This window comes from Phascolarctos cinereus, unplaced genomic scaffold, assembly GCF_003287225.1.
Source record: "Phascolarctos cinereus isolate Bilbo 61053 unplaced genomic scaffold, phaCin_HiC Scaffold_3;HRSCAF=262, whole genome shotgun sequence".
In the NCBI taxonomy this organism is placed as follows: Eukaryota; Metazoa; Chordata; class Mammalia; order Diprotodontia; family Phascolarctidae; genus Phascolarctos; species Phascolarctos cinereus.
This window is the reverse complement of record NW_027555736.1, coordinates 70,351,875-70,640,232: the sequence shown is the minus strand read 5'-3', so window position 1 is coordinate 70,640,232 and position 288,358 is coordinate 70,351,875. Positions and strand designations below refer to the sequence as shown.

Here is a 288,358-nt window from a genome sequence, read left to right as displayed (position 1 = left end):
CCTGGGTAAAAGGGCAAGTACAGTTTAATAGCTTTTGAGCAACAGAATTGCTTTCTAGAATGACTGGACCAATTCACAGCTTCACCAACAGTACATTAACGTGCCTGTTTTCTCATAGCTTTCAGCATTTGTCATCTTTGCCAATATGATGGCAAATGATGTGAGATGAAACCTCAGAATTGTTTAATTTGAATTTCTCTAATTATCAGTGATTTGGGACGTTGTTTCACATTGTTAATGATAGCTTGGATTTTTTTCTCTGAAAACTGTCTATAAATATCTTTGGCCATTTATCAATTAGAAGATGGCGTTTTTTCTTATGAACGTGAATCAGTTCCAACTCTGAGGTACCACCTTATATCCATTAGATTGGCTAACTTCCTTCCTTCTTTCCTTCCTTCCTTTTTTCCCCCCTCCCTCCATCTTTTCTTTCTCCCTCCCTCCTTCCTCCCTTCCTTCCTCCTTCCTCCCTCCTTCCCTCCCTCCTTCCTCCCTCCTTCCCTCCTTCCTTCCCTCCTTCCTTCCCTCCTTCCTTCCTTCCTTCCTTCCTTCCTTCCTTCCTTCCTTCCTTCCTTCCTCCCTCCTTCCTTCCCCTTCCTTCCCTCCTTCCTTCCTTCCTTCCTTCCTTCCTTCCTTCCTTCCTTTCTTCTTTCTTTCTTTCTTTCTTTCTTCTTTCTTTCTTTCTTTCTTTCTTTCTTTCTTTCTTTCTTTCTTTCTTTCTTTCTTTCTTTCTTTCTTTCTTTCTTTCTTTCTTTCTTTCTTTCTTTCTTTTTCTTCCTTCCTTCCTCCCTCCCTTCCTCCTTTTTTCCTTCCTTCTCTCCTTCCTTCCCCTTCCTTCCTTCCTTCCTTCCTTCCTTCCTTCCTTCCTTCCTTCCTTCCTTTCTTTTTCTTTCAGACATGGCTAATGCAGGAATTTATTTTCTATGAATAAACATTTGTAATGGATTTTGTTTTTCTTGTCTTATCAATGGATGAGGGAGGGGGAGGGAATTCAGAAATACAAATATAAAATTTAATTAAATATTATAAATTTGAATCTATTTCAAAGATATCTATTTATCTATCTATCTATCTATCTATCTATCTATATCTTAGAAGTTAGACTTTTATAAGAAAAATAATTACTGCAAAAGATTTCCCCCACCTATTTGGTTTTTTTTTTTAATGAGGCTATGGGGTTAAGTGACTTGCCCAGGGTTGTACACAGCTAGTGAGTGTTATGTGTCTGAGGCCGGATTTGAACTCAGGTCCTCCTGACTACAAGGCCGAAGCTCTATCCACTGTGCCACCTAACTGCCCCCCCCACCTATTTGTTTATCTTCTAATTTTAGCTATATGGGTTTTGTTTGTGCAAAAATTTTTGAATTTTGTGTAATCAAAATTGTTTATTTTATTTCCTCTGAACTTCTATATCTCTTGTTGAGTCATGAACTCTTCACCTGTTCTTTGACTTGACAAGTCATTTCCTTCTTTGCTCCTCTTATTTGTTTATGATGTCATCCTTTATGTCTAAATCTCATACCCATTTGGAGCTTCTCTTGGTATATCGTGTGAGATGTTGGTCTATAACCCTAAATTCTATGTTTTCTTCAGAATCCAAAGATTCAGAGTCCTCTGCCTCATCAGGTGTTATTCATTTTCCCTTGCCTCATAACACTTATTCGTAAATGCCTGAATTCTTTACTTGATATGGAGACCATATTTCCTTCTGCCTACTGGTTGCTTTGCTTAAGTTCAAAGTTTTTTAAATTTTTCTTCCTCCTAAGGTAGTTTGGTAGTTTCAATCTTTTCTCTTTATTTTCCTCTATTGCTCATATTTTGACTCCCTCCCATTTGATGGCTATTTCCCTGGAAGTTCGATCTCAAATTGTCTCAGCCTCCTCCACTACTGGGCAATTCAAAGTTCATCAGCCATATTCTCTGCTCTCAAATAACTTCAGACCCAGATGGATGCTGGACTCCTTCTGTTAGGTTTAGTGGAGTGCCACCCAACCAGAGACACATGTCCTGTCCTGAATCCCATGTTCCTCAGTTCTCCATCCCAGTGTCACAGAATGCTCTCATACTGCTATCGTGGCCTGATCAAATTTCTGCCTTTTGTAGTTTGTATCTCTTCAACAGAGGGAGGAAGAGGGAAGGTCTAGGTGTGAAGTTGAGTTCTATTACAAGTGTGTAGATCAGCTTGTAAAACTCTGCTGTAGGGGCAGCTAGGTGGTGCAGGGGATAGAGCACCAGCCCTGAAGTCAAGAGGACCTGAGTTCAAATCCAGCATCAGACCAAACACTTGACAGGTGTGTGACCCTGGACAAGTCACTTAACCCCAATTGCCTAAGCAAACAAACAAACAAAAAACCCCCAAATACTCAGCTGTAGGAAGCATGGTGGGTAGTGGGGGAGTGGTGCTCTCAGGAATATGTAAAGGGTTACCTTCTTGCTGGAGACAACTGAAATTGCTTTATCTCTGGTGCATTATGTCTATTTTGTAAAGGTTTGAGAGATCATGAAGATCAGAAAAAATATCTAGTCTTCCATCTTGTTGGTCATGTGATCCAAAAGTCCTCATACTGACATAAAATATGCCTTTTTATAACTTATACCTATTCTACCTAAAAAGATCAATTAAGTGTCTTGGAAACTTTAAGCACAGAGATTATAAAAGTAGAATTAAGTTTCAATTAACTGGACAGCAAAACTGATGGCAAATGATAGGTCTCAGACATCAACCTGCATCAGACACTCACCTTCCAAACTCCAGCTTCTCCTGGGGGTTGATGAGCTTTCTGTGCTACTGTAGGTACAACCCTGGACACTGCGGGGTCAACTTGGGAGTTGGGAGACTAAGATGCTGTGATCTAAATATGTGTGATTGTTGGGGCATCTAGGTGATGCAGCAGATAGTGTGCTGGGCCTGAAGTCAAGAGGATTCAACTTTGTGTGTTCAAATCTGGACGCATAGCTGTGTGACCATGGGCAAATCACTTACTCCTGTTTGACTCAGTTTCTTCATCTGTAAAAATGAGCTGAAGAAGGAAGTGGCAAATTACTTCAGTATCTCTGCCAAGAAAACCCCAAATGGGGTCACAGAGAGTTAGACACAACTGAAAAATAACAACTTAGTGACTCCCGGTATCTAGCATTGTGGTGGCATGTTGGAGGTGCTTTAATATAGGTTTATTGAATGGAATGAGGTGAATATATGTGCACCTACACCCTGTCTTATGATTGAATTTGTTCTAAGCTTCTTCTGATCCTTGCCCTCTTGGCAGACACTTCACATCAGAAGGGAGGGGGGAGCATAACAGTAACATTAGAAAGGTTCTCACTACTGTCTCTAGAAATAGGCTAGATTTCTTCCAAATTTCCTTTCGGAATTTTAGCAAAAGGAAATCCCATTAAAGAGGAGAACTACAGAAGAAATAAGGATTTATATTCATGGGCATGAAACTGACAGACACATAAAGGTAAGGAAGCTGAGCTGGCAATAAGACAAGGCAGTAAAATCTTTATTTTTCTGTGACCCCATCACTGCATATGACTATGCCCCTAATGGCTCTAAAGAAACCAGCTTCTACCTAGACAGAAATAAGATTATCTTAGGCTCTTGGTGTGGCTTGTTTTGCTGCTCTCTTCATTATGTTTTTAAGAGGGAATAACCACTAAAATCCTACGACACAAATTGCCAGAAAATATTAGAGGTCAGTTAAGGAGAAAGTTTCCATACTGAAGATAAAACAATGAACCTGTTTTCCCCTTAGGGTTTTTTACTTTCAGAGCTCATAATTGTTCTTAAGAATTTTGCCAGAAGACCTCTCTTGGCCTCCACCTGATTCCTCTTTTCTCAATTGTCCCTACTTAGAGAGCAGTCCCAAAGGTCAGGTAAGCACCTTGGCATCTTTTAAGGGTAGAGATGATCTAAATAAAATTAAACCTCAATTAACTGGAATGCTTGGGGGAGTGGACTGTCTTGGGCAATTGAATTTTCTGGGTAACCTTTTAAACATTGCACCAATTTTATTTCTACCTTTATGTTAAATTTGTATCTTATTCTGGTCTCCCTGACTACACGCTTGATCCCCACCCCCCCATCAATATAAGTAAGGTTTTATACCTAGCCAGTATAAATAGGCAATGTCAGGAAGTAAGATTACAAAGGGGAACCTGCAAATCATGTACAAACTGTCTCAAAGATTAAAGGAACATATTTTATAAATTGTATCATATATTAACCAACATTCATGTACTGGTAATATGTGCCAGCCTCAGATACTCACTAGCTATATGATCATGGGCAAATCACTTCATCCTATTTGCCTCAGTTTCCTCATCTGTAAAATGGGCTGGAGAAGGAAATGGCAAACCATTGTAGTATCTTTGCCAAGAAAACCCCAAATGAGGCCGTGAAAAGTCAGATGCAGCTGAGATGACTGAACGATAGTAGCAACAGTATGTGCTGAATCAGGAGGAGCCATCTCGGCACTGCTCATCAAGGTCTCTGGTCCCATCATGTGTAAATTCCAGACGAAACCCAGACCTCCACAGCACCAGAACCACAGAACATCAAAAAGGTCCTGACGCCTTTGAAGTGTTATCAATAATTTGGAGATGATTTGGCTATGTTACTGAACTAACCCCAAAGTGACACAGATATGAGTCAGTCTGCTTCCCCCCAAAACCCTATAAAAATGAGACCTCAAATTCCTTCCCCCACCTCCAGCTGCTCTCTTCCATCTTCATTGGGTCTATGCTGCTGAGTGTTCCCAATTCTAATCCATGGTTGTGTGGATGACATTCTCTGCCTCTTCCCCTCCCCATCCTCTTTCCCATGCTGCCAGCCTTCCTTCATCATCTTATCCACCATTCCCATGCTATCTCCCTCAGCACTCCTGTCAAGCTTGTCTCTGTACCTTCTGTGGTTATTAAAGTGTGATTTCCATCCCATTTCCTGTGGCCAATTGTGGTCTTTCCTGATAAGTACCCAAAGAAGCAGGTGTGCTTGCCCCCATTTCACAATTTCATAATCAATTCAACCTTTTTTTGGAGAAATATTGTAAACTGTCTGAATCTCTCTTCCTACTATTATAACTGCAATCTAATGAATGTTTGATGGACTGACTGAATGAATGTGATTTGGTCTTTCTCAACTGTGTTATCGTGAGTAAGTCATTTGGCTCAGGAAACTGATCTCAGCCTCTTCATTTCTAAAGTAGGGATAACAATACCTGCATTGTGGTAAAGTAACTTCTAAACCTTAAAGTGCTATCGTATATACATTATTGACATTATTTCTTTGACTATCTTTTAGGACCTCAGAGTCAACACCAAAAACATCAACTATCCTTGATCAGACTAAGACATAAATGTACATACCGAGAAGATGTGGGAGACTGGTGAGCTGATCTCCTGACACAGCCTGGAAGTTGTTTTCTTGACAATTGTTGGACTCAATTTTTTTCTTCTCCCACCAGAAGTTGACTGCAGAGGGAAAAATCTGGTCTATTGAAGTTCTGGTGAATTGAGGTTTTAATCAGCCCATAAGAATTTAGTAACACTGTGCAAGAACTGTGTTAGTTTCTGGGGATACAGAGGCATAAATAAAACAATGCCTGCCATTGACATGTTATCTTGGAAATGAAATGTATACATATATGTACTATGTACTTACATCGTGGGAATGTACAAAGACACACAATATGTACAAAGTAAAGAAAAGATAATTTTTTAGGGTTGGGGAAGCATTAATTATTAAGAGAGGAGAGAATCAGGAAAATACTTTTGCAAGAGTGCTTTGAGCTGAGCTTTGAGAGAAGCTAGAGGTTTGAGAAGCAGAGGTAGAGCTGGTGGGGAGGGAGGTGCCTTTCAGATATGGTGGACAGCCTATACCAAAGTGATGGGTGATCCACAAATGTCATGACATTTGGCAGGCTGTTGTGTGGAAGAAGGATTAGAATTGTTTTGTTAGGGAAAAGACTAAGCCCAAGATGGTGGAGATTTACAGAAAGTGTGATTGGGGGTTTCCATGAAACCTGTCAGTCCCTCTTAATTCTAATGCCTTCCCTCTGTCAGGTTATTTCCTATTTATCTTGTACTTAGCTTATTTGTATATATTTGTTTGTATGTTGTCTCCTCCACTAGAGTGTAACCTCCTCGAGGGCAAGGACCAGTTTTTTTTTTCCTTACTTTGTATCCTCAGCACTCAGCACAGTGCCGGCACATAGTAGGGGCTTAAAAATGTTTATTGACTGACTGGCTGTCAACTAGAGATTTCAAAAAGTGGCATGGCAGATTGAAAAAAAGCAATTCCAAGAGAACACATACTCAATTATGCTCTTTACATTAATGAAGCCAACTTTAAATGGCAACAACCTGTAAAAAACAATGTACATAATAGGCATACATATCATATTACAAGAAAGGGTACCTTGAGTACAATGTACATTATTAATGGCTACACATGAATTCACATAATGAGTATTGTCATATAACTAACCCACTGCTACTCCCTTTGTCAGTCCTAGTTCCTACACTAGGCCATACTCCCTTTAACTAGGGAAAGTTTCGGATGAGAACTCTCCCACCAAGACAATGCTTCCAGCTTCCAATGGGAATGTACAAGGATTCATTGACCAACTTCTATTTTAAAAGGGTATGTACGGAAGATGGGAAGCAAGGCACATAAAGGTAGATGAGTACAAAAGTCTGCCATGATTCTGTTAGGATAGTGTCAGAAGTGCTTGAGTTAAAAATGATCTGGGAGGGGCAGCTAAGTGGCACAGTGGATAGAGCACTGGCCCTGGAGTTAGGAGATCCTGAGTTCAAATATGGCCTCAGACACATAACACTCACTAGTTATGTGACTCTGGGCAAGTCACTTAACCCCAACTGCCTCAATAAAAAAAATTTTTTTTTTTGGTTAGGCAATGGAGTTAAATGACTTGCTCAGGGTCACACAGCTAGTAAGTGTTATGTGTCTGAGGCCGCATTTGAACTCAGTTCCTCCTGAATCCAGGGCCGGTGCTCTATCTACTGCGCCACCTAGCCCCTAAAATTTTTTTTAAAAAAATGATCTGGGGCTGGGGAGAAAAGCTAAATACAACAGAAATGTTTGGTTTTTAAAAAAAATTTAAAAGAAATATGGGACAAAATGAGTTAGATCTAAGAAGGGATAGGGCTGCTGCTTGGGGCAGATGAGATGATGATAATGGTGTTGAAGAGAAATGCTCAACTTTTTTCTTTTTGGTTTTGTTTCTCTTTCTGTTTCAAGAAGAATGATTTCTAGATTGGAAGAGGAAGAACAAAATTGACTAAGAAGACTGCGTGAGATAAGTAGGGATATAGTAAGAGAGTACTAGCTGCCTTTGATGAGTTCAAGTCACGAAGCCCAGGTGAATGACAGTTTAGGTTACTGAAAGGACAGAAAAATAGGATTGTGGAATGTTCTTTGATGCAGCTAGCTGGGGCAGTGGACAGAGTATTGGACCTGATGTCAAGACGATCTGAATTCAGTTCTTGCCTCAGACCTTTACTAGTTGGGTTACTTTGGGCAAACCGACATCTCTCAGCCTCAGTTTCTTCATCTATAAAATGGGGATAACATGCTTCACAGAGTTGTTACAGGGATAAAATGGGATGAATGTATGTAAAGTGCCTTGCAAATAATAAAGCAGGGCATAAATTATTACTATTATTACATATTTCAAAGATCACAGAGAACAGAAGAGATGCCTCAGGACTGGAGAAGGGAAAATGTTATCCTGATTTTCTGGAAAGGAAATAGAGTGACTAATGTATTTCCCGGCAAAATTCTTTGAGCGTATTAAAGGAATAGTTAGTGAATGTCTTGAAAAGGAAGCAGTGATCACCAAACGAGCTGGAGTGACTTCATCAAAAGCAGATCATGGTAACCTCATCTCCTTTTTTGACAGTGTTACTTGACTGATCTGGGGAATGCTGTTGGTATAGTTTACTTAGAGTTTAGCAAATTTGGACAGCCTCTCACACTGTCTGTGTGGAGGACATGGAGAAATGTGGGCTATAAGTTATTACAGTTAGGTTTTGGGAATCTGAAAAAAAAAGCCTCTTTTTTTTTTAAGAGGGAGTGCTTTTTGAGTTTTGTAAGGTTCTTTTGTGACAAATGGTCTCTGCTCTAGATACACCCTCTCCCCCTACCTTTTTCTAAAATCTTGAGCAAAGGGGGAAGGGAAAGTCATATGCCTGGAGCCTTTCATAATATGTCATATGCTATACTCATCTGGTCCTTACTAGCCAATTCTTATTTAGTAAGAAAGGAACCTATGTTTCCTGTGATATTAGAGGTAGGAAACTAATAGAGTAAATCTGAGTGAGATCCTGCCAATCAACTTAAACCCATGACCTTCACCTATTTCATTGCTGCCACAGAGGTTGAATTACCCTAGGGTTCTCCTAGTGTATGGGCCATCCTTGTATTGGCCCCATATTGGACTATTGTCTTAGTTTCAGCTTCTGACACTGATATAGTGGGTTGTCAAACTTAACCAGTTGAGGAGACAAGATCCCAACCTTCTCTCACACTGACCAGGAGGTGAAACAGTGAGCACCCCAAGGATGATGAGTTTATGGCATGATTTCTGGATTTATGAGTTTATGGATGAGTTTATCTTTAAACTCCTTTCTTCTCTTGCTGTGGCCCAAAGACCACAGGTCTTATCACCTCTCTTGTTTAATCCTTTTCTTGTTGACCTTAGGGTATTTAGGACACCAGCCCTAGAGTATCTTCTGAAACTTACGGCCTTCCCATTAGTAAGTTATGTGTTGATAATGAAAGGCCTCTTAGACTTAGCATAATTGACCAGTCTGACTTTTTGCTAAAAACCCTGAAGTCCCCAAATTAGGGCAATGGATAGAGATAAAGATAGGGACTAGACCTAGGATTTTACTGGTGTGAGAAGCTCTTAGTGAGGGACTTCCTCTCTCAATGCAGGTCAGCACTTTTTCTACAATTTAAGAATTTTAAAGAACTTCCTAGAATACAGAAAGGTTAAGTCACTGCCCAGGGTCACACAGACTCTGTGTCTGAAATTATACATGGACTGGAATATGGATAAATTCAGAGCTGGTTGAATGATTGAACCCAGAGATTAGTCATTAATAACTGAATATTAACTTGGAAGGAGGTCAATAGTGGAGTGTCATATGGATCTGTGCTTGATCTTGTCTTTTAACAGTCTTATTAATGACCTGGAAAAAGACATAAAAATAGACAAATAACCAAATAATATGAAGAGTTTTCAAAAGAAGAAATGCAGACTATAAACAACCATGTGAAAAATATTACAAATCCAACTAATAAGAGTGAATTAAAACAATTCTATGGTTTCACTTTGGCCTGTAAAATTAGCAAAGAAGGTAAAAGAAAATAGTTGATGTTGAAGGGACTATGGGAAACTAGGCTCAGTAATATACTGCTGGTGGAGTTGTAAATTGGGCCAATGAATTCCGAAAAATATTTTTGAATTCCTTGAGAAAATTTACTAAACTATTCATAATCTTTGATCCTAGAATCTCACTATGAAAGAGGTCAAAGACAGAAAATACATGTGTATTCCCAACTATTCATAGTAACACTTTTGTGGGAACAAAAAAAATGGAAACAAAGTAAATATCCATCAATTGGTGAATAACTGAACAAATTGTGTGTATGTGAATGGAATAGAATATTCTTTTTCCATAACAAATGAAAAAAATGAGGAATTTGGAGAAACATAAAGACTTTTATGAACAGAAACAGAAAAACATGGAATAATTTCAATAGTATAAGTAAAAAAACACTAAAGGGAAGCTTTGTAAGCCTTAAAACACTATACAAATGCTAGTTGTTGCTGTTATTATTCTCATTATTGATACTAAACATCCCCCTACCTCACCAAGGGGTCTGCACCCTGCCAGTTACCCTTACTCTGGTTTAGCCCACCTTCTGAGACAGTTTACCGAGGTGTAGCCACTGCACACGCAGTAGTTTCTTGGAACCACAAGTGAGAGTTGGGTGAAGGTGGACACCAAAGGTGGATGAGCAGCCCTGAAAGAGCTCTCACACCAGAGATGCTAGTCCTCCCTTAGAACGCAATGGGGGGAACTAGGTGGCTTCTGAGTCCCCTTTCAAATCTGAGATTCTATGTAATTCTATAATTTGAATTCTATAGATTTTTGTATTGAAGATAATTCTCTTCTCCAAGTGGATCATAGCCCATAGTAATACAGGCAGAGGCCTTTTGATCTCTAATGGGTTATATGCTAGGAATGGGGCTAAATAGATAAATTGAAAGGTCTTTATTTAGGAACATGCTATCAGCCTGCTAGGTGGCACAGTTGATAGAGTTCAGGTCCTCAATTCTGTTCAAATCTGGCCTCTGATATTAACTGTGTGACTGTGGGCACTTAACTTCTGTCTAGCTCAGTTTCCTCAATTATAAAATGGGGATACTAGCATTTACCTTCCAATGTTATTGTGAAGATCAGACAAGGTAATATTTGTAAAGTGCTTAGCACCGTGTCTGGCATTTAGTAAATACTTGGTCCTTCCTTATTCCGACTAGGCTCTCCATCCCTTTCATCTCACTAATGAGACATTGCCTTCATTGAACTAGGTATAAATGAAATCACTGCAGAGAAATATCATTCACCCTTTTGGCCAGGAGGACTCTGGGTAGCTGTGGTTTGGTGGAAGGAGCTATGCAGGGGTGGGGAAACTGTGGCCTTCTAAGTCCTCTGGTGCAGCCTTTTGGTTAAGTCTAAGTTTTACAGAACAAATCCTTTTATTAAGGAGATTTGTTCTGTGAAGTCTGGATTCAAAGGACCACCCTTGAGGACCTAGAGGGCCACACGTGGCCTCGAAGCAGCAGGTTACCCACCCCTGAATGGCTTTAGAGCCAGAAGACCTGCCTTTAGATTCCAAATATGCCACTCACTGAGCAAGTCACACTTTTTCTATCAGTTTCCTCATATATAACATAGGGATAATAACACAGGCACTACCTTCTTCATTTGTCAGGATCAAATAAGATCATATAAGTAAAGAGCTTTGTAAATTATAGAGTGTGATAAAAATGTCAGCTCCTACCATTAGTAGGAAGTTGTCTAATAACATTCAAGAGAGAATGCACTAGCTAGCAAGATCTGGTTCCACCCAAAAAGTGGGGGTTGACTTCTTCTTCTTTGTTCCCAAGCCAATGTTGCAAAGGAGAGGTGATGCTCTCTGCCTGGTGATCCCAGAATGAAGAACTTCCTTCCTCACTCATCTTTTGTATGTGCTGCCACGGGCCATGAGGAGCTCTATGAAATCAGTTTCATAAGGATATTGGGTTTCACATAAAAAATTATCACTATCTACTTATATGGAGTGATGCCAAGGGAAGAAAACAGATCCAAAAGAATAACATATACACTGATAACAGTTAAGTCCTGAAGACAACATTCAGTGGCAGCAGAACTCAGGTTAAACATGATGGACAGCATTGGCAAAACTTTGGTCAGTTTAAAGCATACAGGCTTCTTGAACAAATGATAAATTACAGATGTGTATGGTGGCCTGTACTATCAGTCACAACTATTTTTATTTGTTACTTTGCTTAATTCTTCTGGGTGAGTATGCTTTGCTTGTGCTCTGTTCATGCATTTCCTTACTGTATTCAATTAAAAAAATGCTCAACAAAACAAAACAAAACAAACAATAAAAATTACTTCCTAATGAAATTCCTGTGGCCCTGGGTAAGCAAAAGATCTGTGGGGATGAGAATGAAGGCAAAAACTAGATGATTTATGTGGAGGGAGTCCTTCTTAGTCTGTGTTAACAGAGCTTAGGAGAGGGGTGTGTGTGTGTGTGTGTGTGTGTGTGTGTGTGTGTGTGTCTGTGTCTGTGTGTGAGAGAGACGGGGATAGAGAGAGAGAAAGAGAGGAAGACAGAGACAGAGAACCAGAGAGGAGGGAGATAGAGCAAGAGAGGGAGGGAGAAAGAGAGAATGAAAAAGAGAGAGGTGGGAGACACAGAGACAGAGAAACAGAAAGAAGGAGAGAGACAGGAAAAAGAGAGGGAAGGGATGAGAGAGAGAAAGACAGAGACAGATACAGAGACAGAGAGACAGAGACAGAGACAGAGAGACAGAGAGGAGAGGCTGAAATTATTTTTAAGAGGGTTATAGTCAAACAATCAACAAGAATTTATTAAGTTTTATTATGTGTTAGGCACTTAATGAATACTTATTACTATCTCCAGCACCTAGGCACCTGTGCCTAGGTGCTGGTGATACAAAGTACAAAAAAATGAAGCAATCCTTATTCCTAATAAGTTCAAATTATGACAGGAATGGAAGCATTAGTTTCTAGACATTGCCATTTGTAATTTTATTGGAATATCTGGCCCTAGAATCTTGAAATGGTTGAGGCTTCATGAAGAATCTAATTGGTATTCAGCAACATAGTATGTTTGGTGGGGTTACATACAGAATCACAGGATAACCCAGTTTAACTGCTCATTTTACAGATAAGGAAATTGAGGCCCTGAGTACTCAAGTATCTTGTCACTGCTAGTAAATGGTAGAGCTAGGATGCAACCTCAAATCTTCTGGCTTCAAATACAGGGTTCTTGTTATTATTCCACACACAGTCCTTCATTTATTATTTCTATGTCTCCCCAATGAATCTGGTATCAGGTGTTGGAGGAAGGGCTTGACATTAAGGACTCCTAATTTGCAATAAAAGAAAATAAACCTATTTGGATTCTGACACCAGAGGAAACAGGTGGTCTCTAAAGAGGTAAATGTTTGTGTCTAATATTTTTCTCTCAAATTAAACCTTTCTGAGCACAATGCCACTGGCAGCCCCCTGGGCTTAGCACCACTGAATTTCATCTAGTTTTCCCATTTAAAAATTATTTTGTCCTTAAAATAAACAGACGATGCCATATTTGTCCAGGACTAAATGTGGGCTCTCAACAGATGGCATTCCTAGAAAAGTGAGACTAGGAAGGTAGCCAGACGGACACGCTGGCCTACTAACCGCATCTCTCCCTTTGCTGACACTTCTGTGTCACTGACAGCTGGAAATGCAAGTGATTATTCAGTGGTACCCAAGCTCATGTGACTACTGAACAGGCTGGATGTTTGGAATGCAGGGCTCACGAAGGAATACTGGGCCTGAGTTCTAGTCCTGATTCTTATTCTTGTAACCTGTGGAACCATGAATATATTAACCTCTCAGTCCCAGTCTCCTCATGTCTAAAAGAGTAAAAAAAAAAAACCCAAACCAACAAAACCTTACCCTGTGACAAGGTCATTGCCAGGATCAAATGAGACAATGTATGTAAAAGTATTTTTGAAAATCACAATGCTGTATCCTTTGATCTGGTAATACCACTATTAGGTCTGTATACCAACGGATCATAAAAAAAGGGAAAAGGACCCACATGTACAAAAATATTCATAGCAGCTCTTTTTGTGGCAGCAATGAATTGGAAATTGAGGGGATGCCCATCAACTGGGGAATGGCTGGACAAGCTGTGGTATATTAGTGTAATGGAATACTATTGTGCAATAAGAAATGATGAGCAGGTGGATTTCAGAAAAACCTGGAAAGATTTACCTGAACTGACACTAAGTGAAGTGAGTAGAACTAGGAGAACATTGTACACAGTAAGCAATATTGTGAAATGATCAACTATGATAGACTTAGCTCTTCTCAGAAATATAATGATCCAAGACAATTCCAAAAGACTCATGGTAGAAAATACTATCCACATCCAGAGAAAGAACTATGGAATCCAAATGCAAATTTTCACTTTGTTTTTTGTTTTTCTTTCTCATGGTTTTCCCCTTTTGTTCTGATTCTTCTTTCACAACATGACTAATGAGGAAATATGTTTAATATGATTGTACGTGTATGGCCTATTATTGCTTGCTGTCTTGTGAAGGGGGGAGGGGAGGGAGGGAGAAAAAATTTGGAACTCAAAATCTTGTAAAAATGAATGTTGAAAACTGTCTTTACATGTAATTGGAAAAAATAAAATACTATTAAGTGGGGGGGAAAAAAGAAAATCACAATGCTCTATGACACAGAGTCTATGCAAATATAAAGTCTTATTGTTGTATTAATTCTTGGACCAAGAAGATGAAAGTAGCTGTCAGAGAATTTATTTCCTTGTCATTTCCAAAAGGGAAGGGAATACTAATTAGCTAGAAAGAGAAGCTGTTATTACAAAAGACCAGCATGATTTGATCAAGAACAGGTCATTCAAAATGAAAAAAGAAAAAGGAAAGAGAAAATAAAATCACTGAAACTTTTCTTTTAAAAAAGTGAATGCAAGAAGAAAACAAAAAAAAGGTAAGAAAGAAATGTGGACAGACAGGACAGCTTTCTAAGCTACAAGTTGAATTTATTACATTCTTAAAAAGAAAAGCAAGGGTGGAACCAAAGTGGTGGATTTGGAGCAACCTAATTGAATTTTTTCAACATTCCCCTCCAAACAACTTTAAAATAATGCCTGAAACAAAATTTATGAACAGCAGAGCAGATAAAAGGTGAGACATTTTTCTTGTCTAAGACAACTTTGGAGGTCAGCAGGAGAAGTCTATGGTATCAGGGAGGAAGCCTGTTCAGAGCCCCCACACCTGACAGCTGCCACAACAGCAGCAGCAGCAGCAGCAACAGCAGCAATAGCAGCAATAGCTTTCAGAGCTCTCAGCCCAGAGACAGTGAGAGGGTCAGACAACTTGTAGGAAAAGGTTACATGGGACCCTTTGGATATAGCCAGCACTGATGGACAACTCTATTTCCCATATGCAGATCTGGGTCAAGTTCTAGTGTGCAGAGGAGTGCTGGGGGTTAGTCACAAGGGAAGAGGGGCCGTGGTCATAGTTTCAAGGCAAAGAGGGGCTCTAGCACTTGTGACTGCAGGACAGCAGGTATTCTTCCTGGGTAAAGACCAGAACACAGACCAGGAGAGCAGTGACCACACCTCTCCCTGCATCACAGCACCTTGGAAGCACCAAAAACTTGCAGACCCCCAGAACTAGTTCTGAAAACAGCAGCACAAAAATACTGTAGTTTGGGACAGTGCCTCCCCACCTCCATGTGAGCAGAGCCCAACTTTAATATAAAGTTTAAAGTCAAGAAATAGGCTGGAAAAATGAGCAAACATAGAAAAAAAAGAATTTGACCATAAAAATGTTACTATGGTGGCAGGGAAGACCAAGATACAAACTGAGAGGAAGACAACAATGTGATAAGAACTACAAACAGAGTTTCAAAGGAAAATGCAAATTGAACTCAAGGCCAGTAAGAATTGCTGGAAGAGTTAAAGAAAGAAAAGAGTGGTAGAGGAAACACTGGGAAAAGAAATGAGAGTGATGTAAGAAAATTATGGAAAAAATTAACAGCTTGGTAAAAGAGGAACAAAAAAATACTGAAGAAAATAACACCTTAAAAACCAAAATTAGCCTAATAGTAAAAAGAGGCACAAAAATTCACTGAAGAAAAGAACTCCTTAAAAAAGCAGACTAGGCCAAATGGAAAATGAAAAAGGTTTAAAAACTCACTGAAGAAAATAATTCTTTAAAAATTAGAATTGGACAAATGGAAACTAATGACTCCATGAGATATCAAGAAATAATCAAATGAAGTCAAAAGAATGGAAAAAATAGAAGAAAAATGTGGAGTAGTTTATCAGAAAAATAACTGAACTAGAAAAAAGGTCGAACAGAGATAATTTAAGAATTATCAGTCTACCTGAAATGTGTAGTCAAATAAAGAGCCTAAACATCATATTTCAAGAAATTACCAAAGAAAACTGCTCTGATATCTTAGATGTAAATAAAAATTGAAAGAATCCACTGATTACCTCCTGAAAGAGTTCCCAAGGTGAAAACTCCCAGAAATATTAAAGCCAAATTCCAGAGCTTTCAGGCAAAAAAAATACTTCAAAAGTAACTGAAATTTAATAATACCACTGTATTTTAAATTAATTGTTTAGGTAAATTAAAAATGTAAACTTGTGCTTAAATTAGTGAAAGTGAAATTCATTTCAAAATTGAATTTCAATAAAAGTAAGGCTATAAGTTAGTATAAAAATTATTGAAAATAGAATTATAAAAGAACATAGCATGATAGGAGCATATAGGAGTTAATTAAGTGCATACTCAGTTTATGTGGAGGGTGGTCATATTACAAAAGACAAAATTAAAAGGAGTATATGGCTTATAAATATTAGCATAAAGCAGAAATTTTGGGAGTGCTAAAAAATATTTGTGAATTTGAGTCCCTTGCCTCATTTTCTTGGGTACTAAAACAAATAGACATTTTATAAAATTAAATTAGATTAATATAAATCATTGTTGAACATTTGATAAAATCTAACTATCTCAGAAAGGATAACAATCTGCTTCACTATCAAAGAGCTAGTGAAATTGATATAATAGTCTTTTTAAACAGCGAAGGATTTGTATATTAGTATAAGTCAGCTAGGGTATCAGCTCAAAAATGGAGAATATCTGTTCAAATCCAAGGTAAATCATTCATCATCACAGTAATACAAATCTGTGCCCCAACCACTGTTGCCAAAGAGGCCAAAGTTAGTCAGTTCTATGAAGATCTACAACATCTTCTAGAAATAACACCCCCAAAAGATGTTGCATTCATTATAGGGGATTGGAATGCCAAAATAGGAAATCAAAAGATAATTGGAATAACAGGAAAAATTTGGTCTTTGAGTACAAAATGAAGCAGGGCAGAGACTAATAGAGTTTTGTCAGGGTAACTCACTGGCATGACAAGCATTCTTTTTCAACAGCCCAAAAGGTGACTCTGCACATGGACATCACCAGACAGTCAATATCAAAATCACATTGATTGTATACTTTGAAACCGATGGTGGAGAAGCTCTCTGCAGTCAGTTAAAATAAGACCTGGAACTGATTGTAGCTCAGATATTGAGCTTCTTCTTGCAAAATTCAGACTTAAATTGAAGAAAGAATGGAAAACCCTCAGACTATACAGGTATGACCTAACATTACTTATGAGTAGGAAGGGGAAGTGATGCATAGATTTAAAGGATTAAATCTTGTAGATAGAGTGCCTGAAAAAATATGGACAGAGGTTCACAATATTGTACAGAAAGCAACAAAAAACATCCCAAAGAAAAAGAGCGAGAAAGTAAAATGGCTGTCTGATGAGGCTTTACAAATAGCTTGAGGAAGGAAGGAAAGAGAAAGGGAAAGGAAAAAGGGAAAGATATATCCAACAGAATGCAGAATTCCAGAGAGTTGAAGGGGAGATAAGAAAGTTTTCTTAAATGAACAATGCAAAGAAATAGAAGAAAACAATAGAATGGGAAAGACAAGAGATTTCTTCAAGAAAGTTAGAGATTTCAAGGGAATGTTTCATGCAAAAAATGGACATGATAAAAGACAGAAAATGCAAATATGACAAAGGTAACTTTTCTCAATCTGACTTTCATGATTTCCCAGACTTGTCACCCCCCTCCCCTTTTAATTGTTATATATGTATGTTTCTAAGATTAAATTCTTGAAGTATCTCATTCTTTCATAATGTTATGGGGATATTGTCTTCCTAAGGGAAGAATTAGAAGAAAATGTGACATGGTTTTCAAAATTGGTTTGAGGGTTTTACATGTAAAATAGCATTGATAATTGTGAAGAGGATGAGCATCTATCTCAGAATTTTAAGAGAAAGACTCATTTTCCTATTTAGACCCTCATGATATAAAAACTGAAGTTCTCTGTAGTTTCAGTTGAATTATGTGTTCTGAATTTTATATTCTTCTTTATAGTTCTGTTAATAAAATCAGAACCATAAGGCTTGAGCTAGAAGGTTGTATTAAACATAAGAGACACGTGCTCTTGGAACCTGAGAAGCTGTCCTGAGAATGTGGCTTGTTCCAGAAATGTACATCTGTTGCTTCCTACATCTGACAATGTTACAAAGCAGGCTGAAAGAACTCCATAGTGCAGGGGGCTGCAGTACAAACTGGATTTTTAGACTTTTACATCAAGAATTTCCAATGAACCAGTGGGACTCAGCTTGCCTGGAAAGGCCCTTTCCAAGTGATTCTGACTACTCCAATTGCAATCAAGATTGGAGAAAAGGACTCTTGGCTACACTGTTCACATATAAAACCTGTCCCTGGCACCCTTGATGACACCACTTGCACTGACAAAGTATGGTAGCTATGGGTTGTCTAATATTGTTGCTACCCCAAGCAGTCCTCCATACCAGAGTAAATTCCTCTGAAAGTATAAAAGGTCAGAAAGTTATAGGTGAATGGTTGCTTTTTTCCTTGCTATTGATTTTTGCTTTCATGATTTTTGGGAGTCATCATATATAACATCATCTGGAATTGCCAGAAGAGGACCAGGCCCACAACTTGCCCTTTCTCATCTTCCTTTCTTGATTCTAATATTACCCATTGCCCTCTTTAGCCCAACTAACTTGGAAGGTCAAGGGACAAACACACAGCTTTCTAATTCTGAAAAAATGACTAGCAAGGGGAAATGCTTGCTGTATACTTTACCAGTTGCAATACCTATTTTCTTTCTACTCATGATTTCTCCCAAACAACCTTGGAAGATTATGACCATCTTAGCTATGTTATTCGTTGCCTTTGTAGGACTGTAACTTAGGCCATAGTCCATAAATAGAGCAGAGTCCCTCGTTTGTACTAAGATGAGGATTTTCAACAGCACCAAGGACTGACTCAGAATTATACCTGTATGACCCTTAACCTATGATAACAAAATGGCCTCTGGAACATGCAAACGAATTCTAGCAATGCCATGGGAGCTGGTGATCCTGGGCTGGTTTTTAAGTTATGCAAGAGAGGCCTTTGCTTCCTTTTCCTCTGACTGCATGGAATTTGTGGAATAGCCTACTCAGATATCATCAGTTTCTGCGTTTTATCATTTCACTAGTTTAATAGGAAAAAAAGATTACTAGAAATTTGGGGTCATGGTGGCATGAATGTAAAAGAAAAAACACATTCAAAATCAATGCCCAAGACAATGGCTCCTGGTAGGATCCCTCTTCCTAGTTTTCTTTGTTATTCTCTCTCTCTCTTTCTTCTATTTTTTCTTTTTCTTTTTCTCCTCCCTGTTTCTTTCTCTTTTTCCCCCTCTTCCTCTCTCTTCCCCCTTTACCTCTCTCACTCCTCTTTCTCCTTCTGTTTGTCTCCTCTATCTCTCCCTCTCTCCTCTCTCTGTTTCTCTGTTCTGTCTGCCCCTCCCCCAGCCTCTCAAAAGCAGAGCAACTAAGCAACTAATAATTTCTTGACAATCCTACATAACAATTCATCCTTCAAAAGATTCAGGAACCAGTGAAGTGACATTTACGCTGCATCTTATTCTGACCGACAAGGAGGAACTGGTTGCTCAAGTGGAAATGATGGGAACGTGGTAAGGAAGTTGCTGCTTTGTCTTAGAATTTGTGAAAGAGAATGAGTAGAAAGCTAAGAATATTCTGACATGAGGCTTTGCTTTTGAGAGAGCAGATTTCAGAGTTTAGAGAAAGGATAGATGGAATTTCACAGATTACAATCCTCTACAAGTCAGCCCAGCAAGGGTGAGGGAGCTCTTAAGAATATGAATTCTGAACAAAGAGAAACAATTTTCATGAGTAGAGGAAAGGAAATCGGGCAAAATAAACTGACATTGGTGTTCAAGATGCTCATGAGCAAAGTCAGATTTTTAGAAGTTCATCTTCACAGTGTTTTTGTTTTTGTTTTTTTTGCTTGCGTTCTTCTGAGTATAGATTTGGGGTGCACAATGGGGCTGACTCCTTTCTTTGCCTCTACAAGGAGAACTTGTGAGCCTGCTTTCCATTTAGCTGTAGATTCCTTATATCATTTGGTTTCATTTATAGCAAGAATGAGAAATGAGTGAGGGCCCATTCTTTAAACATGTTTAATATGCCCTGCCCAGCTCCAGCCCAATGGGAGATTTGGTGAGGAAACTTCTTGGCATGGTAATAAAAGAACCCTTTTTCTAACCTCAAAGCACATTTAATCATTGACCGCTAACTGGAACTGAGTGTGCATGCAAAAGGTTCTGGGGGTGATCTCTTGATCTCTTTCTTGATAGACTACGAGGAAAAATAATTTCTGTAAACCTTGGGCAGGGGAAGGGACAACATCCGCAGGTGCCTTGAATCCTCACCCTCTTGCCAGTGTCTGTGAATGCATGACTCCTCTATCTTTGGTGCATTTCTTAAATAAATGGGAGGACCAACATTCCCAGGCCAACTGGAAGATCTACCAAACTCATCTGACATCCCATCAATAGCTAGAGTCCTGGAGCCTGGGGCAGTAATAGCCAAGGCTTGCTGAAAAGACTGTGCAGTCGTCCTAAGGACTGACCCATTTGACCTAGTCCAGCAATGAGACAGCCTAGTTGAATAAGGCAGCCACTCATCCATTGCCTTTGCCTATACTCAGAATGGGCAAATCCCTGAAGGACTCCCAGACCCAGTTAGTACCTCACCACCAGGTTGGAGGGAGGGGATGTTTTCTAACAACCTTTTAAAGTCTGAGTCCATTCTCCCCACAGACCAAATAGACTTATAGAGGTATGAGTATGGTTTGGGAGATGTTGTACCTGTCTTTGTTACATTTTCTCAGTAGGTATCTCTGTGAGAAAGCTAACTGATGTCAACTGGCTAATTGATATTGGGAAGCTATCAACTGATTAATCTCTAGGACGTGATGACCATATGGGGGCTCATAGGCAGTAATAGTACTAAAATCCATCACCCCTCAGTGTTACCCCTAGAATCTTAAGGAAAGGAGTATTTGGCCATCTTGTAGGGGCCCAACTTGCAAGTACAAGTGGGGATTGGGAAAGGGGGCCCAGAGGGAGTCCTTCAAATGTAAATGTTGATATTTCTCCAGTTACATGTGAATTGGTTGGTAGTAGGGCAAGGATCTTATATTTAGAGTACTTACAGTTAAATTAACTTATAAACGATCTTTCCACTGCTCTGTTGCAATCCTCGCAGAGCAAAAGGGGGGCAAATTTATATTAGCTTTTGCAATTTTCATTTTAAAGTTATAAACTTAACAAACATGAACATTTTAAAAAACAAAGAAAAATAGAAAAAAAGATCTGTGCATGTAAACTTGAATTATCCACAGTTTATTTTTGAAATGTATATTAAATTTAATAGACTAGTAACAAAATTTCCTTGTCTATATTGCTCTTAACTTCTTTCTGCTATCTTTTGTGTATTTTTAAAAGAATGTTTCATTGATCCTTCTCTTTCTTTTCTTCTTTTTTTTTGCTTTACTCTCATTACCTACCAACTCTCCCCTTACCACCATTCCTATCCCAGCCCCAATTTACAGCCCCTCTCTTATAACTGAGTATGATCAATCAAAACAAATCCACCCACTGCCCAAGTCTGTAAATGTTTGCCTCATTCTGCACCTTTAATCAGTCACCTTCCTTCCAAGAGGTGGGAAATATGCTTCCTAATTGGTCCTATGAAGACCTGATTAAGTCACTACATCTGTCAGAGCTCTGTATTAGTTCAAAGTTTGGGGTTTATTTTTTACATTATTGTGGTCATCATGTAAATTTTATTATGGTTCTGCTAAACTCACTCTGCATCAGTTCATACAAATCTCCTCAGGATATTATGATTTCTTACAGTATAACGGTACTCAATTACATTCATATGTAATATTTGTTCATCTATTTCTTGACCAATGAGTACCCTCATCAATTTGTTTAAGGTTCATTGCTAAAACAAAAAGTGCCACTATAAATATTTTGGTTTATTTGAGACCTCTTTGGGATGTAGCTATAGCTATAGATAGGTAAATAGATAGATGGATAGATAGATATAGATATATAGATATAGCACTGGTATCTCTGGGTAAAAGGGTATGCACAATTAAGTAACTTTTGGGGTATAAGTTGAAATTGTAGCTAATGTAGATGCAACAAGAAAGAAGACTGTGGAGTAAAGTGTGTGTGGGGGGTGGGTGCCTTTTAAAGTACAGACAGACACAGACACTTAGACAGATGCAAATACATACAGACACAGAGATACAGACACACACACACACACACACACACACACACACACACACACACACACAAAGGTACTAAGTACTAGAATAAAGTTCCAATCCTAGATCCTCTCATTACCAATCTGGCAGTATGACCCTATGTTACCTTCTATGATGCCTCTGTGTGTGTGTGTGTGTGTGTGTGTGTGTGTGTGTGTGTGTGTGTGTGTGTGAGAATCATGAATCTCTTGAGACTTGAAATTTATGTTTCCAAACACATCATCAGTGAACACAGTTAAACTCAGTAGTTTCTGTCTTTGGGTCAGTTAGTTCCCCTGGGCCTCTTACACTCTGGTAACAGGAGCAGTTTACAGCCTGACTATAAAAACCAAGCTCTTCTCTTCCCATCTCTAGCAATTCTTTATATTCCCCTGTGGCTCCAACTCTACCCCAATCTGTCTTTTCATGATTGGATACTGATTACCTCATGTGGGATAAGGAAATCAGTCACAGGATTATAGGGTTAGAGATTTAGAGCTGGGAGGATCACAGGGTCATAGAATCTGGGAGTGGCACAGCACATAGAGCAGCTGAGGCTGGAGTCAGGAAGACCTGAGTTCAATTCTTGCCTCAGATGCTTACTAGCTGTATGACCCTGGGTAAGTCACTTAACTTCTTTCTGCTTCAGATTCTTCATTGGTAAAATGAAGATAACAAAGGCACCAAAACACTTTGCAAAAAAAAAAGTGCTATATAAATGTTAGCTATTATTATAAAGGTGGAAGGGAACTTAGAGTTTATCAGTGGCTTTTTGCAGGTGATAAAACTGAGGCACAGACAGTTAAAGGGGCTTGCCCTATGTTGGGAAAAGGCAAGATATAAACCCAAGTCCTTCTCATTCCAGTGTGCTAGCCATTATACCAGGCTATCTTCATGACTTAATGGCTCTCAAATTTGGAGTTGCTGGCTCCAAGTTTGTCTTTTGTTAATTATCTCTTCTTCTGAGGAATTCTGATTTCTTCCTTATTTACTCCTGCATTTACCCTCCCCCCCTTCTCCTGTACCTCTTACTTCTCACCCCCCCCAAAAAGAAACACTTACTGATGAGCAAGACTCACATATCCTATATTTTCTCACTTGGTCTATGATCTTTGCATCCTACCCAAGAGCCCTGAGACATCACACAATGGATCCCAAACTTGACAACAATACTAATAGCTGGTATTCAAATAGGGCTCTTCAGGTTTTCAAAGTTCCTGACAAGGCTGATTGCATTTTAATTGTGATGAGACTATGACCTGAATCCTAATTCAGGCAGACTGAACCTCGCTAGCTACTTACTCTCCTTGGGAACTGGAATTGGTCTGAAACAAGAGTTCCAACTTGTTCTTCCACGGTGGCACTCTGCTTCCTGAGAGACCAGAACGCTAAGTAGAAGATGGTTGTCCTCCCTGAGATATTCACGTCTTCCTCATTACGGAGGACTTTCCCATATCTTTGCCCTCTCTCTCTCTTCAATTAATAAGGAATGATCCCAGGGCTCTTGTTTATTTACAAGGTATGAAGTGAGTGTGTAGATAGATCTCTTCCATTCCTTTGGGTGCTGTAGACAGATGGTGGTTCTTTGTTCTCTATGGAGCTGATGCAGGTGATGGATGGGGAACTGATAGGGAAGGGTCCTCCCTCTACTATTTGGTTTTTGGAAGGTAAAGCACTACGAGGCAACTCCTGGTACTTTTTTACTCCAGTCTTAGAGCTGCCCCTTGACTTTCTTGTTGATTCTGGTCCTCTTGGAGTATACTATTAGCCTCTTATTTCTGCTCATCCTGGCTGTTTTTACCTCTAACATTCCTTTGTCAAGATGAAGCCGTCTTTAACCTTGTGTTGACAGTGTTCTAGAAGTATAGATTTAGAACTGGAATGAATTTTAGAGAATGTGTAGTCCAATTCTCTTCATTTTACAAGTGAGGAAATTCAGACAGTGAATTGCTCAAAGTCACACATGTAGAGGTTGTTTTTTGGACATCTAGGTTGCTTTAAGTTTTGTTCTTGTAATTATGTGTAATGCTGGTATAAAAATCTTAAACACATCTTTTTGGGTTGTTTTTTTCTATTACTGTTTATTATGTATCATTATATATTTTATACGGTTTGTGCCCAACAAAGGAATTATTGGCTCAATGGTTTGATTAATTTTTAAATTTTCATTTTGTCCTGTTTACTTTCTAAAAAGATCACAAAGTCCACCAACAATGAATGTGTGTATCTATTTTTCTACAACTTCAATAGCACAGGATTTCACTGCTATTTATCACTTCTGCCAATTTTGTGGGTACAGGTTGGTACCTAAAAGATTTTGTGTCTTTTTATTATTATGGAGGTCAGACATTTTTTCAAATGGTTAGTGTTACCCATTGCCCAGTAGGATCCTTTACAGAAAAGGGACTGTGTGCTAGTCTAGATTCATATGGACTAGATTTATCTTAAGGGGTCCTTTCCCCTAAAAGAGGTCAGGCTTGTCTCAACCTCTTGCTCATTATGTTTCCAGCCTGCAAGTAGAACTCCAGGAAAAATCTCTAAATCTTCAGTATAACTTTTGTCTAGGTTCTCTCCAAAAAGGTATTGACAGGATCCTTTCTAGAAATGTATTCAATGTACAAAATAGATATCAGGCATAGGACAGCTATTTATTTAGTCCACCACAAAATAAATGGCTAAAACTTCAAAGAAGCAGAGGTTCACATTGACAAAAAAGACATAAGATAGTAGTCTATCGCTACCATTATGCATTCCTCAAAAGGTTAAGGCACTTTGTGAGACTGCTGAATAGACTTTTGCCTCACGTCTGCATTATCTGAGGAACTTATAAAGACAAGATCTACTAGCCATCAGGGCATGATTTTTTTTAGCTCAATTTAGGTTCAGGATGATCCTGTGAGCATTTTCTTCTCTGAAAAGTGGTGGAATTGCAGGAAGAACCTTCCAATAGGCAGCTGGCTCTCAACCTCATATGGTTACCACAAGGGCCAGAAGTGTCTATTTCTTAGAATCATAGTTCTGTGATTTGGGATCTCTAAACTAAACACAAAATAGGAGAGGCAGTCAGGAACTTGAGGTCTAGCCTCACGCTCACTTAGGCAAGCAAGTGTTCATGTGCTTATTGTCATGTGCTCAGATTGCCAGACATTGCTTCCGAAGAGGGTAACAAGGTAGGGAGAGACATCTGCTCCCTTCACTGGAGAGTCCAAGAGATAACAAGTGCTGCCGTATTCCAAAAATGAAGTACTTAGAAGATGGTTGGAGTCTTTCTCCTTGCTCCATTTATAATAGTCTAGTATGGCAGCGGGTAGTTCCGGCTCAGTCACAAATCATCTTTGACCAAACCTCCTAGTCATAGAGATCAGTGAAGACCAATCAGGAGTTGCTGGGTCATGAATGTCATTTCACAAGGAGTCAGAGCACATGTCCCACAGAAAAGGACCAAAGCACGTGCCCCACATCAGGCACCATCCTTGTTTCACTAACACATTTTCTTTTTTGGAAATTCTCCGTTCATGCTTTTGACCATTTATCCTTCTTGTAAATTCTTTAAGGGCAGGGAATATCACACTTTTTCGCAGTGCCTGGCACATAGTAGGTATTTAATAAATGCTTATTGATTGGTTACTGGAGTGAATGGGACTTTACATTGTGACACGCAATTTAAATGGTTTTATCTACCACTTTTTGCTATAAATATTTTTGTCTATTTATTATTTTTATTTTAAACATTTTTGTTGCATGGTTTTAAAATCTATCTTTCCCCTAATCATTTCTTCTATTTGTTGAATCACAAAATATTCTTTTTACCTTCCATAATGTTGATGAATGTTTTATTCCATTTTCTTCCATGTTTTTATAGTGCTTTTAAAAAAAATATTTAAGTTTCTCATCCAGCTGGAATTCACTGAGAGTACACAGTGTAAAATATAAGTCTGAATTCTTTTCCTGCTAGGTTGCCAACAAATTTTCCAAAGTGCATTTGTTAAATAATGAATCATTTCCCCAGCTTTTTATTTTCTGTAGGTTTATGAAAAATGAATCTTTTGTATATATTTGTTATGTCTACGGTATCTGTCCTATTCCCTTGAACTATTTCTCTCTCTCTCTGGCCCAGTACCTTATTGTTTTGATGATAATTACTTAGTAACATGTTTTGATGCTTGGGAGCTACAAGGTAACCTTCATGAGCCTTTTTCTTCAGTGTACTCCCTGATAATCTTACCGTTTGTTTGTTCTGGACACATTCTATTATAATTTTGTTTAGTTTTATAAAGAAGCCCCTTGGTGTTTTGATCAGTGCCTCCTACTTCTCAAATAACTCTCACAGCCCCCAACTTGCCTTTCCTTCCTACCCCTTCCCTTCTTTTATTCTTCCCTTATTTCCTTCCTCCCTTTTTTTCTTCCTCCCTTCCTTCCTAATTCATGTATTTACTGAGAATTTTATATGTGTGACACACTGCGACAAGTAAAGTAAGGGATAGAAATGCCCTCATGAAGTCTGCAGTCTAGTAGAAGAGAACGACATACACAAAAGCATGATAGATGGTGAAAATCCAATGAGAAAAGTAGAAACAAAATTCTGTGGCAGTTCAAAAGTAGGAGAAATCAAGGAAGGCATGCGGAGGGGGTGATATTTGAGTTGGGCTTTGTCATCGTTGTTTGTGCTTCCATTCCGGAGAGTACCAATGACGGGTGATGTCTTGATTTGCATGTGAATTGGATTTAAGGGAGTAAAGAGGAGCAATGTAGAAAATGGCACGAGTAGGAAACTGAAGACTTGTCTTTGGGGAATATCAAATAGCTGTGTTTGACTACAGCGTAGGATACGTTAGGGGGAGCAGTGGGGAATCAAACTAGAAATGTAGAGGGTCTTGAATTTCAGGCAAAGAAGCATAGACTTTATTTAGTATGGGTGGGGAGCCATTGAAATACCTGAGTAGCATCTAAGACTGAAACAGAGCTTAAATGACCATTGACCTGTTTGGTGCCTTTTACCAAGCCCGTGTTGTAGAGTTGGAGCAAGTATAGAGAAAACTCACATGGGTTTGGCTGTGGCGGAAGGACAAGAGAGTAAGGGAGCCTCTAGGATATTAGTGGATACTTCATAAAAATGGTGGCCTCTCCTGAGTGTCCAGTAAGTGGTAGAAGACATGAGTGCTACAAGGGGTTCACACCGGGAGAGGACAACAGGGACTTGAGCCAGCTAGAAAGATTGCAGAGAAGAGGTGACGTGAGGTTAGCTTTGAAGAAAAGCTAAGACTTAGCAAAGTGCAAAGCCAGGAAGAGGGAAGAGAACCCCTTCCCTTTCCAGTGAGGGTAAATGGTGGGAACAAAGGAGGACAGGGGAAGTGTTAGAGCAAAGAATTCAGTGTACCAGGAATCTTCAAAAAAAGGCATAGAAACTGACAGTCATTAATTGGCTAAAGAGATGAGTCCAGAAAGGAAAGTAGGAATTGGGGGATTGATGAAACATTGATATAAAAAGCAGAGGGAAATGGAGTCGCAGGTTGAAAAAGACAAGGACTAAGTCTTAAAGATCTAGGCTTGTTAAGACGAGCCTCTGAGCAGTTGGGCTAATGTTCTTTGGTAAACCAGCCATGGTGAAGGGAAGGGAGCATATTTTAAATCTCTGCCAATTCAACTGAAGAGAGGCATCACGTTTTCATGACTAGAGAGATGGTCACATTATATCTGGAGAACGGTGTTTGCTTCTGACCATAATATTTTAGGAAAGATATTGGTAAGATGGCGAGTGTCCGGGGGATGGTGCAGAGCCTTATAAGGGATGATTGAAGGAACTGGGGTGTGTAGTTAGAAGATGAGACTTAATGGGGTCAGAGGGGTGAGTCGGTAATCATGCAAGTTTTTGAAGAGGTGTCCTGTGCAAGAAAGATGTGACTTGTTCTTACTGGTGCCAGAGGGAAGGATTAGAACAGGTGGATATTGCAGTGAAACAAATTCAGGTTTAGTGTAAGAAAAAAAGCAACTAGAACTATCCCAAAGTAAAATAGTTTGCCTTGGGAGAAAATGACTTACTCTTCATTGGAGGTCTTCAGGCAAAGGCTAGATGACTAATTGTAGGGTAGGTTGTCCAATAGAAATTCTTTCTAATTTGTGGATTGGACCAGGTGACAATAGGGGTCCCTTTCCCCAATTCTGAAATTCCATGATTTGGTGACTACAGACAATAGCTATTGCCCATTTTCCAAAGTGAAGGTACATAGGCATAAGTCAAACAACAGTCATATACTTGTTTTGAAATATTCTAAAGAAGTTCACAAAACAGGATGATTTATCTGAGGTAAACAGGTTTGCTATTGGGAGGCGAAGCCAGACTTTTGATGAGATAGCATGGAATGTTTAAGGATGAATAGCCTCATGAATAGCTAAGGCCTCACTTTGCTAGGCCTGATTCCAGTTACACAATGCTGGTATGCCTAAAGCTTAACTGTACCCATTTCTAGTTATAACCAGCTACTGAAAGTCTTCTGCTAGTGTTCTGATACGGCACAGTTATCATTCCACCTTTCTCGTCCTGAGGGCTTCTATGTTCAATGTGTCTTATGATGTAGTTAGAAGAGGCCTTCCTCATTAGATAAATCTCTTTGCTACTGGTCTATATATCTTGATCCCCTCACTCCACCTGCGATGTTTCCACAGCAGGTCCTTTGCCTGAAAACCCTACGTATGTAAACCCAAGGCCTCAGAGGCTCTGGACCTTCTGCCATGGCGCTTAGCTTAGTGCTTGACACATAGTAGGTGCTTATTGACTGACATAGCTCCCACCCCACTACATATTTGGGCTAACATCCTACACCATGGGAAGCCCTGAGGAGGGCTCATGTGACTCTCTCCTTGATTGAATCACTGTCTATCTGTTCATACCCTCTGATACTGTGTTTGGCTGTGAGTATCATTAAACCATCTTGACCCAACCTAGTGTTGCCGTATGCCATTCACCCGACTTTCACTCCAAATTTGTACAACAAGGGAAGAACATCAGACTTGGGAATCAAATGTTCAAATCCTGGCCCTGTCATTTACTAGTTTTGTGATTTTGGCTAAATCATTTCATTTTTCTGAGCCTCAGTTTCCTCCTCTGTCAAATGGGGATAATTATAGTTACCTAAGAAGGGGGCTGTGAGGAAAAGAGCTTTGTAAACTGGATGGTGCCATATAAATGTGAGCCATTAATGAGCCCTGTAGTCAGAAAAATAATCCACTTATCTAGTTCAGTTGCAAGAGAAAAATTCTGATTTGCCATGTGATCATATTAAGCTCAAACAGGTCTCTGCTGAGAGGTACGGTATAATCATTTATACTCATCCTGAAGACCTTAGTTCTAGAAGGCCTCAGAGTACCCCAGGCTATGATTGTGGTCTGCTAATAGAGTGCCCAGCCTGCACTTAGCTGGCAGCCTAGATTGCTGGAATTTACCACAAAGAGCAATGTGTACAGCTCTTGTCTTTGTAAATAATGCTAAATTTCTCCAAAATTTCTAAAGAACCCCATTCAAAGGCTGGTTTGTTTCCAAATGTGAAAATGTGGACCTCAGTTTCTTCATTTAAAAAATAAAGGGTTTAAAGTAAATAACCTCTCAAATCGTTTCCAGGTTTGTCGTGCTGACATTACAAAATTGCCCAACAACTAAAACTAAGTAAACATGAGGCATCTCTTTAAAAATCATAAACATTCTTGAAAATCCTGATCTTAAGGAATAATTTCCAAGTGCATTCAGTTTGATTTAAATTCATAGGATTTTCTCCTGTTACAGAAAAATATCTCAGTTATTCTACCTAATGAGAAAGGTCAAGCTATTCATTCTTGGGAAAAGGACCCAAATGTACAAAAATATTCATAGCAGCTCTTTTTGTTGTGGCAAAGAATTGGAAATTGAGAGGATGCCCATCAATTGGGGAATGGCTGAACAAGTTGTGGTATATGAATGTAATGGAATACTATTGTGCTATAAGAAATGATGAAGAGGCTGACTTCAGAAAAACCTGGAAAGACTTATATGGTCTGATGCTGAGTGAAATGAGCAGAACCAAGAGAATATTGTACACAATAACAGCCATGTTGTGCGATGACTAATATTGATAAACTTAACCCTTTCCAGCAATACCAGGATCTGAGACATGTCCAGATACTTGTGATGGAAAATGCTATCAACATCCAAAGAAAGAACTATGGGAAGTTGAATTGCTATTTTTTTCTCTTCTGTTGAATTTTGTTTCCTCTTTCTGATGGTTCCTCCTATTGGTTTTAATTTTTACTTACAACATCACTAACGTGAAAATACGCTTAATAGGAATGTAAATGTATAGCCTATATCAGATTGTGCGCCATCTTGGTGGGGAGGAAGTGGGAGAAAAATTTTAAACTCAAAAGCATATGGAAGTGATTATTGATAAATCAAAATAAATTAATGAAATATAAAAAAAATTAAATAAAATGGGGGAAGGGGTCAAGGAAAATGAATGAATAAATATTTATTGTACAATAAACAAAACAAAACAAAACAAAAAAACTATTCATTCTTATCTATCTTTGGGGGCTTCATTTACAGTAAAAATTTTTTTAATAGGATTTTAACCTGATTTTAACTGTTTGTAATATATAATGCAAAGAATATCCCTTAAACATGAAGTGTTTTAACTCTGTGATTAACAGGAATTTTTTCTATCCTTTAGAACTGAGCTCTAGAGCTTTGATAGAGATCAAAATCATGTGGGAACAGGATGAGATGTATATCATTCCAGGTGTCTTGTCTGCTACCAGAATGGTACTGGGGATATTTTCAATGAATCTGCAGAGCAGGGTTCTTAACCTGGAGTCTGGGAACTTTAAAATATATTGATAATTTTATTTCAGTATGATTGGCTTTTTCATAATCTTATTCATTTTGTTTTGAACATTTAAAAGCATTGTTCTGAGAAGGAATCTGCTGGCTTCACTTCTCTGCTATCAAAGGAATCCGTGACACACAAAAAAGATTAAGAACGCAAGCTATAGATGGTAAGTTTATATCCTAAGCAGCTGTTTTATTTATAGTATATATTAGCACAATAATGTGCAATTAGTATATAATTAGTTTATTGTAGCATATTATTTTTATGCATTTATTTATTTTTGTAGCACTTGTGTGCAATAGTCCATAGAACGTTAAATATAAAAGAAGAATAGCAGGATACAAACTTGTGCTAGAATTATTTTATCTAAACTTTCATTGAAAAAGATGAAAATAATAAGATCATCATAGTAATCATAATTTGGAGGTCAAATTGAACCAATAGATGAATGTGATACTTACAAATACCTTGGTCTCCTCCAGGCAAGACTTATCAAATATAAATCCATCAAGGAGAAAACTAGCTGAATGTATTAGGAGACTAACTGGTGTCCTAAAATCAAAGCTTCACAGAAAGAATATATTTGAAGTGATGAACACCTATGCAATACCATTCAATGTATACTTTCAGAATTGTGAAATGGACCAAAATAGGTTTAGAAAGGATCCCAACAACCCCCCCCCCAATATTAACAAAGCACAGGTTCCATCACTCTAAGGCAGCTTTAGAAAGACTAATACTTCCTCACCAAAAAGAAGAAAAGAGATTGATAGACATTCTCAGAACAGATAATAAGCAGGTAAAAACCCAACAGAAATGATTTTGGAACAAGCAAACATCAGTTTACCAATCAATAATGAGTGTGGACAACAGGCACATGCCATTGGACAGAAAAAGCAGCTTCTCCTGGTGGATAGAGAGCTGTCTTTGGAATCTTGGAACTTGAAGACCTGGGTTCAAATCTTACCTCTGATACCAACTGGTTGTGTGACACTGGAGGAGTCATTTAACTTCTCATTGTCCCCAGGCAATTCTCGACGTCTACTTTGGTAGAGCCTTTGGTTCCTGTACAGCAATTTCCTATACTGGTGGTGTCCAGATCAAGTGGAGGGCTACATATTGGCTTAGAACACCACCAGTTAACATGATCTATGTTGTATCGTATTTTTAGTAATTTTGTTAAACATTTTGTTAAATGTTAAAATGTAATTAAGATTACATTTGAATCTCATTGGGCTATATGTTAGTTTTGTGGACACTTGCCTCTGAGGTCTATGAATTTGATACCTCTATCCTATACCATAAGTCTGAAAAGTCTGGCTGAAAGGAAATCAAAAGTGCTTCACCTCTAGAGGGAGACTATGAAAAAACTCATGTACGTAGCCAGCAATATGCTAACAAGTGTGGAAATAAATAGCTGACTCATATGAATCTGTTTGCACAAGTTGGGGCAGGGGTTATGATGGCAATTCATGAGTAGCTCATTGCTACCAGAATTTACAGACCTATTGATCAATGCAAATTATGCAAAGAAACAATAAAAACTGTGCAATGAGTCACTGTAGGCTACAAAAAATTAGCACTTGGCATCAACATGACTTGGTGACTAGGATTATATATCAAAGCCTTGCTATTTTTCATGCAATTATAGACTATAAATCACATACTGCAAGTACATACCTCAAAAAAAAAACCCCACAACCATTAAGAACGCATCTGATAACCTGTGCTGAAACCAGAACATCATCATAAACTGAACTGTTAGCCTCAATTACCTGGATATAATATGGACTCATAGAAACTTTTTTTTTTGAGACCAGATCTCCCAACCTTGCCCAGTCAATGACCACTCACAGTCCTGATCCCACTGTTTATTAGAATGGGATCTCTGACTTATCCTGTTTCTGACTTGGACCAGTTCATTCCTGCTTAAGCAGTCTGGTATCCCACTCCTCCATCCCTTCTCAGGGGCTCACCATATTGGTGCTGAGCTTACTCACATCTGATCGTCTTAGCACACTGCAGCTCAAAGCTTCCAAGCTCAAGTGATCCACCAGCCTCAACCTCCCCAGTAACAGAGATAACAGGTACATGCCACTTGATGTTCCCCCAAGACTGAACAGCAACCTTTTTACATAGACGCCATCACAACAAATACTCATCACCTGCAAGCTACATGGAATGAAGACCTTTCAAAGGAAAGACTGGATATCCAATGCCTAGAACAGAGTAGATACTTAATAATGCTTGTTGATTTACTGATTGGTTTATTAGTAGATAAATCCTTAAGAGGTGCTAGGTGAGGCACAGAGACAGGCTTAGTGACTTTTGACCAGGATGGCACAGTTAATGATAATAATAGCTAGCAGTGTTTTAAAGTTTTGCAATAGCATGTGTGAGGAAGATGCTACTATTATTCCAGTTTTACAAATGAGGAAAATGAGGTCTGAGAGAGGGTAATTAACTTGCCTAGGATCATATAGCTAATAAGTGTCTGAGGTAGGATACAAACTCAGGGCTTCTGAATTCTAAGATTGACAACACCACCTGGTCTTGTTTAGTTGAATCAGTTGTTTCTGACTCTTTGAGACCCCATTTGGGGTTTTCTTGGCAAAGATGTTGGAGTGGTTTGCCATTTCCTTCTCCAGCTCATTTTACAGATAAGGAAATTGAGGCAAATAGGGTTAAGCGACTTGTCCAAGGTCACACAGCTAGTGAGTGCCTAAGACCATATTTGAACTCAGGTCTTCCTAACTCCAGATTTAACTCTTTCTGCTGTACCACCTTGCTATAAGTAACACACTGCCTAGGCTTTTTAAAATTAATTCAAGTTGGCCCTTTCTGATTTGGCCCAATAAATTCAAGTTGGCCCATTCTGGGATGGGGAAAGGACATAACAAAATGGTTAATAAGGGGTCAATTTCTAAGTAGAAAGATAATAGGAGAGCACCTAGTTGTCCTTAGTGGGTTCTGATTATCAGGTAAACTATATTCTTACAGTCACTGACAGTGATCTCTGAAAGACTGTAGACAACAGGAGAAGGAACACAGGAACAGGGAAGAACAAATGTTCTGATTTTTTTCGAAATATGAGAAAGGGGAAGAAAACAGTCTGTGAACTATAGGCCAGTGAGCTTCATGTTGATGTCTGCCAAAATTCTAGAAGGCATAAATTAGAGAGATGGATGATAAATATCTAGAAAAGGAAGCAGTTATCACTAGGCCTGCTCAGTTTAAGAACATTTCACTCCAGATTAATATAATTTCCATTTCTGGCAGGGTTATTATGCTGGTAGGTCAGGGGTCCACTAAAACCCTACATAAGGATCCCTGTAGGCTACATATTGAATTAGAAAACCACATATTAACATTATCTATGTTTTTTTAAATTTATTTTGTTTTATTTTTGTTTTATTTTTTATTTTTGGTATTTTTAAAATTTTTTTATTTATTTTGTTAAATATTTCCCAATTACATCTGAATCCAGTTCAGGTCATGCCCAAGGAGTGTTGCAAACTACGCACAGCCTGCCAGCTCTATGTTTGATATATGTGTAGATAGAGTTTACTTAGATTTAGTGAAACATCTGACAAATGTTGTAATGCTATCTTGGTGAGAAAGATGGAGCACTATAGATTAGATAATGTTATAATTAGGTACATTCAGAGTTGTTTGAATGGATAGACTCAAAAAACAGTAAAACTTAGAAATAGTTTGCAATAGATTACAACAGGAATCTGTGTTGGGCTTATGCTACTCAATATTTTTATCAATGACAGGGAAAACAGAGTTGAAAAAGCTTATTAAATCTACAGATGACACAAGTATGCAGGGATAGGTAAAGAGAAGGTTGACAAAATCAGAATCTAAGATGATGTTTTTGATCTTGAAAAGTTACAACATTAAGCCAAATCTAAGGGGATTAAATTGAACAGTTATATATGTATGTAAAAATCTTATATTTGGGTTCAAATAATCAACTTTGCAAGTATAAGATGAGGGAGGCCTGGCTAGATAGCAGTTTATCTGCAAAAGATCTGGGGGTTTTAATGAAATGGAAATTCAATATGAGTCAGCTATGTAATTTGGCTACCAAGAAAGTTAATGGGATTTTAGGCTGCATTGAGATGCATAGCAGGGGACAGTCCTATGGCACTCTGCCCTGGTTGGATAATATCTGGAAGTCTGTGTTCAGTTCTGGGCATCACATTTAAAGAGGGGAATTGATAAGATGGAGAGCAGCCAGAGGTAGTGAATAGCCTTAAATTCAGGGCATAGGGGTATAGTTGAAGGAGCTGAGAATGTTAGGGAGACTAAAGGGGGACAAGACAGCTGCTTTCGAGGGTTTGAAGGGCTGTCATATAGGAGAGACATAAAATTTGTTCAGTTTTGCCCCAAGGAAGCCAATGGATGGAAAATAAAGCCCCATTTTCAGTTTAAAGCTATCTGGATTAGATTTACAAGTTTTTAGGCGAATAAATTTCAACTGACCCTTGTAAAATATACCACTACCCTAAGCAGGAATCCATTATTCTAGTACCTTGATAAGAAATCCAGAAATTCTATCTCTTTATCAGATACCTAGTCAGCTGTTTGTTTCCCAATTCACTTTTCTTTTGGAAGCTCCTACTTGTAATTCAAAATAGTTATGAAAACATGCCTATGTCTTTTAGATCTTCAGTGTCTTTTCCAGAACTTAATAATGTCTAGCAATGCTTTCCAAGTTCTTTATAGCAGTATACTTAGTCTTCACATGTGAGTAGTGGTCACCAGGTTTGAAAAATCTTTGAAGCCTCTTGGCCACATCCTAGATAAATGTTCTAGGAAGACAGAATGCCTCCCTATTGTCCATGTAAAACCAACAAAATGAATTGTTATTATAAAGTCTACAATGAGCCCCATTTGCTCCCTATTGCCCCAGGATAAAATACAGTCTTCTGTTTGTAAAGGGCTTTTAAAGCCCTTTACAGTCAGACTCTAGCCTCTATTTCTAGGTTTTCTAGGCTGATTGCAAATCACTCATTTTCATGTACTCTATAGTCTAGCCATACTGACCTTCTAGCTGTTCCACAATAAGACAATAACAGTCCGCTTCCTTTCTCTATATGCTTTTGTACAGTCTGCCCCCATTGTCCTGAATGCACCCCCTCCTCACCCCTAACTCCTAGAATCCTCAGCTTCCTTCAGAGTTCAGCTCCCATGCCTCCTCCTCTTTGATGCCTTTCCTGATTCCCCCCACCTGCTAGACTCTTCCTGAAATTGCCTCATATTTACTTTGTACACATGTTATTTGTAGTTATCTGTGTATATATTGTTTCTCCTTATAGAATGTTAGCTCCTTGAGGGCAGGCACTGATTCATGTTTGTTTTTATATCCCTAGAACCTAGTACAATGCTTGGTGCTTGGTACGTATAGGAGCTTAATAAATGACAAAATAAGGAAGTGATAAATGTTGGAGAAGATGTGGGAAAATTAGAACACTAATGCATTGTTGGTGGAGTTGTGAACTGATCCAACCATTTTGGAGAACAATTTGGAACTGTTCCCAAAGGGCTATAAAAATGTGCATACCCTTTGACCCAGCAATAGCACTTCTAGGGCTGTATCCCAAAGAGATCATATGAATGGGAAAAGGACCCACATGTACAAAAATATTTGTAGCAGCCCTTGCTGTGGTGGCAAAGAATTGGAAACCGAGGGGATGCCCATCGTTTGGGGAATGGCTGAAAAGTTGTGGTATATGAATGTAATAGAATACTATTGTGCTATAAGAAATGATCAGGAAGCAGAATTCAGGAAAACCTGGAAAGACTTGTATGAACTGGTGCTGAGTGAAGTGAGCAGAACCTAGAGAACGTTATTCACAGTAACAGCCATGTTGTGCGATGACTAACTTTGAAAAACATGGTAGAAAATGCTATCCACATTCAGAGGAGAGTTTGAATGCATATCAAAGCATACTGTTTGCTCTTTTGTCCCCTTCTATTTTGTTTTGTTTCTTCTTCCTTGTGGTTCCTCCTATTGGTTCTAATTCTTCTTTACAACATGACTTCTTTACAACATATGTTTAATAGGGATGTATATGTAGAGCCTATATCAGATTGCATGCCCTCTTGGGGGGGGGAGGGAAAGATTTAAAACTCAAAAGCTTATGGAAATGATTGTTGAAAACTAAAAATTAATTAATAAAAAAATAAAAAAACAAAAACAAAAACATTTAAAAAAAATAAATGCTTACTAATTGATTAACTGACATTTGGCTACCTCAGATCTCCTTGGCAAGGAGTTGCTGATCACCACGACTCATTTCTTTTTCTTCTAATCAGTTCTCAATCATCTTTCTTATAGTGGAATTCTCATTGTTACTATACAAGCTGACCACTTGTTGATGAATTTGTAATAGCCATTCTTGGTCACAAATAGGTTGGACTAGAAGGATTTTAGCCCTTCCAGATCTGAGGTTCTATGAATCTTCATTCTTGTTTGGAGAGCAAGGAGTGACTCCCTCTTAAAGGGTCTAGCTCCAAAGGTTTGGTAAAGATGGCACTATCCTTCATAGGGTTTAGAGCTGGAAGGGACCTTGGAGATCATTTAAACCAAGAGATTTTAACCTGTTTTTAAAAAATATTTTGACAACTTTATTCAAATATAATAGGCTTTCTTTGTAATCTTACACATTTTATTTGGGAAAAAACCCATTGTTTTGAGAAGTTTATAAGAATTCACTAGATTGCCAAAGGGGACCATGACACAAACAAGGTTAAGAATCCTTGAATTTAGACCAATCCCATCATTTTACAGATGACAAAACTGAATCCCACAGAGGTGAAATGATCTGCTGATTACATAGATAGTAAGTAGCAGAGCTGGGATGGAAACTTGGAATGTGTAGATTTCAGGTCTCACAACAGTTGATCAGGAAGTTGGCCAGGTTCTCATCCTGAGGTGGTTCCTAGAGGGGGTTCCTTGAGTACAAAGCTAGTTCTCTTTCCATTCTCCCCATTCTCTATACCACCTTCTCCCATCCTTCAACCTCTGATAGGGGTTAAGGTTCCCCTCTGTCTCTTCAGATTTTGTTTTCCTTTTGAAGTACTTCTTCCTGATAACTTGAGAGTAGACAGAGGTCCTGCTGACCTTTCACCTTCTCTAGTTAGAGGTAGCTATGTCAGAGGTTAGAAACTCTTGATGCTTGGCAGCGCTGGCCATACTCATAGACAGAACAGGTAAGCACCTTCCTGGTATGATTTCAAGTGTTCCGGACAATCTGCTACCCACAAAACACTTTTCCTATTCATTGGCTAATGAAAAGGAAATTCCACCTTTAAAGCTTCCTTCCTTTAGCTTAAAGGTGGAAGGCCCATAAAAATGCAAATCTTCCTGAGGAGGATAGCATACTAGTTATGATCCCTAGATTTTCACTGAAGTTTGAGAGGGAGAGAGAGAGAGAGAGAGAGAGAGAGAGAGAGAGAGAGAGAGAGAGAGAGAGACAGAGACAGAGAGAGACAGAGAGAGAGAGAGAGAGAGAGAGAGAGAGAGAGAGAGAGAGAGAGAGAGAGAGAGAGAGAGAGAGAGAGAGAGAGAGAGAAGATGCAGGATTCCTAAAGGCAGGTAGGAAAGAGTCATGGAGGGATGGTTATTGGAGAAAAGGGGTGCTGGGGTTCCCCAAGGGCTAAGCTATCTATTGGACCATTATCTCCTGGCCTGGCCCTTTTCTGGGGTTAATTTCATGGTAGACAGAGTTCAGGGTAGGGGTTGGGTAAATATCCTCTGAGGTGAGGTCCAAACCTAAGTTGATAAAATGAAATATCTTTAAGTGCTGATGAGTATCCCATAATTGTCTGAAACTGTTGGGCTAAGAACAGTGTAGCCCTGGCCTAGCAACACCTGGAAGCTCAGTAACCAGAAACTATAGCATTCACTGCATGCATTGGGGATGGTATTCCAAGACATCGTAAACTGAAAGTCCCATGGGCAGTCAACATAAGGGCTCTCACTTGGTTAACAAATTGGTCAGAGGGTGCCATCTAGTGGCTCTATGGAGTAGACTGTTTCAATGGCTTCACCTTGAGTTGAGAAATAAGAAAAAAACCCTTACTTTCAGAATCTGCTTTCAGCCTTATTAAAGCCTTGAAGGAGAAAGGATTGAACAGTGTTTCCATTTTATGCCATGTGTCATTAAGTCAGACCTGACTGGACCAGCTGAGTACCTTGGGTTTGGAATCCGAATGTCTATCAAACATATAACAGAAGGTTTAGTTAGCCCTAGTAGGGGAAGCATTCAGAGTAGAGAAGGGGATGTTCATCGAGAACCCAACTGATTCATTTACACCAAGCTTTCCTGTTGTTACTCTTGGTTGTGCCGCTGGTTTATGGACCAGTGTTTGAGGAAAGAGCTCCAGCCTCCATGGTCCTGGGTGGGTTTCTACTCAGATGACCAGGAAGATATGTCAACAACCTGAGACTTATGTTCCCTGAATCAATTAAATCTCTGGAACCTTTGAGGGACAAACTGGCCTAATCTGCCTGGGATCGGGTTTTTGGAGGTTGCTCCCACCAAACCATGCCTTCCTTTAACATCTTTATGTGACTATGTTACCTGGTTTGGAAATTAGGAGAGTTAGTTTCTAGTCCTAGGATTCCTACTGGGTATGTGATCTTAAAAAAACATATCTTAACCTCCTTGGGTCTTAATTTCTTCATCTGTAAAATGGGCATAACAGCCATCTCTACTTATCTTATGATATAAATTGAAGTCTGATGCTTGAATCCACATCCTTTGCTGTTTATAATTAATAAATAAAAATGATATAGACCTTAAGGTTAGAAGATGAGAGGGGGTCAAGAGGGATAGTTTGAAGAGAAAATGGGTGTCTTTTTTAGTAATGGAAATTCAAAATGGTGAGGCTGATGAGACATCTTCAGTAACTATCAGACCTATTTTTGGACCTCTAAAAGGAAGTAGCTCAGATAGAATCAAGGAATCATTGAAATAGTGATTAAATTAATTAAGTCTGGCAAATGGCAAGATGATTTGATAATGATTCTACTTAGGGAGGGTGTAGCATATATCAAGGACAAAACAGCCCCATAGGGTGAAGAACTTGGAGTCAGGTTGGGTTCTTGTCACTACTAATTGCGTGAACCCATGTTCATGTTATTTCTCAGCCTCAATTTCCTCATTTGTAAATGATGATAATTGTATGGGTAATAACTAGTAGGAGGGGGCTGGACTCAATGGTGTCTAAAGTCCTTTCCAGCTCTCAACCAAATGAGGGCTTGAACCAGGGTCAGAGGAAGGAAGTGGGGTGTGTGAGAGATGTCAGGAAGGTAAAATCGACACACCTTGGCAACAGATTGGATATGGGGTGAGAGAAAGTGGGGAGAGGAGGAGGATTGTGAGCCATGGTGAGTGGAGGGATGGTGGTATCCATGCAGTCATGGGGAGGTTAGGAAGAAGGGAGGGTTTGAAGGCAAAGATAATGAAAACAAGATCATGTAAGTTAGTAAGATATTGCGAATCTAAGAAAGTTTGTATTCCTGAGTCCAGCCTCTTGATCTATGATACCGTCTTTCTATGAACTGAATTACTAACAAATTCTAATGACTGAACAACCTGTGTCCAGGTGATCTTTCAAAAATTATGCCTGTGCTGCCACCTTCTGGTAACTCTAAAACATTGCAGCCTCTCTCAGCTTCTTTCAGAGGGTCACAATTTCATTCATCTGTCTGCTTGACTTATTCTTTTTTTTTCTCCTTCTTTCTGTTCTCATTTTTAGAAATTACACGTTTATGATTCTTTGGTGTATAAGGTCTATCTTGGAATACAGCAGAGTCTTCCAACATGTGTTAGCTTTCTCTGTAGTTTTGAACATGACTTTGTCTCAAGTACAGTATGGCTGCTTTGTGCTTTGATGTCAGATATGCAGTACAGGGGGAAAGATTCTGACATTAGGAACTTTTTCAGGATGAGATCCAAGTCAACTCCCTGGGTAAAGAGATCTGGAATCTACAATATCTGGAACCCACAATAAGCAATTTCTCAAATTTCTCATAGCATTTTGTCTGGAGTTTTTATTTGCATGTATCATACTCTTCTCTGTATCATAATTATCTGTGTATGTCTTTCCTAACTATTATGTTGTCAGCTCCTTAAAGGCAAGGTCTGGGTGTCAGTTCAACTCTGTATTACCAGGGCCTAGAATAGGCCCTTGCACACAGAAAGCAGCATTGACTCTTGTTCAGTTATTATCCAGGGTGGCCCATTTAAAAAATCATTCTTTTTAGTTTTGATGGAAATAATATTATTATTATTGTAAGGATAAAGTAATTCTGGGGCGGCTAGGTGGTGCAGTGAATAGAGTGCTGGGCCTGGAGTCAGGAAGACTTAACTTCCTCAGGTACTCAGTGTGACCCTGGGCAAGTCACTTAACTGTTTGTTTCAGTTTCCTTATCTATAAAATGAGCTGGAGAAAGAAATGACAAACTATTCCAGTATCTCTGCCAAGAAGACTCCAAAGGGGCTCATGAAGAGTTGGACACAACTGAAATGACCAAACAATAACAATGAGGTAATTTTGATAGGGTTCTAGAAAATAATATCTTGGTAAACCCTTGAAAAAGCAAAGAGAACCAGAGTGAGGGAGGTAATAGTTCCTCTGTACTCTGCCCTGATCAGATGTTGCTGGGATGATGTATTCAGCTCTGGACACCGCAGTGTCAGGAGGACATCGATAAACTGGAGGCGGTCCAGAGGAAGACAATGAGGATAGTGAAGAACACTGAACTCTGGGCCACATGAGAATTGCTTGAAGGAACAAGCTAATAAGTGGAAGAACTGAGATTTGAACTCTTGACTTTAAATCCAATATACTTTCCACTGGACCAGTTCCTTCAACCAATTGCCTCGTTTCTCTGAGCTTCTTTTTTCCTTATCTGTCAAATATGAAGGTTGCACTAGCTGCCCTCTTAAAGTCCCTTTTAATTCTAGGACTCAGATCCCATGAACTAGGGAGGTTATGCCTAAAGAAGAGCATGTTGGGAGGAGATGATATGATGCTGTCATGAGGTGCTGCACTTTTCTGTTGGATGCCAGGGGCGCAGCTGAGGGTGTGATTTATGGTGCTTGTCTGGTGCGGCCAATGCTGAGATTCTGAGACTCTGAGATTTGTAGCCAGACCATGATGGTCATTGAATTTTGATGCATCAGACTTGAATACCTCCAGATATCTCTGTGGCTTGCCCTGCACCATCTCATTTATCTTATTTGACCAATTGGCTTTTAGCTGGGGCAGCTGACTCAAATCTTCTCTGCTTAACCATTCTCCCAAGGCAGATCTATGTCTGAGGTGGTCAGGGTGTATACAAGCAAACCTTATTCCTCAAGTTGATAGCTGCATCTTCACTGACCTGGAACTAAGTCCCTGGGTCCAGGCTGCATGGCAGCACTCCATCCCCCACCAGACCTCCATGAACTGGGCAAAGGCTCCTCCTCCTTCCCTTCTTTCTACTCATTCTCCACCTGGGAGCCAGGGCAGGTACCATGGAAACTGGGCTTTTGGATAGGGACTTAGAAATTAGGTTTAAATTGTCCAAAGGTATAATATACCTCTATTTATATATGCAAATATGTAGATATGTTTATATATTTACATGCATAGGTACATACATATACATATGTACATATACATAATCTCACAACAGCAGAACCAGGTGTCTTTCACACGGTTAGCCTAGATGGAAAGAAATAAAAGACAATTTGCATTTCTAGAAAAATGAGGAGGTATATGGCTAATAGTAATGATCATAACAACAATAGATACTATTTGTACAGCACCTTAAGATTTGAAAAATGGTTTATATATATTTATATTATCTCATTTGATCCTCACAGCAAATCCCATGAGGTAGATACTATTTTAATTGCCATTTTATAGATGAAGAAATTGAGGCTTAGGGAAGAAATGACTTGCCCAGGGTCACATAGCTAGTAAATATCCGGGGCAACATTTGAACTCAAGACTTCCTACCTCCTGATTCAGTGCTCTGTATATTGCACCAACTAGTTGCTCTTGAGGACCTAGAGGGCCATATGTGGCCTTGAGAACACAGGTTCTCTACCCCTGGAACCTTTTCATTTCATAGATTAGGAAACTGAGAAGTTAAAAGACCTGTCCAAGGTCCCACCAAGAGTAAACATTAGAAATTGGATGTGAACCCAGGACCTGTGACACCAGAGCCAGTGACTTTTCCATTGTGCTAGAATAGAGAAATAGGAAAAAATGGATGGGGTCAGGAACAATGTCAGTGGTGAAAAAACAGAAATTAATTCCAGGGCTGACTGGAGCTTAGACACTATTACACTACTAGGGAATGATGCTTCTTACTTTTGGGGGAATATTGTCTCGTCAAAGCATTATTTCTTCTCATTTCATAGATAGTAGCCCCTCCATGCCATCTCATCCTGTGTGAAGAGTAGTTTTCTATTATCTATAAAGGAAAGCAAATGTTTAGTTAACTGGAGCTTTTAATAGTTAAGTAGAGATATATGTACTTAATTTGTACTTGGGATGTTCTATTTCCTTTAGACCTTGCTTTAAGTGGGGTATTATGTTTCTTCTAAGTAGGAAGTAGACATTAATCAATACTGTATTGATCCGAATACAGGCTACACTTCCCCTGCCCCCCAAATCTGGTTTGTATAAAACTTGTGCCATCTTTCCAACCTTATTTCACATCATCCCCTTTATATTTTAGTCAAACCAGATGACCAGTTTTTCCTCAAATGCAACATGCCTCCTCCTACCTCTGCACATGAGTCCCCCCACCTGAAAACATTCTCACCCTCCTTCAATTTTCCCAGAGCTCTTTGCCTGATTACTTGAGCACTCCCTGCTCTGCGGTGACTGCCTGGATCTTATCTCTAACACCCGGGCACCAGGGAAATCCAAGCAAGCCCTCAGCAGGGGTAGGAGCTGCTGCATTTTTGCTTTTGTAGTCCCAAGTGGTGGGCACAGAATGAGCTCTGAATATGTTTGAGGAATCTAATTAAATTCAGTTGAGACTAGCCTTTGGTCAGTGCTATTTTTCATTGTTCATCATCTATGTTCTTCTCTAAGAGATCTAATTTTAGGAAGGCAACCTATACTCAGAAGTGTCCCTTGTTCTGATCAATGTGGAATATATGCATTTTTTCTCAATAGAATGATTTGCTTTTAGAAAAAAACTGGGAGAAGTAGTTGATATTATGTCCCTATTTTAGCGCATCACCTGTATTGGAAGACAGGGCATTTATTAAGCACTTACTGTATGCTGGGCACTGTGCAAAGATAAGAATCCCAACCCCTCAAGGAGCCTATATTCTAATGGGGGAACACAACGCATAATGCAATGCTAATAATAGCTAACATTTATATAGTGCCTGCTATGTTCTGGACACTTTACAAGCCACCTCATTTGCCTCACAACAACCCCAGGAGGGAAGTGCTACTTGATGTTCAGTCACTTTGGTCATGTCTGACCCCATCTGAGGGTTTTCTTGGCAGAGATACTGGAATGGTTTGCCATTTCCTTCTCCAGCTCCTTTTACAGACAAGGAAACTGAGGCAAACAGGGTTAAGTGACTTCCTCAGGGTCACACTGCTAGTAAGTGTCCAAGGCCAGATGTGAACTCAGGGAGATCACTCTTGCTCTTTCTATTGCACCATCTAGCAGCCTGTGTGCTATTATTATTCCCGTTTTACAGTTGAGGAAACTGAGGCAAGTAGTCATTGAATGACTTACCTAAGGTTACAGCTAGGAGGAAAGTGCTATTATTATCCACATTTTATAGCTGAGGAAACTGAGGCAAACAGAGGCTGAATGATTTGCCCAAGACTACATCTAGGAAATGTTTGAAGCCAGTTTTGAGCTCAGGTTTTCCTGACCCAAGCCCAGCAGTTTACCCACTGTGTCACCTAGCTGCCTTAATGAAGAGGAGTTGGAGGGGAATGGAGAAGGTAGAAGTAGGGCCAAAGTCAAGCCAAGGTGACTGGCAAGGAGGTGAGAAAGTCCATTGAGTGAGTCAATCTGGAATTGAAGTGAACATGACTGGGGCTCTTCCCAAAATGGCGGTCTGGAGGAAGGTGGTGTCAGGGTAAAGGTTTCTCCAGGATGGGAAGGCAGCTGCTGAGGAGGTGGTGGCGACCTGAAGCTGAAGCGTAGAGGACAAGAAGAGTTCATTCCTTTCCACAGGGTTAACCTTGCACCCTTAGCCTATTTTATATATGTAACACAAGAAGGTGACTTTGCCAACACTGTTGCTTGGTGGTGTAGTTTAGTTTTCATAACTTCAGAGTAGGACTCAAAGTCAAACCCAGGAATTGCACCAATAGAGATTCTTTCTAGAGGCATCTGGGATTTAGCTGTTTTAATCAGTCATGCAAATAGATTAATACCTACCTATCTTTTTTTTTTTTTTTTTACCATTTTTCTATTACAAAACAAGGATGTGAGATCATACAGGGTGTCTGTCACTGCCTCAAACACGGATGGATGCATATGTTGCAGGTGATTTTTGATTATAATCCATACTCATGGGTGTACAGTCACCCGGCTCAGCAGCCAGTATAAAGCAGAGATAATAATAACATAATAAATATGTATGTTGTACTTCTTAATTTTGAAATTGTGTTTATTTTTGTTGATAGTTATTAAGTTTGTAATTTATAAATTACCAAGAGAATGCGGCATTCCTCTCTGGCCTTTTCTTTAGAAGTTCTATTTCATTCAATTTCATTCAATTGCTTTTACTATTGTTCTAACCTCATTGTGTGTGTGTGTGTGTGTGTGTGTGTGTTTTAGCAGGACCCCACCCATTATAATGTGTAGAAATGCTCATTTTAATACAGATGACTCCTAATTCATGGAAAGCACCACCAGGTGTCATCTCTGAGCAAAGATTTATTTTTTGGGGAAAAGGGGTGGTAATAATCAACAAAAAAACCAGGATTCTTCCATGGCATGAAACCCTCTTCAAATAATGGATTTGTTTTGCCTTACTTTGTATAAGTGTATTAAGACTGTAGCTGTGCATAGAGGTGGGCCAGTTAGACCCCTGTGTGCTGGCACCCTGATCTATGCCCTATTCATGCCTATGATTTCAACCATTGCTGGGTTGTTGGGCAGAAAAATGCAATTGTTAGTCATATTACCCAACTACAAGTATTCGTTTATTAACTCCCCCCCTTTTTAAAGTAGCATCCTAGTTTGTTTGTTAAGATGGCTATATGAAAAAGTCTCACCGAGGGCCTGTCATAGAATGCTGCATACAGTGGATTCCATGTTACCTACTCCCGTCCTGCAGCTTTAACCAGTGCCTGGGAAGAGCTGCTTTTAAACTACTTAACTAAACTCATCCCCTAATTAATAACCTCCTTCTCTACTATTTAACAATTTTCTCCTGTGAGATCTGATGACATGATACACTATGCAGCTACAGACATGTGAAGGACTTCATTAGTAAGCCAGTCTCAATCCCCAAGCAGTGCTGGACATACTGGCTGGATGTGCAGACAGTGGCCCAAGGTCTGGCTCTTGTCAATTACCAGAATGAGAAGCAACTTGGGAAGATGGAGATGGAGACTTTACAGTGGGTATAATCTTCATGGTCCTTAGACAGACTACTCATCCTGCCTCAGGAAAAGGAGAATCAGAACTGTGTGGGAGAAGAGTGGGAGGGCATGGACTCAGGGAGAAGATTTCATAGAAAAATGGGGAAAAATGATCCTGGAGGAGGGCAGAGGGTAGTAATAAACTACATAATCAGGGAAATAGGAAAACTCCCAGCATGGATCAATACTTCTATCCTCTCTATCACCTGCAGGAATTGGTATTTCTAAAAAAGAAGCATAATAAAAAAGAAGGTCAAGGGGCAAGATGAACAAAACAATAATATAGAAAGTATTTAGAAGCAGAAACTCAGAGTGAGTATCTTTTAAGCTTTAATTCTATGAGGAATACAGACCAAAGAAAAATAAATAAGTATATAGGCCATTGATCAAAGCATAAAAGTCTCGAATAGATAAAAGTGAAGAGAAATAATGAAGAGAATAAGGGAAATAAATCTTTTTTTTTTTGTAAAATGCATAGAAAATGAAAAATATAAAACAACTTGAAGGGAGGAGAGAAAGGGGAATTTTACTTGGCCCCTTAATTAGGAAAGGGAAAAAAAGAGGTGAAAATTTAGATAACTAAGTAAAAAGAAGGAAGAAAAAAGGGGATAATAAGGTAAGAAAAACTCCAAAACTAGGGAAAAGGAGTAACAAACAGCAGGATGGGATTGAGAATAAAAGGAAGAAAGCCAGTGCAAATAGAGTTACTAGAAAGTAGATTAAGCTAAAATAAGTAAAGAGACAAAGTACTATCTTTTCAGAGGAAAAAGAGATAAATTCTTCTTTGGAATAAAAAATTATAGTAGAGACAAATGTCAGAAATGGAATCCTAATTCTCATAACTTTAAAGGTGAATGGATCAAATAATCCAATAAAATGAAAAAGAGTAACACATCAGCTAAGAAAACAGCCTCCCCCACCTCTCACAATCTATTGCTTATAAGAAACATTTTTAAAGCAATACACAGAATAAAAAAGAGGGACTGGAACAAAATTTACTATGCATCAGGTAAATGGAATGCTTGCTTTAAGTTCTTGACTAAATTTTTATCATCTGTTAGCAACTTATTCACCTGGTATCTTAAGATAGACAATGAATTCTCACCTGGTTTCTTCAGTCAGACTGGACTTGAATCAGAGAATGACCAGAGACTGTATAACCTCTTCTCCGGTATTCAGTGAGGAGGATTTCTGTTTCAGGTAAGAGTTAGAGTTAGACTATATGATCTGTGAAGGAAAGGAAAAACATGAAAAAAATTGACTCATCTGTTTACCTATCTGAGTTCTACTAATCCTAACATGCTATTTCTCTTCATTTTACAAATCTCTCAGTAGGCTAGCATTAAGTCTCAAGCCAGCTTGGGCTAAGGGTTTATTTTGGCTGAAAACTAGATACAACTCAGAAGATTTTCATAAGTTTCTCTATAAGGTGAAGAAGAGGGAAATAGAGAAAAAAAATTGGTGCTACAGAGAGTGAATTAGTTTTCAACCTTTGTTTACCTTTGTACCAAGAAAAGACATTCTTTGGTTATTATCCTTGTTTTCATCCTCTGAGAAGGTCCAATTTGGAATCAGTTCAAGTCAACAAATATTTATCAATCACCTACAAAATGGGATAGAGTAGGCCTTAGAGTCAGGAAGCTCTGTATTCATGTCCTGTCTTTGACACAAACTGAGTCTGTGGCCATGAGCCCCCATGACAACTCTCTAAGATGATACATCAAAAGCAAGTTGTTAGTTATATTGGTAAAGAGAGTTTCTACATGAGGAGTTCCCCCATATAGACAAAATAATAGATTTAAATAGAAAAAAAGTGTGCAAGGCATTTCGGTAATGCTGGGAGTATAATCCCTGCCCTCAAGGGATTGGAGAAACACAATATATATATACACACACATACACACACACACACACACACACACACACACACACACACACACACACACACATATATATATATATATATATATATATATATATATATATATATATATATATATATATATATATATATATATATATATATATATATATATATATATATATATATATATATATATGTAACTAGCTACAAACTACGTAGAGTAAAAGTAATTTCAAGGAGAGAGTGCTAACAACCAGAGGGAATCTGAATGGGCTTCCTGTATTGGGTGGCATCAACACAGTGATACAGCAATGAGATTGTTGATTGTTTTGATTCTTTTTTTTTATGCTTTGCTCATGTCTATTAACTGTCCTTCATAATAGTTAGCCAGTTGCTGTGTTTTCAGGCTTCCCTTGCTTTTCTTTGTCTGAGGTAGCACTGATTTGACATGTAGCAACCTTGTATTTTTTTTCAAGTTTTATGATGTCAAAGATGACTCATTAGGTAGACGGCAGCTTTGCTGATTAATCTTACTTATGCACATGTCTTATTTCTCCCTTAAGGTTTACCAAGAGCATTTATTTCTGCCTCACTAGGAGCAAAATCCCCAGCAGGTCTCTGGAGCATTACATATTGCCGACTCTATCTCTTTGGCCCTCCACATTAATTTTCTTCAAATGACACCAAGGGGCCAATATGTTGCAGGTACGCCATTGCTTTGACAAAATTTTTGCTTTTATTTATAATCATTTGTGTAAAAAGCTTCAGTTTAGGTTTGTTTATACCTGTTGGGGAGGGAATTGCTCTCCCCGAGACCACTTCCAAATTGCTTTCACTTTGGATACTTGCTGAGCCTCGTGTTTTCTCTGCTGTGCAAATTGTCAGCCAGCCTTTCCATTCTTTTATATCACACAACACACACACACACACACACAGAGGACTACATTGCTGTGCTTCTATTCTCTCATCTCCAGCAAGAGAATCTTTCCTAAAAGAGATGTGACCTTATGTCTACAATCCATCTTGAGTGTCTGTCCTTGGTCCCAGCTGCCTCCCAGTAGTCCCTCTTATGGATGTGGCTTTGTGGAAGTAGAACTTTGCCAAAGAAGATTATGCATTTGATGCTAAATTGGCTGCATCACTTTTCTATCGACTCAAACAGCTTATCGCAAAGCATCATAGTCGCTAGTTTTTATTTTGAAATGTCATGTGCTTACCTTGTTTAAAAGGAATAAAGTTTTGGTAAATACTTATGCAGAGTGACATAAGTGGACCATAAGAACAACTTATACAATGACCGTAATAATATAAAAGAAATAGCGCTGAAAGATGTCAGAATTTTATTGATCAGTTTTGCCGATTTTTGTTTCTTATTTTTTTCCTTTAAAAATAGTTGAAAAAATAGGAGGGAAATTGGGGAAGATTTTGGTGATGTAAAAGATATCAATAAAATTTATTTTAAATAAAAAAGACAGCAGAACTATGATCACTGCATTGACCATTCATGACCCCAGAGCACTTCTAGCTAAGCATGCCTCCCATCTCTTGTGGGAGAAGTAGTAGACTCTAGGTACAGAATGAAGTTAGACGATGTCGATGTGCTTATTTGTTTCACTTCCATACCACTTCTTCATAAGAGGTATGTTCTATTTGCTGGTGGAGTTGTTTTGGAAGTGCCTCTGATATTTTAAAAAATGTCAATTTTAAAAATGAAATAGGTTATCACTAAAAAACCTCAATAGTTTCTGGTATGCAGACAGAGAAAAATAGTGTAAGAGACATCATGAAACATACTGGGATGAAAATATTGGAAAGAAAATTGGGCCAAACATCAAGAAAACTTCCTTAATTGTGGGATCCATTAGGTGAAGGGAGATTTCCCCAAGAGCAATAGTAGAAGTCTAAAATGTTTGTATTGTACTGGAGAAGACATTGGCTAATATGCTACCTTACCAACAAATTTGTATTGATCCCTAGAGGTTGAAATAGATTCTTTACCAGGCCATCTCTGTCCTAATTTCCTTCAGTGACAGAAGTATTATGAAATTATAGCCATTAATGAAACTTGACACTTGACATTTTTTGCATCCAGTTAAAATGGAATATATATTGAGTACTGATTGGGCACTGAATAAAATACAGAAGTAGATGCAATGTTCAGAACTGTAACTAGGAATTCTTAATGCCAGGACAAATTCAGCTGAGGAGCAGAAGCTGGATTTATAAACTAAAGATCAGCTGGGCCCATTTGCTTGCAGAAGACAATGGTATGAATCCAGACAGCACAGTATTTAACTCCCCAATCAAACAATAGGACTGTCAGCGTACATATAAAATCTTGGGCTAACTTGATGTCTAACTTTTCACTCCAATAAGATATATGCTATGGCCATTTGTATCCCACTCTGCTCCATGTCCCCAGTCCTCAGCTGAATTTGTTCTGGAGGCAAGAATTGGAGCACAGCAGTGAGGGAAGGTGGATTCTAGGAGAGGAACTCCACAAAGATGGGACCCTAGGATTGGCAGGTTTGGTGGTCCTTGGGCTGGGTGAGGGAGTAAGAACAATCACTCTGTAGGCACAGACTGACAGATGACTTCCATGGAGAGAAAGCACATCATTGAGGATGATGGCACCCTGAGTCAAAGTTCTGGTTATCCAACCTGGTTAAGACTCTAGGAGTATTTATGCAGTCTTCCCCTGCCCCTCCCCACCCCATTTAAAAATAATGTTTTATTGATGCTTATTTTTTTGTGGCATTCATTTCCTAATATACAGATTTTCTCTCTCAGTAGATTATATGTTCTTTGACAGTAGGGACTGTTCCATTTTTGTCTTTGTATCACCAGGGCATAGTATGAAACCTGACACATAACAGGTACTTAATAAAGTTTTAGTGATTGATTTATTCATGAATAACTTAGCCTCTCTTCTTCAAAGAGAAACAGTTTAGCAAAAGTAATGGATACAGCCACTATGTCTGACTGTATATCCAATGTTCAGCTTCATCCACAGTCTTATACTTCTTCAAGGAAAAGGAGGGAGGTACATTTTCTCATTTCATTTTTGGGGTGAGATTGGTGATTGTTATTCCATGGTGTTTGACTTCATTTTCATGTCCTTTTTACTCTAAACCCTCTTATTTGGTGAACTCGTCAACACCTATAGATTTAATTATTGTCTTTGTCTAGATGGCATGCATACACATATAGAAATATGAGTAGGTATTTATTATATATACATATGTGTATGTGTGTATATATATATTGTATGTATACATTGTATTATATACAACCAGTGTATATACATATGTGTACAACAAATGTATATACATATATCTTTATATCTTCTCTCTGAAGATCTAGTCCAATATCACTCAACTGTCTATTGGATATGTTAAAATGATTATCCTGTAGGTATGTAGAATTCAACCTATGATCATTTACATTATTGTACTCCCTGTGCATATTGTTTCCGGGTTCTGATCACCTCACTATGTCTTAGTTCATACAAGTCTTCACATGTTTTTCTGAATTCTTAATATTCTTAGTTTCTTATGGCATATTATTTCATGACATTCAATACCACAATTTGTCCAGCCTTTTCCTAATTGATGAGCACACATTTTGTTTTGAGGTTTTTTTTTTGTTTTGCTAATATAAAGTAGTTCTATGAATATTTTGGCATATATGGGACCTTTCTTCCTATCTTTGACCCCATTTAAACAATGTGCCTAGCAGGGAGATCAACACGTCAGAGGATAAGTAAGATCTAGTGGCTTTTCTCACATAATTCCAAAGTAGTTTTGCAGAATGATTCGACCAATTATGGTTCCATCAACAATGGAGACTTTTGCTTGTCCTTCACGTAATCTTTAAAATGGCACAATTATCCTGGTTGGAGTCTTTGAGTTATCCTTATGGATCACATAAATTCATATCATGTGATATATATTAGTCTCCTTTCTTCAAGTTGAAAGGAAAAAATACAATTTAGAACAGTGGAAAGGGTGCTGGAATCAGTGTCAAAGGAGCTGAGTTTGAATCTCAGCTCTTTTACTTACTATCTGTGTGACCTCGGACAATTCACTTCGCCATTCCAGGCCTCACTTCTGTCATCTGTAAAATAATGGAGTTGAATTAGATGATCTCTAACGTTTCTTCCACTTCTAAATCTGTAATCCTATAATTGTCATGGGGAGATTAGCTCCAAGTTCAGAGTTTTCTGAGGTTTTGCAAAGAAGAAAAAGTACTGAAAATGTAATTTTTAAACAATCTTTCTTTTCATGGGCAATGCTAGGGGTATATCTGTTGACTGAGAGTGCTCCAGACAAACTGCTTTTCAGTAGGCTGCTCACTTTACAGTGGTCTAACCCCTTTGCCATGAAAGATTTCTATCACGGGTGGAAAACATTTCCGAAAGCCCTATCCTGTTGGCCTAATCATAAAACCAATAAAAGCATCTTTAAAGGGCGTTTGAATCTGGAAATGATTCTCATTCACGATGATGGATGAAAGGCAAGCTGCTTCCTCAATCAACGACTTCCATCAGGTTAACGGTTTGGTGTCTTAGATGAGATGCTAAAGGAATCCTCTGGTCAGCAGGGGACTGAAATGATGCCACGCCAACAAAGGCAGTGGCTACAAGGTGAAGATTCTATCCAACCCTCTGGCTGTGCTGCTGGCCCAAGGCATCTGCTTCAGGTTAGGCAATGTGGTTTGTAAAGAAAGAAGCAAGACAGCTGATGTAGGCAGGGCTGTATTTGTTTTGCTGATCACATGGTTTGAAGCAGGAATGCCAGGCAGAAAGTCTTAGCTCGGTCACTTTGTAATAATGAATTAGAAACTCCAAAGTTGAAGAGATGACAAGAATCTGTGAAAAAGGAAGGAATAATGTTATGAGGAAAACATATGCTCCTCCTCCTTCTCTTCCTCCTCCTCCTCTTCTTCTTCTTCCCCTTCTTCTTCCTCTTCCTCTTCTTCCTCTTCCTCTTTCTCTTCTTCCTCCTCCTCCTCCTTCTCTTCCTCTTCTTCTTCTTCTTCCTCCTCCTCCTCCTCCTCCTTCTCCTCTACCCCTCAAAAGGTTTATATTTGCTGCTTCTAGCAATTTTGCACCTGGGACAAGCAGCTGGGGTAAGGAGCTGGTAGGTTCTCTTAGGCTGAAGCTTCTAGAGATAGAAGTGTGCCCCAGCATACCACAAATTTTCTAAGCTGGGGGGTGTCAAAATGGGGGGAAAGAGTTCCCTGGATGTGGCCTACACTGCTGAAATGGGAGTGGGACCAAGCAGGGGAGGAAACATGACACAGGACAGTGTTATCATCACCCTCCAATTCTCCCTCACTGGGGAGACTTTCCCTAGTTATAGCTCTGAAATCCACTACTCAACAATCTAATTTCTGCCTTCAACACTTCTGAAAACTCTATCTTTAAGGTCTCTAGAGGTCAGCTAATTTTCTAATCCTGTGTGCTGTACTCAGTCCTCATTTTCGTGGCCACACTGTGTCATTTGGTGTTGCCAACTACACACTTATTGAAACTCTTCTTTTGTTCTTTTCTAGGTCAGTGAGTTATCCTTGCTCTTTGGGGAAATTTTGGCAGATATCTTTGATCATATATTTGAGGAAATAATTCCTTTTTGAACACTGATTTAGGACAGACAACTTGCAAAAAATGCAAACTGTTAGCAACCATATGGAAAATGTCCTAAATTACTAATAATAAGATAAATGCAAATTAAAATGATCAAGGTTTCACTTCATATCCATAAAATTAGCAAAAAAATGATAAAGATAAAAGATGAACATACCAATGTTGGAAAGGCCATGGGATGTCAGGCACACTAAGATGGTTGATGTAACTCTGAGTTGCTTCTGGAAAACAATTTTAAATTATGTGAAAAAAATTTTACCAAGCCTCATATCAATTGTCTCAACAATCTTACTATTGGGTATGTTCCCCAAGGAAGTCAGCAACAACAGAAAGCTTCCCTATATGTTAAAAAAAAGTCTCATCAGCACTTTTTGTAGCAGCAAAAACTTGGACACAAAGTAGGTGCTCATCAGTTGTGGAATGGTTGGACAAATTGTGGCATATTAATATAATGGAACATAATGTACTATAATAAATGACAAACGAGGAATTCAATTAAATGAAGGAAGACTCTTATGAACTGATGCAGAGTGGTGTATGTAGAACCAGGAGAACAATAGATGTAACCACTATAATAGTGTCATTGACAGCAATACAAAAAAGACAACTGAACTTTAAACAAGTACAACGATCAGTATCGATTCCAGAAGTCAGATAACTTCAAATGCTGGACATGACATATGTAGACACAGTTGCTGCAGTGGTTGGCTTTACTGAACTATTTTTATTTGTTACAAAGGAGGTTTGTGGGAAAAGGGGAGAGATGAGTATACTGGGAAATAATTGTGATGTGAGAAACGAAGACATCAAAAACATTTGTTTAAAGAAACCAATTCAAGGATGTCTGCCTAGCTGTGTTATTTTTCTTATATGTTTTCTTATAGCAAACATGGACATTAGAGAGCAAGTTCCTGGCCTATAGTTGTTTTCAAGACTGGAGTCCATTTCATCAAATCTAGATGTGATGTGATGCCTAATATAAATGGCATGTCACTAAGTAGGCCATGCTCTGACTATGCACAGCCCCTTAATAACCCTAAGAAAAGTTCTGCCTCCTTAGATTGCAAGCCCTTTGAGCATAGCAATTGTGGCTTATGCCTCTACCTATTAATCAGTCAATCAACAAACAGTTATTAAGTGCCTACTATGTGTCAGCCACTACTCTACGCATTCTTCGTCTATTGCCTGGTACATAGAAGGTACTCAGAAGTATCTGCACATTGATTGCATAATTAGTTTGTCCCAGTACTTAATATGAAAAGAAAAAAAGGGAGTCTGGAATGATTCAGTTCTGTTTACAAATTCTTCAGAGTCCTTTGCTACTTTCCTTGTCTTCTTTCTAATCCGGCTTATTTCAGGTTCAATTCCATTTGTAAATCCCTCTCTCTTTTCTTCCTTTTTCCCTTTATATCTTAGTCCTGAGAGAGAAATAAAATAGGCTTTTGGAACAGGACAAGCTCAAGAGCCATACGTGAGTTTGACTCACACTCATAAGGAAGGATGGCAACTCGCCATTGATGTTCTTCTCATTGGCAACTAGAGAATCATCAGACTTCCCAGAAAATAGGATGGTTGCAAAGAGTCACTCCAAATGGACCATTTTCCTGAAATAGCTTGTCTTGTCCATACCCAAAGGTGCTCCTCTTTTGAAATATAATACCTGACATTTATATAGCACTGTAAAGTTGGAAATGCCTTTATACTCATTGTCTTATTTGAGTTTCACAGCAGCATTTTGAGGCATTATTATCCCCATTTTACAGATGAGGAAACTGAGTCTTGAAAGGTTACGTGGTATGCCTGTGGTCATATTGATAATGTGTAAGAGGCAGAATGTGAATGCAGTTTCAAGGCCAGCACTCTATCCATTACACCATGGCAGAGACACATTCGTTTATCAGGAAGAAACACTATTTAGGTACACTAAGGATTTGAAAGTAAAGTTACTAGGTTTATTTCTGATTCTACCATAAATGTTATAAAACTTTGGTTGAGAGGCTTATTGTGCAGGGTTATTTATTGGGCTTTTAAGATGTGAATAACATGAAGAACAGAAGAAAGTAACTGAACCTCTGTAAAATAGAAAAGTAAGACAGATGAAAATGGCTAACTGGCATCTAACAGAGTAGTCGTCATGTATTAGATGGATATATTGAGTGAGTTGTCTTTCTATGGCAATATGTATAGTGTCACAGATGTCTGCTCTCACCAAGATCCCTTTTAGGGTTTTGCCTGTCTTCAGCCTGGCTCGAGGAAGAATCAGAGAATATCAGAAAGTCTCTGGGAGGGATTGTAGTCCAGTACCAACAATCCCTTGTGTAACATCCCTGATAAACAGTCATCTAGCCTGTGCTAAAACCCTTCTAATGATGGAGAATTAACTCATCGCCTCATTAAGTAGTCCTTTCTATTATTGATTTATTTCCCTCTACTTTTACTGTAGATATCATAGCTTCAAGAAGATCACTGATTCTATGAAAGCCATTGGAAGGGGATTGAAGACAAGAGGCAAGCCAAGTAGAGTTATTAAAATATAGGAACATGTCCTTAGAGGAAGAGTTTAAAAAAAAAAAAAAGGAAAGAGATTTTCATACAGGGTGGTGGGATCTGGGGTAAAATTCTTGAAAGAGGCATGGACCTGAGAAAAGAATGGATAAGAACAGTATCATAAGATGAAATGATCATAGATTAGAGGTGGAAAGGACCTTAAAACTCATCTAGTCTAACACCATCATTTTACAGGTGAGGGAAGTGGCAAAGTCAGAATGTGAACCCTGGTTTTCCGAGTCAAGATATTGTAAAGCACAGGCAGGCAAAGTTTCCCTGGGATGACTGAGTGATTTATTATGTGGAAAGGTGTCCCCCAAATCACAGAATCTCAGGTTTGGAAGGGACTTCAGAGGCCAACTGGTTTAACACATCCCTAAACAGGAATCTCCCTGGAAACATTCCTGACAAGTAGTAATCTCCCCTCTGCCTGAATATTTCCAGGATGAAAAACCCACCATCTCCTGGAAGACCCCATTTCATTTTTGGACAGCTCTGATGGCTAATTAGAAATGCTTCTCCTTCCAACTTCCATTTGTTGCTTCTGGGAAGGTCAAACAGAGCAAGGTGAAGTCTTTTTCTACATGTCAGCCCCCTACTAAGTCTTCTTTCCAGGCTTAACAATCCAAATTCCTGCTCCTACCCCTCATGTAGCATAGTTCCCAGTCTGCTATTCTGATCACTCATCTCTGGACATACTCTATCTTGTCAAGGTTCTATTGAAACTATGGCTCCCAGAACTCAGCCCTGTGCCCCAGATGTGGCCTGAATAGGGCACAGGACAGTGAGACTGTCACCTTCTTCCTCTTGGGAACTCCCAAAATGTTCTGTGTCTTCACTGGGAGGGCACTGACTCTGGCAAAATGAGTTCAGGAAAGGGTCACCATGGATTTGCCAAAGCTCCAATCAAGCCGACTTGCAGAGTGAAAACTTAGAGAGAGCTAGTTCATTGTGCCCCTGTTTTTGCTGCCCCGACACTTCTGCTAAAACATCTCATTCCCTGTGACATTTTAATTATTTACAGCAGCAATGCTCTCCAAGTAGAACATACCATGTATTCTCCATTCACTCATTCATTAGTTTTAATTAAACCCTTTAATTTTATTTATGCTGTCATGGACTGATTAACAATTTGCCAGCATAAACCAGGAAGTCTTAAAAAGCACCTTGAGAAATCTGTCGATCTCTAAGCAGAAATCTTACATAGGCACAGAACTGCAGGGATGGTCGGCTGAAATGCAAGAAGAAGCACATTACTAGACTTCCCAGTGCAATTTTCTTTTAGCTGTGCAACCAGAAACCACAGCTCAAAGTATGAAATGAGTGTCAGAAAGCTTGAGGCACACTGGGGCCATGGGAGGCAGCAGACGGAAGGGGCCTTAGGTAATGTGTAATTTGAGTCATAGCTGCAATGCTTTCTTGAGAGATTAGGCAGCATCTATCTAGACTGAGATCCCTAAAAATAAGAAAAGGGGTGGTGGGGCCAGAAACACCTACAGCAGACAGTATAAAGGGTATATGCACAGAGGATTAGGTGACCCAGTTCTAGGGAAAACACTTCTATTAATGAGGTAGGAGAAGAAAGAATGCTGGCTTTGGAGTCAAAGAACCCAGGTTGGAATCCCAGCTCTCCCATTTCACTACCTATGTGACCTTGGGGAAATTCCTTTGTTTCTTGGGACTCATCTATAAAATGAAGGACTAGATATTCCCTTTGGTCCCTTCCAGCTGTAGGTCTATGAGCCTAAGGCTCTTTCCACCCTATTCTCCATCACAGTATTTCTGAGATGCTTCAAAATGTAGGGACACTTCTCCTAAGAGTCCACATTGTACTCATGTTCCGAGGATACCAGTATGGAGAGATAGAGAGCTGGGAGATTTATTAGGAATAGCTTTTAAGGCATCAAGGAATTCTTCCGTGTTTGTCTCAAGAAAAAGGTCAATGATATGACCACTGGAAGGCAGGCAACAAACATTTATTAAACACTTCCATGTTCCAGTCACTGTGCTATTGCCCTTTAGGAAGTGGTGAACCATGTTATTACACTGTCATGCTGCCATCCCTAAGCTTCTGGCTATAATGGAAGTTGTAATATGTGCTTGCTGAAGTGGGGTCATGAAGATATAGTGGTCAGGAGAGTATATAGAGTTCTTGGTAAGAATGTCCATGAAGGTGAAGCATCTTGCAAGCCTTTTGTACTTGTGTGGAGCAAAGGGCTCTAGACCTGGCACCAGGAGGTCTTGTTCAAGTCCTGATATTGACGATGATGATGATGATGATGATGATGATGATGTCAATTGCTGACATTTATAATACACTTAAAGGATTCCAAAGAGATTTGCATACATTATTTCATTTGATACAAACAGCCCTGTGATTTAGGTACTATTATTATAGATTTTACAGATCAGGAAACTGAGACTCAGAGAGCCAGCTCATACAGCTGGCGTCAGAGGCAAGATTTGGACTCAGATCCTCCTAAATCCAGCTCCAGGGCTCTATATACTTTACACACATAAGGTCTCGGTTTCTTCATCTGTAAAATGAAGGAGTTAAACCATATTATCTTTAAAGACTAACCCTAGCTCTAACATTTTCTGATTCTGTGGGTTTGATCCCAGCATTCTATTTTTCTACATAGGAAGTATTAATAAATGTTTTTGAATTTTAATTTAGTTGATTTTTATTAGATTAACTTACTTTCATAAGACTGCGGAGGAGCCCTAGGATTCTATCTATAGTCTGCTGCTCTTCTTCTGATACCCCTGGACATTTTTTGTAAAATTCTCTCTCCCCTTTCAGTGGCATTAGCTCCATCTGCTTTTTCCCCTGCTTTTGTTTTTCTCCGAATACACTGAATTGTTTCACAGTGAAACATCCATCCTTAAGTTCCACTGAGGCATGATTTATTCACTGTGTGCAATGTTCTTACATAGTTCCTTTGCTCTGATTTTTTTTTTGTTTCTAGTTCTATGACCTATCTTTCAGTTTTATATTTTTGCATTCTGGTTTCCTTCTGTCATCCTCTGCCATCCCCTGCTCTTAGTACATCATATCCTTCATCCCTTAGTTTAGAATCCAAGGCTGCTGCTTTCACTGGGTCAATGTATCAGTAAAATGAAAAGCAAAAACCTCTAAGACCTAGAAAAGCCCTCAGAGACTCCAATCTAGGTGTGCCCAGCCAGTTTATGTCCCACCTTTGGCTGAATCACAAGATCTCAGAGTTGGAAGAGACTTCAGTGGCTTAAGACAAGTGATAAGCGATGGGTCTGATGGCAGTTGCCATAGTGAGAAGCTCAAATAGGTGAATCATCTTCTTGGGATTTCTTAATTGCTAGTTAGTTAATTAGATAATAGTAGTTAATTGCTAGTTCTCTATCTCTACTTGGTGCTGCCTGAGGCAGTGAGGTAGGAAACTGGAGAGAGTGCTGGCCATGGAATCAGGAAGACCCAGGGTTGAACACAGCTTCAGCCACCTTGGCTTACCTGGCTGTCCAAGTCTGGTCAAGTCAATTAACTTCTCAGTCAACTAATCCATAAAACAGGGATGATAGTAACATCTCACTGAGTTGTTGTTATAAAGGTCAAATGAGATTATACACACATGTATGCATCTATGTGTTTGTGTATGTTCATATGTGTACTATGTACGTGTGTGTGTATGTATGTATGTAGGCAGCTAGGTAGCTCAGTGGATAGAATGCTAGGCCCGGAATCAGGAGGACTTGAGTTCAAATCTGGCTTCAGACACTTACTAGCTGTATGACTTTGGGCAAGTCACTTAACCTCTTTTACCTTAATCCACTGGAAAAGGAAATGGCAAACCACTCTAGTATCTTTGCTAAGTAAACCCGAGGATAGTATTAGTGGTATATTGTCCATGGGGTCACGAAGAGTTGGACACGGCTGAATGACTAAACAACAACAACACCGATGACTGAACAATACTTTCTGTTTGTGTGACCCTGGGTAAGTCACTTAACTTTCTTGAGCCTCAGTTTCCTCATCTACAAAATGAAGATAGCAATATTGGCACTAACTCTTTCCCAGTGTTTGTACCTTAAAGAGGCATAAAAGCTTATTAATTTAATGAGCTCACACTGTCAGGTAAGTTTATAATTATGCCTATTTTATAACTCTCTCTCTTTCTCTGTCTCTGTCTCTGTCTCTGTCTCTGTCTCTCTCTCTCTCTCTCTTTCTCGGCTTGAGCCCTCCATCTTATCTCACAACAACTGTTATTCAACCCCATGTTCTCTTCCTTGTCACTAAGGCCATAAACAGACTTTTAGTAGGTTCCAAACCCTGAAATCTCTTTCCCCTTCCCGGGTCCTGAACAGAGAACACAACTGCCTTCCATTTTTCTTTTCATAGAGGAAGAAACAGAGGCCCAGAGAAGTTCAGTGATTTGTCCAAGGTCACACAGTGGGTTCCCGGCAGAGCTGGAACTGGCGTTCAGCTCTCTGGATTTACAGTCCAGAGTTCTTTTTTCTGCATCATGCTGATAGTGGCATACTCTCACTCTTCAAGTTCTTAGCTTTCCTTAAAATCATAGAAACTTAGAGCTAGATGGAACCTAGAGTCTATCTAGACCCTGGGTAGACTGTGATTATCTCAGTGGACAACATTGAGCCTGCCAGACCTTGAGACGTGGTTTGCCTGAGATTCTGAAGGAAACCACCTAATTGATTACCTTATTTTCCATGGGTAGGGTCTAACCCCACCTGCCAGTCACTGCTATAGGGAAACTGTCGGTTTCCAGGTAACAGTAGCTATCTAATAGGCTTGGATTCATTAGTAATTATAGTAGGCAAAATGAATGTTCATCGCCACAATTTTCTGTTGATGAGGTATACTATTGCAAAAACAAACAATCTTAGTTAATGATCTAACTGGAAAGGTGGCTGAAGATTACCTGCTCACAGGGTCACAGAATCTCAGAGTTGGAATTGACCTCCAAAGCTATCTAATTCCACCCATCCAAGAACAACAATTCCCTATAATAACATATGCAAGTGCAATCTCACTTTGCAGATGAGGAAACTGAGGCCCAGAAAGGCTAGTGCATTACCCAAGGTGTTAGTAAGTAACACAACCAGAATTCAAACCCAGATCTTTTAACTTCACTCCCTATAGCCAGGGGTAACCCTTATCTTTATAATCAGATCATATTGGTCTAATTTGGTGGGTTGAAGGTTGGCATTTTCCACTATAGTCTTTGATTCTTTGTTTCTAGGTCATAGGGTTATATCTTTAGTGATCAAAAGAACCTTCAAGGTTATGTGGTGCAAACCCCTCACTTTACAGCTGAGAAGACTGAGTGCCAAACAGTCTTAGACTTGCTGAAAGTCACAAAGGTAGGAAGTGATAAAGTCAGGATCTGATCCCAGGTCCCTTGACCCCTACTCTGTTGCTCTTTCCACTGTATCAACACATTTTATTACCGGTTATTATTTTCCTTAAAAAACATCAACCACCTCTGATTCCCTTCCTCACCCTCTCTTGAAGAAAAGGACAAAGTCAAGTCTTTGTGATTTCTGTTTGATTTCTCAAAACGCAAGACAATTTTTGTAGAAATTTTTTTCGTGATCAAGTTGTCTTGCAAAATTAGCTAATGCTCTTTTCTAAAGTTACCTCCTTAGCTGAGGGAGAATATGGCCCAGTAAATAGAGGGCCAGCTTTGGAGTCAGGATGACCCAGAGTTTAGGCCTTGTCTCTGACACATACTAGCTATAAGACCATGTACAGATCACTCAATGGCTTACTGTTCTAGGCATCTCTCTAAGATGACAAGTGATCGATGAGATGCAGAACAGGAATGTCTACACAGAAGGTTTCCCACATTGATGAAATTACGGGTCTGGATCAACTCTCACCCCCAACGCACAAACATGCAATTCAATTAATCATTTGTTGTTGTTGTTGTTGTTGTTGTTTTCTGTTTTTTGGCTAGGCAATGGGGTTAAGTGACTTGCCCAGGGTCACACAACCAGTAAGTGTTATGTGTCTGAGGCCAGATTTTAACTCAGGTCCTCCTGAATCCAGGACCGGTGGTCTATCCACTGTGCCAACTAGTTGCCCCTAATTAATCATTTGAAAAACCTGGTATTATAACCTTGTCAAGGTTCAAACAGGTACTTTCCCTGTCCATGTTTCAGCTTCCTAATCTATAAAATGTGAAAATTAGACTAAATGATTTCTGAGATCTTCCTCTAGAAACCACTAAGGTTTCTCCTGCTGTGCTCCTCTTCTCTTGGATGGCAAAATGCAGCGTTCAAACAACATTGTCCACAATATGTGGGTTTAACGGGTTTTAGAACAAGTGGATTGGATTTCATTTCTGTCTCAGTCCAACTAGTGCCTTTGATACTCTACAGATGAGAAAAGTCAGGCAGCACTGTATGCATGTATAGCAGGTATCCATTTGTGTAAATTGAAACTCAGATAAACACACCATTTAAATCTATCAAGCATCTCACAATATATTCTAATGATATATGTATGTACATGTATGTATACACATATATATATATTTTAATAGTTTAATATTTAAATAATATTTAGATAATTTAAATAATATTTAAGTTAAAATATTTAATATTTTAACTGTTTAATAATCTTTGCTGTATTCTCTTTTAAGGTTTAAAAAATGTTAAGCTTCTGTGAAAAGGCCATCTTTACAAGATGGCAAAGGTCCTTATGAGAAGTCAAGGTTTCAGAGGCATTTCAGATTTAGGATGTAATGAATTGGGCAAGGTACTAATCTCTCTAGGCTTCTATTTTCTAATATGTGAAATGAAAGTATAATCTAGTAAATTTAAGTATTACATGCAGATCAGGAATATTTTAAACTATAACTTCAAAGAGTGAAGGGTAAAGAACAAAAATATCCAATCAAGCAGGCTGTCAAACCTGTCTTTTGTTGGGAAAAAGATAGACAATGGAGAGTTACCTTGACAAATACACATTTTAGGATCATAAGGTCATAGGGTTTAGAGCTGGAAAAAAAATCTTAGAGGTCATACAGAGGTGTTACAACCCTGTGCATCTGAACCATATTAAAATGTAATTGGGAAATATTTAACAAAATAAGTTAATACAACAGAACATAGATAGCATCACATTTTAAAACTAAATCAACACGCAGCCTGCAGGGATCCTTTTGCATGGTTTAGCGGCCTGCCCTCCCCCTTCTATTTGAGTTTGCTAACACTTATCGAGTCCAATATGTTCATTTTACAGATGAAAAAACTGAGACCCAGAATGATCAGTAACTTAGTCACACAAGTAATAAGAAACAGAGCCAAAAACCCATGATCCACTTTGCTTATGACCTTTTTCTTTCTTCTGCTTATAGAAGAAAAAATGCAGGAATCCCAGTCTTCCTTGGAATGAACAGAAAATGTTCATAGTAACATTCAGTCTTAAACTTTGAAAAAAGCAATGAGGAGGACCTGAGTTCAAATCCAGCCTCTGACATTTGGACTTACTAGCTGTGTGACCCTGGGCAAGTCACTTAACCCCAATTGCCTCACCAAAAAAAAAAAAAGCAATGAGGATGAAAAAACCAAGCTAGGGATAAGTCTGAAAAGTTTTGTTGAGTTTGCTGAGTAGGCAAGGCGAGACCAGAGAAGACTGAGGGTGGCAAGGCCAGCTCTTAAAATAGAGTAGGTGGAAGCCATCTACAAGGATTCTGAGCATAAACCTGGCTAGTGAGCTCAGAACTACAGAGCAACTCTGTAAAATCACACATATGAGCAGGGAGGTTAGGGTGGAATTAGGTCTATTCAACCTGAGGTCAAGAGGCTGGGAATAAGATAAGCTTAAGAGGTTGTTTGCAATAATGAAATAGGCTTGAATAAGGTGCCCAAATGTACCTTAGGTAGAATTGTAATAATTGTACCTAGTTGTTTGTATTCCTTTAAATCTTTCTCTAAACTATATGCCCTTTTAAACAGCATATTTAAATATAGCAAATATTGCTATACTCAGCGGTTTTAATGAAGTGATACATTTTAGAGTAAAGCATAATTGAGTGTAAAATCTGTATTAAAATGTTGCCATGAAGCCCATTATTCCCACAGGATATTTTGTTGGAGCTAAATAAATATAAAGATGGTGGTGCTTAATGTCCAGCAGCTCTCTTGCAACAACTCTGTAGCTAGCTTCCCAGGACTTGTAAATCTGTAGGTTAGGAAGTGCTATAATATAATCATCTGTGGGATGAAGTCATACAATGTCTCAGACTCGGAGGGGACATCATAAGCCATGAAGAAGTATCTCCTTTGCAACATAAGTGCTTGAAGACTTCTTGGGAGAGGGAAGCTACTACCTCAACACAGTGGGTAGAGTGTGGGGGGCCTAGGGTTAAGAATACCTAAGTTCAAATGCAGCCTGAGGCATTTGCCGGCTGGGGTGAACCTGGGCAAGACATTTAACCTCTGTCTGTCTCAGTTTCCTCAACTATAAAATGAAGGTAATAATAGCACTCACCTCACAGGGCTGTTGTGCAAAATAAATGAGCTATCGGTGAAAGTGCTTGGCACATAGTAGGTGCTTAATGAATACTTCTTTCCTTCCTTCCCAAGGCATCTTATTTATTTTGGGATAGCTTTCATTGTTAAGATGTTTTTTTCTTAAATCTCTTTCTAAATCTGTCTCTCTCAAACTGTTACCTGGCTCTGGCCTCTGAGGCCGAGAAGAACAAGTCTAATCTCTCTTCTGCATGACAGCAACCAAATGATACACATGCAAAAGTCCCTACAGAACAACCTTCGATGAACATCCATTCCTGCCAGATGAATGGAGAAGACACCTGGCTCATTCATTACAGGTACCTTGTGGAGGAAGGATGGGCTGGTAAAAAATGCATGTGCTGCTAGGTTTTTCACATTTGTTTAGGAGGCTGCCCTAGGCTGTTTGTCTTATTTGTCCAAGGAAATTTACTAGAGGCATATGATTGAACTCTATGCATTCTCTCTTATTTACAGGTACCTAAACAATTTGTCCTTCCTGGTCAGATTTCACTTCTCCAGGCCCTGTTAGTAGCAGCCTTGGGGAAATGAAAGAATATACTTTTACACTCATCAGCATAGATCCATGCATAATCTGCAATTTGTGTAATTATACAAATGATTCCGTTCTAGAAAAGAAATATTCTTCAAGGTGACAATCAAAAATATTGTCTGGCAATGATAATTTTATAACTGATGGCTCATCTCAGTCTTTCGGATTTTCCTCATGTGAATGACTCCCTCTAGTGTTCAACATTTGAGATTATATTATTTACCTTCTTTCCGAAGGAGAAGGAAAGACCAGGATCCTTTCTTTTATGAAGTCCTTTCCAGAGATAAGAAGGCTTTCATGTCAGTGTGGTTTCCATGGATTGCATTGCTCTAGATTTATAATGTGGTGGGTTCTAATTGTGGCTGTGCACGGTACATACCTGTCAAAGAAAAGAGAAAGCTGAAATAATGAAGAGACATGACTGCCTGGGGCACCCTTCTGAAGAAAGCAGCAAATATTTCAGAGGCGCAAAAGGCACACCTCCCTATGGATGCTGGGCTAGGGTGAATGGGGAGTTTATAAGGTGAAGGGGACCAAACGAATATCCTGAAACTATATCCAGAAGGCATTAAAAAAGGAAAATAAATTTCAGAGCCACAATTAGGGTTTGGTGACTGGAGCTTTTTTCCCGGCATGGAATTTAGAAGGTGCTGTCAATACTTGTATTTCAGTAGTATAAAGCTCAGCATCTAGTTAGCTAGAATAATTAGTTAAAACAAGGAGCTTACCCAATGGCAGGCTGAAGTAAGATCTTTTCAGAACTAGCCCCATTCTCCCCACCAACTGAGGTTGCAATCCTTGCTGCTTGCCTTGGGTATAGTATGTTCTAGGTCTAACAATTCCTAGTTATAGCTATGGTAAATATGCTTTACCTCCTTCTGTAGTCAAGAAAACTTCTTTGTGTCTGTTACTATAGAAAGAATTAAACTAGACAGTTTCTTCTCAGTAGTATCTGATAAAAGGGGTCCTCCTGACTGTCAAGGGTCCAAATTACCTTGAGACAACTCAACATCCATTCCCATATCAGGATTTACTATCTTGATTACACTGGCATGACTTGCAAAGAGCTTCAGTTGCTTGTGGTACTGAGAGAATCAACAACTTGATTGTTGTAGCTGGAATTCCCACTCATGCCAGAAGTGCCAGGAATGAGCTCCATGCACTCTTGAAAAGTGATCTGACTGCCCCCAAATCATCCAGCTCCTTTTGTGTTGGGGCTTGGGGGCTTGAACTGTGTGTTTTCATAGCTCCAGTGTGATAGAATGCAGCGTCTTTTTACAAGATGGTGGATTATGAGTTCCCATCTAAGCTCAGACTTGGGCAAATACTACCAACCCCAGATGGAGCTGGAAGAACCATCCAACAGTAACACAGAGTGAAGACTCCTTCTGTAGGGTGCCTACAAGTATTCACTAGCCCAGACCCCTGTGGTTGGTTAGTTCAGCTGTAAAGATGCTTGTGCTAAAAGTGACAATATAATTGTGGAATTAGTTCCTGCCTGAATCAATAAGCATCGATAATACCCGTCACCTTGTTTTATTTTTGTCCCATTCAAAGCTCTCAAAGTATTCTCAAGGATGCAGGGAAGCTGGTTATCGCTAAGCATATTTCTTCCCCCTTTGCAGGGAAAGAAGTGTTGTCCTGCCTGTGATAGTATAAGTTGCAAGTCTTGTCCAAGGTAAAATGGCAGAGTGACCTGTGGTCCACTGGGTGACAAGTTCATTGGCTCTCTTATTAGAGAATCTAGACTGAGCTACTGTCCTGCTGCTAATTGCCTGTGTGACCTTGTATAAGTCACTTGACTTCTCTTAGGTCCAATTTCCTTATATCTGAAGTGGAGTAGAAGATAGACTAATGATCTAAGGGCCTTTCTAGCTTGAGACCCCACACAATGATTAGAATCCACTTAGATTAGACTTGGAATCCTGATTCTAAGTCCTCTGTGATGACTATGTATTCTTCATGGCCCAATTTGTCCCCATTCTTTTTGGACAGTACACCCATTGTCCCTAAGTACTTGGATGGGTAGCCTATAAAGCTCTTTCCTCTCCAGGCTACATTCCTACCTCCCCCAGTCTTTGTCCTTAATGCTCCAGAAACTTCTTCTTTCTGGAAGCTCTGTACTTCATGCATTGGAAACTTCTTGTCTCTCATCCCCCATGTGCATGAAGCACATGGCTAGTGATGGAAATCGTTCTGTCTTACAGAGCTCGCTTCAGAATTGCTTGTGAGTGTACCCTTCTCATATGTGTTCTGGAAGAAAAACCAAAGCACATATAATATAGAGTCTGATAAGAGGTGGTTTGAAGAATGCTTCAAAGACATGTCCCTTTGGAGGTACTCTTCCCAGAGGAAAGGGCTGTATCTTCCTACCAGACAAGCAAATGTTTTTCTTCTCCTATTAGAAGACACACAGCTCACACAGTTGTGGGTAGTTAGCCTAGGAGGAATCTATATACTCAAAGATAGAAGAATTAAGCCCTAAAAATAAAATAAATTGTGTGCTACAGTCAACTACTTGGATTGCTTCTCCTACAGATATTATAGTTTATTTGATAATCAGATTCAGAGAAATCTTTTGGTGGTAATAATAGAATCATGGGTTTAGAGCTTGAAGGAGCCTTAGATATTGACCAGGGGTGGGGAACCTGTGGCTTTGAAGCCACCTGTGGCCTTCTAGGTCCTTGGGTGGGGCCTTTTGACTGAGTCCAAGTTTTACAGAACAAATCCTTTTATTAAGATGATTTGTTCTGTGAAGTTTGGATTCAAAGGGCCATACGTGGCACTGAGGCTGCAGGTTCCCCGCCCCTGAATTCTAGGCCAATGCATTCATTTTTTTCCCCTACAAATGAAGAAATCAAAATCCATAAAATTTCAGTGACTTTGCCCAAGTTCACACTCATGACAAGTGGCCAAGGTGGGCTTTGGACCTGGACCTTCTGACTCCAAATCCATTACTCTTTCCATAACAACATGCTGTTGCTCAGTCATTCGTCTTGTCTGACTTTTTGTGACCCCATTTGGGGTCTTCTTGGCAAAGATACTGGAGTGGTTTGCCATTTCCTACTCCAGCTCATTTTACAGGTGAGGAAACTGAGGCAAACGGGGTTAGGTGACTTGGTCAGGGTCCCACAGCTAGTAAGAGTCTGAGGCTGGATTTTAATTCAGGTCTTCCTGACTCCACGTCCAGTGCTCTGTCTACTGTGCCACCTATCTACCCACAACATGCTGACTCTCATATTAAAACATTTATTCAACAAATAGATTCAACTGAAAAGATACTGTACAGCAGGCACTATATGTAAGGTGCTGAATAAGACACGGCACTTATCCTATGGAAGCTGACAACTTAGCACAGAAAATTAGGTTTGTAAGTTGTCTTGTCCTATCCTTTCTTCTACAATTTAAGTGTTTCAGTCTTCTCTAGGTGATTTATCTGGTGAGTAACAAGCAGAGATTGTGAATAAAAAAAAGATTCTATGTCAGCTCTTCCTCCTTCCTTCCTCTTTGTGTTAAACATTGTGTCTTGTTCTGGTCTCCCTGCCTACCCCACTCCTCATAGTCAGTATAGTAAGTTTATAAGTAGCCAGTGTAAGTAGCAATAGCAGGAAGTAAGATGGCAAAGGGGAACCTAGAAGTCACCCACAAACTGTCCCAAAGATAAAAGGAGCATAACTGTATCATATATTAATCAAAAATTACATCCTGGTAATATCTGCTGAATAAGGGAAAGTCGTCTGAGCTTTTCGGTCCTGTGATAAGTAAATCTCGGATGCTTTCCAGACGTAAATAAGCAAGTAAATACGTAAGCTGCAGGGCACCAAAAGTTACTGATAACTTGAGATGATGTGGATACATTAATGAACCAAACCCAAGGTGGCATAGATGGTAATCTGTTCCCTTTAAAAAAAACTATAGGGGCAGCTACGTGGCACAGTGGATAGAGCACCAGCCTGGATTCAGGAGGGCCTGAGTTCAAATCCTGCCTCAGACACATAACACTTACTAGCTGTGTGACCCTGTGCAAGTCACTTAACCCCGTTGCCTAGCCAAAAAACAAAACAAAACAAAACAAACAATCCCAAAACAAAACAAAGATTCTGGGAAAAAAAAGCCAGCTATAAAATGAGAACTCAAACTCCTGCCCCACTAAGCCATCTTCCCTCTCCTAAAGGTCCATGGTGCTGAGTGCTCCCAACTCTAGTCCATGGTTAAGTGAGTGATTGTCTGTACTTTTCCCCTTCCCAATACTCTTCCCATGTTTCCTGCTTTTCTCTACTACCCTAACCTTGTCCCCATGCTATCCATCTCTGTACTCCTTTTCACTGCTTGTCTTTGTATTTCTTATACCTATTCAGCCCCACACTCTCCTTTTTAAGCATGATCACAGCCTCACTTCCTGCTGCTGTCATGGTTTTTCCTGCAAGTGCCCAAAAAACCATAATTTTCATAAATCATCAATTTACTCTGTCTCTTCCTTTCTTCTTCCCTCTCTCCCTTTCTTGCTTCCTTCTTTTCTTTTCTTCCTTTCTTTCCTTCCTTCCTTCTCCCTCCCTCCCTCTTTCCCTCTCCTCCTTTTTTCTTTCCTTCCTTTCTCTTCTTCCCTCCTTCCCTTTCTTCCTTGTTTCCTTCTTTCCTCCCTTAAGTTTCTTCCTTCCTCTCTTCCTTTCTCCCTTCCTCTCTCCTTCCCTTCTTCCTTAAGTTCTTTCCTTCTTTCTTCCCTCCCTCTCCCTTTCTCCTTCTCTCCTTTCCTTCCTTCCTTCCTTCCTTCCTTCCTTCCTTCCTTCCTTCCTTCCTTCCTCCTTCCTTCCTCCCTTCCTTCCTTCTTCCTTCTTCCTTCCTTCTTCTTCCTTCCTTTTTTCTTTCCTTCCTTCCTTCCTTCCCTTCTTCCTTCCTTCCTTCCTTCCTTCCTTCCCTTCCTCCCTCCCTTCCTTCCCCATGGCACTGGGCTAGGGAAAAAAAAAGCCCTTTATGCTTTTGCTGGAGTAGAAAATGAACATAATTGGGATTCAGGATACCAGATGCTAGTCTCAGGTCCCCTTCTAACTTGTGCAACCTGGACTTCATTTTCCTCACCTCTAACATGGTCATGTTGAACTACATGAACTCCAAGGATACTTTCAACTCTGGCATTTAATGAATACTATGAAAAGAAAAAGGGGTGGACAAGACAAATCTGTAAAGTTGCATTCTGTGGCTGAAAACAGAACAGCAGAGGATACTGCTGTCCCTTTAAATCTTGTCAACCAGAATGAAGAGTCTGCCTTTTAATTACTGGATATGGGAACTGTGCTCTGAGTTGCTTTCTTTCCAAGTTGTTATCCTATTTGAGTTTCCTTGTAGTCATCTGCTTGAATGCTGCCTCTACAGCCATCCAGCTCTGCCTCCAAACCTGACAGCTGTGCTCTGAGTTATGCCTCCCATGCTTTGCCAGCATCCATTCAAGTAACCCCTCAAGACTGGAGAGGGGGAGAGAAAGCCCGGTACAATTTAATTTCCCAGTCTTGCTAGTTCATTTTGAACAGCATAATTACTCTTCTTCCAGCTGCCCACACTATTTCACCTCCTCTGCCAAAATGGGATCTGGGAGGCAATGAAAATGATGGTACCTGGACAAGACTAATTTAAAAGAGAGAAAAGATACAGGGAATCTACAGAGCCAGGAAAGAAAGAAAGAAAGAAAGAAAGAAAGAAAGAAAGAAAGAAAGAAAGAAAGAAAGAAAGAAAGAAAGAAAGAAAGAAAGAAAGAAAGAAAGAAAGAAAGAAAGAAAGAAAGAAATGAAGGAAGAGAAAGAAAGGGAAGGAGGGAGAAAGGAAAAAAGAAAATAAAGAAGGAGGGAAGGAAAGAGAGAAAGAAAGAAAATAAGGAAGAAGGGAAGGAAAAAGAAAGAAGGAAAATAAGGAAGGAGGGAAGGAAAAAGAAAGAAGGAAAATAAGGAAGAGAAAGGAAGGAAGAAAATAAGGGAGGAGGGAAGGAAGGAAAGAGAAAGAAAGAAAGGAAGAAAATAAAGGAGAGGATGAAGGAAGAGAAAGGAAAGAAGGAAAGAGAAAGAAAGAAGTTGGTTGGGAAACTGGACACTAAGTCACATTGAAGAGCCACACATTTGTTCTGTTTTCTCCCCCTAAGTTTATTATTATGTTGCTGCTCTTATTCCATGAGGAGAAATCCCCACAGCTTACTACTCTTTGTAGCTAAAATAATAGGTTAGGGGCAGCTAGGTAGTACAGTAGATAGAGCACTGGCCCTGGATTCAGGAGGACCTGAGTTCAAATCTGGCCTCAGACACTTAACACTTACTAGCTGTGTGACCCTGAGCAAGCCACTTAACCTCATTGCCTAGCCAAAAACAAAAAACACCAAACTACTAATGATACACTTTTAGGTTTAAATTATTAACATTTTCTCTATCACTTTCCTTTGCCCCTTCAGCAATCAATGAAACAAGCCCTGATTTGGAGCATTTGTCAGTTTTTGAGGTATGAATGTTCCCACTGAAAATGTTCCAGCACAGCCCTTGGGTCTGCCTGAAATAGTGGCCCAGCAGTAGCCCAGGGTGGACATTCTGGAGATTAATAGGTTAAAGCCTCCAGGACATGGTTTCTGGTCCAAGAGGCAAGTCTGCTGGTGAAATTTTCAAGAAGATGGAGGAGGAGAAGGGCTGAGTTCTTATTAAAATATCAATTATTCTTTTTTTTCTATCATGGTGAGGATCATTGATACCACTAGAAATGAACCAAATTTTCATAATCAATTGGCCATTAAATTTAACTAATTTATTGGTACTTATTGAACATGGTAAGGCTGGGACCTACTACAGATATTATAATCCATCTACCTCCTGGGATCCTAAGATTTAGAGAAAGAAAGATCCTTAGAGATAAACCAATTTAATATTTGGATCCTGTCAATGAGAAAATGGAAGCCCAAGGATTACAGATCATAGATCTGGAAGATCATCACAGGCCATCTAATTCAGCTCCCTCATTTTACAGATAAGGAAACCTTGACCCAAGGAAGTTAATAACCCGAGGTCAGATAGATAGTTAAGTGTCAATGAATTTAAGAGGCTTGCTCTTTGTCCAAATTCAAAATTCATCCCAGTACACCTCAGCTGCCTCTATGCAGGTGCACATTTATTGAGCAGCTGGTAAGATGAAGAAATCAGGCATGGGAAACAGTCTGAGGAAAAGCATCACATCATGATGTGGCAGAGTTGTGGAGAACATAAAAGAGTCTCATAAGCTAAGTCATGGCTTTGTTTAGAGTAAATCTAATGGAAATGTAAAACCAATGACATGGTGAATTATAGAACCCTAGAGTTTCTCTAACTCAAAGGTTCTTAACTTGAAATCAGTGAACTTTTTTTTTAATATTTCCCTAAATGTATTTCAATATCATTGGCTTCTTCACACTCCTATGCATTTTATTTTATGCATTTAAAAGCATTCTTCTGAGTAGGGGTCCCTAGGGTTTGACAGTCTGCCAGGCAGGCTTCTTAAACCGTGGGTCATGACCCGTGGGATTGTGAAAAATTTGGCAACAGTAAAAGGTTTCTGAATGTGCGATGGCCAAAAATTAATTAAAAATCAAATGTGAAATGAATGCGAGGTGTTTCTGGCAGCACTTGCCTATGTTGCATTGGGCAACTTCACTGCAGCCTTGGTTCTGAACACAAAGCATGCCCTCAGGCCATACAACCCCAACAAATGAATAGGGAAAAGGGGTTGCAGTGGAAAAAATTTAAGGAGCCTTGTGCCAGAGGGTGCATAAAGTCACAAAGGTGAAGAACTCCTGCCCTAACTAGTCTCTAACTAGTTGGCAGAAGTAGTTACTAGTAGTGCCAGGATTCTTCAGAGACTATTGGAGTGGGGCTGGAGAACTTTCTCAGAGGGGTCTACATGGTGATCTTTAGGTATGTGAAAGGTTGTCCTGTGGAAGAGGCAACAGATTTGTCCTTGTTCTCAGAGGGCAGAAATGGGAAGAAGTGACAAGGAGGGAAATTTAGAGTCAGTGAAACTGAGTGTAAAATCTGACTTAATAATTGTGTGACTTTAAGCAAGTCAATTCATATTTTGGGGCCTTAGTTTCATCTATAAAATGAGGTGTTTACAGTGTGTTGGCCTTTTAGAATTAATTGTAAGGGATCCTTCAGATGTTTTCAGTTGTATCTGACTATTCATGACCTCATTTGGAGTTTTCTTAGCAAAGATACTGAAGTGCTTTGCCATTTCTTTTCCAGCTCATTTTACAGAAGAGGCCAATGGGGTTAAGTGACTTGTCCAGGGTCTCACAACTAGTAAGTGTCTGAGGCTGGATTTGAACTCAGGAAGATGAGTCTTCCTGACCCCAGACTCTGCACTGTGTGCATGGCACCACATAGCTGCCCTAGAAGGGATCTAGATTGGACCTTTATTCTAGTCCAACTCGTTCTCTAAAGGAATCACCACGGTAAGGGGTCATTCAGCCTTAATCTGAAGAGCTCTAATGAAGGAGGCTTCTGTGGCCAAACACAACAAGTCTAACCCTCCCTACATGACAACCCTTCAAATTCTTGAATACAGCTATTATGTCCTCTCTGAGTTTTTCCTTTTTTGGGGCTATAATATCCATTTTCTTCAACCAATCCCTCTATGGCATGGACCCAAGGCTGTTCTCCATCCTGGCCTTACGCTCTCACTTTACCTTAAATTAATGTTCTCTCTTCTGTCATATTTCTTTGGGCTCCAGCTTGCCCTTGCAAATGTTTGTTTCTTTTCTACATAAGCAGTTATATAGTTGTACGAAGGAGAATTTTAGAACAGTAAGAAGTATCTTCTGCAAGGCCCTCACACATTTACTAGGGAACATGGAGGAAAATGTGCATTGTGCAGTGACAGACTTTGACATGAGAATTACAGATAAACACTGCATGGTTTTTATTAGGTTCAATTTCTTTTAATGTTCTTTTGAAGAATTTGGTCCCAGAATTGCTTGTTCATTTGTAGAGAGGGACATGTCTATACTCCCCAGCTAGAACAAAAGACAGAGGGGAAGTCAGTTAATGCTGCCTCAGGGTCCAAGTGGACACTTGTCCTATTTTCAAATGACATAAAACTGGAAGGGATAGTTGGATGATAGAACCCAAGGTCAAGAAGATGTCCACAGGCTAGAATGATGTACCAAACCTAATTAGATGAAATAGTGATAAATGCAAATGTTGACAATTGGGTTCAAAAACATCAACTACACAAGTCCAGGATGAGGAAGGCCTAGTTAGACATTTCTCATGAAAGAGATATTGGGTTTTTGGCTTAAGATGAGCTAACACAGTAACATGGACTTACAAAAAGGCAAATAATATCCACTGTGTTCAGAATGAGAAAGCTGCTCTTCCTGCTGCACCCCACCTTGATGGTCAGATTACATCTGGACTACTGTGTCCAGTTCCAAGCATCAATTTCTTTTTTTACAATATTAATTAATTAATTAATTTTTAGTTATCAATATTCACCTCCATAAGATTTTGAGTTCCAAATTGTCTCCCTTCCCCTCCCCCATCCCAAGATGGCATGTAATTGTATGTAGCAAGCATTGATTTCTAAGGACACAGTTGTAAGCTGGAGAATGTTGAGAAGAAAGTGACCAAATTAAGTGAAAGCCCTCAAGGCCGAGCCATATAAGAGCTGTTTGAATGAATTGGGTATAATTAGTGTGGGGAAGAGAAGAGCTGGGACATTGGGCAAGTTGTGATGTCTCCAAATACTTAAAGCGTTCTCATATTAAGGAGGTTGATTAGACTTGTTCTGCTTGGTCCAGGGGGGGAGAAGTAGAAGCGATATTCCCAGTGGTTAGCGCCATGCCTGGCACATAATAGTAGATGCATCATAGGTCTTTGGCCCATAAATAGCCTTCAGGGCATCATAAAAGTGATTTGGATTGCTACTATCAGTGTAAAGCTGAATTTCATCTGCATTCTCAGGGAGCCCCAAATCCTGCATTTCTCTAAGCTTCGCTTGTGCTTTACTTTTAATGGAGTTAAACACTGTCTTCTTAGAGATGGACAAACTAACCTGCTGGTAAACCCTGTGGCATTCTCATTTTTTTGTTTAGCAGCTTCTAAATTTTCCCATCATTTTTGTCAAACCAATCTTGATGTTTGCAAGTGTTCTGGCCCAGATGAGTAAATGCGGTGCTATGTACCAAATGTCTGAAAGCTACCCACTCCTTTCCTGCTCCACTGTTGCCAACCATGTGTTGACCCAGCTTTTCCTCCAAGTTAGCAAACTGTTCTCCTAAGAGAAGCTCTTAATCTGTTGACAGTAAGTCTTCTGGTAGTGCTCTTGCCTTGGGGCTGCCTTTGTTGAAGGCTAATGTTTAGTTTGGAGAAATTGAGTCTACAATCAGTCCAGCACTCCATACAATCCCTTTGCCACTCTCACATGCTATTTGTCTCTTCTCCTTACAATAACATAGTTTATTAAACACCAATGTTTGCTGCGAGGGTACCTCCACAGAGTTTTATTGTGTTTAGGTAAATAAAAGTGTTGATGATGAGAAGGTCATGAGACATGCAAGTCTTCAGTAGTAAGTGACCATTGCTATTGTTTCTGATGACATTTTTCCCAAGGACTCCCTGCCATGTCAAATAGTCTGTGCCCACTCTGGCGTTAAAGTCAGCTAGAATTACAAGCTTGTCCTATTTTGGCACATTGATAATGAGGGTCACCAGGTCCTCATGACATTTTTCTCTGATCTCATCAGGGTTCGTCATGATGAAAACATATCAACTCATGACATGAATCAGGAAAGCATGGCACTTTCCTGCACGTGGCAATTGCATTGTTATGGGTCTGCTGTTCACTCCTTTTGGGAGGCATAGAAGCTTGTTGACTACATTAGTGTTGATTGTGAAACCTTCGCCAGCTTCTGAGCACTCCCCAACACTGCAGCCACTCCAGAAAAACATGTATCCAGCTCTGACTTCAGCAAGCTGGCCTTCATTTGCCAGCCTTCTTTCACTCAGGGCTGCTATTTGGATGCGATACATGCTGAATTTCACAACAAGAGATCTTTTAGGTCAACTGGATTTCTTGTTGTCCATAAGTGTACACACATTCCATGTACCAAAGGTGAGTAGAATCATTTTTGCAAAAGTTTTTGTACATTTTTTTTTTGTGTTTTGACCTCATGGTGGGATCCCCACCTGCCTTGATAAGCAGTCCAGGGTTGGGGTAGGTGAAATAGACAATTTTAGGGCACCTTTTCTAGCCCATCCTCATGCTAGGAGGTGAGCAATGCAGCCCTTTGAGAAGGCTGCTCAGACACCCAGGGGGCCTGCTGAATCCCACTGCTGCTTCAGTCTAGTGAGAAGATTGGGCTGTCTGCATGCAGGGTTATGACTACAGTAACCAATGTATCTGCACCTGCTGCTCCATCACTTGCCTGTTGCCATAGGACTTTGAGATGGGTAAAAATGGCTTGGGTGACGTCTTTTGACTCATGCATAAGTTGGATTTAAGTGAGGCAGAGTTGTGTGAAGCCATAGGCCTCACTCTCTTTTCCAGAGTCATCAAAGTCCAGTGGCAAGACAAAAGTCAAGACAAGTGACAAAGCTTGGTTGGCATGGAATGCCAACCAAGGAATATTTAGCTTGGAGAAAAGAAAAGCAGAGGATGGAGGTACTTAAGAGCTATGTTCAATATTTGAAGGGCTTTCACATGTTGAGAGAGCTAACAGGTGGATAGCCGACTCATCCATGATTTTTGTCCACGGCTTCCCATAAACCCACCACAGGTATCCACCCAACACCCCAGAGATCTTCCTTGATTTCTCCTGACATTGTAAGGGAGCGCACCTGCTGTTCACCTGTTAGCTCTTGACACAAAACCAACTGGTATATTTCATTGATAATATCCTTTGCTCCTGTTCTTCCTTGAAGTTCCTCACTGGTTATAAGTTGTGGCTTGCTCACACCCACTATGTTCCTCTTCTCCACACTTTGCCACCATTCAGAGACTCCAAAATAGTGTTGGCATTATAAGAATAGGGCTTTTTTTCCATGAGAAACTTGGAATCATTAAAAGAATTTGGTAATTTTCTTTCCTTTTTAAAAGAAAAGCAGACAATGCATTTTATTCTCCTCTGAGGGATTCAGGAGTCTTGATGCACAGATTACTCTTTCCATGGGTTTCAGAGTAGGTGTGGGGGAAGCACACACAGGTCTGAAGTTGGGTGGGGCTGTATAATCTTTTCACGCCTCATTACCTTTTCGTGGATCTAAAATACCAGCCTCCTTTCTTTCTCCTCTTCAACTCTGGGCCTAGCTTGTTGTGCACATGTTTGGTCTGTCCTAGATATACATAGAAGCTCTTTAGGTTTTCAATGCAAATGACATAATCAGGGCAACAGGCTTTCTCCATCTACTTAGTCTTTCCTGTGTAGATGACTTCTGAGGCTGAGGTTTTTTGAGGGCTTACAGATGTCTCCAAGAAAACTCTGTAGAGTTCTAGGGCTTGATGCAATGAATACAAGTTTATTTACAAATCTATACGGAATTTCTCTTCCACATGGACTTTGCTCTGGACCTCTGTAACCACGGGGATAAAACTTTTGATAAGCCTTTGATAAAAATGCTTCTTCCTGCTTTATCCCTGGCCTGATGTTTATGTCATTGTACAGGATTATTTCTATTGTTATGTTCTTCAAGGAATCTCCAATGCCTTTGATATACAGGTGGGAAACACTTTGTCGAAAAGAGACTTTAAGATGGTGTTTTGGCTCTACTGAATCAAATGATAAAGAATTGGAAAGCACTTTACGTGGTGAACACCAAGAAAAAAGTGAAATAGAATCCATTTTAACATACAGGTGAATACTTGTCATTGATGTGAGCGTTTTCCCTGAATTAGCTCTCTGTGTACAGTCAGAGCATTGATTTGTCAGGGCAAAAATCAAAAGAAGAATAAAAAAAGATAACGCATGAAATTTAAAATAATTCAATCCTGAAGTATTTAAATCAGTAATCAACAATGAGAAGTGGGGAAATGGACATCAGCAATGACACCCACACTGATTACAATAATTTTATACATAAATTTAATCACTAGAAATATGTTGGTACAAAAAAATACCAAAGACCAAAGAGCTCAGAAAGAGCCTTAGTTAGCAAACATTTGACTTACTTGCTAAGAAGAGAGAGATGATGGATGAAGGCAACATTGGTTCAAGATATAAAATTATTTGTAATTTCTTATAAACAAAGATTGTGGATAATTATGAGCAATATCACTTCATAAAGCAGAGAGAGGCAATGGAAAATAAAGTCAGTTTATTTATTTAAATTTTTTTAAAAGATTAGACGCTGCTCCGCCCCAACCTGGGTCAGTTTACCCCTCCTTAGGAAACCTGAAATCTTTCTCCTAATTTTCTCCCCAACCCCACCCCACAAGGGATCACCATATTAATGTTGGACTTAGTGTGGACACCAAACAGTTTAGCTCATTGCAGCTTAGAAATCCAGGACTGAAGAGATCCTCTAGCATCTGCTTCCCCAGCATCAGGGATCATGGGTGTGCACCACCATATCTGTTGATAAAACAATTTAAAGACATCTTGGTAAGAGATCCAACTACAGAAAATCATCTCAAGGGTACTTAAGGATAAAATAGAAAGACTCCAAACAGAAGGAAAATGAAAAAGATCTATAAAGATTATCATAACAAATCTTTTTTACTCTGATGGAACTACCACACTTGGATGCTAGAATCACAAACCTTGATGTACGTATGATGGAGGAAGGAGTGGTTACAAGCAACAAAGATAGGAAAAGCCGACAGAGTGGACCAAGTGTATATAAAAGATAGCTATGTTGGAAGAGACACAATTGTGAGGACACTGAGGGATCAATATGCAGAGTATCTGAAGGAGAAGAAGATATCAAAGATTTGGAAAGATTCCCAGGCATTATTAATAACAACAAAAAAGGAAACTGAGATATCAATAACCACTGATTTACGTTGTATGCTTACTCATCCACCTATGTAAAACCTTTATGTCCACTATACATGAATAGAGAGCATCCTCAATGAGGGAATTAGTAGGTGACAGTCCATCAGTCAACAAACATTTATTAAGCACTTACTTTGGGCCAAGCACTGGGGATACAAAGAAAGGCAAAAACATGATCCTCACCCTCAGGAAGCTTACATTCCAATGGAGGAGACAATATTAAAACAATAATGTATAAACATGATAAATATAGCTTAGAGGGAAAGTAGTCCTGGAGGAAAGACATCTGCAAGGGAGGAGTTGCTTACCAGGAAGGACTAGGAAGGTCTCCGACAGAAGGTGGGATTTGGAAGCAAGGAGATGGTGATGAGCAGGTAGAGAATTCCAGGCATGAGGCAGCCAGAGAAAAATCACTGAATCAGGAGGTGGAGTACTGTGGGAAAGGAGCAGCAAGTCAGGCCAGGATAGCTGATTGCGGAGGGGAGTAAAATGGTAAGAGACTGAAAAAGTAGGAAGGACCAGGTTGTGCAGGGCTTTAAATGCCAAACAGGGACTTTTATATATTAGTCCTGGCAGGTAATGGTTTATCGAGGCAGGGGTGATGACACGGTCAGATCTATGCTTTAGGGAAATCACTTTAGCAACTGAGAGGAGGATAAATTAGAGAATTAGAGTAAAGATTTGGGGCAAAAAGACCAACCAGAAAGCTATTGCTATAATTCAGATGTAAGGTGATGAGAGCCTGTGCCAAGTAGTGGGGTTTTCAAAGGTAATCAAAAATAAGCTTTTAAAAAAGAAAGGAGGAGTGTGTGGGAAAGAGAATGAGTTCTATTAGTTTGAGATGCCTATGGGACAGCCAGTTTGAGAGGTCCCCAAGGCCGCTGGTGATAGGAGAATAGGGCTGAGGAGAGAGTATAGATCTAGAAATCATAAATAGAGATGATAATTGAATTGATGAGATCACCTATCTAGATAGTATAGAGGAGGGAAGAAAAGGAATGGCCAGGCATGTAGGAGAAGAATCAGGGGAGATTAGTGTCCTGAAGATTGAGAGAGAAGAACTTTCCAGAAGAAGGTCATTGACAGTGTCCAGAGTGGCCCAGATATGAAAAAGGATGAAGGGTGAGAAAAGGCCATTAGATTTGTCAAGAGATCTTTGGACTTTCTCCCTCTAGGATACTGCTCTGTGTCTTCTCCCCATAATTCAGGCACATTTGGGAACCAGGCCTCTCTGGGCTCCCTCTTAAAGTCTCTGACCTCTGAGAGACATTGGCAGAAGAGAATCTTTAAAATGACTGATGCCTTTAACCAAAACTAGGGGAGAGAAGTAGAGAGGGAGAAGGAGGGAAAGGCAGAACCAAAAGAATGAGCTTGAAAGACAGACCTGCTGGGAGTGGAATCAGGGAAGACTGGGAGAGGAAAGGAGAGATTTTGGGTAAAGAGGCAGGGAGCGTAACAGAGTGGAGTGAGTAGGAGATTTGAGGTCAGAAGCCTTGGGCTCTGCCAACTTATTGGCTGCCTCAGTTTCCTCATCTGTAAAGTAAAAGGATTGGAATAGATGATCTCTAAGTGCTTTTCAGGTCTAAATCAGCTCTTATGTTTCCATGAAGGAAGGGAGAGTGATGTGAGGGAGGGTAGTGGAGAAGTAAAGTACAAGAAGTGATGGGGAGCCAGGCTGGAGGCATCTGTAGGGCAGGAGGGGTTTGTACGTAAATGATTGGAGGGTAGGGAGGGGCGTCTGGTTTCAGGGAGACACTAGATCCTCAAGGAAGGCTGGCCTTCAGGGGATGGACAGGGTATACAGGAGTGGGAAACACAGCCCTCTGAAAGAGTTGGTTTAAATGCTGTGTTTTGGAGAGTTCCTATAAACTCCACCTTCATCTCCCAGCTATCCCCCTCCCCAACTTGGCTTAGACCCCCAGAAATGATGTATTAGTTTCCCTGCCAAGAGCTAGTTTTTTTTTTTGTTTTGCAGGTTGGGAGGATTTTGAGGAGCATGTCACAACTCCCTTCATGTCTCAGCTTCATTTCTGCCCTGAGAAAGAAGCTCTGAGAGGAAGCCATCTGAGCAGGGACAGGTATTGTATTGAAGGCCAGCTTTCTCCTCATCACTTTCTTCTCCTCTTCCCCTTGGTGAGAGAGGGATGAAGAATAAAACCTTTCAAATTTGAGTTCTGCTCACCTTCTGGAGAGGAGCAGACACTGAAAAGGCAGATATTTCTTGGCTTTGCTCTCTTTGGGGAGGATAATTCATGGGACAAGCTAGAGATCCTTTCATCCTACAATGATCTTGGTGGGAGGCAGATGTGACAGGTGCTCAATTGGTATTGGCAAACACCTGAAATGGCCCAGTTACCTTCTTTCATTCTTTCCATCCCCAGAGCTCTAGCAGTCAGGACTCTAGCTATGTGGGTTCACCTCAACTAGGAGCAGTGAGCAGACTAAGGTTGAAGCTCTAGAGCTCCAAAAGTGGCTTCCCAGGGATAAAAGAGGTGGTTACTAACCCCAGCTGTAGCCCCTTGGGCCCCCTCAGGAATAGCTGAGCCACATCTTAGATCTGGCTGAAGGAGTGGGGAATTACCTCTCATTACCATAATCAGAGTTGAGTTGAGGCAGAGGAATACTTGCTCCTTGAGGAGGGGCATAGCATGATCTGCCTTGACCAGTATCTGGCGATACAACCTGGAAATGGACCCTACTACTACAGATGAGGTAGAGAAGCAGAGACTCTTGTTAAAGGAGCTGCTAGTCCCAATGATGATGCAGAGGGACCACATGCTCCTAGGCCTGGCTGAGAAATCTTGCCTCCAACAGGACAGCTATATCTGGCAGGAAGACAGCGGCTACACCCATGAGGGGAGCCTGAACCAGCTGTTCTTCTGTATTACGCTCAACTATCATTATATTGTAGCTTTCCTGAGGTTTGTGTTATAGACCTCTCTGATTTGCATGCCCCACGGGAGGGGCACAGTTCATACACATAACACATATTCCTGCTACAAGAACTTCATCCTGAACTAACCATGCTCCTCTCATCAGAACAATGACCACTGGGGAAGCTAGGTGGTGCAGTGGATAAAACACCGGCAGTGAAGTCAGAAGGTCCCGAGTTCAAATCCGGCCTCAGACCAAACACTTGACACTTACTAGCTGTGTGACCTTGGGCAAGTCACTTAACCCCAATTGCCTAAAAAAAAAAAAATAGAATAATGACCACAACCCACTGAGGGCATACAGCCTGCTCTACAAAATGACCCTGATTTACCCCTTTAGAGCTGGCATCTCCCTGATGATTTTTATTACTCTATGCTGTCGTATAGAGCATACCTCACTCCTTTGGAGGAAGTACTTCTTTGGCAGGCAGTACCCTTGGGGTCCTTACCATGACTATCTTCTGTTTCTGGAACTAAAGACTGACCCCTCTCCACAGCATGATAGCATTAGGACAAAGATGAAGTTCTCTGCTACTAGAAAAAAAAAGTGATACTATAATGAGACATATGTGAACTGATAGGGTAGAAGTAGGAGACCATGAATTTAGAATTCTTACTACACTGTCAAGGGGGCTGATCTGTGGGCTAGTTTTGCTAAACTGCTTTTTCTCTCTTTGGGGGTTCTTTGTTACAAGTTTTGACTTGTTGGTCAGAGGAGGTGGAAGTGATATACTCAGAAATGAAGGTAATGTAAAAACAAAAGAGTGGTGAAAACAATAAAGGCAAATGGATTATTTACAAATATTTTTGTATACATTAAAAGAGTGAGAGAGATAATTGGTAACTTTGAAGAGGGCAGTTTCAGTTAAATGATGAGGTCAGAAGCCAGATTCCTGAGGGTTTACAATTGAGTGAAAGAAGACAAGGAGGCTTTGTGTATATAAATGTTTTTCCAAGTCTAGCTAAGAAGGGAAGACAAGATATAGGATGACAGGTACTAGGGGTGGTTGGATCAACCCAAGGTTTTTAAGGACAGAAATTACACGGATGTGTTTGTAGGAAGCAGAAAAGGAGCCAGAAGAGAGGGAGAGATTGAAGAGACAGAGAGAGAGAGAGAGACAGAGAGAGTGAGAATGTGGATAAGGATGAGGATGATAGAGACAACAATCTACAGGTTTTCTCAAGCAATACTCAATAGTGGACCACTTGGGCAGCCAACAAGCATTTATTAAATACTATGGTCAGCATTTGGGGTAAAAGAAAGGCAAAACCAAACCCTGTCCTTCAGGAGATCACATTCTTATTAGAGAGACAATACATAAGTAACCATGTACGCACAAAATCTGTAAGATTTGAGAAGGTGATCTCAGAAGTTCTGAACAGCTAGGTGACACAGTGGATAGGGACCTGAGTTTAAATCTGACCTCAGACACTTACTAGCTCTGTGACCCTGGGAAAGTCATTTAACCCTGTTTGCCTCAGTTTCTCATCTATAAAATGATGTGGAGAAAGAAATGGCAAACTGCTTTAGTATCTTTGCCAAGAAAATTCCAAATGGGGTCATGGAGTGTCATACATGACTGACACAACTGAATAATCTCAGCAAGAGAGACAGCTGTCATCCTATATCTTGTCTTCCCTTCTTAGCTAGACTTGAAAAAGCATTTATATACACAAAGACTCCTAGAAACATTAAAAGGACTTAGCGGGCCATTCAGCACAACTCCTACTGGGCACAAATCTGCTGTAGGAAATTTCCTGTAGTGAAATGTAACCTCTTAGGAAAAGACATTTCATGATGAGTAGGCAGACTTCAGAAAAACCTGGAAAGACTTACATGAACTGATGTTGAGTGAAGTGAGCAGAACCAGAAGAACATTGTACACAATAATAGCCACATTGTGTGATGACCAACTTTCATAGACTTGGCTCTTCTCAGCAATGCAAGGATTCAAGACAATTCCAAAAGACTCATGATGGAAAATGCTATTCACATCCAGAGAAAGAACTATGGAGTCTGAATGCAGATGGAAGCATACTATTTGCTCTCCTTTTCTTCTGTTGTTTTGTTTTGTTTCTTCTTTCTCATGGTTCCTCCATTGGTTGTAATATTCCTTTACAACATGACTAATGTGAAAATTGGAAAAAAAAGGAAAAGACATTTCATGCGGAAGAACACTGTCAGACAGAAGGGTATTTATCTTCAGATCTGGGTGGGACAAGATGATCTTTAAAGATCTGTGATTGTGGGGCAGTACATACAGGTCTAGAATCAGGAAAAGACCTGAGTTCAAATCCAGCCTCCTATAGACACTTATTAGCTGTGAGACCCTGGGCAAGTCACTTAACTGCTATCTACCTCATCTTTGAAATGAGGATCGCATCTATTTTCCAAGCCTATTGTGAAGATCATTGAGGTGGCATAATGGATAGTCCTGGAATCAGGAAGGCCTGAATTAAAGTGTGACTTCAGACCTTTACCAGATGTGTGACCCTGGGCAAGTCAATTTACCTCTGTTTCAGTTTTTTCAACCATAAAATGAGGATTATACTAGAACCTCCCTCAGATTTGTTGTGAGGATCAAATGAGGTAATAGTTGTAAAGCTGTTTAGTAGTGTCTAATAAATGCTTTTTAAAGTGATTGACAAACCTAAAATCTCTGTATAAATTATTTTTGTTATTGTTGTTTATTAATAATAGCTAATATTTATTTAGCACCAGGTACTGTGCTAAACGCTATACAAATATTATCTCATTCGATCCTCACAACAACCCAACAGGCTGGTGTTGTTATCATTCTCATTTTACAGGTAAGGAGACCATGACAGAGGTAGAGTGACTGGCCCAGGGTCACCCAAGAACTGTCTAAGGCTGCGTTTGAACTTCGTTCTTCTTGACTCCTGGCCTAGTGCTCTTACCCATTTGTCACTTTATTTTTATTCTAGTTGTCCTACACTCGAGTGGGCGTCGTCACACATCCACGTGAAAATGAGTCAGGCTCTCCCCAGGTGCTACCAGGTGCGGCTGCGCATGCGTCATCAGGAGAGGCTGATGCGCTTCCTTGCCACCGCCCCTACGCATGCGCAGTAGCCCTCCCCCGGCGTCCAGCCCTCTTTCTGAGGCACTGCTGCGAGCGGCGGCGGCGGCGGCGGCGGCGGCTCCTTCATCCGGGTCTGGGCTCCCGTGAGTGTTCGCGCTGTCCGGCCCCCCTCCCCCCGCCCCCCTTCTCTGCGTCCTCCCGTCTCCGCCCCCCCTCCCCCCGAGGAGTAGGCTGTCGTCTTTGCCCGGGCAAGACCCCGGGAAGCCTGGACCGGCCGCACACCTTTGTCCGCCGCGGCCCCGAGCCCGGGTCCAAGGCTGCGGCGTCGAGAGCGACATTCCGGGCCTGCCCCTGCTACTCCCCACCCCCGTGAGAGCGACCCCTCGGGAAGGGGGAGGGGCTGGGAAGGGGTCGGGACCGGGGCGCCTCCACCCGGGGGTCAAGGCCAGCTCCCTGAGGCCGTCACTCAACCCTGCGGTGCCCGGGCAGCTCTCTGAGACTGTAAGGTCTGCGCAGGTGGACATCAGCATGGGTGGGGGGACTCTTCCCCACCTGGAGACCCAGCGGCCCTGAAATCTCTGGTCCGGGTCCTCTTCCCTTTCCACCCTCCCCCCAGACAGCAGCAACAACAGACCGACCCCCACACTCACTCTCAGTTTGTGGTTGTAAACGTTTTGGACCAGATGAGTTTTGTCGGTGGATGAAGTAAGACTGGGCTAATAAATGGTCATTGAGGGATTAATGGGGTGCCGGCCTTTGGTAAGGGGCGCCTTGGACTGGGTGGGTGGCTTACATCTGGCTGATAACCCCGGGTTTAAATCCCACGGACCCCTCGGGCAGGCATTGAAGCCTGTGCGCCCCTTCCCCGAATGATGTTTTTAAATGCACAAAATAAAACGCCTGGAATCACAAAGGAGAACGACTGTGAAGTAGGATTGTCAAAGTATCTGAAAAACAGCTTACAGAACTGTGTTAAAACTATGTTATGTCCACCCCCATTGTGAGGCCGGGCTGCAGAGATGCCACATGGCCTGGACTTGCTTTTTTCCCTTTAGGACTTTTGATTTTTCCAGCTGTCCCACGAGTCTGGATAGAGCTCTGTTTTTTATAGATTAACTTCCCAGTTTGCTGGTTAGGAGTTCCTTAAATGGGGATAACAGTTGTGGTGTGGTTGACTTTCTCTTCAAACCAGTTAATTTCAGTATTTTGTACTTGCCAGAATCAAATGAAATGATGTATGTTGACGACTTTATAAATGGAAGGTGGTATTATTAGTTGAAGCTTGATTGAAAGGTGGGGCTTATATAAATTAAAAGTAGGGTACTTTTCAAGTGTCCAGGCTCTCTTGAAAATGAAGGGATTAGGCCACACTATCTCCAAGAATCTTCCACTCTGTAATTTTATGAATTGATGATGTTCCATGTATAAGGTAATTTGATAGTTTGGCTGCTTTACTGAACTTTGTTATTTCATAAAAATCACATACTAACAATTGTGATAGACCTTTTTGTCTATATTTTATGTTAAGCCATCTCTGTTGATAATATCTCTCAACATTTGTTATTGAAGTGGTATTGGTAATTGTGCTTTTGAAGCACTTGAAATTAACCACTCTCAAATTCTAACGATTAGTATTTTTTGTTTGTAGAATACAGCTTACAAACTATTTTCACGTACATTACCTTTTTTGATCCTCATAACATGCTATAGGTAGGTGGGGCAAGTATTATTATTACTTCAGTTTATAAATTAAAAAACCCCCGAGCCTTATAGAAATTAAGCAACTTGTCCAGGATCTAACAAGCAGTAATTGGTAGAGGTAAGACTAGAACCCAGGTCTTTTGAATCCTCTTCCATACTGCTTCTTTTACATCTTGTTGCCTCTTCTGGTATTGTCTTTGTTTCCCGATATGTCTCTATTCAGTGGATGATCAACATAGAGGATGTTAGTATTAAAATACTACTAGATCTTTTTTCCCATTTTGGTTTTAGATATTGATTTAAAAAATCTAGAATGTTGCTTATTACACAACACAGAGTGAAAATGCTAATTTGAGTGATTCAAATTGACCACTTTCTCGGTCAACTGAATAGACTTCTTTAATTGAGATTACAAACCGTAACCAATTTTCAAAACTAGGTATCACTGTTACCTGTGTTATTGTTGTATTTATTGGTTTCAGCCCAACAGAGTTTTTAAAGAAAATCTATATGCATTTAAAATATTGACTTTATAAAATGTTGAATTACACAATTATTTGACCTTTTGACCATTTGACCTTTCAGAAAAGTTGGTTTCTGCTTTCAGTGACAAGGAAGATAAGATACTCAAGCTTTGCTGGGACAAAGATTTAATTTGCAAATTTCTTTTTTCAGGTATTCTGCAGAGAATGCCGAACTAGGCTACTCAACACTTGGGTCAAACTGAAGAGAAAGATTATTTAAATAGTCAGTTTTTCAGCAACGCTGAAGAAACAGCCTTTGGTCCAGAAAATGGTGTTCTTCATAAAATGGAAGAAAGTTTTACCTTATCTGCTTGTGAAAATAGGCCATCCACTTCTTCAGTGGTTGGTATGTTTGAAGTCCCAAAGAAAGGACAGCCATTGTTGCATATAAACAGACAGCAAATTCAGTCTGTAGAGTACAGTGCTCAAGCAGTTGAACTCAAAGGTTTGGGAGTTGATGTCTATGACCAAGATGTGTTAGAGCAAGGAGTGCTTCAGCAGGTAGATAATGCGATTAATGAAGCTAACAGAGCAGCTCAACTAGCTGAAGCAGAAAAAGAGTACCATTCAGTTTTAGATGATCTCAGGTGAGTGAACACAATCTTTGACTCAGAGTTTGTGTTTAAGAATGTGTGAAAAAATGAAAAAGTCATAAAATTTTAGAAGTTAGAGAAGATTCAAGTATGCACTATTTAAAGTAGAATTTGTTATTTACTTTTAAGTTTTATTGAACTTTTACCCTGAACAAGTTAAGGTGATGTTCTGCTGAACTCCTTATTGGAAATTTGTTTTCTATGTTAAATATTTATTGGTTAATTCATAGGATCATAGACTCTGGTGGAAAGGGTCTTAGGTCACTGGTCCAATTTTGCAAGTGTGGAGACTTAACCTCAGGTCTTAGTATGTAACTGAGCAGGGCTTTGAACCTGGTACCTTGTCTGACATCAGATACAATCCTCTATGTACTTCCTTGTACTACCTCTGGAGAACCATCATTGTCTTCCATTTCCCTTCCACCTTGGCCATTTCAGCATTTTATCAGCATTATTGGTTTTTTTTTGTTTTTGGAAGAAAAGCACTTTGTAGTTTTCAGTCATTTTGCAAAAAGTTAAGCTGAGGAAAATAGCGGTGCATTCGGTCATCAGGTAGACCACATGGTGTAGTGGGAAGCTTACTGGATGTGGAGCTAGAGGACCAACCTAGGAATTCTCGCTCTGCCCTTGATCAGGGTGCCCTTGTGTATGGAAATCACTTAACCTCTGTAGGCTTGGTTTTCTGCTCTGGAAAGGTTGGACTGTATGACCTTGCAGGACTGTTTTGGCTTTAAATCTATGACTTAGTGATTATTACTTTTTTTATGTTGAAGTTGAGTAATTTAATTTAATAAGTTCATGCATGCACTTATGAGGTAGCCTTTTTGTACATAGCTATTTGTGTGTTTTCTCCACTGTTAGACTGTGAGCTCCCTGAGAGAAGGGACTGTTTTTTTCCTTTCTTTGTATCCCTGGCACTTAGCGTAGAGCCTAGCATATAATAAGCACCTAATAAATGCTTGTTGACTGACTTGACTAATTGAATTAGAATCTCTGAATTTTAGAGCGGGAAGGGACCTTAAAAAACATAGTCAAATCCCATAAAGATTGAGGGCCCTGAGGCCCAGAAAGTCTAGAGTTGCCCAGTATTATGTATCGAGTTAGTGGTGAAGGTAAGAAGAGACTAAAACCTGAGACTCTTGACTGTCTTTCCACCACAGTTACTTAAGCTCATAACCATTCTCATATAAGGAGGATTTAAAATAGGATGATTTTTTTTTTCTACCTGGTACGAGGCAAGGCAGAGGTTTGGTCCCTCTGGCCTATTACTTTGCTAGAAATTGGCAATATCAGACTAGGGTTTGATTCCCTGGGTATATCCTAGGACTGTTTTTGTACTATTATTTTGTGAGTAATAGCCTATTTCTATGTTTGTGGTTAATCTGAATAAGAAATAGGATAGGATTGGAGAGTTAGAAATACTATGGCACCTAGACTTCAGGAAAAAAAATCTGATATTGGGTTGTTGTAGTTTAAATGCATTTTCCATTTTAAATATATTTCAGTGAAAATACTTCCAATTTTTAGACTCTGTTGTCTTTAGAGATAATTTCTCTTTCAGAATATTTTTTCAAACATCTTCAGAAAGAATATAAACTGCATAGATGTCGAACAGATAACAATTTAATCTGCATTATGAAAATTGAAACCTATTTTTTTAGAAATAATGCCATTATGGCAATTGGCCATATATAGGGCAGTAAAATTCCTTCTCTTAAGGGGATATAATGACATTTATTTTTGTTATTGAAGAAAATTATTAAAATTTTAAAGTTTAAAAACTGCCCAAGGACAACATGTATAATATATATATTAAGCATCAGGTCAGGTAATACTATAAAAACCCCTCAGTGCATATACTTGTTTGACCTGTTTTTGTTTAATCATGTGAAATGGTCTCATTATTCTAGCCTAGCATTCTCAATGTCAGTAGCATTTAAAGCAAATTGAATTTTCATCTCATAGTAAATGTGGATTTCAGTTCTGCTAGGCAAAGGACACTGTTTACTTTCTCATTTGATGATCACCATTTTGTCAGAGGCTCTGAAATAAAGAATATGTTACATATAAGCATATATATAGTGTAGCAGTTTGATCAATTACCATTATATGCTTTTTACATATTCTTTTTTTCATATCTATAACCTAAGCCATTAAAGTGTAAAAATATACAAGATCTTTGTGGAGGCCCTGTATAAATTAACGTTTTTTAGCATTTGAACAAGATTATGTGTAAAAAACTGAAAGTATAATGTCAAGTGTGGTTTTAAAGTAATGAGTTGCTTATCAGTCACTTGTAAAAATCAGCCTCATTACTTTAAAAATTACACCTCAAATTAAATCATTTAATCCTGGCTGGGCATGATGCCACATACCTGTGACTGAAGCTGGTAGATCACTTGAGTTAAGGAGTTCTGAGTTGCAGTAGGACTAAAGCTGATAGGGTGTGCATACTAAGTCTGGCCCTAATATGATGAGCCACCCAGATCAGGGTGCTGTTAAGTTGCTTAAGTTGGGGCAAGCCAGTGGTTTTCATTTTGGGATCTCTTTTAGGAGGTGATTGGTGGATTCTTTTGATTTCTATTTTACCCTGTGGGTCTAAGATATCAGGGCAGTGTTCCCATATGATTTCTTGAAATATGACACTTAAGTTCTTTTTTTTTTTTGTGATCATGGATTTCAGGTAGTCCAGTAATTCTTAAATAATCTCTCTTATACCTATTTCCAGGTCAGTTGTTTTTCCAGTGAGCTATTTCACATTTTCTACTTTTTTTTCCATTGTTTTGATTTTATTTTATTGTTTCTTGATGTGTCATGGAGTCATTAACTTCCCTTTGCCCAATTCTAGTTTTTAAGGAATTCTTTTCTTTAGTGAGATTTTGTACCTCTTTTTCTATTTGGTCAGTTCTGCTTTTTAAAAAGTTCTTTTCTTCAGTGAATTTTTGTGCTTTTTTACCATTAGGCCAATTCTGGTTTTTAGGGTGTTATTTTCTTCAATATTTTTTGTGCCCTTTTTTTTTTAACCAACTTGTTAGTTCTCTTTTTGTAATATTTTTGCATTACTCTTGTATCTTTTCCCAGTTTTTCCTGTGCCACTTATCTATTTCTTTAACTCTTCCAAGAATTCTTGTTGAGTTTGTGTCCAGTTAACATTTTTTAATTGAGGCTTTGGTTGTAGGGGTTTTCACATTGTTTTCTTCTGAGTTTGTGTCTTGCTCTTTGTTGCCACCATGGTAGCTTTTTATGTTTAAATTCTTTTTTTGTTGTTTACTCATTTTTTTTTCAGTCTGTTTCTTGACTTGGAATTTTATGTTAAAATTGGGCTCTGCTCACCTGAGAGTGGAGGCACTGTCCCAAGCTTCAGACTTTTTTGTGATGCTGTTTTCATAGCTACTTCTGGGAGTCTGCAAGTTTTTAGTGCTTCCGGGGTGAGCTGGGGAGAAGTATGGTCACTGTTTTCCTGGTCTGTTTTCTGGTCTTCACCCAGGAAAGGCCTGTGCTCTCCAGCAGCCGCAAGTGCTGGTGCTTCTCTTTGCCCTGCAACTATGACCAGGGCCCCTGCTTCCTTGTGACCAGCCCCCAGCACTCCTTTGCCCTGAAACTGCCACCCAGATCTTCATGTGGGCAATAGATTTGCTAGTCAGTGCCAGCTGCATCCAGTTGTCAGTAGAGGGTCCTGTGTAATCTCTTTTTAGCTAGTTGTCTGACCCCCACTCGAGAACTCTCATTTTATTAAACTCTTACAGTCCTCATTTCTATTTTCATCATAAAAACTTGGGTTTTTAATGAATAATTACATGGACGTGTAGAGCACAGAGTGTTGCAGAATATTAAAGGACATGAATTGTGGGATAATGCTTAGTGTAAAGATCTGAGTTTGAATCTTTCCTCAGAAACTTTTTAGCTATGGAATCTTGGACAAGTCACTTAAGCTATTAGCCTCAATTTCCTTATCTGTAAAATGAAAATAATAATAAATAAATTGTTGGGAGGATCAAATAAAATAATAGGAGAGAGATTCTTAAAAATGAAATTCTGATTGTATTTTCACAAATAATTCACATTATAGGGACATTTAAAGAGTTTGTATAGGGAACTCTCTGAGCTGATATTTAAAAGGGATATTTACAAACGATGGAAATGTGAAAATGGAAAGTGATAATCCAGAAGAATTTCTTGGACCTTTGTTAGGAAAGTTACTGCCCAGGAAGATCTAAAGCTCATAAGAAAATGTTAAACACGATAAAAATGGCTATTTTGGGTTCCTTTGACCCAAGAACAGGGAAAGAATCCATTCCTTGGGGCAGATGGCATATTGTCAACAGAACAAAGAATTGAGTCCAGCGACTCTTAATTATTTTGTATCTCCTGTGCCAAGATGAATAATATTTAGACTGGAAAGTGTAGAACAAACCTAGTAAAAAAGGAAATAAAACTTGATTGGTGAGGAGGTAAGAGACTACCCAGCTGTTCTAAATGGGTTTATGTGTCTCAACTTGTATGAATTCTATTCCAAGGTACTGAGGTAAAGCATGAGGGGCAGCTAGGTGGCACAGTGGATGCAGCACTGGCCCTGAAGTCAGGAGGACCTGAGTTCAGATCTGGCCCCTGACCAGACAGTTGACACGTACTAGCTGTGTGACGCTGGGCAAGTCACTTAACCCCAATTGCCTTTAAAAAAAAAAAGAAGAAAGTGAAGCATGAGACACATTTCCAAAGCTTGATATCTTGTTTTTTAAAAGAGGGAAAGAGGTAGATTCTGTAAAGAAATACTACCAGTGACTTTAATGTTAATTCCCAACAAAATTCTGGAACAGATTAGTAAGCAGATGGTTTGTGAATACTTAGAAAAAATGTGGTCTCTAGGAGCCAGGATGGATGCACTAAAAACAAGTTCTACAAAACTGTCCTTTCATTTGGAAGAGAAGATTACTAGCCTGGTCGATGAGGGAAGTGGCTCTAGTTGTTGTTTAGTTGTGTCTGACTCTTTGTTGACCCTATTTGGGGTTTTCTTGACAAAGACACTGGAATATAGTTGGCTTACTCATGGTCACATGGTTAGTAAAAATTGTGAGAGGTGGGATTTGACTCTAATCATTCTGACTTGATAAGTGCAGCATTCTATCCACTGTACCTGTAGGGTCAAACTCAAATAGAAACAGGGCCCTTGGGCAGCATGGTAACTTAGAAAACCACAAATTAACATTATCTATGTTGTGTTGTATTTTTATTTATTTCATTTAATGTTTCCCAATTACATTTAAACCTATTTTGGGCTACAGGTGAGTTTGACACCTCTGACTATACCATGCTGTCTCTTTTGTGTATAGCCAGATGCAATGCTAAAATAGTTGTTTTGCAGCAAGAGATAGAGAAATTCTATTTAAAATTACTGTAGACATCATAAAATATTTGAAAGTCTACCTGCCAAGACAAACCCGGAACTATATGAACACAATTATAAAACATTCTTCATACAAAGTCAGATCTGAATAATTGGAAAAATATTAGTTGCTCATGGGTAGACTGAGCTAACAGAATAAAAAAAGACAATTCTACCTAAATTAATTTCCTTATTCAATGCTATACCACTTAAACTACCAAAAATTGTCTTAACAGAATTAATCTGGAAGAACAAAAGGTCCGGAATACCAAGGGAAGTGATGAAAAGAAATGCAAGGGAAGGTGGCCTAGCTATACCAGTTCTTAAATTGTATTATAAAGCAGCAAGCATCAAAACTACTTGGTACAGGCTAAGAAATAGTGGTGGATCTGTGGAATAGATTAGGTACACAAGACATAGTAGTCAGTGACTATAGTAATCTACTGTTTGATAAACCTAAAGACTCCAGCTTCTGGGATAAGAACTCACTAACAAAAACTGTTGGGAAAACTGGAAAATAGTACGGCAGAAAGTAGGCATATTCCAACACCTTACACCATATGTCAAGATAAAATGGGTGCACAATTTAGATATAAAGGCTGATACTATAAGCAAACTAAGAGATCAAGGAATAGTTTACCTGTCACATTTATGGAGAACGGAAGAATTTATGACCCAACAAGAGACAGAACATTATGAAATGCAAAATGGATAATTTTGATTACATTAAATTGAAAAGTTTTTGTACAAACAAAGCCAATGAACCTAAGACTAGAAGGGAAGCAGAAAGCTGGGAAACAATTTTTACAACTAGTGTCTGATAAAGGCTTCATTTCAAAAATATATAGAGAATTGAGTCAAATATATGCAAATACAAGTCATTCTCCTATTGATAAGTGGTCAAAGGATATGAACAGGCAGTTCTCAGACGAAGAAATTAAAGCTGTCTACAGTCATATGAAAAAATGCTCTAAATCACTATTGATTAGAGAAATGCAAATCAAAACAACTCTGGGGTACCACATGACACCTATCAGGTTGGCTAACATGACAAAACAGGAAAATGATAAATGTTGCAGAAGATGTGGGAAAATTGGTGGAGTTGTGAAATGATCCAACCATTTTGGAGAACAATTTGGAACTATGCCCTAAGGGCTATAAAAATGTACATGCTCTTTGACCCAGCAATAGCACTTCTAGGGCTGTAACCCAAAGAGATTATAAAAATGGTGAAAGGACCCACATGTACAAAAATATTTATAGCAGCTCTTTTTGTGATGGCCAAGAATTGGAAATTGAGGGGATGCCCATCAATTGGGGAGTGGCTGAACAAGTCACAATGTAATGGAATACTATTGTTCCATAAGAAATGATGAGCAGGCAGACTTCAGAGAAACCTAGAAGACTTACATGAATTGATACTGAGTGAAGTGAGCAGAACCAGAACATTGTACACAATAACAACAACATTGTGTGAAGAATAACTTTGATAGACTTAGCTCTTCTCAGCAATATAAGGATCTAAGACAACTCCAAAAGACTCATGATGGAAAATGCTGTCTATATCCAGAAAAAGAACTATGGAGTCTGAATGCAGATCATAGTATACTATTTGCTCTCTTTTTTTTCTTGTTTCTTCTTACTTGTAGTTTCTCCCATTGGTTTTAATCCTTCTTTACAATATGACTAATGTGAAAATAGGTTTAATATGAATGTATATGTAGAGCCTATATCAGATTGCATGCCATTTTGGGAAGGGGAAGGAGGGGTAGAAAATTAAGAACTCAATGGAAATGAATGTTGAAAACTAAAACTAAATTTAAAAAATCATCTAAAAAAATTATGTTTATTCTATCAAAAAATATTTTGGACAGAAGAAATATAAACAATTCTTTTGTCACTGACACAATTCAAATAATAAATATTGGTCATTTAAAAATTCAGAGAAAATGTCCAAATTTGGTAGTCCCTCATGATGAGTATTTAATACTTATGTTTGCTTTCTATGGTATTAATGGACAATTCCTTTTATATGACTTACAAATGATTATGACTTAATGGTTTTTTAAATGTGTGCTGAATTTAAAATGGGCATTGAGATGAAAATTATCAGGTTTGGGCCTCCCATAATTCTTTCAATTATTTTTGTAGCTAACACTAAGCATTCTAGCTTATTTATTTTATATCTACTTAATATGGTATGGAATGTTATTGATTCTTGGCATCTTCCTATTATTAAAACTAAAAAATACCTGCAGTAGAGTGGAAAATAATTTTTTTTCTTATTTTTCAGGTCATGTACAACATCTCTAAAGCAAATTAATACAATTATTGAGCATCTTAGTCCTCAAGCTGTCAACAACAAAGACATCAGCAGAAAACTAGATTCTGTAAAGAGACAGAAATGTAACAAGGTGATTGGAGAAAAGTATTCAGTGTTTTCTAGCAGTAAAAAAATATAGCATGTGGAGTGATTTGCTCATTTATGGAGCATTGTACAAAGTATATACATATTTCAAAGGAAGTCAGTTTTTAGTTAGCTTAAATTTTTAAAAATTTCTGATATTTTAACTGTCTCATCCATAACATTGCAGTAATAAGTTGAACATGTCACAGAAACACAGAAATTTCTTCACTGAGTTTATTTATACCACTTGGGGTTTATATGGAAGAATATCCTGAGTTTAATCACTTACTTTTCTTTTACTTGTATTTTCTTTCTGACTCACCCATTTTCACATTCAAAGACCTTCTCCTGCATTAACTCAGTACCATGGAAACACTTTTGTCTCTTGACCTCTTATGTCCTGTTTTCCTGTCTTGTGTGTGAGCATAGCATTCTAGTTTCCTTCAAGGCTTAATGGAAGCTCTGCCTTTTCTACATGAGGCTTTTTCTCATCTCCTAGCTACCATAACTCCTCCCTCTACCTTCTTCCCCCCTCATTACCTTCTTTGTATTTTGTATCTAGTTATATATGTACTTGTTTGTCTTCCACCATAGAATGTAGTTCTTGAAGGACAGACTCTTTCACTTTATTGTATCTCCAGTGTCTAGCACAGTGGCTGGTGCAGTGAGTGCTTTATAAATACTTATTGATGAATTCATGTGATCTGAAACACTTTTAGGTTTTCTGTTAGCTGTACCGTCATAAAAATTCACTGCAGCATTTGGACTTAAGCCTTTTTATCATTTCAATTCTTTCTGTATACTAAAAGGGGCTAACAGACATCATTGTTCTCAAAACAGATTTATTATTAGTGAATTAGATTCATCTAATCTTTTATTTTTGTTCTGTCAGGGCAAACATTAACTTAGCATACCTTACCTGCCTCCCCACTTTCTGTCACTCAGAACTGTTCTTATTAACATGTCTTTCAGTTTCTATCACTCCCCTAGTTTTCTTTTGATTTACTGTGGTGGCTAGAATATCTAGACACATAAGGTTCTCAAAAGGTATTGTGGGAGGAGGGGATGGGAAGGAATGGGAATTACAGATATCAGAAAGGTGGCTACTTGTTAGCTTACAGAGCCAGTGTATGGAGAATCATGTAGGGGTCAGAGATGGTGGAGATGCTGACCGTTTCGTTCTGGAGGAAATAGTGCAGTATAAATACCGTATTGTTAGATTACATTTCATCATGTTAATCATTTGTCATGCCACTGTCTTGGAGTAAATGTGGAAATTTCACTTGAGAAATAGAGGCTGGCAATGTGAAATTGTAGTTTTCAAGCCTACTCTGTATCAAGCTTGCTGAAGCTTGATCACCATATTTTACACATCAATTTGATGATTATAGCATGGGAATGATAATATTGCCTAAAAGTATTTTGAATATCAGTAGTTGATAAGACAATTACTACTAATCTGAGGTTGAGAATATATGTGCATAAGGTTCCTCTTTTTTCTCACTGACTTATGTTTCAGAGTTTTATAGATATTAATGCCTTTTGAATTTAAGAGAAAGAAACTTCCCTGGTACTTCTTCTAAATTGGATATTTGTTATTCAAGGAAAAACAACTAAAGAAGATTAAAGCCAAACAAAAACGTCTTCAAGCCATCCTTGGTGGAACAGAGAGAGATATTGAAGCAAATGTTGTGGATTTAGAAGAGGATGAAGGTGAGAGAACAAAAGTCTCTTTCTCTGTGTTATTATCATTTATCTCCTGCCTTTGTCATAGAAGGATAATAAGGATAATTGGGATTTTTGCCAATATGATTGAGTAATATGGTTATTATTATTAAATGTTTTGAGACTTGGGAAAGTTTACATGAGAATGGGCTAGTAAAAGCTTAAGTCATTACTTAAGCACTTAAAAGCATGGGAGAGCAAGCAGTTACAGAGGAGGAAGGGTACAGAGAAAGGATACAACCAGATCTCATGCACTAGAGGGGAAGATAATGCAACTAATTCTTGGCCACTTTGTGTATTCTCCAGCGAGAAGAGAAGTGTTACTGTGCTTTGAGTTTGATGTATGATTGATCTTGGACTTGGCAAATCCAGGCTATGCCATAGTTTCTGGAGCCTTTCTCACGTGCAACCTGATGATGCACCCTGGGTTTTATAGGGAACAGGAGAGGGGTTTATTCAGATATGCCTTGGAGAAACATAACTAGCTTAGTTCTTGGACAGCTGGATCATGAAGTTATAGATTTTGTGCTGGGAAGGTTGTTAGAGATCTTCTAGTCCAATCCCCTTATTTTATAGATGAAGACATAGAGTCCTAGAGAGGCACCTCAATTTATTTGCTAGGGTCACACAGGTAAAGTACTCTTGAGTCTCAATCAAGTTTCCTTTCACACTGTACCATGCCTGGTTTTCCCTTTCTGATGCTAGGAAAGGGAGGCACCAACAGTTGATTAGGGGAAGCCTCTGATGTCCAGACGTGGAACAGATACTTTCAGTAATTTCCAGAGAAGGACAAGAAAGGGGGAATATCTAAAGGAGAAGCAGTTTGCTGTAAGGGAAGCTTGATTGGAAAAAAAAAACTTTGGGGAAAAATCTATTGTCAAAATAAATTTGGAAAAATTCTCTAAATCTGTAAAGTCACATATATCTATTAAATTACATATTTTTTAAAGGGGAAAAGTAAGATTCTTGCTCAGTGCATTAGAGGCTGTGGATACACTAACTATTGTGTTGAATAAAATAGTAATCTTAACACCTCATAAATAAATAAATAAAGAAGTGTATAACCACATATAAATTTTACTGTTATCTTAATTTTGTATTTTATCATTATTAATCTTTGTTTATCCTGGAACTATATAACTTTGCAGTATTGTTTTTCTGATTTTATTAGCCACTATCATTTCTTACTTGAAATAGAAACTTAGGCTTCATAGCATTTGAAATCTCTGAGAGGAAAAATTGTTTTTGTGGCTTTTTTGTTATTTAATGTATAATTTGGCAAAAATAATTGTTGATGTTTTCAAATAACACTTTAAAGAAGAGTTGGTTTAGTAGATAGAAAAACATTTGTTAGATATGATCTTCTAAAGTTTGAGATATCACTCCATCAGGATCCTGTCCTCTGCTTTCTTCAGTTTTGATATACTTTATTTCTAATTCTGAAATTTACCTGTTTGTGTCTGGTCCTGTAAGGTTCCAAAATGTGAGATTTTGAAATTTCATTTCATCATAAACATTTTATAGTTGTTTGTTTTGGAATAGATAGTGATTAAAATCTAAGTTTAAGGATGATTTTATTTTGGTATGCTAATTTTATTTTGATATGCTAATATTTAGGACCATAATTAAGGCCGTGAATTATATTAAATACGGAAGTGCAAGACAGTCAATATGAGAAAGATCTGTGGTTTTTCAGCTTAGGATACTGCTGGGGTATTGGCTCCACTAATGTAGATGGTAGCCTTGTTCAAACAGGTAAAAGTCTTAGGGAGCTGACTGAGGCACGTAGAGGTTAGGGGAGGGAAGGTGGGTGGGAGAGGAAGAGTGGCAGGGGATGGGGTTGTGGTTTGAGAGAGGGAGCACTTGTTGGAAAAAGCCTGAAGAGTCAGGGTTTGGGGTGGAGTGGGGCTAGAGAGGAATGAAGGAGTGAACGTGGTTGGCCACTGCCCTTTCCTTAAAATAGAAGTTACAGGAGGAACTGGCCAATCAGAATAAGGGGCTGCAGAAGCAGTGGAATCTTCCATCTTGAGAAGGCTGCTAGAGCATGTTATAATGGAGTCCTTCAGGGTGAGAAGGCTGTAATAGAATAGCAAGCAATAGAAAGCTTATTTAAGGAGCCTTCATTGCTCATGGAGAATCTCAATGGAGGATTTTTATGGTGGTCTTAGATATTGAGCTAGAAGTGAATTCAGAGACCATCTGATTCAACATCTTCATTTATAGTTGATGAAACTTGATGCCTAGGGAGATTAAGTAGCTCATGGTCAGATTGCTAGTAAGTTTCACAAGAGGTTATTGAACCTATCTCTTTTGACTCTGCAGTGGTGAAAGGAATATTCATACTAATGAGATTAGAGGTGCATCCAAGAAGCCAACTGGTTATTGCTGAGGTCCCAGTTGACTCTAGTTGGGGTGAAGGTCCTAGTAGTAACTAAAGCAGCAATAGAGTAAGATCGTCTCTGGTCATAAGGACCCCAGGGAGAGTCTGGCAAGGCTGAGATATTCCCAGAAAACCTGGCTTGAAGTTTAGGAAACTTCTAAAAATGAACAAGTTCCCTGGCCTCAAGACCAGGGAGGAAATTGAGTCTAGTTTAGCCTTTCCTCTTCCTAAGGTCCCAGTAGTTCTGAACAATATGGTTTCAAGCACATGTAGTTCATCTAGAACTGTGTTTTGTTCTGCTCTTATTAGGTGATGTAGAATCCCTTTTGACATAAGCCCTTCCTAGTTAGAGTTGTTTGGTGTGTATTTAATAAATTTTTGCATTAAAATTAGAAAGTAGATGAAGAAAAGGGGGCAATCTTTCTATGGTTTGCAATTTTCTTAGACTGAAATGGCTCAAATTTTGGAACTGCTGAATACCAGTGACTCACAAAGTATTTCTTGGTGGTCCATGCTAAATTGGAGAGTTTTGAAGGAGAAAGAAATGTAGTCTTCATTACATATTCTATTTTTTTTTTTTTGGCTAGGCAGTGGGGTTAAGTGACTTGCCCAGTGTCACACAGCTAGTAAGTGTTAGGTGTCTGAGGCTGGATTTGAACTTAGATCCTCTTGAATCCAGGGCTGGTGCTCTATCCGCTGTGCCACCTAGCTGCTCCTTAATTACATATTCTAGAAGAAGGAAAAATGAAATATCACCATCAGTCTGCCTCATTTAGAAGGATACATTTTGGTTATTCAATTTTTTTTCATTAAATTTTGAAAATTACTCCAAAAATTTCAAAGGTGTTGCTAGGAATTGTGAAGTTCTGGATAGAAATGGAAATCTTAGAAACCAGAGGTAATTTAGATTGTGGAAGAGAGATTTTTAGAAAGGAACTATTGGGAACTATTGGTTAATTATATAGTATTTAAAAATGGGAATTTGGGTTTCTGCACTATGACTCAAAGTATAGGCATTATTGGCTCTTGGTCAAGGGTAAAGTGTATTTTAAGAGGTTTCTTTCTTTTTTTTTTTTTTTAAAGGTTTCTAAAAGTAGTAACATTAGTGGTTCAGTGTGAGATTGGAAGGAGGTCCTTAGTGGAATGCCCCAGGCTCTTGACCCCATGCTAATCAACATTTTTTAGTCAGTGATTTGAATGAAGGCATAGATGACATACATACATTGTAGATGATTCAAAGCTGAGCAAGATAGCTAGTAAGTTGGCTAACAGAATCCAAAAAAATCTTTTCAGGCTGAAATGTCAAGAGGCAGTGTGGTAGAAGGGAAAGTGTACTGTATTTGGAATCAAAGTCTACATTTGAATTTCAGCTGTTCCTTGGGCAAATCACTTAAACTCTTTATACCTCTTGTTCCTCAATTGTAAATTGAAAAGCTTGGCTATGACCTTATAGCTGAATCTAATAAGATGAAATTTAATAAGGGTAACTGTAAAGTTTTATACTTGCGGTTAAAGTCTGTTGCACAAGCATAGGACTGGGGAGGGAGGAGGTATAGTTAAATAACACTTCATTTGAAAAAGATCTAGAGGTTTTAGAGTACTGTAATCTTGATATAAATCAGTAATGTCCCATGGCAGACAAAAAACTTAATGTGTCATCTTAGACTGCAATAAGGAAGGCCTAATGTTAAGTATAAGGGAGGTAGTGGGCCTGCTATAATGTGTGTCACACTGGAGTATTGTATTCAATCTGAGTGCCATGTTTTAGGACAGACATTTGGTAAATTAAAGCATGTCCAGAGGAGGGTGAGGAAATTGAAGGCCTTGCCATAAATAATTGGTTGAGGGAATTGGTGATGTTTAACATGGAGAAAGAAAATTTGTTGTATATGAGGGAGGAAAGAGGAGCGATGAGAATGGTGTTAAAGTATTTGAAGGACCTTCAGATCAAAGAGTAATTAATTAGACTTATGCTTAGTTCTAGAAAAAGAACCAAAGAGCAATGAGTGGGAGTTTCAGAGAAGCAGATTTTAGTTTGATGTTAGAAAAATTTCTTCCCAAAAGTTGAATCATTTGTTTGGGAAGTAGTAGATTCTCCCGGAGGTATTTATGTGGAGTCTAGATTACCATTTTTGAAGGATTTTATAGAAAGGCCTCCAGTATGAGTTTGGGTTAGACCAGATGACCTCTGGGATCCCTTCCATCCATGAAATTCTGAGAAATGTCAGGATATTTTAATAGTGGATATTTTTCATGAAAACTAAAAATGAGTTTTTTGTACAGTTCTCTTAAAGACCAACACTTACTATTTCTTGATTGGTAGATTGACTTGAAACCAAATGGGCTAGAAATTTGAGGATGAACTAACATACTACATATAAGACAATATTTTGCTCAGGTGTCAAACTTGTAAGACTGCTTTTTAAAAATTGGAAAGGAAACATAAATTGGAAGAAAGTTTGTGAAGTCCTGTGTAGTCTGTGGTAGAGGGCTAATTTCATTACGCATCAAGAAATCATGGATTAAGAAAAATTTGCAATTCATGTATCTGAAGTTGTTGTTTTTGAAGTTGTTGTTTTTGGTCTCTTCCTAGTTTTGTTAGTATTATGTGACATTTTTTCTGTATCTATAAAATATTTGCAGTGTTACAAGAATAATGTCAGTTCTATTTAGATCATGCTTGTAAGTATGTAAAGATATTTATATTAAATATTTCATTATTTATTGTTATAGCATAAGTTATTATCAATAGAAAATGATTAGCAAAGGAATGCATATGTGTATGTGTGTATACACATATATTGTTTCCCAGTATAGCAAATATATTTCACAGGTTTTTAGTCTCTGTAGTAAACTAAGTGATAAGAAATTAGAACATAATACAGAGAAATCTGTTTGCCAGTGGTCTTAGGTAGTTGACTCTCCTTGATTTGATACAAAAATAGTTTTCTTGTAAGAGTGTCTGATTTCTCATAACTGTATTTAAAAGAGCAAATTAACAGATTTTGGAATATTCATAAAGAAACAATTGCTATTTGACTATATCACTGTGGCTTTTTATTTTTATGAAGAAACTTGAAAACTTACATCAGTAATGATGTAAGATACATCATTAAAACATTTTAAAATATTAAAAAGCCATATTTATAACTGCAGTGCATTAAGAAGTATTATCTTAATTTCCTTCAAGAAGGAACTGAGGTAATATTGACTGGATTAAGGTCGCAGGGGACGTCTTCACTAAAATTGGGATTAGACTATATGGATTCTTTATTCTAAGCAAATTCCTTTTAAAAAAGAAAACACCCTTAAAATAATTATCAATTGTAGTATACTTACTAGTCAATGAACAAGCATACTTTCTAGGTACCCACAATGTCAGGCAGGCACTGTATATACAAATACAGAGAATAAAATATTTTTGGTCATAATTTCCAAATAGTTAGATAAAAGATTTACAAAGATATAAAATTGTATATTAAAAAAAAGAGGCAAATTTGACTTCACAGGTATCCCTGAGACACGGTGAGATTAAACTAATGACTGAAATATGGCTCTGAAAGGCTGTACTTTGGGAGGTGTATGTGAATGTGTGGGTGCGTGTTTGCTTGTGTTGCATGTACGATGAGTAACATATTAAGAAAATATGCCTGTGTGAGGAAAATACACCAGAGGAAGGAAGTGTGGAGAGGGTTTGGCAGAAGGAGGCAGAAACAAAAGCCATGTTGTTTTTGACATATATACTAGACCAACATGACATGAAGAGGAAATGGGGAGGAATTCCAGAAACAGATCATGAGTTTGACTGAGAGGTATATGTTGTAGTGATCTTGACAAATGTTACAGCTCTTCTCCTGAAAGAAGAGTGATAGATAATTTCTTGATTTCCCTTAATAATAATTGCCAGAAATCTTCCTTCAAAAAGTTGAGGAACCCACATGAAAAAGTCCTGTTCTGGACCTGTTCACTAAAAAAGGAGCTGGTTACTGGGATAGAAATTATGACTTTAGGGAGAGGATAACTACTCTGTCTTACTCTTTGTCATAGAGAAGGAGAAGAAAGCTAGCCATAGTTTGACAGGCATCCTCAATTTTGGGAAAATACTCTTCAAAAAGTTCAGAGGAAGGTTAGTGGGATCCTGTAGCCTAGAATTCTGCAAGGGAAGTCAGCCCAGCAGGGATGAGAGAGCTTGCTGGAATGAAATTCTGAAATTGGCATAAAGGAAACAGTTCCAATGAAGGAGCAAAGAAGTTGTCTAAATGTTTTATGTGACCGATCAGGGAACTTACCAACCAACTTAGACGTTTTTGAAGACGTGTAGAAAATGGAAACAAAGGCAGTGTGAATACAAAAGCACAGCACAGCTCTCTAAGAATAGTACCATAAGTGTTGAAGTTTACGATGAAGTCAGGCTAGTGAGGTAAGCTAGGAGATCTTTGAGGGCAAGGATAGTCTTACTCTTGTATTTGTATCCCCAGTGTCTAACCCAGTAGTGTCTGGCATATAGTAAATAGTAAATACATGTTTATTGTGAATTAGACTTGAAAGGGTAGAAAAGGATTTAAAAAGAGTTGCTACTTAAGGTAGGTAAAGAGAGAATAAGAGTGCACCTTTTTTAGTTCAAGTTACCAGATCTAGATGTGCCGTATCTTCGAGTATGAAAGAACTTAAAGATTTATTTTTGCTAAGTGATCTTTAAATCACTTTGGAAAACTAGAGAGATACTGCAGGCTTAGAGAGTGACAGATGTCCTGATTTTCAAGAGAATGGAAATCTTTGTAAACCCTAGGCGATTGATTAGAGAAGGTGTCATTAAAGGATGGTTATTAAGCATCCAGAAGAGGGACCAGTGATCACAAAGAGTGAGCATGTCTCCTTGAACGAGAAGAATACATGATGCCCCTCTAATCTTGTTTCCTTTTTTTTTTCCCAACAGGGTTACTATACTAGTAGGCCATAGGAATTCTGTAGGCACAGTGTAGTTAGATTTTAGCAATGCATTTGACCAAGTCTCTGATGCTTTCTTTGCAGACAGAAATGGAGTATAGTTAGGCAGGTTTGGAACTGGTTGAAAGTTAGACCCAAAGAAGTCATTAATTGTTTGATATCAACATAGAATGAACTGTCTCCTAGAGTGCCTGAGTGATGAACTTTTTAGCCCAGTGCTACTTATCATTTTTATCAAGGACTTTGATAAAGGCATAGATGATAGAGATATACTTGGATCTACAGATGATACAAAGTTGGGAGGGAAAGCTAAAATATTGAACAGAGTTGAAATCAAGAAGTTGTCGATAGGCTCTAGATCATTAGGCTAAACTGAATAAGATGAAAATGAAGAGAAATGAACATAAAGTCTTACATGTGGGTTCAGAAAATTAACTTCACATTTACAAAATGGGAGGGGGTTGGTTGGGCAGGCGTGATTAGTCACCAGTTCCTCCGAGAAAGATTGGGTTGTTTTAGTGAACTGCAAGTGCAATATGAATCAACAGTGTGTTTTGGCTTTCAGGGAAATGAATGCAAATTTCATATGAATTAAGATAGACATAGAATATAGAACCAGAGAGACAATAATCCTGTTTGGTACTTTGCCCTGATCAGACCATAGCTGGAGTATTGTATTCATTCTGTGTGTCAGATTTTTGGAAAGAACATTGTTAATCCAAGGATTGACCAGAAGAGGGCAATTAGGATGGTGTAAGGTCTCGAGATCATGCCTTGATCATGAGAATTGGTTGAAGAAAATAGTTACATTCCCCTGGAAGAAGTGAAGAGATGATGGCTGTCTTCAGGAATTTTGGGGTGTGTCAAGTAGAAGAAAGAGTAAACTTCTGATTGGACTTAGAAAGCAGAATTAGGAGTAATGAGTGAAATTTCCAAGAGCCAAATTTAGGCTTGGGATAAGTTAAAAACTTTCTAATAAGATGGGCTCTTTGAAAGTGGAATGGGCTGGGGCAGCTAGGTGGTGCAGTGGATAGAGCACTGGTCCTGGATTCAGGAGGACCTGAGTTCAAATGTGGACTCAGACACATAATACTTACTAGCTGTGTGATTCTGGGCAAGTCACTTAACCCCACTGCCTAGCCAAAAAAAAAGAAAAAAAAAGGAAAAAAAGTGGAATGGGCAGCCTCTGGAGGTAGTGGATTTTCACTCACTAGAGCTATTCAAACAGAAGTAGAGGGGGGTTTTTATGGAGGTACAGCTTAGACAAGATGGTCCCTTGAGGTCACTTCCAACTCTAAGATTTTGTAATTCTGTTTACCTTTCCATCTGATATGTGAATCCCTTATACAGCATGCAAGAGAAATAGTCATCCATCTTTTGTTTGACCTTTGTTAGTAATATTGAATTCAGTATTTCAGTATGCAGGTCATTTCATTTTTGGAGAGATCTGATTTTTTAGAATATTCCATAAGTTGAACTAAATTCTTTCTCCCTGTAACTTCTGTCATTTGCTGTCTATTTTGGCCTTCACTACTCTACAGAACAATTCTAATGACTCTTCAACACGACAGCCCTTTCACACATTTGAAGATAGCAACCAGATCACTGCTTTTCTAAGATAAACATTCCCATTATTCATATGGCATTATTTCAAGTTCTTTCACCTCCTTCATTTGCTTTCTGGAAAATTTCTAGCACATTATCATCCTTAATATATGATATATGGGCTTGAGTATAGTGTTCTAGTTCTTATCTGACCAGTTCAGCATAAAGTATAAGTTCTTCATGTGATTTAGGAATTTATGATTTTGTCATTCCCTGGGCATTTGTCAAAGTATCATTATTAGAATAAAGAGTGTGTGTGTGTGTGTGTGTGTGTGTGTGTGTGAGATATATGATATAGTATTTGGGGAGAGTTCAGAGTAATAATTTTTTCCCTCATTTCATTCCCAGTATTCAAGGTAACACTTAGTATTTAGACATTGTGAATAGGGATATTTTAATGTTGCACATAAAATATAAGAACATGAAGTTTTACTCTATAAGTATATCTATACAATGTATATAAAAATATCAGTGCTTGGGGGGAGTGTATTGATTTTTTTTGCCTTAAATGATAACTTTTATTTGTTTCAATTTTGTTTGACTTGTTTTCTGTCCTGTTCCAAGACCCATACTAATAATAACATTTTATGCCAGGCACAAATGAGTTTTCTCTAATTTTTCAGAGCCTGGGCCATCATCTCTTGGGAGTATGCTCATGCCAGTTCAGGAAACTGAATGGGAAGAGCTCATTCGGACTGGCCAGATGACCCCCTTTGGTACCCGTATTCCTCAGAATCAAGAGAAAAAGCCTAGAAAATTAATGCTTAATGAAGCGTCAGGCTTTGAAAAATATTTGGCAGATCAGGCAAAATTATCATTTGAAAGGAAGAAGCTGCAGAAAAAAAAGAAGAAAATTCAGAGTTCAGTTGATTCAAATGTGATCCCAGCTTCAGATAAAAAAGAAAAGAACAAGACCAGTGGGAAGCAGTTGAAAACAGATAAGCGTTTGAAAAAACATATCAAGAAACTTCAAAGGAGGGCTGTTCAGTTCCACAGTAAAGTAGGATTTCTAAAGGAAAAGAAACTATTGGAACCAAAGAAGTCCAAGTATGATCAAGGAGATGAAAGTGAAGATTCAGAGTGTGTACCTGATGATGAACTTATCTGCACTGAAGAGGAGGAGGAAGAGGAAGAACTGGCACTTCATGGTACAAATAAGCATGATCATAAGCTGAAATTTTTATCTAAGCACAGGAAGAGGCAGAATAAAATTCCAACGGAGGAAATTGATGATGAATATCTTCCTAGCTCTGGAGAAGAAGAATCCATAGGAAAAAATGGCAAAATCAAGAGATGCCGAGATGATGGAGATGAAGATTATTATAAACAACGGTTAAGGTTAGTCATTAAGTTGGGCTAGAAGGAATCTTTTAGGGGCTAAAAAATGCAGAGTTGTACAGCCAATTTTTGCATTAATAATAACAGTAATGATAGCTAACATTTTAATAGCACTTTAAGGTTTGGCCTGCTCTATATACATAATTTGAACCTCACAACAACTCTGTGGAGTAATTATTTACAGGTATTATTTATTAGCTCCATTTTACAGATGAGGAGACAGTCTCAGTGAAGTTGTGTTTTGCCCGTTGTTATTGAAGTTAGTATTAGAGGCAGGATTTTTGAATCTTAATCTTCCTGACGTCAAGTCTAATACTCTGTCCGTGATACCACACTGCCTCATGAAACAAATTGTTTCTCTTTGTATTGCTGTATTTGAAAATTGAATGCTTCAAGTTTATAAAATATTAAGAACTCTAGGTATTACTTAACTTTATAACATCCCGCTTATAGTAAAGAGAGTACTGGTTTTTTGACCAGAAGACCCTGAATTCTGTCGTGGATCGTGGTTATTTACTAGCTGCCTAATGATGAGCAAATTGTTTAATACCTATGCCCCAATTTCATCATCTGTAAAATGGGAATCATAATACTTGCATTCCTTTCCTCTCAGATTTCTGGATTTATTGTGCATTATTACTTGAAGGTTAGACCTTAGGCAATGTCAGTTATTCTGAACACATCTGAAAAGTAGATGTAGTGTCTGAGCCTCTGATTTAGTTGTTAGAATAGTAGTGTACTAAAAACTTTTCCACTTTATTTTGGTGGACTTGTGTCAGGTGGCCTGTTGCGATAGAAGAAATAACATTTGGCAGCCTGACAGGAAGGAAAGAGAAAGCAATTTGATCATAGGGTCACAGACCTATAACTCAAAGAACGCTTAGAGATCATCTTACCAGCCTCTTCATTTTCTAGTTGAGGAAAGTGATGGTAAGGACAAAAATCTTGAGTTATCAGAAAAAAAAGTTAAAGGAACATATTCATTTTATGGAAAAAATTTATAAAAATGGATGAAATACTGATTATGGCACTTAAAGAGGTAGATTTCTGGAATCTGAGAAATTCATTTATGTAGAGTTTCTCATATTCCAGTAATTCCAAGTAAGTGGGATGTTGCTAGGGTTTAATTTTAAAGAAGTTACCTATTGAATTATGAAGAACTATTAATTCTGGAAATATACTTAGAAAATACAGAAGATATATATTGAATTTCTTTTCCTCTATAGTTTTCATTTTCTCTTTGAGAAATAACTCTGATTTCAAAGTATTTTGGTTAGTTTGTATAGATAAGGTTAAATGGAACATTGGTGTACTTATTCAGTAAAGTTGCATGAAATCAGTGTTGCAAGTAAACATTCTTTCAGGCAAGGAAAATTTACCTTTTCATCGGCCTGGCTAAATATATATAATAATAATAATAATGATGATAATGATAATGGTAATAACCTAAATTTTATGTGAATAATAGCTTGTTTTATGTGATACTTGATAGTTCACAAAGTTCTGCTGAATTAGTTTGATGTTCCTGATGTGTCATCTAGAGATGCTAAAGAGCTGTGGCAAATTTAAATACTTACTTTATTGATACTTTAGAACAGGTACAGTATAATTTTTTTCAGTTATCTGAAAATGACCATTAAAATGAGTTTGAAGCCTGTCTTTTCTTCCTTGCTTCTAGTCTTTTTGCTTCTATCTTTGACCTATCCTATTTTTTTCACCACTAAGACCCTCCTATTTCAGTAATCCTCCTTCTCATTCAACTTTAGTCTCCACAGCTACTGGATTCAGTTCAACAAGCATTTAAATACCTACTGTATACAAAACACTCTAATAGTAGATGCTATATAAATCAATCAGTAAACATTTATTTATTTTTATTTATTTTAGGCAATTGGTGTTAAGTGACTTGCTCAGGTTAAGTGTCAGATGTTTGGTCTGAGGCCAAATTTGAACTCCTGTCCTCCTGACTTCAGGGCCAGTGCTCTATCTACTGCGCCACCTAGCTGCCCCTCAGTAAACATTTATTAAGCTCCTACTATGTGCTAGGCACTGTGCTAAGTGCTGGGGGAAATACAATCCCTGATCTCAAGAAGCTTACAATCTAATGAGAAAGACAACTTGCAAGCAAATATATGCAAAGCAAGATATTTACGGGATAAATAGGAAATAATTAATAGAAGGAAGGTACTGTAATCAAGAGAGAATGGGGAAAGCTTCCTGCAGAAGAAGATGGGGAAGCCTGGGAGGTTAGTAGTTGGAGTAGAGGAAGGAAAGCATTCCAGGCATGGAGGTCAGCCAAAGAAAGTGCCTGGAGTTGAGAGATGGAGTGTCTTGTCTGTGGAATGGCAGGGGAGGCCAGTGTCACTGGATTAAAGAATACATATTGGAGTGTAAGGTTTAAGAAGCCTGGAAAGGTAGGTGGGGCTTAGGTTATAAAGGGCTTTGAATGCCAAACAGATCACTTTCTATTTGCTCCTAGAAGACAATAGTAAGCCACTGAAGTTTATTGAATACTTTAGGAAAATCACTTTAGTGGCTTATTGGAGGATGGATTGGAGTGGGGAGAACCTTGAAGCAGGTAGACCCACCAGCAGGCTGTTGCAGTAGTCCAAGTGTGATGTGATGAGGGCCTGTACCAGAGTGGTGGCAGTGTCAGAGGAGAGAAAGGAGTGTATTTGAGAGATATTATAAAGGTGAAATTGGCAGGCTTTGGGAACAGATTGGATGTGGTGATGAGAGAGGATGAGGAGTCCTGGAAGACTATTAGGTTGTGGGTTGGAGGCCAGGAATGGTCTTGTCCTTTATCGTAATAGGGAAAGGTAGGAGAGCGGAGGAGAGATGAGTATGTTTTGGACATACTGAGTTTAAGATGACTACTGGACATCCAGTTTGAGATGTCTGAAAGGCAGTTGGAGATTGAAGTTTGGAGTTCAGAAGAGATTAGGGCAGGAAAGCTAGATTAGAGAATCATCAGCATAGAGATGGTAATTAAATCCATGGCAGCTGATGGGATCACTAAGTGAAGTAGTATAGAAGAAACGAGGACCCAGGACAGAACCTTGAAGGACACCTACAGTTTGAGGGGCTTTGACTGAAGCCAGGGCAACAATGTGGGTGTTGCCTCCTTTGACCGTATTGAAGTGGCTTCTACTTGTGAGGGCATTTGATGGTGATGGGGGACTGTGTAGATTCTGATTTTGCAGGTAGCAGGGTGGGGCAGGACGTGGGATGGAGGATGGAGTAGATATTGCATCTTCATATGGAAGCAGCAGCTTGGAGGGCTGTTTGGTCTCTGATTCCAGACAGGGTAGTGTTGTCAGCACCGAATTCTCTCTTCTTGGTGGTCGTCATTACTCATCTACCTGGGCCAACTAAACAGCTGAAAACAAGATATAAGCTGTGGAATTGTACGCTGCTGATCTGCAGCCCATATAACAGAGAAGGGGATCTAGGCCTTTCTTTGGACAAAACACAAGGTATCCCTGTCAGATGCTCCTTTTCAGCCTGAAGACCTGTCCTAAATAAAACCTTTCTTTTAAATGCCATCTGCTCAAGCTGTTATACTATCTTCCTCTTTCCCTTCACTGTCAGTTCTCTACTAAAAGTTGTTTTTCCTTACTGCTTTCACTCCTTTTCAGCTACTTTTTCCCCAATTTTTTGCAATATGGGTTCCATTAGCAAGGTCACTAATGATTTTCTTCTCACTAATCCTAAATGCCCTTTTATCTGTTCTCTTTGTCTGATTTCTTTGAGGAATTTGACCCAGTGGATTATTTTGCCTCTTGATATCTTCAGTTCCCTTGGCTTCTGTGAGACTACTCTCATGATTTTTATTCTGTTCCTCCGATCACTGTTTTTTGGTTTCTTTTGGTTCTTCTGTATGTTATATTTGACCCTTCTCTTCATCCTATCTAATCAGTTCCCATGTCCAATCCTTTCTATCACTATATCCACCATGTTTCAGGCTATTGTCATTTCTCACCCAGATATTCCTAATTGTTTTTTCTTTTTCTAGTCTGTCTTCTTTCCAGTCTATCATTCATATTGGCATCTGAGAAATTTTCCCAAGAAATCTTCCCAGTATCTCTTTCCAATTCCAAAACCTTTGGTGACTTTTCATAGCTTGCTGAGGCAACTTGGTGGCCAGTGGTAGAGGGCTGGGATTTGAGTCAGGAAAGCCTGAGATTAAATCCTGCCTCAGACTCTTATATTAGCCGTGTGTCCTAGGGCAAGCCTCTTAACCTCTCTCAGTCTCAGTTTTCTCATCTTATGGGAATAATAGTAGTAACTGCTTCCCAGAGTGGTTGGAAAGATCGAATGAATTAACATATAAACCTTAAAGCATCATATAAATGTTTACACAATAATATATATGCTTCCTATTCTTTCATTCAGGGCTGTTTCATTCTGGTTTCATTATAACTTAGGCTGTTCCTCTGCATGTGTTGTATAGTCTAGTAAAGCATGGCTGATGTTTGTTCCTCTCCTCATAGTGTACTTTCTCATCTCCATGCCTTTGTTCATGCCATACCCCTTGGCTGTGATGACTCCCTTTCCTGCCCTGCCATCCCCATCTGTTGACATTTCTCCCTTCAAGGGCCCATTTCCTTCATGAAGCCTTCCCTGATACCAGCCTCCTCTCCTAGATTGCTCTCTTCTATTTTCAAATTTTATATAGTACTTTGATTGGACCTCTTCTTCGCACTTATTTCCCTCTCCCTCACATCATGGTTATTTGTTTCTTTACTTCCCCAGTCTTTCCCAGTTAGATTGAGAGCAGTTGTGTCTAATACTTGAGAGTGTAATATCTTTCTTTGTGAATCTAGTTATGTACTACAATCCCTTTTTATGTATTAGTAGTTTTATAAATTATTATTCAGTGTATATTGATGGATTATAGACTTTGGAGAGAGTACAGTTACCTTTTTGTACAAGCAGACTTCTGTGTTAAAAGGAAAGATCTGAAAATTTTACAGCATGTGACATAAAAAAGGACTGTGCTGTAATAGTAAGTCCTTTAATAGAAGCATTTTTAGTTGAGTTATGGAATATTTCTTAAATATCAATAAGCAATATAAACATTTGGTAATTTTTGAATAAAGAAAGAGTAAGGGGATTAATGAAATCTTATTTTCCTTATTAAATTAATTTTTAAAGATTAGTTATTTTGATTAAATCATGATTAAATTTAAGTATTTCAAGGATCTTTGATTTCATCTGTGTGGGTATTTAAATGTTTTTGGCATTTTAGGACCTGCCAGAACTTACACCTTATGCCTGTATGGTATAGCTTTTGATAACTCAGAATCATCTCCATTCTGTAATGAGGGAGCAGAGTAGGTCTTATGTGAAGAAAACTTTTTAATATGCTTGCTTATATTCAGTGAAGTAGATTTTATTCTTAATGTTAAAATTATAAAACAAAATTATCAAAGCCATATCCTAGACTATTTTTTTGTTATAGTTACAGTAATATCTTAAATGAATTTCAGAAATGCTAGTAACTCTAATTGTCACCAAAACATTCCTTGTCTTAAAATTTCACAGCTATGGTAATTATGGCTATTAAACTGCAGATGTCCATAGCAAAATGTTTACACTAACACCCCTAGACACTTTTCAGTTTGGGGGGTGCAAAAAGAAAATAAAATATTCAGAATTGAGAAGTCTATTAAGAACATTTTAGAAATATCATTCACTTTTATTTATGCTTTGTTCCATGTAGTTTTTCAGCTTTTTATGTAAATAGCAGTTGAAATTATAGCAGTATTCTATTAGGTGAGGAAAAAGACCTTTAGGATTACTTAACTTAGCAATGGTTTGGTGATAAATGATCAGTATAAAGCTACAGATTTTGAAACACAGAAAATGAGTTTTTTTTAATAAAATTTAGAAATATGTATCCAAAAAAGCCTGTTTCATCAAGCTGGAAGGAAAATGTTCTTATAGCCTTATTTGGTTATTGTGCCTAACAATATCCACTCTAAACTGCAAGGATTGAAAGTGGATGGCTCCTAAATATATTTTCACCTCAGGGTGTTCTTTTCTGGCAAGTACCAAATCTTTTTTTATAAGCTGTTTCTAATTACATCTTTTTTTCCTGCCTTAAAACTTGGTAGGCTATCCCTATAAATGTGGCAAGTGATCCTATCCTACCTGCCTCTAAAACTTAAGATTCATAATCTAAGACAAATCTTTGATGTCTCTTATTGTTAAACTTATTTCAAATATACATTTGTTATAATCAGCTGCTTCACATCTGTGTCATGGCTCAGAGGCTTAGGTCTCCCCTTCACTTTCTGCCCTCCTGCCTCATCCCGTTTCTAGGACCTTACTATTTCATGACTTTCTCAAATACGTGACAGAACTTAACTTCTTTATACTTAATTTCGTAGCTTCCTTCTGCAATTTGGAGTTCAAAGATTATCTTCTCCAGGAAGCTTTTCTTGAGATAGATATAGATATATATAGATATAGATAGATAGATAGATAGATAGATAGATAGATAGATATAGATATATATAGATATAGATATATATATATATATATATTAGCCATCTGCTGACCAGAATCATTGCCAAAACAACTCCAATATGTTTTTATTTTGAATTTTTGTCCAGACCTGTGGTTTCATGGGTATGTGAAACTCCATGTGTGGAAATGCCTTCCATCAGTGTATATGTGCAGCTCATATATAACTTGTAGATTATTATCTAAGAGTTCTGAATGGTTAATTAACTTGACTGTGGTCACACAGCTTTGTGTGTTGGTGAAGAACCTCATCCTGCTTTCTTTACTCAACTCATCTGCTATTCTGCCTGTTTTTATAGGCAGTCATTTATGCCTGATTTGTTTTCATTAGGTGAAGACTGTTTTTGGAGTCATTATTTTCTGCCAACAATCCCATTATTAATGTTTTGTACCTTTGATAAAAGATGATAGACATGGATTTTCCTTTTCCTTTTTTTATTTTTATGAGGCAGTTGGGGTTAAGTGACTTGCCCAGAGTCACACAGCTAGTGAGTGTTATGTGTCTGAGGCTGAATTTGAACTGAGGTCCTCCTGACTCCAGGGCCAGTGCACTATCTACTGAGCCACCTAGCTGCCCCCCTGACATGGCTTTTTCTTAAAATATATTGCTATGCTTCGAGAAAATAGAGGTCTAAGAGTTTTGACTTTGACCTCTAGGAACTTGATCCTAGGTACCAAATAAAATCTTGACAAAATGACACATGTTATTTGAGGTAATAACATATGTCTTTGGGAGTGGTTTAATAATGTCATATATCATAATGCTATAAAATCAAGATTGCCCAGTGGACTTGAAGATCAGATATTCCATTTTGTTATTTCTATTTATGTGTGGAAAAAAAAGTAAAGATAAACAGTTTTATTAATTTTTATTTTTTGTTATTTTAGGTATGCCATTTCTATTCATTCCTCAATTGATATACAAGGTCATATTGGTTCTTATTCATTTGCATCTTGACCACATGAATGCATCTGTTAACTCGAGTAGCTTTTAGGGTTCCTGGAAAACTCAGGTGAAGTCCTTGACATCAGAGAATTTAGATTTGGATATGTATTCACATAAATCCCTCACTTATAAACTTGAATGTTGAGAACAATTGTATTTGTCTCAGATATAGATGTTTTTGTTGAGAGAAATAAATTGCTTATCCTGAGAGGGCATCAGTGCATTAATTCCTTGGGTTTTCTGAAAATTCTGCTTTGTTGTTAACTCTCTGATTCAGCAGCTGATGAGGGTAACATTTTCCCTTTTTTAATTGTCTTGGACTATTGTTGCTTTGACATGGATATAGAGTTTGAATAAGAACAATAGGTATCTACCTCTGAGTCTCACATTTATTCATTAATCCGGAATCTCTCCATCCCACTATACCCAGCTGACTCTGTCATAAATCCTGGAGATGGATTTGTGGAACTCTGTATATTTATTTAAAAAAAAAAAAGACCACTTTTGCTACTAAAGATAGGTGATTTGCAGTAGAAACCATGGGGGCAGTTCTTAAGTCAATTTCAGTAGCTTCTGGTATGCTAGAGATGTGGTTGGGGCAGTAGGACTTTTGTGGTACCTGAGCACAACTTTCAGATATTAAGGGACTGGTTTATATTGCCTTGCCAGCTGAGACAGTTTATTTTCTGCCATTTCTCACCTCTCTCCTGCTTCGCCTTCACTAGGTTGTCAGCGCTTTTCCAGCAGAGATCTCCTAGATTATAGGATTGAAAGAGCACAGTTTAGTTTTCTCTCATGGGTAGGGTTAAAATTGTTATTCTTAGTTCAGTTTAAACATAAATCACCACACTTCAAATTTATGTTTGACTTTTATTTCGATATTCATTTCTCAGTACAGCCTTTTAAATATAGGTTGCCTGCTTGCTTTTCTTTTGTGACTATAATATACTATGGTATACACATTCATGTTACCCTTGCTTATCAAAGTTCTGGTTTACGTAGACCAAGCTCGTTCATCAAAATTGCCTTAGTCCTTTTAATATTAAATATTTACATATCACAAAACATATATGGTAGAAAATCAGTTGAATGATACATATAGAGCAGAAGTTTCTTGAGAAAGTATGATGAACACATTCTTTTAAAAAGTTTTTTTAATTAACAAAAAATATTTTTCCCTTCTACTTTCTATCCTCATTCAGAATAAAAAGAAAAACTCTTCTAACAAAAATGCATAGTAAAGCAAAACAAATTTTCTTATTGGCCCTGCCAGGAAAAAAGTTTTGTTTTGAGACTGGATCACCATTATGCTCACCCCATTGTTTATCAGCAAGGACCTCTTCTGTTTCTGATCTGGATTGGTTTGCCCTCTCCTCCCCATCTTAGGCAGTCTGGTGTGCCCCCGCTCCTAGGGACTCACCATATTGGTGCCAGACTTAATGTGGGACATCTAGTCGATTTTAGCTCTACTTCACCTCAGAGAACTCCCAGCTTTGACCTCTCTACTAGCAGGGACTGGATGAGAGCAGCCCCACACCTGACCCCCAAAATATATTCATGAATGTATTCTTGATCCATGGAAATGCACAAATGTTTGCATATGTAATAGAATTAATTTTTGTCTTATATGTAATACAACAGTGTGAAATTTTATTTTTATTTTTATAATATTGGTGTTGGAGGATGGGGTTAACCCAATCTTTTAGACTCTCCCATATCAAACATTTACTGTGTGGTATCATTTAGTTTTGGATAGACTTCCCAGCTTTGGTAGGGAATAACTGTGGGTTGAGAGAAAAGAGGAATTGTAGCTTTTAAGAACAAACTATCTTTTTCAGACCCTGAGATTCTGGGCAAAGTGCAGTTTCCAGGTGTAATCACAAGGTGGTGCAGTGACTCAGCACATAGCTGCTTCTCTGCATTCACGAGAAGAAAACAGTTCATACTTACAATGTGTGTGTTCGTGTGTGTGTGTGTGTGTGTGTGTGTGTGAGAGAGAGAGAGAGAGAGAGAGAGAAAGAGAGAGATTTTTTTGGCAACACCTCGATAGTCTGAGAATGTTGATAAATCCAGTGCTAGAACATAGCATTTGATTAATGTTGTATGTACATCTGTGTAGGCTCCAGGACACTACTGATCATGGAGTATTTTTCTTGATTTTACAGTCTGTCATCTTTTAAATTATTGTATGTTTTTTGAGTTGGTGAGTACTGACAAGCGCTGCTTTCAATAATTATTTATTGATTACTTACTTTGAACAAACCATAATCACAGTGTTTTGTTGTCCACAAAATTGTGTTAAGTCATTGATTACTTTCTTCTAATAGGTAGAGGTTGGGGTACCACCTGGTAGTCTGGTGGGGCTGGTGATCAGTGATCAGAATGGATAGCAGGTAGGAGTCATTTCCACTAGTTGGATCAGATATTCTCTCTGATGGAGTGCTCAGATCAGAGTCTGAGTTCAGGTGGATACCAAGCATGAAAGCAGAAGCAATTTATGTGCAAGAGCAGTTTGTGTAGAACAATTGCCTGGAGACTGGCTTTCCCCAGTCTCTGAGGCTCTTTGGGTGGTACAGTTTAGAGATCACAGGATCGTAGTTTAAGAGCTGAGAGGGACCTTAGAGATTGTTTAGTCCACCCCCTCCATTTTACAGATGAGGACCTGAATCCCAGAGAATTTAATGACATGCTCAAGGTCACATAGCTCTGTCTGTATTCAGTGACCTGTCCCTGAGAAAAATCTTCAGGTTTTAAGTGGCTGTTTGGCTTCACAGCAGGCTTTCATATTTTGTGTCTGTGTGTATCCTAATCAAGACTGAACCTCTTGAGAAGGACTGTCAGGGCTTCTTTAGGGGTTATTGGGAGGGGTGGGAGGTTGCAGGATCCTAGTGTGGAGTATCAGTATTAGAGCTGTTTCCTGCCTCCCAAGTCATTGATTTCTTTGACTTTAAATAGACATACATACATACACACACATACATTTTTTTTGTATGTGTGTGTGTGTGGTTATGCTAGGCAATGAGTGACAATTACCTTATGAGAGGCACAAATTAAATGCAGTAGTAGTACAGAGGATCAGTCACTTCCAGCTGGGTTGCTTAGAGTATCTTTGAAAAGATGACATTTGAATTGAGTCTTGGAGGAAAGATAGGATTTCTGCAGGTGAGAATAGGGAAATGGACTTTCCCTGGAGAGGGATTGGCATGAACAAAAGCATGAGAAAGTGCAATGAGTATTCAGAGAACAGTGACAAAATTTCAAAGGACTCATAATGAAAAATTCTATTCACCTCCAGACAGTGCTGGTGAACATTTTTGAGTGCAAAAGGAAGCAGATTGTTGTTGACTTGTACTTTTCTTGCCTTTTTTGGGGGGCAACATGGCTAATACGGAAATCCGTTTTGGATGACTTCATACATATAATGGTATCATATTGCTTGCCTTCTCAATGGGTAGGGGAGGGCCTTGAGGGAGGGAGAAAATTTGGGATTCAAAAATCAAATAAGGGGCAGCTAGGTGGCGCAGTGGATAGAGCACCAGCCCTGAAGTCAGGAGGACTTGAGTTCAAATGCGGCCTCAGACCAAACACTTGACACTTACTAGCTGTGTGACCCTGGGCAAGTCACTTAACCCCAATTGCCTAAAAGCCAAAAAAAAAATCAAATAAATGAATAATTTTAAAAATCAGAGAGCAGTGACTTAAATCAGTCCAGTTTGGGTGGAGTATGGGGTTCATGTGGGAGATGGAGTAGATTAGAACCTCTTTGTGGAGGACCTTAAATATCATGTAAGGAATTTAGACTTCATTGGTTAGTGATAAGGAGCCAGTAAAAGACACGTGTGTGTGTGTGTGTGTGTGTGTGTGTGTGTGTGTGTGTGTGTGTTCGTGTTGGTGTGAAGTTTGTCCTGCCTTCAGCCCTGAATTGGCCTCTTGGCAACTTTCATCCATTGCTCCTCCATGTGACAGCCCTTTAAATTCTTGAACACAGCTATCATAGTCCAGAAATAAGACTTGATAGGGCCCTGAATTATGGTGACTGGGTAGAAGAGAACAGATCCAGAGATCTGTTATAATGTTGGCAATATAAAACTGAAAGTTTTTCTAACAATAAAAACCCAATAATTTAATAAATAATAAATACTGGGGACAGCTGGGTGGCTCAGTGGATAGAATGTTGGGCCTGGAGTTAGGAAGACTCATGTTCTTGAGTTCAAATTTGGCCTCAGGCACTTACTAGCTGGGTGACCCTGGGTAGGTCATGTAACCCCATTTGCCTCAGTTTCCTCATCTGTAAAATGAGCTGGAGAAGGAGATGGCAAACCACTCTGGTATGTTTGCCAAGAATTGGTCGTGACTGAAATGACTGAACAGCAGCAAGCCCTTGGTACCTCTCTAGTGCACTGTTGTATCTAGGGCGGTTGTGAGGCTCAAATGAAAAGATGAATGTAAAATACTTTGCAAACCTTAGATAAATGTCTGTTATTAGAATTGTTATTATCCTACAGTCACCAGGCCCCCAGTCTGGGGATGACTTTGTTTACTGACCCTTCTACTACACTCTTGAGTAAGGTACAGCAATACAGGGAGGAGTATGCTGGTGAATGTTTAACAACAGGGTTGGGGTATGGGAGTAGGGGGGGAAATGTATGCATATACTTTTAAGTTTACTCTGTATTATTGATACACTTTTTAAAATCTAGACAATCAATAACACAATAAATTAAACCCTGATCTGAAGTGATTGCTAATTTCTGAAGTGTAAATACTCACACTGAAAATTAAAGTTTTGTTGGAACTAGCTTTCACACAACCATGATTGTATCCATAATATTTTTAAAAGCTTCTAATTGCCTGAATTAATCTTACTTTATTATAAGTCTATAATTCTGCATTGTTAAAAGTAAGTTAAAATATTAACCCTACCAAGTTATTTCTTAGCTCAAGTTCACAAAACCATCAGTGGCAGCTCCTTTATGTAAACTTCATTTTGCTTTTGGAAACTACCCGATCTGCTTTTTGAGTTATCATGATTAATATTAATCATGAAGATTCATATCTTGTATTGCATAATCCTTATTATGCAGTAATCCTTAAAATGTTTATCTCTAGCAGTCTTCATATGATGAGTGAATGTAATAGGATAATGAAGAGACAGTAGCTGATTTATATGAATTTGGAGACTACATTTGCCTCAGTCAACCTGATTATGTCTTTTTTAAATCAAAGACTTAATTTAATTTTATAATTTCTGACTTCCCTACTCATTTTGAAACAAATTGTTCTTTAAAAACTTGGATATAGCAAATTTTCTAAGACTAAATTTAGCCAAAAAGATATAAACAAATTAAAAAGATGATACTTATCTGTGCCAGCAGTTACTGGTAAAATTCATTTTTGTCCAAAGAAATTCTGTTACCTTAACATTTTTGTGCTTTTATGGAATTGTATTTTAAAGGTAGAAAAAAAAGGAGTCAGATATTCCTTTAAGGATATTTTCTTAGAGAGCAGGTTGACTGTTCTTTTAAATGATAAAGCTAAGACACAAATGAAGACTGATTCTGGTTTGCTCAATGAACACACCTTTCATTCTAAGCTCAAGTACATAATTGTCTGCATCAGTCTTAATTTACTATGTAAGGTCTATGCTACTAACTGTGTGTATTTCATCTGTTAGTATGTACCAATTAAACTCATCCAATAGACCATAAAAAGGCAGATAGAAAAATAAAACACTGAGTATCTCAGTTTAGTAAATTAGAATCATCTTTAAGGGGTTCTTAGCTGTTTGAAATAGAAAACATATTACACTACAGAAATTCAAACTATATTAAATACCCAGCTTGGTGCCTGAATATATTTTTAAAAAATCAAATTGTGCTCATTACTGTGCTTCTTGTTGTAGGATTTCTTTCTTGGGTATTGCAATAAGTGGAAAATGAGCTTGCTATCTAAATTTAATACTATATTAAGAATGATTTAATTGTATGATATATAGCTTTTTTTCATAACTAATGTGGATTTAAACTGCTCTTTGGGTCAGTGATCCATGACAACATAAAAGTAAAGCTGTATAGTAGTAAGGTCATCAAATAGCATGTTATATGAACTCATTGATACTTTGAAGACTATATATTCATTTTTATTGATTTATTTAAATGTTACTTGATAATATTTTTGCACTTTGGTAAATATATAAGACAGCAGATAAGTTTTCTGTAGGTTGTTATAAACAGTTGTATGCCTTGATTAATCTTGTATTAGGTATCTTAGTGAGTACATAAATAGACACTGTGCTAAGAATTGGGGATACAAATGCAAGCAAGGCAGAGAGTATCTGCCTTCAAACAGCTCACATTCTCATAGGAGAACACACTGCAAAAAGGAGAGCTGATGGGTTGGGAAGAGGCATGGAGGACTGGTTCTAAGCAACACAAAGTGAAGGCCTACCTATCAGAACCTAGGATCCCAGGGGGTGAAGTCAGGGATCTGATGAAGGTAGGGAAGAAGATTCTAAAACTGACTTTTTCTGAAAATGTTTACATTTCTGGTAAGGTTAAGTTTTAGACAAATACTTGAAGATGATCAAACCTAATTTGAGGTTTTCAAAGTACTGTCTTTTACAAAGATGGTATACTTTAGCAATTAAAAGAGGTTGTCTTTTAAGCAGTGAAAAAGTGAGTTCTTTGGGAATTTTAGAATTTGGAAAATACTTTAAAATTGATATTTATATTGAGTCTAAAACTTAGATTTGACAATTTCCACACTTGGCACTGATCAAAAGCATGTTAATCTTACTAGAAGAATTCCAAGCAATTCTGAAAACGAGTAACTGTGGTGTAGTGACAAAAACGCTGGATTGGATTCAGAGTTCAAATCTTAGCTTTGCTATTTAATTATTTGGATATTTTTTAAAAAAATTCTTTGTAATGTAGGATGTCTCTCTGAGATGAGGGAAAGGTATAGCAGGAAATTTAGCTTTGTTAAAAAATCAGTGAAAGTTTATTTGAAAAAGCAAAATGACATAAATTAAAATCTTCAATGTCTTTCTGAGATATTCTTGAGGGAGCTAATTTGTTGATGAATTCTGACCCATTAATCTTTTTTCTTGGCATATATTTAAAAACTTCTTGCCAATCATATTTTATTTTAAATTTTCATTTAAAACCTTTGAAACTTTTCAGAATAGGGTGGAGGAAGTGATGGAACTAATATTTATTCATTACCTACTATGAGCTAGACACTGTGCTGAGGGCTATATAAATATTATCTCATTTGAGTAGTGTTTAATGTGTGGATATAAAGCATCTCTCTTGAATAAGACATAATGACTTATCCAAAAATGGATAATTATAAATCGTTTTACCTTTTGGAGCTCACTTTCCTCTTTTGTATGATGAGGAGATTGGATTAGATGGACTCTAAAGTTCTTTTCACTTCTAAACCAATGATTCTGTGATCTTTTAGATCCTTGAAAAGTATATTTTTATGAAAGTCATGTTAAGTTCAAATGATCAGATATTTGGAAAAATAACTATCAAGTAAATGTCAGAATATTAATGTTACTGGTAGGAATAATGAAACAACCATTAGCCACGTATAGCTTTTTCATTTTAATAATCTGTTGTTCTCAAATAAGGTGAATTTTCTTTATAGTCTGATTAAGGCTAATTTTTTTAGTGATAAAAAGCTACATTTAACATATTACCAGTAGTTGTAGGGTCAATTAACAATTATTGTTATTGCTTTTGTATACATACACACAATAGAAGGAGCTATGTTTCTTTCCAGGAGAGACTAAAATTTGATTACTTACTCTTTAGCTTTTGTTATATATAGGATAAGATTAGACATTGGTTTCTTATGTAAATAATTGTCCAGTTTGCCATTTACTTTATGTATTAAAAGCTGCTGAGATTTACTGTTCCCATGCATCTTTGGATTTTAAAGGCTAGTATGAAAAAGTAGAATTAGTTTCTTCTAAGCTTGAAAAATAATATAAATTGAAAATGAATGTTGCCAAATTACAAAGAATAAGCTTAGTTCCAAAGAAAAGGCATAGAAAATATGAAAAGACACTTCTTCACACTCCTTTGCAGAGGTGGGAGATGGGTACACAGATGTAGAACCTTGCATATATTGTCAGATTTTTTTGATGCATTGATTGGTTTTTTTTTCCTACTTAAAAAGATTATTTATTATATATGATGGACTCCCTGGGATAGGATACACTGTCCTGATTTTCAAAACAGAGAAGAAAACAGTCTGAACATTTTCGGCTAGTAGCATGACTTTGATTGCTGGCAAAAGTCTGTAGTGGATCATCAAAGAGTTGGTTTGTTAACATGTAAAAGAGGAGGTGGTGATTACAAAGAGCCAGAATGGATTAATCAAGAACAAGTTGTGTAAAATGGAGAGGGAGAAAAGGAACCAAAAAAAGCAAGTAATGGGTAATGTTGCATTTAATAGGAAAAGATACTTTATGTAATGGAGATGTGCAATTTTATGTTCAGTCCATTTTTTATATTCCACTCTGTATATGGTAATATCTTCTTTGGTGTTTAAATACATGATAAAAAATATCTAAAAGAACAAGTTATGTCAAACTTAACCTTATTTCCTTTTTTTTTTTTGGACAGGGCTATTAAACCAGTAGGCAGATAAGTGGCTCAGTAGGTAAGGCCCTGAGCTTGGAGTCAGGAAGACCTGGGTTCAAATCCAATCTCAGATACTAATTGTATGACCCTGGGCAAGTCACTTAACCTGTGTTTACATTAATCCATTGTAGAGGGCAATGGCAAATCATTCCAGTATCTTTGCCAAGAAAAACCCAATAGACAGTATTGGCATCCATGGGGTGATGAAGAGTTAGACAGGACTAAACAACAATAATCAGACCAGTAGATTAGGGGAATGCTGTAGAAATAGTTTACCTAAATTTTAACAGACTAGTTGATAATGTATCTCATCCTATTCTTGTGAGAAAGAGGAGAAATGTACTCTGTGGTAATACAGTTAAATTAATCCAGAACTGGAGGAATGGTTGGCTCAGGAGTCAAGTGACTTTAAAGAAGTCCAATATTAGCACAGATGACATGAAGCTAGGAGGGATAGCTAATAAACTGTATGACAGAGTTAGGAGTCCAAAAGATCTTGACAGGTTAATGTGCTAGGCTGAAAATAATTAGGGATAAACACAAAACGTTATACTTGGATTTTAAAAATCAGCTTCATAAGAACTTGGTGAGCGAGGCATAGTTTACAGTTTGAAAAAAAAGTTTGGGCATTTGAATCATCAGTGTAATATGGCAGCCAAAAACCTAATTAGTCTTGGGCTGCATTGAGAGGCAGGAATGTTTCTTCCTCTTCCTTTCTGCTCTGCAGAGAGCTTCCAGGAATAAGGAGCTAAGAGTTCTTCTCTGCTGGTCAGACCACATCTGGAGCTTTGTTTTTGGTTCTGGCACCACTACTTAGGGTGGACATTGATAGAGAATCCAGAGGAGAACAGCTGGGATGGCGAAGGGCCTTGAATCCTTGCCATATGAGGATTGGCTAAAGGAACTGGTTCTGTTTGGATTCTGGAGAATAGAAGACTCAAAGGGACATGACAGTCATTTTTAGGTGTTTGGAGATTTGATTCAAGAGAGCAGAACCAAGAGCAGCTGGTTTAAACTAAGGCACATTGAGGCATGATGTCAGGAAAAACTTCCTAACCATCAGAGCATCCCAAATGTAGATGGGCCACTTTGGCAGGACCTGGCTTCTTCCTTAGAGCTCTTTCAGCAGAGGTTTGATGACCCTGTGAGTGTATCCCAGTAGGGATGCATTCAAGTATAAGATGTACTAGATGGCTACTCAGGTCTCATCCAGCTCCAAAATTTTGTGCTTGTCTTTTTTAATGCAAAAAGTTCTTTTTAAAATTGCACTTCATTACTTCAAAGGTCAATGTGCATATTCTCTTAACCCTCTTTAATTAGTAAATAATAATAAAAAACCCAAAACATTAATCACCTAGTATGTGTAAGTGCTGTGCTAGGTGCGGGGATGCAAAGAAAGAAATGAAACAGCCCCTGCCCTTGAGGAGCTTACAGTCTCTCCAGAAAAGATGAATATGCAGGTCACAGTTAATGTCAGCTGGAAGAATGCAAAATTCAGTTTTGGGAGCATTATAAAATGGTACTAGGTCACATTTAATGCCAGCCAAAATTCAATTAATGTGATATGTGTGGGCCATTTGTCTGTTGTTGCATGTGGATGTATGTGTTGTGTTGCTGCCTGTGCTGATGAGGATGCAACAGCTAAATATGCTTCCTGGTGTTTTGAAGAAAACAGAAGAAGGCGGATGCTCTGATTGACACATTTTTAATGTGGATGAAAAAGACTTATTCTGGAAAAGGATGCCTTCCAGAGCTTGACATTTCTAAGAAAGAAAAAATCCTACCTAGATTTAAAGTGTCCAAGGCTCTCAACACTTCTTTTGGGAGGTAATGTAGAATGTGATTTTAAATTAAAACCAGGGCTTGGTTATTGGTCTTAAAATCCTTGTGCTCTGAGAAGGTACAACCACCTATCGCATCCAGTTCTTTGGCAGTCAGATGAGAAAGCATTTTGAAGACTGGGTTTCAAGTTATTTTAGCCTAGCTTTTGAAAAATATTGCAAGGACAACAATATTGCTTTTAAAGCTTTACTGATTTAGATTATGACCCAGGTTATCCAGCTACACTTGGTTCACTGTGATATGTGATGTGAGCATGCAAATTGTGGATAAAGCTCTTTGCAGCTACCAGTGTACGTATGAAGATTTAAAGAAAGGAAAGACAGTTTAGTGTATGTTGCTAAAATATTTTAAACAATAATGATGTTTTTGTCATATATACCTTTTAGCCTTGTCTTTCAGTATAATATTTAGTAATTTAAAAATTTAAAAATTGTGCTTTCTATAAGTACTTTGTGTCTTTGTGATAACTTCAGTCTTAGCTTACCTGTATTTTAGCAAAGTATGTGATAAGTATCTCATACTATTCGTGTGGGAAAGAGGGATAGAATAAGATAGTATAATTAGATAAATTGATCCAGAACTGGGGGAGGGGTTAGACTTCCTCTAAGGACTTAGTTTTAAAATTTTTAATTGCGTATTTATGTTCGGCTGGAATTACTGTATTTTACATATAACTGTAACTTCTAGTGCAAAATTGAATAATATGACTAATTCTCAGCATTCATTATTTGCATTAACTGTGTATTAACTGTGGCCTCTCGGTATGTGCATACAAAGTAGTTCCAAGGCGATGTGAGGGATGGCTAGCTTCTGGTGATGTCTTTTTAGATATAGCTAGAGAGGTCATTAGGACATGAGAAGCCTTTCTGGCTCGGTTGAACCTGTCAGAACTTGCTGTGGACTAGAATAGCCTTTGATAAAAGTTACCTGTACAATACAGTTATTGTTGAAGATAGGACTTTAGTTGAGTTTTAATATTGTTGGTGGGACTGTGAACAGATAACCATTTTGCAGAACGATTTGGAATTGTGGGAGAAAAATGACTAAATTGCTTCTCCTCTGACGCAGTGATACTGTTAAGGGCATATTCCCTAAGGCTGGTCAAAAAACAGAGGGAAGAAAGACTCTAACCAAGATGGCTACCTGATTGGAAGACGGATTATCCAGTTTCCATATATCTTGTTCCAGCCAGATTCTGAAGTCTAGACCAGTAGCACTTTTTAAAAATTAACTTTCCCTTTGAAAAAAAAAAGCCCTAATCAGACTTTTCTTTGTAATTGGGAAGGACCATTTTGTAGATGAGTTGTTCTTTTGCAGTTGGCCCCTTTCTGTATGAGATCCTTAATGTGAAATGGTATACAGCTTGTACAGGGTTTTTTTTTTTGGTTTGTTTTTTAACCAAAAGGTAGACTAGAAGCAAAATACGTTAGCAAACTTTCAATGTACATTTTGTAAGTGTTCTTTGAAAATGTTTGTATGTTATAGTTGGGACTGCCACTGTTATATTTCTTTGACTTATTTGTTTCTTTTTTTTCCTTTCTTGTTATGCTTGTGTAACTTTGAGTGTGTACCAAATAGTGGAAAATTGGCTGCAAAATGAAGCAGCGAGCTTTTACTCCAGCCCTTTTAACTGTCTGCACTAACAAAATGTCTCAACATGGTACAACTGCAAGGGACTACTTGTAGAGTTAAACTGTTTATGCTATATGTTAATTTCTTTGGTGTCAGTATTTTGTGCCTTGGTCAAAGTTACTTGTTACATGATGAACCAGTCAGGGGCCTAGTGTCTTGGGGAAAACTAGGGAATGTGTTCACTGTTCATACCAAATTTTCCATCTTGATTAGTGTTTTAATTTTATTGCTACGTTTCCTTGTAGAAGGATGCCAATAGATTTGGAGGGTGGGCTGAATATGATAGTAGTCTGTGTAGTTAGAAAAGCTGCCAGTGAACAACATGCCTCCTTCATTTTATTTGGTTGCAGCTGTGACTATTATGTGATTTTTTTTTTTTAATGTGGGGGTGGAAAGATGTTTTTTAAGTGTTTTCCCTTTAATTTAAACAAAAACATAACTGAGTCTGCCTAAGTTACTGATTCTTTAAATTAACTGCCCTGTTATTTCTTGGATAAAGTAACTTAATCGAGATATTTCCTAATGCCATTTACACTTTTTTGGCCACTAGACAATCTGGACTGTGATCCTGGCTTTGGTATCGTTTCCCTCTGTGCATGTAGACAACTTATTAAACCACCCTGAGCCTGTTTCCTCCAATATAAAGATGCTTATAGAGTTATGCATAATTCTACAGTGGTTTTATACATGTAGAAGCTTGTTATTGCAGAATTTTAAAATTAAGGTAATGATCTAGTTTGCATTACCCAGAGACCAGAACTCTTTACTGGTAGAGTGATGTTTTGGTATAATTCATAATTTATGGAATGGTGTTTTATGAATGAAGGAATGAATGAATAAAGCATGTTATTAAGCTCTTACTACGTTCAAAACTCTGTGCTAAATGCTGAGATGTAAGAAAAACAAGACAGTCCCAGCTGTCAAGGAGCTCACATTCAAATGAGAGAGACAACCCATAGAAGGCTTTAGCTGCAAGCTGGATGCAAAGGTCCTATGGTCCTTAGAGTACAGTGACAAAGCGGATCATAATGTTTCTTATTTAGTGTCATTTCCGTTGATAAAATCATACCAGTTTCTGATGCTGAGCCATTTGACAGTGCCGAGAACTTTGGTGATAAGAATTTCCTTTTCTGGGTCTTCAGTAGATATGTCTTTAGCACTTGCAAGAGCACTTTGTTACCAGGCTGTATCTTGTCACAGGGATTGTTTTCCTGAACGATGGTTGAGGACACTGGGCTGGCCACAGGTATTACTATTCCCAAGAGTTTTGAGTTAAAGCTGTCTGAAATAAAGTTTCTAGGAGACACATGGGAGTTAAGGAGAAAAAATTAAAACCAGCTAGCAAAAATTTTTGAGCTATGTACTAGATAACTAAAGGATACAAAGAAATATAAGGTCCCTTATTATAGTCTTATTAGCATAGCAAGAAAGATATGGTAGCTGAGCCATGGGGCAGTAGTTCTGAGGAGTTTATCACCTTTATTGTTTTTCTGTTTCTTGTGAATGCTGCTTATACAGAAGCTGATACTGTGTGAGGAGGTATAAAGGACAGGTATGACCTTGTAGTTGTAAGGTATTGTGGCTTTGGGATTCAGGTGGTGCTTCACTATCTTTCACTTTGTATATTTAGATGTGTTCTCCCTCTGTTATATGTATTTTCCCCAGGGCAGCCTTGTATGTCAGGCTGTGCTCCTCAGCTGCCAAGATAAGAGGCACAGAAAACACTTGGAGGACATGACTATGGTGAAATCTTGGTTTTTAATGTTTTATTAATGTTTCCCCCCCCATATATCACTGTCACTTTTCTCCCAAATAGAGCTGTCCGTTGTAGCAGAAACAGGCAAAACAGACATGTTAACCTTGTCTGATGTTGTACGTAGTATTTTTTTTAAATGAATGAAAAAACATTTATTTAATGCTTACTGTGTGCCAAGCACTGTTCTGGGTGCCAGGGATATAAATACAAAAGCAAAGATAGTTCCTGCCTTCAAGTAAATTGCATTTCAATGTCAGAAGCACATCGAGATAATAATAGTAACAGCTAACACACAGAACTCTTTAAGGTTTGCAAAGCACTTTAGATAGGTTATCCAGTTAACCCTGTGAGGTAGATTATGATGAGAAAACTGAGGCTCAGAGACATTACATGAATTGTCTAGCATTTCCCAGCTAAGGAATGTCTTGCGACAGAATTCAGAGTGCTTTCCTGCTTCCAAGTCCAGAGCCATCCACCATGCCACCTGCAAGTTATGGCCAAGGAGGGATCCTTTGGTCCAAAAAGTTACTGGGAGGATTACTGGGTTTAAAGGAGAAGATTGATCCGTCCCATCCAAGAACAACAACATATTTGATACAATCATGGTCCATGATTCCAGAACTGGAGAGCTCAGAGTCTCTGCTGGGGCGCTGACCAGGGGAGGGGAGTGGTCAGAGTTCCTCTGAGGGGCTGAGCTGCGGGCTGCTCTGGGGTAAGCTGGGCTGGGCAGGGCAGCGCTGCGAGGGCCGGTTTGTATTTGTATGTAGCATTCTTACCCCTCATCTTTCAGCTTTCTACTGAGAAAAGACAATTCTGTTAGTCCTCTGTAATCAGCATTAGTCATGACATTAATTTGAATTATAAGGTCTTCTAAGTGATGTTTTCATTTATTTTTATGGTCCTTTATATCCTTTTGGTTCTGCTTTTCTGACTGCATCAGTTCATATAAGTCTACTCAGGTTTCTCTGAACTCCTCATAGTCACTGTTTTTTGTGGAACAATAATATTTCATTACATTAATTCACAACAGTTTTTTTCCAACTGTTTTCCAGTCTATGGGCATTTACTTTGATTCCAGTTTTTTACTTTAACAAAAAGAGTGAATATATTGTTGTATATATAGGATCTTTCCTTTTTTTTTTATTCTGAACTAAACACCAAAAATCATTTTGATACACAGCAAAACAGGAAATGAGGATTACATATGAAATGATGAATTTCTGTTTTGTTCTTCATCCTTAAAAATATAATAAATTTTGTGTTTTCAAGATTATCCTGTTTATCTCTACTTCCTTCTGAACTTTCTAGACTCTTCTGTGTATTTTTAAAAATGTACTTATTTCATTAAATATTTACCAGTTACGTGCACAGAATTTTTTAACATTCATTTTTGAAAATTTGAGTTCCATATTCTCTACCTCATACCCTCCCACCACCCATTGAGAAGGCAAGCAATATGATATTGATTATACATGTTGCAAAAGAAAACACACACACAAAACCAAGAAAAATAAAGTTTAAAAAAAGATGCTTCAATCTTCACTCAGAGTTAATCAGCTCTCTCTCTGGAGGTGGATAACATTTTTCGTCATGGGTCCTTGGGAATTGTCTTGGATCATTATCTTGATCAGAGTAGCAAAGTCTCTTTCACAGTTGATGATCCTTACCCTATTGTTGTTAGTATATAATTTTCTCCTGGTTCTGTTCATTTCAGTTTCTATCAGTTCAAATGAGTCTTCCCAGCTGTGTATTTTAAAAAAGATTACAATGGCTCTTTTATTTTTGACATCACTATTGCTAAACCCTATCCTCCTCAAACCCCAGCTGTTAGAAACCAAGAGAAAGAGAAAAAAAAGAAAGGGGGAAGAAAAGAAAAAAAAAACCCAAAAGACTTTGTAACAAATAAGCTTAAAACAAATCCAGTCATCACATCCAAAAAAATAATATTTTTCTGCACTTTTTATCTATCACTTCTTTGTCAGGAGGTGGGCTTCATCATATATCCTTTGGAAATGTTTCAGTGTTACCATACTTGTATGAATTCTTCTATTCTGATCACTTTGCAACAATTCATACGATGAAATCTTTTGTCATTTCTTACAGTGTTAGATTTATGCTACAGTTCGTTTAGACACTCCCCAGATGTCTAAGAGACAGTCTAAGCACCTCAGATTTTAGTTTTTCCTTTCAGTTCTTTAGATCAGGAAGTTGTTTTGCTTGTATATCTTCCCTCTCAGTATTATAGGATGTTCCTTATCCCTGCTTGTTTTCCTGTTGAGTTTGATTTATTTCTGTACCAACCTTCCTTTGCCCATTTCAGATAAGAGAAATTCATCTCACTATCATTTCCTCTAAGTTTGTATGCTCTTCTTTCCACACACCTTAATATCGAGAAATGTCAGGTTCCTACCCCTTCCTCCTTCTACCCTGCTGTATACCTTCTTTTATCCTTTTCAAACCCACAGAACAGGACTAGTCCACTTTCAGCACATTTGTTTTTGATGATGTTAAGTTCTGAAGGGCCACTTGTTTCTTCTCCCCATTATATCATCCCCATTACATAAACTCGTTCTAGTTGTCCAAATATATTTACTTTTCCAGGATTCCCTCACTTCCTGTCATTTAGTATAGTGCCTGGGACATAGGCACCTAATAAATGTTTGTTGATTAATCTTGAGCTTGTATTTCAGAGTTTCTTCTCAGCTCTGACTTTTTCATCAGAAGTGCTTAAAAGTTCTCTATTCTATTAAAGGTGCATTCTCCCCTCACCCCTTAGAATTGTCTTCATCTTTTCAGTGTAAGTTATTCTTAACTTGTAAGCCTTTGTCTTTTGCCTGTTGATTTCTATTTCATCTGTTATAGAATTCAGAGAGCCCATTTCTTGTGTAAGTGTTAACTACTTTCTCTTATAAGCTACTTATTCTCATTTCACTCTTCCCCCATAGCTTTGATTTTATTCTTTTATTTCTTCTAGTTATTCATACAGCCCTTGTGGAAAATCCATTTTCCCTCTCTGAAATCTCTACTTCCATTTGTTACAGAGTTACTTAAGCGTTTTCTTGGGAGGGGGGCAGATAGAGAATTCCTAGATTTGCAATAATTTTTTTATATTAACATGAAGTTTTCTTTGAATTCCTCATTTTTCTGGCTTTACTTCCTGAATTGGGACTGTGTGCTAGGGTCCGGTTTTGCCCCCTACTGGTTTTTTGAGTGGAGTGGCAGCCCTTCTTGGTCTCACCCTGGCTTTCTTTGCTGATCTAGCTCTTGGGTTTAGGACTCTCTGGATCTAGAAGTTTAGAGTGTTAGGTCTTCGGGGCCATCTCTGGCATTCTCAACAAAGAATGTTATGGACTTCAGACATTACCTCCAATTTACCCTATATCTTGTATGTACATAGGTGTCTGTATCTTGTTTACCCTATTACAGTTTAAGGAGGGCAGAGATTTTTCACCCGTCTTTGTATCCCCAGCACAGTCCCTGGCACATAGTACACTTATAGTGATTAGTTCATGGAGTTATTGTGAGATTCAAAGAGATAAAGTTTGCTGACTACTCTATATTAATTTGTTATTACTGTGGCGATGTGGTGGTGATGATGACAATATTAGTTTTAATCCACAAAGTTGAATAGAGTATGAATCTTATTTCAGATGACTAAAGAATCTTTCAGCCTCAGTGCCACATATGCACATGCTTAAAAGCAGGTAGATTTTGTCTGTGAAATATGAATATGATTCTACTGGGGCAACTTCTTTCTATAGATTTGAAATGCTCATATGTGGCAGTACTTTTATTTACCACCTCTAGTGGTCATTTAGCCAATTCGAAAAAATATGTGTAGTTCTTTTAATCTTTATTTAAGGAGTAGTAAACATGGCAATACAATTATTTTTATAATTTTTATTTTATTAATAATTTTTATAGTGTAATTTTCTGTGTTCTATGCACAGGACTACAGAACTCTCCCACAGTTTAAGAGGTGAGGAGGGAAAAGAAACAGAAGCCAAAACTATGTAGATTCAATGTGATATGGAAATTTAGTGGTCACAAAGAGTTAATAGATAACTCCAAGGAAATGTACTTTCCTTAACAAAATCCAGTAGGTGTTATCATTTTACTGGAAAATATGTGATGACTTTCTTATTATGAATTTGTAGGACCTTAGCTTAATATTATGGAATCAGGGTTATTTTTTGTTACTTGTAGTTCTGATCTTTCTCTGATATGCTCATATTGCAACTTAAGAAGCTGTCTTAATGGTTTTTCAAAAATGAAAGTATCTTTAGGACCAGTATTGTAATAAAAAAATGAATGGTACATTTTGAAGACATATTTAAAAATTGCATTTTGTTCAGCATTTTTATATTAAAGATGGAAAGCCATTTGGAAAAGTTACTGCAATAAAAATGTTAGCATTGTATTTCTATGTTTGTTAAATCATGGAATCTTAGAATTAAATGGGATCTTTACTTCTCATATCCAGTTAATTATATCCTATACCTTTTACCTTCTTATGCCCATCCCTCCTTTATATTTCCATAATCATCACTTTTGTACAGGCTGTCATTGCTATTCATTTGAACTATTGCAATAACTTCTAAACAATTTTCTGATCTCTTTTCAGAACTCTTCAGTCTTCATATTATTGCAAGAGTAATCTTTCTTATAAGTAGATGTGGTCATTTCATTTCCTTAAAAAAATAAAATACAAACTAATGATTCCCTTTTGCTTACTAAGTAAAATTTATTTTCCTTTCCTCGGCATTAAAATCTCTCCACAGTTTGGTGTCGTTCTGCCTTTGCAGAATTATCCCACATTTTTTTGCCTCTTCCCTCTGTTCTTTACTCCAAATTGGGCTGTTCTCTGCTCCCCAAATATGCCCTGTGGTAAAGTCTAATCGAAATGTTATTGCCATCAAGCGTTCTTTGATTCCTTGTTTAGTAATAAACTTCCTTCTCAGGTTATCTTGTAACATTTTATTTTATACCTTTCTAATGCCGTTATCATGTAATATTGTTTATTGTGGTTATTTAAGATTGAGTCTAGACCATAAGTTTGATGATAGTAAGGATGGTGTCTTATATACTTCATGCTTCCTGTTGCTCTGCACTTAATAAGTAAATTTTAGTATCAGTTCTAGGTGTTGTGGTGTACACTGGCTGAATTAACAGACCTGCCTTTGGCACATACTAGCTGGTCATCTTGACAAAGCAAGTTAACTTAGCTGGATATCTGTTTCCTTATCTTTATAATGAAGGAGTTCTAGATAATCTGGAATGTCCTTTTGCACTCTAAACTTCTTCCATTTGGATAGCAATCAGTTCATCATGGTGCTTTAGGTATTATTGTTCAGTTACTAATTTGCCCAACAATGTTATCGTCTAGCCCCACCAATTTTTCCACGTGGTTAACTATGAGTGACTGTCTAATATTTTGCTCAAGTTGTAGTGTAGTGTGACCGTGGCATTCCCTGATATATCAGCCTCATAAAGTTATTATCAAAAAGGAAATAAATTGTTAGTGAACCTATGTTATATTCCAGCACTAACTGCATCCTTTTCTAAATGCTACCAATGTGTTCGAAAATCCAGTCTATAATTTTACCAGTGCTAGCTTATAAACTTCTTACTCTATAGTTGTTAGAATCTACTTTTTACTCCATTTTGAAATGTATGTTGTTTGGTCTAATCTTTTCTTCCCTTTTGAAAACTGACATTTGGCTTAATCCATTCTATTGCTTGTCTTCTGCTTTTCATGATTTTTCCAGAATTTAGCAACTGAACAGTAATACCTAAAGCACGATGCTGAACTGATTGCTATCCATATAGAAGAAGTATAGAATTTTAGAGTACAAAGGAACATTCCAGATTATCTGGAACTCCTTCATTTTAGAGATAAGGAAACAGATGCCAGCTAGTACGTGCCAAAGCCAGGTCTGTAATTTAGCCAGTGTACACCACAACACCTAGAACAGATACTAAAACTTACTTATTAAGTGTAGAGCAATAGGAAGCGTGAAGTTTATGTAAGACACCATCCTTACTGTCATGAAACTTATGGTCTAGATTCAATCGTAGATAACCACAATAAACAATATTACATGATAACTGCATTAGAAAGGTATAAAATAAAATGCTTGACATATACCCCAAGGAAGTTAAAGATAGAAAAGTTCCATGTATACCAAAATACTTTTGGCAGCATTTTTTGTAGTAGCAAAGAACTAGAAACAAAGTTGGTTCCATGTAATTGGAGAATGGCTAAACAAATTGTGTTAAATTAATGTCATGGAATATTACTACATTGTGAGAGATGATGAATAGGAAGACTACGGGGAAGCAGGGGAAGATTGATGTAAACAGATACAGAAGTTAGGTAAGCAGAAGCGGGTAAAGAAACAATGTGCATAATGACTACAGCAGTGTGATTGGAAAAACCTAAATAAAACCAAACTGAATGTTGCAAGTTTAAAGACCGACCTTACCCTAGAAAAGAGATGGAAAAATGTAGCTCTATTCCTTATTTGCAGAAGAATGGTATTTTGGGGGAGGGGAGGGATTGGTGTTAATAAGTTTGGAACATTTCCTATACTGTCAGGTGTGGTGGCTGTGGTGGTTAATTTTTCCAAACTGTTTTTTTCCCTTTTCTTCATTAGAAGGGATGAGCCTCTGAGAATAAGGCAGAGATTTCGGGGAAAGGAGGTGTCAGTGAAGGGGGATATATTTGGAAATGAATCTGATATAGAAACAAAAGATGTTAATAAAATGTCTTTTAAAAATAAGACCTTACTCAAGGTTCCTTATTCAAGGAACTTATATTTATGTAAGTTAAGTATTTTTGTGTGTAAGTAATATTCCTAGATTAAGTAATAGTCCTCTCAACTGTTTTAACAGTAGGTGAACCTAAGATGAATTTGTTTTGATTATATATTTACTTTATTGTACAAAGTAATATGAAACTTAAATTTTTATAGTATAGGCCATATACAGAAATAGCAAGCACAGATCAGATGTGATTAAAATGCCTTTCAGGGGTGGAAGGTAGACATAATCTTTCATTGCACCATAATGTCATGTTAACTGTATTTTGGAGATGCATTAGTTATATAGATTTGTAGGAGCACTTGATATTTGTAAAAAATTACTTAAGTTTGTTTATCTTAGGAACTGTTACCGAAATTCTTTCTTTTGGTATTCCTTGAAATAAAAGGAATTATTTTTCCCAATGGAATGAGGTCTTATTTAAGATAGTGCAGATAAGAATTGGTTTGAGATGGAAGCCAGTGAGTGTAAAGACATTTGTTTTGTTTTTCCCTCTGAATCCAGTGCCTTGGGTAATGATGGCCATTGTGACATTTTGAAGCTCCTCCTTTTATGGCCTCACTTCTTAGTTCTTGATATAGATATTGAATAGCTGCCTCTGGCTTTAGATTCTCTTGGGTAACCACACTCATTAAAACATGTTTTTTCTCCTTATACGGTAGGAGGTGGAATAAACAGAGATTGGAGGACAAAGAGCAGCGTAGAAAGGCTGGAGAAGAATCTGAGGAAAGCGACGCTGAATTCGATGAAGGTTTTAGAGTGCCAGGTTTTTTGTTCAAAAAGCTATTTAAGTATGTATTATATGCTTCTTTCTTTATATTGTACCATCAGACTATTATGTGCAAATAAATATTTAAAGAATATTGTAGTAGTTACCTGTGGTCTCTAAAGGCACTTGTAGCAGTTTATTGCAAATACAAACACAGTCAAATCTAAATTTATGCCAAACACTGTTCATTAAAATTAGATGATAATAAATCGACTAAAGTGAATATTGGACTTGTTTGTATTTGTTAGCTGATAAATCTGCACAGAAATGGTTCGGAGGCTAATGGCAGTATGAAACAGCCAGCAGTGAAAATGTTTTTTCCCCTTGTTAACTTAGTTTCAGGGAGCTAAATCTTGAATTTCTTAAATCGAATTTCTTTGTAGCCATAACCTTTCAAAAAAGGCTTTAGTATTAAAATGAAATTCTTTTAAAAAATCATTTTTCTGCATATGAAACCATGGGTCTTATGCTATGATGTTCTCAAATGTTTATCTGTATACTTTCCTAATAATGGGAGATGTGATACCTTTAAGATTAAGGTGGTGCCTGAAATTGCTTAAAATTTCATTGACCAAAATTCGATTGACTGTGCTTTAAGGAACACAGGACACTGGCTATGAGATGGTTATTAACCTCAATTATCTAGCACCTGTGATTCATACTGATTAATATAAATATTGAAGAACATTTTCACTATCATTTTTCTTAACAAGCTACTTTAGGCAGCCTTTCTAATTGTGCACAGAAAGTTGAAGCATTAAGTACCTTCTTTATACTCATTTGCATCTTTAATTCCTGGACATTTATCTCTAGTAAAGGTTGATTTTTCCAAGAAGAAACTCTTGTTGAGAGTGTTAAAAATTAATTCCTTATGGAGACTTAGCTGACAGTCATTCTGTCAAGATGTCTGCTTACTAATAATATGTACTAATATAACTCCACCCTTTACCCTAAAGATCTGTAATCATATCATCTATGTTATTTCCTCTTAATCTGAATAATTGTTTTGGGGTGGGAGTGTGAGAAAAGAGAAGATAATTGAGTATGATACCCTCATTCAACAAAAAGAACAACTAAAGTTGTTAGAGGAAGAAGTAGGACTAGAATTTTAAATCTGAATGCAAATATAATATTCATTCAAAAACTAATAACTTTTTACTTTTGAGAGGTGATTGTGTTATTCATTGACCTCTAAATGTCAGCTGTGGAAAGGCAAATGAATGACTTGTTGGCAGCACTGGTCATCCCGTCTAAAATGCTTGCTTAGTAAGAGCTTTAACCTCAACAATGTAATTTAAAAACAAAAGCAAAGTACAAATAAGGAATACTAATAAAATTAGAACTTAAAAAGACAAGAAATTTTGCTGCCAACAAAAATCATAGTAGTCTGACTAATGGAAAATAGTGTATCCCTAGTTGTGTAATGTTCTCTGTCATAAAGGCCTAAATCATCAGAGGAATCACGTGAATGATTATTTTGATTTCAATGTCAAGAATTTTTAACACAGCATGGTTCATAGTTAATTGGAGCAAAATTTTACTTTCTAAATAAGTTAGAATATGACTCCTCTGGTAGTCAATATAAATATTTTCTAATTAGTTTAATTGCATAGTCCTTGAATCTGTTTTACTTCTGAAAATATGGAATTTTAAATATTTTATAAATATAATAAACTTTGTATATTTTTCTGTCTAGCATAGGAAAGGATTAATGAGGCTGATAAATTTCTCATTTCTCTTGTATAATTAAGTTTTAGCCAGGCTAATTGAATTTTAAACTGTAAGTGTATTTTTACTGTATGCAACTTTACTGTATTGGAATTAAATTAACAGAACATAGTGCAATACACAGGGGAAAGGAGTTTGGAATGTAGAATAATCCCTCCACAAAGTATTTCAATAATTAGTGTAGTACAATACTCAACAATTTTAACCATATATTTGAATTTTAAAGGTTTGTATTGAAAGCTTGCTCGGCAGTCATTTATTGATAAGACTCAACCTTGAGAGGTCAAACTTTCATCTTCTAACTCTCTTTCCAGCTACAGTAAAATATATCTTATTTTAAAATTAAATACTGTGTCCCAAGTTAGCGTGAAAATGTAATAATAATCTGTTGTTGGCCTTCAACGATTGAAATTTGTGAAAGATTCCTGAACCTCATTGTGATATAGTAGAATCTACTACAAATTCATAGAATTCACAAATTAAGTTCTAATCAAGGATTGGGCAAATATCAGAATAGTCCTTTGCTACGTTTGCCGTGTTATCTATAGTGTAGTGAACATCTTTCAGTTCTCCTTCAGTGGTTATTTCTCTGTTTCTGAAATGTCCAGAAAAGTACATTTTTACCACCTGAAATGGTACAAGGGGTGTTAAAGTTTCACAGTTATAATTAGACGACCATTTTTAATGTGTAACTGAAATTACTTTTATGTAGTCTAAGCTTACTCCTGCCCTCAGAACTGCAGAACACTTCCTCCACATCATCCTTATGGTATTCCTTCCTGTACATAAAGGTGTGTGTTAAGGCCACAGTATGGTTGCTCAGTAAATGTTAAAAATTTTTTTTGTTTTTTTGTTTTGTTTTGTTGATAAAAATCTTTATCTGTTCAAGCATAGTCAGTTCAATTTCTTTAGTTTTCTCAGTAAGATAAAAGAAAAATTCTTATAGGTAGAAATAGATATTAGAGAGTCTAACTCTATCATTCTATAGAAGAGGCTGAAGCTTGAGGAAGTTTGGTGATTTCTGAGGTTACATAGTGGTAGGTAATAGTAATCACAGTGGTATACAATGTTTGTGTACTGTACCTTAATTTTGACGTTTTAAGAAGAATCGGTCAGTATAATTGACTTACGTAGCTTATGATTTTAATCTTTTTTTTTTGCCTTGTAGATAACCTATCATACTTTAAATGAAATTTGTTTTTCCTTTTCTGAGAATTTTTATATATATTCTCTCTAAATGGTATCTTATTTTATCTGTACTATTTTTATTGTGAAATCTAATCATGTTTATCAGATTTCTTGCCACCTCACATAACTTGGTTTTGTCAGCAAACTTAATGAGAAATAATTTTTCTAATTAAGGCTTTTCCTTATGTCACAGTCAGTCACAATGCTACTATCAGACTTTTTTCACGTATGTCAAAAATAGAAGGGGAAATAATGTTCATGGTAGTCTCTTTAGCAGGAAAATGACAAATTAAAACTGTAATTCAAACTTAAGTTTAGTGTGAAATTTCAGGTAGGCACAACAGAGTGAAGAGCAAAAACTGTGGAAACTAGGAAATTCCTTTTGTAAGGAAATGCTCAAGTATTTTTCTACTTGGTCTAGAAAAGCTTAACCTTTTTGTTTTAATGGATTTATTTTTAGGTTTTTCACTTCAAACTTTATCTTAATTTCCTCCTTTGTATGTCTTTTATATTATTTATTCAGTATTTACAAAAGAAAAAAAATTACATCTTACATCCAGAGGATGTATTTCTTTTTCCTTTTACCTGTACCCACTCTAAAAAAGAGCCAGAATTTGTAATACTGTTGCAGTTTGTGATAAAATATTTCTTTTAAAAGTAAAAAACTTTTCATCAAATTAATCTTCAAGGCCTTGATTTCACACAGTCCTTACTTTTCATTTAAAATTGTTGCAGGTCTTTAAATTATCTTCTTTGTTCCTTTCTAAGTCTGATAATGGTATCCGAATAAATTTACTCCTGATAATTATTCACCATGTTCCATTTGTTGAAATCATACCTAATACTCATAATTGTTAATGATATTGAAAAATAATTTTCATTTATTTTTTCTTATTGAAAAATATAATTTCACTTTGCTGAATTTCTAATTGGATACATAGTAAATAAGCATTTTCAATATAGCCTATCTTGGTCTTTTATTAGACTGAGAGAAAGTAAGAATATTGTTTTCCTCATTTGTAATTTTTATGTAACTTTCCATATAAAGAAAAAATATTTGGAGGTTAGACAGTAATATAAGAATCTTCATCTTTTAGCAGGCAGCTCACCAAGTAAAAAAAAATGAAAGTAGCTCCTAATTATCATGTCTGTCAGTTTAATTAGAAATGTTTTAGTATTCTGTAAAGAACAAATTTGTGACATATTATGGCTAAGTACATCAATAATATATGACCTTATAAATACAGCACTCATGTAAAACACATCCAACATGTTTCTGTAACTGGTACTAGAATCTTGCCAAATGATTAATTCATGAGTACTTTCTGTTATGATCAGTATTATCAAACATTTGCCGTTTTCTTTTTTCTTGTTGGTACATGTTGTTGTAGGTACCAGCAGACAGGTGTTAGGTGGCTGTGGGAATTGCACTGCCAGCAGGCAGGAGGAATTCTGGGAGATGAGATGGGATTGGGCAAGACCATCCAGATAATTGCCTTCTTGGCAGGTCTGAGCTACAGCAAGATCAGGACTCGTGGTTCAAATTACAGGCAAGTGCTCCTCTGCAGACTGTCAGTCTGTGGAGCTCAATTAATATTTCATCAGATGTATTGCTGGTGGAGGAGGGTCTTGTGAATTATTGATGACATTTCAATTACAATATTCCTTTAATTCTTTTAGTGGGGGACATCAAAGGAAAATTTTTACGAGACAATGGAGCTGTAGGGCAGGAGAAATTAAACATGTAACACTTTTAATGAATTCCAGGCATTGATGCTTCATTTTGCAGATGAGCCCCACTAGATATTTTGGGTCAATACAGTGTCTAAGGTTAGCTTCCACAAATGGATTGTTTACAAACTCAATTACATTAATATCAATAGTTTACACAATATGGAATTTTAAATTAGATATAATACCTTTAGTTCCATTTATTAAATTTTACATTAAAATATTTGTTCTGGCAAAACACCAGGTGTGCACTACAGGAAGTATAAAGTCTATTCATGGGGAAAGTTGGAGCTTTAGATTAGGAAATTGGAAGCAGTTATCCAGAATTTCTTTTATGACTAGCGTGCAATATAACAATATTTTTAGGTCTGTTTTCTTTGGAAAGCTGCTGTTTGTTTATATTTTACTCTACCTTCTACTGATATCTAGGTCTACTTGATAAATTCTAATAATAGAAAATATTCATATTTTTATTTGATTTTAAAGAATTGTATGAAACTTGACATTTTATAAGCTTGTCTTAAGAGGATCTGAAAATAGGTGATTAGTATTATCTAAATGTGGAATTATGCTCATTTGGGTAGGATGCAGAAATGAGGTAATTTTTTTTTATTATCTTGTGTACTGAAATAGACTACATTTATAATCAAATAAACAGGCCATGAATAACTTGTTTTTAAAAAGCATAATTGAAAGACAGTTAATATAGACAAAAGTTATGATAGATTAAATTGCGATAAGACATTCCATTATGAAACCAGGTAATCTAAGATGGCTTTTTGAGTAACTGGCTTCTCATAATGAGTAAAAGGGTATCTATATTTGACTGGTATAAAGTGGGTTTCCTTTGAACGTTGAGCATAAATTTACATTTCATATAAAACCACAGTGGAAAAAAATATTTGAAAGAACTTATAAACTACTGAAAATTTGGTTTTTGGTGCCACCTTTTCCATAACTATCAATAATTTACCATTATGGAATTGTATGTTTTATTCAGAATTAGACCCTCCATTATTTTATGTACTTCAGTGATATTTTTTTTGATGACTAACCATATAGTGAATTTTGGACTTTTCTTTTTTCCTTCCAACATTACAAAACTTGTATGGATCTTATGTTTTGGGCCTAGGAAACCTAAAGTCTTCCCTATAGTGCTGTTTGGATATAAAAATTAAAACATACTCTCTCCTGAGTAGGAGCAATTGTATCAGTAGCTGAAGTCAGTACTAATAATGAGCAGCAGCAGCTGTAATCAATTAACTATCAATGCTCATATCCTCTGTTCCATAATGAAATAGCATGGCATATTGGATTATAGCCCAGATCATCTTTATTAAAATAGTATCGGTGGAAATGGTTTCAGTGAATGTGGTTATATATCACCCAAACAACTGGGCTATTTATGAATGGAGATATACTCAGGAGCATAGTCCCTTTAAATGTACCCACGTTGCCATGGAAAATTACAAAAGAAAATAATTTATGCCTACTCTTGTCCTCTGAAGCTGAATAACTACTTCATTTTCATGACCTAAAGAAAAAGAAACAGTATAGTGGTATTGGCAGGTACCACATTATAGGGTATCGAATAGCTGATACATATTTTTTCTCATATATACATATGTATATATATAAAGAGAGAGAGAAAAAACTTCAAAAGTAGTGGACAAAGGAAAGTAGTAAGTGTCAGCAATTGGTGATCTTAAAAAAAAGAAGAGATATTCAGTGTCAAAAAGGAGAAACATCGCATATGGTAAAACAAAAAAAATCTTTTCTAGTCAGCAGACTCTCTTTTCTTAATGAGTTTCATACTTTATTTTGGCTTCTGGAGTAGTAAGAACACAAAAATATTAGACCTAAAGTTAATTACGGATAGGGAATGAATAGTTCATTTCTCAAATTGGCATTAACTCTGTTAGGTCATTAGATGTCATTTAGTAAATTCTTGTTCCTAATAATTCTTGATAATTTAGCTCCTAATAACTACTTAAAAGAGTTAATGCACTTTCAAATGATTTCTGGTAGGAGCATTACTATGATTTGAATACATGACTTACTTCCTCAAATTAATTTTGAAAGACTTGACAAATTGCAGGTAGTGGACATCATTTCTAACATGTAGGTTAAAAAACTGAGGCATAGATTCAATAGGCAATCAGTGATGGCAAAGATTAAATAATAGCCATTAAATCTGATCAGAATTATTGCTACTTGCTAAAATGTATTGAGGTAATTTCTGCTCTTTTGGCTTGTTGATATGAGGAATTGGAAATGGTTACTCATTTTATAACATCTGCTTATTAGTGGTCTTTCTTACCTTTTCCAGGATCCAGCCACTCCCACATTTCAATTTAATGTGGCTCAGTTACAAAGTCCCATTTTTTCTTGTAATATTGAGAGAACAGAAAGAGAAATTAAAGGGTGTAATAACCCAAAGTTGGAGATCTTTTACTAGAATTTTTTAAATTGACTTTTTAAAAGCTAACTGATCATTCATAGTTATGTAATTATAGAATCTAAAAAGAAAAAGCTTGGCTTAAAGCATCAAAAATATGTTTATTTGTGTTATATTTGTGTTAATTTGTGTTATATTACGTGTGTTTATTTGAAAGTAGTTTTTAAATTGCATAGAACTTTTGATCAGATGCTTATCAGACATTGTATTGACATTATTTACATTCCATTTCATTGTTGTATGGGTAGGAGAACTGAACTGCATAATCTTTTGATGGAAGTCCAATGTATATGTAGAAAGGTGGGCAGGGGAGAATCACTATTCCCAGAATAATATGAAAGATAACTATACACATCATTCTTCTTCTTATACAGAAATATATTATATCTTTCTATCTGTCTGTTTGTCTCCCTGACTAGAAGCATATCTGAGGGTGCTAAGGGGCTTGTGTAAAAATTTTTTTTAAAAGCTTATAAATATTGCTGTAATGTTCCCTAGCTTCTCCATCTCACACTACTTTCAGATTGTCATATAGTATACAAAGGGATATAGCAGTGGCAGCAGCTGAGCGACCAACTTCAATTAATTCATTTAATTTGCAGCCATTTGTTAAGTTTTTATTATATGAAAGGAGAAAATTTCTCCTCTTTGAGTAAGGAAGGGCATATTTCTGTCACTTTTCTGGAACACAAGTAGGAATAGAAGCATTAAGTTGTAATTTACACATACTACTTTCTTTTTCCTTACAAAGACAAACTGATCACTTTTTCCCTTAAGTTTGACAAATTTTGAGTTCTGTTTATTGATATAAGGGATTTTGTGGTTTGTAATAATTTTATTTAAAAATAAAAGCGAGTTTAGAAGCTCCATTCCTTCTGCCCCAAGTTTTTTATTGATTTCATCATAGGATCAAAAAGCTGGAAGGGACCTTTGTGGATAATCTAGTCTGATCTTCTAATTTTACAAAACAAAGCAACTCTGTATTAGAACACTAGACTTTGAGTGGAGATTTGTATTCAAATCCCACCATAGTTACTTAAGAGTTGAGTATTCCTGGAAAAGTCACTTAACCTTTTTTTTTAACCTTGGTTTCCTCATCTGTAAAATGGGAATAATAATAATAATAATAATAATAGCACATAACAGTGTCTCAGAGGAGCCAATGCAGTCATGTATGTAAAGCATTTTACAATCTCAAAGTGCTTTATAAAGAGAGAGAACTTTGGCCCAGAGAAGTGAGGTCAGCTTCTCCCTGTGCCCTTGACTCCATCCTTTCCTGTCTCCCCTCAAAACTGGTCCCTTCTATTGTTCCTTCCGTTTCTCTCAGCTTCAACTTCTCTTTGTCCACGGGCTTCTTCCGTGCCAGCATACCCTTCCCCCACCTCCAATTTTAAAAGCTTCATTTGACCCAGCTGTTGCCTCAGTCTGTTATCCTATATCTTCTCATATCCACAATACAGAATCATAGATTGGGTTACCTTCATGTCCTTGTCTTCCAGTAGGTTCATGACTTCTTTGCAAATATATGGCTTCTGACCCTACCACTTGCCTGAAACTACTCTTGCTAAGGTTTCTAACAATTTCTTAATTGCTAAACCTCCTGGCTTTTTTTTTTTTAGTTCTCATTGTATTTGAGGTTTCAGTAGGTTTTGACACTGTCAACCATCCCCTTTTCCTGAACACTGCTTCTTCCCTTGGTTTCTGTGATGCTGCCCTATCTTGGTTCTCTTTTTGTCTAGTGTTTCTTCTCAATCTCACATGCTGGTTTATCATTTATCTGCCTTTCACAAATTGAGAGTGCTTACCCAAAATACTGTCTTGGTGCTTCTTTTCTTCGTGATCTGTGTTGGTGATCTCATCAAACCTCATGGGTTTATTGTCTAGGCAGATCACTCCCAAATCTCAATTTCCAGCCTTCATATCTCCTTTATTCCAGTCCTTCAGTGCCCGCTGTACATCTTCACTTGTCTGTCCAATTGGCATCTCAAAGTCGACTTCAAAATTCATTGTATTTGCCCCTAAACTTTCCTGTTTCTGTCGAGAGTACAAAGATAGTAATCACCTGGTATTGCAGCCTTATCATCATCCTTGCCTTTTGCCTCTTCCTCATCCCACATACCAGGCAATTGCTGTCTCTTGTCAGTTCTGTCTTCAGAACAGGTCTCATGTCCATCCTCTTTCTGCCACTCATGTGACTGCCATGCTGCTACCTTCATCACTTCTTGCTCTGCTTTTCACTGGTTTACTTATTGGTCTCTTTCCTTTGATTCTCTTCTGTCTCCACTCCATCCTCCACCCAGCTGTAGAATTAATCTTTTGAAGGCAGGTATGACCATGTTTATCCTACCCAGATCCTCAGTATTTCCTTGTTGTTGCTATAACATGGCACTTAAAGCCTTATTCAATAGTCTTCTCCCACCTGTTTTTGCAGTCTTATTTCACATAATTCCTTCTTTATTCACTTTTGGCATATTAGTTATTTCTAAACTTGATGTGCCGTTTCCTGTCTCCATGCTTTTTTTCATAGGCTCTTTACCATGTCTGTAAGGCAAATCCTCCTTCACTCTGCCTCTTAAAAAAAAAAACTCTTAAAAAAGCTTTTTTTAAAAAAAGTTCGAGTAACAGGAAATGGGGTACAGAAGTCTATCCTGCTCTACAGGAAAATAGAAGGGGAAGGGGATAAGAGAAGGGAGGGGGGAGAGATAGAAGAGAAGGCAGACCAGGGGAGGGGGTATTCAGAATGCATGCCATCTTGGGGTCGGGGGAGGGGTGAGAAATTTGGAACTCAAAAACTTGTGGAAGTGAATATTGAAAACTAAAAATAAATTTATATTAAAAAAAGTTTGAGTAGATCTGTTGTTATTAACAAATTACCTTCATCCTGTATTTTTTTTTAACTTCTTTACTCTTCTTGTGCTGTTGCAAACCTGCCCTCTTCTCCTTTGTACAATATGCTTCTATTCCTGGAATCCCTCCCTCCTCACATTTTCCTCTTAGCCCTCTGAAGAGTGCTTAGCATCCCAAGCTTTGTTCAAGGTTCAGCTCAGGTGCACTTCCTATAGATCTCTCCTGAGCCTCAAAAGTGTCAGGGCTCTCTCTACTGTTTCCTAAAGTTACTTTGCATTTAGTTGTATATAAAGATCGAAGCTTCTTAAGGAAAGGGACTGTGTATTCTGAGTATCTAACAAAGTAGTCTGCAGGTGATAAGTATTTAATGTTTCCTGAATTATTGTTGAAGGCAGTGAATTTCAGTCATCTTGAATATTCAGTTATTTAGAGCCTAATGTATTATTTATCAGAGGCAGTGTGGTGTAGAAAGCGATGCTGGATTTAGGGTCAGGAGAGTTCTTAGTTTGAATCCATTCACTCACACTATCTGTGACCCTTTTGCCCCTTGAAACATAGTTTTCTCACCCACGGATAATATTGGGGAGAATCATAGTAGTACTTTCCCTTAAGGGTTGATGTGAAGATCAAATGAAATCATGTATGTAAAGGCACTTTGTGAGACTTTAAAGTGCTTTATAAATGCCAACTATGATTTATGCAGCTAGATGGAGCAGTGGGTAGAGCTTTGGACCTTCAGTCAGGAAGATTCATCTTCCTTAGTTCAAATCTGGCCTCAGATACTTACTAGCAGAGTGATCCTGGGTAAGTCACTTAACCCTGTTTACCTCAGTTTCCTCAGTAGGTTTTGACACTATCAAATGTGCTGGAGAAGGAAATGGCAAACCACTCCAGTATCTTTGCCAAGAAAATCCCAAATGGGGTGATGAAGAGTCAGATAGAACTGCAAAACGACTGAACAACAATTGTTCTGTGCAAAGCCACATATACCTATATAATAAATAAGAAAAAAAGGTTTTTGTCAAGTATGTTTGTTTGGTTTTCTTTTTATTCATTATACCATCTTTTTGTGTCTAGATAAGATACTTCTATACCATAAAAACTTTAAAGAAGAGCTTTATTCAATTTTTTTCTATATTGACACCTGCATCCATTAACTGCTTAGTGATGGGAGCTGTAGGTATTTCCCTTTCATCATGTTTTAACCCAATAGATTTTTTTTTCATTAAAGAAAATGACAATCAATTTCCATAGTCAGTATTTTTTTAGTTTAACTTGTTAGGTCTGTTTTTAATCCAACACCTTTACTATATTTATTTCACAACAATGTTTTCTAATTAAATGTTTTTATTTTAGATTTGAGGGATTGGGTCCAGCTGTAATTGTATGTCCAACAACAGTAATGCATCAGTGGGTGAGAGAATTTCATACTTGGTGGCCTCCATTTAGAGTTGCAATTTTACATGAAACTGGATCATATGCAAACAAAAAGGTAATGTTGATATTAATATAAGATTTCTTGGTTTCCCAATTTAAGTCCTTTGATTTTACTTATATGACTTCTTTCATTTGTAGGTTTCTGAAACAAATATATACTCTAAATTTTTATTATTGTGTTTTATATTTTTATATTTTGATCCTTAGAAAACTGATATTTTCAGATTGCTTAAAATTATGCTTGTTATTGTCTCCAGTACTTTTTTGGGAATTTTTAATATGTCTGTTGTATGGGTGAGCAGACTGAGTAATAGAGTGTCTGGCCTGCTTTAGAGTCATTAATTCAGCTTTTATTAAGTGCCTACTTTGCTAAGTGGTGGGGATACAAAGAAAGACAAAAGACAATCCCTGCTCTCCAGGAGCTCAAAATCTAATGGATTACGACAAATCCCAATGGAATTTGCCCTTCTTGACGACCAGGACTGCCTTGCTTTTTTGTATTTGCATCCCTAGCGCTTAATGCCTGGTATATCTGGTATATAGTAATAACTTAAATGCTTTATCATTAATTCATTCTTCCATGGGTTTTCATTATGTTACACTTTTCTGGCTCTCCCTGAGTGTTCTTCTGTCTGCTTTGTTGTAGCATCATCAATCTTTCAGCCCTACGTATGGTTTTACCCTCAAGGCTTTGTTCTGGAAATTTTTTTTCTCCCTCTCTAGTCTTTTTCTCTTAGTGCTCTCATTATCTCCCTTGGGTTTGAAGTATCATTCTGGGAAGATTAGTCCCAAATCAATGCAACATTTATCTCTCTTATTAGTTTCAGTCCCATCTCAACTACCCAGTGGACATCTTCACCTGAATATTATAGAGACAACTTGAACTCAGCATGTTAAAAACAGAACTTATCTTTTTCTTTAAACTTACCCTTCCTTCTGTCTTCCCTGTTTGAGGAGAGGGCACTCCAGTCCTTCCAGTCACCCAGATTTAACTTTTGTTGTTTCTTCCCTTTCTACTACACCTCCCACCCCTATCCTCCTTCTAATTGATTCTAATGTCTTATCAGTTCTCCTTCTACAGTATCTCTCTCACTCATCCCGGTCTTCATTCACGTGACCAGCACTGTAGTTAAAGCCCTCATCATCTTTTGTTTGAATAATTGTAATAGTCTCCTAATTGGTCTTCTGGTCCCAGTGTCTTCCCTCTCCCATGCATCTTCCTCAGCACAGCTGAAATGATCTTCCTAAAGCACAGGTTTGATCGTGTAACTTTCTGAGGAAGAATCTTTGGTGGCTCCTTATTACCTCTAGCATAAAAGACAATCTCTTTTGCTTGGCATTTGAAGTCCTTTGCCATCTTGCATTAGCTTACCAGATTCTGTAATTATTTCACATTATTTTCCCTCAAACACTGTATACTCTAGACAGACTAGCCTGTTTGCTGATCTCTGTACATGGCATTCCATCTTCTCTGTGTCTTTGAACAGGTTGTCCTTCATGGCTGAAATACTCTCCCTCATAACCTTCACCTCTTCTGATTCCTTCTTTCCTTCAGGGGTTAGCTCAGTTGTCATCTCCTACAGGAACCTTCCATTGTTAGTGCTTCCTCGCACCTCACTGAGATTTCTTGGTATTTATTTACCTGTGTAGATGTATTATCCTTCCAGTAGGATATGACTTCCTTAATTTTGGGAACTATTTCATTTTTACTTTTCTATACCTAGTACCTTGCACATAGTAGGTGCATTAAAAATGCTTATTGAATTATTAAATTTGCTTCTATACTGAAGAAGTGTTAACAAAATCTGGATTGCAAAAATAGCAATTGAATAAAATGCTATGTATTTGTTGATTGAAATGTCTGTAATAAACATTTCTGTTCAGTTATTGAAGAAAATCAATATACTGCATTGGAAATTGTGCTAATAGAGTAGTGGCTCTGTTATATTCTTGTTTTTTAATTGCTCTTTTATCCTTTCAAACTTGGATTGTCTAATTCCATGGTCAGACTGTACCCATTTATAGTTTTGTTAATAGCTATGTTATAAAAAGTATTAGATTACAAATTAATCTAATTTAGTAAATAGGTATATAATTAAACATTTTCAAGTAATATTATTTCCAGAATATACGTTCATTGTGGACTTTTTGTCACAAGTACACCCATTTGAATTTGTAAATTTGAAGGGAAAGTGTCCAATGAAAAGATCTCTTTAATATTTTTCGATGTTGAGAAACATATGACTGAAATCAACTATTTTCACTAGGTTTTGCTAACTCTTTACTACATCTGCCTTATTAATATTTAGTATATAAATAGGACTTTAGTTTCAAAAAGAAATGAGGTTTGTAAAAAAAAAAAGTTCTTTTTTAAACTCACTTGAAAGCATCCTGGACAATTTTTGTGTCTATGGGACTTCTCAGCTCCTTTCCCTAATCCACAGGTGAGGAACCTGTGGCCTCTTGGCCACATGTGTCACTCTAGGTCCTCAAGTGTGGGCCTTTGTTATGTGAAGTTTGGATTCAGTCAGAGGGCTGCACTTGAGACCCTAGAGGGCCACGTGGCCTGGAGGTTGCAGGGTCCTCACCCCTGCCCTAATCCTTCCTCCCCTTCTCTTTCTCCTGAAAACTAAATTTGGCATCTACTTTGGAGATGAGTGTGTGTGTGTGTGTGTGTGTGTGTGTGTGTGTGAGAGAGAGAGAGAGAGACACACACACACACACACACACACACACACACACACACAGAGTGAGAAGTTGAAAATGACATCGAGGTTGCAAGGATAAGCATCTTGGGCAGATGGTGGTACCCTCAACCATAATGGGGAAATTAGGAAGAGGGAGAGTTAGGGGAGAAAGATGTATTAAGTGTATTAACATTTCGTTTGGGACATGTTGAATTGAAGATGTCTGTGGGACATTTGGTTTGAGATGTCTAATAGGCAGAAGAAGATAGGATATTGGAGGATGAGAGAGAGATTAGGGCTAGACAAATAGTTCTGAGAATCATCTGCATTCATGAGAGCTAATGAGGCTGCAAACAAAATAGCATGGAGGAAGAAGAGAATAGCATAGCCTTGGCTATACTCTATTTTAGCAGATGTAGTTTGAAGACTCAGCAAAGGAGACTGAGCAAGAGCAGTCAGATAGGGTAGAAGGAGAACCAGGAGAGAACAGTACAAAAAAACCTAGAAAGAAGAGAAGAAAAAGAAGAGAAGAGGGTCATTAGCAGTCCCAGAGGCCACAGATGAGTCAAGAAAGATGAGAACCAAGAGTCCGTTCGATTTGGTAGTTGGTAACTTTGGCAGCTCATTGGTCGTTTTGGAGAGAGCAGTGTCAGCTAAATGATGAGCTTGGAAGCCAAACTGCAGAGTTCAGATGAGAGTTAGAGGGAAGGAAGTATAGGCAACAGTTATAGATGATCTTTTCAGGGAGTTTAGCCACAAAAGGGTGGAGAGATATAGGATACTAGTGAGGGTGGACAGATCAGGTGAGGATTTTGGGGGGATGGGTGAGATATAACAAGCATGCTTATGAGAAGTAGAGAAGCAACCAGTAGACAGGGAGAGATTGAAGCTTAGTGAGAGAGTAGGAGTAATAGAGTGGGAAATCTGCTGGAGAAGTTGGAATGAAATGGGATCATTTGACAAGGAGAAGAGTGACCTCTTCATGTGAGATGGATTAAGGAGGAGAGAGTGATGGAAGGCATCTGAGTAATGTGTGATGAGGAGGAGGGGATAAAAGGAGGTTCTCAGCAAATGGTCTCCACGTTTTCCTTGAACTGTGAAGCAAGGTTTGCAGCTGAGAAAGTGTGAGGAGGTGGTGCTATGAGAAGCATGAGGAGGGATGGAAAGGTTTGAACCATATGGCGAATTGATGAGAGAGTGTAAAGGGATTGCTTTGCTGCAGGGAGGACCCAGTTAAGATTCTGTAACAAACTTATAGTGGACCCTGTCAGCACCGTTTTTATGTGATTTTGTGTCATTATTTTCTCCAGTATTGTTCAGCAGCATGTGAATAAGAGTGAAGGCAGCATTTGGTTAGAGTAATCCAAGACTGAGGCTTGGCAGGCTGTAGGTGACAGGATGAGGGGGCAAGGGATGACCGTGTAGAATCGAAGTGGTTCACCAAGGGGTCAAGATGGGGAAGGGAGGAAAGTATAGTCCAGAGGTGTCAAACATTTGGTCCACAGGCAGCAACACTCCTGAGTAAGGTCCAAACCAACTTAAAATGTAAATGGGAAATATTTAGCAAAAACAACAACAACAAATAGAATAAAGCATAGATAATATCCATATATGGTTTTTTTAGGTCATTGTGTGCTCACAGGGGTCCTTTTGAATGGTTTGGTGGTCTCTCTTTCTGTTTGAAGTTGACACCACTGGTATGGCCATTTCAGGGCAATGACCTGGGAAAGGTGGAGGGCTTGCAAGTTGTGGTGAGGACAGAGAACAGAGTTAGGAGTTGCAAGGTAAAGGGAGATTCCTAATGGCTGTAGAGTTTGTTCACATAAGGGAATTTCAGAGTTCATGAGATCGGAAATGGAGCACTTACAGGTGATTGCAAGATCAAGACAGATTATGTTTTGGATATGTCGAGTTTGCAAGTACCTGTGGCACATCCGTTCAGAGCTGCCTGGCAGGCAGTCGGAGATGGGAGGTGAGAGCCAGGTGATTTGAAGGCTGGATGGATAGTAGTGGAATTCATGAGAGCTGGCGTTCTACTTAAGAGGGAGGGTATAGAGAGAGAAGAGGAGATGAGATGGGCTTAGGACCCAGTCCTGGGCTGCACCCGTGAATAGCGGAAAGGACTTGGATGATGATTTTGTATAGGTGACTGATGGGGGTTGATTAGAGAAGGAGCATCACTACTGAACAGTTTCACAAAAATCCAGGGAGGAAGAGAGAAAGTATCCAAAGAGACGCTGTAAGGATTTGTCATTTGTATCTTTCTAACAATAGTATAATCCTGAGCAAAGCTATTTAAAAAAAACTTTTATTTTTTCAGTTGGATTGACTGGTTTTTCTTTTGTAATATCTCTTTGCCATTGACTCTTCCATAACATTGACTTAGCCTTTTGAATTGAACTGCTGATTATTTGCATAAGTGAGGCCTGTTTATTCAAAGAACTGGAGCAGATCCATCTAGCATTTGCACGAGTGAAAGCAGTGTTTCATAAATACACTCATGCATGGCTTCTTTTAATACCAGTAGTATTAAAATCATGTCCGTTTGCTCATAGCAATTAACCTATCACCCATTTAGAAATGCGGGAAGTTTCTGATTTTTTTTCAACAGTTAGGGGCGTGGACATAATCTGTTATTCTGTTCCTTTCTTTTACCTACATATAAATCTCTTGTGCTCTGTTTTTTAATCTAAGTATATGTAGATATGCATCTATATATACATAGGTGTATGTATAAATTTGCACATATTTTACATGTAAAATTTACTTGTGTGTATATATTTTTCCTTTATGAAGTATAATTATACTTTATTTCTAGCTGCTGTGGGCTTCCAACAAAACTCATCACCCAGTGACTGCCTTCACCTGGTCACATCACTTGAGCTTTCTATTTATGCACACAAGCATCTCATTATTTTCTCATTGTTCCAGCTTGACAATATTTAGCTATTTGTGGCATACAGGATTGGGAAAGAAAGAGACTAAAACATTTCTTTCATGCAAGATTATTTGTTCTTTGTCATAAAGCAGATTATATTTCTTTTCTTAACCTAAATCCTTGCTGTTTTGTTCAGTATGAGAGCTTAAAAAAGATATCATGTAATGAGCAAGTATTAGAGAAACAAGAGATATCTAAATTCACCCCCCCATACTCTTTCCAAAATTATCCGTTATTAGTTCCAAGTTGTTTTACTATTGTATTTCTATTTTGTATTGTCTTCATTAATGTTCCCCTCTACTAACAGAGCAATTGAATTGATTTTGTATGTAACTGAAGTCATGTTGAAAAACAGATACTCTTTTTACCTCAATAAACAGATACTCTTTTTACCTCAATAAACAGATACTCTTTTTACCTCAATAAAACAAACTTAAGATAACTTTCTGAAACTCTTTACTTGAGTCTCCTTAATGTATAAAAACCAGGTATTCTGCATCTAGTGGGGAAATTTTTCTCTTTCAAATTAACTCTTATTTAAATCCTTTCCCAAAACAGAAAGACTTAATACACTAGTTGATCAATAAATATTTATTGAGTACCTGCTATGCCTAAGACTTGACGTTTTGGATGTAAGGAAGTATGATATGAAGTTTCTTCCCTCAAGGAGCCTACCATCTTAGTAAAATTTATATACACATTAAAAGATTGCTAACAATACAGTGTGTTATTTAATAATCCGTTGTAACCTCCTGTTTTTTCCTGCTTAGGTTATCTTTGTAATTTTGTAAAGCCATTTAGATAATTTTAAAGCTTTTGTCCACTATTGAAGCATTTCATTATACCATATAGAGAAGTATAAAAAAGGATGTCATAGTTTTAATTTAAAGATGACTCTTGGTTTTAATGGTTAATTATGAGATAGTGAGAATATCAATGAAGACATTAAGAGAAATGGTCAAAATAAGATTTTTTAGTGTTTCGTAAGGAGTAAAATGTCGAACGTTCATGAATAACGAATTGAAATCTACATCTATAACTATTTGATCTTAAATAAAAACAGTGGAATACAGTCAGCTGTTACTGAGTGTCTTAAACTATTACCCTGCATTTGTTACCATTATGTTCAGGTTGAGATACTAGAACATAAAGACATAATTTTTAGAGCCTTATAAAGAAAACAGGCTAAAAGTGAGCAAATCCACATCCAAAAGAGTCTCATTCTCTGAAATAACCTAAGCATTAAAACAAAGCAAAACAATCATGTTCCCTGCCAACAGATGATAGTATAGTGGAGTGTTGCTTGTCCTGTGTTACCTTAAATAAGAGTAAATGTATGCCTGATAGGGTAAACAGGAAATGGTGTGTTTATATTTTTGTGAGTTGTATTGTTAAAATTGTGTTAACTGGAGACTTTTTTCTTCATTGTCAGCACAAATCCTTGTTTATTAAAGATTTAGCTTGAAGGAAATTTTAATTAATTACAGGTTCAGTAAATCCTGACTGGGAAGCTGCTGTGCTGTGTTTACAGTGAATGGCCTTCATGTGCCGATGTTTCACTCCTGTTCTCTCTGCTACCTGACAATGTGATTTATGGCTGTTGTTTTCTACCAGTCCACTGTTTGCCCTCTAGGAGGGATTGGTCTCCTGAGCCTCCATAATAACAGCAGCGCTTTCACAAGACATCTTTTAATGACAACGGCACTGCATTCAGGAAGTCAGGATAATTGCAGATGTACCCTATTAATTGCAAAAACTAGGAGAGGTTACATATTTTACAAGCTTTTAATTTGAAATCGCCCGAGATGATTTGTCTTACGTGTTTGGATAGAAATGTCTATGGCAATATACTATTATTGAGACTCTAGTTCCATACTATTGGAGAATACTGGGATTGAATCAAGTGAAGTTTGAAGTGTTTCCACTCCAAAATGTGGTTAATGCCCTTAGAGATTGTGTTTTAACTGAGAGCAGTGTTTATGCTGCTTTTTAGGAGGGGCACGAGAGGGAGGAGAAGAAAATGTAATTTTAGTTTGCATATTTGTTGGATTTCCTTGTGATTGTAATGGGAAAATATATATTTCTCAAAAGCCAACACTGAGGAATTTATTTTAGTTAACTAGAGATGGATAAGAAAATGGTTATGAACTTTTTGAGAGGCAACATCATTTCCTGCTATAACTTATATGTGTATACCTGAATTCTGATTTAATACCTGCCATTCTTTGAGGCATGAAAACAGTTTAAAAGATATTCATCTTCTTGTGGCTCTGTATATACATACATTTTTATTTCAGCAGTTTGGAAATGTTGTGGAAGTCCTCTGTTTTCCTTATTTTTCATCTGCTGCGCTGTCCAGACGTGCCATAATGACTTATAAACACCATTGTTCTTCTCTGAATACTTTGGTAGAGATGGGAACCAAAAGAACATGAAAGTTAGAGTTGGTGAGCAATCTGGAGCATTTTTTTGCCCTCTAGAAACTGAAGCACGTGATGGATGCCCTAAAAGTGTGGGAATTTTAAGAAAAGGAAGGTGTGAAGTTAAATTATATGTTTTGTCCACTGACTATCATTCAAGTCAAGTTACTCTCCCCTGGTTTTATTTTATGATCTTAATTCAGTCTTAGAACTTAATAGCATCACTTTTCTCATCTGTAAACTGAAAGTAACAATTGTTATTGTGAGGAATCACTAATAATATAGCCAGATGTCTAAAAAATAAGTCTGAAAAACTGGTGGCTGGTAAAGGATTGGAGGGAGAGAGAGAGAGATTTGTGAAGGAGGGAGACCAATTAGAAGACTATGTGATAGTCTGAGAAATGATGAAAGCCTGAACTAGGGTAGAGGCTGTGGGTGTGGAGAGAAGAGTTTTAAAGGAGAGGTGGTGAAGATAGAAAGGGCAAGATTTAATTCTGTCTGCACAATATCTCTTGCATCCATTCTCTTTCTCTCCACTCACATATCTGCCATTCCACTGTCAGGCAGTGATTTTTATGCCTCAGGGATATTCCAGAAGTACAGGTGTAACACACTGTATCACTACCTTACTCAGTAAACTCCAGAGGTACCCTGTTATCTCTAGGATCTAATGTCAAGTCCTATTTGGCATTTAAAGTTTATCATAGAAACATGGAAAAACAACATGGACTGATGAAGAGCAAAGTAAGTAGAGCTAGAAAAACAAATATACATGACTACAGCAATTTAATTGGAACAAACAGCCATAAAATAATTGAAAGTAAATGTTAGACTATAGTAATCTAGTGTTTGGTAAGCCCAGAGATCCAGGTTTTTGGGTCAAGAATTCATTATTCAACAAAAGCTGCTGAGAAAACTGGAAAGCAATCTGGCAGAAACTAGGCATATTTCAACCATACCAATATCTCACGCTGCATACCATGATACAGTCAAAATGGGTACATGATTTAGACATAAAGGGTATAATCTTAAACATTTTAGGGGAACATGGAATAACTTATCTGTCAGATCTGTGGATAAGGGAAAATTTTATGACCAAATGAGATACAGAGGATCGTGGAAAGTAAAATGGATAATTTTGATTACATGAAATTAAAAGGTTTTTTGCACAAACAAAACCATTGCAGCCAAAATTAGAGAGAAACAGGGAAAAAAACTTTTAGAGCAGGTTCCTCTGATAAAGGCCTTTCTTCTCAAATAAATAGGGAAGTGAGCCAAATTTATAGAAATAAGAGCCTTGGGGGCAGCTAGGTGGTACAGTGGGTAGATCACCGGCCCTGAATTCAGGAGTACCTGAGTTCAAATCCAGCCTCAGACACATAACACTTACTAGCTGTGTGACCCTGGGCAAGTCACTTAACCCCATTGCCTAGCCAAAAAAAAAAAAAAAAAAGAAATAAGATCCTTAATCTAATTAACAAGTGGTCAGAGGATATGAACAGGCAGTTTTTACAAGGAGAAATCAAAGCTATTAATAGTTATATGAAAAAATACTCTAAGTCACTAATTAGAAAAGTGCAAATTAAAACAATTCTTAGGTACCATCTAATACCTATTAGAAAGGCTAGCATGACAGAAAAGGAAAATGACATTCTGGATGAGATGTGGGAAAATAGGGACACCAGTGCTCCATTGGTGGAGTTGTGAACTGGTCCAGCTGTTCTGGAGAACAATTTGGAGCTAAACCCAAAGAGCTATCAAACTGTACAAACCCTTTGACTCAATAATACCACTACTAGGTCTATATTCCAAAGAGGTCAAAGGAAATCAGGAGAGAAAAGACCTACCTGTAGGTTCAAAAATATTTACAGCAGCTCTTTTTGTAGTGGCAAAGAATTGAAAATGGAGGAGATATTTATCAGTTGGGAAATGGCTAAACAAGTGGTGGTATGTGATTTTGGTGGAATACTACTGTGTTGTAAAAAATTGTGAGGGTGATTTCAGAAAAACCAGAGAAGACCTGTATGAATTGATGTGAAGTGAGCAGAACCAGGTGATTATTGTAATCAGTAAAAGCAATATTGTGATTATGATGAGCTGTGAAAGACTTAGCTACTTTGATTGATGTATCTTTTGTGTTAATATACATCATTCTCTACTACAGACAAATGAACTTGACTTTGAACTGTAAGTATGTATTTAGTAGGAGGATCATACCCAAAAGATCACTTGTCTGACTAGAATGTAGGGATCAGAACTCTAAATATATCCTACACTTATTTGAGGAAGTATAATTAAAATGTAAATGTTATTGTGGGAGATCTGATAATGCTCTAGTGACTTGTACCTTCCACCTTTTCCCTCCAAAGTCAGACAGGAGGGTGGGAGTGGGGCTGGAGGAGGATCATGAAATAGAGAGAAAAAGACATGGCAGGTCTTAGTGCGTGTCTGAGCCCGGCTGATCATTCCTTTCCTTTCCCTTCTACTTTTAGGTTATAATGGTGGTGATTTCCCCAATTTTAGTACACTAGGAAGATAACACTGTTTTCTGATGTCTAGTACTGAAACTTAATTCTGATTACACTAATTTAAAATTTATGAATTAGAAGTTGACACTAGTCTGGTTCACCATTACCATATGTATTGTAAAGTAATAAAACTGTGATAAATTAAACTTAGTACATCTTAATTAGTCCAAATTATTGCTCTACTCTGTGTAATATTGACTTGAGTAGCCCTGCCAGGTTAGATATTATACAGAAACATTAAAATACCATAGTTCACCTTGCAAAAGCTGTAGGAAAAGAAAGATCCTGATTACTTTGAGGCAAGAATTGTATCTTTTTCTTTTTTTCCAAATATCTTGCACATAAACACTTAATAAATGTTTCTTGAATTGAAGTGACTTGATATATTTTACCTCTTTTGACTATTCAGGGCTCTTTGAATTCCTTCTGGAAACTTGCTGTTCTCTTTTATTTGTTATTACCTTTCTCCTGACATTGTGTCCTTAAGTCCAGTGAAGTTAAAAGCAAAGAACATTTTGAAGAGATGAAAACTGCTTTGTCACATGTGATAAGTTTTCTAGTCTTATCTTGAGTTTTTTATGGTTGTATTAATCTCATTTTAATTGTTGGTCTATGGGGTAATGTTGGTTCTATATAATAAAGTAAGTGCTGAGTAAATTGTCAATTCTAATAAACATATAATTAGTACACTGTATACACATTCATGAAGTGTTTTGGGATCTTTAGGATGAAAGATCATTGTAGGATCATTCTTATTTAATATGACTCCTGGTAATAAATTTACAGGAACTTTTTATTGCTGTTTTAGGTGAAACTCATCCGAGAAATTGCAAGATGTCATGGAATTTTAATTACTTCATATTCCTATATTCGATTGATGCAAGATAACATTAACAATCATGACTGGCATTATGTGATCTTGGATGAGGGACACAAAATCCGAAACCCAAATGCTGCAGTTACACTTGCTTGCAAACAGGTATAGCCTTTAAAATGATACAAAGGGTATTTCACATTTGTTCATTGTTTCAGTTCTGTCCAACTCTTTGTAATCCCATTTGGGGTTTTCTTGGTAAAGAAACTGGAGTGGTTTGCAATTTCCTTCTCCAGCTAATTTTACAGATGAGGAAATGGAGGCAAAGAGGGTGAAGTGACTTGCCCAGGGTCACACAGCTAATACGTGTCTGAAGCTAGATTTGAATGCAGTTTTTCCTGACTCCAGGCCCGGGGATGCATTATAGTTCATTCAAACAACTCATCGACTTTGGCTGATGTTCTGCCAGACAGCAGAATCCTTCCTGTGCTTTCATACTGTACTTAAAATACTTCATATAAATTATACATGTGGATTAGGTACTTTCTCCACTGGTGTAGATCACAGTGTGCCCAAACCTTCTCATCCTTTGTGATTCCTAGCTATAAATCCATGGAGTATATCCCTAAGTTCTGGAGTCTTTTCAGTGGTTTTAATGTTTTGTGCAGCCAATGAAACTCTCAGGCTGTCACTTATTCTTCACATTTGCTGCAGTTACCTTGATATCTATATCTATATATCTGTATCTGTATATCTGTGTGTGTGTGTGTGTACATATATATATATATTTTTTCTTTTGTAAGTCATCATTGGTGATAAGTTGAACCTACTTATAACTCACTAAAGATTTTTCCATTTGCTGATGCATAATGATTAGAAAATGCTGGATATGTTTAAACCTTTTGTTATTATCAAATTATCACTATTTTTGCTTTTCTGTTGTAGAATGGACAGATCTCACTTTCAATTTCATTTAGCTCAGATTACAGCCAAATTTAGCTAAAAATGAGTACCTTATTCTTTTTATTTTCTGATTTTTGTATTATTTGGGAATCTTTAATTATAGTAGCAGAATTTTCATATTGAGAAAGACCCAAGTTGGTATTCAGTGGCACAAATTTAGTATGTGGGAATATTCTTTAGGAAATGATATGGATGTGTATTAAAATATAACTTTAGGAAAATGAAATTATATTTCCTTTAATGCAACTATTTTTGTCTCTTTTACAGTTCCGTACTCCTCATCGGATTATCTTGTCTGGATCTCCTATGCAAAATAACCTCAAAGAACTATGGTCTCTCTTTGACTTTGTCTTCCCGGGAAAATTGGGAACGTTGCCAGTGTTCATGGAACAATTTTCTGTTCCGATTACCATGGGGGGGTATTCAAATGCTTCTCCTGTACAGGTAAGTTATCCAGGTAACAGATATTTATAGAGTTTATAGCAACTAACTTAAAGAAGATAGTTTCTCTTGTTGGTAAGAAGTATATATTCCATTTTGGTTTATTTTGGTACTTAATTTACAGTCTAAGATTTTAATATTTAAAATTAAGTTTTGCCACTTCAAGTAATCAGAGGAGGGATAAGCTAAAAATTTTAAGCCTTTGAATTGGCATTAGATAAAATAGTGAAAATGTTTTAGCATAATAGGTTTTTAAATTCAAAATGAGTATTTGAAACTTCATTTAGATATTAAGAAAAAGAAAAACTAAAATAATAAGTATTTGGAAACAGTTGAGGCATGGGGTGAAGTGGGGTGGGGAGGGGAGGCAGTGGATTTGTTACTTTGGCAATATAGGAAAGTCTCAGTCCCCTATACTCCTATATTGAGATCCACAGCTCATCTGTAAATTAAGAGTCTTAGAGAGTTGCCTGGGCGACTGAACACAGAATCAGTAAGTGTCAGAGGCAGTACTTGACTCCAGGCCTTTTTGACTCTAAGGCTGTCCCTATCCATTAGCATTAATTCACTACTCAGTGCTGCCTCTCAGTATGAGGAACACAGCAGATAGGGACTAGAACTGTATTTCATTGGTATTGGGGAACTGCTGAAGAGAAGTTCCCTTTACAAATAAATGCAGATTGGTACTTCCTCTGCTAAGGGCACTGAGAACTTAAATGAGTTTGCCCAGGGTCACATGGCCAGAACGCATCAGAGATGGGACTTGAACTCAGGACTTCCTCACTCTGTGTTACTTTTCTTTACTATTCCTCTCTTAGAGAACATCTACTTCTCCTTAATAGGAACTGAATTATCTTTAATGCTTTCATAAAATATTGGAGGGGAACAGAAGCAGGGATAAGAGCATATCCCCCCCCCCCCAAAAAAAAAAGTGGAATAAAGATTTCTGTGTAGAGAGCTAGCAAAAGAATTTGGACGTTTTTTTAAAAAAAAATAATTCAGGTATTTTCAGGCCTAGTTTTTAAAATAAGTAGTTTATCTTTAAGAACTTTTTTTATAACCTCCTTATGCATCATCAGAAACTATTTAAAGACACAGAATTGTAGAATTTTAGATCTAGAAAGGCCCCTAGACAGTATCTTATCCAGGCCCTCATTTAACAAATGAAGGAACTTAAAAGTCAAAAAGACTTAATGATTTGTGCAAGGTCATGTAGAGTGGACTAGAGCTGAGTTCATCTACTTTTCAGTCTAGTGCTCTTAACACTACGTCACACAGGAAATACAAATGAAATTATATTTATTTATGATTCATACTCTATATCTCTGGAGAAACAAAGAGAAGAATTAACAGAAGTCTTCCTTAGAGTGACAGTGACATATTACTAATTCCAGTAACTAAGACATATTGAGCCTTGATTTTAGCTTAAAATCCTCATTAATGAATAAATGACATGTTGAATGAAGAGACATAAAAATACAGATTCCCCGTTTATTTGGAAAGTTTGGCATTAGCTATTTTCCCCCCAATTAAAAAAATTGAACAGATAGCAAAGGACTTGTATGAACTGTTCTTGGGGTTGCTTATAAGTATTTTCTTTTGTGTAACTTTTCCATGTTTACTTTGAAGTTTGTTGTTATCTTGAATTGTAAAGCCATGTTTCAGACACTTGAACTCTAGTTGAGGTTCTTCCTGTTCCACTGACTGGTAATCTACTAAACTAGAGAGCCAATTTAGATTTTTCAAAAATATATCAATAATTTATTGAATTCCTTGCTTTTAAGTGAATTAAGAGTGGGTGTTCTTTTTTCTGTGTTATGTGTTTTTTAAGCCATTATCTATATTTAATACCCATCTCATGTAGCTGTGATCCATTACAGAACCATATGCTCCCTTTAAGGCCAGAATAGCCTTTTGTTTTTCTGATCACAGGGATTTTCTTGAACTTATTTTCATAGTCTCAGGTGGGCAGTCATCTTTGCTTATTGTCTGGTAGCTTCCCTGGCTTCAGCCTGCTACTGGTATTACCTTTTGATCTTCTGTCTTGTAGATTAACAGTTCTATTTTAGCTTTTGGTCAATTATAAAATAATGTGCAAAGATTCATTTAAAAGGAGTTTTTCCTCTGTAGAACTTTTCTTATTACCATATAAAACTTTGATTTTAGAGTCTTTTTGCAAAGTGCAAAAATATAATAGCACAAATTATGCCATTATTTCCATGCATTTTTGGTTAATTAAACAAATTCCTTCACACATATTAATTTGCATACTACCCTAAATTTGAGAAAGCCTTTTGGAAACCATTATGCCATTTTATGATTATATAACTTTTTTAATATTATTGACTTAATAAATCGTTTCTATTGAAAACAATTGTTGGAGGGTAGTGATGATACTAACTATAATGATTTTTTCTCTTTTTTTCCTTTATTAAAGGTTAAAACTGCTTATAAATGTGCGTGTGTTTTACGAGATGCCATAAACCCATACCTACTGCGTAGAATGAAGTCAGATGTGAAAATGAGCCTTTCATTGCCAGATAAAAATGAGCAGGTTTGTAAAACTGAAATGCTATAGTATTTTATTTTTTTTTAAACAAAACATTCCTAAGTCAAATGTACATGTTTCATTCAACTCTAATATGACTACACATTGCTAAATAGTTTAACCTGTAACCACTTTAAATAGCTCATTCACATATCTCAATTATATCTTAATGGAATTATACCTTATTGGAATTATATGGAATATGTAGAATTATATGGAATTGTATTTTATATCACTGTTTTCCAGATGAATCTTTATCTGTACAAAATTGAAAGTGAACTCTGCTTTTTTGTTAGGAGAGTATTTAAAATTGTGTGCTCTTGAAAGCAGTTGCTGGGGGAAATTAGCAGTTGATTCTAATTGAATAAACTTTACCAAAGTAAGCAAACCAGGGGGTGAAACGACTTCAAGAAAAAATGGAAGTAAGAGGGTGCAGGTAAAGGAGCAAGACCTCGTGGCGCCTGGGGGAAGGTTGACATGGGGAAGTGAGGCCATGTTCCTCAGTGGCCTGTGGCTTTTTCAGAATACACTCAGAAGCCAAGTAGAGAAAATGGTAAAGGAAAGGGATGAGGTTCTTCTACCTAGAGGGTTAGAGCTTAAAAATCCCTGGCTAAGCGAGAAAGATGGGGTTGTTGTAGAGATGCTTCTCTAAGAACAACAAATCTAGAAAAGACATTTTGAAATCAAATAAGCTTGGAGAAAAGAACACCTTTCTTTAGAGTCATGGACAGAGTTATAAAGCATGAAAGGATGACATGAAGAATTTTTAAAAGAAAAATAGCTGTATGCATCAGAGACTTTCTTTTTTGAAATTTTAGGTTACAGAAAGGAATATTATACTAGTTTTGGATATTTTAAAGCTAGTTACATAAACTTTTACTGTTAACAGCTCATTGCCTCTAGACTTGTCTCACTTCTTCCTTTCCTGTATAGCCAGAAGAGTAGTCTGGCAGCCACAACCAGCTAGTAGCCCTTGTTGGCCTCTCCTATACCTCTACCCCAAAGCGCTTCTGTTAACTTTTTCCCTTCTACAAAAATCCTATGAAATAAGGAGCTTTAGGTCCAGCAAACAAGATTTTAGAAAACCAGATTCACTGTTCTAAAACTTCCTTCCCCAGGCTACTCTGCAAGACAGAAAGAGTGGAGCAGTGAAGACTGGCTCTAGGAACTGTGGCTCTTTTCTCATAGAGACCGAATGATGTAGTAGTATTTGTATAGTTACAAATGTACTTAAACATGCTTATGAAACTAGCAAGAATATTGTGAAAGAGCAGAAAAAGGGGTAGAGAACATCAAGAAAAACTGCAAATAATAGATGAGAAGAGAGAGTTAAGGAGGAAACAAAATAGGAGATATAGTAAGACGGGATAAGGGTGCTTAAATGTTCAGGAGAAAAAGGAGAGAGAAAAATAGAAGGAGAAATTAAAGTTAAAAGGAAAAGAGAAAAAAGAAATGAACATTTGCCCTCAAAGATCTTAGAATCTAGTTGAGCAAGTAATATACATGAAATAATTGTAAAATAATTAAAAAGTGTCTAATTGTTCTGCTATGTGATGAGAAACTCATGTCTCAAGAAAGGTGAGATTAGTATGGTTTGGGATAGTCAGGAAAAACAGTAAAGCTTGAATTGAGATTTTGAAGAAGATCTACGATTTCAAAAATTATTTAAATTATATTTACATTAAAAATATTAATTATACTCTTTCTCAGAGTCTTATGGAATAAGGGACTTGGAATTTTAAGAGACATCCCAATAGACTGTGAAAGTTGTCAACCATGAGCTGTGTTTGTCAACTATTTAAGCAACATATAGCAGTTGCAATATTTGTGTTTTTTCTTCATGGTCTAAGTGTACAGTCATGGCATCCTGGTTTTTAAAAAAATGTCTATTTCTGTTATCTAATTGAATATAATTTTATAAAATTAATGAAATTAAAATCTTTACATTATTAAAATTTAAAGACATTTCTAAGCAGCTAAAATTTTGGATGCTTACATTTTGGAAATTGCTAGTAGTATTTCTTTTGAAGTTGTCTTTTTTAAAAAAGTAAACGTTTTTGCTTACCTCAGTACAATCTCACTCAGATTTTTAATTTGCATTTTCCTTTGATAATTTGAAAATTCTTATTTGTGTTTATGGATTTTTTTTAGGTCTTATTTTGCCGCTTGACAGATGAGCAACGTAAAGTATATCAAAACTTCATAGATTCCAAAGAAGTCTACAGAATTCTTAATGGAGAAATGCAGGTTAGAGGAAGAAGTCACAACCCTGAAGTAGTGAATGGCCCAAGAGAAAAAAGCACTGATTTCTAATATCTGATGGGATCCCAAATTGTGCCCCACATACAAAAAGAATTTATTCATATTTGCTCTAATCTTATTATTAAGTCATTCTTCTCTCAACAGCACCACAAAATTCAGGACTCAGAGATTAATAGATATTCTCTTCTCAGGAGACTCCTGTTATAAAAATGATATGAGGTAGAATGGAATTTGGTTTGCTATAACACCTTTCATACTTCACATAATCCCAAAGCACTTTAAATAGTAATGAGTTTGTAATGATAGCTTGACTGATAGAATCATTATAAACTCAGCCAAAGCTAACACAGTGGGACTTGAGTATCAATTTTTATAGAAGGGAAATACCAGCCATTACAGCAGGGATTTTACCTTATTCTCTTTTCTGAATAAATTCAATGCTGGTTTTAACTTGAAACACCACCTGAAGTAAGTAAAGCAGCAGTTAAAACTTTGTATCTTTCCTGTACTCATGCCATAGTGATTGTGGTTACTTTTACTAGGGTGACTCCATGACACCTTGGCCTAGTGGAAGAACATCACAATCTGAACCATTGTGTTGCCTTCCAGTGATAAGTATTGCAACAATTTGTAAAACAGATGCCTTTTATTAACCAGTGGCAAGGAAAACAGAGCTGTGAACTTCTAGTATTAGTACATATAAGGAATACTATTAAAAAAATAAAAACAATGGCGGTTAAGCTCTTGATGATTTTCGATGTTGTTATTTATCTTCTATACATGAGTGTGTGTGGCCATTTTATATGTACACATGGGTGTAAGTTTTGGCCCTTGCTCAATCTCCTGTTATGCGCTTTAAAGCTTTCGATAAATTAGTATCTTTGGGCTTTAGCTTCCCAAAAACAAATTGTAATACTTATTTAACATCAGTAGCTTTCTAGAGCTAGAAGAAACTTTGAAATTATTTAATCTGTGTTTTTCCCTTAGCTGCCTCAGATAGCTTGGATCCTCGAGAGAAAGACTTTTTAAAAGATCTCTCGATATCACACTCTGGTGGTTAGTAGCCCTGATGACAAAAAGCTTGTCTTTGTGGGGCACTTTTTTGTTGCCAGTCTTGTTTGGTTCTCGGTAGAAACAGAATTGTTGTCTAGTAACCCTTAAGAGTCAGTCAGCTAGCACTGATTAATGTGTGCCAACTACTAGTTGTATCTTATTGCTGAAGATGCAAAGAAAGGCAAAAAAAAAAAAAGCCCTTGCTGTCAAGGACCTCCCAGTCTTGTGGAGGAGACAACATGCAAACAGCGATGTACAGATGAGATAGAGACAGGGTAAGTTAGAGATAACCTTAGAGAGAAGGCGCCAAGATTAATGAAGACTGGATAAGGCTTTTTGCCGCAGCTGGGACTCTAGCTGAGACTTGAAGGAAGCTAGGAAGCAGAGGAGGAGATCATCAGAAGATGGAGTGGGAGGCAGAAAGGAGAATGGAGATGACAGCCTCCTGCCTTCAATACCCCAAGTTGCATTTCTTAAGTTCTAATGCTTTCATCTTTTCTCATAGTCCCTGTCATAGTTTCTATTTAGTATGTCATTGGTTATAATGGATGTCTAAGTAATTTGCATATTCATTCATTTCTTTTCTGAAATGTCTTCTGTATTTCGTGCCTTCCAAACTGTATGTTCTCATATTGAATCCTAGTATTCTAAAGAAATACTAATTGGTATATTGGGAAAATTCTTTAGGAATTCCAGATTTATCAATGCTTCAGCCATTTATTAGTTAAGCTCCATTATCAGAAGAGTATAATCATTTGAATTCAGACTTGGCTTAAGGTGTTCTACTATATAGTATTTGGTGCTGTGATGAAGAACCTGGTATCTTTTTATTTTGCTTATCTTAATTTAGAGAGCATTTGGTCTCAATTGGCATATAGATGAGAAGTCTTTTAAATTTAGGAATATCTGCAAAGTAAATTGAGACTTTATAGTCTACTCCTTCACAGTTTCAGTTACACATACTGGTAGACTTTTTGAGACAGAATGGAGATGGTTTCATGTTTAATCTACTGACTAGCAGTTCTCTATGTTCTTATGCTGGCCCTGTAGATGGAAATAATGAATTTTGAAACTCAGGTATAATAACTACAAGTTTTAGGTTCTTTTTGTGCTAATTAGTGTTTCCTTTTGAGACTTTAGTCATTCTTTGTAGCATTCTCAAGTTAGTGAATGTTACATGTGATTATTTTTGCATTACAATAAAAGCTAAAATGTTTAGGGCAAATGGAACATAAAAGTCCAATTCCTATATTAATTTAAGAGAGTTTTGGGTTAATTATAGTGATAGATATTCAGGGTTAGAGGTATCTGACAAATCATCTGACAGTTTTGGTTTATCTTTTCAGCTGGCGTTATAATCAGTGCATATTCAAAGGATGGATTGATTGTACCAGTTTTGCACCATCTTAGATTCTTTTGCCACTTATGGAAGAGAAAATTCATTATCAGACACTGAAAGTTATTTTTAAACATTAAATCCTACAATTATTTCTACCTATTCTTGGGATCATAGATTAAGAATTGGAAGGGACTTCAAAGATCTCAAATGCCAACCCCTTCATTTTAGAGAGGAAATAGTTCTGGAGAGGGAAAACTCACTTGACCCCAGATCACCAGAGTAAGTGGCAGAAATAAGATGGAATTAGATCCTCTGACTCTAAAACCAGCCTTTCTCCCCCCCCTTGGCATGTTGCCTCTTTAGTCTTAAAGAAGCACTGGATGTGGAGCAGGTCGGTGGCACAGTGGATGGAGCACCAGCCCTGGAGTCAGGAGGACCTGAGTTCAAATGCAGTCTCAGACCAGACACTTGACACTTACCAGCTGTGTGACCCTGGGCAGGTCACTTACCCCAATCACCTCGCCAAAAAAAAAAAAAAACAAACCAAAACCCCACAAAAAAAAGCACTGGATGGTAGTAGCAAAACTTGGCTCTCCTTTCAGTCTGACTTACTTTCAACAAGTCAGTAGGGTAGTAACCAAAATGGATCTTGAGGACTTCTGGTATTAGGGTAAAGAAAGTTCCACATAGTGATTATTTTCTTTCTCTTCTCAATAGATCTTTAGGTAATGTTGTCTGGTATGTTCAATAAAGATTATGAAATAAAGGTCACATCACTTAATGCATTTCTTTAATTATAAAGAATATCCTAGGGGGGAAAATTGCATTTTGGTCATAATTCCCCTCATAGGTTAAGTACTATGAGTTAATCCTGTATTTCATATTCAGAAATGTTAGTAAGATTCTCAACGCTTCCCTTCCATCTCTCCATTTTAATCTTGATGTAAATAACTCTTATCTGTTGAAATCCTACACAGTTCCTCAGTTAAGGCTTTCTTGATGCACCTAGAAATTAATCTCTTCCTTCTTAAATTGCTGCAATTATTTTATATAGACCTTGCCCTTACATTCTTATTTTCCTTTCCTTTGTATCATAGTTTTTTATGCACATCTTCCCCTCTTCCTTCCTTTTCCCCATCAGATTGTAAGATACTTGAGGATGGGGTCTAGGTGTCATATAACTTTGTATCCCCAATTACAGAGGGGATTATTAGTGCATTATAGACATGGTGGATGGTGTAAGCAAATTCATGGAAGTGAAAAAGGACAGAATATGAACAGAGGATAGAATGGAGTCCGTTTTGGTTAGAACATGGGGATGTTAAGGGGAGGAGTGTGAGATAAGACTGGAGCCAGATAATATAGGGTCTTGAATGCCAGGATCAACAAATTTAGAATCAACAGATGTTACAGGCAAAGCTTGCTTTCTTCTGTAGTATATTTAATGAACAAACTTTCACATTGCAAATGATTTTTTCCCCACAAAGTGTTACAGATATAACTAATAGCACATTATAAAATCAGAGATACAATTTTTAAAAACACCTTTCACTCTTAAGCTATAAAATTATTCTCTTGTACCTGTGTAATGGATAAGAGTCTTGATTTAGAAAGAAATCTCAGAAGTCATCCAGCCCACCTATCTTCATTCCTGTCTTACATAACAGAAAACTGAGACCCACAGAGAGAGAGAGAGAGAGAGAGAGAGAGAGAGAGAGAGAGCGAGAGCGCGCGCGAGAGAGAGCAATTTGCCCAGGCTCACACAGGTTGTGAATGGGAAATATGTTGTTTTTATAATGAGCCTTAATGTACTATAAGTTGTATGTATATATGTATGTGTGTGTGTTTGTGAATAGCACATAAAGGATACACCTTTGCTGTGCAATAGATTTGACTTAAAATTAATATTAGCTATACATTAAACATAAAGTTTAGCATTTTAATGCAGAAAGGGCCTAGAGATCTAGTCCAACTCCCTCACTTTATAGATTTTGCCAAGGTCACACAGTGAACCATTGTTAGACCATTGTTCTTTCTACTGTACCACATTGCTTTGCCTATAATTTTTTTTTTAGTAGGGGGAGTGATTTCCATGGCCTGAGTCTGTTAAATATATCCAAGGAATTCTAAACTTAATCCTTTTCCCCCCCTTGATTAATTTCCCTTATAAGCAAAAGCAGTCAACACCATTCCATTGTTTTACTACTGCCCTTTTAGAAAACAGGATGTAGTTTCCCTCATTTGCCACTAGATAGCATGCTCAGGCATCTGTAAACTATGAAACAAATTAATAAAGGCACCTCAGAAATGAAACGGGGCTCTAAATTAAGGAACAGCAAATGAAATTTGACAAAATTTGTAGCAGAAGATAGGGCTTGTCTATATAGGAAAGGAACATGAGTTGAAAAGAATGACTTTTGATGCTGAGAAATAATATTCCTATATATTAACATCTGCCTGCTCTTGCTTCTTATATAGTGTGAGGAAATATATTATTTTGAGAATTTTATTTCTTTTGTAGGTTTTTTCAGGACTTGTAGCATTACGAAAAATATGCAATCACCCTGATCTCTTCTCTGGAGGCCCCAAGATTATAAAAGGTCTTCCAGACGAAGAATTAGAGGAATCTGACCAGTTTGGCTACTGGAAACGCTCTGGGAAAATGATAGTGGTTGAATCTTTGCTAAAAATATGGCACAAACAGGGTCATCGAGTGTTATTGTTTTCTCAGTCAAGACAGGTGAGCATGCAAGCTCCATACCATAAGCTCATGATTTCTAAAGATTAAGTTCTGTGAATTCAACTTCAGAAGGGAGGGTATAATCCAAACAAAATAAATGCTGTTTTCTTCATTAAAACTGACTATAATAAATAATGAAAGAGTGCTGCTGTTTTATTTATCTTAGGCATAAAAACCACCTCCCTTCTTTGTAAAGGTAGAGGATTTATGGATGTGGAACGTTTTTTTTCTCTGGCTTAAGGTTTAAGATGGAAGTGAAGGTGATATAAGAAATAAAAATATCAATGAAACATTTTTTGGAAGAAATAGTATAATATGTCTCTCTCAACAGAGCAAAGGTTGTATTTGCCTACCTTGGAGCTTCTGAATGGAAGAGATGAGATGTTCATAGAGATATGCAAGCATTTATTACGTATTATTTCATTAAACCCCTACAGATGCTACATTTACTTGAAGTCTTTCTTAGAGCACGAGAATATTCCTACCTCAAGATGGATGGTACTACTACAATAGCTTCAAGACAGCCACTTATCACGAGATACAATGAGGTGAGATCTTATTAGTTATTAAAATAAAACACAACTACTATAATACACATTGCCAAAATGCCACATGACATTGACAAATGTGCAAAAAAATTATTAATCATCTGTGACTGACTTTAAGTTTAAATATTAAATGGTTTCTGTGTTGTTTACAGGACTCTTCCATATTTGTATTTCTTCTTACCACTCGTGTGGGTGGCATAGGAGTCAACTTGACGGGAGCAAACAGAGTTATCATTTATGACCCTGACTGGAACCCCAGCACAGACACACAGGTTTGTTATGTTCCAATTAAAAGTTAAAAATCAGGAGCTTATTATTTTAATGTTAATTTTATAAGTAGTAAGGCACGAACTAAGCGCCTGCACAGATTTCTGTATGTGTTTTTGTAATTATGCTTAAATATGTGCATGCCTTGGTGTAGAGTACTAGTAATTGTTAGCGCTTTGAGGACAGCAATATTTCATGAAATTTGGGGGCTGTGTATAATTAATATATCTTACCATTTGGAAAATATTTTCTACCTGAATCATATAGTCAGATAAATTCATCATTTATGTAATATTTTGGTATATTTATTGTATTTTAAATAGTGAATATGCTTGATAAAATTTTGAATTGGTAAACCGCACATGTTTCAGCTTGTAATGTAACAGTTTTAGCTTTATAACTTGCCTGTCTTTATTTGTGGTAATTAGGCCTGTTTATTTCTCTCAAATGTTGCTGTTTTAAATTTAGGGTGGGAGGAAGGACACTACTTCTTGTCTTTGAATTATGCCTTAGTTAAGATGAAATGTTATCTTTCTGTAATAGGCTCGAGAGCGTGCTTGGAGAATAGGCCAGAAGAAACAAGTGACTGTTTATAGGCTCCTTACTGCAGGTACCATTGAAGAAAAGATTTATCACAGGTCAGCAGAATCAACAATCATTTTCTTAATAATGTTATCTAACTTGATTGGTTATATTTGAAATCAGATCAAAAGTACATCTGCCAGTATTTTGAACCAGAACTTTTAAAAATTAATTAATTTTTTTTGTCACACTAATTTTTGAATACATGTGTCCCCTCACAAGCCTGCCCTTTTAACAAAAATTTCAAAAGAGAAAGGAAAAAAAAGAGCAGTACAACTAGCCAGTATATTAATTGTGATGTGTATATGTAGTATTCTATACTCATAGTTCTCACCTCTACAATGAAGGGAAGGAATGGCGCTAAAGAAAACAAAGATGAGAAAAGCAGCTGAATTAGAACAAGTTGAACATAGAGGAAATTTGTGGTTTGAGGTGACATAGTTGTGAGGATAGTGAAGGATTAGTTCACGAAGTGTCAGAGGGGGAGTTATCAAGACCCTGAAAAAAAACAAACCCTCAAATCTTAACAAAACAAAATGAGCAAGAGAACATCAGTAACTACTAATCTGTAAACCTACCTTTCCCTCTACATGAGGTTTTCATGAGAACTATTTACACATAAATTGAGAGCATCCTCAGTGGCAAGTATGCTAGAGAATAGGCGAGTTTTTGCAAGTATTACTCCGTAATACTCTCTTTTCAATTGCTATGTTGACTGAAGAATGTAGAAAATACACACTTGCTATATTTAGTATTTGTTGATTATAAAAAATAATTTATTCAGTATAGCAAAATGCCACTTTAAAGGTTCTCGTCCTCCAAAGGGTCTTTCATCCATACATCAAAATTATTTGTGATTTTTTGGAAAATATAACAACAGAAATAATTTTGTTTGGCCTTCTGATCATAAATATCAGGTGAAGCATAAATAGGTAGATGTAGGTACACTAAATAGTGAGATGATGTTTTCCATCAACTTGGAGGAGATGAAGTTCGAAGTCCAAGTTTAAGAGGAATTTTATAAGGATGGTAAATTCCTCCTGATAGTCCTGATTACATATCACCTTGTACTGTTTGCATCAAACTGTGGAACATAGTAGATACCTTGGAAGTATATAACCACTTAAAAGACTTGAGGCTAACCATCCAAATAATAAAAATCAAGTGAATGAAGACTGTTGTCTGTATTGTGACAAGCAGTTGGATGGAGAACTTGTTGACCTCGTCCATCATACATAGTTACACCTTGACTAGACAGTAAAAATTGATAGCAAGTTGGGACAGAATTAAACTAGAGGAAGGTAGTGAGCTAGGTTGCCATTGGGAAATTGTAAAGCTTTTTGAATCACTCCATATTTCTCCCTGAAACAAAGTCCCATCCATGAAAAGACAGAGTCTGCGAAGAATTAAAAATAAATATCAAGACAGCAGAAGAATGGATATGAGCAGGCTACCACCTATAATAAGTCTGAAACTTGGAAGAAGAGCTGGAGTAAAGGTTGTTTGTTAGGGAAATTTTGATTTGGAAAAAAAAAGTGGGATGGTCACATAAGATTGCAGGATAAATGTTTGGACATCCTGAGATGTTAAGGAAAATGAAAGGAAATCCCTTAGCATAGTGAGTGGCCCCTTGTATGGTGGATTAATGGGAGTATATGGATAAATAATAAGCATTTATTAAATACCTCCTGTGTGCCAAGCACTTGGCTAAATACAAGGGATACAAAAACCCCCCAGAAAATAGTACTTTTTCTCAAGGAGCTCATAGCCTAATGGGAGAGACAACTATGACCAAACAAACTGTATACAGAATAAATTGGAAATAATCACAGAGGGAATTCACTAGCATTTAGTAGAATCAAGAAGAAAGGCTTCTTGTAGAGAGTGGGATTTTAGCTGGGACTTGAAGGAAGCCAGGAGGCTGGGAGGTGGAGAAGAGGAAGGAGAGAATTCTGAGCATGGGAGACAGCCAGTGAAAATGCCTGGAGTTGGGAAGTGGTGTGTCTTGTGCAGTGCATAGCAAGGAGATCCGGGTCACAGGATCACAAAGTGCATGGGGGGGTGGGGGGAGGAGAGTAAAGAGGTGGGAGGTGGGTCAGTTATGAAGGCTTCAAAAGCCAGACAGTGTTTATATATATATCTGGAGCTGATAGGAAGCCACTGGAGTTTATTGAATGGGGGTGGATGAGTGATGTGGTCAGACGTGGGATTGAGGAAGGTCAGTTTGATAGCTAAGTGTAGAATAGACCGGAGTGATGAGAAACACCAGACAGGGAGACCAGTCAGAAGGTTTCTGCGGTAGTCCAGACCTAAGACATTGATATGATGATAGCCTGCAACAGAGTGGTGGCCACAAGGTCAGAGGAGAGAAGGGAGTATGTGAGATTGGTATTGTGACGATATAATGAGCAGAGTTTGGCCAGAGATTGAGTGTGGAGAGCAAATGAGGTGACTGGGAGAATAGTGGTGCCCATGACAGTAATAGGACAATTAAGAAGGGGAAAGATAGTGACTTTATTTTTGGACTTGTTGAATTTAAGATGTCTACAGAAATCCAGTTTGAGATGAACAGTAGGCAGCAGGAGATGCAAGACTGAAGATTAGGAGAGAGGTTAGGGCTGGATGAATAGATCTGGGAATTATCAGCATGAAAAAATTTAAATCCATATGAGATGATGAAATCATGGCAAAATGGTAAAGAGGGAGAATAGAAAAGCGCTTGGGACAGAGCCTTCAGGGATACCCACAGTTAACAGGTGCGACTTGGATAAAGGTCCAGCAAAGGAGACTGAGAAAGAGCAGTCAGGTAAGAGGAAAGCCAGGAGAGAGCAGTGTCATGAAAAGCTAGAGAAGAGGGTTATCAGCATTGTCAAAGGCTGCACATAGTCCATCAGTAAACATTTATTTAGCCTTCACTATGTGCCAAGCACTGTGCTAAGTGCTGGGTATACACAAGAGGCAAAAAGCAGTCATTGCCCTCAAGGAGTTTGCAGTCTAATGAGGAAGATAACATACAAACAAATGTATGCAAAGCAAGCTATGTACTGGATAAATAGGGAATAACAGAGGAAAGGCAGTGGTATTCAAAAAGGCTGGGGAAGGTTCTTGTAGAAGATGGGATTTAGTTGGAACTTAAAGGAAGCCAAGGAGGTCAGTAGTCAGAGCAGAGGAGGGAGAGCATTCCAGGTATGGGGCACAGCCAGAGAAAATACTAGGAGCCAGAAGATGGAGCATCTTGTTTGGGGAACAGCCTAGAGGCCGGTGTCACTTGATTGAAGAATACCTATTGGGGAGTGTAAGGGAAACTGAGGAGGATAGATCCTCCCCAGGCCCTTGTGTAACCGTCTCAAGACCTAACGGTGTAACTGCTTCGTGTCCTGACATACAGATAGATGGGAGTTATCGTTCGTGGCCGGAGGTGACCATGGAGATGAAACATTAAATAACCAACAAGCTGTGTTACCTGGGAAAGCCATTTATCTCAAGGAACATTTTTCTTGAGAAAGGTGTGTAACTGTCCAAGGCATTGATTGCTCCTTGGAGACTTACACAGCAAGCAGGTATTTGGGGCTCTGATGAAGCCCCAACTTTTGCTAAAGATGTGTGCGTGCCTGGACATGAGCTCACCAACGATATGTACACAAAACAAAATATCAAGATTGTCTTTCCCTGGTTTACATAGATATAAAAGGGATAATTTGGAAAGGGATCTTTGGAGACTTTTATGTCAGAGGTAGGGATGCCGAATCTCTGTTGTGTTCAGAAGCAGACTGTGTGCATGGCTTCTGTTGAGTCGGAGTGGGATGCTGCTCCGTTGGCCCCCCTGACCAGACCTTTGGGCCGTTCTCCAATCTCCCCAGTCTATTAAGTATATCAGCTCGCCTGGTCAGTGAGGGTGTATTCTTTCTTTTCTTATTCCTACTTTCCTTTATCCTTTATTTTGATTGTTACTTATTATATTGAATGTTATTCTTATCTTTATGTGTGTTTTATTAATCATTGTAAAATAAATGTGATTATTTGTTAAGATTACACTGAGTACGTGTCATTATATCTTGAGATCTGAACCTAAATTGAATCTGCGCAGTATGTAATCCTTTCGATTACAGGGAGTAAAGTGACTGGAAAGGTAGAAGGAGGCTAGGTTATGAAGGGCTTTGAATGCCAAATAGAGCACTTTGTTTTTGGAGGCAGTAGGGAGCCACTGGAGTTTATTGAGGAAGAGAGAGAAATGATTGGATCTGTGCTTCAGGAATAATTTTGTTGTTATTGTCCTTTGTTTTTGAAGACCAGTGACATCACACTGTTGGAGTCAGGCTCTGGCATATTGAACTGTGGCTGACCAGACCAGTATGAGTTAGATTTATGCTGCTCGTGTTTCCTTTGTGCTTTTATGATTCTGCTTTACTCATGAAGTACGGTGCCTTCTGTAATGCAGGCATGCCATGCCGGATGTTCTTGTGCCAGTGTTTCCCATATCTCACAGTCAGTACTAAAGTTTGTCGGAGATACCTTCGCAGTGTCCTTATACCACTCCTTCTGACCACCATGTGAGCACTTAGTATGTATGAGTTCTCCATAAAATAGTCTTTTGGGTAAGAGTGTGTTGGCATTTGAACTATGTGACTAGCCCATTGGAGCTATGCTCTCTACAATAGAGTTTGAATGCGTGGCAGGTTCAGCTCTAGAGAGGACCTTTATGAAGAAGAAAAACCACTTTAGTGGCTGAATGGAGGATGGATTATAGTGGGGAGAGACTTGAGGCAGGCAGGCCCTCAGCAGACTATTATAATATTGTCCAGATGTGAGGTGATAAGGGCCTGCACTAGAGGGCGGTGTCAGAGGAGAGAAGGGGGCATATTCAAGAGATGTTGCAAAGGTGAAACTGACAGGCCTTGGGAACAGATTGGATAGAAGTCAAGAAGGGTGGGAATTGAGAGAAGTCCGTTAGATTTGGTAGTTGGCAACTTTGGCAGCTCATTGGTCGTTTTGGAGAGAGCAGTGTCAGCTAAATGATGAGCTTGGAAGCCAAACTGCAGAGTTCAGATGAGAGTTAGAGGGAAGGAAGTATAGGCATCAGTTATAGATAATCTTTTCAGGGAGTTTAGCCACAAAAGGGTGGAGAGATATAGGATACTGGTGAGGGTGGACAGATCAGGTGAGGATTTTGGGGGGATGGGTGAGATATAACAAGCATGCTTATGAGAAGTGGAGAAGCAACCAGTAGACAGGGAGAGATTGAAGCTTAGTGAGAGAGTAGGAGTAATAGAGTGGGAAATCTGCTGGAGAAGTTGGAATGAAATGGGATCATTTGTGCATGTAGGCAGGGTTACCTTGACAAGGAGAAGAGTGACCTCTTCACGTGAGATGGATTAAGGAGGAGAGAGTGATGGAAGGCATCTGAGTAATGTGTGATGAGGAGGAGGGGATAAAAGGAGGTTCTCAGCAAATGGTCTCCACGTTTTCCTTGAACTATGAAGCAAGGTTTGCAGCTGAGAAAGTGTGAGGAGGTGGTGCTATGAGAAGCATGAGGAGGGATGGAAAGGTTTGAACCGTATGGTGAATGGTGTATTGATGTATTGAATTGATGAGAGAGTGTAAGGGGATTGTTTTGCTGCAGGGAGGACCCCGTTAAGATTTTGTAACATAAACTTGTAGTGAACCCTCTCGGCACTGTTTTGTGATTATTTTCTCCAGTATTGTTCAGCAGCATGTGAATAGGAGTGAAGGCAGCATTTGGTTAGAGTAATCCAAGACTGGGGCTTGGCAGGTCGTAGGTGACAGGATAAGGGGGCAAGGGATGACCGTGTAGAATCGAAGTGGTTCACCAAGGGGTCAAGATGAGGAAGGGAATGATACAATGCAGGAATGATGGTTCTGGGAAAGAATTGAGGGGTGCAGGGTTTGGAGGCCATGGTGAGGACAGAGAACAGGAGTAGGAGTTACAAAGCAAAGGTAGAATGACAACATATTTTGTTCAAATAAGGGAATTTCAGAGTTCATGAATATGAAAATGAAATACTTTGGGGTGATAGCAAGATCAAGAATGTGACTATTTCTTGTGTTGCTATGGGGTGGAAGCTTAGATTGTGAGGAATGAGTAAGTTGAGGAACTGAGAAGTTAGTGTGTTTGAAGGGGACTTCAGTATACATATTGAAGTCCCCTTAGTATGAGGGCAGGTGTTGGGGAGGAAAGAGTGAGCCAGACACTGAACTCATTGAGGAAACGAGAGAATACCAGAGGTCAAGAGATAAGTTACAGAATCTTAAATGGGTGGTATGGATTGAGTGAACCTCCAAGGAAAAGAGATCCCGAATGTTGGACATAGAGGTAGAGCCTGAAAGTGCCAATGGAAGCAATTATTAAAACTCTCCCACCTCTACTGTGAGTCAGGAAGTGCAACCACTACTGGAAAGGGTGGCCAGAGAAGCTGTATCAGCAGTAGAGGTATATACATGTGAAAGATAATTAATAACCCATGAAAATAGTGTAGGAAAAAAAAAAGAGGGCCCCAGGACAGATCCTTGAGGAACACCACTCACAGTTACATGTTGAGATATGGATGATGAGCCAGTAAATTAATCAGTATGTCTGGGCATAGACAGCTTACCTTCTCTCTCACTGGAGGGAATGCCCTCATCATGGAGATTGTAACCTTTGGATGATTTTGAGGTTTTATGCTTTTTGATTAACTTCATATTTTCTCTCCTTTGAAAGGACAGCCAAAATGAGGCTTTTCTATCATTTCCACAAATGCGTATGAAGTGGAAAATTTTTATTCCTTCTTAAACTTCAAAAGAAGTCGCTCACATGTGAGCTTAAGATTAATTTGCATCTGTTGGCTGTCCATTTATTTTCTATGGAATGAGTCACCTCTTTAAGAAAGGAAGAAGTCTGGTAGCAAAATAATTGGGAATTGAGGGGCTGCCCATCAATTGGGGAATGGCTAAACAAGTTATGGCATGTAATTATGATAGAATACTATTGTGCTATAAGAAATGATGAGGGGGGATGGTTTCAGAAAAACCTAGGAACACATATGAACTGATACAGAGTGAAGTGAGAACAGGAGGATATTGTATGCAGTAACAGTGATATTGTAATGATCAACTGTGAAAAACCTGGCTGTTATGATCAATACAGTGATCCAAGAGAATTCCAAGGACTCATGATAAAAAATGCTTTCCCCTTCCACATAAAGAACTGATAAACTCTTGAATATGGATTGTTTTTCACATTTTTTATTTTTCTTGCTTTTTTTTCCCCAACATGGCTAATATGGATCTATGTTTTGCATGATTTCATATGAACAATGGGTATCATATTTCTTGCTTTCTCAATGGGTGGGGCAGGGTGGAGGGAAGGAGAGAATTTGGAACTCAAAATTTTAGAAAATAAATGTGTAAATAAAGTATGATTTTTTTTTTAAAGAAAGCAGAAAGTCTAAATGCAGAAGTAGTGGTATTTACAAGGAACACTTGAGGATCCTAGTATATTTTGCCTGGACCTTTTGTAATAAGCATGGCTCTGAAGCTATGTAAAGAAATACTGAGCAATAGACACTTCACCCTCTTGCCTCAGCTTGTAATTATAGTGGCTTCTCATGTTTTGAAACTTTGCTTCTTCGAATTCAAAAATTCTTTGAATTTGGAAAACCTTTTATTATAGTTAAAATTTAGAATCTAAATAATGAGTAGCACTTACCTGTTATGTTAATATAGTTGGTGTTATAATAGAAGTTCTTAAAGTTAATTGACTGTAGTGGTTAATAATGTAACTGGGTATAACACACACATCTCTCCCACTGCATTAGAACTCTTTTGGGTAAAATTATTATAGATTTCTATTGCATTTTAAGGATTATGTACTCAGGTGTAGCTAGATATTATTTTATACCAATTGTATTTTTTCCCTATATTTTTAGGCAAATCTTCAAGCAGTTTTTAACAAACAGAATACTGAAAGATCCCAGACAAAGACGTTTTTTTAAGTCCAATGATCTTTATGAGCTGTTTACTCTCAGCAGTCCTGATGAATCTCAAGGCACTGAAACTAGTGCTATTTTTGCAGGTATTGCGTGAAACAATTACGCTTAAAAGCATTATACTCTTAATTCATGCAATATAATGAACAATTTCTTTTTTAAATCCATAAATTAGGAACTGGCTCAGATGTTCAGGCACCTAAACATCATTTGAAAAGAAGACTTCAAAACTCCTCTCCTGTTGCTGACAGAGAAGGTGTGCCTCAAGCAGACGTTTCTCCCGAACGCAGCACGTTATCTGATGCCAACGTTCCTGAAGCCATTGCTGGCTCATCTCAAGGGAAATACAAGGATAAAGGAGCAGGTTTAAATTTAGGAACTTGTAACCAAAGCAGCCTTTCAGCGGAGGGTGTTGAAGCTCATCTTGTAGAAGATAAATGTGCACATACAAATGCATTTTCCACATCAGATGAACCTTCAAAGACTGTAATGATTTTAAGGAATGGGGAAAATTTAAACTCTTCATGTACCATTGAAAACTTCAAGACAGCTGGTGGTGAAGATTTAGATACAAAGCAAGACCTTCCTTGTGAGAAGAGAAGCTCGCAGGCCAAACCAGATCTCAACCTCGAGAGTGAGCAGACTGAGAACCGGTTCTGTAAACACAAGTCAAAAACAAAGCATCATCTTGTGGAGGGAAAGGAGACTGGAAAGCACCGAGGGCAGAAACAGAGCTCTCACACACCCAAACATTCCAAAGATGCCAAGTTTGAAGGAACACGCATCCCACACCTGGTTAGACAAAAACAGTACCGGAAGCATGATGATGAGAAAGAAGAAAATCAGCAAAAAAATGATGATTATGTTTTGGAAAAGCTTTTCAAAAGATCAGGTAATCTTTTTCATTGGGTTTTCCATAGGGATGCCGGAATAAGAAAATGAAAGCAATTTCTTTATTATCTAGGCTTGCAGAAAGTACTGTGCAGACCTTAACCCCAGAATATTCCCCCTTCTATACTTTAGTTTTCTCTGTCTTTGAAAATAGTTGCAATTTTCAAATTAAAAAAAACAAACACCTTTAATCTTTCTAAAGACTTGGAGGAAATCGAAGTTTTTGAAAAATTAGTTTTTGCTTCAAAGGAGTAAACTGAAAGTTTACAGAGATAGCTAGTTCTTTGAATGGTTATGATGCTGTATGAAAATAGTAGCCAGTTTATTTCATATTATACTTAATCTCAGAAGTTAATTTTAAATGACAGCTTTTAATGTTTTTTAAAAATTTGCAACCTAAAGGTTTAGATTTAGTTATTCATTGTTTTCACTTATTTGCCAACCTCAAGTATCTAGAACATAGCTAAAATTCCAAACATAAGTAAAATGGCCTTTGACCAGTCCTTGGGCCTTCACTCATAACCTGTTTACTGTAACTTTAGACACAGTTTTATAACAAGCTTGTTTTACTGATTTCCTAGTCCAAAGCAGATTAGAAACAGAAAACTAGGAAGAGGGTTTGAGATAAAGGAGATGAATCTTGTTATACTGGTAGGAGCTAGAAGTGATAGTAGATTTCCTGATTTTAAAGAGGAGAAGGAAGAACTGAAAAATCTCACTAAAAAAATTAAGTATAGTAGTACAAATAAGACTGCCTATTCTTCAGTAGCCGCAAGCGACATCAATGTTTTACAACTTAATAAAATAATTGGTATTCATGTTGATGACACTAAAGCATCCAGGAGAGTTTTTGGAATAATCAAATTTGTATTCCTTGTGTTCGTTTTTCTCTCTAGAGAAAATTTTTCTACCTTTTAATATACGTGCTACAGTATAGGAAGAGAAACATTTTCTGTACTTAAAAAATTCGTGCGTCTTGGAAAAAAATCACAATAAATTGATTACAACAGGTCAGGGGCTGCATTAGGAACCTAATCGTAGAGCATCCCTCAGAACTGTTCTCTGTATCATTTGGAAATTATTAAACTTCCCTGTAATGAAGTATGACTGTAAAGGAGTACTAGAAGGCATAAATCTCAAGTATGTATACAGAGTGTGCTGGATGTCTCAAAATTTGGTATTTTAAGTTTGCATTTTAAAAATAAAGTTTAGTTGCTAGATTTTAAAAATTAAATGTTTTAGTTTTCTTAATTTAATGAATAAAACTATTAAAAGGGACAAAATATTCACTAAGTGTTCACCTTTAAATAGATTTCCCTAGAGTCATACTCTATTTAAATGTGCTATCTACACTTATGAACTGATGCAAAATGAAGTAAGAACCAGGAGAAAAAAATTACACAATGATCACAGCAACGAAAATGGGAAAAATAAACAAAAATAAATGAAGTGTGATTATAATGGCCAAACAGCCCTGAAGAATTCTGGGATACTGCATATACAGTTGAGTTATATTTGATGTGTTGGTTAGTTTTGCTGAACTTTTTTTCTCATTCTATTTTTATTCTTTGTTAAAAGAGATGGCTCTTTGGGTGGGAGCCTGATGTATTGGGAAATAAATGTTATATAAAAGCAAGAGATTCAAAATTCATTTAGAAAGAAATTATTAAATAAAACTTATCTAGTGGGAATGAAAAAATAAGTCAAACATAAGAGAATGGCCAGTACCATAACTGGTGGCTGTACAAGCATGGGCTCTTACTTCAATTTGCTGTTTTGATTTGTCTCACTAGTAGGAGTTCACAGTGTCATGAAACATGATGCTATTATGGAAGCTTCCAGTCCGGATTATGTGTTAGTGGAGGCAGAGGCAAATCGAGTAGCCCAGGATGCATTGAAAGCACTGAAGATGTCTCGTCAACGGTGTTTGGGGGCTGTCTCTGGTGTGCCCACGTGGACAGGCAGTAATGGTCTGTCAGGTGCACCAGCTGGAGGAAAGTAAGATATTCTTACTATCCATGGGATCTACCAGATCTTAAGAGGCTTTCTAGTCCAACCCCTTCTCCTACAGATGAAGAAATAGACCTAAAGAGGTTCATTAAGTGAGAGAGGCAGGATTTTAACCTAGGTCCTCTGACTCCATTTCTAGGGCTTTTTCTACTGTACCATGTTTCTTCTCCATTATCAGGTTCAGTCATCTAAACCTGTCAAACACTAGAAACAATTCCAAATATTGTATTCTCATTGGAAAGACAATTTATAATCATCTCATGTCACCGTATGTGAACCCTAAATGTGGAAATTATTCCTCTTAAAATTATGTGTCTTTCAAACAATTGACCATATGTGGTCTATTATTAGACTGGATGGGTGTGATTGTGAGAAGTAGGGTTGTGAATACTCAGTTTTCCCCCAACTCACACTTTAGGGTTGGAGCAGCTAGGATGCTTATTCCCTTATATAGCTTATTTCCTTTCCCCAATGTAGAAACTAATATAAAAGAACACTTCTTCATTAAAAAGGGATGACAGGAGTTAGAGCATAATTAATTAAAATTTTGTAAGAACATTAACCAATTTACAATAATCAGCTATTCTAATGTAAACTGGACTTTCATTGCAGCAAGGCAATCCTAGTACTCCTCCCTAATTGATTCCCTGCTTCTGATGCTGCCTCTTCCCTCTTCCTCTCAGCTAAGGACTTCACCTCATTTCACTGAAAAACTTGGAGCAGTATGCTGAGAGTTCCCTCGTTTACTCCTTATCTCATGTCCCTCTGACATCATCCCTCACTACCTTCTTCACTGAAGTCTCTGATGAACAGGTGGCCTTCTACTTGCAAAGGCCAGCCCCTCTATGTATACCCTTGAGTCTGGTCCTTTCTATCTTTTCCAGCAGAGATTACCCCACTCTAATTGTCAGTCTCTCACTATCTCCTGGTCCTTTCCTTGCTGTATACAAACATAGCAGTTGTCCCCAGCCTAAGTCCCATGCTCCTTGGTTATTCTCTTATATCTTTCCTTTATTTTCACTTAAACTCCTGGGGAGGAATCTATACTCAGTGCCTTTATTTTGTTTACTCTCCCTTTCTTCCAGACCCTCTGCAATTTGGTTTTTGTAACTGTCCTCCATAGGTATCAATGATCTCTTAATTGCTAAGTCTAATCTAATGGCATTTTCTCAGTCTTAATATTTCTTGGTTTCTGTGTAGCATTTGACACCATTAACTACTTTCTTCTAGATAACTCTCTCTCTTGCCTCCTTTACATCTGGCCACTTCATAGTCTCCTTTGCTGTGTCTTAATCCATGCCTTGCTTAGTAATAGTGTCCCTCAAAGTTCTGTACTAGGTCTTTTCCTCCTTTCTCCCTACACTGTCTCAGTTTGTGATCTCAGCTCCCATAGATACAATTATAATTTCTATGAAAATAATTCCCAGGCCTATAGATCTTAGCATTAGTCTCTCATATTCTTTATATCATTTTGCATAGTGCCTAGTACATAGTAAGCCCTTAATAAATGCTTGTTGGTTAATTGGTGAGATTGTGTGCTCTGTTACATTAGCTTCCCCAATCTAAAAAGCAGAGCAGATATTGAATTTAGATGCTACCATGGCTGCCATGGATATAGATTTAATTAATAACCCCTATTTGATTGTGGAAATATTATGACAAAGCAGAAGAGGGATGTCTGAGCAGGGCCACGTAGGAAATAAGGGTGTTAGGGTAGACATGGCTTGGTGGTCTCCTCTCCCCCTTTCCCCCCAAATCTGGGAAATTAAAATTTTCATAAAGGAAATCTTGGCAGGGGGTGGGGGTGGATGTTGGAATATTTTGGCTTCAAAACACTAAATGCAAACATTTTTCCTGTTTAGGAGTAGATTTGGGCAGAAAAGGAATCCTAGCTTGCCTTTTCCACAGTCTTCTTTAAAGTCTACAAAAGAGAAGTGTCAGGTAATGCACCCGTTGTACCTGTGTGGGGCTTGATGGGACATAAGTGAGAATGTTCCACTTGGTCATTTTTGGGGTCAGTACAAGTACATCATAGCATATCTTACATCTGTGTAGTGCTTTATGGTTTACAGAGCATTTTCATATTGAGGATCAGAAATCACTTGATGTTTAAACCATTAAATTCGTTACTGTTCCTTGAGTGCTTTTCACGCAAGTGCTTCTGTCAGCTCTATGAAAGATAAGTTGGTACAAGCATCCTCAGATCAATAATCTAAAAACTGAAGTTACCAAACCCCAAAGATAGCTCAGAAAATAGAGATTTATATTCAATTTTTGTTCTTTCTCTCCATCCTTAGTGACCTCAAATGAGGAGTTAGTCTTGCTGCTTTGCATATAGACTCCACTTTTTTCTTGACTCTTACACAAAACCAAGTGTGTTCTATTATTGTGTTTTTTAGTCATTGTTTATCAGTGAATGGGTGTGAATTTTTTTTCCATTTAAATGAAATCTCATTTTAGGGGTGTGGCCTGTATTTGGAACAATGCTGATGGGAGAGCCTAAGTGTTTTGCATGAATGACTGTCATTGTAAAATATTGACTGTTCCCCAACTTCAGATAAGATGGCAGAAACCCCCCCCCAGGATTATTAAAAGTATATATGGAATATAATTAACAGTGAGGAGCTGGTCAGAGGCTTCCAGAAAATAACGACCTTTTCTTTGTTTCTGTAACACCTAATATGTTTTGACCATTCTAACTTCATTAGTAGTGATAATTTTGAAGCTTAATATGCAGGCACTTCAGGTTCCAGAATTTAGTACTTAAGATAGCTGTAGTTTAGGGACATGATTATTCAGTTGAACTAAATTTGAAAATTCCAGGATCAGTTGGATTTGACTCCAATTTTGTGATCACACTTAGGAACACAGATAGACTTTGGCTTGCTGTCTACTTAAACAATGAAATCAGTAATTTTGTTTTTCATTTGGCTCACTTTTTGCATTTTGAATTAAACTTAAAATGTTTTGTAATAACTGATTCAGTTGCTTTCAAGTTTTAACTTTATTTAAAAATCTCTCTTTAGGATGCTGATCTAAAGAAAGAAGAAAAAAATATCATTGGAACACATTTTAGTGGGAAAATAGAAGATGGAGAATCTTCATCTGGTGCTTTAGCTTCATCATCACTGTTAGCTAAAATGAGAACTAGAAACCATCTTATTTTGCCACAGAAAACAGAAAATGAAAATGTGAACCTTCAGCAGGCTTCTGCCCCCCTACCCACTGCAACAGAGCATGATGACCTTTTGGTAGAAATGAGGAACTTCATAGCCTTCCAGGCCCGTGTTGATGGACAGGCAAGCACGCAAGAGATACTGCAGGAATTTGAATCCAAGTTATCCACCTCACAGTCTTGTGTATTTCGAGAACTGCTGAGAAATCTCTGCACGTTTCATCGAGGTTTGAATGGTGAAGGTGTTTGGAAGCTGAAGCCTGAGTTCTGCTGATCAGGACTTTTAATGTCTCTTTTATCATTGAAATTTGTGGACTAGTTTTATTTGATGCGTATATTGTATAGAATTTGAGAAAATGATGTGAACACAGACTGCTTTATATTTACTTTATACTGAATCTACCTCATACCTTCAGCTTTAAGGAAGAAGTTCTCATCCAACTTTGAAACTGCTGTCATGATGCTGACTAAAAGTCATGATACTGACTAAAAATTGTTTTTTAAAAATTGCAATAAGAACTGTGTAGCAGAGAGGCAGCATGGCAGAATTGAATCAGGAAAAACCAGGGTCATGTCCTGCCTCTGGTCTTTGTTCACTGTCACACTTAACCTCTATGTTCCTCAGGTGACCACTTCCTAGCACTTCTCTACAAAGTTAAGTTGACATCTACTGAGGTAAATTGGTGGAGGGAGCTCTCATACAAGGATCTGATACAGATCCTTTGCTTATTTAGTAAAATCCATGAATGTCTTCAGGGAACTAACACTTTATCTTTGAAGCTCCTTTGCTCTGTATATTTTGTGAGCATTCATGAAAGAATATCAGGGAAAATACCATCATATTATATTATTATAAAACTCATGAAGTAAGATCTCAAGATTATTAGGTTATTTTTATTGGTCTGAAAACTTTCTGTCACATTTGATCAGTCTCATTTCCCAAATCAAATTACTAATATATGATAGTAATAATTATTTTGATATTCAGTTTTAAAGTGTTTTTTAAATTTATCATCAAGAAAAGTAAATTTCTCCCCAAACCTTTCTATTACTAGTCTTGTGAATTGTTACTCTTGTTTTTTCCCTTAAATTATGATGTATTTTAGTACTACAGAATGAAAGCTGTAGATAATACGTTATAGTCCTATGAAGAGCTAGAAGAAAGTTATCAAAAATTACATTTATAATACATTTGCTTCAAACAAGGAGATTACCAGATAGCTCTTTGAAATAGGATTTGAAAGTCTTAAACTTTAAGTGGGTAAGCCAGGGTCTAGGCCAGGGCTGGGGAACCTGCAGCCTCAAGGCCACATGTAGTCCTCTAGGTCCTCAAGTGCAGCCCTTTGACTGAATCCAAATTTCATGAAGGATTTGTTCTGTAAAACTTGGACTCAGGGAAAAGGCTGCACCCGAAAGACCTAGAAGGCCACATGTGGTCTTGAGGCCACAGGTTCCCCCCCCCCCCCCCCCCCCCCCGTCTAGGCAAACTTAATGAAGTGTATAAGCCTTATCTACCTTGTACCTGAAATATTTCTATAAAAACAAAAGCATTCAGGGCAAATGTAATAGCTGTGGATGTTTTTTCCCCAAAAAACTGTTCACATACATTGCAGATTGTCTTCTTAGGCTCATTGTGTTCACGGTTTTTGAAGAGTTTGGGCATCACGTCCAGTTATTGTCATTCCTGTTTTGCATAAAATCTAATCTTATGGTAAACCTGAGAAGCTGTAGCCTTCTCTTCTAATTGGAAATGTTGTCAAGTTTTTATCATTGACTGGAAGATCAAGTTCTCATCTCTCTTCTGCTGTTGATCTGCTGTGACTTTGGGCAAGTCACTAAACTGTCTTTTCCTCAGTTTGGCTATTTGTAAACATGGCAATAATGCCTCACAAATTAAAGGGCTTAATAAAGATGAAAGGTGCTGAAAGTATATTTGTTAGTATTGTTTTACAATAGAGAATTTGTACTTGGGTGAAATCTCTTGATTTGTGTTTTTGCTTTTGAAAATCCAGCAATGAAATGTATATAGATTTTATTACAAGGTTTCTGTCGTGTATTTTTATTTATGTATTGTATTAAGCATGTTCAGTAATGGTATTCAGGTACTTTATTTTCTCCTTTCCCAGTCTTAACCCTGTAGCTAATAACTTCATCTTGACACTGTCCTCTTCTCTCTAATCCCTTGCTGCTCATGGCTCGTCAGACTCAGACCCTAGGTTTACCACCACCATCTCCTTTTTGGCTTCTGTTCACATGTTGGAAGAAATCTTGCAACAGCATACACCAGATCCACTATGGATTTGTATTATCCATCTCAACTTGGTCCTCGCTGAACCAAGGCATTACTTAATTGCCTCACTATGCCATTCTCCATGTCAGCTGTTTCAAACCTCTTATTTCCTCAAGTCTTTCACCCCTATCTCCTTTCCTTCCACCTTAGGCAAGGACTTTGCTTCATACTTTGCTGAGAAAAGGGGCCATTTTTCCTTGACCTCCTCTTCCTTTCCTCTCTCAAAATTCCTTGATACGTCTTCATCCTCTCCTTTTGTTTACGCTCTTACGCTCCTATGAAGATGCTATTGTGAGGCCAACCCCTCCACTTGTAACCTGGATCTCCTCTCCCATCTTCTCTACACATTGCTCTCACAGTCACCCTTTCTCTCTAATCTTAAGCTGGGGAAGACAACAAGGCCACCTAGGCCAACCCTCTCCTTTTACAGGAACCCAGAGATTTTAAGTGACTCACTTAAGGCCACACAGGTGGCTAAGTGATGCAAGCAGGATTTCAGCCTACGTCATCTTGTTCCAGACAGTGCTGTTTCAATTCTCTCTCCCAATCTACTGGTTCCTTTCCTGCTACCTACAGACTCATCCAAGCCTTCCCACATCTTAAGGAGCTCCCATGTGGCCTTAAACTATCATCCCATGAACCTGTTCCCTCTCGCAGCTAAAATCTTAGAAAAAGTCATCTCCTCTTCTTGCTTGCACTTCTTGTCTCACTCTTTGCAGTTTGCCTTTTGACTTCGTTACTTGACTGAAATCGTTCTCTCCTGGCTTATTGTTGCTTTCTTAATTACCAAGTGGCAGGGCTCTTTTTTTAAAATCATCTTCTGCATTTGAATCTATTGAACATTATCTTCCACTGATTCTCTTTTCTCTCTGTTTTCATGCTACTTGCTCTTGGTTTTCTTCCCACCTGTCTGATCTTTCTTCGTCACATTTGTGAGTTTGTCATCATCCATATTCCACCCCTTCAGTGGGAATGTGCCCTGCAGCTCTGTTCTGGGCATTTTTTACCTTTTGGTGATCTCAGCCTGTTCAAAGCCATTCATTATCTTTCTGCCAAAGCCAACTTTTCTCTCTTAACTTTGCTGTTTCTGTTGAGGGCATGACCATCCTTCTAGCCACCCAGATTCTCAGCTTCAGTCATTCTTACTCCTCACTCTTCTTTACCCAAATATGCAGTCAGCTGCTAAGTTTTATTATTCTCTGTAATATCTATCACATCCATCGCCTTGTATTTGCTCACAGGGTCAGAACCCAATTTGGACCCTTGTCACTTCTTGTCTCGACTACTGCAGTAACCTCCTAGTTGCTATCCCTGCCTCAAGTCTGTCCCCTCTCTATCTTTAAAGCTGCCAGAGTGATAATCCTACAACACAGCTCTGACCATGTCTGTTCCCTTATCAAAAAGCTGCATTGGCTCCCCATTGCCTCAATATCAAATACAGATTCCTCTTTTGGAACTCAAGCCCTTTACAGCCTGGCTTCTGTTTACTTTCCTATACTTCTGCACATTATTTACCTTTATATAGCCTATAGTCCAGCTAAATACTTCTTTGCTATTCCTCACACAAGACATTCCATCTCTTGCCTCTGCTTTTGCACAGGCTGCCATCTATGCCTTGAATGCACCTCTTCCTCATCTCATCCTCTTAGGATCCCTGACTGCTTTCTCAGCTGAAGCCAAGCATTGCCTCCTTCCTAAAGGAGGCCTTTTTTGAGCCTCCCTGCTGCTTGTGATTTTCTCTCCTGAAATTAGCTTGTATTTATGTTACATATGTTTTATATTTGCTTATCAGTGTATTTGTTATTTCACTGTTAGAATGTAAGCTCCTTGAGGGCAAAGACTTTCATTTTTTTTTCTTTGTGCTCTAAGGACCTAGCATGGAGTCCAGCACATAATAGGTGCTTAATAAACACTTATTGATTTCTTGGGAAAATGCCTATAAAGGTATTCCTTTATTTTATAATAGCTTATAGCCTCTAACAGACATTTTTCATTTTTAGATCTAAAGAGGTATTTTAAGACTACATTGATTTTTACTTAAGTAGGAACTTATTTTTTGCTTATATCTTTGTCTTTTTCAGTTTTTCAGAAATTGGGCTTTTTCTCTCACTATGTAGCTTCACTGTTCCCTACTTCCCCTTCCCCATTCCCACTATGCAGCTTTTCCTATGGAATCAATGGAAATTCAAGAGAGGGAGGGGGAAGTACAAATCAAGAAAACAAATCTACCTTGTGGTACATTGTGTTGTGATCAAGTAAGCTGATGGGTGCTGAATATTTGCAAGTAGTGGGAAAAGTTGGTCCAGAAGTATAGTTTTAAGTCTAAAAATAATAGTTCAGATTTAATTCTTTCAGAATTAAGTGTTATACAGAAGACAGAGATGTACCTTTTGCTAGTAAATGCTAATGGGATATAACTTTGAAATTGTATTTATTCGGCATAGTCCTCACTGACAAGATATAAACAGCCACCAGTCTCTAAATTGATACCTGTTTGCCAAAGAACTTTTTGTTTCTTGTGTTTTGTTTTTTAATGACTAATAATTTTCAATAGACCATTTAAATTATTGACCTTTAGTAATATTTTTGTAGGGGAAGCAGTAACACAGAGGCGTGCTTATTTATTTTGCCTACTCTGATTAGTTAGCTTTTCTGTGTTGTTAAGGGGTGAGTGAGGGTCCTTCATAGAGCAATTCCCACCCAAAACCAGCCAGTAGGAGAGACATCACAGGCTCTGTTTGATTCACTTAACATATATTAAGCACCTACTGTGTCCTACACACTGAGAATACAAAGATGATAAGACAAAGGCCCTGTGCTCAGAGAGCTTAAAATGTGACCATTCGCACAAAGGAATGATAGATTGTTCTAACATTAAGATTGGCTAGTCAACTTGCCATATCATATGAAATCTCTCACAGAAAGGAGCAGCGCTCACTATATTTCTGTGACCAATACACATAGCCATATTCTGTGGTGCCGATTATTTACATTAAATTCAAACTTCAGTGTGGAAGATATACTGGCATGCATGTTTTATAGCTAAATCCTAAACCCATTAGTTTTGCAGATTTCCCTTTTGTATATGTTGCTGATTTCAAGAGATAGAGAATAAAATTCTTTATTCATGGATTTGGGTGATTGTTGTTTATTGAGTAAATTCTTAACTCTGAACTAGTCTGGAGAATTTGAGGCAAATGGAGAAAAAATCCATAACATCCTCTCCTCATTCTTTCAGTGTGAAATATTTAAATTTGTTATGATTTGCTTGGAAGACAGAAGGGATGGTATATACTAGCTTTATAACAGAAACTCCTATGTTAATTTAGTTTGGATTTTTGCTGCCATCATTTTGTTATTCCTATTTATGAATTTTGAACCCTGTGCCCTTACGTCTGCAAACTGCAGCCTCTAGTATTAAAAATAATTATGTATTTCGCATGTTATTTGTTAGTATAAACACAGTTTTGACTGCCATTACCATTGCTTGCATTAGCTCTAAAATTCTGTACAAACGGAGCTTCACATATTTTAAAAGTAATCTCGAAATAACTGCAGAAGAATATAACATGGGGGAATGTATTGTTTATCAAGAAAGCCAGGTGAGAATTGTAGGTTTACTTTGCTCTCACTCTTCCTACTTGTAAAAGTTGATGATCTGCCAGAGTAGGAAATGATATACTTTTATGGCTGGCCATTGTGTTACTTGGATACGGTCTTATCTGCCCTTTTAACAAGGCTATGTTTGTTTAGCCATTGTGTCCTGAGGAAAATGTGACCCATTTGAAATACTTGTTGTAGTAACAAAACCTGGTTTTAATTTCCAAACCAAATTTTCAGTGGATAGTGAGATCTTAGATCAGAGAACCTTGAGGCAGGAGGAATAAGCCTCAAGCCCCAGGGATGGGGGAGGTTCTAAGACCAAAGAACAAAAAAATTGTTTTAAAGATTATAGTAAAAGGGAAAAAATATACTTCAATTTTCCATTGCCCTGTTTTGAGTCTCATAGCTTATACTAGTGTATCTGATGTAACCTAACTTTTGCATTGGAATTTTAAAAATTTCCTTCTCTACTTATCTCATGATTTGACTTCCAGTTTTTAAGGGAAATTTTAAGGTCCTTTTTTCTGTTTTTGTACCTCAGAATCTTGTATTGCATTACCAGTTTTTGATTGAGTCTTTTTCTGAGTCACACACCTTGCTGTTGATCCATGTAAGTTAATCATGACTTTTTTTTTTAAACTTCTGTGATAGGTATAGATTTAGATATACAAATCCTTATGTAGTTTATTTCAGCTGACCCTTTGTAAACTCACAGCTGGTCAGGGTAATAAAGATAAACCAATTTTCCTAACATACAGAGCTGTACCTGGGCCTCATCTATAGAATTGGCTTGTCATGATCCCACAAAGTACCAACTGATTCATTTTCAGGTAATGTTGCAGAACTACGTTATCCAAGAGGATTCAGTTTGTTCCCCCACAAACTAATGAATGGGGGGGGGGAGGGAACTCTCCTTTATCAAAAGATGATACTAGTAACCACCAGTGGTTTTCAATTCTTCCAGTAGCTCACTAGTGTTGATGGTTTGTGTTGAACCATTCACACTCCTTCATTTCTCTTTTGTGGTCAATAGCATGCATTGATTACACTAGTTGATTAAGGTTGGGGTGTAGTTTTTGCAAACTTACAACCTTGGTCTCTGGCTCTAATCCAGAATTTTTCCCAAAGTGCGGTGCATCATGGAGATAGGGAGTGGGGGAAGGACCTTGGGATTATGATGGAGAGAAGCTGGTGTCTTTGTAATGTGTAGGGAAATATGTATATTTGGGGATCCCGAGGTAGCTGGAGTATGTCACAGCAACGATGTAGGTGTGTTCTGGACAGAAAAAGATTTAAAACTGCTGATCTACTCAATTGAACTATTCGACACAGGTTTAAAAAGCCCAGTAAATAGTGAATAACTTTGTTTAAACTCCTAGGTGAAGACTTCAGCCAAGTTTCAAACATAAAGTAACAAATTGGGGATATTTCCAACTCTAATGAGTAATATCCAGGGGGGTCCTGGTAAATGTTTAACCATGAGCTATTTGGGGATAAGGGGACATATACACACAACACACTTAAGTTTAATGTGCATTATTAATATTTTCTCTGCCACTTTCTTTAGACGCTCAACAGAACAGTAAATCAAACCCTGATGTATACACACACCCTGGTATCCTAAACAGAGAAGAGGTACTAGATAGGACAAAAATCAAGGGGTCTATTACAGAAGTGGTTGATTTATCACAACCCCAATTATAATTTGGGAATTAGGTTCCTAGTCCCTCCTCTCCCCACCCCCAACAGCTAGTGAAATTAATAAATAATTAGTTTTTTTTTTAATAAAAAGCTTTTAAAGTCAAAATGTCATTACCTACATTTTTTTTTGAGATATAGTGGTGTCTTTAGAGAGAGTTGTGCTTTAATGAAAACTGATGTTAATTTAGGGAGTAAGAAAGATGTTGATTTATTAATGTTTCAATAAAATGAGGAAAGAAGTGCAAGGATTGGTTAGCATTATAAAGAATGCTCTAACAGTTTTTATACTTAGGTCCCAAAGAACTTAGCAAAGTTTAGAAAGTCCCCCCTTGCAAGTTTTGGTTGCTCAGAACAAATCAGAATGTAAGGTCTGAGACAGTTTGACTATGTGATAAGTAGCCAGGCAGCAGCATTACGATGTATGAAATTTTCCTCTAGAGCTCTGATTTAATCACTACATTCTACATATCATTATAGCATCTTTGAAAGGAAACTGTCTACATTGACAATGGTTTATTATTATTATTATTCTTTTCTAACGAAAGAAGACTCATAGAAAGAAGAGGAGTCTCAGATCAGCTTTTCATGGCTAACACAGGCTAAAGGTATCATTTTTCTTGAATTCCTTAAAAAAACCTAACTTTTGTTCTCATTATTCTAATACCTCAAGGATCCATGATTTCATATGTTTGGGAGCTCCATCACTGACAGATCTCAATTTCCCCACAGATGATTTTCACATGGAACAAAAATAATCTTTCTCTAGCAGACAGTCTTCAGAACTTGGACTGGGTCTCAGACAACACTCCTAGAATCCCTTACCTAGCCCATACTCAAATCTTTCTGTCTTATTAGCACCCAACAGAGTTTGCACTGCATGGACGTGACCTTTGAAAGCCCAAGGTCACCCTCAGGAAATAACAAAGCACTGGAAAATCCCCGTCCCCACCCCCTAGAATGTAATCACCTTGAGAGCAGAAACTTTTTCATTGCATTTATAAATCCCCAATGCAAGTGCTTGTGCTTGTTAATTGATAGGCACATCACTACAACTTGGATTGGAATGGAATAAGATATTGGTGGAGGTGTGTGGAAATCAATAAAAATTGAGCAATGTATAAATACTAAATATTCTAGTCATAGCCTTCTGAAAGGAATCCATTCCACTTTGGTATAAGTACAATGGTTGGAAAGTTTTTCCTTATTACATCAAACCTAAAACTGCCTCTTTCCGCCTTGGCAGCTAGGTGGTGCAATGGATAGAGAGTTCGCTCTGCAGTCAAGAAGACCTGAGTTGAGATCTAGCCTTAGACACTTGCTAGCTGTGTGACCCTGAGCAAGTCACTAACCTTGTTTGTCTCAGTTTCCTCAATTGTAAAATGGGGATAATAACAGCACCCAGCTTGCAGGGTTGTTGTGAGGATCAGATGAGATATATTTGTAAAGTGCTTAGCATAGTAACTGGCATGTAGTAGGTGCTATATAAATGCTTATTCCCTTCTCCTCTGCCCCACTGCCTCTTTCCCTTCCCCTTCCTCACATAGTTAGCTCTTCCTCAAGGTCTAAGTAGTACAGATCTAATACCTCTTTTATATGATGGACTTAAAGATAGCTATCATATTGCCCTGTCTTTTCTCCTTCAGGCTTACCATCATTCCCCTCAAATGACCTGAATACCAGTCAACTCTCCTCTTGTTAACAGGGCATTAATCATCTCCCCTCTTTCCCTTCTTACTAGGTTTTCTCTAATTTCCCACAGAGATATCTGTCACTATCTCAAGTTATATTAGTAAAATTAAGGAAATTAAGCCTTCATACAAGTGCATATAGGATAATTTGATATCTGCATAATTTCACATTGAATATTTGTAGGGAAAATATCACTAGCATCAACATTTGTTGGTGTTTCTTTTTTCAGACCTCCTGTTCTTATAGAAACTGAGGTTCTATGGAGCATGGTTTGGGGAATGATATTCTTGGTGAAACTGAATTTCTTGGCTTGAGTCTCATTTTGTGTTTAATCAGTGGTTAAGACAAACTTCCATTTAAAGCTCTAGAGACTGAAGATATAAATGTCTCCTGCTGATTTTAAGTACAACTCCATTACCCACTTCCTTATTTAATGAGCATGAGAATCTTGTCCAAGTCATAGTGTTTCTACCATAGGCAAGACAGCTTTCCTAACCCTCTGCCCTAAGCACCCTTGATTCAAGCCAGGAAAAAGTTTAACTCTCTTTAATTGGAGTGATCCCTCATCACAAACAGGCAAATATTACAAGTTAAGTTAATTAGAATGTTTTTAATGTAAAATCCAGTTGTCATTTTGGGGTTCTCTGTTGTCTTTCTTTTTAAAGCATATGAAATATTGAATTGGAAAGCCATGCTGTAGTTTTGCTGAGAATGTCAATGGAGTGCCCTGTATTCCAATGTAGTTCAGGTCACTTGGTGGTTAATGAAAAGAATGTTAGATTTAGAATCAGAGGTCTTAGGTCTGAATCTCAGCTCCATTACTTTTAATCTGTGTGACTTCTTTCAAGTGTCTTCACCCCTCTGAGATTCAGCCTCCTCATGGGTAAATGAGAAGTTGGACTGGACAGTCCAATAAGGTCCCTTCCAACTCTGACGTTCTGTGATTCTACAGTGTCAGCAGATTCTACTAGTAGTCAATAAATGTGTATTAAGTGCCATTATGGGCCAAGCACTGTGTGCAAGAGGCTGAACTGGAGCACTTCTCATAGAACTGGGAACACAGGACCAGCACCTCCTGGCTGACCCCTTGGTCCTTGTGATTTAGGGGTAGACACAAAGATGGTTGACAACCAAAACAAAAAGAGACTTCTACTCAGTCACTTATCCTTTAGGCAAGAGGTTAGAGTGCATGCTCGACTTTGCTGGAAGGGCTGATATACTTCTTTTCGTCTTGTTTTGCTTTGTTTTTGTGGGAAGGGAAGAGAGAGAGAGAGAGAGAGAGAGAGAGAGAGAGAGAGAGAGAGAGAGAGAGAGAGAGAGAGAGAGAGAGAGAGAGAGAGAGAGAGAGAGAGAGAAATGTGCTGTCTGCTATAGGTGACCTGGAGAAGGTAATTCAGCAGATTGTCTACACAGCTTAAAGTTCTTCAGTCTTAAATGAAAACAATGGCATAGCCATACCAGCTTGAGATCAGTTAGAAACAACCTTGTGCCATTTTAGAAAGAATCAAGGATGCCTTTCCTTGGGGAAGAGAAGGCTGTTTCTATAACTTTATAGAAGTTCTTGTAAACCATACTCAGATCTCCTCTTTGTAAATGACCATCAGGATCATAAATATTTATTCAGCATCTATTCTGTGTAGGTAGAGCTATATAGGAAGTTGGGACAAAGACAATTGTGAACCCTAGCAAGGTTGGAAATGCACCCCTTTATAGGCTCTTGCCTGGGTGGGAGAGGCTTTGAGCCTTCCATATGTAAACTGATATCACTGAATGAATATCTGGAAGAAAGGATTTTCTGGCATAAACAATAACAATATTTATGCAGTATTTTCAAGTTTGCAAAGAACTTTAATTAAATGTTATCCTTTTGATCCTGATGACAACCCTGTGAGGTAAGTTCTATTATTACATCCATTTGACAGGTACAGAAATGGGAAACAGAGATGAAGTGACTTGCTCAGTCACATAGCTGTAAGTGCCTGAGGAAGGATTCTAAGGGACATCTCCCTGATGACATCAGTATCACAAATATTTATTCAGCATCTGCCCTGTGTTAAGCACTGTACGTAGAGCTCTGTATGAAGTTGGGACAAAGTTCAGAACTTTATCTACTGCTACAGCTACCTGTCTTGATGGCCATTTATATAAAACGTTATTTTAAGTGTTCGTCATTTCATCCCTTATTTCTTCTTATGTAGGCAATTGCCTACATTCCCTACCCCTAGGCCTCATTCCCAGTATACATATATATACTCACACACACACACACACACACACCACACATATATATATATATATGCATATATACTTGACCTTGAGGGGATTTTAACCTGATTGGGAATTTATGATGTTCATAAAAAAGAGAAATAACAAAGTAGCATGTGCCAAGAGCCCAGTGAGTAATAGAAAAAATGAATGCTATTAGAAGTTGATTCAGAACTGTTACAACAGTCAGACCTCTTAAATATCCATTAATGTTTCGATGTCAACTTAGAAGGAGGTCTCCAGTGATCTGGGCTTAGCCTTCTGCTATTTAGCATTTTTATCATTGAGGTGGGTGGATACGTAGATGCCGTACTTTTCAAAGCTTCAAATTACATGAAAGCTAGGAGATGGTTAACACATTGGATGACAGGGTCAAGAGCTCAAAGAATCTTGACAGCCCAGATACTGGGCTGAATCCAATAACGTGAAATTTAACAGCAACAAATGCAAAGTTTTAACTTCAGAGAATAAACTTTCTAAGGATAAAATGCAGAGGCAAAGGATGGTCTCTAGATAACAGCTTGTCTGAAAAATATCTAGGGACTTTGGTAGATGAAAAATTCAATATGGTAACTGGGAAAGTGAAAGCAAGGTTAGATAGCATGGAAAAACGTTGTGCATAGGGCTGGGGAGGTGGATAGTCCTCCCACACTCTGCCCTAGTCAGACAATATGGGGGATATTGTACTCAGGTCTGGGGTCCCCCATTTTAGAAAGGATCTGAATAAGGTGGGGAGCATCTGGAGAAGGCCAGGAAAGGTGGTAGAGGGCCCACAGTCTATGTCTTATGAAGATTCTTGAAAAAAAGATGGGGGGTGTTTAGCTTTCAGAAAAGAAAACCTGGGGGGAAATGATAGCTTTCTTAGTATATCTGAAGGCAGTCATATGAAAGAAGGATTAGACTTCTGCTTGGCTCTAGCCGGCAGAGCTAGGAACAACCTCAGAAGGGCTTCTTGCAGAAAGATGGGACTTGGTCTGGGCCCAAGCCCATGCTAAGTGAGCAGTTAGAATAAATCTCCCCCACCTCAATCTTTTAGCCACCTCCTCCCTCCACTGGGGCTTCAGTTGATTTGAAGCTCTGGACCTGGTGTCAGTAGAGACCTGAATTCGAATCCAGCATCAGACACTTGCTAGCTGTATGACCCTGGGCAAGTCACTTAACCTCTCAGTTTGATTCCATTTTCTCAACTGTAAAATGAGGGTGGTAATAACACCCACCTCACAAAGTTTTTGCGAGGAACAAATGAGGTGTGATATGTAAAGTGCTTAACATAGTGCCAGGCACATAGTAGGTGCTTAATAAATGATTGCTTCCTTCCCAGTCTATTCAGTAGCAGCAGTTCTAAAAAGAAGAGAAGAATTGTTCTCTTCCTGCTTTGATTCCTTTTCTATTTATTACCCATTTAAGTATACATCTATCTTACCTAACCTAAATAGGGGCTGCTAGCATAGTCATTTGAGAATCATGGTTCTTTCAAATTGTCTTAGAGGTGTGGAGGAAAGGTAGTAGGGGAAATTACTTCATTAGGTTCATTAAGATGAATACTTAAGTATTTCTGCATTAGCCCCCAGGGTGTGGATAGGTTAGCCTGTTAGTTTAGAAGCTAGGGATGTTAAAGCAAGTTTAATTCAAAACCAAAGATTCAGAAAATCTCTTGCTTTTCCCGTTTTCTGAGACACTCCTCAATCTTCTTTCATTCACACTGGAATTTCTACAGATTCTCACCTAGAGGCAATATCCCATGTTCTATTCCACTGCTGAGAGGTTTAGAGATGAAGTGGAGGGCTATTTCAATTTTTTTAGTGATGATATGGGACGTGCAAAACATCTCTTTTAAAAAATATTTTTAACATTCATTAAATTTTTTTGAGTTACAAATTCTTTCCCTCCCTGTAGCCTCTCCTTCACTCATTAAGAAGGCAAACAATATATCAATCATACATGTGGAGTCATGCAAAACATATTTCCACATAAGTCATATTGCAAAAATACATCCATATATATAAAAGCAAGTGAATAATAAAGTGAAAAAATATGTTTCAATCTGCATTCAAAGTTCATCAGTTCTTTCTCCGGAGCTGGATTACATTTTTCATCATGAGTTCCTTGATTGCCTTAGATTCTTGTCTTGATCAACGCAGCTAAATCTTGCACAGTTGTTCATCGTACAATGGTGCCGTTGCTGAGTACAATGTTCCTCTGGTTCTGCTCACTTTACTCTGCATCAGTTCATGTAACCATCCCATTCGTCATTTCTTATACACAATATTATTACATTACAATCACATACCACAGCTTGTACAGCCGATTCCCCAATGGATGGCCATCACCTCAATTTCCATTTGTTTTTTGCTACCACAAAAAGAGCTGCTATAAATATTTTTGTACAAATAGGTCCTTTCCCCTTTTCTTTGATCTCTTTAGGATACAGACCTAATAGTGGTATTTCTGCAATACTTCTTAAATAGTTTGGATTGTGACAAAGGATTTCTCCCTTTCCCAGAGCCCAGAGGAATAACTGAATGCTGTGCCGTACAGCAGATTTGAAAAGAAACCAGTGCTAGAAAAACCTCCTCAATCTTATCATGGATTCAAGAACAAAGAGGTACCTGGGTGTGTGAACAGTGTAGGTCATTGTAAATACTGAAATGGTAAATACTGAAATACTGCTTTCCAGCAGGTTGTTTGTGTGTCAGCTAGGGTTAACAGAATCATAGGATTCTAGAGTTTGTAGTGGCAAAGAGGACAGAGCCTCTTTAGAGTCAGGAAAAGCTGCATTTGAATCCTCCCTGTTATTTACTAGCCATGTGACCCTAAACAAATAATTTAACCCTCTCTGGTTTTCAGTTTCCTCATCTGTAAAATGAAGTGGTTGGACTCAGGGGCCTCTAAAATCCTCTCTATTTCTTAGTCTCTAATCTTTTGAATTCCTCTAATCCAGGGCTGGGGAACCTGCAGCCTCGGGGCCACATGTGGCCCTCTAGGTCCTCAAGTGCAGCCCTTTGACAGAATCCAAACTTCACAGGACTAGTCCCCTTTATAAACGGATTTGTTCTGTAAAACTTGAACTCAATCAAAAGGCCTCACCCAAGGACCTAGAAGGCCTCGAGACTGCAGGTTCCCCACCCCTGATTCTAGTCCAATAACCAGGTGGTACAGTCTATAAAGCCCTGGGCCTGAAGTCGGGAAGACCTGAGTTCATATCTGGCCTCACACATTTACTGGCTATGTGACCCTGGACAAGTCACTTAACATCTGCTTGCCCCACTTTCCTCAACGGCAAAATAAGGATAGTAATACCACCAGGTTGTTATGAAGATAAAATACTATAATCTTTATCAAATGCTTAGCACAATTCCTGGCACATAGTAGGCACTATATACATGATTATTCTCTCCACCTTCTGACTACTTAACTTAGGGTTACAGAATTAGCCCAAGGCCACTCAGAGCAAGAATCAGGAAGTCAGATTTCTAAAATTCTAAATTCAGGCCAATTTCACAATATTATCAGCTGTGGGAGGTTTCAGATTTCACCAAGAGGGTTCTAGGCCACAGATAGCAAGAGGGCTTTCACTAACCTTATTTGTGCATATAAACCTCCTGTAGGATCCTGGGGTCTCATAGCAGGCTTCAACATTTCCATTCAATGCTTAAGCACAATGACTGGCACGTAGTAGGAACTTACAAATGTTCGTTGACTGACTGACTGCTCCCCAAATATCTATAACAACTCCCAAGCTTTGAAGAGAGGTAAGATTTAGTTGGGGGTCATTGCAAGTTCACCTGGGCCAGGTGACTTGTTTACTAAGTAACTGGGTTCTTTCTTACTATCTCTTTATATGTTGGTTAGCAACTCCTTAATAGTTATTTTTGTTCTGTCTTTTCAGGTCATTTTACAGCTGAAGAAATCAAGGCTCAGGGGCATTAAGCATTAAGCAACATGCCCATGGTCATACAACTACCTCCCTTATCTGGTTGCTGAGAGGAAAAGTATTAATAAAACTTTGATTATAGGGCCTGGAAAGTGTGAGCTATTTTAATTGCTGTTAAATTGCTTGATAACTGATCTTAGAGAGACTTCTAAGAGTTTTGTTCCCACAGAACTCATTTAGAGTTCTTATCATCTAATATAATAAAAATGACAATTCTACCTAAGCTAATTTACTTATTCAATGCCATACCAGTCAAACTATGAAAAAATTATTTTATAGAGCTAGAAAAAATAATAACAAGATTCATTTGGAATAACAAAACATCCAGAATATCAAGAGAACTAATGAAAAGAAATGCAGGGGAAGGTGGCCTAGCCGTTCCAGATCTTAAATTGTATTATAAAGCAGCAATCATCAAAACTGCTTGGTACTAAGAAATAGAGTGGTGGATCAGTGGAATAGGTTAGGTATGCAAGACACAGTAGTCATTGACTATAGTAATCTACTATTTGATAAACCCAAAGATCCCAAAAACTGCTGGGAAAACTGGGAAAGAGTATGTCAGAAACCAGGAATAGACCAAAATCTCACACCATATACCAAAATAAAGTCAAAATGGGTTCATGATTTAGATATAAAGTCTGATAGTATAAACAAACTAGGAGAGCATGGAATAGTTTACCTGTCAAATTTATGGAGAACAGCAGAATTCATGACGAAACAGGAAAGAGAGAACATTATGGAATGCAAAACGGATAATTTTGATTACATTAAGTTGAAATGTTTTTGCACAAACAAAGCGAATGCAATCAAGATTGAGGGGAAGTAGAAAACTAGGAAAGAATTTTTACAACCAGTGTCACTGATAAGGGCTTCATTTCTAAAATATATAGAGAATTATGTCAAATTTATAAGAATACAAGTCCTTCCCCAATTGGTAAATGGTCAAAGGGTATGAACAGGCAGTTCTCAGATGAAAAAATTAAAGTAATCTATAGTCAGGTGAAAAAATGCTCTAAATCACTATTGATTAGAGAAATGCAAATCAAAACAACTCTGGGGTACCACATGACATCTATCAGATTGGCTAACATGACAAAACAGGAAAATGATAAATGTTGGAGAAGATGTGGGAAAGTTGGAACACTGATGCATTGTTGGTGGAGTCGTGAAATGATCCAACCATTTTGGAGAGCAATTTGGAACTATACCCAAAAGACTATAAAAATGTGGACACCCTTTGACCCAGCAATAGCACTTCTAGGGCTGTATCCCAAAGAGATCATACAAATGGGAAAAGGACCCACAAGTACAAAAATATTTATAGCAGCTCTTTTTGTGGCAGCAAAACATTGGAAATTGAGGGGATGCCCATCAACTGGAGAATGGCTGAACAAGTTGTGGTATATGAATATAATGGAATACTATTGTGCTATAAGAAATGATGAGCAGGCAGGCTTCAGAAAAACCTGGAAAGACTTGTATGGACTGATGCTGAGTGAAGTGAACAGAACCAGGAGAATGTTGTACACAGTAACAGCCATGTTGTGCGATCACTATCTTTGATAGATTTAGTCCTTCTCAGCAATGCAAGCATCTAAGACATCTCCAAAAGTCTCGTGATGGAAAATGCTATCCATATCCAAAGAAAGAACTATGGAGTTTGAATGCAGATCAAAGCATATTATTTACTCTTTTTTTTTCTTCTGTTGTGTTTTGTTTTCTCTTTCTGGTGGTTCCTCATATTAGTTCTAATTCTCATTTACAACATCACTAATGTGAAAATCTGTTTAGTAGGAATGTATATGTATAGCCTATATCAGATTGCACGCCTGTCTTGGGGAAGGAGGTGGGGAGGGAAAGGAGAAAAATTTAAAACTCAAAAGCTTATGGAAATGATTGTTGATAAATCAAAATAAATTAATAAATAAAAAAGACAGAAAAAAATAAAAAAATAAACATTTGATGAACTAAAAAAAGAGTTCTTATCATTCTTCCTTATTGTTATAACCAATTAATTGACAAGTATTGTCAATTCTTCCTCCATAATGTATTTCAAATATATATATATATATATATATATATATATACTTATACAACTAAGTTCAAGCCCATATCACTTCTTTTTTAAAAAATAAATCTTACAGGTTGTTTTTGGTTTTATATTGGTCATTTTGGGAAAAAATACTCCCTCTACCCATCCCAGACTCAGTAATGAGTAATAATAACATAATACTTTAAGGTTTGCAGGGTCCTTTTACAAAAATCATCTCATCTGCTCCTTGCAACAGCCCTGGGAGGTAAGTACTCTTATTATCCTTATTTAATAAATGAGGAACCAAGGCAGGCAGAGATGAAGTGACTTGACCAGGGTCACATAGCTAGTGTCTGCAGCTGAATTTGAACTTAGATCTTCCTGACTGCAAGCCCAGCACTCTTACCACTGCACCACCTAGCTGTCTCAAAAACACCCCTCAAAGTAAATGCATTTGACACTTTCTAAGAAAGAAAAACAAATATGCAAAAATGCCTGAAAATGTGAATGCACCTGACAATATATGTACCAATTTCCTCCAATAGTTCCTTGCCTCTCTTCCAGAGAGGGAGGGAGTTATGTTTTTTTATTGACTTTCTAGAACTGTTACTGGTTCTTCAGATGCTCGATATTCAGTTTCTTTATGTTGTTGGAGTCAGTGTCTATTGTTCTTTTTATTCCACTTATTTCATATTGCATCTGTTCAAACACATCTTCCTGTGCTTCTCTGATTGCCTCATATGAATAATCTCTTGCTATTCAGTAACAACATTTCATTCCTGCAACTATAGTGTGTTTGGGGAGGTGTTTCCAGTCACTCCCCAATAGTTACAAACTTTGCTTCTCTGATTGCCTCATATGAATAATTTCTTGCTACTCGGTAGCAACATTCCATTCCATTCAGTGTATGTATGGGAATGTTTGGGGCACAAGGAAATGACCCAAAGATAAGCTTGCAGTGGTGTGAGCATAATTCAGGGGGTGACAGGCTCTATTGTACCTTCTATTTTGATTAGCAGTTCTCAAACTTGAACTCATCAGAACATTAGTGCTTTTTAAAGAGCTAAGTGTAGCTAAAGGCTACAGTCTGTCGCTAAGCAGTCAGGTGATCTGAAGGTAATGACAACGAAGAAGAAGGAGAAGAACAACAAGAAGAACAAAGAAGAACAAGAAGGAGAAGGAGAAAGATAAGAGAAAGAAGAGAAGAAGAAGAAGAAGAAGAAGAAGAAGAAGGAGGAGGAGGAGGAGGAGGAGGAGGAGGAGGAGGAGGAGGAGGAGAACAACAACAACAACAACAAGAACAAGAAGGAGAAGAAGAACAAGAAGGAGAAGGAGAAAGATAAGAGAAAGAAGAGGAAGTAGAAGAAGAAGAAGGAGGAGGAGGAGAAGAAGAAGAAGAAGAAGGAGAAGAAGGAGAAGAAAGGTAACATTTACAGAATCCAATCGAACATACGTTTATAAGTTCCTAGGTTGTGCAAAGTACTACCCTAGATCCTGGGGATACCTAGGTAAAAATAAAACAGCCTATACTCTCAAAAGCTAACATTCTACTGGATTGGTCGATGTTATCTCTAAGATGCCTTCCACCTCCAAATTTTCTATGATTGAATGATTCTGTGTTTCCTTAGAAACAAATCGTTATCAGAAGACCCTCTTTCCTCAGATCTTCCCCAGGGAAACCCAAACAAAAAAAGAAACTTTGATTTTCAGAGTTCTACCTCACTGAGACACATTGGTTTCCACATGTCTCTTTTGGATCTGAGTCTTTGTACTAAGGATTTGGACAGTTTCCCCAAAGAGGCCGACATGATCTCCACGTTGCCTGAATTCGAGCAGTTTCCTGGTGAGGAATGGCAACCGTTGCTTTGCTCCCTGCCTCTCAACACCCAAGAAATGCCAAAGGAAATTTTCTCTGAGGGCCTCTAGACCCCAAAGCAAACATTAACACTGGCACAAAGTGAGGCTGAAGAGGGGTGAGTCACAATCCTGTTTCCTTCATCCAATTAAAGAGATTTAATGGCAAGAATGATTCAAACACTTAGCTGAGGAGCCTGTGAGCTTGATGAGAAAGGATGGCTAGCAGCTGGGGAAACTAGGACCTGACCAATCTTACAGCTTAAGGAGAAGAGGAAGATTTAAACCCAGGTCTTTCAGAATCTTTTACCACTATTCCATGCAGTAGTGGATTAATTTCCACTAGCCAAATCCGCTAAAAGATAGAAGTGAGATGGCATCCTATTTCTCCTCCCCTTCTTGGTTAAATGCCTTGAAGAAAGTCATATGTACTTGGTGCCTTCATTTCCTCTCCTCTCACTTGCTTCTAAATCCTTTGCAATCTGACTTTTGTCTTCATCATTCAATTACAACTGCTCTCTCCAAAGTTATCATTGTGATCTTTTCTCAATCTCATCCTCCTTGACCTCCCCGTGACCTTTGATGCTCTGATCCTGACCCTCTTCTCCTAGATTTTCTCTCCTGATTCTTCTCCCACCTTTCTGACTACTTCTTTTCCACCTCCTTTGCTGGTTCATGCACACAAACATGACCCACCTCATGCTCACTAACCACGGATGTCTTCCAAGGTTCTACTAAGTCCTGTGATCCAGTAATCTTTTGACTGTCTTGCTGATCTTTTTTCTATTCCTTGCATTTGCACTGGCTGTCCCCGACCTGGAACATACTCTCTGCCCTTATCTCTTCTTCTAGACCTTCCTGATTTCCTTGAAGACTCAGATCAAAGCTCAGTTTTTGCAGGAGGTTTTTCCAGTTCTCCACCCCTTTCCCCATCTTCTGAGATTACTTTCCATTATAATGAATATATTTTGCATATAGGTAATTGTTTGCATGTTTTCATTGTCTCCTCCATTAGAACAGTGAGGTCCTTGAAAACAGGTGCCCAGTTTTTGTCTTTCTTTGTAGTCTTAGTACTTAGCACTATGAGCCTGGCTCATAGTAATCACTTAAATGCTTTGTTATCCACTGACTAAATGACAGAATAAAACAAGACCTTGGAAGAATATGAAGGGCTGTCATAAGGAAGAAGGATCACACATATTTTACTTAGCCCCAGAGGGCACAACCAGAAGAAATGCAAAAAGGGCAGATTTAAACTTAAAGTAAGGAAGACTTCCTAGAAACCCTAAATATTCCAAAGTGGAATGTGCTACCTTGGTAGGTGGTGGGTTTTCCCTCACTGACGGCCTTCAAGGGAGTGCGGGATCCTCATTTGTCAGGTGTGATGCAAGCGTGATTAGTGTCTAGTGAGGGATTAAGCCTTAATAACCTCTGGGCTCCCTTCCAACCTTGAGATTTTGTGACTGTGACAATATTCCTTCTTAAGCCTGAGACTGTTCCAGAGAGGCCTATGTACGTTTGGGCACATGTACAATTGACCATAGGCCTATCTCCTCCATCTTAGATCAGGAAGTCCTTATCTAGATGTCTTTTGTACAGAGGGAACAGAAGTTCTCTCACATTACTTGCCTTGAAAGAAATTGGGTGTGCATCTTCTCTTTAAGCAGAAACCTTTGAAAAGGCATGGATCTGAGACTCAGGAAGGCTGCCATTGCCAATGGCCAAGAGTAAGCACTTCAGAAACTGACCCATGCCTCTGATAACCCCAAAATAGCCACCTACCTTTTATGCTCACTGAACCCAAACCACCTGCGAATCATTGGCTGCGTCTGGGAAGTCAAAGGATCATTGGATCACAGGTATTAGTTCTAGAAGGGACTTAGGGGTCACTCAGTCTAATCTCCCCCATTGAAACAAGAGGAAACCGAGAACCAAAGAGGTTAAGTAGTATGAGAGGAGTTGTGGTACGGTCCCAAGAACATCAGACTTGAATCCTGGAGTTTTGCCTTTGACACTTACTAGCTTTGTGAGATCATGGGCAAAGTCACTTAACTATTCAGTGCCTCAGTTTCCTCATCTGTTAAATTAATATGAGTATCTACAGTACTTACCACACTGAATTGCTTCAAGGATCAAAAGAGATAATGTTTATAAAACTCTCATAACTACGAAAGTGCTACACCACATACACACATACATATGTATATGTGTGCATATGTGTATAATTATTATTATGTGTGTCCAAGGTCAGCAATAAGTTGTTATTGTTCGATCATGTCTGACTCTTTGTGACCCTATTTGGGCTTTTCTTGGCAGAGATACTGGAGTGGTTTGCCCTTTCTTTCTCCAGCTCATTTTACAGATGAGGAAACTGAGGCAAACAGGGTTAAATGACTTGCACAGGGTCACCTAGCTAGTAAGTGTCTGAGGCCAGATTTGAATTCACGTCTTCCTGATTCTAGGTCCCATGCTCTATCCACTGCACCATGTAGCTGCTCATAGGCAATAAATAGCAGACCCAGAATTGAAATTTGGGCCTTTTGATCTCAAAAGCAGTGTTTTTCTTAATCCATCATACCCATTCTCAGAATCTACTCCCATGCTCACTTAACACACTTTTTAAGTGTCCTTTGATTTAGGCAGGAAGATCTTCACAATCCAGGCCCAGATTGCAAAGTATTACAATCATTTTATCCTAAAATCTGCTTCTAGGCCTCACCCAGGAATCAGGCATTCTTATCAAATCTTATCTCTTCCCTTGGGCTTTCTAACTGAAGGAAAAAATTCAGATTTCCCTTTGGCATCAACTTCTTCCACTTACATCTTTTCTGTGTCCCCCTCCCATCCCCCAAAAAACAAAGTAAGACAAAGAAAAATGGAGAGGAAGGGAAGGATGGGGAGAGAGAGAGAGAGAGAGAGAGAGAGAGAGAGAGAGAGAGAGAGAGAGAGAGAGAGAGAGAGAGAGAGATTAGTTCCTGAAAATAGTATGATAGCATGAGCATTAGGTATGCAATCAGAATTGGTTTGGAATTCTGGGGAGATAACTTATTACCTTTGTGATCTTCAGAAATTCACCGAATTCTCTCAGTCTCCTTTCCTCATTGGTGGAACTAGATAAAACGAGAGGGTAGGGCTAGTTAAAATCAGGGGGTTAGGTTAGATAATTTTAAAAGTCCATTTCAGCTCCAAGTACAAGGGGCTACAGAAACAACACTCGATTAAGACCCCTGGCATGTTCTTACAGTTCTTTCCCCCAATCTCCCTCTTCTCAAGTCAGTTTTGTTCATCAAACTAAAAGAGGTTTATTTTGTCTCTGCTACAGTAAGGTACTAAATCCTCTCTGCTTTGGTTCTCCCAAATCTGTGACATATCTGATCTCACCACGCTTCCTGAACACAGCCCTCACTAAATCCAGTGAATCTGGATAGCACACCATGAATCCTGGAAGCTAGAACTGCATTTGAGGCGGTAATTTCTTGGAACCCCATTAATGGCCCTATTTCTGGTCACTCCTCTTCCACTCCATTAGACTCTGGTCATCACATCTAGTACCATTGATGCAGAGCTGGAAGAGACCTTGAAGGTCACCAGCTCTCTCATTTTGTAGAAGAAGAACCTGAACTAGAAGCTGAGAAGCAAAGAGATTAGACAACATGCCCCAAGTCACACAGGTGACCGATAACAGGGCAAGGATGTGGGTTCTCTGACTAGACCACTGCTGTGCATCTATCAGCCAACAAATATTTATTTCTGCCTTTTCGGGCTAAAACAATGGGCTAGATACTATCCCATCTGCCCTTTGCCACTAACTGCGACCTGGAGCTCTCCTTTTCCCATTTCCCCTGAGGATCCATGAAATGACAGTGCAAAGTCTTGGGGTTCTGGCCCTCAGATTGCAGAGTACCAATTTCCCCTACAGCATCTTGGTTCAGGAAGTGAAAACTAAATGTCCACTCTCCTTTCCTTTGCCTAGAACCAGGAATTCTTTGCTTTGGCCTTTTGTCACCCAAATATGTCTCCCTGGGGCCTGCTCCTGTGATTATGATTAGTTAACAGTTTGGTCAGATCTCTTATCTGGTGGGAATCTGATCTAGCCATAGTGGTCCAGATCCTTTTAGGAAATGACTGATACAAGGCATCAAACATCCACAAGCGTCTACTCCTTGCCCCCGGGCTCTTGGGACTTAATAAAACCCTACTGGTGACATTTCAGGTACCTGCTTAGGCATTGCACCATCAAGACCTTTGCCTTTCTCCTTGATTAGCTCCTCTGTCTATTCCCACCAGGTGCAATGGCAATAACCCTGCTTCGGAAGAGTCTGCTTCTTCTACTTTGCTGCTCAGGGATCCTCTCTACACTACCCAGGAGCTGGAAGCTGAAAATGTTAATTGATGAGATGGAGCACCTCTTTACTATGGAGGAATTGGACCACAAATCTGGGGTCCCCCGGAGACCACCCACATTCATGACTAACTTATTCCGTCGGGTGGCACACCCCAGTGGCATCAGCAAGACTCCAGGTGTCCTGATAGGAAACATGGTGAGAAGCTTTGAAGAGAAAGGTGAGTGTGCAGAGCCTGCTTTAAGGCTGGGGCAAATTAAGTGGAATTAGGCTTCACATTTTCCTAGTCCTTTCTCCTCTGCTCTTTTAACAGGACCTAGGATCTTGCTAGGCAGACTAGATGGATGGCTCATGGAGACAGAATTCTGGCCCTGAAGGCAGGAAGACCTCAGTTCTCAATCCAGTCCCAAACATTTACTAGCTGTGTGACTTTGGGCAAACCACTCTCTGGCTCAGTTTTCTCATCTGTAAAATGGGGGTAATGACAGCACTTCTCTCCTAGACTTGTTTGTGAGAGTAAAATGAGATTATATTTATAAAGCATTTTGCAAACCTTAAAGCACTATATAAATGCTAGCTATTATTATCATTGTGATTAGATCATATAATCATGGAATTCTAACTTTGAGTTGTTTTCAATTCTACCTTCATTTCAAATCCTTGCAGATGGACAGAATAGAAAGGACAGGGAAAATAGTGTTAAGGGATCTAATCTTTTTTGCCTGAGAGTGGGAAAAATTCATCAATTTCTGGCAAAAAATCAGGAATGGGACTTGAAAGAAGGATTTTAATTTAGTATCTCCTCTCCTCTCCTCTCCTCTCCTCTCCTCTCCTCTCCTCTCCTCTCCTCTCCTCTCCTCTCCTTCCTCTCCTCTCCTCTCCTCTCCTCTCCTCTCCTCTCCTCTCCTCTCCTCTCTCTCTCTCCTCTCCTCTCTCTCCTCTCCTCTCCTCTCCTCTCCTCTCCTCTCCTCTCCTCTCCTCTCCTCTCCTCTTCTCTTCTCTTCTCTTCTCTTCTCTTCTTCTCTTCTCTTCTCTTCTCTTCTCTTCTCTTCATCTCTCTGTCTCTGTTTCTGTCTCTCTGTGTCTCTCTCTTTCTCTCTCTCCCTGTCTCTCTTCTCCCTTTCTCTGTCTCTCTTTCTCTCTGTCTCTCTCTCTCGTAGATCTTACAATCATTCATTTAGAGCTTCTTCATTTCATAGATTAGGAAACTATGGCCCCGACTAGTTAAATGATGTACCCAAGGTCATGAAGATAATAAGCAGAAGGATCAGGATTCAAACCCAGATTATTTTTACTTCAAATTAAAAAAACAATAACATTTTTTGGCAGATACTTTTTTGGGGGGTGAAGGGAGTTGGTAGTATTGGAATTTGTACCTTGAATGTCTTGGGAATTGAATCTGGTAGTGTATTTATTTATTTAAAGACTATTGACTGTGGAAAACTTTGAACAAGGGGAAGAAGGAAGGAAGGAAGGAAGGAAAGACAAAGGAAGGAGGGAGGAGTGGAGGAAAGAAAGGAGAAAAGAAAGAAGGAGAGGAATGATGAAAAGAAAGAAACAAGCATTTATTAAGTGATACTGTGTGACTTACTAGCTGTATGACCCTAGGCAAGTCATTTAACCTCTGTTTGCCTTAATCCACTGGAGAAGGAAATGGCAAACCACTCCAGTAGCTTTGCTAAGAAAACCCTATGGCCAGCATTGGTGACTGAATAACAACAAAGTACTAGGTACTGTGCTAAGCACTTCACAAAAATTATCTCATTTGATCCTCTCAATAACACTGGAAGGTAGGTACTATTGTTCTACCCATTTTTTAGTTGGGGAAACCAGGCTGACAGGGGTTAAGTGACTTGCTTAGGGCTACCCAGCTACAAAGTGTCTGAGGCAGGATTGGAATTTAGGCCTGATTCCAGGCCCCATCCTCTGTGCCCTGTGCCCCTTAGGTGAGGTGAAGAAACAGGTCATGAAGTAATTGTGAGATGAGTGTATTTGTGTGTCTATTTGGAAGGACAGTGGGAGAATGAGAAAGGGAGGAAAGATACAGGACAAGCATTTTAGATAATGACAGGATCAAGTGAAGATTTTTTAAAGAATGAGATGGACTCAGGCATGGTGGTGGCTGTAGGAAAAGAATCAATAGATAAGGAGAGGCTGAACATTTTGGAGAGGGCGGGGCCACCTGAGAGACCAATTTTCTGGAGAGTATGGGAGGCGAAGGATTTAAGGGCACATGTAGAAGGGATTGGCCTTTCAAGAAGTGCCACCACACTGTCAGAAACTGAGGGAAAGGAGGAGAGAGTTGAGGATGTTAAGGGGTTTTGAGATGAAGAAAAGGGAGAAGGAGGTGCTCACACTGGTGGCCTTCATTTTCTTAATAAGATTAGAGGTTCTCATCTGACAGGGGAGGTGAGGTGTGGGAGGCTTGAGGATGATAGAGATTTTGAGTATCTGACAAGTAAAAAGTAAAATCTCAGGGGGCAGTGGATATCTCCAGGGCACTCAAAATCAATCTCCTTTTTCTGTTCTTCCATTTAATCATGTCATTCTGCTTCTGTTGATAATCCACCCATACCTGTTCTTTGAACCTGGTAGCCTGTGTATTTCCCTCTTTCCTGCATGTGAGTGTTGACATTCACTGACGTGATGCCCCTTGGCCCACCAAAGGCTGCCGGGAGTCCCATAATCATGTTGATCACTGTTCATGGGGACACTCACTAATATGACTTTTCTTCACTGATCTTTTGCAGTGCACATCAATCATTCTCATTTTTTCTTCAACCTCTCTTCTGTTGGCAAACATGAGAAGATATTAAGAGCGGAACTCCATGTATTTAAATTCAGACAATCGCAAAAGCTCCTGAGTGAAGACAAGGCTGTTCACTATAGCAGAGTAAGTAGGAGTATCTTTGTCACGGAATCGTAAGATTATCTCTAGAATTGGAAAAGGCTTTAGAGATCATCTAGTCAAACGGAGACTTATTTTACAGATGAAGAAACTGAGGGGTCAAGCCACTGCCCAAGTTCACATGAGTAAGTAATGGAGGAACCGGGTTCTTGATTCCAAATCCAACATTTTCTCCATTAAGTCATGCTATCAGATGGGTAATGTGATGATTGATGGTTACAAATATTTGAAATTAAGTTAGTCCCATTTTAGTCTATCAGAAAACTTTACTAACAAACTCCAAATCATAGAGACAAAACTAATTTTTGCTCTCATAAAAGTGCAAGTATGTCAAATGCTCATAAGTTTATCTGTAGAATCCACAGGCAAGTAAATATATTGGTACATACTGGTCATAGCCACAATGAACATAATTGGGAGAAGGGATTCTGGGGAGGGAGTCGGGAGAAACAGATGGATTTAATCAGGATAGAAACTCCTTCCATTGGTACAGAGCAGTAATTCATTCCTGACTTAAAGTCTTAATGAATTGCTTGGAGTACTGAGATTAAGTGACTTGTCCGTAGTCACAAAGCCAGGATGAGCCTGATGTAGGCCTTGAACACTGCTATTCCTGACTCCGTGGCTAGCCTTCTACATCCTGTTTCCTATTCTGGGAGCTTGATAGTATGAAGAAATTTAAAGAAGAAGCATGTGTGGTATTCCATAGAACACTCCTACTCTGACTTGTTCAGTGCATTGTTACTAAGGGTATGAGAGAAAGATAGGTGGTAAGTGGCATCTAAAGAGAGCGTGGAGCTGGGAGACAAGTATTAACGTGGGGTTAGTCCAGATCTAGGTGACTAGTTATAAAAGAGATGGGATAGTGAGTGGGGAGAGGGAAGAAGGAGAGAGAGGCAGGAGCTTACTAAAGCAGAAGACAATTCTATGTTTCAAAGAAGAAAAAGGGCCTTGTCCCTCAAACCAATAAAATGATTTCTTGGTGTCTTGGGTTATAACAGGTAAAATCCTAGAATGACAAGACTATTTTAATTCAAAATTGTAACAAGAATTTCTGAGCTTATCTAGTATTTCTCTCTCTCCCTCTCTTCCTCTCTCTCCCCACACTTGTGTCATTTGTGAGTGCAGAATGGTGATAACGATCCCATAGTTATTGACTTGCTTTTCATGTTCCCAGGTAGAAGTCCATGAGCTTTTAGGCTCCACACCAGAGGCTGAGCGAGGTAGTCTTCTTAAATCCAGGAATCTGTCTCTGAGGTCAGAAGGCTGGTTGGTGTTTGACGTCACCCAGACGGTGAGTGGAAAAAGAATGAGCTTTTAAATCATAAGTAGGAGCTCAGAAATGAGGCTACCCTGAGATAATGGAGCAAGAATGTCTAGAATTCATGGATTAGAGGGAAAAACAGAACATTGTCTCTGCTCGGGTCAATTTTGGGTTACTGAATGATGGAGCAACATTGTGTGTGTACTCATTAGCTTTGTGGATTTAATTTTTTTTTTGTTTTGGTGGTGGTGATGGTGGTGGTAGACCTTTGACTTCATCAGCATGACAGAACTTCTGGTACACAATCTCCTTCCACTGATGGAAGAATGCAAGTCACTTGCCACTTGTAATCTTGGAAAGTTACTTGGTACACTGAGGGGTTGCCCATGTTCACACATAAGTCAGAAGCAGGATTTGAGCCCAAGTCTTCCTAACTCTGTCTGCTTCACCAATTGTGCCTCTCATACTTATGTCCTGTGTATGTGTTGTTATTAGGTAAATGATTGGATTCATGGAAACTTGTCTCACCGGAGCTTTTTGGTACTTACCACAAAGAATGTTGGCTCTCCCTTGAATTATGACTACCATAGAACTGACCGGAAGTGGAAAAATAACGAGAACAGGAATTCCTTACTTGTTCTCTTCACCGAAAATGAAGACCCTGGACCTATCAGAAATGGATACATGGCTCTACCAACGAGTAAGAATTCTTTGAGGAAGACCTTTTTGTTAGCCCTCTCAGTAGTGAATGCTCTTGTCATTTGCCAGTTGGCCCCACCAAGTACTCCTGGAGTTCATGTACTGTCCTCAATCAGTCAGCAACACTAGTCCCCACCACTCTAGTGCCAGACCCGTTGTCTTGCCATGTTGAACCATCCATGGGATGGAGAAACAATAGCTCTTCTTGCTTACCCTGAATGGAGGTGTCAGAGAAACTTAAGTTGGAGAAGTTGAGGAAGCTGGATGTGGGAAAGAGACTGAGAAACATACATGGGAGAACTAGGATGCCAACAGCATCTTGGAGTAGGTATGCTAAGTTAACTAGGAGTCCATCCTGTTGGGCGGCTATGAGCCAAACTCAGGAGCTGGATTCCTAAGAGGGCCAGTTAACTTTGCTGCATCCCACAGCCAAAGCCCACACCCTTATCTTTAGCTAGCCATTTAAAAAATATAGGTGACTGACCACGAGTGAATCTGTGCAAGGATGTATGAAGGGAAGAATAACTCAAAAGTTCCTGACTGCTCAATGTTGGGTCAGCAGCAGCATCTTAGCTAGGGACTGCTAAGACTTTGCTAGTTTATAAATTCCTTAAAAGTGGATATATTTACATCCTTTATATTGGAATCTCCAGTGCCTACCAGGGTACACCATACACAGCAGGCACTTAACAATGCTTATTGATTAATTGGTTTAGCTAAATAACAAGTTATATTTGATGCAGAATTCTTGCCCGAATTCACATTGGCACAAACCTTAGGAGGAAAACATATGCTTCAATTTTCACGAGAATGCTTTGCCTGAAATGGAAATTTTTCTTTATTGGGCAAAGCACCATGTGTCATGTCTTGAGACTGTAGAGAAGAAAGACTCGAGTGAGAAAAGGAAAGAGGATTACTCTAGATCTTTTTTGTGCCATGGACCCATTTTGTAGTTCTGATGAAGCCTATGGACCTTTTCTCAGAACAATGTTTTAAAATTAATAAAATAAAATACATAGAATTATAAAGGAAGCCAAAGTAAGCACTGAAATGAAGTCACCAAAATATTAATAAAACAGGTTCACAGACCCCAAGGTAAGAACTCTTGCTCTAGTCTAGACTCTAGACTAAATCCTTAATAAAAGGATTTGTTCTGTGAAGTTTGGATTCAGTCAAAGGGCTACAGTTGAGGACCTAGAGGGCCACATGAGGCCTCAAGGCTGTAGGTTCCCCACCCTTGCATCTAGCTGCTTTTGTTACCTTGCCTTCTAGCCAAACCTTCTGAAGGAACAGATGGTCTGGCTATAGAAGACAGAGTTACAAACCAATGTGTCCTCATTGTGAGCTTCCAGAATTCACCCTATTTCCCAAGGAATCTTCAGAGAAACAGAAAGTAGGATGCAGTGAGGGGAGTGGAAATGACTAGGAGTTTTAGGATAGAGGTGTCAAGTCTAAAGCTGAGTCCAAAAAAAATGGGGTAGTTCATGGAAGCTAAGAAAATATCTGTGCTAAAAACCATGGTATTGTTTAGATGCTCACTCTATCTGTCACCTATTCAGTTTCAAGGGGTTAAGTAATTCTTTGTGGTCTCTTTTGCAGTGTTTCAGTCTGATGGAGAGATGAATTCTAGCTTTTTGGACTCTCTTGGCCTTCCTGAGTCGCCTCCTAACCTCAACGGTAGCCATGACACCCGGAAGCCCAGAAGCATCACTAGGAATGAATCTGTTCCAAAGGGCTGCCAGAAGGCTCCTCTCTATGTTGATTTTGAGAAAATAGGGTGGTCAAAATGGGTCATTTCTCCCAAAGGATACCAGGCCAACTACTGCAGGGGAAAATGTTTATTTCCCTTGGGCCATGGCGCAGAGGCCTCCAATCACGCATGCTTCTTGTCTTTTGTTGTTCGCTTCAAGCTAGACCCAAATGTCTCTAGGCCCTCTTGTGTCCCTAGAAAACTCAATTCCATCAACCTCTTGTATTATGATGATTTTAACAATGTCGTCCTCAAACAGTATAAAGATATGGTGGCTGATAGCTGCAGCTGTCAGTAATGAAAGTCTACTCTTTGAGTCATTCCAGATAGTGACTCAAAAGGAGGCTGATAGGAAAACAGGGAAATGACAGCACAGACCACGGCAATGCTGCCGGGCATTCTTTGCCAGCAGACAGTGATACAGAGGGGAAAAAAGCATTGCCTGAGGGGTCTAGAGTCTACGTTTCTATTACTTCTAAATTCCATTTTTTGTAAAAGGAATATCGGTGACTCTCTGCATCACAAGGTTGTAGAGATCAAGGGACAAAATGCATATGAAAGTACTTTGGAAGTTGTAAATGATGATTCAGATGTAAAGTATTATTGTTTTTACATCCTTCCGTAATTCGTAGAGACGTTCTGTTATTGGGTTGTTAGTTTTGCTTTTCTTGTTTGTTTGTTTTCAGTCAGGTCTGACTTTTGTGACACCATTGGGGGTTTTCTTGGCTAAGATACTGCAGGGATTTGCCATTTCTTTCTCCTGTTCATTTTACAGATGTGGAAACTGAAGCGAAGTTAAGTGACTTGCCCAAGTCAGCCAGGTAGTAAGTATCTCAGGCTAGATTTGAACTCAGGAAGATGAGTCCTCCTGACTCCAGGCTCAGCACCCTATCCATCTAGCTGCCCCTATTAAGTGATTGCTAGGTGCTAAGCACTAGGGATACAAAGGAAGGCAAAAAAACCAAAAAACAAAACAAAGCAAAACAAAAAAACCATGGTCCCAGCCCTTGAGGAGGTTACAATCGAATGGGGAAGAAAACATTCAAACAACTATGTACCTACAGGATATGCATTGTGTAAACGGAAGGAAATCTCCTAGGGAAGGGATTGTGGATGGGTGGGTAGGGGGAAGATTGAGAAAGGCTTCTTGTGCAAGGTGGAATTTGGCTGTGTCTGGAAGAAAGGAAGCCAAGGGAAACCAGGAAGTAGAGGTGAGAAAATAGAGCATGCCAGGCTTGGGAGACAGCTGTGGAAAGATCGCAGAGTCAGAAAGTCAGTGTGGCTGGATTGTAGAGCATGTGGAAGAACACAAAGTGTAAGAAGACTGGAAAGACGGGAAAGGGCCAAGTGGTGAAGGACTTTAAAAGCCAAACAGGATTTTATATTTGATGAAAATTGTCCTTAAGCCTTATCTTATGACCCTATGGAGATTTTTAGAAAAGGAAAGAGAAAGGGTGAGCAGGGGAGGGTAGATGTGAGTGAAATGTTTTATTTTCATGGACTTTCAAATTTCTTCATTGCTCTGATGCTTCATTATGAGTAAACTTCCTTTATTTTAAATGCCTGATTCTGAAAAAAGATCCTGAGCTAATTTTCCTAAAGCCTGAGCTTATGAGAGGGAATAAGAGGACTTCAAACTCTTGTAAACAAATGGATGGTTTTTCTGAGACAGGCCAGGGATAGTATGCAAAATGGAGATTAAACCTAATCCTTGCCCTCTGCATTGCTTTGACGCTATGCCCGGTGCCCTTCTGGCAAAGACAAGTGAGGACAGCAGGTTGTTTCCTCCCAGTCTGTCTGAGGCTCCAGCTGCTTCCAACCTGTAGGACCCTGGAGGAACTTTGAAATTTGTAAGGACTAACTTGCTTACCTGTATTTGTATTCCCAGCACTTAACATGATGCCTGGTATATAATGATCACTTAATAAATTCTCTGTCCATCCATCCATCCATCCATCCATCTATCCATCCATCCATCCACCCATCCACTTATCTATCCATCTGCCTATCTATCTACACATATAAACATATGTTTATATTTATATATTTAAGCATATATTCATTTATATATACACTTTTATATGTAGCATATTTAAATTATATAAATACATTTATAAATTTATATAACATGAACACATCACAAACATTTATACAATATGATTATATGTGCATGTACATTCCCGTGTATTTGTTTAATAATATATTTATAAACACATAAACACACATTCATAAACATGTAAACACACGTATGTTTATAAACAAAGATAGAAGCAGGTAGGTGGTACAGTAAATAGAATGCTAGACCTGAGTTCAAATCTGGCTTCAGATATTTACTAGCTATATAACCCTGGGCAAATCACTTAACCTCTGTCTGCCTCAGTTTTCTTCTACTATAAAATGGGGATAATAATATCACCTACCTTCCAGGGCTGTTGTGAGGATCAAATGAGATATTTGAGATGATCTCAAATGAGGTAATATAGGCACAGTGCCTACTACCTAGTAGGCACTTAATAAATGCTTATTCCCTTATCAAACTACTCCAAATCCAGATCTCCCATCAAAGTCAAGGTGCAAGGCTTTCATTGCCAGGGGGGAAGGGGGACGGGGGACGTTTCAGTGGTGCAGGGCTTTGAGAAAGCCATTCTCATGTCAGATCTCATTTTCCAAAGAGAAAGACACTCGGCCCCCACTCTAGTTGGTCAAGATATTTCATGTTTTGCTGCTGGTAGTGTGACATTTCTCTTCTAGGATATGTTCACTCCTTCTTAGAACGTCTCAAGGAAAGGCCCAGTGAGGGTTCTTTGGCACCACTGACATCTCTGCTTCGGTTAGCCAGTTTTCAAATACTCACCGAGCACCTTCTATGTGCCCAGGCTCCCAGAACAGCATCTTCTTGATGTTATTGGCCCACCCTTGCAGACACCTGTTTTTAAAAGTCATCGACAATAATGGACTCACAAGTGTTTAGAAGGTAGAGTGCTGCCAGCGTGATATGGGTGATCAGAATCTTACAATTGTAGACTCTTGGAGTCAGAAGAGACCTTGAAAGTCATCCAGACCTACCTCTAGAAAGGCAGTAATTTACCCCTGCAGCATCCCTAGTACAGGATCAGCCAACCTTCTCCAAACTCCCAGCCTCTGCTCTGTCACCTACAGCTGAACAAGCTTGGATAAGTTACTTTGTCATCTCTCACCCCCAGTTTTCCCATCTATAAAACATAATTAATTAGGGTTGTTAAGAAGTCTAAGTGAGATAATGTATAAAGTGTGATTTCTGACCACAGATGTCCAACACCATTATTACTCTATGTTAAGGTCCTTGGGTTATGGTTAAGGTCCTTTGATTATGAATATTTGTCACAAGGGTTTTGCTTTTCTTTTCTTTTTCTCTTTTTCCAATGGGGGGATTGGTGGGAGGAGCAGAAAACAAATGCTTGTTAATTGAAAATAAAATAATTTAAAAGAAAAAAGGAAGTATTCTCTGACATCAAGCTTAACTTTTCTTTTATTTTACATTATTATCACTTTTTTAGTTACCCTTCTCACCCCTCATCCATCCCTTCTAACAATGAAGTCCTTCCAATAAATCTATGTGAGTAAGTAGTATTACTTTCTCCACTTTACAGAGGAGAAAGTTGAGGCTGATATGGCTGCTTCAGGCACAGCAGCATTTGTTTCCTCTCCTTGGAGGGCTGGGTGGTCATTCGTTCCATATGTTATAGTATGAATAGGGTTTGGGTTGGACTAAATGACCTGTGAGATCTTTTCCAAATGAAAAGTTCTGTGATTCTGTGTTTTATATCCCCACTAGTTCATTGAATTCTGTTTTATTTGTTTCTCCAGTGCCTAATACAGTGCCTTGCACATGATAGGTACACAGCAAATTAGTACTAAATTGTACTGGAGGTAGCTAGGTGGTTCAGTGAATAGACTGTTTCACCTGTGATCAGGAAGACATCAATTCAAATCCAGACTCAGATACTTTGTGTGGCTGTGGGCAAGTGACTTAAGCTCTGTCCACCTCAGTTTCCTCATCTGTAAAATGAGGATAGTAGCATTTACCTCTCAGTGTTGTTGTGAGAATAGAATGAGATAACATTTGTAAAGTGCCATATATATGCTACTATTAAGAGATTATGTTCATGGGCTGGAATGGAATGATATTTGGCTATACAAGTTTTCTCTAGTAATAATCATTTGTTTTTACAAATGATGAAGAGCCTGTACTTCCCACCCATGGGATAGACACATTGTTTGTCCAGGAGTGGTTATGAGTTGTGTTGAACCATCTAGTCCACCATCTTGTGACCACTAGCATGTGTGAGATACCTGGAAAATTTTAACAGTGTATTCTGCGGCACCAAATGGAGTTTTTAATAGAATCATAGCTTTAGAGCTGGAGAGAACTTAGAGGTCATTTAGTCTGTCAAGATATTAGGAGACGCATTATTGATTAGAGAAATGCAAACTAAAACAACTCTGAGGTACCACATCACACCTATCAGATTGGCTAATATGACAGGAAAGGGAAATGATGGGTATTAGAGAAAATGGAACACTAATGCATTGTTGGTAGAGTTGTGAACTGATCCAGAGAGCAATTTGGAACTATGTCCAAAGAGCTATAAAACTGTGCATACCCTATGATCCAACAATACCATTACTAGGTCTGCAACCCAAAGAAATCATGAAAAAGGGAAAAGGACCGACATGTACAAAAATATTTATAGTAGCTCTTTTTGTGGTGGCAAAGAATTGGAAATTGAGGGGATGCCCACCAATTTGGGAATGTCTGAACAAGTTGTGGTATATGAATGTAATGTAATACTATTGTTCTATAAGAAATGATGGGCAGGCAGATTTCAGGAAAACCTGGAAAGACTTACGTGAACTGATAATGAGTAAAGTGAGCAGAACCAGGAGAACATTGTACACAGTAACAGCAACATTGTGCGATGATCAACTTTGATAGACTTAGCTCCTCTCAGAAATGCAATGATCTAAGACAATTCCAAAAGACTCATGACAAAAAATGCTATCCACATCCAGAGAGTAAACTATGGAGTGTGAATGCAGATCGAAGCATACTATTTTCACTTTTTTTTCTTTTGTTTTTTTTTCTTTTGTTCTGATTCTTCTTTCACAACATGACTAATATGGAAATATGCTTAATATGATTGTACATGTATAGCCTATAAGAGATTGCTTGCCGTCTTGGGGAGGGGAGGGAGGGGAAAAAAAGTTTGGAACTCAAAATCTTATAAAAGTGAATGATGAAAACTTTTTTTTACATATAACTGGAAAAAAATACTATAAAAAATAAAAGAAGCAGAGGCAAAAAAAATATATATGAGATACCCTGTTTTCCAGAGCTAAGGCCCAGAAAGCGGGCTGTGCCCTGAGCTTGGCATAACAATAATCCTTTGTGCTCACCCTCTGGATGATCTCAGCCACAGCAAAATCCCAGAATTGTTTCTGGTCATGAAGCCCTGCTATGAATCAAACCTGTCAGATTATTGTTGTTACCCCTCACTATCAGGGCTACAGTCCACTATGCAGCCATTGGTATAAGTATTGTGATCTCCCCATACTGCCTTGGGTCCACCCAGTAGGGGCAGGGCCCTGGCTTATGTATCCTTGCTTGCAAGACATTTCTATCACTTAGGAATTAAACTTCTGTTTGATTCTTTACTCTCCTGTCTCTAGCCTGCTCTGTTTGGCTCCAGCCACCCACAAGTTAGAAGCCAGTTCTGTCTGGTTTGACAAATCCAAATTCTTCATTTTATAGGTGAGGAAACTGAAAACCAGAGGGTTTAAGTAACTGTCCAAAACCACACAGGTAATAAGTAGTAGTCAGTAGTATTTGAACCCAGGTCCTCTCACCTCTGATCACATTTTCCACTTCATCATGCCTCTGGAACAATCCAATTAGACCACATCAGAGAGGCATTACAATATAGCAGGAAGAACCCTGGGCATGACTTCAGAAGAGTTCAAGTCCAAATTCTGACACATCCTAGTTGTGTGACTTCAGGCAAATTGTTTCACCATTTTGAGGTTGTTTCCTAATCTACAAAGTGGGGATGATAGCATTGGTTGCCCTGCCTACCTCTCAGCATAATTATGAGGAAAACCCTTTGTGAAGAGCTGTAGAAATGTCAACTTATTGTTTTGATTTGGGGAATAAATGGCTAGTTTTGATTGTGTTAACATAGTAAATAGCAAGCTGAGTCAACCTGCTACAAATGATGAATAGTAAAGAGATCTCCTGTTCTTTTCTCAAACTCCAACTTGAATGACCAGAATCACAGACTTTTAAGAGAAAAGACCTCAGCGCCCATTTATTACATGAAATAATATTTTTAAAGTGTTTAGCACTGTGCATGGAGCATAGTAGATGATATACAAATATGTATTCCCTTTCTCTAATACATGAAATTCAACCTATACATGAAAGGAATCCCTATTACAGCCATTATGTATCTCCAATAGTAGTCACTATTTATAATCCTCATTATCTATCTATCTATCCATCTATCTATCTATCTATCTATCTATCTATCTATCTATCTATCTATTTTTGTTCATTTGTTCATTCATCTATGTATTCCTTCCTTCCACCCCTCCCTTCCTTCCTCTTTTCCTTCTTTCTTTCTTTCTTTCTTTCTTTCTTTCTTTCTTTCTTTCTTTCTTTCTTTCTTTCTTTCTTTCTCTCTCTCTCTCTCTCTCTCTCTCTCTCTCTCTCTCTCTCTCTCTCTCTTTCTTTCTTTCTCTTCCTTCCTTCCTTCCAAGTTTTTTTTTTCTTTTTGGTGAGGCGATCAGGGTTAAGTGACTTGCCCAGGGTCACACAGCTACTAAGTGTTACATGTCTGAGACTGGATTTGAACTCAGGTCCTCCTGACTCCAAGGCCAGAGCTCTATTCACTGTGCCACTTAGCTGCCCCCTGCCCCCTTCCAAGTTTTATGAGATGGTGTGGGAGAAATGAATACAAGCCAAAAAAGGAAAATTGCATAATTGCTTTGGAGGGGATTGGACTAGGGAAGTAGGTCAAAGGTTATCTCTGGGGAGGAGAAATTTGGTAAAATTTGGGAGAAATTGAGGAAATAGAATATCATATGTTTTGGGATACCAAACTAGTCCAGGAGTTCTTAACCTTTTTTTTTGTGTGTGTGAAAAGAAAAGGAAAAAAAAGAAAATTTTAAAAGAAAGCAGGAAATATTCCCTGACATCAAGCCTAAATTTTCAACCTTTAATATTCTGATAAAGCATATGGACCCATTCTGAGAATAATTTCTTAAATGCATACAATAAAATGTACACTGTATTAGTAACCAGAAAAGTTAGTATTACAATCCTCACTTTTTTATTTTTTACAGATGAGCCATGTTTGACAAAGTAAATCTTATTCTCTACCTGCAGTCTACCACCTTTCTCTTTAGATGAGCATATTCCATTATCTGTTTTCTGGAACTGATTGGTCACTGCATAAGACAAGAGTTGTATTTCTTTCTTTACTGCGGTAATTGTATAAACTCTTGATGGGGTTAGCTTGATTCCCCCTTATTAGAAAGAGCAGGAAGAAATATCCATGGATTCGACTAAATTTGGGAAACTGATATTCCATTCCTCCAAGGACAATCCACTACTCTAGTTTAACCTTTGCCCTACATATTAGGATTAATAAAACCATGAAAACTACTGACAGAGGATAGATATTTTCTTGCTTTCAGCACTTTACAAACACCTCTGCTTTAATTTGGCACAAAGATGGAATTTACATTTGTAAACTGTTGTTGTTCAGTTGTTTTCAATCTTGGAATGGCTTTTTTGTGACCCTTTTGGGGTTTTCTTGGTAAAGATGCTGAAGTGATTTGCCATTTCTTTCTTCAGCTATTTTACAGATGAGGAAACTGAGGCAAACAGGGTTAAATGACACAGGTAGTATCTGAGGCCATATTTGAACTCAGGTTTTCTTGACTCCAGGCGTGGCACGCTATCCACTACTCCACTTACCTGTAAAACATTAGCATTCATTGTTGGCTTATATGGAGAGGATTGGAAGTAATGTGGGTGTGTGTGGATGGCTGGGTCTTGTTTTTGCATCTTTTTTTCATTCACTGTCAGTCATAAGGGGGCAAAACTTTTCTGTTACAATAATAAATGTACAGGAACTTGAGAAATGATGGGTATAGCCAATAAATAGAATGGATGAAATGGCTACCAAAGTGGAACTGCTGGGAAAGCAATTGACATAATAAAATATACAGATCGATCCCTCCCTGGAAGATGAAAATAGATGTCATGAAAACAAACGCCTTCCAGTGGAAAGAAGATGAGTGCCAACGATCATTGACAAAGTTTCTTGTGGTTTTGACCCAGGATCTTTACAGGTAACTGAGGTCAGGCAAAACCACTTCCAAATATAGACCATGAGTTTGAATTTAAGGGAAAAGGTAAAAGGAAAAAAGCCAGAAGTTCAATGTTTATTCCTTGGTTTCTCCTTTTTTATCATTTGGGAGTATAAAGTAGTTGGCACAACAGAAAGAGTGTTGCATTTGAAATCAGATGACCTGAGTTCAAATGCCATCTTTGCCAGTTACTACCTGTGTGACCTTGGGAGAGTCATTTTTTTTCTCTAGGTCCCAGTTTCCTCAGGTATGAAATAAGTAGATTGAACCAGATCGAATCTTGAAAGAAGGGGGTGATGGTTCAGTTTCACCTTTCCATTGAAAATAAAGAAGAAAAAAAAGAAAGTGAAATGCTGTTAATTTGGTTTCAGCAAACTCTGATTAGATACTTATGAGAAGAATAGAACCTCTTTAAAGGCAAGTAACCTCTTAGTTTTGTGTTTAATTGGCATTGTGATTTCATCAGTGGAGGAGGATTCTCTGGCTCAAGCAGAGCTCTAATTTAAAGGGGCACTAAACTCTTGGTTCATTTTTTTCCTAGTGTCACTTCTTTGGAGGAATGATTTGAACCCAGGTTTTCCGAACTCCAAAGCTGAACCTCTCTCCATTAGCCCATGCCACTCTTCTCTTTCACCTAGTAGGGTGCTTAATAAATGTTGTACAGTATGTGCAAAACAGCACACCAAGGGCAGAAAATGCAGATTTTAAAAGAACACAGCGTCTGTTCTTAAGGATTTTTACATTTCAAGGATTTTAAAAATTATCTGTGGGATTTGGATCACTCCCCACTATCAATCTCTGCTTTCCCCAAAATGGTTTAAAAGTGCCTTCAGAATGCCAAGTGCCTGTGGAACCATTAGTACTTTGTACATTTCTTTAACTAGCCAATAGTCTTGACATTTCATCTATGCCTTTGTTCTAACCTTCCTCTCAGGGGATGCCATCAGTTCCCTCAAGTACATGGCTATGGAGAGGTCAATCCAGCAGACTGGTATACAAACTTTCAGGTATGTAGTGGTGGAGGGAGTCTGTCCTTGGGTGGTCCTAATCGCAAAATATCACCAATCGTGCTTTCTTACCCACCCTGGGACTCTGCGTCAAATGAGAAATGAACCTTAAAACCCCAAAGCAACAGATGTCAACATTGGTACATGAACAAAAAGAAAGAGTAGAAAGTGAGAGGGCCCAGGGGGCTTGGTTCAAGAGGCTAGCTGGACAAAAGGAAATAATTTAGAGCAGACTGGTAGAAACCCAGCGGCAGCAGGAAGGTTATATTCAGTGTCAGAACCTTTGCTGTTTGCCCTCTTGGGTTCTTTTTTTTAGAGTTCTCTACTCCCCCTTTACTCCCAAGTCCATCAATAAGCATTTATTTGGAGCTTACTATGTGGGGATACAAAACAAAAGGGCAAAAAAAAAAGCCTGCCCCTTTGCTCAAGGAGCTGACACAATATTACTTATTTTTTTTTTAACATTCATTTTAAAATTTTCAGTTCCAAATTCTCTTCCTCCTCCACTCCTCCCACACCCATGGAGAAAGCAAGTAATGTGAGACCCATTGCACACATCACACACAATTCTAGTAGAAGGAGTTCAAAGTGTAATTTGCCTAATGCCACTTAGTATATGCTCCCACCCCAGGCTGACCTCTCCCAAGCATCATAATTCTCTAAACCGATCTCTCCCTCCTTCCTACCTTTTAATCAAAAATCTCATTCTTTGAGTTAGGTTTGCAGAGAAAAGCTTCTATTTATTTGGTTTAAGGCCATTCACATTAAGGTGTGAAAATGTATACTTTAACGCTGGGAAGGGAGTTTCATTTGAAGAGTGGCTTGAATTGGGGCGGAGCCAAGATGGTGGAGTGAAAGCAGTGACTTGCTTGAGCTCTCCCCCAAACCCCTCCAAATACTCATAAAAAATGGCTCTAAACAAATTCTGAAGCAGCAGAACCCACAAAAAGACAGAGTGAAACAAATTTCCAGCCCAAGACAACCTGGATGATCGATCAGAAAGGTGTATCGCGCCCGGCTGTAAGCCCAGCGCAGCGCGGCGTGGAGGCGCAGGCCGCCACAAACCTGGAGCAGGCCTCAGAGGACTGAATCTCGGGCAGCTGTGGAGGTTTCCAGACTCCTCAACCCGCTAATGCCAAAGACAACTTAGAAGGTCAGTGGGAAAAGTCTGTTTCTGTCAGTGCTGAGAAAAGAAGGCGGGGTTTCAGCTTCATTCCCCAAGAGCATGGTCCTGGGTGGGGCAGCTGCTTCCCGAGCTTCTGGCCCACAGACTGAGGGGGAATCCAGTGGCTGATCAGCGAGGGATTGCAGGGATCTCTTTGCCAATGCAGAGGCAGGAATCTCTTGCTTTGCCCGTGTTTGGATCTGGGTCACAGTTCTGGGTGGCGGTGCTGGGGTGAGGAGGAATGCTGGCATGGTGGAGCTTGTAGTGGCAGTGGAGAGGAACCCTCCCTCACAGTTACAGGACAGAAAGGATTACTTGTGGTCACAGGCCAGGAAAGGAGTAAACACCTCACCCCTTATCATACCACCTTGGAAGAACTGAAAATTTACAGGTCCCTACAAGTATCTCTGAAAACAGCTGTACAAACCCCTGAAGCTTGGGACAGTACATTCTCTACATTGGAAGCAGACTCTTACCTTAACAAAGAGTTTAAAACTCAAGTAATTGGCCAGGATCATGAGCAAGCAGCGCAAAAAGAGTCAGACTATATTATCTTACTTTGGTGAAAAAGAAGATCAAAATATACAACCAGAAGAAGACAACAAAGTCAAAGCTCCTACATCCAAAGCCTCCAAGAAAAATATGAATCAGTCCCAGGCCTTGGAAGAGCTCAAAAGGGATTTTGAGAAGCAAGTAAGGGAAGTAGAGGAAAAACTGGGAAGAGAAATGAGAGTGATGCAAGAAAATCATGAAAAACAAGTCAACAGCTTGCTAAAGGAGACCCAAAAAAATACTGAAGAAAATAACACCTTAAAAAACAGCCTAACCCAAATGGCAAAAGAGGTCCAAAAAGCCAATGAGGAGAAAAATGCCCTAAAAAGAAAAATTGGCCAAATGGAAAAGGAAGTCCAAAAGATTACTGAAGAAAATACTTCCTTAAAAATTAGAATAGAGCAATTGGAAGCTAGTGACTTTATGAGAAATCAAGACACTGTAAAACAAATCCAAAAGAATGAAAAATTAGAAAACAATGTGAAATATCTCATTGGAAAAACAACTGACCTGGAAAATAGATCCAGGAGAGAGAATTTAAAAATTATTGGACTATCTGAAAGCCATGATCAAAAAAAGAGCCTAGACATCATCTTTCAAGAAATTATCAAGGAAAACTGCCCTGATATAGTAGAACCAGAGGGCAAAATAGAAATTGAAAGAATCCACAGATCTCCTCCTGAAAGAGATCCCCAAAGGAAAACTCCTAGGAATATTGTAGCCAAATTCCAGAGTTCCCAGGTCAAGGAGAAAATATTACAAGCTGCCAGAAGGAAACAATTCAAGTACTGTGGAAACACAATCAGGATAACACAAGATTTAGCAGCTTCTACATTAAAGGACCAGGGCATGGAATATAATATTCCGGAGGGCAAAGGAGATAGGATTACAACCAAGAATCACCTACCCAGCAAAACTGAGTATAATCCTTCAGGGGAAAAAATGGTCATTCAGTGAAATAGAGGACTTTCAAGCATTCCTGATGAAAAGACCAGAGAAATAGAAAATTTGACTTTCAAATACAGGACTCAGTGGAACATGAAGAGGTAAACAGGAAAGAGAAATCATAAGAGACTTATTAAGATTGAACTGTTTACATTCCTGCATGGAAAGATGATATTTATAACTCATGAGACTTTGTCAGTATTAGGGTAGTTGGAGGAAAAAAATTATATGTATGTATAGATAGTAGATAGATAGATAGAGGGCACAGGGTGAGTTGAAGATTAAGGGGTCATATCTGGAGAATAAAATTAAGGGATGAGAGATTATACTGGAGAAGAAGAAAGGGAGAGGTAGAATGGGGTAAATTATCTCACAAAAAAAAAACAGAAAAGAAAAGTCTCTTACAGTGGAGGGGAACAGGGGAAGGTGAGAGGGAATGAGGAATCTTATTCTCATAGGATTTGGCTTAAGGAGGGAATAACATACACATTCAATTGGGTATGGAATCTGTCTTACCCTACAGGAAAATAGGGGGAGAAGGGGACAAGAGAGCAGGGGGATGATAGAGAGGAGGGCAGATTGGGAAAGGGTAATCAGAAGTAAATACTTCTGAGGAGGGACAGGGTCAAAAGAAAGAATAGAATAAATGGGAGGGCAGAATAGGATTAAGGGAAATAGAGTTAGTTTTTCACAACATGTCTACTATGGAAGTGTTTTGCATAACTGCACATGTACAACCTATATTGAGTTGCTTGCCTTTTCAATGAGGGTGGGTGGGGAGGGAGGAAGAGAGAAATTTGAAACCTAAAGTTTTAAAAACATGTTTAAAAAAAGTTTTCACATGCTACTGGGAAATAAGAAATACAGGAAATGGGGTACAGAAGTCTATCCTGCCCTACAGGAAAATAGAAGGGGAAGGGGATAAGAGAAGGGGGAGAGAAGAAAAGGGGACAGACTAGGGGAAGGGATATTCAGAATGCATGCCATCTTGGGGTGGGGGAGGGTGAGAGGGGTGAAAATTTAAAACTGAAAAACTTGTGGAAACCAATGTTGAAAACTACAAATAAATAAATCTCTATTTAAAAAAAAAGAGTGGCTTGGATTGGGAAAGGATTAATTATTTAATAAATATAGTTATAAAAAAAATTGTTAATCATGTGGCAAAAATAAATTTAGGTCCTTACCTTGCACAATATATGGATGTAAAAAAAAACCCCAACCAAACCATAAAGAAACATAATAAGAAATGTACCCATCTTGGTTGTGGTAATTCAATTGCAGAGGTAAGAAGCATTTTTATCTCTGAAATAGAAGAAGTTATTGAGGACAAGGTTGATGATGTTGGTTTCATAAAAGTTAAACATGTATGTACAACAAAAATATATAATCAAGACAAAAGGAAAAATAGCTACCCACAAAAAATATTTATAGTAAAAGTGAACTAGACCAGTGATATTATTGGTGTGGGTAATGCCCAGCCAGGAAACTCCTCCATCAATGCAGGCTGGCACCTTTTTTGAAACTCATAGTCTTACAGAACCATCTAGAACAGAGAGGTTAAATAAAATGCCTAGGGTTATACAGTCAGGGTGTGTCAGAGACAGGACTTAAACTCAAGTCTTTTAGGTGGCAAGATCAGCTCTGCATCTGCTCTGCCTTATGAAATTGAACAAATTAGTTTAAAAACCAAAAAAAACCCCTAGAACCCATGAGGAAGTAACAAAAAGCAGAGTGGCACAATGGAGAAGAACATTGGATTTGGCAAAAGATAACCTAAGTTCGAATCTTGACTCTGCTATTTACTCCCTGTGTGACCTTGGGAAGAATCACAACCTTTCTGGACCTGAAAAATGAGGAGATTGACTAAGGTGGCTTCTAATGTTGCAGCTCCAAATCCTATGATTACTTTTTTCTAGCTACTCAGGAAAGTGGTCTACTAGGGCTTAGAGGAGTTGGAATTCTTTTGATTTTTCCTGGTGGAGGGAATATTCACACTGATAAAATTGTTGTTCTTGTTCAGTTGTTTCACAAAACCCATTTGGGGTTTTCTTGGCAAAGATACTTCAGTGGTCTTGCCATTTCCTTCTCCAGCCCATTTTGCAGATGAGGAAACTGAGGCAAACAAGGTTAAGTGACTTGCCCAGGGTCACATAGCCAGTAAGTCTCTGAGGCCAGGTTCAGACTCAGGAACATGGGAGTCTTCCTGACTCCACTCTGTCTATTGCCCACCTAGCTGCTCCTATTGATAAAATTAGACATCCTTAAATTTATCAATCAATCAACAAGCATTTATTAAGCACTTACTATGTGCAGAGTGCTGTGCTAGGCCCCGAGCATTCAAAGACAAAAAATGAATCAATATCTGCTCTTAAGAAGGTTACATTCCATGGGAGAAACAACACATACATCTATATCTATATCTATATCTATATCTATATCTATATCTATATCTATATCTATATCTACATCTACATCTACATCTACATCTACATCTACATCTACATCTACATCTACATCTACATCCGTATCCGTATCCGTATCCGTATCCGTATCCGTATCCGTATCCGTATCCGTATCCGTATCCGTATCCGTATCTATATCTATATCTATATCTATATCTATATCTATATCTATATCTATATCTATATCTATATCTATATCTATATCTATATCTATGTCTATGTCTATGTCTATGTCTATGTCTATGTCTATGTCTATGTCTATGTCTATGTCTATGTCTATATCTATATCTATATCTATATCTATATCTATATCTGTATCTATGTACATGCAGTTAAATCTGGCTTATGCACAGATCTGATCATGTTATCCTTCTGCTCAAAAACCTTTGATGGCTCCCTATTACCTGCTAAATAAACTCCAGACTCCTTCATCTGGTATTCAAAGTTCTTCACAATATGCCACCACCCTACCCTTTCTAGCCTTACCTGGATGTACTCTTCTCCATGTGTGCTACATTCTAGTGCTACATTCTAGACAAACTGGATCACTCACCATCCCCCATATACACACCCTGTGTGGTCCTACCTCTAAGCTTTCAGTTATTCTGTTTCTAGACCTGAAATGTTCCCCTATTATTACCTGTTAGAATCTCCCTTCTCCCAGAAGACTTCTCTGATCTCCCCTGGTCAGTAAAGATCCTTCCCCCTCAGACCTCTTAGAGCACTTGGTTTGTATTTCTCATGCACTGATCTTGTAACATTTTGATTTTGTAATTATTGGTATATGAGTCATATACCTCTACTAGCCTACCCTCTGTGAGAGAGTAATTTAATTAATTTTTGTGTCTACCATAGTGCTCTGCACACAGTAGGTGCTTAATAAATGTTTTTTGGAGTTAGCAAAAGGAAATGGACTGATAAGCTTTAGAAAAGTTTTCAGTAATGAGAGTTGAAATAAAAAGGACTTTTTCCCCCTTAGATATCAGTTACCTAGAAAATCCTAATAGGAATATAATTACTGAGCATCCTGCTTAGTTAAGAGTTTGCTGTGTGCCTTAGTTTATCCAGTTTCCATTCTACTAGTACCATTTTGCTGTACAAGGCACAACTTGTACACTGAGACTGTTCCTGTCACATCTGATTTAGAACTTGGGGACCTAAGAGATCTCTCTCAACCTTTTCACCTCCAACACACAGATTCTGTCTCTCACCTACCTTGGTTCCTCATGGAGAGGAGAGATGGAAGATTTAATAAACTCCGGTTGTACGGTGGTTTCTCTGAAGTTATATTTTCCCTGACAGCTCTTACATCTTACGATATCTATATCTATTTGTTAGTGGCCACTATGTTCTCTACACAGCTGTAAAATGCCTGCTTTTGGGCCGCTGTGACCAATGAATCTGATGTTCACCAGGGCCGATGGCTGTCAGTGGGGAAGTGTGGCTGACAAGGGGCTTCCCCAGATGTATGAATCTCCTTATCTTTCATCCTTTCTCAGTAAATGTACTTCAAGGAGCCCTTTCCCAGTGTCCCTACCCCAGCATCCTGTGCAGTTTCAATATATTCTCAAGAACAAGGATTTTTAAAAAATAAATAATTTTTTAAAATTAAAAACATTTATTTTGTTTCCTTGCCATCTCCCCACCTTTATTGCAGAAAAAAGAAAAAGAAACCCCTTGTAATAGATATGTACAGTCAAGCAAAACAAATTCCTGCATTTATCATGCCAAAATATGTATCTCATTTTGCATATAATAATAGCTAGAATTTCCATAGCACAGTAAGGTTTGCAAAGTGCTTTGCAAACATTATCTTATTTCACAACAACATTGTGAGATAGGTGATATGATTACCTCATTTTATGTATGAGGAAACTGAGACAGAGATTAAGTGACTTACACCTGGCCACACAGCCAGGAAGTGGCTGAGGCTAGATTTGAATTCAGGTTTTCCTGCCTTTAGGTCTTGGGCTCTATGCACAGTGCCACCTAGCTAGTATATTAATCTATCACCTCTCTGTTAAGAGGTGAGTAGCATGTTTCATTTTCAGTCCTCTGGAATCATGGCTGGTCATTGTGCTGATCAGAGTTTTTAAGTGTTTCAGAGATTTTACAATGTCATTATGGTATAAATTATTCTCCCAGTACAAGACTTATTTTCATTACTGTTGTCCGTGTGAGCTATTGAGCTGCTGAACTTTCTTTTGATTTAATTATCACAAAACCTCCCTTCTATCCTCTTGACTAAACTGTACCCACAGAGTTACAGAAATGGAGCATTATAAGGCACTTCAAAAGGCATCTAGTCCAGCCCTTACCCCAAAGAGATTTCTATAATGCTATCCTTTATTCCTTCAAGTTTTCAAAAATTCTCAACTTAAGCACCAAACAAACCAAAAAACCCCCAAAACATTGCCACATGCATAAGCAGAACACAAATAAAGAGTTAGACATGAAACAGGAATTTCCATTTCATACTACTTTCATACCATCCTTTACTTTCTTTTTTAAAAAACACATTTTTGTTGATGTCTTGGTTTTTTTTTTGCGTCACTGTGATTTCTGTCAGCGTACCTCCCTCTCTCTTTCCTACAGAATCATTCCATATAACAAATAGTATTTTTAAAAGACAAAAAAAGATAAAGAGGAAAAGATAAGCATAATTGTTTAATATATTCCCAAAAGTCTGAAAATATGTGCAATGTTGTGGTTGTTTGTGCTTTGTTCTCAGAGAGCATCATGGCATCAGGAAGGGGAGGCCATGACTTGCAAATCAATTGGATTTAAGTGAGGGAGGGCTGTGCAAAGTCACCAGCCTCACTCTCTCCTCCAGAGCCATCTGGGTCCACTGACAAGATACAGATCAGGATGACTGGAGATGGCTCTGATGCAGTGGGAGACCATGGCCTTTTTCAGCTAAGGTCTTTCCCAGGTTTCAGTTTGACTGAGGCAATGCCCATTCAGTGATTAAGCCTAGGTAAGAAATGAGGCAAAGAATGGCCTCTTTTACCTAGTTAAAAACAAACAAACAAACAAACAAACAAACAAACAAAAAACCAACTACAGTCTGGGAGGGGAAGACCCTCAGAATTTCTGGCCAAAACAGAAACAATTGCAATTTACATTTACTCTGAGCAAATCAGGGCCCAAACAATGACCGCTAAAGTGGGGCTTGTGCCGGAACCTTTGTTGGCTGATCAATGAGAGCCAGAGTGAATTGGGTTTAAGGAATGGTCTTTAAGAAAAAAATCTAGCTGAGTGAAATGAGCAGAACCAGCAGAATGTTGTACACAGTAACAGCCATGACAGACTTAACCCTTCTCAGCAATACAAGGATCTAAGACATCTCCAATGGCCTCAGGATGGAAAATGGTATCCACATCCAAAGAAAAAAACTATGGAGTCTGAATGCAGATCAAAACATATTATTTGCTTTTTTTTTTCTCCCCCCCACCCTAGAGATGGCTACCATTTGACACAAATAGTGTATACACGCGCACACACACACACACACACACACACACACACACATAATTCTATACATACTTCTATTTATCAGTTCTTTCTCTGGATGCAGATAGCATCTTTCTTCATATGTCTTTTATAGTTAATTTGGGTATTTATAATAGTCCAAATGACTTATTCACTTAAAGTTATTCTTAAAACAATATTGTTGTTACTGTATACAATGTTCTCTTGGTTCTGCTCATTTCACTCTTCATTATTTCGTGCAAATCTTTCCATATTCTTCTAAGATCATTGAGTTCATCATTTCTGCACAGTAGTGCCAATATGAACTTGGTTCTCTTTTGTGCATTTACAAAAATTCCAATTTCTCTCTCTCTCTCTCTTTCTCTAATATTGCTATCCCTCCAAAGTCTTTCTCATTAAAACACTCAGAAAAAGAAAAAAAATTAAACCTTTTCTTATTCCAAATTCATTTTCACAAGAACATTTGCTATTACTTTGTACAATGTTCTCCTGGTTCTCCTCACTTCACTTTGCACCAGTTTATGTAAGTCTTTCCAGGTTTTTTGAAATCATCTTGCTCATCATTTCTTATAGCATATTTCATTACAATCACATAGCACAACTTGTTCAGCCATTCCACATTTAATGGACATCCCCTCAATTTCCAATTCTTTGCTACCACAAAAAAGCTGCTATAAGCATTTTTGTACAAATAGGTTCTCTCCCACGTTCCCCATTTTTGGGATATCTTTGGTATACAGACCTAGTAGTAGTACTGATGGATCAAAGGGTTATGTGCAATTTTTTTAACCCTTTGGGAATAGTTCCAAATTATTCTCCAGAATGATTGGATTAGTTTACAATTCCACCAACAATGCATTAGTGTTCTAATTTTCCCACATCTTCTCTAACATCATTTTCCTGTTTTGTCATGTTAGCCAATCTGAGAGATGTGAGGTGGTACCTCAAAGTTGTTTTGATTTACATTTCTCTAATCAATTGTGACTTAGAGCATTTTTTCATATGACTATAAATAGCTTTGATTTCTTCTTCTGAAAACTGCTTGTTCATATCCTTTGACCATTTAGCAATTGGAGAATGATTTGTATTCTTATAAATTTTACTCAGTTCTCTATATTTCAGAAATAAGGCCTTTATCAGAGACATTTGCTATAAAATCTTTTTCCCAGCTGAAAATATGTTTAATGGCAGTAATGGAGTGATCTTATCCTATGGGTTTTCCATTTAGATGAGTCCTTCACATTTAATGAGGCAAATGTGGTGCTATAGTGGGCTATAATCAACCTCCACACTGTTCAAGACTTTGGACCTATTTTTTTTTTTTTACCTAGAGATATGAGAAACACTATAACCCTTTGAATTTAGGTAATTTCTTCAACTTATTTTCAAACTAACATTCAAATACTTCATGGTCCTAGAGGTAACCCTACTCAGAAGAAATATGCTTCCTTTCCTTACCATTCCAGCCAGCTCTTGAGCCTCCATCTGTAGTTTCTATCTACACAACCAGCACTCACAGTAATGACACTTTTAGATCTTAAACATGACTATTTACTTACTGATAAGGTAAAAGAAATAATACTATCATAAAAATGACATATTAAAGAAAATACATGAATAATAAAATATATCAAATGCACATATAAACCCGATTCACACTTTCCCATTATTGGCCTTTATAGCTATAGTGGAGTAGGCAAACATAGGAGGTGCTCTATAAATGTTTAGTCCCTTCTTCTTCTTCCACTCAGGAGCATCTGCCCCACACAAAACTGCTTCTTCTCTGCTCACTGCTTGACTGTTGATCCTTGCCACTCTTCAGTGGGGAAAATCTTCTTCACTACTTGAACATAGCCTTTGTAAGTTCTTTTTAATTAACCATTACCCTTTAAAGGATGTTTAGAAAGTGTTAGCTCTTCATGTAAATAGAAATTCTCTTTAAGCCAGACAATGGCCAAGCACATCAAACTGGCTATTTCTGGGCTGTATAGATTAGACTAGTTAGCTATTAACTCATATGGATGCAGCACTGTCCAATCAGCAGCACAACCCGGAGCAACACAGTTGAGGCTAATTCTTTAAAGGCAGCTGGTCAGGATATCTCAGCAGCCGTAACCCTCCCCATCCCCCCCACTTTTCCTTCACAAGCCAGAGGTGGCAGCAGAGAGCAACAAGGTCTATTGAAAAGCTTCACCTTTCTCTACCTCTAGGGGGCCTGGAGGGCTCTGGCCATCAGTGGAGCTCTTGGCCATTGATGTGCTCAGCTGAGATCTTTTCTTAGTTGACTGCCCCTAACTACTACATTCCAATAGGAGCAGCCATTCAGCCCTTGTGCTATATTTTTAACTTTTCTGACATTCCGCTTTCCCTGCTGCTGTCTTGCATGATGCCTCTTGCCTTTTTCCTGATATGTGAGCTTTGTTTGCTGTCTTAAGCGAGAGCCTTCTGACTCTCCTTTTACTGAAAAAGTAAAAACTTCCCAAATTTCTTCTCTTAAAGCAACAAACTTTTATTTTTCAATCATACCTCAGTCTCCAAATATTTGTATGCTCTCTCATTTTCTTGGTTTTACCCTCTTTACTCCTAAGACATACACATGCAAATTATCTGACTGTCCATGGTGTCTAAATCCTGAAGACTCCAACAAGGCAGTTTGTTTCTTGTTGCCCTTGAAATGAGCATCAGAACTGAGACCACCAATTCATTTGAATACTTTTAGAAATTATAAAGCACTTTCACAATCATAATCTCGTTTGATTCTCACAACCTTGTGAGGCAGGTAGGGATGAGACTGTTATCCTCATTTCAAATGGGGAAGATGAAGATAAAATGAGTTGTCTATGGTCACCCAATTAATAAGTGGCAGTTAAGATGGAAGACCTGATGTACTATCACCAGATTAAGTGTACTTTCCACTCAGAGGCACTAGCATTGCTTTTCGAATTAAATTAAAGAATGTTCATTAAGCATCTTTCATTCAAGACGTTATGCTTAGCAGTTGGGCTACAAAGATAGATTAAATCCAGTTCCTGGCCACTGAGAGCTTACAAATTAATAAGTTATACATAAATAAGAATGATACAAAGTAGATACTTCCTGGCTCACTACCATGAAAACTTGTGAAAACTCTTCTGCTACTATTTCCTCTTGTACTTTTGCATAACATTATGCATATTGCATGTAGCAGATGCTTAATAACTGGTGAAATGCATGTAATTCCCCACTCAGTAATAGCTATTTTGGGGATCTGTCATGTTCTGCTTCCCTATTCTAGGAAGTCTCATGTGATTCCATCTTCCAGGAACTTCCTGGGAAGAATGCTCTTTCACTGACAAACTGGATGGTATCAGGAGAAGGGTGAACAGAATGATGAAGGGCCTAAAAATCACGTTCTACAAAGCCCAGTTGAAGGAGATATTAATTTATTTTATTTTCATTTATTTTATTTGTTTTAATTTTGATTTATCAATAATCATTTCCCTATGCTTTTGAGTTTAAAATTTTTCTTCCCCTCCCTCCCTCCCTTCCTCTCTCCCCAAGAGGGCATACTATCTGATATAGACTATACATATACATTCCTATTAAATGTATTTTCATATTAGTGATGTAAGTAAGAATTAGAACCAATAGGAGGAACCACCAGAAAGAGGAAACAAAACTCAACAGAAGAAAAAAAAATAGCAAATAGTATGCTTTGATCTGCATTCACACTCCATAGTTCTTTCTTTGGATGTGGATAGCATTTTTAAGGAGATATTTAGCCTGAGGGAGAGAAATTTAAAGGAAAGACATAACTGCTGTTTTCCCACATGACTTTTGAAGACCTAAGAAACAATTTTTTTTTCAGTATAAGTTCCAAAGGTCAAACTAACACAAGAGGGTAGATCTCAACCAGAGAAAAAGGAAGAAATTTAAAATCAGAATGAGAGCTGTGCAACAATGGAATAAGCTACCAGAAGAGATAATTTTTTGTGTAGCAGTGAGCTTAAATTTTTTTTATTAAAACTATCATTGACCCATAAGTTTCTTTAAGTATCCATCCTTGCCTCAGCAGCTAACTGTTGTTCCCTTGCTTCAGCATCTACAAGACATCCTAATTTCTGCATTTAAGAAGTCTGACTCTTAGACAGTTTGATGCTCTTCTTCCTCTTTTGACAGATACATTTAAAAATCCACAGTACTGAGGACCTATGACATAGTCTTGCAGAGACTGTCTCCTAACCAGCCAATTGTCTAATAAACACTTTGAGCCACCTGACCAGCTAATCAGAGAATGCAGCCTTTAAAAAGATTCCATAACAGCTGTCACTGAAAATATTCTGCTAAAGGTATTCATTCAAGCATTGGTTAAGAAGATGAATTGAGGTCTTTTCAAATACTAAGGCATTATAATTCTTCCATTATGGATTTCTTGCAATGAGCAAGCAATCAGGCTGCTTCCCGTCTTTGGCAATGAATATAGGGGAGAATACAGTTCACAAGACTAGGCTGCCACAGTACACCTTTAGGTTTTTGTTCAGTATGCTATGAACTGGATTACTCTTTTGGTACCTTAAGGACAGATAGGTGGAAGTATAGAACAGGGAAGAGCATTTTGGAGGCTGCAACAGTGGTCTGCTGTCCTGTGAAGTGCTGCTCCAAGTAAATTTGCTTGGCCTATTTGGTAGAGGCCATGTAGTCCCAGTAACCTAAAACCCTACTCCTCAATCTTCAGTCAATTGACTGATGACAATTCTACCAGCCTTACTCTTTGCCCTTTAATGAATGGAAATCAACAGATTCAGAAAAAAGTCTGTTCTTTTGTCAAATGCAAACAGCACAGGGATATAGGTCTTGAATCTGAAAGAAACTGGACCTGGTCTAGAAGAAGTTGGATTGGAGACAAAGAAAACTAATAAAAACTGAGAACATGATTCTTCACAACAGATACTAAGTCAAGTTGAAGAATCAGAGGGGTATAGTAGAAAGACCACTAGGCTGGCACCTGGTTATGCCAACTGATCAGATTTGGGTCAAGTCAGCAAACCTCAGTTTTCCCTACCTGTAGATTGGGGATAATGATGTGTGCTTCTGCTAATTCATAGGACTATTAGAAAAACAAATGATGCTTTGAAATCTCTGAATGATAGGCATTGTGTGAGGGAAGTAACATTATCAGCATAAAAACACTGCTCAGTGTGATAAGAATTCTTAGTTGGTTGTCCTAGCTTGAAGAGGACCAAAATGACATCATGATGTTGGGATCTAGGTACAGTGTGTACAGACTGTGGCTGATCAGACCAATACAAGCTTGGAAGGTTCTATCAGAGGTCTCACACAAATACAGTTACCCCTTTCACATCATGACTTTCCCATGTGGTTTGATTCATCATGGGATGGCATAAGAAATTAAATGGGAATTTTTTGGGAGTTTTGCAGAAATGGCAGATGACTTGTGAAGGCCAGCAGATGACACAGAGTCTATGACCAAATAATGCAAATCCTACAATAAAGTACTGTAAATACCCCATAAAAAAAATTCAGACTTCTTTTCTGCTATGAAGGGATGACCAAAAATTTTATGCAGATTTTCCAGATCATGGGGGCACCAGACCCCCCAACCCCTGTGATATAGAAGGGATAAGTATAGTGCATATGAACACTGAAGTGGAGATGTCTCTAAATTTGCGTGTCTCGTGTTTCTTTTGAGCTACTGCAATTCTGCTTTGCTCACAGAGTATGGTGCCTTCTTTGATGTGGGCATGCCATACTGGCAGGTCTTGTGCCAGTGTCTCCCATGTCTCACAATCAATCCCAGAGTTTTCTAGAGAGACCTTGTATCACTTCCAACCTCCATGTGAGTACTTACCTTGTGAGGTGACATGCACATGTATCAGGGAGTTTGCTTTCTATGCTTTCTTAATGTTAATATATCAGTAGAAAAGTACCATAAAGAATCCAGAAATATCTCACAGTTAGGTAGCACTTCGTGATTTCCAAAGCTTTTTGACATACTTTATCTTACTTATTCCTTACAACAACTCTGTCCCATCGTTGTTATTATTATTCCCATTTTACAAATGAGGAAGTAGACTCAAAATTAATGACTTGCTTAGGGCCCCAAGTAAGTTTCTAAGGTTGAATTTGATCCCAGGTTTTCCTGAGTCTAGGTCCAGTGCTCTATCCATTATATTATGCTGAAGCTACGACGATACAAATACTTTGGCCAGTGGCCACAAATGTCATAAGATCACAGATTAAGAATGAGAAGGGAGTTTAGAAATCACACCCCTTCATTTTACTAAGAAGAAAACCAAGGACCAGAACGGTAAGTAATGCATAGCAATGCCACATTTCTGTGGCACTGTGAGTAGCACAGCTGGAATTCAAACACAAGTCTTTTCATTCCAAAGCCAAACGCTGTGCAACATCTTTTCCCTATTGAGAGGTTTTTGTGGAAGTGAAAACCTTTTAAAAAAAAGTACGCCTAGCAAAATAAATTAATCCAGTGAAATACTTGGGTGAAGGAGGTAGAAAGAAAAGAGACAGGAGAAACACTTAAATTAAAGAGGAAATTCTTATTAATGTCATGGTGGCCAATGAGGCCACCCAATAGAGTGAGAACTGGAGTCTAGAAGACACACACACACACACACACACACACACACACACACACACACGCATATATGTATACATGTATGTACGCATGTATGTATGTACGTATATTGTGGGGACCTCCCTCTTCTATGGATCTCTGACTCCTTAAATTTCTTCAAAATGGTGGATGCTGCTGGGATAGCAAGTGACTGAGCCAAGGGAAAGATCTTTATTAAAGAGGATCCGGAAGAGTGGATGAATAAGTGATGGTGTTTCTGAGCATTAGAGATCTGCATTTGGGATTCCAGGCAGTGAAATATGAACAAGGAAGTTAACACTAGCCAGCAGTGGAGCCCTCTGCACACTTTAAATTATTTTCTTTTCTGTGCTGCTCAACATAGTTTCATTATGGCCCATTAAACACAGATAATTAAAACAAAATATATTGGAATTGTTTATCCTGGACCTTGTAAGGAAATGAGGTTCATAATAATGTCGGGGGGAAAAATGAGGACTTGAGGACTTGTAATTAGAATGATAATTAAGTAGAAGTCCCTTTTTTTGGTGGGAAGGTGCACTTTTTGTGGTTTATTAACTTGCCTCATGAGTTAATGACTTCAAAAATGAAAGATGTCCAACGTTCATGATTTTGGAGAAAGTAGAGGTGAGTGGGATGGGATTGGGAAAGGAGACATGAGCAGAATGAAAGAGTGAGCTTTGATATGTCCCCTTTTGCTGAACCTACAAAGAAGTGAACTAAAAGCCAAAAGCCTTGAGGAAGAGAGAAAATTGTATCAACTATATGCAGAGAAGGAAAAGCAACTGGGTACCATTGGATTTCTACAATAAATATGATGCTCTTCCTAATTAAGAAGTCAATAGGTATGATGATTCCAAGCTACTGGATCCAAAGAATTCTCATTTCCTGGTAAATGGAGAATACTCATAGTTAGTTTGCTTGCGTGGGATTTATTTTGTTTTGTTTTATTTTTGATCCTGGAGGCAGTAGGGAGCCACTATAGTTTTTTTTTATTATTAATTTATTTTGATTTCTCAAAAATAACTTCCACAAGCTTTTGAGTTTTAAATTTTTTCCCCTTTCTCTCCTCCCTCTCTCCCCAAAATGGTGCATAATTTGATATAGGCTATACATACACATTCTTATTAAACATATTCTCACATTAGTCATGTTGTAAGGAAGAATTAGAGCCAATAGGAGGAACCACCAGAAAGATGAAACAAAACTCAACAGAAGAAAAAAAAATAGCAAATAGTATGCTTTGATCTGCATTCAAACTCCATGGTTCTTTCTTTGGACATGGGTAGCATTTTCCATCATGAGACTTTTGGAGATGTCTTAGATCCTTGCATTACTGAGAAGGGGGTCTATCAAAGTTAGTCATCGCACAATGTGGCTGTTACTGTGTACAATGTTCTCCTGGTTTTGCTCACTTCACTCAGCATCAGTCCATACAAGTCTTTCCAGGTTTTTCTGTAGTCTACCTGCTCATCATTTCTTATAGCACAGTAGTATTTCATTACATTCATATACCACAACTTGTTCAGCCATTCCCCTCAACATGGGCTGTATTTTCAGTGACATTCAGAGATTAGGCAGCTAGGTGATGTAGTGGATAGTGCCAGACTGGGAGTTAGGAAGAACTGAGTTTGAATCTTGACTCAAGCTGTTATTAACCGCTGTGTGACTGAGAAATTCACTTTACCTCTCTCAATATCAATTTCCTTGTCTGTAAAATGGAGATAACAATAGCACCTGAATTACAGGGATGTTGTGAGGATCAAATGAAATACACAGAGATGAAGCTTTTGTAAAACTTAAAGTACTGTGTAATGTTAGCTCTTGTAGCTATTATTATAGAGCAAAGCTGGCTGTCTCAAGACAGCCCTAAGCAGTCATAGCTACCCCAGGGGAGGATGTTTTGCCTTATGTTGGTAATTTGCTCCAAACACATAGGCATGATTAATAGAGCTGAGGAGCTTGCCACTTCAGGGATGTGGTTGTGGCTCAATGGGACCTACATAATGAGGTTCATGGATGAAGGGAATTGGATCAAGATCAATTTGGTTCAGGGGGTATTTGCCCCACATAGTGTTTTCTTCCACATGTTTCAAATTCCAGGCATGTTTCCATGTTCAAATGTTATATGCAAGCTGGGAAAATCTGTGAAGGCTTCCATACTATGCACATTTCCACAGTAAGTTGCAATACAGGAAGAACATGCATTAATCCAGGCAAAAATAATAGAGAAGTGGTTGAGAGCAGTCCTTATATCACCAAGTGGTAGGTGGAATAGTAGAAAACAGTATTGGCTTTTGTCTCAATAGACCTGAGTCTTTGCTCTGATCCTTATTTCTGAGTAGCTTTGGATAACTATATGAAAATGTCCACATATTTGTATGAGTTACAAACAAGATAAATTCAATATTGTGACACATAAAGGTCGATATATCATAGGAATCACTGAAACTTAGTGAAATACAATTTACAAATAGAATATATAAATGGAAGGAGGTATCTTGGCAAAAATAATGGATCTAATGGAATGATCCAAGGAGCAGCAGAGTAGCCAAGAAGGTATTCACCTACATGGGTACACATGAACCTGGATTTAGAACATGGTGGAGAACACTTGGATGATCATAAAAGGAAAGTAATATGACCATCGTTGTATCTTGCAGATTGATCAGTCAGAGGGAGGATCTGGATGTTAATTTTCTGAGTAGATGACAAATCTGGCAGAGGAAAGATATAGGAATGATGAAGGATTTTAATTATAATGGACATGTGCTGGAAATAACATTCTGCTGAAGGCAGAGCATCTGGTAAATCCTTTCCTTGCTGACAATTTCATCTCTCAAAATGTAAAGGAAAGAACAAATGAAACTTCAATTCAGGACAAAATTCTGATCCAGAAGGAAATGTTGTTTGGTGATGAGGAACTGATGGAAATCTTGGGAAAAATGAATGTGTCATTGTGGAATTTGAAATATAAAAGAAAGGAACATGGTACTTTGTCAGAATGTATTATGGACTTTAGGAAAGTAGATTTTAAAAAAGAAAAAGAAAACTAGATGTGCTTTCATGCCTGAAGACACTAAAGGAGAGAATATCAGCTCAAAAAAGATAGAAGGCATAATGATGAATAATTCTGACATAGAACAAAGTTGAGTAGCCTATAAAATACAACATGAGTTTGCAGGAAGGCCTTTGGTGAACTCAGATTGAAAAGCACATGCCCAAAAGTTGGAAAGCAGGTCACATAATCAAGGACAAATACAAAAGACCGTCATGAACCTTTTAAGAAAAGAGTCAAGAAAGCCAAAACCTCAACTGAACCAAGGCTTGCAAGAAACGCTAAAGGCAGCAAAAAAAAAGACTGCTTAGTTTTGATGGGAGCACAAAAAACAAGTCATGTTGTGCAACACAGTCACACTTACTTTTTAGACATTGTCAGGGCTAAGGTCTTAGGAGAGGGATCATCAAGAAATTCTCGGACTGCCATGATTCCAAAGGTTTACTGTTATGATTTTCTCCTGTGGCTCGTTAAATTAAAGAGGAATTCCGAGTGCATATTTATAAAGTACTTAGCATGGTGTCTGGCACATAGCAGAAGCTCCATAAATGTGATAATGATGATAATGCTGATGGTGATGATGACTATAAAAAATTCAATTTATATAATAAAGAAAATAAAGAATAGTTGAAGGATCTGAAGTTGTTTAGCCTGAAGATGAGAACACAAAAGTTGCAGGGAGGGGAGAGAATAATTACTGTCTTCAAATATTTGAAAAGCTGTCATATGGATGAGGGATTTGGTTTGTTCTGAATGGCTTCAAAGGGATGAAGCAGGACTAATAGATAAAAGTTACGAGGAAGCAGATTTTGATTACATATGAGAAAGTAGCTTTTGACAATTAGACCTTGTATAGAAAATAGATCTTGTGAGCTAGCTGCAAGCTAAGGTATTCAAATAGAGAAGCTGGATGCCATCTGGCAGAGATATTGAAATGGGAATCTTTTATAGGGTGGAGATTGAACTAGATGTCATTTATTTAAGTCTTATGCAACTCTGTGATTGGACAATAGAGTTTACGGAGCATAGAATCCAGGTTGATGATTCTTGAACCCTAGTAGTATGTGTGGAAAAGTATAGAGTCCCCATTAACTGAAAAAGTTTGCTACTATGGGTAAATCAAGGATACACCAATCCATGATTAGGTCCCTTCAAGCCGTTCTTTGGCTAGCAACTGCTGCCATGAACTAAGGCTGCCATTGACAAATCAATGTGACATTTTTCTAGTCTATGCAGTTTTTTTGTGCTTAGGAAGGACAGTTTTTCATTCTAGAAATGCTAAGCCATGAAAGGGAACTAAAGTAAATACTGACATAAAGAAAACTATAAGACTGAGCAAGAATGAACCTTCTTGACCATAAGAAATAGGAAGTTATGGCATACTTTCCCAAGGGAGGTGCTGGAAACTCAAGCTATTCGTCTGGAATTAGAAAAAAATCAATTGAAAGAACAATCCTTTCTGGGTCTTTTAGGGATGGATATGATGAGACTCTTTTATATCACTAGGGTTTTATTATCTTTACTTATAAGTCAAGCGGGGACATATGTTGATGACAAAAAGTAGTAGAGGGAGGAAATGGAAGGTGGTTTAGAAAAAATTGTGTCTTTCTTCCTTGCCTTTCTGTTTCACTTCCCCATCTCCACATTCTACACAGTCTTCAAAGCCCATTTCAAGTGCCACTTCTACCAGGAAGCCTTCCCTAATATTTTTTTTCAGCTCTCTCTTTAAAATTCATAGTCTGCATAACACATTTTGGCACTAATTTTCTTATTCCTATGCCACAATTAAACATTATATATCAGTCATCATATAGCTTGTATTGTTATTTTTGCTATTGTTCAGTTGTTTTCAGCTATGTCTGACTCTTCGTGACCCTATTTGGGGTTTTCTTGGCAAAGATACTAGAGTGGTTTGCCATTTCCTTCTCCAGCTCATTTTACAGATGAGGAAACAGGCAAACAGAGTTAAGTGGCTTTCCCAGGGTCACACAGGTAGTATGTGTCTGAGGCCAGATTTGAACCCTTCCTGATCCCATACCCAGCACTCTATCTACTGCGGCACCTAGATGCTCTATTGTTATTTTAAATCCATTATATATCATATAATTTTTCTAATCATTTCAATTATTGTCTTTTCCATGAGCTTATAAGCTCCATAAGGATCACAAATTCCTTTTGAATCCCCATCCTCATGCCTACCCTTAATGCCTAGCATTGTGTAGATGCTAAAATATTTGTTGATTCCTCCCTGCCATCTTATTACCAAATACCCCCAAATGTATTTGGCATGATCATCTTGATTCTACTCTTCTAGGGTGGAAAGTCATGACAGCACACCTTCACAGTCATAGCCATCAGACAACATCCCATTGACCCCTCTTCTAGGATTCTACCTACCCCAGTCAATGTATAAAAAGTGAGAAATTTACACAATAACTTAATTATATATTTAAAAGGAATAACAAGTCATACATGATAGATTTACGGTTTCATGTGCAATCTTTTTTTCAAAATATACTGTATTGTGGAAATGCTTGTTTTATTCCATAAATTAAAAAGAAAATAAAGAAAAAGAAAAAGAAAGAAAAAATTGATTGTGAATACCAGCTAGGAAAAGCAAGGACATAATCAGAATTAGAATAGTTCACACATTGAGGGAGGGATGGATGGAAGACAACAGAGTTTTTTTTTTTCCTCCTCTCTCTGTTGGTCCATTCTCACATCTTTCAGGGCTGCATGACTGATGGATTGGCTCAGCATAATGGGGAAGGCACAACATTTACTCCACATTTCCTTTCTCTTGGGAATCTTCTCCTTAAGAGGGAAACAGAGTAAGTAGAAAGACTGAGCAGACCAATAGGAAGGATCATTGGAGAATTGGGCTTAGTCATCTTGATTTTAGTATTCACATAGTAGATCTCAAATTCCAGTTGGTTCATCAAATTGGCTTTTACCAGTACTTCCAATCAAGTCTGGATCTCAGCAAAATAGTGAACTAGACAAAGTTTGTCTTTTGCACCACTGACTCTCCTTTTTTGTGCCTCCCTGTTTGGGCTCTCAGCTAGCATAGATCATACCCTTTCTATCAATGGTGTCTGACTGTATATAAGGATCTCTGTAGGCAGCACATTGACTTAGAAAACCACCTATTAATATCATCTACATTCTATTGTATTTTTATTTTCTTAAATGTGTCCCAATTTCATTTTAATCTGGTTCTCTTGTTGGCTTTCTCTGTTTTCACATCTTCCAATGATTTTTTACATAGTTTTAAATAATTTTGTTGTTCATTCCATTCAGTTTCAGTCAAGTTCAACTCTTCATGACTCTATGGCCCCAAACTGATTAACTTCAGGCAAACCTGGTTAGCAGCTAGCCTTTATAGACTTAGCTAGGCTGGCTTTCAGGGAGTAGAGATAATTTGTTGGGTTTATCCTTAGAACCTTTCCAGTTTTATGGGACTGCTAGAATTTGTGTTCTGCTACACAGACTTCAAATTCAGGGTTGCCTCTCTACCTTGATGAGGCTTCAGAGGAAGGCTTGGCCTAAATTTAAGGTATTATTAACGATAATGATTATCATAATTATAATAACTTTAATTATTTAGTGAGCTCTTCCTGTAAAAAAGGGATATTTTCCATTTTTTCTTTCTTCTAATCTTAGAGAATGATCTGCAGGGTATTCATAAAGGACTCTGGTTTCCTTATGTAGAATTCAGTCTGTAAATACCATTAATAGATATATGTGCATTTAAGAGTGTATATTGATGTAGGTTGGTTTTTTGTTTTTGTTTTTGCTTTGCTGTGGTGCTGACTTCATGGTTCAGATTGATTTTATTGAGTTCTTTACATGATCTGAGTCTGCTGAACATTCCTGGAAGGAATCATCCAAGAAAGGCCTCGCCTGCCTGTGAGGTTAAGTAAGGGTCAGAGTGAGAGGATTTTATTCCTTGGTGGCTTCCATACATGACACAAAACAGGGCTGCTGACCCCCCTCCCCTCCCCTCAGCATCAAGTTATGAAGTAAATGAAGTTAGTCTCCAGCAGCCCCTACATTTCCTTCCAGAGTTTTCAGTGTCTCCCTGCTTCTTCTAGAATAAACTCCTCTTTCTGACATTTGAAGTCCTTTGCAGCCTGGCTCCAATCTGTCTTTTCAGACTGATGTACTTTTATCCCACATTACCCACATTATGTTCCAGGGAAATTGGCCTCCCTGCTGCATATGATGTTGTATTTCCCACCTGGGCTGTCCCTCATGCCTAGAATGATCTCTCTCCTCCCCTCTATCCTTTAGAATTCCTAGGTTACTTCAACACTCATCTCGAAGGCCATCTAGTATTTGAGACCTTTTTTGATTCTCCTCCTTCACTCAACTTGTCATTGCTTTCCCTGCCCCTCAAAATTACTTTGCATATATTTTGTACTTCCTCCACTTCTCTATTCTCCCCAAATCCTAGTCCAATGCCTTATTGTTATGTGGAGGGGAGTCTGGGTTCTTTCCCCCACCCCTTTATTTTCAATTTAATTTTTGTCTTATTTTCTGTTTTCTTAAATAATATTTTATTTTACTTCCAATTACATCTAAAAACAATTTTTAACATTAGTTTTTTTTAGTGTTGAGTTCCCAATTCTATCACTCTATTCCTTCCCCCCTTCCTGAGCAATCTGATATAGGTTATACAAGTGCAATCACGTAAAACATTTCCATTTTAGTTATTTTTTCCAAGAAGACTTGAACAACAATCACACACCCCCCCTTTAAAAATAATTGAACTTTCTTTTTTTTTACTGGCTCTGCTTTCCTGTGAATGGGGAGGAGATGGAGAGGGCATAGGGCTTGTGTTGGGGAGGGGTCATCTCCATAATATTCCATTTATACACAAAACGAAACAGATAAGCTAAAAGCCACTATCAAGGTTAGAAGTTGTCAGCACTGGGAGGGAGAATTGAAGATGTTAAGGGGAAAGGGGGGAATCAATGTTAAAAAAATACAGGTCTCTTGCCCAGCTGGGAGTCCCTGGGGGAACTTGGTCTGCTTCAACTCAAAAGGAATCAAAAGATCAGAAACGGTTTGGGAAAGCCAAAACTGTTGGGCCAAAGTTGAGGGAGGTTGAGGGTCAGGGGATGATTTGGCAAGTGGGGTGAAGGGATAGCCCTCTTCCTGCTAACTCTGCTGATCTGGCAGGAGGAAGACAACCTGCTATCCCCTACCTCTTCCTGGGGCTTGGGCAGGTCAAGGATCACAGTAGCTCTAGACAGGGACCTGGAGGTGGGAGGCTCACAAGGTCTTCTTCTTCAGAGCCAGATCACTGCATACTTCCTCATAGCAGTTTGCTTGTAATTTGGGCTTAACTCCTGTCAGTTTCTTCCTCATGGCATCTTTGCAGTTCACTTATTTCATTTTGCTCTTGAGGGTTCCACATTGGAAGGCCCAGAAGAGGAACACCAGGTCCTTTTTCTTATTCTCTTTGGTTTCATAGGTGGCGACATAGAGGACATAATGGCATCCCTTTTCTGGCAGCGTCTTGACAAAGGAGGCCTATAGGTTATCTAGTTTTCAAGGGCCTTTTGCCATCCTCCCATACAATATTATTGTCTTCACTCAGGCAGAACAACATGGCCTCCTTCTACTTCTTCACTTCCTCTGGCTGTGAAGACTTGCTCAGTTCCATATTGTTGAGCACCTCAAACTCCCCATCTAAGACAACCACTTTAGAGGCTATGATTCCAGAAATGAGAAAGAGCCAGCGAGGGGGGGAGGAAGTGGGGGAGCTGTCCCCTTTACCGAAACTGGGGAATCAATTGAGGAGTCTGGGTTCTTGAAGGTCATGCCAACAGACCATAAATGTTCTACCATGCTGGAAAGGCTTTGAATATGGAACAGGCCAGGCATGGAGTCTGTTGTTTGAGGGTTAGCCTAGGTAACTATGGAAAGGTATCATTGGTGGGTGGATGAGCTGGGGATGGGTTTTTTTTTTTAAGGGGGGAATGGCAACAATGGAACAAAGTAAAATTAAAAATGTCTCTTAGTACTTTGCATTCCCTTCTGCTTCTTCACTGATGGTAGATGAATGGTAAAAACGGGGAAGAGAGTACTAAGAATCACATAGTTTTTAACATCAATATGTTAATTTGTCTGTTGGTATTCTGAATGTGAGATCTTTGTTCAATGGCCACTGAGTGGGCATGTTGTGGGAGAAGCTAAGTCATACCAATCTCGACATTCTCTTGCTATAAACAAAACCTGAAGAAAAAAATGAAGTTTCAGCTAAATGGAAGGATGACTCCCAGGTGTTCCTCAGAGAGAAGAAGAAAGGAGTTGGCACAGTGGGTTTTATTCAAGGGTGTGCTGGAGCTAGCTCTGAACGATTGCTAGCTGATTGTTAAGTTTTCAGTATAGTCATCTACACCTCAGAAACAGGTAATTGCTATAAATTAGGGCTTGATTCAGTTTTATTGATGGCTTAGACTTAAGAAAGTGTTAATAATTCAGATTAAACTTAAAAGGTATGTATTCTTTTCCCTCCTCTTGAGATCCCAGATATTAAACGTTTACCAGCACTCTGCTAGTTTTTTTATAATCCTGAAGGCAATGAGAAACATCATTTTATGGGATATTTGGTCATTATGTATTATAGTACTAATGACAATTATTTGTAAAAAGATCAGCATGAAAATAATTGCACCTTATGTACCTACATGCTTGAGAATGAAATGGCAAACCCTGTATCTTTGCCAAGAAAACTGCAATGGGGTCAGTGAGAATTGGATATGCCTGAAAATGATGGAGTAACAACAAATGTACCAACATGGTTGCTGGGGATGAAGTGGTGGGAAATTCTGTGAAGGACTTGTTAAGACCCTCCAATTTAAATCAGCAAATACTCTGATACTCATGACTTCAAGGTAAAGCTGGTAAATGCTGAGAATGGGGAGAAATATATGGGAAAGCATAGTTCAGGAAGAGAGAATGAGAGAGGTCAAAGACTTGAACATAAAAGCTTCGTGTTTCTATCACAAATACTTTTTTCATGAAAAAGAATTGGCACAAAACCTAGAAAACACTAAATAAAACCATAAAAAACAAAACAGATATTATTTTAACAGACACAAAAAGAATTATTAATGTGAGATTTATCCCTGAGTCATCTATCTGCGTGCTTGCCAGAACTAAGATCAGAATTATTAAAAACAAGGAAAGAATAATAATATTCAAGTGCAACAACTTAATCCTGAATTGTATAATTGAGTATTGAAAACAAAAATGGCAAAGGGACAGCAGAAATTGACACCAGCTCTAATAATTTTATCTAGAAGTTTAAGCAATGTAAACTAATTGGAGCCCCAAAGAGCCCAGAAAGTGTCTTAGTCAGCAAACATCTGACTTATTTGCCAAAGAGAGAGGGATATTTGGCAAAGGCAATGAAGATTTAGAACATAAATGTGTTTGTAAAATCTTATGAAGGATAATGGATGATTATAAGCAATCTCATTTCATAAAGCAGAAACAGAGGAGGGTAAAACCAATATAAGAAAAGCTTGGCAAGGCATCCAACTAAGTAAAGTCATCCCAAGAGCATTCAAGGGTGATGGAAGGAAGATGATAAACAGAAGAAAAATTGAAAATATTTGCAAAATTATCATGACAAACTATTTTCTCTTTGGACCACCACACTTGTATCTTAACATTGGAGTCTGGATGTGCTTATAGAGAGGATGGAATTGGCACTGAAGAGAACAAAGATGGGGAAAGTAGCAGGTTGTGAACAAGGGAATATGGAGATCTGTCTTGAAGGCAACACAATTGTGGAAGCAATAAGGGACCAATATACAAGATAACTAAAGTAGAGGAAAATACCAAAGTTGAAGAAAAAACTCAGATCTTAATTACACTGAAAAAAAAATAAGGTGACTGAGGGAATAATGATAAGGACCAAGATATATACCTACTCTCCCATCTATACAAAGTCTTTATGAGAGTTATCTATCTGTAAACTGAGGGAATCCTTAATGAGGATATTCATAGGGATCAAACAGGCTTTTTCAAGCAGTATTCAACAGTGGACGACATCTTTAAAATTGTGTAATTAACTGAAATATGTAGAGAATATAAGGTTCATTGTACTTATTGCTTGTTGATTATAAAAAACAAAAAACCCTTTTGATTCAGTAGAACAAAACATTGCCTTTTCAAGCTCTTTTCCAAGATGTGTCCATTTATACATCAAAATCATCCAACATTCCTTGGAGCACATGATAGTAGAAATAAGACCATTCAAGGACCCTTTGATAATAAACATTAGTAGAGCCACAAAACAATGTGAGATGTAGGCTCACCAGAGGTATCTGACACGATAGTAGAAGAGATCCAACACAGAGCTCAGGTTGAAGAAGGATTCCCTATGAAAAGTGAAGTCCTTCAAATGCTCCTGTTGGTGTATTATGTGCTGATTGATCAAGCATCAGAAAATTGCAGAGCCTTCTAGGAAAGATCTGTAATCTGATTCAAAGGTGTTTGGCCTGTCCATCCATACAGGAAAGACAACATAAATGAAGAATGTCTTTGCCCAGATTTCAATATGCATTTGGATTGACATCCTATTGAGTTTGTCCATAAATATATTTATCAGGGAAGACAGTTGAATCCAGAATTGAACAGGAGAAGAAGGAAGATGAAGAGATTGGGCTCCATTGTCTTCAGGAAATGGCAAAACTTCTTTATTGATTCCAAGTTTCTCATAAAAGCAAAGGCCCACCTTCTCTGTACCAACATTCTACAAGTGTTGCTATATAACATAATATATGAAAATCATGATGATAAAAAACTGAGACATGAAATATAAATTCTTCCAAAAATTAAAAGTCACTATTACAGAAAGGGAAATGGAGAGATGTAGGGTGTATGTGAGCAGGCTGCAACATATAATATGTGAAAAACTCTGAAGTAGAACAAATGTAAAAGATGTCTTTAAGGAATTGTATGAGAGGAAGAGAAGAGGAGGAGGTCACATGACAAAAAAATAGGGGTGACAGGTGGACAACCAGAGTGTTCCACTGGTGCCCTCAAAATATCAGGAGAAATCAAAAAAGGTTTCAACAAAGTTGATGGATCCCCATTCTTCAGCATGCCTCACTTATGTTGGACATGTGCAGTTGATTTGTTAGACCCCAAAGTAAGATTTTTCATTTATGTCTATCAAACTTCACCTGATTAGATTTGGTTCATAATTTAACCTGTCCAGATATTTTGAATTCCAAGTCTGTAATCCAATGTATTAATCATCCCTCCCAGTTTCATGTCATTTACAAGTTGAGCACTTATATCCTTTATTTGACTAAATGATAAAAATATTGAATAGAGCAAGGCCAAAGACAGAGCCTAGGGAATCACTCTAATAACGTCCTTCCAGGTTAACATTGATCTGTTAATCATGTATCATTTTGGGGTCTGGTCATTCAACCATATATGCATTTAAAGTGATTTGCCAAAATTATAAGTCTGACCGTGTCACCTCCCCCTACTTCTTACTCAACAAATTCTCCACTGGCTCTAGCAGAAGATATAAACTCTTCTGTTTGGCATTTAAAATTCTTCCCAACTAGTGCCCACTCTCCTTTTCCAGCTTTATTATGATTACTTCCCATAATAAACTCTACAGTACCACCATGCTTGCTTTTTTCCTATTCCTTGCACAAGAAACTTTGTCCCTTCTCTGTGCATTTGCACTGTTTGTCCCCCACGCTTGGAATATTTTTCATCTTCATCTCTGTCTCTTGGAGTCCTTGGATTCTTTCATGACTCAGCTGATATACTGCCTTCTGCAGAAAGCTGTCACTGGTCCTCCCGGCTTCTACTGCCTTGCCCTATAAAGTTTTTTTGGTTTGTTTTTAGATCTGCTTTGTATGTTTGAATATAACTATATAGGTGATGTTTCCATTAGAAGGCAACCTCCCATTAGAAGATAAACTCCTTGAGAGCAAGAACTAGTTTGCTTTTGTTTTCATATCTCCACTACCTTGCAGAGTGCCTGACACATGACGGTGTTTAATAAATGCTTGTGGATTGATCCTTTTATTGAATTACCATTTTGCATACACCGTATTGTGAGAGATTGTCAAATTCCTACCATTTGCCTAAGCTTGTGCTTACCGAAGTGTAAGACATAAGCTCCACCCTTAATTTTAGCAATCTGACAACTTAGTAGTTTCATTTGGGCAACAATCCATATGTCCATGAGGTTGTTAAATAACAACGCCACACAGTCTATGCTGAGTGCCTGATGAGTGATTAGAAATGGTAAGTACTTTGGGGATTCAAAACACGAAGAGATGACTGGGGTTTATCACGGTTTAGGGAGGACACGTGACTTGGGCTGGGCCTTGAAAGGACACACAGAACTGGGGTGGTTGGAGAAGAAGGAGGAAGGTGTTCCAGGTAGAGGGAGCATCAAGATGTTCCCAGAGGTGGCAAGGGCAATCTTGCCTAGTACACAATCTGGCCCTGTTAGTAAGTGAATAGCTTTAGTATTGCCAACTAATAATTCATGCAGCAAGCTAATATCACTCCTCCAATATTCATTTCAGAAGGAACACTTGTTTTATTATTTAATATTTATCGAGCACCAGTGGTGGACTAAGCACCTTTTAAAGGATCCACCCTTTAAAGCACTTCACGATACTTTCCAGAGGCTAGTTAGTGAATTAATTTAGATTTTTAGTGTGTGGAGAAAATTCGTCTTGTGGTCCTTGTTGTTTCATCAATCCAAGACTTCTTAGGACAATTGTCTCCTGTCTCATTTGAAAATCAACACCGAAAAACTATGATTACCTAGTATTCATTTCAACAAGCTTTTATTATCTGCTTATCATATGACCAGAACTGTGCTGGGTATTGGGGATAGAAGGGCAAAAATGAACATATCCCTGACCCCCCTCATGGAGCTTACATTCTATTAGAGAGAGGAGGGCAAGAGATAACATTTAAATAGGTAGGCAAATAATAATAATTATGAAGCTGTTTTTTGGAGGAGGGCATTAACAACTAGGGGGAAACAGGAAAGGCCTCTTGCAGGAGGTGGCTTTTGAACTGAGCCTTGATATTCTTCCAATTAAAGAGGGAAAACATCTAGTAGAGATATTTGCCTAAGTCCAATTGATTTGGTCTGTGCTTCAGGTAGGTAAATAACATCTTATATTTATAAAGTGCTTGGAAATTTACAAAGTGCTTTTCTCACAACCCTGTGAAGGAGGAAGTGTGAATAATTGTTCTCATTTTATGGATGGGGAAACTGAGGCTCAGAGTGGTAAAATGACTTTCTCAGGTTCACATAGCTAGTGTCAGAGGTGGGATTAGAGTCAAGAGTCAAGGGTCAATGGAATCATTTAAAGCATTCTTCCTACTATACCATTCTGAGTATAACAGCTATATTGTTCCTATACTAGTTTTGGTATATATCTGTTATGAAAAGTTCTCATATTCAGGCAGTTTAATATGAATGATGGTAAAATTTGAACCAATAATCATTATCTCTTACTAATTGTTAGCATAATTCTTATCTGGAATATAAGGAGGGAATGCCTTGAAAAGCCACCTTGTAACATCATTGGTTACAAAATGGAATTTAGGAGAAAAGGGATTTATCATATGGAATTTAGTAAAAGGTGGCAACATGTATAGGGAAAAAGCTCTTGACTTGAAGTCAGAAGACTGAGGTTTGAACCCAAGACTTGCTACCTGTGTAACTTTGGGCTAGCCATGTAAACTCTCTGAATCTGTTTCCTCATCTGAAAATGAGAGAATTGAACTAGATAATCTCTAAGGTCCCTTTCGGCTCTAGACATATATCCTTGAAGTCCATTTGGTAGGGAGGCAGGATGACAATGGTGATAGCAAAGGTGTTATTAAAGGACCAAAAGGAGTTTACCATAGCACTCAGCTCTCTATATCACAGCCCTCTATCAAGGAGCCAGCAGACAGTATTATTTATTGTAAGGTGCTAGTGTAGTTATAAGCTCTACATGGAATTATGTAGACTTACGTAGATTTCTCAACTTATTAAAGAGCCAAGCTCATGTGGCCTGCTGGAGATGCCTCATATGTATGCTATAGATCCATGTTCAAATATGTACTATTGAGGAAGTAAGCAGATAAAATCATTTAAAGCTGGCCTGCATTTAATAAGACACCATTGACTTGACATGGTAATAAAAATAATGAAATATGTGGAGTTTCCCTAGTAATAAAGTGTGAATTCATCCCCTGATATCTATAGCCATAGATATTTATATCTACAGATACATAATTATCTATCTACATAACACATACATACACACATGCACAAATACACATATATTTCCATTCAGAAGTTCTTTGCTTATCTGGAATTCCACTTAGCCACTTTGGACCTCCTCCTATTTGGCTAACTAACCAAAGGTGTAATTAAAAATTTCCCAAACTACAAAACAATGCATACAATTGTGCACATGTATACAACATGTGTATGTTGTACATTTTGGAGGGTGACCTTTAAAAATAAAGAAAGCACCACAAAAAGAAAGAATTCAAGAGACTTATGTTCTTGAACTGAATCTTCTACTTCCTAGATATGTCACCTTTGACACTTAGTTCCCTGGTCTATAAAATTGGGATAATAATACATAGTCTTCCTACCCCATAAAGTTGTCTTGGGGATCAAGAGATAATGTATGTGAAAATGATTTATAAACTATAAAGCCTTATTCAAATATATGTCATTGTTATTAAATTATTAATACTATCGTATATAATGATAAATTACCTGAGCCCTTCCAGAATACTTTATAAGGAATTCAGTAGTGATTTCCCCCTCTAAACATCAATGACCAATTGGTGTATTATATTTACTTTAGCCACAGTGTTATAAGAATAAAATCTCTCTCCCTCTATGCCCTGAAATTGCCTGTCAAACATGTTTTTAGGGAGCTTGGTGAAAATCTCTTTTGATCACTCCACTCCAGAGAATTGAGATGTTAAGTAAGTTTAGCATTTGTGTACTTGTTTGGGTGGCTAAGATATTTACAAAGACTTCAAAATTCCTAAAAAATTGAATGTAAGTTTAGAAGTAAATGCCACTAAGGAAATAGTGTTTGAAACAGTAAACCTGAGCTTTGAATCCCTTTAATTTTCTGAAGATTTGGTGTCTATCTCAGTACAGAAAACTTTCAAGGTAATAATTTAAAATGACTTTTAATCCAACCAAAAGACAAAGAAAGACTTAAAATGAAGGATTTTTCAGGAGCCCCACCCCCTTTTTGGGGCTGTTCTTAGTACTTTTTTAATGTTTTTTTTTCACTTGTGAAGCAAGATTAAAATTAGAAAAATCAAATATCCATTAAAGAGAAATTAAGAATACTCCCCTATTAATTGATATTAGAGATATATAACTCATATTACCATCCTCTGATTACATTTGTTTTGGTCCTTATAAGTATGCTGCTGTAGCCTGTTGTTACTAGCACAGTGCTCATATTTTCCCTTTTATGTTCTTGGTCTTTGTATTTTCAGGTGTCTTCTCTAATTAGGCCTTTTCTGTAAAAAGCTACCCCAAAGTGGAAATTCCATAGCTATGTTCCCCACCCCGTTCTGTAGTTCTGTAATTTAAAAAAATCCTACTTTAAGTAAACAACCTTGGAAGTTGAATTATGCTTCCCTCTCTGCCAATTTTTCCTCTTATCTCTGATACGTTAGATGGAAGATGAAATCATACAGTCCTATTTATTAGCTAGGGGATGATTCCTGATGGGAATTTGAAGATGCTAACAAGACATTCTATATTAAATACAATAATTACCTTTGATCTTTCAGAGGCATAAAGTACACTGAAGAATAGACTACAGTCTCTTCTCTCTTTGCTGGCTCTAGAGAATTGGATGGTGCTTCCCATTATAACTGGGGGAGGGGGATTGAGAATCTGATGGAATACTGCATTTTCATGGTTTTAACTTTAAATAAGCATTTCACCCATAGTATTAAAAAACCCATTCTCTAATGTCTCCTGCAGTTTTGATTTGGGAACACGTCACATTCTTCATTAAAGCAATCACTGTTAAAACAGAGGGGCATAAAGCAACAAAGGATTTATTTCTTCATTAAACTGATGATCCGTATATGAAGCCAATTAACATGATGAGTCTGGTGAACATCAAGTGTAAAGAGGTTAGAGAAAATTAAAAGCAGTCACCTTGGTCTTTAGATAAAGAAAGTACACTTTTATGTTATAAATTATAAGAGTGTCCAAGCGGGACAAATCGGCAAATTTGGTTAATTGGAAAATACATTTTATTGCAGATGAATAAAGGAAAAATAACCTTTTAGTTACCAGCACCCCCTTTTTGTGGCCAGGTAGAGAAAATTTTGATCGGATCTTGCGTTGGGTCCTGAATGTTTGTAAAGCCAGAGAGAAGAAATTAAACTTTGATGTCGTTTTCTGCCTCTAGTCTTATCCTTTTCACATGCCGCCCCTAGTAGGGGGTGAATTCAACTTGAAGATTCAGAAGAAATGATTACCCACCTTAGCGGGTTTCACCAGGGGAGTGAGATGATGTACAGGGGGGCCAGCGACTACAGGGGAAACAGATTCTGAGCCTTTCAGTTATGGTCTGTTTTAAGTGAAAGATTTGTTGACCCTAAGGGGAAATGAGTGGGGGACACATACACTTGGGTTGTCCGTTTCCCTTGAAAGGGAAAGCTCAGAGCTGCTTGGGGGGAAAAGTCTTTGTTTCCTCAAAAACTAGACTAAGAAGAATTTTCTGCAAGTACCCGTTTTCAGCAGGTATTGGAACTTTGATATTTCAATACAAAGGCAAAGATTGAATACGGAGTGGAAGGTTCAGCTTCCGTTACCAGATAACTTTCCCAAAAGGGAGAAGGGGGAAAAAAGACAAACTTGGATCAACGTATAATATGATGTCTACGAGTTTAACTAATTCCTCTAAGAAGTTATGCAAACTGCTCCAGGAATCTGTGCTCCCTTTTCTGCAACTCAGCACGAGGACTTAGGACAGCGAAGTAAAAGGGAAAAGACGGATGGCTCTGTCCAGGGTACTGAACCAGCTTATCCTGGGAACGCTGTTGATGCGAGCACTAGAGGAAGACTTCTGTTGGGAATAACTTTTAATGACGCCCAATCTACCTTCAGTTCAGTAACATTAAACAGACTTTGAAGTGTAAGTCAAGGATTGAGAAATAATACCTACTAATGGTAGAATACTAATGGCAGAAATACTACCGTTCAGCTCTTTTTCATTTAGTTGCCCACTAGCCCCGTTTACAGGGAGCGAACCTGTCGCTCAGAAAAGGGAATTAATAAAGGTCTTAGTAATTTATGTCCACATATTTAACGTGCATCTCTTAAAGCGAAGACTTGGAGCGCTTAGCCTTGTTATACAAGCATCTGAGTCTTTAGTCCATACTCCCGGACTAAATTGCCCAGCTGTAAGCTGCTAGAGAGGGTGCAACTCTGTCTTTCACCACGCCTACCCCAGTAAGACGAACAAGCCCCAAGAGCGCTATAATGAAGTTAGGACTATTTTATTAAAGGTTGTAGTGATCAGGTGTTCATTTCACCCCTTCTCCTGCGTAGGGTGGGGGGATTTAGACTTTTGGTTATAAGGGCGCCTACTGAACGGGTCCTGTCCCTGGATTTTAAGAGGGGCGGTGGAATCCCTCCTTTGCTATTTTATTTCTTTCGGTGGGGAAGAAGACAGACCTCGGAAGAACGCTTAGCGGGCTCATTCACAAGGAACTAGGAAGCCTGGAAGTTAAGTCACTCGCTTGTGGCCCAAACCTTTGTGAGCTCCTCAGCCCTCTCTCCAGTATGTCGACTTGACTAAACGTAAGTTCATCTTCAGGAAAGATTAATAAAGGGTGTCCCATCTTCTCCCCCACTGCTTGAAATCTCCCGGAATGTGGCACTCACATGCCACTCCACCTACCCAATTTCCGACCGGAGAAGAGTTTAAATTGTTTCTTCTGAGCAGCAGAGCCAACCTTTCCTCAGGTCGAGTCGAGTTTGTTTTCTTCACTGAGGGCGGGCCTCGATCCGAAACCCCACCAAATGGTCTTAAATTAAACTGCACCTTCCCACGAGTTCTTATTTCACAGGGCCCACGGTGTATGCCAAAGCAGCAAACAACTGCTTAGTCGTCTCCCTCCCCACGATCCCAGAAAAAGACATAGGTGTAGGACACGCGATTTCTTTTGTTCCAAATACTGTGTCTTTAAGATCGCGCCAGGATTCCGAGACCTTGCGGGGCTCCTTCGCCTTTATTCGGTTGCTGCACAGAACATCATAATGTTTATAAAATATTCAATTTGTGTAGTCTGTCCAAGAAGCAATTGTCCCAAAATAAAATCAGCAGTCTAGACGAAACATAGACACCAGAACTTATCAACAGTTGTCTGACTTGCATCTTCTGATGCATCTTGAGTGGGTCATAATACCAACTTTATTTTCAGTGGTGCATAAATTAATTACACGCATTTAATAACCAAAATATCATTATATTCCCCCTTTAATATCATAAAGGCTTTCCGCCAGGGAAGCACTTAATAGTGCAGGGGGCCATAACAGGCTATTATCCTTGTGTAATGCTATTACAGAACCAATTATACGCCATTAGACTTGCTTTTTTTTGCAGTTTATGTGATTTGATCCAATCCCGCGCCCCTGACTTGAAAATTTCAGCTCGGTACTTTAGAGTTTAATTTTCACCCAGGCAGAGGGAAGGGCGGTCTCTCTCCGCTGAGTGTCTGCCTCGGATGCATTTTAAAAGTAATTGCGAAGGGTCCCACCGCATATCATTTGCAGACTGGAAGCGAGCATAAATCCAGGGACCCCTTGCTGAGAACAAAATCAAACTTTCCTTTTGTACGATCGCTTGGAAAGGGAAGTCGTGTGCAAAGCGTCCCCCCAAAACCCATCCGGCGGGCAATTACCGGCGCTTTGTCAATTTCCAATCCCGGAGCCGCTGGGCCTTCGCCACAAGAGCAAGTACCGAAAAAAAATCTCTCTGTAAATATATATCTACCTCCCTCCCCCCTCCCTCTTAAATAAGGTTTCAGTCTAAGGGAGCTGAGCAGAGGACCAAGGGAGCAAGGAGAAATAGAAGTGTTTATAGAATAATTTTTTTTTGTTTGTTTCTGGTTTGTTAAGGGGGGGGTGTTGAAAAACAACCAACATTCCTGATGTTTGCTGAGAAATGACGGATTTTTTTTTTAAACACCACGTGGGCCATTTGTAAGGCCCAATAGACCTATCCAAGTTACTCACTGTAGACAGCGCTGGAAATAATCAGATTAAGGCCAATTATGCGTGAGATTATAAAGGCAAGTGCTGAGAGGCAGATCATGCTGTAGACAGATATAAAGACATCTGGCCACTTCCCGAACTCTGTAGAGTCCTTCTGTGACTGCAGCCGGCAATTCCCAGCTCCTTACGCTGCCTAGATGTCCGACTGGTGCTTTCGTTTCTACTCGCATTAGGTATGAGGCGCCTCATTTTTATTTTCTGTCTTTTTTACCCCCCTCACATGCGTTTAATATTAGTTGCTTAACAGAAACCTCCTGTCAAATGGAACCGGATTTCCAGGATGTATCTCGACACCGTTGGCAATGAAGAGAGCCACAGTATGAGGAAGGAAAGGAAAGGACATTCTTCCCCGCTGCTGTCTGCTCCTATTAGTTTAGAAGAGATAATACTGTTAGGTCTTGGTGTTTGTCTCTTGGTTTTGTCCGCCCCCACTGAAGACTGTGTGTCTGTCTCTGCCCTCCCTCGCGGGAGTCGGGGGAGGGGGGAGGGGAGGAGAGGAGGAACTTTCGGTTGGAGATGTTTGCCCAGGGAGTTAGATGTACAGATGAAAGAAAGAAAGCGTCCATTCTCTTGGACTCACTCAGAAGGATGAATGCATAGAAAAATTCCGTTAAGTGGATAATCTTCAAGTTTGAAATTCGGGGGAGGGGGCAGAAAAGGTAACTATGTCTCATCAATGGGACACAACGACCCTGCATGGGCTGGAGAACGTGGGGAGAATTTCCTTTTTTACCTCCTGAAACCAGAGTGCCTCCAGCCCCTCTCAGGGGTGTCACACAGAAATGGTGCAGTTTGGGTTTGACTTGAACCTTCCACCTTCAGACTGAAAGGGGGTGGGGGCGGGGGTGGGGCAGAGCAAGGGGGTGGGGAGGCAGAAGAGAAGTATAGGAAAGAAAATACCTCTGTTGTTTGCTTTGCAGCCCTGGACCCCAGCCCGAACCTGCTTCCCAGTTTGCAATGTTTTATTTCCACTGTCCTCCGCAGTTAGAGGGTGAGTGTTGTCGGCTCGGACCGCGTGAAAGCCAAAAACTCAACTTTGTGGGGCTGGAGGGGAACGTGAGAGGATATGTTTCTGGAGTGTGCATTTTTTTTTTTTTAGGGAGGGATCGTGGTGGGGCAGCAGGGCTAATTTGCTTTCAGACCCTTGTAAGGTCCCAGGCCTTGGGAGAAATCGCTAGAGAAGTGATACTGAGAGGCTGAGAAAAGGCCAGAGAAGTGAAATAGAGTGCGTTGGGTCATTTTTGAGTTTTTTTTTTTTCCCTGAAAGGGTTGTGTTAGCTGTTCAGGTGTTTCTTGAGTTTGTGGTGCCCAACTCTTTCTCCTTCCTTCCTTCCTTCCTTCCTTCCTTCCTTCCTCCTTCCTTCCTTCCTTCCTTCCTTCCTTCTCTTTCTTTCTTTCTTCCTTTTCTTTCTCTCTTTTTCACTCTTTCTCTCTCTCTTCCTTCTCTCTCTCTCTCTCTTTCTTTCTTTCTTTCTTTCTTTCTTTCTTCCTTTTCTTTCTCTCTTTTTCACTCTTTCTCTCTCTTCCTTCTCTTTCTTTCTTCCTTTTCTTTCTTTTTCACTCTTTCTCTCTCTTCCTTCTCTTCTTCTTTCTTTCTTTCTTTCTTTCTTTCTTTCTTTCTTTCTTTCTTTCTTTCTTTCTTTCTTTCTTTCTTTCTTTCTTTCTTTCTTTCTTTCTTTCTTTCTTTCTTTCCCTCTCTCTCTCCCCCTTCCTTCCTTGCTGCTCATCCTTTTCTACCTCTCCTGCTACTTTACTCTTTCCCTCCTCTTCTTTTCCTCGTTCTCTTTTTTCCCCCTCAGAGTGACATTTTGCCACCTGCCTCCCCTCTGCGGAGAGAGCCCACAGTTCAGCCCCCGGGCTATGGAGGAAAAGCCTATTCCCCCCTCGCTGCACAGATGTTGGTGTCACGCCTCTAATCGGGGGACTTTCTAAACCCGCCCAGGCTCCTCCCCAAGCCAAAGGGGCAGCATAAATCTTTAATGTTATTTTACCAACAGTCTGTAAAATGACTAAGGCAGAGGAGTTGGGGAGACGTTGTATGGGGTTCCAAAGCTTTTTGTAGCCTTTGTGCTGCGAATTTATAATCATCTTATTGAGTGTGTGGGGTCGAGGCCATGGGGCAGAGAAAGAAGGCAGGGCAAGGACTTGAACTTGGTCAGTTTCCACTGTGGGTGCTGATCCTTGGACAAACCCTGGACAGGTGAAAATACCCTCTAGCACCACTCCCCCTTCCCCCCCACCATAGGTAAGCCCTTAATTTGAGAGGTGTGTGTGTGTGTGTGTGTGTGTGTGTGTGAAAAAGAGGCTTTCTTTTAAACGATTTGAGAACAGTCCAGATGGCTAGGACTGCACAATGTCCAGCTTGGCCTACTATCCCTTCCATGAAATGTTATAGGAAATATGCAAAGCATTCCTTCTCAGCTTCTGTCACCTTCAACAGAATGTAGATAGTGGCTTCCCAGCTACTTGCAGAGGTTTAAGGGCTTTGCTGGTAAGTCTCTTAAGAAACTACTGTTCAGTGCTGGCAACTTTCCCCTACTCCACCTTTAAAGAGATGGAGGTGAGTTGTCATCTCCAGATGCCTGGCCCATTTGCCTTTTAAGGTCCTGGAAACAGAAGATGCCTTTGTGTGGTATCAGTACTTGATTGTAAACACCCTGCTGAGACCCTGCCTGTACGTATGTATGTGTGTCCAGACAGTCAAAACAAGTGTTCCTCTAGCAATATGAGCATTTTTTTTTGGAGGGGTATGTCTCATTTGAAGACTTCTTTCAGGCCTTTAACTGAATGAAGGGAAATGATCAAATATCATATGCATTATATAAAAATCATGATATCATCAAAATATCATGATCAAATATGATCATGCAATAGCAGAAGCTTTTTGTTGTTATTTTCTTTATTATGACTAATGGCTCATGTTTACATAGCACTTTCCAAATTATAAAATACTTTCCTTGCAATAGTAAGTGGTAAAAAGAAGCTCTATCAATCTAAGGGTTGAGTCATTTTCACAACTTCTTTCAAAGTTACTAAAGCTTCAGTAACCTGAACCACACTTTCCGCAACATGGTTATTATTATTTTTCAAATGGTGTAGAAAAAGCATGAGATGAGAATGTTACCTAACCAATTGTTTGGTATTACTCTTGGAAAGGGGAAAACTAAAGGGACGTAGAGAATAGAAGGAACAGTCAAGAACACTAGTCACTAATCCATTAAGGTTTCAGAGGGAAAACACTTTCTTGTTATTTATTTATTTATTTTTTTGTATGAAACTGCTGCACTAGTGGCTTTTGCGTACATTGGTTTTGTTAGATTGAAGCTAACTCAGTGGCTTTCCATCTCAGCAAGCCAGAGATTATTAGAGCAAGACGAACTTTAATAACACTCCCGCTTTGGGATGTGTACAGCATATCCTGTGGAGCACACATGTGTACATGCCTTTTATAATGACACATATTTGCCTGCTAAGTTATGTTGGCTTCTCAAAAGAAATAAAGACAAGCCAGTGTGCCCAGAAAAATATATGGTAAAGACACAGGGGGAAGATTTGTATTTAACTGAGTGGCTGACCAGATGTGCCTTGTTCTGCTCTTAAAACACCTGCCTAGACTTGGAGCAATTACAAACTGCTAAGCTAGTATTCTGGTGAAAACTGAAGAGTGTACAAGGCCCTGGAAAATAGTGAGCATTGAATTCCTTTATGGACCAAGATGGAAAATCTCACATATTTCGTATTTTGTTCATTTCAATGCTAACTTTGTCTTATTTCTTGACAAAGCCCCATAAACTTATAGTTAAGACAGATGCTGCATTGAAGAGAGTCCCTAGCTGGCTGGTTAACTGGTTGCACTGTTCCTTTCTCTGGATGAAAGAAAAGACATGGGTTTTGCTGATGTCCCTCTTCCTGTCATCAGCTCCACTTCTCCTTCTCCTCCCCTGCCCATGCTGATCCAGCACTTAGCTTGTTATTTTTTAGGTGTTTGTTAAGTTGAACAAAATTGAACCATGGTATAGAAGGATAGTTCTTTTAAAATCATTTTTCACTTTTATGCAAACTTGTTCCCTTGTTAATGTTGTAAAATAGAGCTTTTTATTTTGGTTAGAGTTAGTGTGAGGAAAAAGTACTGTGGATACCCTGGGCCAGAGACTGACTATAAAAGGACCACCGGCATTTGGAGTGTTAATATCCTTTTATCTCTCATGAAATACTTTTAGGGTAAAAGTTGATATGCTGTGTTTTAGTTCAGAAGACATCCTTGGTGTAATGTTTGTAAATCTCGAAGTGGGATATAAATGAGAGCTATTATTTCATAATCATGCATGCATTTAGGTACATTCACATTATTCATTCTAAACACATTTCTTCAGAAAAATAAGTCCCAGGATTGCGGACAAGTCACCCCACTTCCCCATTTTTTCACACTCTTTGGAAACTTTGATTATCATTATTGCTTACTGATTCAAGAAATTATTTGATTCCCTGAACCATAAGTACCTCACATTTGTTTTGTTTCAAAAGGAGAATGTTTTGCTCCCTGTACTGCAATGAAGATATGAGGCTTTGCTTTTTAAGTTTTGAATGAGCCAGGGGGAGAAATGTTTGTAAATTAGCTTGCTGTTTTAAAGAAGAATTTGAATATGCAGTAACATGTAAATAGAAGTCAGGGGAGTACTATGTCAAAATACATTGTGGTCTAGCATAGGATCTACTATAACTGATGAAATAAGGAAAATGTAAACCTTTTTTCGCATCTAAGATTTAACTACTTTCTTGTTTGATGTGTGGTGCTCCTGAATTGTGTTGTCCATGCAATTTGGCTGGTAGGTCCCTGTTAGTTAATATCTAATGATCCTAATAATAATAACCCAGGGTGCCAAGTGAAAAATACTTTGGTAAATGCAGACGTCCTTACCTGTTTTCCTAAGAAGCCATCATGGACTAACAAATAAACAGTATACATCTGGAAAATAGTCTGCAGGCACATTGGATCCATGTTTGGCCACAACTCGTTGGGAGCTTTCCATACTTTAGAAAGGAAAACAAAACCAAACCTCTTCCTTTTGAGAGGAAGCCCAGAGCTATTACTACCCCTGTCTTTACTTGATGCTTGCTGGCTGCTTCATTGAAGAAGAGCCCCCATCTTACCCTATATTTTGTTCACTGATTCCATTGTCCTGATAGTTCTTTTGCTAAGTGTTATATTGTAACAGAGCCATTAGGGTGTGACAGATGCATTTTAATCAATTGTAAATAATATTCATTCATAAAATTTCATCCTAGAAGTATGCTGATATTCAAAGAGAAATATGACTGTAATTCTGAGGATTTTTTAAAAATTAGTTTTCTTATCTTTAAACCTGCCACATATAGAGGCCTGATAAAACAGGCAATTGTCCTTAGAATAAATGAGCAATTATTTAGGATAGCTTAAATGCTCAGATGCTGTAAGAGACCTGGGAACTGGAGTCTTGGTATTTGCCAGATGTGTTACAAGATGGAAGTAACAGAGGGCTCTTGCCTCCATTCCAAATTCAATTTCATTTGTAAGTTAGACACCAATCCAATAACAATCCAATGAGTATTTTTGAGTCCCTACTTGTGCAAGGCATTAGGGGTACAAAGAAGAAACATGACATTGTCCCTGCATTCAAGAAGCTTACAGTCTTCAAGAGGTAGAGAGATATGACAAGTACATAAATAAGTATAAAATACAAGGCAGCTTCCCAATAAATGCACCTCCTGAAGTTTGGTAATATAAATCCCTTCATGGTGTAATTGATATAGAAACAACTAGTCCTAGGGTAGAATAACTCTCCGAATAAGAAAAATATACAATTTCTGTACATGCTGAGGAGTAAAACTTGGGAAAGGCTAGTGGGGATTTGGACCTGCTCTGTGATTTTACCATAACTCCCTTCAACCCCTATGGCCCATGTTTTGAAATTAAGTGCTCTCCTTGTAATTTGGACCCTCTCTGTTCTCAGTAGGCACTGCGCCCTTTGGCAACCACTCCACAGGTGATTTTGATGATGGGTTTTTACGGAGAAAACAACGTCGGAATAGAACGACTTTCACTCTTCAGCAGGTACCTTGTCTTTTCCACCCCAACAAAGATATAAAGAAAAATTATTGTACTGTTTAAAAGAAAATGGAAAATTAGACAAGCTAATGTGGCTAATCTAATTTTTCATTTCCTTGAACCATTTTCATTGTTGACTGGAATCTATTTAGGGTTTTTTGGTGGCCATAAAGGAAGTATTCATTAGTGGCTTTTTACTTTCCAGGCAGCATGGACCTATGTTGTAACAATAATGATGGTGACTTTTTTCATTTGCATAATACTTTGTTGATTTCAAAGTGCTTTCATATGTGTTATCTCATTTGTTTCCCCTCAAAATCCCAACGTAGAAGTCAATGCAGGTGTTATTTTCCAATATGATATAGGAAGAAATTGATTTCTGGGTAGGCTGTGACTTGCCTAAGGTCCTGTGATTAGTTTGATATGTTAGTGACCAGGTCTTTTCTTTCCTAGTTTACCACTTTCTCCAGTAAGCACACCTTTTAAAAAAGGTCATTCGAACAGACTTGCTCATCTCCTGGGGGTAAGCAGGAAAGAAATCCAAGCATTCAAAAGAGATTTTGGATGGCTTTAGATTCATAGTATACTAGAACAGAAGAGATGTGAGAGATCATTAGTAGTGTTTAGACTTCAGCAAATGGTTTCTCTTCTCCTTCTAAGTGTTAAAAATGCACACAACAAACTTCCCCTGGATTTTAAATTCATATGAATTTTAAAGAAAAATTCAACAGTACTTTAAAAATTACTTATCCTTGTCTTACTGAAACTAGTAAAAAAAATTAGTCAACATACACTAAATGATCGCCTACTATTCACCAGGCATATTCTTAAGTGCTGGAAAGATCATTAGATTTTAAATGGGTATGAACACAGCTTACTAGCTGTGTAAGTATGAGTAAAGTCACATTACCTTTCCAAAGTTCAGGTTCCTCCTTAGAAACAGTAATGTGCTATTTGCTTCTTAGCACCCTTACAAAGACATATTAGTGGTGGAAGGAGCCTTAGAGATCATCTAGTTCAATGCATTGTTTTTATACATGAGGAAAATGAGTCCCAGAGAAGTGAAGAGACTTGTCCAGGGTCACACAGCTAGTTAGTGTCAGAGGCAAGGCTGCAACTCAGATCTTCAGGCTTCCAGTCCAATAATCATAGGATTATAGGATCATGAATTTAGAGATAGAAGGGACTGAGGCCAAGTAGAAGCCTGTAGTAGAGGCCAAGTAGTCCAGTCTCCTTATTTTGCAGTTGAGGAAACTGAGGCCAGAGAAGTTACTGCTTTGAATTCCATGATCTCTGCTCAGCCATTGGGTTTTAAGAAGATATTCACATGAGCCTGTGGAATAAAAAGCAAACCATTGTATTTCCTAAAATTAGGTCTTTGTATAGCCTGAATTCAACTCTCAACCCCTACCTTTAAGTAGTAAATATTAGGGCAAGGGTTTGAACTTAAGCCCTTTGACTCCAAAGTCAATGCTCTTTCCACTGCACTATGTTGTTTCTACATTACTATACTCCTTTCCACTATACTATTTTTCTCTAAGAGATAATGGATGTGAGAGTGCTTTGTAACCCTTTCCCTCCCCTCCCCCACTGTACATAAGTAAGCTATTATTAGTGAGGCTTTTTTTTTTCTGCATTTCTAAGTGACTGAGTTTTTAGGTGCAGTCTGGTATTTTGTAATAACTTCTTCCCCACCATTATTTCCTTTGTTTGAGCTGGGGACCTTGTCTTTGCCCCAAAGGAGTTGCTTCTAATAGGTTCTCCAACTCTTATAGCAACCCGTTGTTATACCTCAGCATCCTTTGCCTTAGCCCCTATTTCTGTCCTTGTTCCACAGCCTCTTATCAATAAACCTTCCTCTTTTAATCAGCTGGAAGCTCTGGAGGCAGTCTTTTCCCAAACCCACTATCCGGATGTCTTCACCAGAGAAGAGCTAGCCATGAAAATCAACCTCACAGAAGCCAGAGTGCAGGTAAACATTCTTTTAAATTATTTAACTCTCTAATATTAAAGCTGGCAAACTTTTTTTTTTTGACATCATGAATGCAGAGTGTACATTTGGCCAAAGAAAGCAAATGAAGACTATCTGTCATTTTCATGATGCACTTTAATAACATCAACATAATGTGGAATATTAGATTAGGTTGATTAATCGGTCATTCATAATTAACTAGTGATAATGTTCTACACTAATTTGTCCGCGTCTCTAAGGTACTAAATTACATCAATGCACATCCATTTCTTTGCTTTGGAGAGGGGAAAAAAAGCTGAGACGTGATTCTCTAAGCAATCCTGGCTACTCTGTAGGGCTGGCTGGGCTAGTCCATTGTAGAGAGCCATTGCTTCCAGGGGAAAGTGTGGCCTCTTCTGGTTTTCAGAAGTTGCATCAAGTCAGACTTTGCCCTGACATTCAGAATGCTTCAAAATGTGCTTGCAATAATAATAATAAAAAAAACCCTAAATGGCAGAGGCAAGCAGTCACGAAGAGGAGTGTGAAGCAGACCTGACGACAGTCTCTCACCAAGACTTATTTTCAATAGCTGTGTACTTATTACATTTACGTGCATAAACAAGCTAAGCCCAGCAGATAGGTAGGGGCAAGAGATACCCCAAATAACTCAGCATATACGAAAGCTAGGTTGTCTGGGCTGAACCATTCTTTGAGGACAATTATGGATTCATTTTATTTATGGGGTTTCTTGTGTGCTGTTCCTAGTCTTTTTTTTTTTTATGCAGGGGCTTGGGGTTAAGGCTATGCAAAGATCTAATTGTAGGAAATATAATGGTTTGCCTTTTGTTCCCCAGGGTCATGTTAGTATCTCTTAAAACCCAATGGCAGAATAGAGATAATGGAATTCAGAGCAGTAAATTGGGGATTGTAAACAAATTATTTCCCCTATAATCAGATTATGTGATCCTGATTATTAAATCTGAACATGAATCATTGGTCATATGTGGGCAAATTAAACTGATTATTATTTGGAAATGAAAATCTCCTTTTGCCAGGATACTATAGGTCCTTTTTTAAAATGCCAGTTTGGCGATAGCTGCCTAAAGACTGAACTGCAAATTGAGATAAATGGGACAATTATTGAGCATTCAGAAGTGGAAGATCATAACTTCTCCCTGAAAGGTGCAAGGGTGAGATAGGGGTGGTAACAATTAGAGGCCGGGAATTGTTGTTGGAGCTCTTGTTGGCTATTATGCAAACAGACAATGGATGCACTGAGTTGTTTGGTCTGCCTTACTGTGGGACACGGGCATCAGCGAGGATGGGAGAAATGTTTACATTCGTACCCCTTGCTCATTCAAATATGATTAATGCACTCTAAAGCAGAGTCTTAATCTAAGCTGATGTTGTCAAACAATAACTAAATAGGGAAATAAATGACTTCATCATGCTCTTTCCTCAGAAGCCGGCGAACTGTCAGTGCAAAGTCATTAAAATATGATAATGAAAAATGGCTCAATTAAATGTTGTTATAGCTGTGACCTTCATTCAATTAAGACGCAAGAAAGTGCCTGCATTTTGCTTTGCATTTAACTGCCCTAAATTTAGAATATAGATAAAATCATTATTCAACGTTTGCTGATATGTGCAATTAAAAGCCAACTAAATAAAAAAAATGAGTTGAAGGAGAATGATAATCGGGGGACAATGTGGGCAGGATAACATGCCGGTGTGGTCGGTACCCAAACCAGACTCTGCCGGATTCTAGGATTGCAATGGTAAGTCAGTGTGTGAAAGGGAAGAATGGAAGGGACTGGGGAAGATGATTCAAGGTAACATCACTGACAGCGATGGGGTGATGGGAAGAAAAAGGAAAGTCAAATTGGAAGCCAGGAAAACCTTTGTTAAAGTCAAATTATTTTTAGAGAAATAACAGCATAGAGAAAAGAAGCAGGGTGTAGGAGTTAGAAGACATGGGTTAGTGACCCTGGGCAAGTCACTAAATCTGATCTATAGGTTTTTTTTAAATCTTCAAAATAGGAATGCTTTCTGCCCAGTCTACCTCGCAGTGTGTATAAATGTAAGCTATTAGTTGCTAAACATTTATTAAGCTCCTATGATGTGTGAAGTGCTATTACTAATTATAATAATGATAATAGCAACAATAATAATACATCTACTACTGTTAAACTAGAATCTTCCTCAAGGGAACAGAAACCATTTTACTTCAAACCCTTGAAGCCAGAAAATGTAAAGAGCTGGAGTATTTTGCTCATTTCTATGAGTGATTGGACTGAAGTAGATGAGACTCAATAGGCTTCCTTAGAAAAGCATTACTGATACCCCCATCCCCCAGTAATGATGGATTAGAGATTATTGCTTAGTCGAGTTCCTGCACATAGTAGGGGCTTAATAATTGCTTGTTGATTGATTGAGATACTCAAAAACACTTCATTTTGCAGGGAAGGAAAGAGAGATGAAGTGAGTTTACTCAAGGTCACACCTCTAGCAAATGAATTTTAAAAAGAAAAAAAGGTTTTTTTTTTTTTGAGAACTTAGCATCGAAGAAGCAGACTTCTAGAGAATTGAAATCCTTTTATTAACATGATGTATTTGGGGGACAAATTTCCTGCCTCCTGGTGGTTGATGATTTCCAATCATGTTTCAGGTATGGTTTCAAAATCGAAGAGCAAAATGGAGGAAAACAGAAAGAGGGGCTTCTGATCAGGAGGGCTCCAAAGAGCCAATGACTGAAGTAACCCCACCAGTAAGAAACATCAATTCCCCTTCCCCAGCGGAACAATCTCGAAACAAAAAGGATGCTTTGGAAGCCCAGCAGAGGTAAGGGAGGACAAGTTCCTATCCCTTGGGAGAACTTGTGACAGTTCACAGAGATTTGATTCATTGCTAAGTGATTTTCTTTCTCTACCAGCCTGAGTCGAACGGTGGGCCCCACAGGCCCTTTCTTCCCTTCCTGCTTACCTGGAACACTCCTGAACACAGCTACCTATGCTCAAGCTTTGTCACATGTTGCTTCATTGAAAGGTAAGTAGAGGGATACCTTTCAGGGTCTGACCATCCTTGGCAGGATGGAGTCGGTTTAGGGTCCACTTGAGTGAACTTCTTTTATCACCAGAATTCTAAATGTGGCATCCTATCCCTCTTCAGGATTTAAAGCATGCTTCACCAGCGTATATGATTATGACTGTTAGTGTTGTTAAAAGCTGGATTATTTTTATTTTATAATCCAGTAATTCATTAGGCACTAGCTTCTTCAGCTGCCCCAGAAGAGGATTCCACATTACTTTTCTATGAGAACCCACATTTTTATAGCAATTGAAGGTTTACAAGGCACTTTTATCACAACTCTCCAAAGTTAGTGCAAAGTAGTGCAATGATAGTGCGAGTGTTATTATTCCCATTTTACAGATGAGGAAACTGAGCTGAGAATCTGAGCAAGTTGAGTCACAGGGTCAGCATTAATAGTTATCAGAGTCTGCATTTGAATCTGGTCTAATGATTCCAGAACCAAGACCTTTTCTATTGCAATGTGCTGCTGCTTATTATTATTTTACATTTCTGTTAAATATTCTTGTAATTGAACTTCCTGTCAACCCTGTGAGATAAGCAGGGCAAATATTGTTATCCTCATCTGACAGTTGAAGAAATAGAGGCTCAGAGATTTTAAATGCCTTCCAGCCCTGTAGCTAACACAAAGAGCTTGGATTAGAACCCAGGCCTTGGGAATTCTGGCATGGGGCTCTCTATCACAGACCACTCCAATTTCTAGTTTAGTCCCCATTAGCCATCATCTCCTGTCACAGCCTATCTCTCCAGCCCACCCCCCCATCCCCCATGCCCCACTCTAGTTTGATAAAATTTGTCTAGAGATCAACCTCATCTGTTGTGGGCATCCCTTCTTTACCTACTGGTCTTCCAGTATGTCCCTGAATATTTCTCAAAAGTAGCCCTTTCTTTAGAAAAATAACATTTTTTTTTGCCTAATAAAACATTGACCACTGTTTCTTGCTCTTTTGAAAGGTTCCCTACCTACAGGAGATTCAGTGTGTGAGTTCTGAGGTATCACAGTTTTGAAAACAGGACCCGTTGTTGTCCGAGGATTAGTAGTTATTACTGTTATCAGAAAGGCAGAGTTGCTGTGGCCAGGCCAGTGTTGAGGGTTTTTTTAAACTCCTTAATAAGTTTCAGACGCAAAGGAAAGTAGTGGAAAAGTGATGAATGAGGGTAGCCACTTGGTGGTTATTGGGTTAGCTTTCTGGTGATGTAGGTCCGGTTCTTCTAGGTTCCTGGCCTCTGATTCAATTCATTTCATTTCATTGGACCATAGAGCTAAATCTGAAAATGACCTCGGAGGTTCTCTGGTCCATCCCCCTCATGGAGGAGGACGCTGAGGACCAGGGATTTTAAGCAACTTGTCCAAGGTCACCCAGTAAACATCCAAGGCAGGCTTTGAATACAAACTCTTTGGTGCCGTTTCCACTGTACAGGGGTGGGGAGCCTGTGGCCTTGAGGCCAAATCTTATTTGTTCTGTGAAGCTTGGATTCAGTCAAAGGGCTGAGCTTGAGGACCTAGAGGGCCACATCTAACCTTGAGACTGCAGGTTCCTCAGCCCTGCCCTGTACCATTCAATTTAACAAACATTTTTCAGGTGCCTCCATTGTGCCAAGCAAATGACCTAAGTGAAGATGGTGCTGATCCATAACCTTTATCTCATGGATGGGTCTTGTTCTTTGCGAATCAGCTATAATTTCATTGGTTTTGGGAATTCCTAGGCGAGGAAGCTCTCTTTTCCAATGTAGGGCAATACCTTCCAAGTCCCATAGCCAGTTCATGTCAGAGGGAAGACTAGAATGTTCCCTAGGCTTCCTGACTTCAATGCTGGCTGTCTATGCACTTTGCAAACGCCTCTTTTGTTTTTTGGAGTAAATCTATACTGCTGTGTGGGACCGGCCCGTGCCATATTCCTGAGTCAGCAAGCTTTTTCTCCCCTTTTAATGCCCTTCAAGTACTTGAAGAGCTGCTACCTGGAAAAGGAATTAGATTTGTTCTGTTGGCCCCAGAGGACAGAATTAGGAACAATTGATGGAAGTTGCCAAGAGGCAGATTTAGACTCGATACCAGGAAAAACTTCCTAAGAATGAGAGCTATCCAAAAGTGGAATGAACTGATTGGGGATGGGGGTGGGGGTGGGGTTGAGGCTTTCCCCTCACTGAAGGTTGTAAAGTAAAAGCAAAATGGTCACTTGTTGGAGATGGTTATTGAGGAAATTTCATTTCAGGTGTAGGTTAGGTTAGACAGCCACCCGAGATACTTTCTGTCAATGAAATTCACAGTGCCTGGCCCTATTAGGCGCTTAATACGTGTTTATTGAATTGCATTAATTCTTCATGCTTCTTCCACTTCTGAGGGCCGCTTGCTCTTCTGCTTGGGGTGTCTCCTGCCTTTCACTAAATGAATAGGCTGCTGCACTTACTAACACTAAGTATTAAGGACTCAAATATCTTAGCACTATTGGGGGTGGCTGCCATTTTAAGAGAAACACCTAGAGTAGGATTACTATTGATGAGTTTCTGGGCAGCAGGGGAAATTTTTGTGGGCGAGGAGGTCTTTTCTGCTCCCCTCACATCATACTCTGAAGGCTACTGTCTATACTACTCAAACATAAGGTTGGCTCTACTTCTTGACAGTGGGGGTCGTCTTCCAAAAGTGTGTCTAGTTCATTTCAGACAAAAGATGGGCTAATCCTTTGTGGATTTTATCAGACCAGAGAAAGTAAGGCATTTTATCTTGTTTTTTAAACTTTTTATTAAAAAAAATTAAAATTATTCATTTTACAAGCATTTATTATCTTTTCTTCCCATCCTCCCAACTGAACAATTTTTAAAGAAGAAAAAAAAATTTATAACAAATGTGCATAGTTCAGTAAAACAAATTCTCACATTGGCCATGTCCAAAAACAAATGACTCGATACGTATTTTAGGTTCATCATCTATAGGTACAGTGCATAGAATGTTGGGCTTGGAGTCAGGAAGACCTGATTCCAAATCTGGTCTCAGATATTTTCTAAATGTACAACCCTGGGCAAGTCACTTAACTTTGCCTCAGTTTCCTCATCTGTAAAATGAGATAATGATAGTATCTACCTCCCAAAATTGTTATGAAAATCAAATGAGATAATAATTATAAAGTGCTTAGCACAGCACCTTGACATATAGTAAGCACCTTAAAAGTGTTGGCTATCATGATTATTATTATTGTTATTATTGTAATTATTGGAGGTGGGTAGCAAGCTTTATCTTCAGTCCTCTGGACCTTTTTTATTTTTTTAAAATCATTACACTGATCTGAGTTCTAAAGTCTTTTAAGTTTTTTTCTTTTAATGTTGGATTGTTTGAGGAGGGGTATTTTCTTCATACTCTACATTCAATTGTTGAAATAAGTTGGGAAATCCAGATGAAACTGATGTATAATGGCCACTTGGCCAGTGGCAAGGTAACTAGGAAAATTTAGACCCGTACCTTGGAGGTCAATCTATGGCAATAAGTCTAGGATCCAAGGTCCTCATTTAAGCCATGGGGCAGGGGGCAAGGCAGTAGCAAGAAACTACATAGGATTTGGACTTAGAACACGTCAGCTGAGGTCCCCACTGTCATTTCCTAGTCATTTGACCTTGGGCCACCGATTCAACCTTACTGAATTTTAATTTCCTTGTGGATAAAATGGGGTTGAGAATACTGAAACTACTCACCTCTCAGGGTCATTGTAAGAAACAAATTAGATAAGTGTGTAAAGTGCTTTGTAACCATAAAGCACAATACCAATAAGAGCTATTTTATACTTTATGATGTTATAATAACGTTGTCTATCAGACTGGAATTATTACATTCTTATTTTTAGCTATAGCCTTTCAAAATGATGGTGACTGTACTTGGAATCAATGATACCTCATATAGCCTTTGTCTGGCATAGACTCGAGTATGCAGTGGAGACCACATTCAGATAAAGCAGAATAAAAATCGCTAGATGTTTTAGACTTGCAACTTATCCTTTGGACACTTACTGCATCGTGGCTAAGCGTTTGTTACCAGGAAGTAACAGGTTTCAGGTGTGTTGCAGAAATGCACATTGGCAGGGCGATAGTCATCTTTGGTGAAGGGCAAGAGGAAATTTTCATTAATGTTAATGGATTTACTGTTTCGAGTAGGAGCTACATTGAGTGGAAGGGCTCACTAACGCATAGGGGTATGAATAGAAGTAGTCAGGAAAGGAGCATTAGCAGAGGCTTTTTTTTTGAGCAGATTATTCCTTCCTTTGTCCTATGAACTGGAACTGCTTTGGCACCTGATTTATCCTTCTTGATCAGTAGACCAAGCTAAAGACAGGAAAAGAGTCTGTGAGACATTTGGGGCTGTTGGGCACAGCTGGGCATAGAGATAGGGGGTGAGGAATACGTCTTTTTCCATTTGCCATCAGAGTCCTTGAAAACTACACTACTAATGTCGTCTGACCTAAGTAAGATGAATTGTTAATGTGGGAGCCCCCAACTTTTTTCAGTTTCTATCCTCCTTGGTTTTCAGTTAATCTACCCGTACCTCCTAATCAGGATGAGAGAAAATAAATGCTAACATTTACCATGCACAGGCATGTAAGAAATAAAGAGACTCGTGACTTTCAACAGCATAATATAGTTATTTACCAAATATTCCCTCCATTCCTTTGACATGTTTCTTGTGCCTTCTGGGAGAGGAGTATGTGTACCCTAGGCTGGGAATCCCTGGCCTTTCTAGCTGAATAAAAGCAGTGGGGTTAGGGCTGTAGCAAAAGGTTTAGACATTTTTTTAAACTGATATTTAATTAAGTGTTATGTAAGTTGGAAAAAAAGTAGGCTTATTGTAAATTTAAATGACAACATGTATGTATAATCTTGGTGTTAGCAGGGCTGGCCCCTGGCAAAATTGGGGATATTCGGAATCATGAAATCTTATCACTGAAGGGAACTTAAAAGGTTGTCTTGTTCAGTCTTCTAATTTTACAGATAAGGAAAAATGAGGTCCAGTGAGGGGAAGTGACCCATTGACCTCAGTAGGGTATGATTTTCCTTAGTTCACATCCCAAGTGAGGTGCTTTAGGTCTTTGCCCAAGGTTATTAGACTGGGATGTTTTGCCATCTCTTTTTGTTTATGTTCTGTTTAATGTATGACCTCTCCCTGGGGTGTTTGTTTGTTTGTTTTTTAAAGAGAATGCCTGGGATAGTAATGACTTAACCCAAAGGAACAAATCTCTAATGCTAAAATTTTAGATCCCCTGGCAGGGAGGGGCAAGTGTGTGTGTGTATGGGGGCACTTACCAATGCCCACCATGTCACATTTTGTAAGGCTGTTTTTGTACAGGCTGGCTTGTGTGTTAGTATAATTAGGATACTAGATAAAGACTCCTAAAACCAGGTAAGAGGTGATTCTAACTTAGAAAAAAATTGAGTCAGGTAATTTTTGTAAAGGTGAGGACAGAGATATTTCAACAGGAAGCCAAACTCACTCTTTGAAAAAGAGGAAGGGAAAAGGAAGGAGGGAAGAAGGAAGAGAATAAGCATTTATATAGTGCCTACCATATGCTAGACATCGTGTTAAGTGCTTTTATAAATATCTCAGATTTTGAAGAGATATTTGTAAGAAGTCAGGACTATCTACTCTGTTCACTCCATGCAAAAGGCATAGTATGGACATCTGGCCACACTGAGTACAGAAGGAAAGGAGAGAATAGGTCAAAGGTTATAGAGTGCACAGTCACACATCAGACTGTTGGGTTGGGAAGGACCATAAGCCAAGTGCTACCTTTCATATCCCTGCTCCTGACTCTGTCTAAAATAACAGCGACAGCAAATGCAACAACATATCACTTCACAAATTTGCAAAATGCTTTACATGTTATCTTATTGGATCCTCACAACAACCCTGGGAAGTTGGTGCTGTTACTATTATTCCCACTTAACAGATGAGGAAACTGAGGCTGAAAAAAGACTTGCCCAGGCTCATACCAACAATACGTATATGAGTCAGGATTTGAACTCAGGTCTTCCTGACTCTAAATTCTGTACTCTACCCACCTTACTACCTAGCTACTTTTGGATCCCCCAAACTGGGTACATGCTTAGAATTTGTCAAGGGTACAAGAAAGCTTCTGAGTTGAAAAAAGGGCAGAAATTCCCAGTTTCCCATCCTTTACAACTCAACTCAAATGCCACCTCCTCCAGGATTCCCCCCAGTTGATGATGATTTTTTCTCCCCTTGATTTTACATGAGCATTTAGCTTGTAACTCTCTTATGCATTATATACTATAGTTATTTGTGCATGTGCTCTATCTCCCTAATAAGCTGTAAGTTCTATGAGAATAGGAACTATATCAGAACTATTGCCAGGTGCAGTACTTTGCACATAGCAGGTGCTTACAAAAATGTTTGTTGAACATGGTTCATATTGAAGTCATCAAGGAGCTTGTATTGTCCTGGTGTAGATGGATATAAGGTAACGTGAATGCCACTCCACTCATTAAATACCTAAAATGCGCAAAAATAAATACCTGTATTATAGGTACCTATCATGGAGCTTATAACCTATTTGGGGGGAAGGAGATGACATGAACAGAGACAAATATAATGCAAGACAGGGAGTGATGGGAGCAAAAGAAATGTCGAAGGTGTTTTGAAAAATATCAGGAGGAAGAGGACACTTACCACTTTAGGGCTATCCCGTGGCAAAATTGGAGATATTCAGAATCATGACAGGAACTTAGAGATCATCTTATTCAGACTTCTAATTTTACAGATAAGGAAAATGAGATCCCAAGAGGGGAGATGACTTGTTGACCTTAGATCAGGGATCAGGAAAGATTTCATAGAGGAGGTGGTGCCTTCAAGGAGATGAATCAAGCTTGACCTTGGTTAAAACCATGGGCCATCTTTGGTGCCCTTCCATTTCCTGTTTCCATGTCCTTCCTGAGTCCTTATGTGTTTACCACACCAGTCCTAAGTACCTACTGACCTTGCGATTTCCTGTGATTACTCAAGTGACTCCACTGTTAGTTCAAAGAGTTACTATTCAATACCTTGAATGCAGTGCCCAATCCCGACTGCCCATTTTGGGTAGAACTTTTCTGTGTTTTCGTCCATTAAAATGTGTCTCTCCTGTGTTTCAGTTCTAGCTTGATGACTCAGTACATTAATACTAAGATGTCCATGTTGCCTTCCAGGTAATTTATGCCTTTTAAAAGGGGACTAGTAGAGACATAATGCCTTAACTCAAAAGGATGATTTTCTGCTGCTGGGGGATTTCACACTGTGGTCTATTGTTGGATTAGATATTAAAGATGAGTAAAAAGACAGGGAGAAAAAGTCTTTATTTTTCATCAATATTTCCAAAGATCAGTGATTTTGTTTGTCTGAGTGTTCTCTTCACTGATGCTGATTAAACTCCCTTAAGATCTGCTTTTCATTGGCATAACCTTTGAAAATCCAGAGCCCAGTCTTTTTGTGCTACCCCCAGAGGCATTGCCTACTCTGCCTATGTGTAAAGGTGGACCTCACCATGCCATCCTACAAAATTCCCCTGGGTTTGACTGTTATAGATTGAAGAAATGATGGGTCTGTTAAGACTATAGCTGACTCTGTCTGACCAGTGCCTAAGAATGAGGGGCATCATGACCAGGAAGGCTAACAATTCTGGGGGGTAGGACAGAGGGCTGCTATTTGCACTAATGACAACTAGCCATCAAATGCCAAGAATGATTTACAGTGATCTGACTCATTGGGTGGGTTGGGAAGCTTGACTCATGCACTGGCCAGTAAATGAAAAGGGGAAAAAGATAGCCACACAGATCAATCACTTCTCTCCTTGGTGATTGTTTTCATGTGTGCCCTGGAAACCTTTGCAAAAAACACTGGCAGAGTCCAAGAATTTCTGTGTGGTTTAAAATATATGAGCTTGGTAGTTATGTCCTAAATAATGTCCAAATATTTAATACTCAATTGTTTTGTGGTACTTGTGGGGTTTGCTCTGTGACTATTTTATTACTCATTCTACCCACTTCCTTTCATTCTCTCAGGCTTCCCCCAACAAGTAGGAATTTAATCTTTTTAACCTCTACTGTACCTAAGAATAGTGAGCAGATTTTCCTAGATCTTTATTTCAATGCCCAGAGCCAGATCTAATTTTTATACTACAGTCCACATTTACTAATTGTTCCTTGGATTACTTCAGTTTCCACTAATGGGCTTTCTAGCCAATTTTTACTGATGGTGATGATGATAATAATAATAGTAGTCTCTATAACAGCACATAAATAATCACTGACGGTAGTGTTTACAAAAAGCAGGTTTACAAAGTGTGCTTTTTATTCTTAATCTCATTTAATCCTCTCAATAAACCTATGGGATAAATGCTACAGGTATTAGCACTCCTATTTTACAGATGAGGAAATTAAGGCTCAGAGAAATTTAGCAACTCACCTATGAGGGCAGTTAGGTGGCACATCAAATAACAGGATGGACCCTGAGTCAGGAAAACCTGAATCCAGATATAGCCACAGACATTTACGTTTAATGAGTGACCCTGGGCAAGTCACTTAACTTCTGTCTGTCTCAGATTCCTCATCTATAAAATGAAGATAATAATGGCACCCATCTCCCACGGTTGTTGTGAGGGTCAAATAAGAAAATATTTGTGAAGTAATTTGCAAACCTTAAGGAGCTATATAAATGCTAGTAATTAATAGTATTATTACCTATGGATATATATAGTAGCAGTTAGGTAGAGCCATAGTGAACAGAGTGCTGGCCCTGGAGTTAGGAAGACTCATCTTCTTGAGTTCAAATCTGGCCTCAGACACTTACTAGCTGTGTGACGCTGCACAAATCACTTAACCCTGTTTGCCTCAGTTTCCTCATCTGTAAAGTGAGCTGGAGAAGGCAGTGGCAAAACACTCCAGTATCTTTCCCAAATGGGGTTAAAGAATTGGACATGACTGAAAAATGACTGAACAACAACAAAATGGATATATGTGTATATGTGTGTATATACACACACATATATGTATATCTATGTGTATACATATACATTCATGCATATGTGTATACATATATGTTTATATAGTCAGAAGCAGAATTTGGCCCTAGGTCTAGTGAACACCATGAAAGGCATATGGAAGTTTGGACTACCTCAAAGGCCTGTTTGTCTAGCGGCTTATAGGTAGCTTCCTCTATTTTAGAGAAGGGAGGAAGAAAGCAATCATAAAAATTCACTCACAATTATGCTAATATAATGTATTTCACAAATGACTGGCTTCTGGTCACACATGTAGTAAAAAACAAAACAAAACAGGTCTTTTGATTCATAGCCCTGTGCCCTTTTCATGACACCAAATGGCTTTCCTAGCTGGTTTGCCACCAATTTTCCCTTGTGCTTCACTGCTCGCCTTGTACCAAGTGGCAGCACATGGGGGCTTCATCCTTCCCTGGAAGTCCTACCCTGACAGACTCCACCCACAGTCTTGGCATTATGGGAATTTGATACTCCTCATTAGAAAGAGAGTGTGTGACTTTGGAACAAGAGGTAGTATGACCTTGAAGTATGACCCTTCTCTGACACATTCTTTTTCCTTATCCATAGAGATGACTTTAGCAATATAGCAGTTTCTTCCAACCTTCATGATAGACCCTTTCTCCCAATCTCACCTCCTTCCTCTCTTTTATTTCTAATCCTAGGAGATTGAGATCAGGTAAAAATCAAAGGATCAAACTCCAAGATATTATGGGCTACCTCAGTTGAAGTAAATATTTAAAGCTGGAGATTGAAAGGGCTTCTTTCCACTAATTTCACCACCATTTTTGCTGACTTTTGAACTTGGAATCATGTACTTGGTTTTAGAGTGCCTCCCTTTGTTGTGAGCAAGCTTTGGACAGGGAGAGCTATCCATGGTGGTATGGGCAGCCTCTGGAAGGTAGCGATTTTCCTCTCACTGGAGGTTTTTAATGTTGTACAGGGGATATGAGTTGGACAGAATTACCTCAGAGACCTCTTTCAAACCCTGAGAGTCTGAGAACATCTTAGATGGAGTTGGGTCTTATTAACTTGAAAGAATGACTTTCTAATGTTGGGGCATTTTAGACTATGGCTTGTGTTTACCAACACCTTTCTTCTAGTTACTGTGTCCTCCCTTTCCTTTTGGAATAGCCACCCCTAATAGGGGCCTGACAAAGGTCCAGATATCACTGAAACCCATACATAAGGGTAAGAAGTAGAAAGGGATTGAACCTTGGGGGGGAGGCTCTCACTTTCTGATAGCTGAGAGCCATGAGCTTTTCAATAATTGATGTGGTGAAGCTGATGGAAGAGAGAGAGAGAGAGAGAGAGTTCTTGGCCTGCCTTACCTATCTACTCTAAATGCCCCAAAGAGAGCACCCTAGGCTTTGAAAAAAAAAGCACACCTGAGGTTTTCTAGATAAATAACAAAATTTCTTAAAGGCCATGAAAATATGTTCACACCAGCCTCAAGCAGTGAGATGTTGGTCAAGTAGAGCCACTCTCTTTTAGTGGTATCAAAAAGCTCCTGGAAGAGATAAACTCAACAACCTCCTTGTGTTTTTGTGACATAGAAGTCATAATATTTGATCATATGTAGTAGGAAGAACCAAACTCCAGTCCATTGCTTGGTATAGAGCCTTGAATAGAACAGGCACTAGACCTTTCAGAGCCTCAGTTTCCTTAACTGTAAAATGAGAGGGGTTTGGGCTGAATGACCTCTAAGGTTTCTTCCAGATTCTTTTATTCAATATTCAAAGTAAAGCCAATAGGAAAATGAATCTGGTTGTAGAGGCAGAGGCTGTATTTTTACATGCACTTAATGGAGTTTTCTGTGTCAGAGAAATACAAGGAGGTTCATTGATTCTTCTTAGGCGAAGAGACTTTACCCCTCATTCATTGGTTAGGGCCAGTATCAACATCTTCATGGTCTTGGTGTTTAGTATCGACAAGTTGGGGTCCCCTCTAAACATTGACCATTCCTCAGAGTGGGGAGGTGGAGTATGAGGAACCATGTACTAAATTTTGAGGGACAGATCAGTTAGCTTGGAAATCTGGGATGATTCAGGCAACTGGAGCCCCAGAGTATATATATTCTTCCAAGTCCCATCAAAGGGTTCAGAATTAAGAAGAACGCTAACAATAACTCCCATGCGTATGGTAATTTTTAGTTTATAAGATATTTTCTACTTATAACAACCCTATGAAACAAAGAGTAGTGCAAGTAATATTCCCATTTTATAGATAAGGAAAACTGAGTTTAAGCTACTTCTGGTTATACAGCTGGTAAGTGTCAGAGCTAGGGTTTAAATCCAGGTCTCTTAACTATCAGTATAATATATTTTTACCGCACCAAGTCCTTTATCATTTTATCATACTGCTTTTAGCTAGGACTAATGCTTGTGGGAAAAAAATCCTATAATGCTTCTTGCTATTGCTTTTATAGTCCATTCTCTATTTCCTTACTAATGGAGGTAGACAGTAAGTAGCACAGAAAATTCAAAGGGCAGAGAGTCCAAAAATCACTTCTGTTTGACTTTGGAATTCTGGTCTCTTGCTTCCCCTCATAACCAGCAGAACTGGCATCCTTGATTTTGCTTTTCTTAGGATAATTTGATAAATTTGCATTCTCTGGTGAATTGCAACTGAAAAGGGATGCAGCGTGGCCCGGTGGAAAGTGCACTAAATTTTGAGTCTCACACCTGAATTCAAACCTCTGCTCTATCACTTATTGCCTTTGTGAATTTGGGCAAGGTATTTAACTTCTCTGGGCCTCAGTTTCCTCATCTGTAAAATGAAGAGTTATACTAGATGATCTTTAAGGTCTGTTCTAGCTCCAAGTCCAAGGAACAAAATAAAGGCATTGTGAATAATCCACGAAGTACGTAATTAATGTGTGACTAACTGATTCTTGACTATTTCTGGGCCAGTTTAGGGGCCTGATGGGCATCGAGGAAGAGAGCACTTCTCTCATTAGCTCACACTCTCCCATTCTGAAGCCACTCTCTCTCAAAATTTACCATACCCATCAGGCTATGCTCCTTGGAAATTTAATCTGTCTCAGTTCGGGAGCACCATAGCGGACTTAAACAAATCAGACTTGCTGTGGCAGCAGAGGTCAAGACTAAACCTATCCTGAAGCCTAACCAGTGGCTCTAGTTAACCTTTTGTCTTTTCCCTCCCACCCTCATGTTCTTCCTCAGCCTGGGTGGCTAAACTGTTCCCTGGTAGAAACCAGCCAAGGGTCCATTCAGTAGATAAAGGCTGCTAAAGGGATTTAAGAAACTCACTCTCTCTTCCCAAGGACTGACTCAAGGAATATCTCACTTGGGACCTTTAAGAAACAAGGTAGAATGGTAGATAGAAGAGTGGACCTGGGGTCAGGAAGTCCAGGGTTCAAATTCCACCTCAGATACTTGCTATGTGACTCTGAGCAAATAAATCTCTTACCTCTTTGTGATTCAGTTTCCTCATCTGTAAAATGGGGATAAGAATAGCACCTACCTCACAGGATTGTGAAGATAAAATGAAATAACTGATCTGCAGCTCTTAGCAAACCTTAAAACATTCTAATAAGGTCAACTGTTATTGCTCTTATTTCACTGGTCCTGAGCAATCTATCCCAATAGGGCTGGGTTGATATGTAACTAAACATTTAAGGGGAGAGTCAGGATCAGGGTAATACCAAATTGAGAGCTGACATGCCTGATCCCAAAAGTCTGTGTCTGCAGAGGAGAACTGAGGTAATTGTTCAGCCAAGTCGAGCCATTTAAATACTTACATAAGAAATATGCAAATAGATGAGACCAAGGTATGTATTCTTTTCTTTAATTATGCAGAAAATTCTTTCATTTTCACTTTGCCTGTGTAGACCTAGCCTTCATCTAACCATATTATTTTCAAAGGGGACACTCTGGAATCTAAATGTGACTCTCAAGTATCTGGAGTCTGCATCCTGCAGAGGAAAATTGACCATTCTATGATCAAGATCTTCAAGAGATGTGGAATAGCTCATAGCATTTCTATAAGCAAATTTCTCTACATTCAGCCCCCTGCCATTTTAGCCTTGACTTGAATTCCAGTTTCCATTATTCAATAGATTAGATTGCAGAACCATAGAATCACAGGATTTTTTTTAGAATTTAGAAAGGAACTTGGAGGTCATCTGATCCAGTCCAAACCTCAAAAAGATTCCTCTCTATAACATATACAGATCTGTTACCTCCTAAGGCAACCCATTCCACTTTCTGATAAGAATTTTTTCCTTATATGCTACCCATTGTGGCTTTATGAAGCTTTTTCCTGAACTGATTGAAAATATTTCTTTCTTTCTTTGTGCCTCAGTAGCTGTTGTCTATACCCTTCACATTTGTAGGTGGTGCAGAGGATACAGCATGGGACTCAGAGCCAGGAAGACCTGCCTCAGACACTTACCTAGCCTTGTGAACCTGGGCAAATGACTTAGTCTCTTTCAGCCTCAATATCTTCATTTGTAAAATGGAGATAGCAGCAACACCTACCTTCTAGGTTTGTGAGGATCAAATGAATTAACATTAGTAAAGTACTTTGTAAACCTTAAAGTGCTATATTAATGCTAGCTATTGTTATTCTTAGATATCTCCCATTCCCAGTCCAAAGGAGATGTACCCCTTTCTGAGGGCCAGGCCTTTTGTCTGTCCATTGATAATTGTTGTGTTTTCTCCCCTTCTCTTGATCTATATCCAAACAAAAGAGATTAGCTTTTTTTTTTTTCTCCACTAATGCTTTTAAACAGGTAGGTCTCAGAAATTCTTTCCCTAAAGCTGGCACATAGAGTCTCATGATTACATTATTTTATTATCGAACCTTTCATGGAAACACTCTAACAGAAAGACAACAAGATGCTAGATTCTGCTATGTTGATGGTTTGAGTAACAATAATGTGTGCCCAGAGGGAAAAAAGAAGACATTCAGAGCACAAAGAATTTTCCAAACACTGCCTTAATGGATGGCACCGTGTGCACAATTCATTAATACGGAGGAGGTTATTAATGGGCATAAACAGGGATCTCTGGTTTGCAGTGGAAATGCTTGGCCACAGGGCAAGTGAGAACTGGTCTGAAGGCTGCTTCCAGAAGAAGCTCTCTGCCTGTTACATCTAGTCTCAGCTTCCTCTAACCTGTGATCCATAGTGCAGGGGATAAGGAGGAAAATAATTACAGTTGCCAGGGAATGACTTTCATAATTCACTCCTGGCTCCACTTCTTGTGAGTTATAGCCCCTATTCTCCCTCCATTTGTGGAACTCTGCTGTGCCATTGATAGAAAAGTGCTATCACGTCATATATCAAAGCCCATCTTTCCCAAGCAGACGATAGGCAGTTTGCCTGGTTTGCTTGCTGTCACGGTTTTGGCTGTGAGCTTTTTATGAGGACTTCATCAGATGGTGTCAGATGCAAGCATGGAGATGTCGCTGGATGGAGAGACTGAAGCAGTGCATGAAGGGAAAGGCAAATGGAAGACGGATGTTTCAAGGCCCTTCTGAATAGAATTGTGAGAGCTAACATCAATATTTCACTTCATGTATACAATTTTATTTGATCCTCACAATGGTTCTGTGAAGTAGGTAGCTCAAGGGTAATTATTCCCAATTTTAAAAAGAAGCTCAGTGAGGTTGCCCAAGGTCACATGATCAGTCAATGGCAAAGTCAATGTTTACACTCAGGGTACCTGACTCCTAAGTTCAGTGTTCTTTCCATCACACTGTGTGGGATTGGATCCAGTCCTGTACATTCTCTTCATGAATAAAAAAATTGTTAAGTGCTCACTAAGTGCTAAATGGGCACAGTGGGTAGAGTGCTGGGCCCTGGAGTCAGGAGGACCTGAGTTCAAATCCAGCCTCAGACACTTACTAACTGTGTGACCCTGGGCCTCAGTTTCCTCATCTGTAAAAAGTGAGCTAGAGAAAGAAATGGCAAAACCACTTTGCCAAGAAAACCCCAAATGGGGTCACGGAGAGTTGGACAGGACTGAACAACAACAAGGTGCTAAATGCTGGG

At 38.4% G+C, this 288,358-nt stretch overlaps 3 protein-coding genes across 7 annotated transcripts in view; all 3 read left to right on the top strand.

Moving 5' to 3' along the window:
* Nucleotides 1-85,760: 85,760 nt before the first annotated feature.
* On the top strand, nt 85,761-192,224 carry ERCC6 (ERCC excision repair 6, chromatin remodeling factor). Of its 5 annotated transcripts, none has more exons than XM_020996886.2 (21): nt 85,761-85,810; nt 88,044-88,479; nt 96,162-96,282; nt 97,880-97,988; nt 107,556-108,270; nt 137,116-137,244; nt 141,530-141,688; nt 148,531-148,666; nt 159,993-160,163; nt 161,229-161,405; nt 163,840-163,956; nt 166,102-166,197; nt 171,126-171,344; nt 171,782-171,892; nt 172,045-172,164; nt 172,703-172,797; nt 180,667-180,812; nt 180,902-181,618; nt 183,411-183,615; nt 185,490-185,568; nt 186,654-192,224. In XM_020996886.2, exons 2-21 carry the CDS (start codon nt 88,178-88,180, stop codon nt 187,074-187,076), a joined length of 4,347 nt encoding a protein of 1,448 aa, XP_020852545.1. In that variant the 5' UTR covers nt 85,761-85,810; nt 88,044-88,177; the 3' UTR covers nt 187,077-192,224. The 5 variants fall into 5 exon arrangements, 4 of the variants coding, with proteins under 4 accessions (XP_020852545.1, XP_078007034.1, XP_020852546.1 ...); XM_078150908.1 differs by lacking the exon at nt 85,761-85,810 and adding an exon at nt 85,893-86,372 and having other exon boundaries at nt 183,414-183,615; XM_020996887.2 differs by lacking the exon at nt 85,761-85,810 and adding an exon at nt 85,893-86,372.
* An 18,241-nt stretch (nt 192,225-210,465) lies between these two features.
* LOC110215386 (protein DVR-1-like) lies at nt 210,466-217,435 on the top strand. Its single transcript, XM_020996767.2, has 5 exons — nt 210,466-210,736; nt 213,267-213,409; nt 214,602-214,718; nt 215,184-215,388; nt 216,987-217,435. The coding sequence occupies exons 1-5, from the start codon at nt 210,466-210,468 to the stop codon at nt 217,433-217,435; spliced, it is 1,185 nt and encodes a 394-aa protein (XP_020852426.2).
* Nucleotides 217,436-263,147: 45,712 nt separating this feature from the next.
* The window catches only part of DRGX (dorsal root ganglia homeobox), a 44,910-nt gene continuing 19,699 nt past the window's right edge, over nt 263,148-288,358 (top strand). Inside the window, exons 1-5 of the mRNA XM_020996774.2 lie at nt 263,148-263,181; nt 268,184-268,281; nt 270,146-270,247; nt 272,895-273,067; nt 273,159-273,271. Of these exons, the coding sequence (XP_020852433.1) occupies nt 263,148-263,181; nt 268,184-268,281; nt 270,146-270,247; nt 272,895-273,067; nt 273,159-273,271 (520 nt within the window). The remainder of the gene's footprint in view (nt 263,182-268,183; nt 268,282-270,145; nt 270,248-272,894; nt 273,068-273,158; nt 273,272-288,358) is intronic.

What these genes read in the sequence shown, in the direction of transcription:
- ERCC6 (XM_020996886.2), top strand. Translation starts at nt 88,178, where the DNA reads ATGGAAGAAAGTTTTACCTTATCTGCTTGTGAAAATAGGCCATCCACT. An exon ending in AGAGACAGAAATGTAACAAG is followed by an intron (nt 96,283 to 97,879) that starts GTGATTGGAGAA and finishes TTGTTATTCAAG; the next exon opens with GAAAAACAACTAAAGAAGAT. An exon ending in CAAATGCTTCTCCTGTACAG is followed by an intron (nt 161,406 to 163,839) that starts GTAAGTTATCCA and finishes CCTTTATTAAAG; the next exon opens with GTTAAAACTGCTTATAAATG.
- LOC110215386 (XM_020996767.2), top strand. Translation starts at nt 210,466, where the DNA reads ATGGCAATAACCCTGCTTCGGAAGAGTCTGCTTCTTCTACTTTGCTGC. An exon ending in AGGCTGTTCACTATAGCAGA is followed by an intron (nt 213,410 to 214,601) that starts GTAAGTAGGAGT and finishes TCATGTTCCCAG; the next exon opens with GTAGAAGTCCATGAGCTTTT. An exon ending in TGTTTGACGTCACCCAGACG is followed by an intron (nt 214,719 to 215,183) that starts GTGAGTGGAAAA and finishes TGTTGTTATTAG; the next exon opens with GTAAATGATTGGATTCATGG.